This window comes from Thermothielavioides terrestris, chromosome 2 (assembly GCF_000226115.1).
Source record: "Thermothielavioides terrestris NRRL 8126 chromosome 2, complete sequence".
NCBI classification, from domain to species: domain Eukaryota; kingdom Fungi; phylum Ascomycota; class Sordariomycetes; order Sordariales; family Chaetomiaceae; genus Thermothielavioides; species Thermothielavioides terrestris.
Genome location: NC_016458.1, coordinates 4,415,822 through 4,635,216, shown reverse-complemented (window position 1 = coordinate 4,635,216; position 219,395 = coordinate 4,415,822). Strand labels below are relative to the sequence as shown.

Here is a 219,395-nt window from a genome sequence, read left to right as displayed (position 1 = left end):
AGCTAATTTAGATATTGCTATAGCCTTTCTATACTATTACTATAGATTTTATTGTCGGTTTGCCTACTATACTCTCCAAAGGGACACTATAGTCAATAAAAAAGTACCTAATTTTCAACGCTATATACATTATTATTTATAAGTTTAGTAAAAAGAAGCTTCTTATAGCTAGAAACAACAAAATGTTAATAGAAGAATAGGCTATTATAATCTTTAGAGCACTAACGTATATAGATTAGAGACTCCTAGTGTAAATCATTAGCAACTAAGATACCAAGTTCACCTTTGACCTATAGAAAGAAATCTTTTATATCCTAGGCGTTAGCCTCCTTTTCTCGATAGCCTATTATCTTTAGATAGACGGCTAGTTAGAAAGGACGAACTAGATAGTAGAAATCGCTATCTATATAGAAGCTATAGAAAAACTAGGAACGCTATAGCCTTTACTTCTCCCTATATTGTAGTATAACCTTAACAATATATTTATAGTCACTATTAGAAGATCGTTGAACAAGTTGGTATATAGCTTTAAACTACACTCTATCTTAGATATACTTCACTGTAAGAAGGGTACCATTGCCTCCGCCAAAGCTATCAGTGTCTTTAGACAATAGTATTAGGAGGAAGTAGCGGAATAGATCGATTATATAGGCGTTATCGCGAAGATATATTACAACGACAAGTATATACCCACTAAGTTCAAAGTAGAAGATACCGTTTACCTACGACTATACGACGAATACTATCTTCTAGGAAAGCTTAAACGAAAGTAGTCACTATAGTAGGTAGGACTATTCAAGATTGTCTATAAAATCGATAAGAACATCTATAAGCTTGACTTCTTAGCTAGTTAGAAAGTCTATCTAGTAGTTTCAATTTCCTAGTTATAGAAGCTAGATTAGAGGAAAGACCCCTTTAGCTATAATATAGAACCCCCTAGCCCTATAATTATTGACGGAGATAAGTACTAGGAAGTCAAGAGAATTGTACAATAGTATATTATTTAGAGGAACTAGAGACCTAAAGTCGAGTATCTAGTGTAATAGAAAGGATTTACTACTAAAGACGATTAGTAGATCTTATATATCTAGCTTATTGACGGTGCTAAGGAACTTGTTAAGGAGTATAAAAAGGCGTACCCTATTAACTAGGAGAAGGAACATTGTAATAAGGGTATCGCTATTAAGGAATAGAAGGAAGTGAAGGAGATTCCTTAGTCTTAGAACCAAGTTGTTGTCGAGCTACTATAGAGGAAGGGCAACGACCATTGATAGCTATACTGTTATTGACTTTCTCTTTCTCTTTCCTTCTTTCCTATTTCCTTCTCTTCCTTTTATTTGTTTATACTTTCCTTGTTAGAATACGTTCACTTTAGTATATCTATCACCATTATATTACTATTAGACGTATAAGCGCTGTCCTTTATCTTATAGATCTCCTAGTTTTTCTTCTCTTTACCCTTTACTTAGATATTACCAACGCTTTTAGTTATAAAACCGTAGTTATTTAGTTTGTTAAGCACTTTGCTTATTTCAGTTTTCCTATATCTAGATTCGCTATTGACCTTGACCTACAAATGGTTAGGGAAAGCTATTCTATTGCTATAAAGGTATAGGGCTTCAAGCCTCGAGGGCACAATGTTCTATTCTCTAGCCACTGCTAGATAGTAATACTGTTTATCGGCTATAGGCACTATACTATTGTTTTTGTTTACTTCTAGAATAGCCCAACGTAGGCTACTACAATTTCCTTTCTTTTTATATATCAACCTCAATGTACCTATCTTCCCTAACAATTCCTTATCGTAGTTATTTATATTCGCTATATAATTGATTGTCAAACCTTCTTATTATTGAGCTATATACATTTATACGAGCTACTGTTAGTCGGTATACGCTTATACTATATTTACGACTTAAAACAATCCGTTGTATATTCTTATAGTGCCTATATCAACGATAGAGGCGACTATATAGTCGATTCTCTTAGCTCGCTAACGTTATTAAATAGTAAAGCGCTTAAACACAATTATATCGATATTACTAAGGGAGATACCTAACTAGCCTTCGTTGTATATAGAATGCCTCCCTATATATAAAAGATTTCTGTTAAAACCTATACTACCGATACCTAAAAAAGAGAGAGTGCCTACCTCGCTATAAAGCAAGTAGGAGGTACTACGAAGGTCGCTAATATACTCGATACCCCTTTATACACTATAGAAATATATATATCCTACTAGACTATAACCAAGGACGTTGCTACTAGAGCTGCCTATAACAACGAAATAATAGCTACTAAGAAAGCTGATATAGCTAGAGCGATCTAGAACAGTTTAGAAACTATATATAAGGAATAGGAGCAAGCTACTATCTTAGGCCCTATTGTCATTCTAGACGATAAGCCTAAAGTCATTAAGGACTATAAGGAAGCGCTAGATAGCGATATAGTATAAGAGTACCTCGACGCTCTTCTCATTTATAAATATATAGAGGGAGAACAACCTCTTCAACGTATACCTAGGATCTAGTATCCCGACATCGATAACGTTGTAACCGCCTATATATAATGTAAAGAGCCTTAGTAAGCTATATATATTATATTCGATAACGAAGTAGTTGTAAGCGATAACGACTAGGATACCTTGGACAACGACGAGGCTAATTATATAAACGACAAAGAGGACGTAGCTATAGAGCTATATTGTATTCTAGAGCTATAAGAGACCTATATGTCCTATAGTTATTCCTGTCGCTCTACGAAAGCTGTAAACAAGTATATCGCTACTATAAGCGAGGTATTCGCCTATATATACGTAGACTTCGGCTATAACGAAGAATATATAGCTAAGCTTACAATGTAGTTCGCTAAATTCTATTGTATAGTCTCGAAAAAAGATCCTAGTGACAAACTAGCTAGCTTCGCTTATAACTTATATATCTGTAAGATCAAAGGCATAGTTAAAAAGGCCTTTAAGGAGTTCTAGAAGACTAGAATAGTGATTATAAGCTATATATCGACTGCTATCGAGATCCTCGTCTTATAGTATATATTGCCTAAAGGGGAGGGCAACCCGTCTATTAATACAATGTTAGTAGAGCTTGGCCTAGTATACTACAACAATACTAAAGCTATAGATATAGCAAGCGGTACTAGTTATATAGTTACTATAAACGACGTTGCTATCAAATCCCTTTAGGCTAATATAAAGACTATACAAGCGTTTACCAAAGACCTATTGTATTTCGTATAGAAGTACTGAATATATATTAAGGAAGTCGAGAACGTCGCTATAGAATCTATAAGATATATCGGCGCTATAGATGTAAATAGGAACGCCGGTTATATAGAGCTAGACACCTTTGCCTTCTAGGGCGATTTAAATAAAATGTACTATTATTAGATCAAGAAGATTAGCGATATATAGCAAGTCTACGACAAGACTATAATAGAACTCTACTATATAGACAACGAGCTTCGTAAGAACGTCGATATAGTTATATATATAACTAGCGATATATAAGATATCATCTATATAAGTTTATCGAAGTGTGTATAAGACCTTGAACGCTATATAACAATCCTTAAGGCCTATATAGTTGTACTAGGCACGACTCCTAATATAGTAGAAAATATAAAGCAGACTACTACGACTATCCAATCCGTCAAGTGCTAAGAACTAGAACCTAAAGGTAGCTAAACTATAATTGCAACAATAGCGCATTTTATTAAGACTATATAGCCGCCTATATAGAAAACGCCCATTAAAGTATACGTTGCTAAAACTATATCAGTAGTTGCTCTAACGACGTTAGCTAAGACGTTATAGATTTAGCGCAATAAAAGTACTTACTCTACTTCAGAAGCTAAATCGACCGGAGCCGCTACTACTAAGCGTTAACATAAGGTCACTAGCGACGATAAAGAGTAGGAGACGCCAACGCGCCTTACTAAAAGGACTAGAAAGGCGCTAATATCCGCTAAGCGTAAGATAGTTGTAAAAACGTCTAAGCCTAGTAAAGACGACCTATATACTAGCGATAATATAGTCGATCTCGACAAATAGAACAAATGAATAAATATATTATAATAGAGGACTTAGCTATAGGCTAGGATAACGAATATAGAAATCTTGTATAGGGTATAATGTAGACTAGTTTCCTTCCTTTCTATACTTTCCTTCACCTTGTATTGAGTTCTATAATGATAGCGAGGACACTATCTTTTCTTCTTATTCCTAGGCACTTGTTACATGTAATTGTAACAAGGGTACCTATAACTGTACCGCGGTTAGGGGTGACGAGTGTTCCTTTAAAAGAGGGACCTCGCCTATAACCCCTTCGTAGAGAACTAGACTGTATCAATATACTTTTGTGATATATACTAGTGTTTAGGAGTGCCGCTTTATTAGCTGACGAGGCTGAGAGGCATTGATCTTTCTTACCCTCACACGTTTACCGTCAGATAGTCACCGAGGACCATCGGCGTGTAATAGCTTAGCTCTTGTAGGATACCCTAATTCTAGAGCTGGTTAGTATCCCTTGCTATAGGTATATATAGTTTAGGAGCTAGTTACTCCCCTGCTTATATATCTAGCATTATTATTTGTTGACGAACTTGTTATAGCCAAAGCACTTCTAGTAGTTAGTTAGCATCTTAGAAGCGAAGGGGTTTAGGATATACTATAACGTCGTTCTATAGCCAATAGATCTTACTAGCTTAGACGAGGTCTCTATCAATTGGCAGCTATTCCTATAGGTCTAGGAGCTAATACAATTGCTATAAACTACGATATATAGGATCTAGGATAATATATAGGTAATATATAGCTTATAAGAGGATCTCAACTATATTCTAGGGAAGCTGTTAGGCAGGGTTTAGGAGGATCTGCAATAGGTTCAGGGGTTAGATATTCCTTCGTTTATATCTTAGCAATAAGTAGTAATATACAGTTCTTTAGTTGAGTGCTAGCTAGCTACTAGACTATACTACTTTACGTCCTTATTCCTACCTCCAACTTCAAAGAACTTTATAATAACTAATAGCTAGAAGTTAGATAATTAGTAGCTAGCTAGCTACTAGACTATAAGCGAGTTACTCAGTTCCTAGCCAATTAGCACGTTTAGAAAGGAGTTTCTACAATACTAAGATATAGCAAGTGTTACTAGTAGTCTAAGTCTTAGCCCTAGGACGAACTTTATAGAGTTGATCGAAGTTTCTAAAAGCAGGCTCAACACTATATAAAATCGTAGACAAATAAAAATTTCATCCCAACCCCTAAGCTTAGCTTTATAGAGAAACTAGGGAAGGAATATAAGTATAGAGGAGGTGCTAGTTAGCTGCTATTCTGCTACTAGTTTAGATACTTTATAGTTAGATAAATTTTAAAAAATAAACAATGTTTACTTAACGTAGTTGATATTAAAACCTTCGATTCTTTGAGAACTATATAGGTATATAGGCTACAGCTTTTTCTACTACTCTAGAGCCTTTTGCCTACTTCTTCTTTCTTTCCTTCTTCCAACCTTATAGCTATAGCTATTGCCACCTACCTACGCGCCTACGCTACTATTATATAAGTTGATTTAAAGCTATTTCCATCGTCGCTATCGCTAGGAAGCTAATTAGCTACATTATAGCTTTAATCTACACTTTTTATATACTCTATAAGTTGGTTAAGTCGAAAAATCAGTCAAAATCGCAATAGTATTACAATTAGCAGTAGCTAATTAAATTATATAGCAACTTTAAATATAACGATATAGAGCTATATAAGGAGAACAACCCCTCTACTACTACTAATAACGACGCTCCTACTACTAGCAAGTAGCTAACTCTCGCTACCCCCCTAGCCCCCGTCGCCAACCCTCTCGCCACTATTGACTAGTAGCAGTAGCGCCTTTGGCCCCGCTCTGTACACCCTATACGCCCTATACCTACCACCACTACTACCACTACTACCAACGAAGGCGCTACTAGCGAGTAGCTAGCTCCTACCACCTCCTCCACCCTAGCTACTACCCCTCTCGCCGCCCCTAGCTAGCAATAGTAGCACTTCTATGCCTACCCTATATATTCTACGCCTATTACTACTACTAACACTAGTACTAATAGTAAGAACACTACTAGTAAGTAGCTAGCCCCCCCCGCCCCCCTAGCCCCTACTGCCCCTAGCCAATAGCAGTAGCGCTCCTATATACGCCTTACGCCTACTACCACTACTAACACTAGTACTAGTAATAAGAATGCTACTAGCAAGTAGCTAGCCCCCCCTACTCCCCCCGCCCCCCCCGCCCCTACCGCCCCCACTATCCCTACTACCCTCGCTAACAAGGGCAAGTCTAAGCTAATTATACCTAACAACCTTTAGAAGCGCCTAGCTAGGTCCTTAGGTACAAAGTCTTTAGTAAAGAGTACTATTTAGATACTAGTTAGTAGCTAGCTAACGTTAGGTAAGCTAAAAGGAAGAAGGAGGAGCCTAACTATAGTGAGGTATAGGCGGTGCTATATATAGTCTATATTATATATATTTATAATAAAGATATATAGGCCTACTACTTCTAAGAGAGTAAGTATAATATTATATTTTTTAATATATTAGGTTTATATTCGCTAACTAGTATATAGATCTAAGCAATATATACTAGGAGTATATTAAATAAGGCTATACTAAATCCTACATTTTTATAAGTAACATTAACTAATAAACAACTATTAGTCTAGTGCTAACGAGCTACTAGTAGCTACCCTCTATAATTTAGCTAGAGATTATTAAATAGTATAAGCAAGTCCTCGAAGTCAATAAGGATAAGCCCCTATCTACCGACCTTAAGGCGTAGGATAGGCGTTTAGTTACAACCATTTATAAGCTATATAGCTCTATAGCTACCTTATATTTATACCTAACTAACTAGTACTAAAAGGTATAATATATAAGGAGACTACCGCTACCCTACCTTTAGCTAGCGCTAATATACCTACGTCTAGCGCTCTTGCCGCCTCTATAGCTCACCTCTTGCTTACTAGGGCTAAGCCTAAGTAGAGTATTAAGGAGAGAGTCGCTCTAGCGGCGGAGCGCTAGGCTATAGCTGCTAAACGGCTAGCTACCGCTACCGAGGAGTTAGCCTAGCTAGCTCGAGATACTTTAAAGGAGGCTAAGCGATATACTAAAGCCCTAGCCTAGATATATAGGCACCTTAAGAATATTAAGTAGAATATTATAAATATACTATACCTCTACTTTATAGCTAGCTAGTAGCTAATTAGTATAATATAGGAAAATTTAGGATAGGAAAGGTAGTAAGAATATAAGTAAGAATAAAGGTAAAGCGGATATAGATATTTAAGTTTAATTCTTTTATTTTAATATATTTTTACTACTACCTAGTAGCTAGCTAGACTTTACCTAGGTCAAATACAGTTAGTCTTATACTTTCCTAGCCTAGCTATAGCCTCTATATATAACCTATTCTTATATAGCAAGATAGTAGTAGCTCTAAAGTAGGTTATATCACCTACTACATAGACTTAACTAATATAGCGTAGATACGGCGATAGCCTATAGCTAGCCCGTAGCGTAAGCGCGCTGTTACCTACCTTTAAGCGCACTACACCCTAGAACATACGCGAAGACCCCCTGCCGGTACTATTGCAGTACTTCGAGTTGTGGTGGGGGGGTGGCGTTGACAGGGGCCGGAAATTAGTCTTGGCGGGACCTCTTTAACGACGACCGTAAGTAAGGTGAACTGCGATTTCCCGGTCACGGCCGCCTCAACCGGCCGGCATTCCTGGTCTGCGGGAGATGTCCCGGCCGGGTTGCAACTCTCGGTCGATCAAGAAGCCGGAACCTGGCACGGCACTTGTCAGGTCCCCCAAAACCCGGCTGCGACCCGGGCCCGGCGCTTCCAGGTCGCGGTGTTTGATCGCCGAAACAAAGTTTCCCTAACCGCCGCATATCTACGTCATTGTGTGCTGCTTTATCTTCTCCGTGTGGCACGACCTCACTCTGTGTGACGCTTCTGGAGTTTTGTTGGGCGGCTGTTCCGGAACTTGCCGCTGATGACGGGCGAACACCGCCTCTCAGATATGTTCCATCGACGGTTTCTCATCGGGGAAAGAGACCCCATTTCTTCGTGGGGTCAATTGTTTGACTTCCTCCCTCACAAGCCGCCTACACGTTTGGAACAACTTTGGTTGCTAACTGAGGCTCTGCTCTCTCGAGCAAGGAACACTTGACAGCACACGAGACTTTGTCACTCATTGTGGAAAGATGCCCGTCATTTCTTACACACCAGGAGGCAGCTAAGGACGCTGGATGCAGCCCGTGTACGGCTGGCAGGCTATGATACCACTCCCTAATCCTTCTTCTTCCCCCTTCCCCCCGCGCCCTCCCCTCCCCCAACGCGCCCCTTTTGTACTGTACAGATCACTCTGGATAGTACCCGAGTGAAAAGGCCTCCCAAATCCCACAGACCCTCGCAGCATCCCCAACCCCATCCATCTTTCCAAACCCCTCCAGCTCCTTCAGCAACCTCTTCCAGCACCTACTAACCAGTCCACCTTCCCATTCGCTCCACCGATCCAATGACGTAGCATGCTGTTATTCGTAGTACGTCCGGTGCCGTCGTTTTCCTGCTTGCTGCTCTTCCTCCATATATCGCCAGGCAAGGCTTATGCAAGTGCGGCGGAGGAGAGGGAGGCGGGGGCGGCAGCAAGGGCCGGGGAGCCAGCGCGTACGGTTCGGTTCGATTGCCGGCCAGCCATGCCTGTGTGGGGGGAACGGGGATGTGAGGAGGGGGTCTCGCCGGCGACGCGCTCGAGCGTCGTGCACTCGCGCTCCGGACCGGTGCCGGCGGCTGCCCGCTGTCACCGCGGCGGGCACTCTCTGCCGTACCAGCGGCTAGTGCCCGCGGCGCTGGGGTGATCTAGGCAGGCAGATCTCGCTCGGCGGCGCCGGCAGGGGGTTTGCGCTCAGGGGTTGGCGTTGCCTGGTGCTATCGGTGTTGGATGCCGCGAGAAGGTGTCGGAGGAAGAACGGAGGCGACCTTGGGGGGAGGCCGGCTCGCAATTTATACTCGAGAAGAGTGTGGTCAGAGCAGATTTCCACATGCTATAGATTCGCTTACCGAGCTGCGTGTGTTGAACTATCGTGCACCTGACGCCTTGACACTACGTGTACTCTGTGCCAGAAAAAAACCAAAAAACCGAAGGCTAAGTGTCGACATGGAAGGCAAAAAGACGGGAGTCGTGGCAAAGATATCGTAGCACGCGAATAGTTACTACATCTTGGGTGAGTGTATCATACCTAAGCACACATAAACATTCCGAGGCCTGCAGAGAGACGTAGAGGCTTGTGCAATGCGCCTCAACTGCCCTGCATCGCTCTGGGCCGATCAACAGGGCGCAGCGGCCTCCATCCGTTGCCGTCATCACCATCCTTGTCGACGAAGACAAGGCGCCCTCCGGGCCTAACTGCGCCCTTGAACATCTTCCACCAATTGATGCGCCGCCCCCTTTCCTCATCCACCCACGCTTTCCTTCTGGCGTCCCACGATCCTCGCTCAACCTCCTCAATGGTCAGCGGGTCTGGGTTGCCGTAATACCTATACGACCTCAACCCGGCAATGACTAACAGGCTCAGGCCCTTCTCGGAAAGCGACGACGCGAGCCTCACAATGTCCTCGTCGAAGAGGTACTTCGTGTTCGGCAGGCTGTAGCCCCTCAGGTCGAGGCAGAGCGACTCAAGCCGCTCCATTGCGCCCCACCTGAGCAGCAGGTTCGCGCGGCGCTCATAGTCCAGCCTCTCGTCGATGTAGATCATGTTGAGAACGGCGGCAGCGTCCCACGCGCTGGGCGCGGTGCCGAAGTCTGGTGCCTCCAGCTTCGCCAGCGCCGGCACGGTATTCACCACCAGATGGCGCAGCCTCTGGAACACATACTGCGGCCGGCCCGCTTGCTCAAGGGACGGCAACGCCGCCTTCTCCCGGCCATCCATGCCAAACACCCGCCCGACCGCGTCGACATAGTCATCCTCGAACGGCACGACCCGGCCAACATCGCCGTCCTCTCCCATCTCCCTCAGAAGCACCATCACTTTGAACGCCTCCCCGTATATCGGGTCTGAAAGCGGCCCGACCCGGCTCGCCTTCTGTCCCAGCACGAACACGTTCCGATCGGTCCACGCACGGACTAGCTCGCGGTGCAAAAACCGGCTCCCCAGCACCTCATCGTCGCCGCCACCACCACCGTGGCCAGCACCACCACCATCACCGCCACCACCACCAGTACCGCCAGCACCGCTACCACCGCCGGCAGCATCGGCAGCCTCCGCCCCCACACCCCGCCGCGGATCCCGCATCACAGGCAAACAACACAGCGCCTCATGGTCGGCCGGCAAGTGGTCAAAGCTGGTGGCGACGGCCGCCCCACAGCGCTGCTGCGGCTGATCATCGGAAGCGGAAGCGGAAGCCGCGGGGAGGTAGTAGGTGTCGACGCGGGTGGTGCGCAGGACAGCCTCGAAGGCGGGGTGGGGGCGGCGGCAGAGGTGCCAGTCCGGGCAGAACAGGGCGAGGACGCAGGCGGGCTGGGTGGTGAGGTGTTTCGTGAGGATGGAGGTGAGGATTTCGGGGGGTAGGGGGGCGGGCAGGTGGAAGGGGGAATGGGAATGGGAATGGGAGCGTTGGGAGGGGAATGGGGCCATGGTTGTTGTTTGGGTTGTAGATATCGACCAGCGTAAATCGGGGCTGTCTTGGAAGGAACCGGAAGTGGACCAGAACGACATATGGACCAATCGATATCTTCCCTCTGGCAATGCTGCGATGCCGGAAAGTGGGAGGGCCAAAGAGTGTGTGAAATATACTCGACGGTGAGTTCGAAACAAAGCGGTTGTCGCGGATCAGCACAAAGGGACAAGCCGACATTGCTTCAGAACAATGGACGGCCCGTGTCCACACTGCCGGCTGGTCAATCAAGTTAATCAACCTGCTTCAACAACCATGTCACGTCTCAGAAGGTCCGTGGGAACCCAAACCTAGAAAGCAAACGGATATAGTGCTTTCTCTAGCTCCTAAACGCCGCCCCCATAACACTCCGTCCTCAAGCCCCCTCCATTAAGGCGCCCGCCCTGCCCGTCGTCCTTCGTCCTGACGTCATCAACCGGAACTTCGTCTTCTCGTGCGCATTAGGGCCCCGTGTACCGAGGATCAATAGTACTCGCGGGGAGGCTAGGTACTTGCGAGTCCTGCTGTCGCCGATATAAAAGCCCGTCCAGAGCGAAATCAAGGCAAATTCGATACAAAAGAATGGAATCATTGCTCAACGCGGCAACGGCCGTGCGCGCAATGGCTGGTTGCCGTGCGCGATCGGCCGGCCGCTTTCCCACCGCCACGCTTACTAGAGCAGGGCAGCAAAAACGCCGGCGGCAACCACGGCGAGGCCGTTGCCGATGTAGGCAGCATTGGTAGGCGCAGCCCCATGCGAAGTGGAGCTGCTGGGGGCGCTCTGAGCAGCAGAAGCAGACGGAGACGAAGAACCGGAAGAGGAGGCGCCTTGAGTGGCGCCAGCACCCGAGCCAGCACTGCTACTCGAGGGACTGCTGGCCTGCACCTTATTGGGGTCCAGGGTGCCGCACTTGCTCTGGATGTTGTTCTTGCAGTCATCCTGAGCGCGCGAGCTGCCCGTGTTGGCGGCAATGCAGTCGGCGTAGGCTTGTTCGCAGATGAACTGTGGACGAGGTCAGCCAAGTGCACGGCTGGGTCGAGTCGCCATTGCACAAGCGGCACTCACAGTGGGGATGGTCTGGGTGTAGTACTGCAGACCAGGCGCAGAGCCGTTCGAGCAAGTGCAGTTGTAGTTTAGGGTGTCCTGTTGCGCTGTGTCAACTCGCCATTCCGAGCGACCAGACCTGTGCGGTTCACACGTACCACGTCGCAGAGGTTGGCCAGGAGGTTGCCGCCGCAGAGGAGGTTGCAACTGTTGTACTCGGCGCTGCACCAACTGGCTGAGGTGCTGTCAGTGGAGGGCCGTGCGGGGAGTGAGCGGATCAACTGGGCAGTGCTTACTCTTGGTTGAAGTGTCGACGCTGCCGGGATTGATGGTGAAGTTTTGGGCGCTGGCGACGCCGACCGCCGAAAGCGCGACGAGCAGAACGGCGTGGCGCATCGTGAGACTGAAATCGGGAATATTTGTTGGATCCAGAAAGCTAATGCTGTAGACAGATTCTACACAATGCAGCTGGCGCTGCGCAATGGGGAGATAAATGCACTCTCGCGTTGGAATCGACGTTTTTGTTGTTGTTGATTCCGCTGCGGCGGGCAGAGAGCTTCGAGGCAGAGATGGCCGGGAAAGCCCAAAGCGACTGCTGCCAAATTGCATCCAATCCGGCTTCCCGGCAACTGCAAACTGAGCAAACCGATAGGGAAGGCGAGACTCTCGTCACCCTCGTCACGATGCCTCAACCCCTGGACAGCCGCGTGACCCGCTGATTGGATGGATCTTTGCTTGGACCGCTGCGAACGGCTAGCTCTGTGTATTCCGTACACTAGGGTATTCCTTCCACTTCTCCGTACCACCTAAAACGTACACTGCGGATTACACAAGTGCACGGAGTGCGCGGCCGGTATTACACTACACTAATGTACGGAGTTGTACGTGGCCGGTTTCGTTGCCCCCGCATCAACACGAGACCGAACCTTGTGCCTTGCTTGGCGCACTCCGATAGCCACGCGATGCGGTATCCCACTTTCCCGCTCGACAGTGCTCTGGAATAACCGGAGGGTACAACATTTGCTGGCCCTCGCTGTCGCTGACAGCTCGCGGAACCGCGTGAACACGGCAGGGAAAGCACACGGCGAGCTCGGGACGCAGCGGTGTATGTATGTACAGTACACTATTGTGTACGGAATAATTACCGCAGCTCGAAGTGGCCCAGAAACAGAGACGGAGATAGTTTCGTGTTCGGAGATAGTTGCGTGTTTGTCGAGCAGGTGCCGGGGCTTGAATTGGTGTTTCAGCACACATGTTTTGCCATCTTGCTCATTTTCGTATTATCATGGAATGCAAGGAAGCTGGGACGGACGAGGGCGATGTTGTTCTTGACATGCGCGAGCAGCCGTGAGAATGAGGTAAGCACCGTCGGATCGCCGGTGCAGGTGAAGCCAAGAAAGCTCCACGGTGGGCTACGCTGGCCATCCAATCCGGCGGGTGGACGTTAAAGAGGTCCCGCCAAGACTAATTTCGGCCAATTGTCGGCTAAGTTTTTACAACGTTATTACATAGCTACTATCGCTAAGGCGTTTGCTCTATCGCCAAGGGTTAGTTCGCCGGGAGTGCAGGAGACGGCGCCAGCTCCCCGCTAGTTAGAGTTTAGGTTAAGGTTAGGATGCAGGTTATAGTTAGGGTACGGGTTACCCTCATTTTTTTTTTTTTTTTTTCGATTTGGTTGAGTTTTTATAAAGTTGTTACGACGAGTTTTTGCGATTGTTCGTTGTTGATGTTTGCTCGAAGTCGTCGCGGCCTGCCGATTTGTAATTACTTGTACGCGGCAGTCTCCGAAATTAGTCTTGGCGGGACCTCTTTAACGACGACCATCCGGCGGATCCAAACTGGTTCATCTCCCGGCCAAATCGAGTTGACATTAACCGATTTTGGCGGTCGGACAGCACTGGCACCCGAAAAGGTGCCTAGCAACCTGGTTTCATTACCATGTCTTGTGTTTCGGCCACCAGGTGCACGGAGAGTTTACTTAGCGGACATTTTTGCAGCATCATAAACATGGATGCTACAGCAGACTCTCAATACACTACCTTACAAGGACGTTAAAAGAAGGGTACACCTCTTCCAGCATTTGGATTCCGAGCGTGGCGGGTGAGGCCCGTGAGAACTTCCCAGAAAAGTTAACGTTGCTTGTTGGTGCCACAACAGTGCACCACAACAATGCACCCCTGCCACGTAGGATTCCAATTGCTGAAGGTGTACAGATTGGTGTTCCGTCTTCTGACGTTGATCATGCGCCGACTTTGCGTCCCTTTAAATCAGCTTGCTTCTACACGTATATGACTTCTGGCATGCTTGGATCTGCCTTTGCTCTGAGCTGACAGGGTGCCAGGTCTCCTCGACTGTGTCTGAACGCTCGTCACTTGCAGGGACATGCATTGAGTGCCTACATAAGCACGGACATATAAAGCATCATGATGTGGGCCGTCGCTCTTGCAGCGCTTGCCATCACTTTGGCGTGGCTGGCTCGCGTCAACTCGGCCATGCAGAGCGTGCCCGAGGAAATCAGCAAGCTCTCACCTCGGCGGTGGACAAGAAAAGAGCTCCGAGATACCTATGAGCGCCTGAAACAAAATCCGGTCGACTTCGCCAAGCTCCTGCCGCCACGCCTGGGGAGGCGCTATGTGGTGGTTGGCGGATCCGGTTCGGCGCTTCCCACCGTCCGAGACATCCAAGAGCCTCGATTATGAGCTAACACGGTCCAGGGCTCGTTGGGGGGGACATCGTCCTGCAGCTGCTGCAGCGAGGCGAGGCTCCCGAGAGCATCCGCATCATCGACTTTGTGCCGCTCAACCGACGAGACATGCTCGAGGCGGCCGCGGGCTGCGACTTCGTGAAAGCCGACATCAGTTCTCGCGCGTCTGTCGAGGCAGCTTTCTTCAGGCCCTGGCCCGCGTCGGTTGCCAAGCAGCCTCTGACCGTGTTCCACACGGCCGCCATTGTGAGACCTCAGGAGCGTAGCCTGCTGCTGTACCATCGCCTCAGCCCCGTGAATCGGGATGGTGCGAGAAACGTCCTCGAAGTTGCCAAGGCAGCCGGCGCCGACGTCTTTATCGCCACCTCGTCCGCCTCCGTGAGCATCCTGCCTCCCAAATTCTGGATCTGGCCGTGGCAGAGCACCCCTGAGGACTACGTCCAAGTCGCCAGCGAGAAGGACTTTGATGTTCCGCTACGCCCGCGCCACCTCTTTTTCTCCAACTGTAAGTGTGCTTGCTTGTCTTGCACCTGCCGAGAAACTGACTGGGTTGTAGATGCTTTCTCTAAAGCCGAGGCCGAGCGTGCCGTTTGTGCCGCGAACCAAGACGGCTTTCGGACAGGTGCGATCCGCCCTGGAAACCCTATCTACGGTCAAAAGACGGACTCCGTCCTTGGAATGGTGCTCCGCATGGGTTCCATCGTCAGCTGGATCCCGCACATAATCCAGTCAGTTCAGTTCTCTCCCCTATTCACCCCTTCCTCCAACATCTCTGCTCATCCTTGCCGTCGCCCCGGAAAAGAAACTTTGTCTACTCCCGCAACGTCGCGCTCGCACACCTGCAATTCGAAGCCGCCCTGGCCCAGACCGACAAGCCCATGCCCCACTGCGCCGGCAGGACCTTCAACGTGACCGACCCGGGGCCCCCGATCGCCCTCGCCGACAGCTATGTCGCAGCGCAAGAGCTGTCGGTGACCCCGGTCCGCGTGACTTACCAGCGCCCCATCGTCCTGTTCCTCATCGCCCACGTCATCGAGGCCTGGTGTCTCCTCCTGGCGCGCCTCCCTTTCCTGACGAAGCTCGGGCTGCACGAGCCCAGCGGCCCGATTCACATGCTCCAGCCGTCCGTTTTCAGCGTTTCGATCCACACCGTCGTGGACGACAGCCAAGCGCGGAAGAGCGTGACCGACGGCGGGTTTGGGTATACGCCCGGCTGCACCACGATGGAAGGGATGTGTGAACAGATTCGGGAGTGGAACCAGGAGCAACAGGAGCTTGGTTGGCGGTCTGCCGATGGTCCGGCCGGTAAGGTGGCCAAGGCAGCTTTGACTGCGAAGGGAGTGGCAGCATGAATTAGGGGCTCCCAGTGTTTGCTCATTGCCGATTCACTTGCTTGGATAAACGAAGATAACGACTTGGATATGGACGGGCGCGGACGCCGGATGGCGAGATGAACTTATGTTACACACATGTTTTGCGCCCCAACCGAGGAAAAGTCCAACCACTTGTTGAGATACAGTTAGACACTCAACTTGAGGCGTAGAGCTATGCCTACTCAGCCTCAACTACGTGTCCTAACATAGCAATACCAGGGGAACGAATGGGCCGGAATAAAACATCCTCGTATCCACGCCTGGATCTAGATTCACACCCCGTTCATGAGGTTCCAATTCTCCGCCTCTCTGCATTGCTTCACCTCGGAAGAGAACTTGAAGGGAAGGTTATGATTCATCCCGTTTCAAGATATGTCACAGTGCAAGATGACTTCTCGGCCGCGTCATCCTGGGACCTCACACAGAACGTTGCACCCGTCCAACGTTCTCAAACATATGGCTTCAGGAATGACGACTTGCGGTAGAAAATCGAGGTAACTCTCAATCGGAGCATAGCAGCTTCCACGCAGGGCTCTTAAGCTGAGCTAAAGCTGCGTTCTTCTTCCGCCGCCCTCAGTTACCCTCCAACTCAATCCGCACTGAGCAGTAAAGCGAAAGTCAGTCTCCCTTCACGAAACGCCGATCCGAGTAAGTACTTCCCCAACCAGCCGAGCCAACTGTGGTATCACGTGGAGAAAGAAGAGCAAAACCCCATCGAAACGCCGAAAGCAAAATGCTGAGAAAAGCGGTCAGGAAGCAGAGAACAGCAGTGCGCCAGCGCCAGCGCCAGCGTCAAGTTATCGGCGCTGTTTCTGCAGGGGGAAGGGCCCTCCCTGACGTATCCCTGACCGGCGCCTTGCCCTTCCCCTTGCCGCTGCCGCCCCGCCGGCGCTCGTCCTCGCTATTCCACTCCTCTGCCGCATCCTGCCCCTCCCGCCCGACCAACCGCGGCTGCTCGTCTGAGGACCTCAGCATCCTAGCCCGCTCGCCGTGATGCTGCGGCCCATCATCCTCGTCATCTAGGAGCGTGCCATCGGCCGTCTCAAAGTCCGGCACCTCGATCCACTCCCTGGGCACCACGCACGGCAGCGCGACGCCGATGCTGGCCGCGCGGTTCAGGAAGCCCGGCGCCGGCTTGCCCGTTAGGCGCTCGCACAGGTACGACGTGAAGTGGTTGCAGTTGCGCGTCAGCAGGTTGTAGCCGGGGCCGAGGAACTCGTCGGACGCGGCGCGCACGATCGCGTCGATCTCGCTCTGCGTCGCCAGCGTGAAGCCGTGCAGGTACTCGCAGCGGAACCGGCCGCCGGGCGGATCCGTCCTCGGCTTCGTCCAGTACACGCCCGTCACGCCCGGCTGGTCGTGCCCGCCGTAGGCGTACTCCTTGCCGTTGATCACGACGCCCGAGTGCAGCAGCGAGGTGCCCAGGTGCCAGAGGACGGTGCACAGCCGGCCCGGAGGCAGGAGGTCGTAGACGTTGATGAGGATCTCGGTCTTTTGGAGGGAGAGGGTCGATCGGTGCGATCGCGCTGGCTTTTGGCTCTTTCGCTTCGGCATGGTGAGCGACGTTGTACCAGGGTTGACTGCTATTGTTGAGACTGAGAAGGAGGAAGGAAGGAAGAGTTGCCAACGGCGATTGATGTCGGGAGGAGCGCAGAATACGGCGGCGACGAGAGGTGATGGAGGAGGTTCATGAGCTGAGTGGCCAGGCTGCCAAGCAACGCCAGGCAGAATACACTAGACTCCCGACCAGAACCGGATGGATGGATGATGCTGGAGCGTCGGTTCCAGAGAGCGGTCGACGTCGCGGCGAAAGTCCGTGAATCTCAATTTCTCCCCATTCACTGTGAGTCAAAGAAACCGGGGAAATTGGGACAATGATATTGAAAAGTAAACTGTACGGAATATAGTTGATTTTGTCGTCACTGTTGGTTGAAGCCATCCACTCCAATTCCAGGGTGTGTGCATCCCGCACGGAGTATCCGTCATCATGGATGAAGACCCACAGGCCGTGGCCGGCACCTCCATGGACCTGCTGGAAGTGCGAGATGCAGTGGCGGGGTGGGTCCAACCGGCCCTGGCTCGAAAACCCCCCACTTGCCAGGTCCAAACCAACCCCGCCATGGTTGGAAGCTCAAGCCCAAAATTTTCACCTGCTTTGCATCCTCCGAACCACCTAGCCACGACAACGTAGGTCCAACCTTCATCGCATCTGACCGCCGCGTTTCTCGCTGGGCGACTGGGACTCGGCCCAATCGCTAGACATTCACTTGTCTGAGCGACCAACCTCCGGATAGGTGCAGCTCGTGGCAGCCGGCCCACGAGCTCGTCGCGACGGCGCCCACACTTCGATCTCTCCTCTTCGCTTCTTCATTACCCCTCCTTCGAAACCCCGCAGCTAGCTCTGCTTTTGTCCGGAAGCCGGTGCTCGACTGCACTCTCGTCTACATCTCCACTCGCCACTACAGCAAACGCAGGACCAAGATGCCTCCCAAAAAGGCTGTGCAGGAGGAGAAGATTCTCCTGGGCCGTCCCGGCAACAACCTGAAGAGCGGCATTGTGGGTTGCCTTGGTGGTTCCTGTGCCCCCGCAGCTCCGCTGACTTGAACCGGCGCGCAGGTTGGCTTGGCCAATGTCGGCAAGTCCACACTGTTCCAGGCCATTACCAAGTGCAACCTGGGGAACCCTGCAGTATGCACTGAACGCCCCCCAATCCATGCCCATGGAGCACCGTCGCTGACCCGCGCGTCAGAACTTCCCCTATGCCACCATCGAACCCGAGGAGGCGCGCGTCATCGTTCCCGATGCGCGCTTCGACTGGCTGTGCGAGAAGTATCAGCCCAGGTCGCGGGTACCTGCCAACCTGACTGTCTATGACATTGCCGGCTTGACCCGCGGTGCCTCCACGGGTGCCGGTCTCGGCAACGCTTTCTTGTCCCACATTCGCGCCGTCGATGCCATCTTCCAGGTTGTGAGGTGTTTTGACGATGCCGAGATTATCCACGTCGAAGGTGATGTCGATCCGATCCGCGACCTCGACATCATCAGCGAGGAGTTGCGGCTCAAGGATATCGAGTTCGTCGAGAAGGCTCTCGAGACCCAGAAGAGGAAGACGCGTCAGGGTGGCCAGAGTCTCCAGATGAAGCAATGGAAAGAAGAGGAGGCCACGATTGAGAAGGTCCTGGCCTGGCTGAAGGACGGCAAGGATGTCCGCAAGGGCAACTGGGCTCCCAAGGAGGTACGACATTCTTTCTTTCTTCCATTTTGCTGTGCACAACGGCCAATCGCTCCTTTCGTGATGATAAAGGCCCAATGGTCCGATCTAACAACCCAGCTCGTCGAATGCCTCGCCATCAACGCAGAGTGCATCTTGAGATAAGAACCCCATTCTGACATGCCAACCCACCACACCGTCACTGCTTTGGCGCATCGAGCATTTAAACGCCAGGCGCTGACTAGTCTCCAGGTCGAGACGATCAATCCTCTCCTCCTCCTGACTGCCAAGCCAGTGGTCTTCTTGGTTAACCTCTCGGAGAAAGACTACATCCGGAAAAAGAATAAGCACCTCCCCAAGATCGTCGAGTGGGTCAAGGAGCATGCCGAGGGCGACCCCATCATACCCATCTCGGTCTCGTTTGAGGAGCGGTTAACCAAGTTTGAGACCGAGGAGGCGGCCAAAGAGGAGTGCAAGAGGGTCGGAGCGGAGTCGGCGCTGCCCAAGATCATCGTACAGATGCGAAAGGCGCTCAACCTGGGCAGCTTCTTTACTGTTGGCCCCGACGAGGTCCGGCAATGGACCATCCGGAACGGCACCAAGGCGCCGCAAGCGGCTGGCGTCATCCACTCTGATTTTGAGAAGACGTTCATCCAGGCCATCGTGTACAACTATTCGGTTCTCAAGGAGCTCGGCGACGAATCCGAGGTGAGGGCGAAGGGCAAGATGATGACCAAGGGTAAAGACTACGTCGTCGAGGACGGCGATATTCTGCTGATCAAGGCCGGCGCTGCCAAGGCCTAAGATTCCGCAGACAATTGATACGAAGTTCCATGACATACGAGTAAACCGCTGCGCGACCTTTCCTGCACCAGAGCGACTGACTGTTGGGACGGGATGTCCTGGCAATCCGGAGCATGTAGGCTGGTAGTTCAACCCGTAGGCTTGGCGCCGATGCAGCGCCCATATGGATAGGATAGACCTTTTGACAGTCCAGGAATGGGAGCAGATCGCGATACTTACACTAGGTAGGTAATTGATGCATCTGGTCGAGTGTAAGAAAGGTATCTGGTTTGCTGTTTCCGGGCTCCTGGCTGTTTCTGGCTGTTCCCGTATTCGGACCTGGTAATGCATTTTTTCCAGCAGTAACCTACTGTGTACTGCGCGTGGAGCACGGAGGACATGGCAACTTCAGATCTCCACGAGGGAGCGATGCTCCATTCATTCAGTTGATCGTCACAAGCAGCTACCAAATCTAGCTCTGATTGGCCGAGCTTGACAGCTCATGGGCCGCGCATGGCACACGGTCGCGCACATGCAGATAGGTACCGTTAACTAACGGTGAACGGGCCGCCACCATCGAGCTCTCTCGGCATCCCTGTCTCCCGTCTTCCTGACCTCGGTCCCCAACGGCTGTCTTGTTAATGGTCGCCTACGGCGCACAACTTTGCAGCCTTTGCCAACCTTCCACGCTTTCCTCTTACCTGGTCGATCCGAGTTTTGGCTGCCTGCGAGTTGACAGCAGCGGAGAAATTACGTGTACGACAGTCTGGGTCATTGCGTTGACTCCCTGGCGCCTCTCAGCAGCCGCGAGCCCGGACCACGTCTCGATCCTGCACCACATCCTGAGCCCGAGGTCACCCGCGACGAGAGACCCGGGTTTTCCATCTCGAGCAACTGCCCAATGGTCGCCACACTTCCGTTGAAGCCACATCAAGCGCCAGTTGCGACGCCAGTCGAATGAATGCAACCCCTAAACCCATTCCTGAGCGCCTTCTCCAAGAGCCCCATCCTCGCCCAGTGCCTGCCGCCCCAACAGCACATCCTCCTCGTCCCGACCGCCGATGTCCTGCTCAGTTTGCGCGACCCCGACACGGGCGCGCCTCTCGTGGCCTCCATAGCCTCCGATGAGTTCCTGGCGAGCCATGTGCTGCGGATCCCCATCCCAAAGGCTCAGGCGGCCGGGGCAAAGGATGCCACCCAGAATCTCCGCGAGATGCGCGGAAAGCCCAAGGTGTACAGCACTTTTAATGGCAGGAGTATCGTCATCAAGGACAATAGCATCTACACCAACAAGGGTACTGCGCCTCCTCGATGGGTTGTACTGGCAGGGGCCGGCCAGAGCGCTGACATCTCTCGTCTAGGCTTCAAGTCGCTGGCCCAAGCCAACCTGCTCCACGATGTCATCTGGTACCCGGACACGCTCGATCCGCGGCCGTTCTTGATTTATTACATATCGCGCCCGCTGGTTGGATCTTGGGAGGAGGTCAAGGTGACGCCGGCTGTGCTGCCACCTCCGCGCGAAGGGCCGAGTCGGCTGGCCAAAGCATCGGCGGACGCTCGAGAGCCCACGAGCTCGCCCAAGAAAAAGGACATCAAGACCTTCCATGAGCTGCTCAACCACTTCCCGGCAATTGCCAAGCAGATGCAGGCCGGCTTGGAGAAGCTGTTCCGCGAGTTTACCCTGGTTTTCGAACGGCCGCTGCCGCCGCCGCCGTCGGCAAAGGACATCCCCGATCCGGAACCGGACGGGCCGATAGCGACAGCCTTGAAAAGAGCGAGGTCCAACAGCGATGCCGGCCGGGGGTTTGCGGACGGGGCCAACGGGGCTCCAGCCGCCGACGTTCCCCAGGATGACGAGACCGTCTTGAGGACTGCTCTGGAGACGGCCGTGACAGCTGCTATTGACCTGTTTCAGAGCGTCGACCGACAGCAGCTCTCACTCCTGGGTGCGACCACTGATTTGACCGGCCCGGTCGTCGAGCGGCTGATCGAGCGCTACATCGCCGAGAACGTTCATCACATGCTGTTCCCGCGCCTTGCTGCGCTGAGACGCCAGGAGGACCTCGAGCTTGAGGCGAAGATTAGGCAGATGGACTTCATTGACATCTCGCAGCTAGGCGTCGTCATTGAAGGAGGCAACCGTGCCAAGCGCGATGTCGTGAACAGGCTAGGGCGTGCCGTCGAGGAATTCCGGAAGATGCCCAATGCGAGCTGCCCGCAGGAGATGATGGAAATCCTGCTCTCGACGACCAAAGCGGCTACCCATCTCACAGACGCGCCGCAGCCGGGGGAAGCGTCGGGAGCCGCGTCCGAGAAACCCGTCATGACCATTAACGCAGACACGTTGGTCTCGCTGCTGCTCTACGTCGTGATCAAGGCGCAGATCAAGCATCTCCAAGCCAGGCTGACCTACATCCACAATTTCATCTTCATCGACGACGTCGAGAGCGGCGAGATGGGGTATGCTCTCAGCACCTTCGAGGCTGTTCTGTCATACCTCGACCGCGAGTCCGGCGGCTTGCGCCGAGCGAGTCGGCGAAACAGGGCTCTCTGGGATGCCACGGCGAAAGGCGACTTGGCAGCGCTGAGGAAGATCATGGAGCCGGACGAAGATGCTATCGAGGATGACGAGGAAGTGTTTGGGTCATCGCACGCCCGAAGGCAGTCGTCCAGCGGGTGGAGTTTCACGAACGGGAGCTCGCGCAGGTCCTCGTTGAGCTTTACACCTTCGGAAAGGTTCTCACTCGGATCCGGACTCAGCCACGTGTTTCCCTTCCAGAATAATAGAACGGACGCAGACACCGAGAAGTTCTCCTTGCCACCGCCTAAGCGGGTGAAGAAAGTGGCCATGGACGTACGAAGTATGTCCAGCGGCTCTGAGGTCTCACTCCGCTCGATGCCCCTGAGCATCGGCACGTTGAGCGGGATTGAAGGAGACACGTCTATCGAGCGCCTTTCCCAGACGCAAGATGCGTTTGGCGACTCGGTCCCGATGATGGCGATACAAAACAAACAACCAGAGGCGCTCAAGTACCTGCTCTCGCTGAAGCGGTATTACTCGCCCGAGGCGATCCTAGACGACCAAAATAACGAGGGGACGACGCTATTCAGCGCTGCCGTGCAGTTGGGAGACGAGACTATCATCGAAATCGTTCTCGACTTTCTGTTGGAATCGACGGACGATAACAGAATCCGCGACTACCTCGCCATCCAGGACACCTGGGGCAGGAGCGCGGCCCACTACCTGTTTCATGCGCCGTTTCTAATACAGCGGATCGGCCGGCTACTGCCGTGGCGGCAAAAAGACAAGAACGGGCAGACGCCCCTGTTTGCCCTCTGCCGATCCTACGATCATCCGAACTACTCCGCCATGGTTGAAGAAGCGCTGGATGCGGCCACCAAGAGCCAAGGGGATGGGCAGCCGCTCCATCTGGACAATCACGTGGATATCAAGGGGAACACGTTGTTGCACATCGTCAACGACGCCCACTTGGCCATGCTGATCTTGCAAAAGTGCGACGTAGACGTCAATGCGACAAACGAGAAGAAGTTCACCGCCCTGATGCTGGCAAGCAAATATGGCCGCTTCGGCATGGTACGGGCGCTGTTCGGCGACCCCCGCGTCGACACGGCCGCCCGGGAGCTGAGGGGCTTGACGGCGGTCGAGCTGGCCAAGGACGACGAGCTGCGGAACAAGATCGACGATCTCGTGCTCTTCTCGCTCATGCCGGGCATGGACTCGCGGACCACGGGCGTCGTCCGCGCCTTCTTCGTCGAGGACGCCTCGATCCGCTTCGTGCTCAAGTCCGGCGCGCCTGTCGACAAGCAGAGCTACGCGGTCACGACCTGCCGGCGGTCGCTGAGCGACTTTGAGCACCTGGCCAAACTGCTGCAGATGGAGAACCCGGCGTCCTGGATCCCGTCGCTCGCGGACCTCCGCTCGCCCATCCAGATCCCGTCTCGGCCGAGCCGCGCAGTGCTCAAGGACCTGCAGGTGCGGATGGACTGGTTCCTGAGGGTGCTGTTGCAGCACCCGACGTTTGCCACGCACGAGATGCTGTGGGAGTTCTTCCTGGTGCCGGACCTGCAGCTGGAGACCATGGCGGAGCGGAGCAAGCTCAAGGCCGACGCGCTGATGGAGAAGGTCCACGACGAGTTCGAGCCGGTGGAGGACCTGCGGGAGGTGGAGCAGTTCATTGACCACGCTAGGGACATGGTGCGCAGCGTGCACTTCTCTACGAGGAGCGTTGCGCGGCGGGCGAACGTGGTGGCCAATGTCGTCAATGGTGATTCAATCCCCCCCTTGACTACTCGCAGATCACTGCTACAGCACCGACCGAACTTACCCCATGTACTAACATGCAGTTGCTCATAGACCTCCACGAATCCTCCGCCATCCTCTCCCGCACCCTCTCGACGCTCGCCTTCCTCCCCGCCTCCCACACCGCCGCGTTTGCCACCTACGTCCGCGCGCTCGCGCCCTCGCAAAGCTCGCCGCACGCGGCCTTCTTCAACACGTTCCTCACGCTGTACGGCAACGTCGAGTCGGTGCTCAAGGCGCTGGCGCGGCCGCCGCAGACGATCGCGCAGATCCAGGCGGTGCGGCGCGAGGCGGAGCGCGGGTACAGCTCGCTGGCGCGGGCGTCGCGCTGGCCGCTCGCGCTCGGCGGCGGCTTCGGCCTGCTCGACGAGACGCGCCAGCGGCTGAGCGAGGAGCGCGAGGAGAAGGCCCGCCGCAGCGAGGGCCGCGCCGAGACCCTCTCGCGCGAGCTGCGCTACGCCCAGCAGACCGTCGCCGCCGAGCTGGCCGGCTGGAGGGACATGCACGAGCGCATCGGCCGCAAGGCCATCAGGGACCTGGCCAGGGGCATGGTGGTTGCGGAGAGGATGCGGTTGGAGGGCATGCTGAGGGCGCTGAGGGTTGTGAGGGAGGGTGAGGTACCGCCGGCTGGCGGAGGGATGGAAAGGAGGGCAGATGTCACTGCCGGTGGTGATGGTATTGGAGCCGGTGGTGCTGGTGGCGTGCGTCATCGCTCACCGCTTGTTGAGCGGTATGGTGAAACGGGGGAGGTGGGGGAGGCAAGCGGGAGCTGGTAGAGTGCGGTGTGCGGTGGCGAAGTGTGGGTGTGGAGAACAGCCGACAAGAAGGGATGTGGTTTCGATCCAGAGGCGGTGACGCGTCGGCGGATGGTGCGGACGCGTCGAGCATCAAGAGCCCCCTTCCTTCGGCCCCCGAGCCTCGCAATGTCATACCTCCACACCATCCCACCAACACCACCACACCCCACCCCCGTTCGAGCGTGAGGGACATGCAGCATGAACTTAAATCGCGTGATTTCCACAGAAGGATCGGTTAGGATACCCCTCCTGGGGAAGGCACGGCCAAGTACAGGTACAGCGAGAGAGCGAACGGGATGCTGGGTGCAGTTGGGTGGTTTGGACTTGCCGGTTGCGGGAGTGGACGGTTACGGGGAGGTTCTTCCAGCGGGCATAGATTTGACTTGTAATCCGTACACCAGCCGGGTTTCACTGTAGACAATTCATCTTGTTGACCCGTTGCGCCACATTTATTTCGTAGTTGGTTGCTCTTGTGATACGTGACCTTCACAAGCCTGCCCTGCCCAAACTAGAAGACAGACATCTCTATCTTTGTCAATGATCGAGTTTCTGATCTGGTGTTTCTGTGAAGCAAGCGATGAAGCGAGGACTGCTCGCTCGATCAGGTCAGAAACCCCCGCCGCCGGGGAAGTAGAGGAGGGGGGGTGGGTGGTTCGACTCGCGTTCTTCTCGAGACAAGTCCAACCCCCCCTCGATCTTTGTTGTTCTCACCGCTTTCACCTGGTCGAGCCGGCTGCGCGCAGACAGACGAGCCGGTGTAATTCATCTGTACGCTCCCGATCTGCCGAGGCTGTCCGGTGTCGACGGCGGAGAAATGGATTGTCGAGAATTCAGTGGCTGACGAGTGAGTCATTCAAGACAAGAAGACGACACTACTGCGGTGGAATCGTGCAGCTGCAGCTGCGTCTTGCATCTTGCGAGGTCCAACCTGAAACGAAACGGACTTGTGCGTGTGAGTGGACTTTCCCATTCTGGAATCTGGTGGAAGTTCGGAACTTGGAAAACGGCGGGGCCAATTGTTGGAAAACCAAACTGCCGGTTATTTTCCTCTCTCGATTTCTCCGCTTTCGAAAAGCAGGGAAAAAGAGAAAAAGTTCCCTGCCTGCATCGATCCATCCGGTCACGTGCAGAAGAAGAGTCATAGCTGGTGGAGTTGCGAAGAATCGGCAGTCTCCCGGCTGCGACAAGCACAGCCAATTGCCGGGCCGGATCGCGAACTTGACGGGTGAGGTTCCCAGCTTGCGCGGGCCGGATTGGCTGCCGACCGCGCCGCGACTTGCATGGCGTCCGACAGGGGGGTTCCGGCGAATCGGGGCCCCGGGGTCCGGGTCCGATACGCGGGCGCACGTGCTTCCGTGTTGCACGCGGGCCACGCGAAAGGGATGTGGGTCGCGCTTCGAGTTGCCTGCCGAGCCTGCACCGTCCTTCACCGAGCGCGTTGACCTCGGTCTCGGGTAAGCGCTTCCTCCAGCTGGGTCATTGAGGCGGTGCAAAAACAGCTGGGGGAGGTGAAGCAAATCGGATGCGGAAGCTGCTCTTCTTCGGAGAATTCCGAGGTCTGAGGGCCCGTCTGGCTTCAGTAGCCGCCCGTTCAGCACCTCAGAAGAAGCGGAAGCTCAATGGCGCGCCTGTTTGGTCAGTCGCGGACTCCAGGGTTAATGTGTTAAGACTCTGTTATTCAGTGATAAGCGCTCCCCCTGGCTCGCACGGTCCAGCTTAACAAGCGACACTGGCACGGTAACATGGAGCGCTCTGCAAGCGCCCGCGGCTACTCGGGCGGCTAAGGAAATGACACTTCCTTACTTCGGTCCGCTTCGGATTTTTGCAGCCGGCCAACCATGGGCTCCCTCCGGCAGTTGTCAAACAAGTGGCAATCTCAGTAACCGCTTGCGCGCAGGTCATCAGGCCTGCCCGTCAGCCCTAATATTCGAACCCCAATGTCTGGGCGGGACGGAGCGGAGCCGAGACGAAATCGAGATCGGCGGATGCTGGCATCATGAGCTTACCAGCCCCCCTAAAAATAGAGATCGGGCCCGGCTCTCTCTCTTTCCAGGTCTCGCTTCGAAGATGAGATGGAAGTGTGGAGGAGAAGCACCGCAGGCGCGGCCAGCCCCGGATTTCGAAGCAGAGCTGCCCAAGCGCCGCGGCCAAGCGGATGGGTGCCCAATGGCCTGACCTGCGAGAGTCGACAAGTCGCGGGGGTCGCTCAGCACTCTTGAAGCATCTCAATGGCTGTCGTTGACGATCTAGAGCTGTCATCCCGTGAGGAGAGCCACAACCGTGGCTGATCATCCCCCCATCTCGTCCGCCTCACGATTCACGAACACGCCTGCGTCCGTTGCGCGGGGGGAAGCGGCGTTCAAGTCGCCAAAAGAGCCGCGATTGTCGTGCCCAGTCGCGGCACAAGCGCGTCCCCTTCCTCGCGCTTCCCATTGGCGCCCGCGGGCGCGCTGCTGTGGGGTCGTACAGCGACAAGACCGCTAATGCAGTGCCCGCCAGATGTCCAAATATGACTCACTAGACGCTTGCAGGCGGCTTGCATTGACGAGATGCGGGGCCAATAGGAACGCTGGATCCCGCATCTTCTCGATTTGTCCGCAACATGAGAGCCATGGATGTTCGACTTTCTGTTCGTCGTCGTTCTTTCGATTTTTTGGGGGGTGACAGTTACACTACTACACTACATGTACGATGGAGAGGAGCTTGGGCCGCAAACCTGCAAGCTTCCAAGCCGTTTCTGCAGTTTTGGGCTGCACAGAGTCGCAGTCCTTCCCAAGTTCCTGACCCCTCCCCCAAGCTTTCAGATCTCAGGGGGAAGGACGCACTACTTGGTACGCAGTAGACCATGTGAATTCACCAAACGCTGACCGGTAATGGCAGCCATGTGGGGCTCAATCGTTTGATATTCTTGTCCAGAGCCGCCGAGCACAAGGCGGCAAGGTACGTACCCGGCTTTGTGCTACGCCCCAGCATCTCAACGAACGATCTGGTCCGACAGAGTGGGCGTCTCTGGGGGGGCCGCCACATCCGCCCTCACTTCCACCCCACAAGTCAAGCTTGTCTCCGTGTTTCAGGTTTCATTCTCATCGAATGGCAATCTACCGTTTGTAGGGCGAACGTCAGCTGCAGCTCTGGTAGGCCCGGTACGTACCCCAGGGTAGCACTGTCTCTGCACTACTACACTGCTAGAAGCCCTGCTACGCCGACCCTCTCCCACTTACACGCCATGCTCCCCGGTCCCTGGCGCGGATCGCAGGTCCCACCCCGCGCTTCGTGCTCCTGGCAGCCATGCCACGGTCCTGTCTCCAAGATGCCGCGTCCGCCAGTGATGGCACCGCGAGCCGGCTGGTGCATCATGGGCCCGCACCGCGGCGGCCATCTGTAGCCTATGGTTCTGGCCGCCAGCTGCCGCCGAGGATAAGTATCACCATCTCCCTCCTCCTCTCGACGCTCTCATCTGCCCATCTTCAGACATCCTCTTCTCCGTCCCCCAAACAACTGGACTTTGCCTGTGTGTGGAGAGGCTCGGTCGATATCTCAGGCCACCTCGTTTCCTTGTCCGTCTCCTTTGTCCTCCTTCACGTACAACATCGGAGCCGGCCTCCTCCCTGTCTCCTCGCGGAGCAATCTTTCTTCTCGCAAACATCCCTAATCTGTAATCCGCTGTACTGTGTCTTGCCGACACACGCGCTTGGCCAGTCGCCACCATGTCCTCGTAAGTCGCGCCCCTGGACAAGATGGCCTGATATGGGCTGACGGCCCCCTCCAGTCTGGCAGCGGATGTCACCTTTGACTTCAACTTCCCTCCATGCGGCCCCACTACCCCTCCAAGCTACACCTTTGATCCGTCGCTCCTCGAGATCCCGTACAACCCTGGTCACGCTCGCTCCAGCTCGCATGGATCCGTCTACTCCTTGGAGTCGTCGCCCTCCGACTCGGTCACCGCCCCGAGCACCCGCCGCACGACGCCGGCGCGGTCTCCCATCCGGACTCACGGGCCTCTCCTCCTGCCCAAGATCCGCAGCCAAGACCAGGCCATCATGCCTTCGAATGCTGTTCCCCACGCATCCAAGCGGGCCAGGACCTCTCCGGGGCCCGTCGGGCCGAACAAGAGCGCCTTCAGGCCCTCGCACACCCGCAGCCACACCAGCCCGGAGACCATCTCCTTCTCGTCGGGCCTCTCCTGCACCGAGGACAGCAACCCGGCTCCTCTGCTCTGCTCCCCCGTCAGCTTCACTCGCGAGCCGTCCGTGATGCACTCCAGACGCGCGTCGTCCTGCAGCGTCGACAACGTGGCCACCGCTGACAACTACTTCCCCGCCTACCAAGTGCCCGCATACGTTCCGGCTCGGGCGAGCAGCAGCCCCACCCCACCGCCGCAGGTCCAGGCGGTTCCCCAGCCGGAGCCGTTCCTGTACCAGCAGTTTGTGCCGCGCGCTCCCTCGCCGCTGGCCGCCGCCGCCCCCATCACTCCGGACGTGGTTCCGGCCACCACCCTCTACGCCTACCTCACCTCGCCCAACCCGACACCATCGCTGGTGCGCACGCTCTCCTTCCCGCTCCGGGACCCCAACACCAGGCATTTCTGGTGGGACGTCCGGCAGATCCGGCCCTGGACGGGCTTCACCGCGGCCTCCATCCTCTCCCTGCCGGGCGCGTCGGCCTGCCTGTCGATGCCCGTGTCGTCGGCGTTGCTCCCCAACCCGGCGGCAACCCAGCGCCACCCGGAGACCGAGGCGGCGCTGCACGCCATCTACGCGGCGCACTACCTGCCCAAACTCAACAACGCGCTGGCGCTCTGCTCGCAGCGGCCGCTCAAGCTCTCGGTGCCGCCCAAGACGGGCGGCGGCGCGCACAGCCTGGGCATGGCGACGGACTGCATGTTTGTGGCCAACGCGGCGGGCGAGTCCGGGTCGGCGGCGGCGCTGTTCGGGGGCAAGCCGACGGCGCGGGTGGTCGGGCTGGTCAAGAGCTTCGACCGCTTCAACACGGGCATGCGGGCCGAGGGCAACGTCAAGCGGGTCGAGTACCTGCGCGGGCTGGCGCACCTGCACCACGCCATGCGCGAGCACGGGTGCCGGTACGGCTTCATCCTGACCGAGATCGAGCTGGTGGTGGTGCGCAACGGCGTCGACGCCACGCCGTACTTCGGCTTCCTCGAGGTGGCCAGCGTGCAGCTCGCCGCGGCCGACGACGTGGCCGCGCCCGCCGACGCCGACGACGCCGCCCTCACTGCCTGCCTCGCCCTCTGGGGCCTGTGCATGCTCGCCGGCGACGAGCCCATGCCCGGCCACGCGCACTGGCGCGCCGACATCGGCGCCCCCGCCGACGGCACCCGCCGCAAGGCCCTGCCGCGCGACGACTGGATGCCCCAGCCGCAGCTGGCCGAGAAGAGGGAGGCCAAGCGCGCCCGCGGCTGGATCCTGCCCGAGTGTCCCGTCAGCCGCAAGGAGGTCGGGAAGAGGGGCGTCAGGTACGGGGCGTGCTGAGAGAGCGTAGTTCATTCTCAGTAGTTGTCGTCGCCTTCTTGTTTGTGTGGCGGACGTGGACATGGCACCCGGTTCGGAGTCAGACTGGGCTGGGCACCAGTCGAGGAAAGGTGGCTTGTCCATAATCCCATCCCTGTTGAGTTGGAGGGTCTGCGACTCATCCACGTATTGCCACTGGGTGGCTCATTCTCCTTGTACATAGATATTTCTGCGTGCTCTGCATGGGGCTGGGCTTGTTGATGACGTTACGACTGGCTCGGATGACGATCACGGCTTTGGCTGGTATGCATCACACATGGGAAACGGGGTTTGGAGCTGGAGGCCATAGTGATATACTTAATGCAGTAGTACTCAAGCTTCGTGCATCCATATTGCAACTCGCTGGAGTGTTTCGGGCAGTGTGCCGCGTGAGAGAACCGGGAGGGCTGAGGCCATCGTATGGGCGGGCGCGCGATCCCTGCCGTATCAAAAGACGTAGGAGGTTCAAATCCAAGCCCCTCACAGGCTGTGCTCGAATGATTTGCTGTGTTTAGCCTTGCGATGGCTGGCGGGTCGCGTTGGTGATCCTCGCAGAGGAAGAGTAGGGGTTAGGGTTACTTATTGTTGGGTTGCCTCGTCAGCGCTTTACTGTGGCAGGGTGGGCAAATGATGCATCCAGGTTCTCTGTCTGACCAACTTGGCAATCGCCATTGTGGCAATAGATGACAATACAACAACTCCCAAAAAAATTTCCACAAACAATGCGATGTTGTACGGAATAATAAGTTCGGAAACCAAGTGGCAATTGTCAAAAGACATAATAATTCTTCTCATCTGCTTACAAGCGAGGCGAGTTGGGAGAAGCAGCAGTGCAAGCGAGGGCGCCTCGACGGTCACTGTACAGTACAAGCCCAAACTCGCCAAGCACAGCGGGAACCCCCCAAACCGTCAGCTTGCTCGCAACCAACCTGCAATTTTGGTAATTTGGGAATCTAGTCAATGCGAATCTCATCCGGACCGCGCTGTGCTGCCATGATCGATCTTCCAGAATGGCAATGACTGCCTCGATGACCCGTTCACGACGCGCGGAGGCTTTCCATCTGCCGAATCCGAATCCCAAGGTTGCCGCCAACACGAACCGCCGCCTGCTGGCCAGCGCGAAAGAGCAGCCGGCCTTGCACATCAATTCGTCGCTGCGCAAGCGCCCACCTCCCGAGCACGACCTCGAGACCAACGCGTCCAAGAGAGCAAGATTAACGACCGGAATTGCCGTCGAGATCCCGGCGAAGCCGCCGGTGTACACCCGGTTCTCGAACAAGCCGGCCGACGCGAAACCAGCAGCTCCTCCTCCGCCTCCGAAACACGCTGCCGCTCGTCCCAGCAACCCGCCAGCGGGCCGCCGCGCCGCCCCTCATAACAGCACCGATGACAGCCCCAAGACCGCCCCTGCCTCCGCTCGTGGCGCCCGGCAGCAGCCAGGAGTCACAAAACACCGAGAGAAGGTTGCCAATGGCCTGAAACACGAGCTTAATAAGTTGCAGCCGACTGCGGCGGACACCAGGGGGCAGGGCCGCAAGCTGCGGTCGCAGGAGGCCATCCGCTTCAAGAGCGAGCTGTCGGCCTACTTCCCCGAGTACGACGAAGTGATTGGCAACGACCCGAAAGAAACTCGTAAGTTGGTTTCACTTCTTACTTCTTTGATCGTTATCAATTGTCTTGTTTGCCGGTCCATTTCAAATTCAATTTCAGTGCTGACATTTGCAACAATCACGACACAGACATCCTCAATCTCGACACGCCCATCATTATTACCTTAGATGGCGCTCCCCCACCAAGCAGCAGCGCAAAGAACGCCAACCGTGCCGACACAGCAAGCTATCCAGTCCGTAGCTACGGCGACGCACTTTATACAGACCTCTTCGACGCGCAACGCATCGACTTTAGCTTCCTCAACACGAACTCCAATTCCAACCCCAGCCACAACCACAACAACAAGAAGTCCAACCCGAGATCCTCTTCCCCCGCACCCTCCCTCTCGTCCTCCGACCCGCTCCCCGACAGCCTCTTCATCCCAGCGCACAAGAAAGCCGAGCGGCTGGAGCGCTCGATCCGCAACTCGGAGAAGGGCCGGGCGCAGCACGAGCGCGACCAGATCATCCGGCTGCTGGACGGGCTGCAGGGGCCGGACTGGCTGCGCGTGATGGGCGTCAGCGGCATCACGGAGAGCAAGAAGCGGCAGTTCGAGCCGGCGCGCGCCCACTTCGTGCGCGGCTGCGAGGCCATCCTCGACAAGTTCCGCCGCTGGGCCGCCGAGGAGAAGAGGCGCCGGGTCGAGGCCGCCGCGGGCAGGCGGGCGGCGCAGAGGGAGGGGGCTGCCGGGGAAAGGGAGGAGGGAGGGGAGCAGCAGCAGGAGGAGGAGAAGAGTGCTGCTAGTGAGGAAGCGGAGGATGAAAGAGAGGAAGGGGAAGAGGAAGTCGCTGATAGCGAGGAGGACGGCGATGAAGAGGAGGAGGATGAGGAGGGGGGTGGCGGAGATGAAGATGACGACGAGGCAGGCCCAGATCCAGAAGGCGACCCGCCCGACGACAGCGACGTCGACAGGAAAATCGCAAAGCAGCTCCGCGAAGAGGCGCTAGCGGCGGCGGCCGCTGCACGTCAGAGGAAGAAGAGATCCACAGCAAAGCGGGGAGCGGCGCAGCGCAGGGCAGCGGCACCGCCGTCCCGCCGCCGGCTATCCGCCGCCAAGTTGCCGCCGGAGGAAGCGCCCCGGGAGTTCACGTCCTTCTTTGCGAAGCGCTACCAGCGCGAGGCGGCGCTGAGCAAAACCCGGCGGCGGGGCCGCACGGTGCTGGCGTGGGGCCACCCCGTGCCGGAGCCCCCCGAGGCCGAGTTCGAGTTGCCGGCCGAGCTGCGGGACGAAGAGACCCTGCGGTCGCACGCGCGGCGGAAGCGGAGGGATAGGCGGCTGAGACGCTGAACTGAACCAGTCGGGTTATTTTTGTGTTCAAACGAAAGGTAGCATTGGGCCTGGTGTCTGGGAGCGGAGGTGCTTTGTGTGCATGGAATCTAGGGGTCATCATCTTAGCGGGCTGTTGTGCGACAGGGGAGAGAAACCGGATAGGAAGGGAAGGGAAAGGAAGGGAGCAATTGCATTTGTTTGCGACACCGGCTTGCTGCTGGTCATAGAGGTATCCTTTGCCGGGCTTTGTCATTGACGAGGCAAAAGGTATATACGGATACAATGGACATTGTCCGAGATCAAGGGAGTGCGTCTGAAGTGATGGCAACGTGAATGAGACTCCAGGGGTGTCTGGGGGGCCAGCCGTTGGTTTATATTGGCTTACCTAGCACCCGACTTTGGCATGTTCCGCGACAGGAATAGGGGTGGGTGTGTGTGTGTGTGTCTGTGTGTGTGTGACTGCATGTCAGAGCCCAATCATTGACACACGGAGCTCGATGGAGTCTTGATGGTGTCTTGCAGTTGTGTGACTCTAGGGAGGGCATTGATTCAGCAACGGTTCACCTGTTCATTCCCTGGTTGCTTCTCATGTTCATCCGCATCCCGTCATACCTACAGTAGGCTGTAATAGATTGTTCCTGCCCCTTCAAGGCCTCGGATCTGGACTTGTGAGCTTGGGATTGGTACCTTCCCTTTTTGCCTCCCTCTCTTGCCTTCACAGTATAGCGTAAGCCCAGGGTGGCTCCTGTTGATGGAACACACCGCGGTTCAGACACGTTCCGTTCTGTTATTCCAGCCTCTCGGCCAAAAGCTCGCCTTCCAGCCAAACACGGCTTCTGAGAAGTCGTATAGAGCGCATCTCATTTTTGTCACTATTTTGGAAAAAAAGCAACACTTTGAGACTTTTATCTTTTCGCTTGCTGAACTCTCTCTCCCCTCGCCTAGTTCCGGTAGTTCTATCTATGCTCTGCAACGCTTCCCTCTAGATCTAATGTCACGGTCAAGATGGCCGGCGACAGAGCCACGGTGAGTAACTCCGCGCCGTCCCACTAACTTTCGTCTGTTCATACCACTTACACAGCCCAGTGCATCATTTGCTTTGACGACTTCGACGAAGGCGTGAGAGATGTCTGTCACAATGGCCACTCCTGGTGTAGCAGCTGCCTGCTCGCCTCGGTCCAGACCGCGATCCAGAACATCAGCGACTCGTCGTGCATGCCGCCGCGCTGCTGCGGCGATGGCGTCCTCCCGACCGACGACGACGACGTCGGGGACCACCCCGAGCAGCACCGCGTCCTTCGGCTGCTCAGCCCGGCTCTTCGTGCTTCCTAGCTCGATGCCGAACGCCGGGCGCGAGACCTGAGCGAGGCGCGCACCGCGTACGTGGACCGAAGCCTGGTGAGGATGGCACAGCGATACAAGGGCGCCAATCTCTTCCAGTTCTGCCAGCGCTGCTACCGACTGGTGACGAAACGAGGCGGGTGCAACCACATGAAGTGAGTGTGCTCGGTCGTGGTTCTCTCGGTCGACACTAAAAAACACCTGCTGACCCATTTCTTCCTGTGCAGGTGTGTCTGTGGATACGAATTCTGTATCATCTGTGGGAGCAAGTGGGGAGGAAGTTCGGACCAGCAGACCGGACTTGCCGCACTTTGCCATCCCTTTTTCGGCTCTGAGGACAAGCACGTACTCTGTATCCCCCCTGAGGTGAAGGCTCGCCTTGACGCCGAAGAGCAGAAGCCGCCGCCAGCTGTAAGAATGCCCATTGACTAAGAACGCCAAGGGATGTGAAGAGAAACGTGAGCTGACAGAAGGCACCCCCCGTGCTGTGCAAATTACAGCTCGCTGACGAGTGCGCAACTGGCACGCTCTGCATCCACAGCCCTAGCCTGCACTACCTCCTTCGGCTGCGCCGAGAGCTTAGCAGCGAGGAGCTCGAGCGAGCAAGATGCGATGTCTGCGGGCATATGTTCAAGAGCTTCCTGCTGCAGTGCAGGGGCTGTGCGACGTTGATGTGCCTGGACTGTCGGGACTCGCTGTGCAACGGGCGCATCAAGGGCGTCAAGGGCGTCAAGGACGTCAAGGACGTCCAGGACGTTAAGGACGTCACTAACTAACGAACTCTCGAGGGTCACAATCAGCGAGGCGGAATAACCAAACTCAGTCTTCTGAGACTCAGCGTCCGCGTTGTGATAGGTTCGGGGGAGCAGATATGCTGGCTACAATGGCCATGGAAAGCATTTGACCATCTGGTTTGGTTGACTGGCATTGGCGTGCCGAGGGGAGCTGCGCCTGGCTGCAGGACTGGCCTGGCAGCGAGGGGAGAGGAAACTGCTGCTTTGTGTATGATTGAGCGTGTAATCTCTAAGCTGCATCGTTACTTCTGGTGTTGTTGACTCGGGGAAAGTTGGCGCAATTCTGTTGTCATGCTACCCACATATACAGGTATGTGGAAAGGCCGTGTTTAGCAAGAGTAGCATACACAAAGTGGTTGAATTTCTGCGAGAGGGACCCGGGGAAGTGGGGCCACCCAGTGCCACGTCCTCATGGGCGCCGCAATCTGTGTGGGGCACAATTGCGGCTGGAGTGACGCTTTTTCGAGTGCACGGACCTCATCAATTGGGCGCCACCATCCATGAACCAGCTCTCTGTTCTTCGCGCGTGTCGTGTAGTTCCGGTCATTCACTTGTCCACCGTGCAAGCTGCACCATCGCCCGCCCGACCATTTATCTGTCTCAAGCAGCGAACAACGTTGTTCTGCTGCGCAGAGCTCGTCCAGCAGATCCCACTGAGGCTGTCCTTTCTGGACGGCGGTGGCCGGCAGCTTTGTCTGGAGGTGAAAAGCGCGGGTTTCCTGCTGTCTTCAACGTGCTGTACAGGTACCTACCTAGCTGCCTGCGCTTTTGCTTGCATGCGCGCCAATTTCGCCGCCTCTTACTCTTGCGAGCTCAGGCTTGCGTAGTCGACCGATCATCCTCCCTCGTCCTGGACCCTGCAGCTTGCAGGTCGAAGGTTATCTGCCTCTGCGAGAGCCGACGCAGAAACTCGACTGAGCCCCGCGCCGCTTCTTCTCTTCCGCTGCTTTTTTGCCAGCATCGCAATCTCTGCCATGACCACGTGAACCGCGCCGACTTTTCGAGCCTCGAAGAGGCCGGCTGACCGATCGATCTCCGCCGTCTTGCTCTGGAAGCCGCGCTTGCCGGTATCTCCGTCTTTCGTCTTGGCATCTTCTAACGATTCAAAATGCCGGCTGTAGTAGACCACGAGACGACGGGCGAACCGGCTCCCGCCCCCGAGTTGCCCCCGGGAGCCGAGCCCTTTGTAATTCTGAAGCAAGAAGTCGAGCTCGAGGTCGATTTTCGGAACCAGAGGATCAGCGGCGTGTCGACGATCCACCTCTTCGTCATAGAACCGGACCTCGACGAAGTCTGGCTGGATGCGCGGCAGTGCGACGTGGACGTTAAGAATGTCACGGTAGACGGGTACAAGACCACCGCCTGTTTCTCGGATCCCTATGACCTCGCGCGAACGCCGCCTCCGTGGCAAATCGGCGTAGCGCAACATCACATCTTGCGGAAGCGGATGGCGCCTCTCAGGCCGGCTCGGCGACCCGAGGTCCCGAACAAAGACCGAGTGACTCTCCCGTGCTGCGTCCCCGCCGACCGCGCGCTCTCGGTCAGTCTACGTCCCGGCGGCATGTACAAAGACGAGCCCCGGCGTACCCTTAAGATCAAGCCTTTGAAGGCCGACAAGGATGCCCCGCTCGACAGGCCCGACCCGAACGACGAGAAGAATGGCATTAAGATTTCCATTCCTTTTCGGTCAAAGAATATCCGCGACGGCCTCCACTTTGTTGGCGTCCAAGAAGGAGACTACCGGTACCCTCATGTGTATACACGCCACTCGCTTGAGCCCGGGACTGCGTCTTGTATCTTCCCATGTATCGACGACCCCGGATCGAGGCATCCCTGGAAAATCTCCATCAAGTGCCCAAGAACGCTGGGCGACGTGTTCGAGCAGCCCTTGGGCACTCCGCAAGCAGCTGCCCCGATCGCGAACGGCAACCGGAAGAGGAAGGCTGGCGAGCTCGCGGACGGCCCGCCACCGTACACTCCAACGCTGGCCGAGGAGGACAAGCTGATGGAGATGACGGTTGTCTGCTCTGGCAACCTCTCCGGCGAGCAGATCGATCCCCTGGACGATAAGAAGAAGATCATGACTTTCGAGTCGCAGCTGTCGGCCGCCCATCACATCGCCTTTGCCATCGGCCCTTTCGAGCATATTCAGCTGTGGTCCGAGTTCCGGACAGAGCAGGCGGACGAGAAGCTCGGCGCCAACGCTGCCAAAATCCACGCCTATTGCCTGCCTGGCCGCGCGGATGAGGTGCGGCACACCTGCGGTCCGGTCGTAGCAGCTGCGGATTTCTTCGCCCCCGAATTCGGCCGCTACCCCTTCGAGAGCTATAAGATCTGCTTCGTCGACGACATGGTTCAAGACACGGTCGGGGCGACCTCGATGTCGCTCTGTAGCACCAGGCTGCTCTATCCGGAAGATATCATCGACCCCGAAATCGATGTCACGAGAAAGCTGGTGCACGCTTTGGCCAGCCAGTATTTCGGCGTCCACATCGTCCCGAACAAGCGGTCAGACAGCTGGCTGATCGTCGGCATCCAGTGGTTCATGACGGACCTGTTCATGCGGAGCATCTGCGGCAATAATTGGTACAGATTCCATCTCAAGACCCTCTCCGACAAACTCGTCGACCTTGACGTCCACCGGCCATCGCTCCACGACCTCGGCGAGCACCTGCACATCGGCGACTTCGAGTTGGACTTCATGTCTCTCAAGGCGCCCCTGGTCCTCTTCATTCTCGACCAGCGTATGTCCAAGGTCCCGGGCTCGATGGGCATTGCCCGCGTCATCTCCCAGATCGTCTCCAACGCGAACATCAACGTGACCATCGACAGCACTTCGCTCTCGGATGCCGAGTTCCGCCGGGCGTGCGAGAAGAAGAGCCAGTACCGGCCCGACGAGCTATGGGACCAGTGGGTACACGGCGCCGGCTGCCCGAGGCTACGCATCAAGCAGAGATTCAACAAAAAGAACCTTAACGTTGATATCTCCATCGCGCAGGTGCAGACGAAAGACGTGGCGCCGAAGCCCATTACAAAGGAGGACTTCTTGAAGGAGCTACTGGAAGAGGTCCACGAAGTGTGGGCTGGCCCGGTGCCCAAGCTCTTCACCGGTCCGTTTACCGTCCGCGTCCATGAAGCCGATGGTACTCCCTATGAGCATTACCTCTCTATCACGGACAAGGACAAGGTGTCGACCACGCTACAGATCGCGTACAACACCAAGTACAAGCGAATGAAGCGCACCAAGAAGGCTACGGCTGCCGCCGCCACCAACGCTGCCGACAAGCACGATATCCAGGAGGACGACATTGTCTACTTTAACATGCTAGGCGACGTGCTCATGACTCCGAAGGACATCGAAGATTGGGGCCTCCAAGATTGGGACGAGAAGGTGCAGGCCAGCATGGACCAGGAGTCCTATGAGTGGATCCGGCTCGACTGCAACTTCGAGTGGCTCTGCGAGATGGTGACCGACATGCCGGGCTACATGTACCTCGCCCAGCTGCAGCAGGACAGGGACGTCGTCGCTCACCAAGATGCCATGCTCTTCTTCAGGCGAGGCAGGCGGCACGGTGTTGCCTCTACGATCGAGACGCGGACGGCGATGGACCGCCGCTACTACCACGGCATTCGCACCATGGCCATCGACGACCTTCCGAAGCAGGCTGACCCGGCTCTCAACTACATCGGCAAAGCCCAGCTCATCTTGATGTTCCGGCACTTCTTTTGCGAGCGGATGGTCGGCAAGAACGGCATCGTCACTTCCCCCCCTATGCCCAACGATTTTCACGACAGGGCACAGTACGCTGTGCAGTGTGCAATTCCGGCCGCCATTGCGCGCACCAGGGAGAACGGCCGCTGCTCGCGGCAGGCTCGCAACTTCATCCTCGAGCTGCTCCTCTTCAACGACAACACCGAGAACGAGTATTCCGACCATTTCTACATCGCGAAGCTTCTCGATGCCCTCACGACCTCCATCATCCCGGACAAGAAGGACGGCGGGCGGGATCTGTCGTCGGACCTCAGGATGGACGAGGACGACGATACTGAACCGAAGGCGTTTCTCGAAAAGGCCGTCGAAGAAATCGACAAATACCGCCGCATGGACGAGTGGACGTCGACGTACCAGAACATCTGGACGACGACTGCCCTGAACTGCAAGATGCGCCTGATGAAGGCCGGCGTCATCGCCGTCGATCCAATCGAGTTCGTCCAGTACCTGCAAGACGGCAATGCCGATTTCGTCCGCATCAAGGCGTTTGATTGCCTCGTCGAGCTTGGGCTGCTTGCTAAGGCGTCAATCATGAAGCTGCTTCTCGCGTGCTTGAGCACCGATCCTTCACCCTTCGTCCGCGATCGTCTGTTCAAGATCTTCTGCAAAGGCATGGCGGCCATCGCCCTGGGTGAAAACAAAGCGGCTCAGCCAGAGCCGGAAGCAATCGTTGACGACAGCGGCTTGGTCGTCGAGCTGGGCGAGGCCGAAATCTCGCAAAGAAAGCTCGACGCCACACGGAACCAGAGCATCCAGCAGGCGCTCGCCGCTCTCAAAGAGGAGTTGAAAGGCAACACCGAGCTGCAAGCCGCCATGTGGAAGGCTGTGGAGTCGCCTCTGATCACCGTCAAGGAGAAGTTCGAGCTGCTGGCCATGTGCTCGGCCATGTTCGAAGCGGACGACTCTCTTCTCTTGACCTTCAACTATCCAAAGGTCTGGCAGTGCACTAGGGATTATGCTGCTGAAGAGAAATCGCCCGCGCGGAAGAAGTGCATTATCAAGTTCACCACTCGATACCGCACTGCTCCTCGGCATAAGCTCGTAATGGACCAGCCGCCGCCGCCGCCGCCGCCGCCTCCCACCTGGGAGGCCAGGCCTCCGGAGACGAAGAAGATCAAACTCAGCTCCAAGCCGTCCTTCAGTGGGCCTTCCATCAGCGGCCATTCCACTAACGGCCCGCCGACCCCTTCGCCGGCTGCTCGGAAGGACTCGATCTCGGTTACGGTGCCTCGGCCGGCGCCGCCTGTGCCAGCCGTGCCCGCCGTGCCAGCCGTGCCCGCCGTGCCAGCCGCGCCAGCCGCGCCAGCCGCGCCAGCTGCGCTGCCCGCGTTACCCGCACCGCCCGCGCCGCCCGCGACATCTGCCGTGGCCCCTTCAGACTCCATCTCAGTCCAGCCTTGGGCCCGGTCGTCCATGCCCCCGACAGCGTCTCCACACCCGCCTGCCGGGCCAAACGACCAGCAGCTGAATGGCGCAGCGAAGGCGGCAGAGAAGCGCCCCAAGGCCCCTAAGAAGCGCAAGAGCGACGAAGGCGAAGGTGTCGACCGCCCCAAGAAGGTTGCCAGAGTGGAACACGGCGTCAATGGCCGTCCGCGAAAGCTGGTCACTGTCCCATTCAAAGCTTGGGATAAACTGCCGAGCCGCATTCTGGACAAAATTCGCGCCGAGAATGCCGCTCCCGCAGTCTCATCCACCATCGTCGCGACCCCGGCACTCGCCAAGCGCACCCCCCTGCCCGGGTACACCGAAACGCCTGCGCAAGTCGCCGCCGCCGTCCGCCCGGAGTGGCCGCCTGTGGCGGACGCGCGGCAGTCCTCGGGGCTCAACGGGAACGGGACGCCGTCGCCCCTCAAGAAGCGCAAGCCGCTGCCCTCGTCCGCGCCCCATTATCACCCGCCGCCCGCGCCAGCGGCGACCCAGCCACCGCTGAGCAGTCTGTCTGCGAATGTGGCCGAGGCGGCGGCACCGGCGGCGGTTGAGCGGCCTAAGAAGCTGATCAAGCTCAAGGTGAAGTCGTCGTCGTCGTCGCAGGCGTCGCCGCCGCAGATGTCGCCGCCGCGGTGAGGAGCCCGCGCGGCGTATGAGGGTGCCGTCTCTACTCGCGTCCGCCGCCGCAGGGTGCGGTTCAAGGACGGACCCAAAATTGTTCTCTTGCCGCCGGACGACAGCACCTCGGACGGCAGCTGAGGTTTTTTTCTTTTTCTTCTTTTTTGCTTCCAGGTCGGCGCGATGGATTTTCGGCTTGGGTAAGGAACAGTTGGTAAACTCTCGTGCGGCTCTCCCATGCAGCGCAGGATGTCTTTGGTGGCGATGCACACTCCACATGGCGGGGGTGGAGAACATTCACGGCACACCAGTCGTGCAGGGGAAGGACATTCAAGATTGATGATGGAGGGGGAAACGGGTCTTGGGGCTTGGGATTGGACTTGGGACTTGGGTGGGGCCTTGGCTGGCTTCCGCTTTCCGTCGGGTCCGTTTGCATGGCATGGCGTGCATGCATCTCCACAGCAAGGCGTTCGGTCTGTTTTCTTTTATCTTGCTCTCTTTTCTTTTCCCTTTGGCGAGGGGTGGTTATGAGGTTTCCACGGTGTCAGGGTAAAAAGGTAAAAACCACGGAAGGGGGTTTGGCTTCGGCATCGTGCCTTTTTTTTTTTTTTCTCTCTCTTCCTCTCTCTCTTGTTGTAATACACTTCGCATCCGGAGAAGGGCCGCTTGCAACCGGGACCGGGATCGGGGCCGGGCCGGTCCGGCTTTTGAGGCGGGTAGCAGGATGCAGTGGGATGAGGAGGATAAGGGGCGTGTACCTATGTGCGGGCCGGGGGTGGTCAGATTTGGGGTGGTGGATGGGATGGGCGGTCAGTGAGTGAGTCGGTGGTTAGGTCGGTGGTTGCTGATTGCTTGAGGTTGGCAGACCCGGGCTGCGTCTCCCCGATGAGGTCGAGGCAGTTCTTATAGTTGCGTTCTGACAGGGAATGATACCCGGTGTGGGCAGATAGTGTAGTGTACAAAGTTCAACCATCCGTCCGATGCGCGTGTGTGATGCGTGTGCTTGTGGCATTGCCTCCGTGGTTGAGTAGACATTAGGTAGTTTGTGTCTATTTAGTAGCTGGTATCTTCAGGGCCGATTTCCTGTCGTAACTACCTCTATTTACCCAGCAGCTTCTCTCGTCTCCATAATGTTCCCTGCTTGGCTCTGCAACCATAATGCGGTGCGTAGACAACCTGCCGCGATGTCCCGAAAGTCCGATACCATCCAGCCAGCCCTATATGGCAGTCCAGCGAATGCATGCATCTTGAAAGAATCAGCCCAGATCTGATCTTTTCTTTTCCTCAAACCCAACTCCAAGATCAGACTCCCAGATCATTCACACACATTGATCCCTCCCCAAGCCATACATACACAATAATGAAAGAAAAGGGAAGAAATGGCCCAAAAAACTAGAACTAGACCTGATGCCCCCGCCCCCGCCGCGGCGCAGCCACCCCAATCCGCTCGTCCCGGCTCCGCTGCACCCTCGCCTCGGGCGTGACCGCAGGAGCAGCAGCAGCAGCAGCAGCAGAAGCAGTTCGTGTCCCGCCTCCCGCAGCAGCAGAAGCCGACACCGCGCGCGAGCTCCCCCCGTGTGCGTGCTGGCCGCGCAACCGCGTCTCCCGCGCCGGCACCGATGTTGATGTTGATGTTGATGTGGTGGGTGGTGGCGGCGGCTGCGGCAGCTCGGCTGTACGCTCCCGCGTGCGGCGCTGGTGCACCGGCGGCGGGTGCTGGCTGTGCGAGCGGGCCTCGCGTGCGGGGTTGTTGGGAGGTGTCTCGGCGATCGCGGTGGTGGCTTGGCTGGCGGGCAGCGTGCTGGTGTTGCTGCTGATCGGGGGCGGGTTGCTGGTGGGGTTGGTGGTGTTGTTGGTGTACTGGTGGCGCGGAGGGGATAGTCGGTGTTGTGGTTGTTGTTGTTGTTGTTGTTGGGGCCGGTGGAACGGGTCGCTCGTGGCCGCTGTGTCGATGTCCATGTCGTCACCGGAGCCGAGCCCGGCCGCTTCTTCTTCTTCTGCTGCCTCTTGCTCCTCCGCTGCGCCGCCATAGTTGTTATGCGGTTGGTAGTAGTGCTGTTCGCCCACGGGGAGAGGCCCGCGTCCGAAGCTGGTCACCCGCGCGGCTTGGGCCTGGGCTCGCGCGTAGTACGACGTCTCTACCTCCTCGTCGCTCTCTTCTTCTTCTTCCTCCTCGTGCTGCCCCGCGTCGTCGTCATCGTCACTGAACCGGTGTTCCGGCGGGCTGCTCATGACCCTCCTCCTTCCCGCAAAGCTGCCGCCCACATGGTTGCCCCCCGCACCCGCACCCGCACCACCAGCTGCTGTGATGGGGGTTGTCGTGGCCATCGCGGCCCTGCGCGCGGCGGCGGCGGCGGAGAACTCCTCACGACGGACGCGGGCCGCGCCCTGGGCAGCTTGTTGCCTCGCCTCATGCTCGGCGGCACGGGCGCGCTCGATAGCACGGTCTTCGTAGTCGGCGATGTCCTCGGGGGTGAGGGAGAGGACGGTGGGAGGACGGCGCAGCATTGTGACCGCAAGTAGGTAGTATTATCGTTTTGTCGGCTGTATTACTGATCGATACTGTGTAATATTTGATGGTCCGTAAGTTCGGCAAAGCAGGTTTCCGTAGGTCGTAGTCGGTAGTAGGTAGGAGGAGAAAGGATCAGGTTGAAGTAAGCGGAGGCGGGGCAATTCAAGGATGGCGACGGGACAAATGAAAGGCACGGTTGTGAAAGCGTAAGAGGCGATCAAACTCTGCAGGTGCCGAGACAAGAAAGATCATATGCAGAGTGGAAATATTTCTGCCCGGTGTCTGAGCAACGACACGGCGATGGCTGAGTTGTTGGCTTGCCAGCATGCAACTTGCGTATCGCTACCTACTTTATTAAACAGACGCGTTGTTTCGATTCGGCGCGTCAGTGGGGTGAGTTATTGCAAGAGTATTCTGGTTGCTGGAGCTACAAGAGGGTTGGGGTTGAGTACGGAGTACACTAAATATGTAATTAACTTGAATTTTACATCCATTGAGGTCATTAACTGTCCAGGAAGGCAACCTGTTGATCACATTCAGGGGGAAAAAAGCGAACACAACCCAATGACGTATGCGCAGCAAGCAGGTCATCTGGTGTGGAAAAAGCCCCGACTGTTTTGAACCTACCTAATCATAGCACGCAAGTCATGTGGCTCATCTACCCTCGTCGATCATGAGCTCTCCTTCATCTTGCCGCACAGCGAGCAGGTCCACCATTGGCTCTCCATTTCGGTGCTGCAGAATGAACACCGCCAGGTCGTCGGCCGTGGCGGAGCTGGGGTTGGCAGAGCTGGTTTCCTCCACGAGGGTCCAGGTTTCGGCTTGTTCTTTTTTGGGGGGCTCTCGGTAAGGTCTATTACCTCTCTCTCTCTGCATCCGCGAAGTTAGGTTCAAGTCAAGCAAGAGAGACAACGACTTCGTCGCTACTCTTACCTTAGGTCCCTCGGGCGCCAGTTTCCGCAGGCGCCACAAGTAGCCGCGTGGATCGGATTATGCAGTGTGCAGAGGTTACAAGCCCAGTAGCTTCGCAGCTCAGGAGACACCGGCCTAGGCGGCGTCGGGCGTTCGGCATTCCTGATGAAGTCAGCATCCCGGCCACGGAAGCGGTCCTCGAGGAAGCCGCCGCCGCCGTAGCTAAGCGGGTTCGGCCTGGCGGGCGGGGAATCATAGAGGTCATCATACTTGCGCTTCTTCTCTTCGTGGACAAGCTCCCACAGCGCCTGCGCCATGGCCGCTTCGTTCGCCGCGTCCTCTTCAGCCTTTGTGCGGAAGCCGTTCCTTAGCCACGTCTGCGAGATCGCTTGGAGCTCGCGGTCCGCACGGTTGTTATTAGCGCAGCCAAGCTCGCTCCCGGCCCGCCGCCGCTCGACGGACTCGAGGATGGCGCTGCGCAGGTCCTGACCAGGCCGCGGCGCGACGCCGCCAAGCATGCGGCCCCCGAACCCCAGGTCCGCTCGGCGGCTCGCAGCCTCGGCGCGGGCCAAACGGAGGGCCTCGTGGTACGGGATATCGCGACCGCCCAGGCGCTGGCCCCTGCCGAGAAAGCCTTCGCCGGTGTAGCCCTTCGCCATCAGGCCGTCGAGCTCCTCGTGCAACTGGTCCAAAAAAGCATGGAACCATTGGTCATGCCCACTGAAGACGATGTGCGTCAGCTCGTGCAGCATGGTGTTGACTAGCCTCTCAAAGGGACGGAACTGGTAGCGGTCGGAGGATTCTCGGAGGCGCACCAGTATCTGCTCGCCTTTGTTGATATTCAGGCCGAGCAGGCCGGGGTCGTCCTCTGGATACATCTCGGCGAGTGTGCCCACCGTCCAGTTGCGGGCTCTCATCAGAGGCTTGACGAGGGACGCGAGCCTCTTCAGAAGATGCAGGGCCTCCTGCTCACGGGGGAAATGGCTGAGGTGTGTGTAGGAATGTATGAGGGGGTTGAGTTCTCGTTCCCACGACATTGTTGCGTCGTTTGCGGGTGTTTGCTCTTCGTGCTGCTAGTATGCACTTGGTCAGGTGGTCTCTGCTGCTCCGTCGCTGGCGTCGGTTTGCTGAGAGCGTGGTGAGAAAGAGCGGTATGCGGGCAGCCGAAACCCGGTTTGAAATAGGAAACACGGCTCAAAAGAACAGGAGCGCTGTTTTAGAAACAACAGGGAAAGGCATTCCTGGAAACCCTTGGAAGGCGGAGAAGACACAGGTTTAAGCCGTCAGTCGACAGTCCAAAGAGGCAAGCTGTCGCCGCGACACGGGCGCCGCCTGCTTACGCGGCAGCACCAGAACTCGAAGAACCGGCCAGCTGCCCAGCGAAAGCTCGGGGCTGAGCCGGCCAATCCCGCATTGCTGACATATTGTGTAAGTTTAAAGCGCTGCTGGGTTGGACGGAGGACAGCTGCTAACTAGGCAGCTGTGCTGCGCAATGAACAGCCTTATTCAGTCGTGCATGCCGTGTAGTAGGTCGGTAGGTAACAGTAAGTCAACAGGTGTAATCGTGTCATCCGTATGTTTGTGGAGCGCAGCCATCAGGAAGCCTATTCCGTCATCCGTGCTCGCTGGCCATCAGCGGGTTCAGCTTGGCAGGCTTCAAGCCGGTAGTCTCCGATCCCAGCCCGATGACCCCGGAGCCGAAACCGCCATCGGGCGCGGACCGACTTTCACCGCATCAGTGCATGGTTCGTGGTTCGATGGATAAGATTGGCTGGTTTGGTCAACCTGGTTCAAGGGGTCCATGTGGGTGCGCAGGAACCAGAAAAAGGTCGGTCCTGCCAAGCCAGGAAATCGACCGAACCCATTGATTGGCCCACAGCTGAGCTTGGCCAGCAGAACCTGGTTGTTTCAAGTTGACGAGCTGCTGGCGCTGTGGCTGGCTCATGAACACAACAAGCGCCCTTTGAACAAAACGCTTCAACTGTTCGCCCCACAGATCCCGTCCCTTTCTTAAACAGCAAAAGCATGCCAAAGCAAATGTTCCCGTGGTGCTTGCTGCCGTGACAAACTCCCAGTCTTACGCACAAAAGGAGTCTCTATTTACAAGTAATTCGTACTGCAACCACGTCAGGCAATTAACTACGGAATACTGTGCTTGGTTAGGTAGTTCCTCAGAGTAGTGTAAATTCGCCTTTGTTGGGTTTTGCTTCCGTACCGCACGAACCTGGAATCAGGGGTCCGCCGGAGCACAAAGGGCGGGTGAAATTGCGATGGCCTTGCACAGCCTGCCACGCTCCACAAAGGCCGTTTCGAACGCTTGATGATCGTTGCAAGCCGCCCTGTTTCATCCCAGCCAGCTTGGCGCCTCTCCCGCCTCTCCCGCGCCCCGGCTGGTCCTCCCGAGCGCACGCGGTCGTGTCAGCTCGCAGAACGGCCTGTCCCATAATGTTATTTACCTATGCCAAGCTCACGTCTGAAGAAGGCTCGGCGGCACAACCCCGCCAGACCCAGATGGAATTCAGACGGCATGCGATGGCAGAACCCACCCGATCGGCAAGATGCAGGGCCCCCTGACTAGTGGCACGGAGCAGGCAGGATCCATTGTGGCCCCTGACTCGAACGCATCAATGAAATGCGAAAGTAATGAATGGCATGAAATCGGCTGGCGGCCTGCTGGCGGCCTCGGTGGCTTGTCCTCCTCTTTCAATATCAATTCCAATGCCATCGCTCCCATCTTCCTGCTGCAACATATTTCTCGTCTTTCACTGAGGTGCTGCTCTGCTCAGGGCGGTGTCCCTGCAGTCTCTCGTTCTTTAAGCCAGCCGTTCACCGATTTCACTCTTTTTTGCTGCCAGTTTCTCTCATTACGAACCTTGATTTTCTGCGGTGCAATTCCACCATGAAGTTCGCTCTTCTTGCCTTTGCTACTTCGCTCGTGGCCTCGACCTTGGTCGCTGGCGCGCCACGGGTCGTCCGAGTCCATCCCTCCGACATCAAGCCCCGGCGGACCGGGGGCACCAGGTTCAAGGTGTCGCAGATTCACAATGCCAACTTCAGACAGCACGGCAAGGGCCCCAGGGCTCTCGCCAAGGTCTACAACAAGTTCAACATCGAGCTGCCCTCGGACCTGGCAGACGTGCTCCAGACCATCCTCACGGAGCTGGGCCTCGGTGACTTTCTGACGGAGAAGATCCCCGGCAGCGGGTCTACGGGCGGTGGATCCGGCAACGCCGGGCCGCCGTTCGCGAACCAGACAGATGACCAAGGTGCACCCATGTGTTTCTGATGCCCGCCCGGTTGTCGTCTGCAGCTTCTAACACTCCGCCTAGGCGAGGTCTCTGCCACGCCGCAGCTCTTCGACGTGGAGTATCTGGAGCCCGTCCAGATCGGCACGCCGCCCCAGACGTTGATGCTCAACTTCGACACCGGCTCGTCCGACTTGTGGGTGTTCAGCAGCCAGACGCCGAGCAACCAGCAGAACGGCCAGAAGCTCTACGACATCGAGAGCAGCACGACCGCCCAGCGGCTCGACAACCACACGTGGTCCATCACGTACGGAGACGGCAGCAGCTCGGCCGGCAATGTGTTCCTCGACACCGTCAGCGTCGGCGGTATCACCGTCTCCAAGCAAGCGATCGAGTCCGCCACGACCGTCTCCGACTCCTTCACGCGGGACACCGCGTCCTCGGGTCTGCTCGGCCTGGCCTTCGACTCGATCAACCAGGTCCGCCCGACCAAGCAGAAAACCTTTATCTCCAACGCACTGGATTCCCTGGAGCTGCCGCTGTTTACTGCGAACCTCAAGAAGGGCAAGCGTAAGCGACCCTCCGTCTTCCTTCATCTTCGTCTGCTCTCATTGCTTTTCTTTGTTTTCTTCCTTTTCCTTGAACTGACAATCCCCGACAGCCGGCAACTACAACTTCGGCTTCATCGACCCCACCGAGTTCACGGGCGACCTTTCCTTCGTCGACGTCGACAGCAGCAACGGCTTCTGGCAGTTCGAAGCCTCGGGCTTCTCGCTCCCGGCCGCCAACAGCACGGGCGGCAGCAACTCGACCGCGGCGCCCGGCGTGGCCGTCTCCCTGCCGCACACGGCCATCGCCGACACGGGCACGACGCTCATGATCCTGCCGGCCGCCATCGCCGAGGCCTACTACGCGCGCGTGGCCGGCGCGCAGAACAACACGCAGAACGGCGGGTGGGTGTTCCCGTGCAACGCCGCGCTGCCGGCCCTGACCCTGCACATCGGCACCTACCGGGCCGTCGTGCCGGGCGAGCTGATCAAGTACGCGCCGGCCGACACCGACTCGTTCGAGACGGCCACGTCGTGCTTCGGCGGCATCCAGACCATGCAGGGCGTGCCCTTCGCCATCTACGGCGACATCTTCCTCAAGGCGCAGTTTACCGTCTTCGACTTCGACGGGCCGAAGCTGGGGTTTGCGCCGAAGCCGCTCTGAAGTTAATAAGAGTTAAATAGTGAGCGGCCCTAATATGACGGGGGGAAGAAGATGGATGGGTGGTTTCTTCGAGCTGTGTGTATTTTATCCAGGTAGTGATTGATTCTTTTGAGGGTCGCAGGCGCGGCCGTCAGCGTCATAGACGGTGACGATAGACTGGGGTGGGCTGTCTGAGGTAGTCTGATACCTCGGTTCTGTTCTGTCGCTTGGTAGGTCAGGTATCTTAAACACCGAGCCCGTTGGCATTTCACCATGTCATTCACTTACGTGTTGCTGCCATTTTCTTCGGAGCTCCGAGCTGCAAGAAACTGCTCCGGTCGGACACGGAGAGATGGAGAGACATAAGGCGGACACGGAGGAAATAACTCGGACACAGCGAGGAAGAACCAGCCCGGCTCCGACATCCGCCTTTTCCTTTTACCTCGTGTACTGGACAAACAACTACGTCATCGCCACTAAGCAACTCGCTCTTACTGGCGCACTTAACTCCGTTCTGACACTCGCTCTTACTTCCGGCATCCTTCGTCGCAACCGCAGCGCAAGTGGCCTGATTTAGAACCGTCAGCCCTAACTAGTTCCTTCCCAAAACCGTACTCTTATATCCAGCTTCAACCACCACGCTCGGTGGTTTGAATTGCTCTCTCCAATTGCGTCTCTTTTTGTCTCCCAGCGCAACACACAGCTCGAGCGGGCAGTTCAGTCCAACAAGCAATTCACCCACGCCGACCGTTCGGCATCCCCCACCTCAACTCCGGTTCTTCCTCTTCTGGGCAATAACCAACAACACCAACAACAAACCCACAACAAACAACACCTCCCTCTCATCACCCGCAACAATGAGTCTAAACAACCTCCTCACAACCGTCACCACCCACCTAACCCCTCTGACCCGACACCTGCCCACTCCAATGCGCCCAACCAGCCCAACAAGCCAACTCGTCGCCCTGGCCACCCCGCTGCCGGCCATCCTGCTCCTCGCGTACCTCCCGCGCTGGTACCGCGACTACCGCGCCTTCCTGGCCCTCGGCAAGGGCGGCATGCCGCACAACCTGCTGGGCTACCTGACGCAGGCGCTGGCGCGCCTGGTGGCGCGCAGCGACGTGCGGGCGGTGCCGCCGGCCGCCGCGCTGCCCTACCAGCGCGAGGAGGTGCGCCGCCGGTACGAGCCCTGCGGTGACACCAGTTTCTTGGCTGCGGCGGCGGGCGGTGGCGGTATGAAGGATGGGGAGGGCCCGTCGTCGTTGCCGGTGCGCCGCGGCGAGCGGCCCGAGGTGCCCAGCTTCGTGGCGCCGCAGCGGCAGGTGAGCATGCAGGCGACGGGGGCCATGGTGGAGCGCATGCGCGGGTTCCTGCAGGCGGTGCTGGAGCGGAACGCGGCCGTGCTGGAGGAGCGGCCGTCGCGGCTGGAGGGCGGCGACCCGGCCGTCTTCCTGCGTGAGGACGCGGACGTGGCGCCGTTCATGGGCGCCGCCCGCGGCGAGATCACGCACGTCCACGGCGAGGGCAGCTCGCATGTCACGCTGAGCCTGGTGGATGCCGAGGAGGCGATAAGGAAGGGCTGGTAAGTTTGGACTGTCTCCTGTCTGCTCTGTCGAGTAATCTTTTGTTTGCATTGTCGTTGCGACGCTGTGGTGGATGCGGCAGGCCGGCAAGGGGCAAGAACTGATATGCGATTGTGCAGGGCCGAGAGGCATCGCCTCAGCGGGGTGGGCAATTTGATGCCGTGGAGCTATGTTATGCTGTACGCGCCGCGGGATGATGACGAGTTCGAGGTCTGGAAGGGGCTGATCATCGCCGGGTGCCGGTTCGTGAGCGGAGGCAAGGAGATTGTTCGCCCTTAGGGCCCCTGAAAACGCCCTCCGACCAGCCCACCACCGGCGGCAAAGGTCGTCGGCAGGGTAGATTACCGCCGGTCTTGGACAGTTGCGCTGCAAACTTAGGTCAGCACGCTGCTTCCCTGGTTTTCGACATCCCGAGGCACTTAACAGCTACCACGCAACACGACGGCCGGGGACAAGGACATGTCACTACTATATGTCTCGCCACTCACAATCCGATGATCATTATTCATGTGTTTACTTTACCGGCAAGGAGAGAGGAGAGAAAAAAGAAATTGGTATCGAAATGCCACACAACGCTACCCAGCCGTTCACACAACGCCATATCCTAATACTTGTACGTGATAGTCTTGGTCCTGAGCCACTCCAGCAAGCCCTGGGCGGTATTGAACCTGCCGTAGCCCGAGGCCTTGGCGCCGCCGTGCGGCAGCGCGCTCTCATCGTGCACGGACATGCTGTTGATGTGCACGGCGCCCGTCTCGATCTCCCTGGCGAAGCGCAGGCCCCGGCGCAGGTCCTCGGTGAAGACGGCCGAGCTGAGGCCGTATTCGGTGTCGTTGGCGATCCGCAGCGCCTCCTCCTCCGTCTCGATTTCGAACAGCGACACGGTCGGGCCGAAGCTCTCCGTCTGGTAGATGTCCATGTCGGCCTTGACGCCGCTGACGACGACCGGCCGCATCCGCGTGGCGCTCGCCTCCTGCGCGTTGGCGTCGCCGTACAGCAGCGAGGCGCCCTTGCCGAGCGAGTCCTCGATCAGCTTCTTGTTCTTGGCGACGCCGAGGCTGTTGATCAGGACCGGCGCGTCGTGCTGGCTGCCAAAGATGTGGTCGATCGCGCCGACCAGCTTCTTCTCGAACTCGGCGCGGACGTTCTTGTGCACGAGGATGCGCTCGGTGGACATGCAGATCTGGCCCGAGTTGAGGAATGCGCCCAGCGCGCACTGCACCGCCGCGTTGTCCAGGTCGGCGTCCTCCCACACGATGGCGGGCGCCTTGCCCCCCAGCTCGAGGAGCACGGGCTTGAGCTGCTCGCCAGCCAGCTTGCCGATGACGCGGCCGACCCTGGTGCTGCCGGTGAAGTTGATCTTCCTGACGTTGGGATCCGCGATCAGCATCTGGGTGATTGCGGGCGCGTTCGCCGGCTCGTGGAAGAGCAGGTTCAGGACGCCGTCTGGCAGGCCGGCCTCGTGGAACGCGGAGCAAAGGCCCCACATGGTCCGCGGGCACAGTTCGGATCCCTTGAGGATGGCCGTATTTCCGGCCGCGATCGGGAAGAGAACGGAGCGGGCGCCGAGAATGTAGGGGGCATTCCTGTACTGAGTCAGCCGTGGATTCCGCTCGAGTGCGGCGCGGGATGTGTTCCGTACCAAGGGGCAATGGCCAGGACCACGCCAAAGGGCTCTCTGAGCACCATGCCACCGCTGTTGGGATCCGCGAGGGTAGGGATGCTGCCTTCCACTGCAGCCACCCTGCCCGCGACGTCAACGATGAACTCCCTCGCGGTATCGACATTGAAGTCGGCCCACTGGCGCGTGCAGCCTGTCTCGTCCATCATGTATTGGCTCAGCTCCTCTTTCCTCCTCCCCATGACCTCGGCCGTCTTCAGGAGGATGTCACGGCGCACCTGCGGCGGCGACTTCTTCCACGTCTTGAAGGCGTTCGCCGCAGCGTCACTGGCAGCACGGACGTCGGCCTCGGTCGCGCTGGCCGAAGCGTGGACGACCTTGCCGGAAGCCGGCGACACAACATCGAACTTCCTCTCCGAATGGACCTCCTTGCCGTTGATCCAGAAGGGGACCGGGGAGCCCGCAGGGGCAGCGGCGACGTGATCAGCCATGATGGAGATCTGGTGGCGGCAGGGAGGAGGAGACGTGATCGACTCAGAGGCAGACGATGATGGTACCGCAAGGCAGAAACCCGCGCTCACGACGAGAAGCCGGGCCAAGATATTATAACATCGTTCAGAGGCTTGCGTACTCCTCCGAAGGTGGGGTAAGAAGCCGGGGAGGTTCGGGAGGTAGGGGAGATTAGAGCCCTGAACGGCAAGCGATCATACCTGTGTGGGCCGAGGGCAATGCCGTGTTGTGTTCACCACGCGCTGGGTTCGAGGGACGAAGCCGCACACGATGGGTTAACCATCCTGTTCCATGACAGAGAACCCGCACGAATAACAAGCGGCATGCCCCCTCCTCCGCCCAACGGCGTCGAACAACCAGACGCCCAACGGCGTCGAACAACCAGAAACGCAGAATCTTTGCAAGCAGACGCGGTTAACCAGTGGTCGAGGGGCAGATCCACGTCGATGGCTCGCTGCAACAACCCTTGACCAAGCCGGTGCGGGGTCGTGAGAGGGTGGGGATTTGGAGAAGCGGAGGGTGGACTCGGCATCTGCAGTGATGGTCGGGAGTGGCTCCCCGGGTAGGATTGTGTCGTGTAGTTCCTGCTGGTGCGAGAGCCAAAATGGGGTTATAGCTAAAGAGGTCCCGCCAAGACTAATTTCGGAGACTGCCGCTTACAAGTATTTACAATCGCCACGGGGTAAGCGGGGCCACGACAGGGCCACGACGGGCCGCGACGACTTCGAGCAACATCAACAACGAACAATCGTAAAGACTCGTTGCAACAACTTCACGAAACCTCAACCAAATCGAAAAAAAAGAAAACGAAGTTAACCCTCACCCTAACCTTGACCCTTACCCTAACTATAACCCTTACTCTAACCAGCGGGGGGCTGGCGCCGCCCCCCGCACCCCCAGCGAACTAACCTGTGGCTAACCCGTGGCGATAGTGCAAACCCCTTGGCGATAGCGAAAACGCCTTGGCGATCGGGGTTGCGTAAAAACGTTGTAAAAACATTGCCGACAATTGGCCGAAATTAGTCTTGGCGGGACCTCTTTAGCCATCAGCCCAAAATGGTGCTTGGCGATCACAATCCTATTTTTAGTGGATACATAGAAGACGTTCGACTCGTGCTGCCAAGGAATCAAGGGAATGAAGCTCCAGGGACAACACCTTGGACGATCCCGAGTTCATCCGATACCCTGGGCTGGAACGGAGGCAACTGGTTCGTTCGTGGCGAGGTTGAAAGCTCATCCCAGATATCAGAGCCAACTTGCTGAAGGCGGGGATTTGGTGGCGAAGCTTCGACCTGGGACCAGACGGGCGGTTGTGCACCGATCGAACAGCTTTTTTGTTCTGATTGTTGCGGTACCACAAAAGAACAGATTATGCTGTCCTGAAGGCGGCACTCTGGTGCGGCGACGGGTCTGTCACGACTCGCGCTTCGACAGAGGGGCGAAGGCATCGCGAGGATTGACGAAGGGCTGAGGAAGCCGTGTCAAGGAGACCTCCTTGTAATCAACTGCGCATATTCTCCCGGATGAGCCCACGCACTTCGTCGCCCTCTCTCCCTTACGCTTACCTTGCTTGTCCCCTGGTAGCCCGACGTCGGTCTCGCTCTTCATCCTGGGTGCCTGCGTGTACGAGACCGCTGCTGGTCGGTGCACAGGCGCGCGGAGAGGTCCCCTTATGAGGGTTTTGTCGGGCTGAGTTGCTGCCATTTCGCGGCTGTCTGCTCGTTCCAGGAAACGGGGAGCGGCCGGGGTGTTGTCCGGTCTTCGGTAAGGTAGGTCGGTTTGGAAGCGCACCATTTTAGGGGGCCCGCTGAAGGAGCTGCAGCTGGTTGGCCACTACGCTAGTGGCAACTGCCGGCAAACCGCCGCCTGGACGGGCTTCCCTTACCGGCACACAAACCTGCCCGGGACTTTCAAAACCCTGCTGGGACTCACCACATCGTTGACGTGTTCCGAGCTTTATCACACGCAATCTACCAAAGCGCGATGACCTCACGGCCTTTATTTTGACGTTCCGACCGTCAAGAGACGCAGCGCTGGAGGAAAAAATAAGGGGGAGGAAAAAGGAAAAAAAGAATGAGAATGTTGGCACCGGCCCCAGCAGGCCGTCTTTCTCCCGTCTGTGCTCGGTTGAAGACGAATAACTGACTGCTGGCAGACAGCTCTAGCTGCTGGGTATGGACACAAACGGCCCTCGCGTGATCCTCGCCCTGCTAGGAACGGCACTCGCCCAGCCCCATGTTACTATGCATGTATGGAATAATGTCGTGTATTCCGTACACGTGCAAGACGAGTAACGGAACCCGGCCGTCCAGTCAGGAGTGCATTCCAAGGAACCTGAAGAAGCCTGGGTTGGGTGCGGCCGGTGGGGGCCAACGCAACGGCACGCAACGCACCAGGAGGTTTGCCATGACGACATCCTACATACCCATACACAGTGCTGTGTATGTAGTGGAGGGGCAGAGACTGGTGGCCGCGATGGACCAACAGGACTCCGGATCTCCAGTCGCCAAAGCTCGAGCATCCAACCCATTCTCAGGGAGTCGCCCAGCAACGAGGCTATCCAAGCCGGTGCTGACATCGAAGGCGTGATTGGCTTTATCATGGATATTACCGAGCTCAAGGCCCGTGAACAGGGTCTCCAAGCGCAGGCCGAGGAAAAGCGGCAGCTCGACGCCAACGAAGCTGCTGGGGCAGAGCTTGGAGGGGAGCAGCGAGAGCTGGCAGAACATATCCACCGATGTGCCAACGAGCTCCTGACCGTCATCAACGACACTCTGGACTTCTCCCAGGTGGAATCGGGGCGCCCCGACATCGAAGAAGTGCGGTTTTCTCTCCCGGTTACCGTTCAGGAAGTGAGCAAGATCCTCGGTTTCGTCGCTGAGCGCAAGGGCCTCGCTTTTCATACCGCCATCGCAGCCGACATCGAGAGTGACTTTGCGGTCATGGGCGATCCGGGCCGGGTGCGGCAGGTCATGACCAATCTGCTTGCGAACAGCACCAAATTCACAAATCAGGGCTCCGTGACGCTCTCGGTCACAAAAGAGAATGAGGCTGTGGATGCCGCTGAGATCAAATTTGCCATCCAGGACACCGGGATAGGGGTCGATGAAGAGGTTCAAAAGCGTCTCTTCCAGCCGTCTCACCAGGGCGACGCGTCTACGGAGAGGAGACTTGACGGCAGAGGGCTTGGGCTCAGCGTCTCCAAGACGCTTCTAGAGCTGATGAAGGGGCGAATAGAGTTGAGGTCGAGGGCTGGCCAGGGTACTACAGTCACGTTTTGGATCTCGTTCAAGAAGGCACGGCCGCGTCCGACGACAGGCCCATCGTCGCCTGCCGGGCTATACCACCCAGAACCGATCTTGGTCTGCTACAATTCCGAAGTGGCGCCCACTTCCGACACAGCTCCGGTGAAGCCCGCCGACGCCGTGGATCACAGCAGCCGATCGGCGTGGGGGAGCTCATCAAGCAGCCTCCTGACTGTCGCCGACCCAGAGGAGCAACTTCCCCGTTCTGAGCGCGCCAACATCCACGTCCTAGTCGTCGACGACAACCCCGTCAACCGAAAGTACGCCGTCAGAGTGATCGAAAAGCTCGGCTTCCAGGTCGCCGCAGTGTGTAACGGCAAGGAGGCGCTGGACTACATCGCTGCCGCTAAGGAGGGGACGCTAAGAAAGCCTGATATTATTCTCATGGACGTCCGTATGTTAGACCTACGCTTCCATTTTTGCGCTCTACACCGTTGGCTGGCTCTCCGTAACTCCCGCGACAGCCTCTCTGCTCCCGAGCTGCTCCCGGTGCGCCAGCTAGGGAAGAACCAGCTGACTCTGCTGGACAGACATGCCCATAATCGACGGCTACGAATGCACGCAGTACCTCCGCCACAACCTTGACTATAAAACCTACGTCAGCCAGGTCCCCGTCGTCGCCCTGACGGCTTCTGCCACCCAAGATGACAGGGAGAAGTGCGAGCGCGCAGGGATGGACGATTACCTACCCAGGCCGGTCACGGTCAGGTCCCTGGAGCGTATGCTGGTCCGCTGGAGCATCCAGGGCCGGCCTCCCCCGGCGAACGACGAGCCGCCATCGTTCCCGAGCCGAGCTCAGAGTGCCTCCGTCGTCCTCAAGCCGCATCTGTAAATACTTTGCTATTCCTTCCATAATGATGAATCTTCAACAATCTTTGAAATGTTCCTTGGCGTTGAGCAGAAAACCTTTGAACTTCCGACGCTACCGTTTTCATATTCTTTACATGCAAGATAGTCTGGGATTTGTCAAGTGGACTTCTGTGCTGAATAGCCTCCACAAGCAAACATGCCCTTAACTGGCCGACGTTCGAAAATGCAATCTTGGCTTCGTTGGGAGGGGTACAAGCCCATGAGGAGTTCTTGATTAAACCTGGCTCAACCAGAGTCACCACCGGGCTAGCTCAAGCGCACCGATCTGTTTCGGGAACGGTCACTCCGCTTGTGATGCCTGCATCAGCTTGCTTGCCTTTCCAAACACATCCAAACAGCCAGCAACGCCAACTTCGTGAGATGCGCTGTATCCCAAAGCCTAGATAACCTCCTCACTTCCTCCATCCAACCTCCCCGTTTTCCAATCTCCAACGCCGTCCGCAAGTTCAATCTTTCCAACTTTTTCGTCCATCCAGTCCTCACTACCTAGGTAGCATAGTGGTATGTTAAATGATGGTCTCTCTCATTGACCTGCTTTGCTTCATGCTGTTCCCTGCTCCTGTTTCTCTGCCTTCAGCCCCTTGCTTCGTCTCTCCTGTTCATTACCAGACGGACGGGCAAACCGAGATTATCAACCAGTATCTCGATCAGCGGCTACGCCCATTCGTCAATCACTTCCAAGATAACTGGTCGGAGCTGTTACCCGCTATGGACTACGCCCAGGCCATCCTGCCCTACGCGTCCACCGGCCTCGCCCCCTTCGAGGTCGAGACGGGTACGCTACCCCGTATGCCATGCGACTGGCAAGAGCGCACTCGAGAGTTGAGCAGCGCCAAGGACAAACTCGACCGCACTGAAGCCGAAGAAATGCTCTCAAGGATCAATTCGGTCATCCAGTTCGCCCAGGAGAGCATGAAGAAGGCACAGGAGGCCTAGAAGCGACAAGCAGACAAGCACAGGCGCCCGGAAGAATTCGAGGTCGGCCAGGAAGTCATGGTTACCAAGGGCAAGTGGCAAACAAACCGCCCTAGCGGCAAACTCGACTATCCCGTCGCCGGCCCATTCCCGATCGTCGCGAAGAAAGGACATTCCTACAAGCTGAAGCTTCCCGATACCTGGAAGCTTCATCCGGTTTTCACCCCAGATCGGCTCCGCAAGGCGCCGAATAACCCGCTCCCGGGCCAGGAGCTCCAGCCAGAGCCTCCGATCGAAGTGGACGGCGAACTGGAATGGCAGGTCGAAAAGATCCTAGCCTCTCGACTGTACGAAGGAGAACTTCAATACCGCGCACAGTGGATCGGATGGGGCGAAGACCCGAATTGGTACCCCGCAGGGAACATCAAGAACGCGCCGCACCGCCTCCGACAATTCCACGAAGAATTCCCTGAAGCGGCCGGCCCGCCGCGTCGACTGCCCCAGTGGCTGAAGGCCTACGAGGAAGATTACTTCGACGACGACCACGCGGAGGACAACCTCCCGGTGCCCGAAGGCCGACACGATCCGACCCGGTCGAGGAGACAGCGCGCTGCGTTCCTATCCATTCTTCTTCCGCTGTATATAAGCGAGCAGACTCCGTCTTACTCTTGTTGTCACAAGATCCTCCCACGTTTTCAATGTCTCTGATTCTGTCTTGCTACCTGATGAAAAAAGCATGCCTGCTTATGTCCTCTTCTGGTCCACAGCCCTCTGTATGGGGCCACGGTTAGATCCAGCCTTCATACTTGCAAAGAGACCAGGCGTTGTTCGAGGCGGAGCAGCACGCCCACATCCCCCCTGCGCCAGTTCCACGAGGAGGCCGGCAAGCACTTCCATCTCGTGCCTCTCCCGCTCTGGCGTCAGCGTGGTCAAGCTGGCCAACCTGGAGGGCAGGGCGTCAACATGAACAGCGCGCCCAGTACCAGGGGTATCTTCTTGCACAGGGTTGCCATCGTGAGGCTTCGGCATAGCTGCTCTGCTCGGCCAGTCTTGGCCTCGACCGGATTGTGCACTCTGTAGCCGATGGCGGCCTGGGTTGAGTTTTTGCATGCCTGAACGACGACACCGGACACATGCCGCCGTCCGAGCGGCCGGCCACGACGTACTTCGCCATGTCCGACTCGCCTGTGCTCACCTACATCGTCCAGAAGTGCCTGGACGAAAAGGAGAAGGGGAAGGCGGGTGCTCGTGGCGGTCAACTCGCCGTGGATACAACAGTAAGTCGGGCCGGCGTTACACCTATGGGCGCAATCCGGGAGCGCACCGCGGCTGACTCTCTCTAGGATGGTTGCTGCCACGCTGAGAAAGGCCAGCTTCGCCGTGCTCTCGATCCGCCCCGGCATGGGCCCCCAAGAGAGGGAGCACAGGATGCACGCATGGAACTCAATTCGTCAGCGATAAACGGTGTAGTGTGGCGGTCAGGCGGTCATATATCGTATGTAAGATAGCTTCTGTCAACCTATGGATCTCCACTCTACGCGGTTGCGGCTCTGAGTATGTGAGCTTGGACAACTGCGACGTTGACGTGGCTGAGTCGTTACGCATCGCTGATTGCTTCCCTGGGAGTGCAGAGATGAAGAATCGAGCAAGTGAGAAAAATGCATGTGGTATCATTACGTTTCCTAGCATCTGCTCATCGAGAAGCTCGAGGGTAACGCCAGACGCATTGCCTGTCCGAGGGACCAGGAACCAGCTAAGTGAACCGAATTAAGTCCATGAGCGATGTCGACGTGAATGTGAACCTCCCGCCCTGGTAGTGGTGCCACTGAAAGAAAGACCACGAAGATGGAACGAAGATGGAAACAGCCGTCCAAGAAACCTCCGCCTGGAAATGCTCAGGGGGTATCTAGTATACAAGTATCAAATACAACGGGCAGTTGAAAGAAATGGAATAGAAATAGATACCCGAATAAAACAAAGAGATCAAAGAAGAAAGAAAGGAAAAAAAAAAAAAAAAGGCCCTTGCCGCCATGGAGAAAGCCAGGAAAAGCCGCCGTTATGAAGATGATGCAGGAAGTTTCGAAATCGTAGCACATGCCTGGACGTGAACGACGCCGGTATCCGTATTCTCTGCGTCCCACCGCCGCATGTCTCGCGAACCGGGCGAGATCCGACGATCGAATGCCGCGCTCACAGCTGGTTTTATCCGTACCATCTTGCACTTCTAAACGGAACCCCGCAGGACAGCCGTTTGTTTCTCATATCCTCACGCGCTGGCCCTTGCCGAGCGTGAGCTGACTCAAGCTCAACGTCCGCGCGGCCTTCTTCCGCTTCGGATCATCTTCGTCCCCGCGGCCGCCGCCATCGTCATCTTCATAGTCGTCATCGTCGTCGTCGGGCCGCAGCTCCTCGCCAAAGGCCCCGTACCTCACCACCGGCACCCGGTCCTCCCTGGGCGTCTGGAAGTCGTCCTCCGTGACCTCGCCAGCCTCCGGCTCCGGCTCCGTCTTCACTGGCGGGGCGTCCCCTTTCCTAGCCCGCGCACCACGAGCGCTTCCACCATCGTCCTCGTCGTCCTCCTCCGTCTCAAAGACGGAGAGTTGCTGTTCCCGACGCACTGGCCGCGGCGACGCCTTGGGCGGCTGCAACAGCGACGACGGCGGCGACGAGGCCAGCCGCTCCTGCGAGCGCGACTCGGACGGGCCGCGGACCATGGCGAACATGGTGGTCGACAGGGTGTTGACGCGCTCCGACAACTTCTTGACCTGCGCCTCGAGCGCCTGGCGCGCCGCGCGCTCGTTGTCGAGGTCGGTCCTGAGCTGGGCGATCAGGTCGGACTGCGGCGGAGCGTCGTCGGGACGGCGGTGTCCGGCTAGCGCGGGCAGGCTCGCAACCCCGCGGACCGTGGAGGTGGAGGTAGGGCGGTTCAAGGGACGAGGTGGATTTGTCGCGTCTGTGGTCGGAGACCAAGTCTTGTTGTCGGATGAAGGTGGTGGTGGGCGGAGGGATCCCTGATAGGCCGGGACATCACCCGAGGTGAGCTGGGAATGCGTGTCAGTATCCAACGAGCGACGAGAGCTGCTGGGCTGCGCCGCATCCTTCGCGTCGACGGATCCCTTGAAGCCCGGGACTGCGTGGCACAGCTGGTCGACCACGCGCTCCAGCTGCAGAGTACGGGACTCGAGGCTGCCGAGGCGCATATCCATGCTTGCCGCGTGAGTGATCTTCATACCCACCATCTCCTTTGACAGAAGGCCGAAGTTGAAGGGCTGCGGAGGAGTCTTGGGCGGCTTCTCGACCGCCGGACTCTCGGGAGCGCTGACATCCGCCATGCCAGGATCGTCCACATCATCCTGCGCGTTTGATGACAGCGGCGACATGAAACCCGGGTCGTACGACTCCCGCCAGTAGCGTATTTCGTCGCTGCGCCGGCGGCCACCCCGCTGGATGCCAGCGAAGTCTTGCAGGCCAGAGAGGCTCCGGGACCGCCGCCGCAGGCCGCCGGCGCTGTCGCTCGTAATGGCGCGGCCGATCTCATTCGGGTCCTCGGGTTCGTCGCGCCCCGCAGCCCTGCTGGCGCGGCCTTGAGCACTGGCCGGTCGCGGTGATAAGCCAGCGCCGAATTCGCGGTTATACAGATGAGGGCGCAGCAGTGTGTGGCCGCCGGTGGTAGCAGCGCGTCGCCGGCTTCCGGCCGGTGTGCCAGACCGGGGCCCGGCGACCTCGGCATGCAGCGAGTTCCGCGCGCTCTCAATGGCCATGATATCATCCGGACCGATCGAGTGCGACCGCAGGGGTCGGTCGTATTCGCTGAGGGGGAGAGAGGCCGAGCGCTTGGGCGATCTCTGGCTCGGCCGGTTGAGCGCGGTCGGATCCTAACGTTCGAGCGAGACGAGAGTCAGCGCAAAAAAATGGATTTATGCAGAGACCGGAAGCCAACCATAGAACAATCTGGACTCACGCTTCGATGCTGTGCCGAAGCCAGGGGCCCGGAATCCCGTTCTGGTCCCACACTGACAGACTGGCTCCCACTGCCATTCTTCTTCCTGCCGCGACCGAACAGCCTCCCTAGTGCAGACCGCAGCGTTGATTTTTTCCTCAGAGGCGCATCCTTGCTCTGGGCGGTCTGCTTGCTAGGGGCGTCGCTCACGACGGAATACCGGGCAGTGTTGAGCGCCGGGTTCGTTGCCCTCCTCGCGGGTAGCGTTACCCTTGATGGTGAGGCACCTGGGGGGGAGCTCTTGCGCGGAGGGGTTCGAGATGGCGGCGAACGGGATGTCGTACGTCCAACAAGAGTACCGGAGCCTGTTGGGGGCGCCGGCGGGGGAGTAGACGGCGCTTCCGGCCGGTTGTCCCGGGCAAGGTCCGTGCGGCTGCCTCCCGAGCCCCTGACGGAGCCGGCAGCCGAGGCCGGCGTGTCGGTCGGTGCAGGAACCTGGACGCTCCTTGGCTCTTGCTCACGCTCGGTGGCGCTGCCGAGGCTGCTCTCGTGATCCGCGGGTGGCTGGTCCGGCTTCTCGTCAGCGTCATGCAGAGGCGGCCCGGGCTGCTCGGGCTGTTCTTCGGGCGACGACCCAGGACGATCCGTTAGTGGCACGGGGGTCGAAATTCCGGCACCCGGCGTCCGCATGGGAAATTCGTCATCGGCCGTCACGGACGCCTTGGCCGACCCCGGGTTTCGGATCGGAAACTCATTGTCGTCCGGAGTCATCGGGATTGGGATCGGAGCCGAGATGGTGCCCCGGATCGACTTGTGCCGGGTCTTGGCGCGGGCGGCAGTGGAGCCAGACTTTCCGAAGATACTCGGCATGTCGGCGAGCACAGGGTGAAATTGCGGTGCAAATCAGATGGCGGCAACGTTACGGAGAAAAGGGGGGAAGCACGGGAGAGGATGGGCGGTGGCGGTTGATAACAAGAACTGTCGTCCACCCCGAGCCATCTGCGCACCGAAAACGGTCGAACACTGGGTGGCTGAGTCTGGGCCTCGTCTTGAGGTGCGCCTTTTGTGGATGATCCCGGCAGGTGACAATGGCCTCGTCGTCGTTCCACTGTTAAGGGCTCTTCCGCATGGCCAGCGATGCGGCGTCTTTGTTCGTGCCTGGAGTGAATCGGTTACTGGCCAGAGCAACAGGCTCTGTGTCGGAGCCGGTCCACCAGTTGGAGTAAGGATGTAGGCTGCTGTGAGAGGGAACGAGTGGATCAGGTCGGTCGATGGACGGCGGAAGGGACAGATGGGCTCAGCAGAAGCACGGCACACCCTGGCCTGCCGCATCAGGTACAATCATGCTGGGCTCCTGCTGGACTCCCTGGGATTCCTTGGGACGCCTTGGGATGCCTGCGGCGGGGTTGCTCGACGCGAACCCGCGAGACGCAGGCCAGCAGCGCCGGGAGGGTAACTAACGTAAACAGCACACACACACAACAGCACAGAGTCAAGTGGTGCGGAGCAATGAGCACCAATGGCGGATATTAATGCCCGCGGTGCTGCGCCGGCGAGGACGAGGGCGCCGAGCTTGCGATGCAGGTGCAAGGGTGGCAGGCCCCGATGCAACAGTGACGGAGGGGCATGTAGGGGTGCGCTTGGGGCCGCAGGGTGGGGAAGGGGCGCGAAGTCATTCCTGGTCTTCCTCCCCAGAAGCATTCCGGGATGCGTGTCTGAGAAGCGTCCGTGCTTGCTCCAAGGAGGGAGACCGGCCAGGGGGTTCCGGTTCCGTGTCGGGGCCTCGAAGTGAAGTCGGCGGCGCTGTGGTGGCATCGTGATGGCCTCTCGTGAATTGTGCTTCTTTTTTATCGCTCCAAGCCCGCGCGCTGCTGCTCTTTGAAGCGCCCTTCGTCCTTTATCCTTCGAAAGGGAAACATGGAGCCGTCTCTCCGGCGCGTGCCTGCAGCGGCAGCTTGGCGTGGTTGCATTGCTTCTAGCTGGTGCTGTCTCGGCCAACGATCAGCTCGCAGCAGCTCGAGTGCCAGTCATGGCTCGGGCTTGCCGACTGGTTGGCGTTGCGAACTGCGGAAGGGGCTCAGGACAGCGGATGGCGGCAGCGGATATGGCAAGGCTTGCCGAGGATTTTAGTTGCCACAAACACCGAGACGAGGCTTCTATGCTTCTGCTGGCGGGGATAGATTGAGAGATGCGCGCTCGCCTCTGGCTTGCAGAGCGCATTGGTGAACTAGACTCGGCCTGCGCCGCTCTTCATGCCCTCATCAGCCCATCAACCCATTTGCTCACAGACGCGCGGAGACCCCTATGCAGGGTGCGCCCGAGGTGCGTGGACAAAGAGACACCGAGGGCGGTGCCAAGCGCAGGGCCTGGAATTTAACTCGCGCACCGAGTTGCTCGCTAGCGCATCGAGTTGCTCGCGTGGCCTTTCTGGTGCGGTTTGTGTTCGAGAGCCCTGATGCTGGTCGCCGCTAACGTTAGTGTAACTCTTCCAGCCGGAAGCCACATGCCTCACTGTGTCGTAGATGTAATTCGTACTTCGTACTGTGTATATTCCGTGCGCTGTATCACGCTCCTGCATGCGGTTAACTTTGCTAGTGCTGGCGACGTAATTATTGTGCGTCTGTCGCTGCCACAATGTCCGAATGGAGTCGTGGAAACGACCTTGCCAAAAGAGAAACGAGGCAGCACACAGCATTCATAGATTGACTTGACTGTGGTCACTCCCACAGTAGCACCTTCCGTCGACTGTTAGAGCACCAAGCAAGCAGGGCATTGACGAAAGGCGCATCCGAGCACTCCTTCTAGAAGGCAGGGACTCCGATGTACTGTACGGAATACATTACGGAATACACTAGGTAGTGTACACAGCCATGACCTTCTGCTGTGGAATCGAAGCTTTCGGCCGCCTTTTCCGTACCCGCTCGTCGTCGAAACCAATGTGGGACAGGAACGACCGTGAGTGGATCTTCGCTTCTCCCACGCCATCCTTCCGCCATGGGCCTGAGAGGGTTTGATCCACACCGCGGGACCCGGACAATTTGAAGACACCATTCGGCCATCTTATCGTCGGGGGTCTCGACTTATGATCTGCTTTGGTCCGGTCCTTTGGCGCAACATTGGACCTGTTCTATTCCGTACACTAGTGTCCGGAGGTACTGTGTATCCGGAAAAGTGTACGGAATACACTCTCGGGTATCCGTGCCTCTCCCTCGCCATTGCGCCCCGCTCGTATGTAAGGTACTGTTATCCCCGCTGCTTCCGAATGGGCCGTTGCAGAATGAAATCGCCTCTCAGGGACGTAGATAACGTTTAGTGAAGCTACCCTCGCTAACCCAGGTTATTCGCCACCTGGATGACACCGATTGCGCGCCGACTGCTACTCCTTCCAAGTCGAGACGCCCAGAAGCCCGCCCGCAGACGCATGCTCACAACAGCCAAAAAGGCCTTGCCAACCAGCGTCGGAGAAGACACAACCAGCCGAAGCTTCATGCATGCTGCGTGGACACTGGCGCGCAAGAGCACGATCCAGCGATCCAGCCAATACAATGCTGGAGCCGAGGGTTCAAAAGAGTTTGTTTATTCCGGATTGTGTACGTGTACACTATGTACATGATGCAGCCGCGCATATTCGGCGGGCAACAGACCGCTGCCGTAAATGACCAGCAACTTGTGACGGCGGCCATCAGCGAAACTCGAGCATTGCTGTATAGTCATTTCGTGCTCGGCAGACCCGCGACAGAACATCGGCATACGCTGCGATAGTTGTGGATTTGAGATAGCTCAAACGCCCGTGCCGTTGGAAAAGGAAAACTTGAGATGCGCGGCCTGTGGGGCAGAGAAAGGGGCGCTCGTGGAATCCGTCAACTCCACACACGAGAAGAAAGTTAACTAACTAACCCCTGCTCTTGAGCAAAAGCAACAGAGCGAGGGTCTCCACAGACAGGGCACTCTGAAACAACAAGGGCCAGGGGCCGGGGAGCCGTCCGAACTCCACTCGTTGCGACGTTCAACGGTCAAGACACGACAAGTTGAGAAGCGACGAAGCAAAAACGATCGGCCACCGTGGTAAGAGCCAGTAGGATCTCGCAAAAGCATCTCGTGTTGAAGTGTAAGTAGTGTACATGGACACTACGCGCGAGATATTCATCGGCCTGTTTCCACAAGATAACCAATGTCGCTTCACACTTTCTCAGTTACCTTTGCGGGGGATGCCACGGGTGCCACCGCATCCTCTAACTGAAAAAGCAACTAGCCTGCCGAGAGGATTTCCCGGTTCGGATATCTCGCCACCAAATTTCAGAACACTGCGGAACGGTTTTGCACCAGTGGATGGTTGGCGGCAAGCGCAACAGTACATAGCGCATTTTTGGCCGTCTTCCATCGGCGTTCCAGATCGATCCCACTAATTCGGGCCGGATCCAAATGCATGAGCATGGCGGTCTGGGCTGAAGCTGCCGTGATTCCGGTGCTCCGCTCCGTTCATGCCTCCTGAGAGAGTGAACTCAGGTCCGGATACCGGAGGTCGGCATTCTCCTCGAGAAAATTCATCCAGTCCTTCAAGAACTTGCTCCCTCTGCCCAGGAGGAAAATCGACACGAGTCAGTCCAGCTCATCGCAAGGGGTCGAGACCACTCACTTTTTCACCGTCTCGGAGTCTCCGATGACCGTTAACGATCGCTTGGGTCTTGTCATGGCCACTGTATCCTTGCATTAACACGCTCCTCCCAAGCCGCCCATGGACGTTGAATGGCTCGCACTCCTAGATGTCACTTACCATTCAGCCGCCGCTTCTCGCCTAGGAAGCCGACTTCGCCGTCCGCATTGCTCCGGACCAGGCTGACAATGACCGCCTCCTTCTCCCGGCCCTGGAAGCCGTCCACACTGCCGAGCTCAATGCCCGGGAACATCTCCTTTAACGGCGCTAGGATCGCGAGCTTAATTCATCCCAACTCTGTCAGTCCCTGCATCATGCATGCAACACTCCGCTTCGAAGGCGGGTAGTAATGCCCATTGTACCGGGCAATGCCGACACGGCATGAACTTCTGCAGCGCGCGGAGGGGCGGGAGAAGGGGGAGCGTCTTCATGCCTGCGGTGATCGTCTGGAGCCAAGCGGCACGGAAGTAACAAGGACGTACCTGCGCATTGTAAGGGGTCACCACCGCGATGTCCTCCGGCTTGACGCCGGCATCGACCAGGCGCCTCACGTGCTGCCTCACCAGCGCCGCCTCCATCTCGTTGCTCTTGCTGTCGCCGTAGAGGCTGCTCTTGGTCAGCTTCTTGCCGCCGCCGGCAGCATCCTGCTGCTCGTCTTCGTTCTTCTCGGGGAAGTCGCCGCCTTGTGTGTCGATGAAGACGAGCGGCTCGGTCGTGTCGTCGGTGTCCGCCACCTCGTATGGCAGGTCCCGCAGCAGCCGGGCCTTGACGGCGTCGGCGGCGATCAGCTTGCCCTCGTACAGCTCGTCGGACGGGAAGCGCATGATCTTCTCGTGCATGCGGTACTGCGTCGTGAGCATCCTCTTGATGGACGGGCCGTGTAGCTTCAGCAGGCGGTCGAACAGCGTCGTCTCCAGCGTAGCCCCTTTTATCGTAGGTTCGTCTGCTGCAGCAGCAGCGTCCTTTCCCTTTGTACTGCTCGGCTTGGTCATCTTCGAGTTGAGCGACTTGATCGTCGGCGGCAGCTGCAGGTGGTCGCCTGCGCAGATCGCCTTCTTCGCGGCGAGCAACGCCACCCAGCATTGCGCCTCGAGCGCCTGGCTGGCCTCGTCGATGATGACCACGTCGAACTGCTCGTCGCGCAGCTGGAAGCCCCCAGACCCATGCAGCGTTGCCAGCACCACCTTGCTGCCGGCGACCAGGTCGCTCACGCACCGCCGCTCCCGCTCGCGGTACTCCTTGCGCAGCTCCTTCAGGTCGGCGTAGATGGCCCTCCGCTCCTTGGCGTTGCGCGTCTTGCGGATCGACGCCTGCTTGGCATCCATCTCGGCGCGGACGTCCTTGACGATAGCGCCGGCTTCGGAGGTGCGGGTGAGCACGTCGAGGGAGTGGTTGAGCACGGAGGGCAGCAGGCGGGCCGGGTGGCCGAGGCGGATCAGCGGCACCTTGTGCGGCGCGAGGCGCTCGACGATGTTGTCGACCGAGATGTTGGATGGGCCGCAGACGAGGATGCGCTGGTTGCGCTTGAGGAGCTGCAGGATGAGTTCGATGAGCGTGTGCGTCTTGCCTGTCTGTCCCAGTGTCAGCGACCCCAAGACTCCTCATCGACCATCAATCAGTACGGACGCACGCCTGGCGGGCCATGTATAAGCGCAATCTCCCTCGACGCCAGCGCAAACCGGATGGCATCCTTCTGGCTGTCATTCAGCGTCGGGTCCACCCACTCGATCTCCCCAACCTCAGGGTCACGGGAGAGATCCGCCGGAACCGGTGAGGGCGAGGACAGCCCAAAGAGTACCCTGATGAACGGGCTGTACTCGGCCTCCCCCATTTTCGCCAGCCTCTCCATCGTGGCGTTCATCCTGCTCCCCTCCCCCTTATCAGCTTCTCCCGCCCAGCCGAAGTGGCCGTAAACAATCCGTTCACTTACCTCCGGAAGGTAACATCATCCGCCACCTTCACGATCCAAACCCTCTTCTCCCCGCTCAGCAGCGCGCCAACCCCACCGCTTCCATCCCCTTCTCTATCCTCCGCTTTCTCATCTACCGCAACAGCCACCACCGCGTTGCCCACCCTCGTAACAACCCCCTTAACCCCCCTCCTCTCCAGCTCCCTGACCTCCCTCTTCCTGGCCTGCCCCGAAGGCTGTTCGGAGAGCAGCACGATATCGCCCGTGCGGATGCCATGCTCTGGCAACTCATTTTCCTTCCCTTGTTCCCTACCACCAGCGCCACCACCGCCCTTCCCGCCCCCGGCGACACCAAGCGCGGGATCGCGCGCCAGCTCGAGGACGGTGCGCCCGCCGAGGCCCGTGCGCTGCGCGGCCACGACGAGGTTCGTCAGGGCGACGCCGGCGCGCTGCAGCGCGGCGGGCGAGTGCAGGGCCACGAGCGCGGCCGACTCGGCCACCTCGGCGGCGAGCTCGGCGGCCAGCAGGGCGAGTTGGGTCTGGGCGAATTCGGGGACGTTGAGGGCCATGGTCTTTCTTTTCTTTTCTTTTCTTTCGTTTGTTTATTTTATTCTATATCTTCTCTTGGGTGCTTTTCTTTGACTTCCTGGCTGATGGTGATTTTGAATTTGGATTGGTTGTAGTTCTGAAGCCTGAGTGGGTGGTGATGGTGGGGCCTTGTTTGGTTTGGGAGGTGGAAGCTGTGAGGTCGAGTTTGGACTATGAAGTGGGACGAACGAACGAAACTGAGCGAGGGTTATAAGTGAGGATTTGATGACCGAAGAAGACACCAGAGTCCCCAAAATTTGGAACCGGGTGATTGATTCACAATTATCTCCCCTAAGTTGTACGGATCATTCGTGTTTCCTTCACTCTTTTTATACATGATTCATCTCAGCCCAACACGCCCGGTATGCATATGTCCTCCGTACAGGTACCTATCTATACAGCCAAGGCAAACTCGGCATATCTGGCAGTTCCAACCTCCCATAAGTTGACTTGACAACACAGCGCTCATATCGGATCACCCTTGCACAGCAAGTATGACGATCAATGACGCCAGCGTCACCGTAAACGCTATCAACGACACGATCATGATAGTCCCCCGGCTGGCGGGGAACTTGCCCCGAATGACCCAGTGCTGCCCCTGGAGGTACCTGTTGTAGCCCAGAAGCAGTATTAAGATGCTGACGGCCAGGAAGGTTGTCCCGAGGGGCTTGCCGAGGTGCCGCAGGTTATCCGCCTGTTTGGAGTCCTGCGCGAGCGACGTGTTAAGCCGGAACAGCTGCGTGACGGCAATACCAATCGAGGCAAATGCTAGTGATGTTCGGAGCCATGCGAGGAACGTTCGTTCTGCGGCGAGGCAGTCAGTTAGCCAGCTCCCGCCGTTTGCACCGCCAGCGGCCAACAAACCCACCTAGAGCTAGGTGGTCGCGCGCGACGCTGCCCTTGTTCTCCAGCTCGATGCTTTGGAAGTAACGTAACGTGCGCTTCCACCGCGGCACATCCTGCTGTCTCCGCTGCCGGCCCCTCGACTCGCTCTCCCCGCCGAGCCCCTGCGTCCGCGTGGGCGTCTGCCCCAGCTGCTGGCCCGACGATCTGCTGCTCTGGGTTGGCCGTCGGCGCGCCACAGGGCTTATCTCGGCTGTGCTCTGATAATTCAGACTCCGCTGCCGCTCCGGCTGTGTGGTCACGACGCCATGTCCGTTGATGTCGACCTCCGGCGGCGGGGAGGCTGGAGCGGCAGGGTCGCTGGCTCTCCGACGAGAATTGCCGAGCAAAGGCTGTAGTCGAGGGCTGACATTGGCTGAGGTAGCATCGAGCGACTCGGCTCGTTCGCGGGCGCCCTTGGAAGGTATATGTATGTCAGCCTCTCGTTCCATGTCATACCACGTGTTGCGTGGGGGCAGCAAGGCGCGCCGATCAAACAACAGCAGGGGTGCGAATTGTGCACGAACAGTTGCCGCAAAGAGGCTGTTCCTCGAGGGACCAAGTATCGCGTCGGCAATTCCAGCCATACCAGCTACCGTGTACAGCACACTGGGCGCGGCCAGATACTTGCTTCACCGAGCGCGGAGTGGCCTCTTCCCAAACTCGACCCGTGCCGAATCTGGAAGCCAAGCAGGAGTGGAGAAGCGAAGCTTCGACCCAGGCAACGGTCTCAACACACGGGGACTGATGTAACCCATTAGACAAGAAACTAACCTCGAGAATGTCCCGAATGCGGTCTCTGGACGACCTTCGCCCTGAGAGCCGCAGCGGTTGTTGTTCGGGGGACGCGGGCGAGGTCACACTTTTGGACATGGTTCGGTCCGCTTGAGAATTCCGGGGCGGATCACGTTAGTTAACTCAGGTAGGTAGTTATAGTCTGCTCTACTACCTCGGGGGCTTGCAGCGACGGCGATGGTTGTGACACTGTAGGTTATCGACGAGATCGGTGGCTCGTCAGCGCACCGAGGGATTGCGAGTCTGCTGAAAAAGGCTGCGAGAATGCATCTCAAGTGCTGGGTCGATCTGGGCTATGATAAAGCTACCGAGATCGGTCTGGCTTGGACAGACCCAGCGAGCTAGGTACACAAGAGGCTTGCTCTTGCCCGTTCTTGCCTGCCCTGGCGACCTGGAAAGCTGACCTTCTGCACGTCATAAAGCGACCCCGTGCTGCGAGAACGGCGGATGGGCCGCTCAATCGAGCGAATCGATAAGCGTCTTGGAAGGCGGTGGGGCCACTTTGACGAAATGCGATTGGCCAATGGCTCACCTGACACCTGATGCGCTTGTGCTGCGGGGCTGCTCTTGACAGCCGGGGCCAATTCGCAGAGGCGGGCAGAGGAGTCAACTTTCGCGATACAGAGCAAGTCCCGTGAACTTGGGGAGGCTGTCATGGAAGAGGACGGCATCTTCCGGTGATTTATGCCAGTCAATCTCTTTAACTGTTTGCAGCACAATCGGTTTTTTAACTGCTTGTAGTGCAAATACCGATGCTTTCCCCCACTCCTCTCCCATCCCGCTGTTCAGCGGGGACATACCACGGACGAGCCCCACATGCTCCGGCCCCGAACATGAGGGGCAGCCACTGCGACCGAAGTCATCGCTGAAGGAGCACAGGCCCCGAGTTGAACGCCGAGGACGTTGGGTCTCACAACGGGATGCTCTTCCCTGGTTGCTTGCGTGCCTTGCAGCTGCCTGCGGTGAACTGCCGGAGCCCGGGCCATCCGAGTGAGGGGCTTGCCAATGCTCCAACCTTGACGTTACCCGGCCCTTGGAGCTTTAACTCCGACACAACCTAATTCCGTGGATTTAGCAAGTCCGTTGTCCGTGAGAGTAGCGACATATAAATCCGGTGTCGTCTTCAGAATCTTGGGAATCCTGTCGACAGCTGTTCTCACAAAACATCGAGAACGCCATCCTGAGCACAGTACAAATCCGTCGAGGTCGCATCAAAATCTCGCTTGACAAAGAAAAGTCATCATGGTTCGCACAATTCAGGGCAAGCAGGTCGGCAACATTGGCTTCGGCCTCATGGGTAAGCCTCGGCGCCGCCGACGCCGCAATGTTGTCGTGAAGTCGTGACGTGACTGACCACACCCACAGGTCTGACCTGGCGGGCCGGCAAGCTGCCTGACGAGGAGATGTTCGCCGTGATCAAGGCCGCGCTGGAGAGCGGCTGCAACTATCTGAACGGCGGCGAGTTCTACGGCCCGGCCGACAACAACTCGCTCACCCTCCTCAACAGCTACTTCGCAAAGTACCCCGAGGACAGGGACAAGATCGTGCTCAACATCAAAGGCTGCGCCGATCCTGCTAAGCACTATGCGCCCGACGGCACTCCCGAGGGTGTCAAGGCCAGCGTCGAGAATTGCGTTCGCCTGATCGGCGGCAAGGGCCGCATTGACCAGTTCGAGCCTGCGCGCAAGGACCCCAACACCGACATCGAGGTTACTATCGCGGCGCTCCAGGAGCAGGTCAAGGCCGGCAATATCGGCGGCATCTCGCTCAGCGAGGTCAGCGCCGCGACCCTTCGCCGAGCCGCCAAGGTGGCCAAGATTGAGTCGGTCGAGGTCGAGCTCTCGCTGTGGTGCACCGAGCCTCTCGAGAACGGGCTCGCCGAGGCCTGCGCTGAACTGGACATCCCCATCCTTGCATACTGTAAGATGACGACGATGATTCCAACCCCCATTTCCAGCGCGACCAACCTGTTTCCCACATACTAACCCTTTGACAACAGCACCCCTCGGCAGGGGCATGTTGACCGGGCAGATCAAATCCTTCGACGATATCCCCGAGGGCGATTTCCGGCGCATGGTCCCGCGCTTCCAGCCGGACGTGTTCGAGCAGAACCTACGGCTCGTCAGGGAGGTCGAGAAACTGGCGGCCAAGAAGGGATGCACGCCGGGGCAGGTGGCCATCGGCTGGGTGCTGGCGCTGAACAAGCGGCCGGGCATGCCGACGATCATCCCCATCCCCGGCGCGTCCAAGCCCGAGAGGGTTCGGGAGAACGCGGTCGAGATCGACCTGACCGACGAGGACATGGCCGAGCTCGACAGGATTTCCAGGGAGTTGGCGCCGGTCGGCACGAGGTACCCCGAGTTTGCCATGAAGCTTCTCGATACGAGCACTGCATAGCGGGATCCATGTCGCTTTGAAGTCGTGTGTAGCGTAGGCATGCAAAACAGAACGAAAGCCTAATTTGCGTGCTGTCCCTCGCGGTCTTCTATTTCCCCTGAAGTAGCGTGAAGTCGTGTGCGGAGATAGTACGGATACTTGCAGGGATGTGATGAAAAGCCGGTTTCGAAAACAACCACTGCAAATCCATGCACAGTGCAACGGTCAGGTGGGGCATCGAGCAGCCTGCAGCAGATACTTGGGCCACCAGGTCCAAGCTCCAAGGCTCTAAGTAGCGTATTTACCTCCGTATTCCGTACCGTAACCTGTACGCAACATTTGTGTGGTTACGACGAAACCGAGAAACCAACCAGGGCAGTTCAAGGTCCGAGTGCTGACGCCGCAACCCCCCAGAAACGCGATTCGTGACAGCAACTCCTGCACAACGGCGCTGCAGGCGGGAAGGTTACAGGATCACCGATTGTTCCCCGCTGGACTTGCGTCCTGCTGTAGCGACCAGGCTCGGATTCCCGAGCCGAGCCTGCCGACGTCGCCGGCGCCCATGCTCCGGCGAACCTCGAAACCTACCTGACCTACCCTACCTCCCCGGAGCTGCCACAACTTCTGCCATCCCACAAACGCCGGCGCGAACCACACCAGCCAAGATGCCCACCCAGTGGGTAGACTGGTCGAAAACGACCCGATCCAAAGACTACCGCGGCTCCGGCTCCTTCGCCACGTTCCTCATCATCGGCCGTAATGCTCCCCATTCCCTCCCCCCAATCCCCTTCCCTTTACCGTCCTTCCCCTGAACCGCGCTAACCCCTTCCACCTTCCCCCAAAACCAGCGGTGTGTTTTTTCCTAGGCATCCTCTTCGCCTCATTTCCCTACGACTTCCCGCTGCTGTGGACGTCGGACCCGCTCACGCCGTCGTACCTGGACCACCTGGAGACGCACCTGCGCTTCATGCACCAGTCGCCGCCGCTGATCGCGCGCATGCTGCACATCATCATCTTCGTCGGCTTCCTCGGCTTCTTCACCAAGCTCTTCCGCCCCTCCGAGGCCAACGTGCTCTTCGACGGCGGCAGCCTCATGCTCTACGTCATCGCCGCCGGCGTCTACCTCAGCAACATCGTCAAGGGCATGCGCGCCGTCAGCCAGCCCGGCGGCCTGGCCGCTGCCGCGGCCGCGGCCGGCGCCGCCACGACGGGGAACGGGGAGGAGGGCGCCGGCAGGTCGTCGGCCGGTTTGCATCACCGGGGCCCGCTCTCGGGCGAGCTGGTGCTCGGGCGGGAGGACAGCCTGCGGGTGATGAGCGCGAGCAGGGTGATCTTGGCGCTGGTGCTGGTGGGCGTGCTGGTGCTGCAGGCGGGGCAATGGTATGCGGAGCGCAAGGAGGCGGATGACTATGCCAAGGCGGAGAAGGAGGCGGCCGAGAAGAGGGCGGCGGCCGCCGCGGCGGGGAAGAAGAAGCTCTGACGACGGTTGTGGTTGCGGTGGCGTTGCTGGTGATGGTGGTGGTGATGTTGATGCTGCGTTGGGGCTTGCTGGGAGGGCGTGTTTTGGATTGAGGCCCGGTAGCGAACGATTTGGTTACAGCGGTGTGTTTTGGTTGCGACGGGCGCAATGTAATCCGTGACAGGCCGATCAACGTCCAGATCCATCGAGGCGCCTGCTTGTCTGCCTGACTTCTTCGTCTCCCAGCCGGGAACCTCATGATGCAGGACCAGGACCAGCGTATCAGCGCGTCATACCCCTGTTCTGCGCTCCTCTATCATTCCCCTTTTCTGCTCAGGGTGAAGGATGATTCTCATGTATGTGGCTTTGAGTTACGGTTGGAGCGCGTCTACCTCACCGAAGCCGACCGGACGTGCTAGCTCTGCAATGCTGCGTGTCACAAGCCGTCAGATGGCCACCAAGTCCACGGAATGAGTTCATGTCATTGATTGACCGTGACTCATGCTGGGAAGTGTACATACAGTTAGCAAGGCGAGGAACCGAATGAACTGACTTGTTCGCGTTGATTGCGACTAAAATATATACAGCATGAAAACCTGAAAATGTGTTGGCAGTCTAACAAGCAGGTGTATCATGTCCCGTTCCTTTTATACGCCCCCTCGACAGGCGATGCTGCTGCCGAGTGAACGATGCACAATGAGTGTCCCTCCATTCGCTTATGCAACCAAACGCCGCGCCTATGAAATATGCTCCCGTGTTCATGAGAATATTAATTATGTAGGGGGTAGGAAATCAGCGACATCCGTTAGATACCCCTCTCTGGTCCACAGTGCGCCCCATCAAGGGGCGTCACCTCCTGGCCGTCGGAGAGCCCTGCCCGTAGCCCGGCTGAGGCGGCACGTAGGACTCGCCGCGTGCCACGCCATCCAGGCCGGCGCGACCCAGCATCTGCGTAAAGGTGGTCATGTTGGAGTACCGTCGATCTGTGTTGCTCTCCGGCGTTCGGTCCGGCGTCATGTTGGGGTCGTTGGGGTCGGCAAACACGTTGATGCTCACCGAGCTGGGCTCACGGTGCTCCTGCCGTGGGGTCTGTGGCATCGTTCTGCCGTCGTGATCGAAATACTGCGCCTCATCGAAGGGTGACGGCTCAAACGGTGCTGGCTCCAGTCCTCCATAGCCGTATGCCACGCTGCTCTGCCGCCGGGGCCTCTGCGCCGCCGCCGCCGGGACTGCCGGCATTGCTCCGGAATCGGGCGAGTTCGCAGAGGAGTTTAGAAAAGCTCCCGTGACAGACCCGGGGTCTGCGCCGGAATCGCGCGCCCGGGCAAAGTCGGTTCGGAGTGTGGTGTGTTCCACAATGATCGGGTTGCTGATCAGGTTTCCGAAGGAGGACGTCGAGCGTGATAGCTTTGGAGGGCTGTTCATCTCCCTCGCCTTCCTCCTCCGATACAAGATGAAGGCGATCAGGGCGGCGGCGATAAGGGCGACAACTCCAGCAGTCACCCCACCAGCAATGGCTGCGACGGGCGGTCCGCTGCTGGAGCCACTGGCTTGATCAGCAGAGGCACCTGATGCACCCGTGGCGCCTGCCGTCGGATTCGACCCGGCACCGCCAGTGCTGGTAGGTTGTGGTTTTGCCGTGGTCGTTTGTGCCGGCGGCTGACTCTGATCCTTGTTCATGACGCACTGATTGTTCGCTGAGCACGAGTACCCAAACGGACAGCACTGACCACCGCAAGGCTCCAGGGTGCCGCCAAGCGCGGTCGTCTTCACCACAGCGTCGGGGTACTTCTGGCCGTCCTGCAGCGAGATGTCGCACGGTAGCGGCTCGATTCGCTGGCAGTTGGCGCCGTTCGGGCAGCAGAGGACCGTGGTGTTACCGGCGAGGGCGTTGCATGTCTGGCCGGAGGGACAGCAGAAGTAAGGCGGGAAATCGGCGTCCTTGCACTGGTCGAAGTTCGGGAGGCAAGACGACTGCCGCAGGAACAGCTCATTCATTGACACCGCCGAGGCGGCCGTACGTACGGCAGCAAGCGAAGCCGCCGCCCAAGGCGCAAGCCGACGTTTGGGCATCCTGTCTATGTTTTTCTTTGCTCCTTTCGTAGATCTCTGTGTGTGGTGTAGTAAGGGTTGGCGGACCAGTCGGCGGGTGAAGGCGGGGAGCTGGTGAAAGGTATACGCCGAGGTAGTTATGCCCGCCAAGCAGTCTCGGTGCGGAATAGAACAATGGGCTCTGTTGAGTTGGGTCGGCCCGCTCAAGGATAAAGAGATACAGAGAAAGGTCGGGCGGAGCAGGGCGGGCAAAGAGTAGTTCTCATTCACATATAAAGGGCTGCCTTGTTGCGGACAGTGAATGAGTCGACATCAGCCACGACAGGAATACTGCAAAGGAGAAGGAAGACTCGAATGACGCGGCCTAAAAGAAGAAGAGAGGAGAAGAGTGATGCCGACGGGATAGCGAGCGCTAGCAGTAGACGTAATATTGAAATGAAACACCAGACCCTGTTGATGGGCGAGATATGACGCATCTACTTTCGTGGTTGGGCTTGCCCCGAACTCAACACAGGAGACCGCCGGGTAGGGCTGGCCATGGAACGACGTCCTGCCCAATCCATGTCCGACCGGGCCATCCTGCGGTGGAGTGGTGGGCAGCGCCGTATTCAGCAGGACTCCTGGTGGATTGACTGGCCGCCGGACGGCCGCGGGCCATGCCGAGAAGCAAGTATCCCACGGGAATGACATATCCGCCGCCAGTTTCCCGGCTGGCTGCCCGATGGCCAGATGCGACAGCAAAATCCGCAGATCCTCTCACGAGCTCTCCCCGGCGTTGCGCGCAAATCCATTCACTGCGTGGCGAGATGGACAAGAGTATCTTGTCAAAAGTGGAACAGCAGGTCAACTAAGTCCACAAGCTGTGGCAGTGCATTGTTGGCCGTCTGGAAATACTCTAATGCCGGGTCGATGAGAGGTCGATGTGAAGCGCCGATGACCTCTCCGACAGACCCAGGTGACCTTGAAGCGGCACGAGTGGTAAGGAGGACGTTCTTTGAAGTTGGACCCACGGAGCTGATGTTTGAAAAAGAGCCGCCTTGCGCCGCGGCCGCGAGCCTGATTGGCTGCACCGGGCTGCTCCTTCTATTTTCGTCCCAAGCGGTTGGATGGCAGTTGGCCAGCCAGGGCTGATGGCCCGTGCGCAACCTTGTCCTTCCGTAAAGTGTGCACGTGCCAAATCTTTTTCTTGCACAGCCCACTTCTTAAACGCCAGCAACGGTCTCTCCAGCGCTTGCCGTGGGCATATCACAGGTCTCGGCTGAGGAATTCACTTCCGAGGCCGACAAGGTCCGCGATGTCCAACATACGCGCCGTGGTAGTTGCCTGAGCATGGATGCCTCTGATGATCGGCTGACCACCAACGAATTGCAAGTGCTACGCGTCCTCACCAACGATGTTGGTCCAACTGGACTTCGCTGTGAAGGTCGTGTACTGTAGTGTACATGGACCACTCGCTGGCCACCAGCCAGTACAACGAGCTCGACCTTGCCCAACTGGGGCGACAACGAACAGCCGAGACAGCGCTGCCGAGGTTAATGGATTGAACTCTCTATCGCAACTGGGCTTGGAGGGAGCCGAATACTTAATCTAGAGGAATGACGTAGTCTGCGAGCAGAGATGGAGGCCGGCCCTCTTCGCGACCGTCGGGCCGCTGGCGCATCTTCCTTGCGGCTTACATGGATGGGGAGCAGCAAGGGTGCTCGTTTTGTTTCACCCATCAGGCACAACGACCGCCCTTCCGGCCGTGGCCAGCTCTGAGTTCCACAGTCGGAAACCATCTCCTACTACTATCGACGAATAGGAGAGGCATCATGTGAAGCGCGTGCGACCCCCCCCCCCCCCCCCCCCCCCCAAACGTCGACCGGGTAACCAGCCCCTAAGTCCCGGACATGCCCGCCAGGCCTGGACCGAACTGATGAATGGTGCTGCAAACACCCATATTATGGGTGCGTTGATATTGCATTTCCGCCGCTCTAGAGTGTGCTTTAGCTGCGCCAGCCATCATACATTGATGTACGCAGCCAAGACATATGCACCTGAACCGCCGTATTCGTCATCTCGCATGTCACACAGCGTGGTGGTCAAACAGTCGCGCAAAGGTAGGAAAGGGGATCTTGCGTATCTTGATACACGACTTGACCCAATGATGGCCCTCCGCGGAGGGTGCATAACAGACACCTGTGATTCGTATGACCAAGGCAGGAGAATATGACACCTGCTTGGCAGCCAGGTGCATCTGTCGTGGTCGTCAGGTGTTGCAACGACACTTCATGAACCCAAGTGAGACGGCTTCTACAACTTCCACGGGTACGACACGTTCATGGACAGGTACACGGAAGGTAGGCAAGGTAGCTAGCCTGGGGACTAAGAGCGGATGAGAGCAGATGCGTCATCAGATTGCAAAGATGCGCACTGCAGCGCCTACACGGCCAAGATTCCTGGGTGCCGCACATCTGACATCGTCAAACCACACAACGTAAATGCAAGGACTTTTCATTATCAACTAACTAAACTCACTGAGCAACCAGTCCTTAGCCTGTGGCACCCGCATAATCTACTCGGCTTCCGTCGTCCATCCCAGACATCCCACATCTCCCTCATCCTTCGGAAAGAGTGTAGTCCGAATGTATTGCCATAATCTTTCTCCATCTAGACACTCTCCCATCGGAGCGCCGCCAAACCACACCAAAGTAACTCGCCAAGAGCTCGAGAAATGAACTAGAACGCCGAGACACGCCACGGCATGCAGGATATCGAAAAGGAGCTTCAAGTAACCAGGATGAAAGAGAAACTGGAAATGAGAAGCACGAACATGAAAAAAAGCAGTCCAGGTATCATGCGCTAACAACGAAAGGGGGAATCCATAGGGAAAGGGGGACAAGACAAAGAAAACAGAATCCAAAGAACGGGGGTGGGAGTACAAGCGGAAAGCGGAAAGCAAAGCATGTCATGTCAGTACAACCCCATATGGGGACAGAGCGCAGCAAAACACGACCACCGCTCAAATCATATTTCCGTTCACGCTCACCTCAAATCCTTCCCCTTTCTGCTTCCTCGCCCGCGCCAGCATCAGCTCGCGCATCCAATCGATCCTCTCGTCGCGGGTCTTGACGGCAAAGTGATGCGTCTTGCCCGTGCCGTTGACGGCGCCCTCGATCGCCGGCGGCAAGCTGGTCGAGCTCGCATTGCTCCCGCCGCCGGACAGAGCGCCTGGCATGGCGCTCTCGCGCTTGCGCAGCTTCACGCCTCCCTTGGAGTCCTGCGGGATCAGCTGGAAGCTGAACGCGCCCACGTCGTCCTTGCCCTTGGCGTCGTCCGACCCGCGGCGGATGTGCATAGCTTTGAAGGCGGCGTTGAGCTTGGATCCGCTAGCCACGCCGCTGCACGCGATGGCGTAGTCGTCGATGTCGATGTACTCAAGCGTCTTGTTCATGGACGCGGCCGCCGCGGCATCCTTGTGCATGGTCAGCCGAGTGCCACGGAGCGTGAAGAAGTACTCGTGCCACTCGTGTCGCAGCATCTTGGTCTTGCGCTTGCGCATCAGGCCCTGGTACGAGATGGCATTGCCGCCCGTCATGTCGACTTGCGGCTTATCGCTGATGGGCGAGAGCCGCCCGCCGATGTTGACCGTTTTCACCCCGCCAGCGGCGCTGGTGCTGACCGCAGTAGGTGCTTCGGATGCCGGCGGCACGGCCTTCTCGAGGGTCGGGCGCTCGGTCTGGGACCAGGAATACTGGACTCGTGGTGGCGCTTGCAGGGGCCGCTGTCCGACTCGCTGCGAGAACGAGGGGTTTGGCGCTTGGTTCACTGGCGTCATGATTGAGTTCTCATCCAGAGCCGGCATGACGGGGAAAGAAGGCCTCCGGATGGCGTTGCGAGACATGGAGCGCGGAGGAGCGGGGTTGTGGCGGTAGTTCATGTCTGGCGGTACAGACTGCGAGATATCTCGCGAGACTTCGGGGACCTCCGTCACTGTGACCGGCACATCCATCTCCGAGAAGGGAGTGCCGAACCGGTACGGCGCAGTCGGGGTTGCCTCATCGGACGATGGGCTTAGTTCCCGGAATGAGGGGATGACCTTTGAGACAGGACGAGCGGACCTCGCTTGCGTCGACTGCGGCTCTCGCCGAGGAGGAGAAGCCGCCGGCTGTGAAGGGATAGTAAGCTTCGGAAGGCTCCGGAGACCAGCGTGCGGCGCTTGCTGGTTTCCCTGCGGGAAGATCTCAAACGGAGGAGTGGGAGGCACCTCGCTGGAGGCATTGAGGTGCGGCCGCTGGAAGTCGAGGAACTGCCGGACATTTTCCTGAGGGTCCCTAGCTTGGATGTTGCGCAGCGTCGCCTCTTGGAGATACTGAAGCGGTGGAAGGCTCCCTGGGCCCATGACGTCCGACGAAGCCACCACGGAGGGCACAGCGTCTGACACGGGCCGGAGTGAGTCGTCGCTCGAGATAATGGCCTCGGCTGTCTCCGGGTTTCCCGGGTCGCCGGCGATCATGATGATGCCATTGTCGTGGATGAAGGGGTGGTCCTTTTTGAAGGCCTCCATCAACCGCTGGTTCCGCTTCCACTTGGGGCAATTCTCCCCCTTGGAGCAGTGGTGAGGCTTCGGCAGGACCTGCTCGATGCCCACGATCGAAACCGACTCGAGCGGGGTAATAACGTCGTTGACCTTCATCCGCGGCTTCTGCTTCCGACTGCCAGTGCTGCTCTCCTTCCTCCGCAGCTCGCGCTTCACTGCCTTGTCCGGCTCGTCCTCGATGGGCGTCTCGGGCCTCGGCTCGGGCTTCTTGAGGTTCCTCATCTTGTGGATCTCTTCCCAGATGGCAGTTCTCACGCCGAACGAAGTAATACCGAGCTCCTTCAGATCCTCAAACTTCAACGTAACCAAAATCGCGCCGTTGATGTCGTTTTCCACGAACCTTTCTGCCGCGCTGAGCTCAATGCCAGCATTGAGCATCTGCTGAGCCACCATTTCCGGGGTCCAACTTGTCAGTGTCGCCGTGTCCAGCTCCTCGTCGGTGAACTGAAAGGGGCCCGTGTCGCGCTTCTTCTTCGGCAGGGGAGTAAGATGGACGTCCTGCAAATGGAAATCCATCAATTTCGGTTCCTCTGGCGTGATTGGCGAGAGAGTGAGCGCATGCTGTAGCTCGATCGATTGCGCCGACGACATGGAGCTGCGGAACAGATGCGGGCCCCTAGGCCCCTCCACCTGCTGCTTCGCGTCATGCTCGAACGGAAAGGGGCGGTGCCGCAGCGACCTCGGGGTCTGGACCTCGTCGTACGTCGAGAGGGTCGTTAAGCTGGGCTGGCCGGACTGCATTATTTCCATGAGCGCTCTACCCCTTGAATTGCCCGAGCTGCTGACGGAGGTTCAGAAGGCACGTACCGAGCCGATGCTCACGCGGGGAGAGTAGTCGCCGTCCTCAATTCCCTCCAGATCCCCAAATTCGCTGTACACCTCCGAGTCGTCTTCCTGGTCGTCGCCGTGCTCGATTTCGGTATCCGACTCCATGAACTCGGTGTATACCGAGTACGGTCTGTGCTTCACCTTTGCAGCCGAGAAGAAGACATCTCGGCTCCGCGCCTTCTGCTGCATCTCCTGACGCGGCTGCTCGCGCGCGGCGAACTGTACTTGTTCCTGGGCGATTGTTAGTGTCTTAGACAGGGTGGGCCCTTGGACCATTACTCGTCGGGCGTACCATGATGGTGGGTTATCGTTCCAGACGATGAAGATGCGGCTGTTCCCGGTGCCGTTGCCGGCGAGGTCTAGTCCTTATCCAGGTTGTGTTCGCTAAGGATTGATGATGCTACCACCACTTCCGAGAGCAGACAGGGCAAGACCAGCTTTGCATGCCCGCTCAACCGCTTGCCGAGAGCCAAAACCAGGAAGAGAGAGACCGGAGGTGGTGGGGCAGCAAGCGGGCGCCTACAGGAGGTTATGTATGGCAAAAGCCGCGATTTCGGGAGCCACCGCAGACAGCAGCGGTGCCCATGCGCAAGCGCCGGCGGGGACAACGGTCACAAATCTGATGTGATGGATCCGACTGGGACGGGACAAGACCGACCACGGACAAGGTGCGCTGCGCTGCGACGAGGAACGGGAAACCAGCAGCAACGGGGAGGGGACCCCTGCGATGTGGTGTGACGGCGGGGTTCAGAGCCAATATGTGTGGAAGCAGAAGCCACGAGAACGGGACACCGTTGCCAGGGAGGTGGTTCTCGGAGCTTGGGCACAGCGACGGAGGTGCAGAAGACAGTACGGACAGGTAGGATGGTGCTATCCTCAACCAGCACCTCAACAGCAGCGAAGCCCCCAGCAATGCCTGCCATTTCCTGCCACTGTGGCTTCCCTAGCACCTGCCCAGGGTATAATTATAGCAGTTTGGGTGGGTGCGTGAAACTCCAGTACGTGAGTCCCGTTGTGCGAGAAACCCCGAGCTCTGGCAGGGCCAGCGGTAAGACGACAGAAAGTCGAGGGCTGGTTGGGCAGCAGCGGGATGGCCTCGGTGCTGCATTGCAGGTGAAAGTGGTTGAAAGTGGGGGGACTAGCTGCGAGAGTCCGGTAGAAGAGGGTCGCCTGTGGTCCTCATTGGGCGGAAAGCCCTGCCGTGCCTGCCATTATCGGAAGGTGCCCTCGTCTGATTGGTCCGTTCCGCCATTGGCCGCTTCGAAAAATAGACGTCCTAAGCGCCCAGGGACTTTGCGCTAGTCCCGATCAGACAACTGGGATGTGGCATATTGAGTTGAGCGTTGGGCGGGAAGGAATCGGGGAGTTCCCTAGCCCAGCCGATTTCTCACTAGACTCCGCACGCACCGAGCTGACGTTGCATATCTGTTAACAGTCCGAATGGACGCCACGACCGTCGCTCGCCCCGACACTGATGAACGCGGATCATGAGGCCTCAATCGCGGCGTCGCCCTTATCTTCCGTGACCCCGCCGGCGGCCATTGGACTTTCATTTGCAACGTCCATACTGCGTAATCACGTTTCGCCTCGCCGCTTGAGGCCTTGGAGGCAGCTCGACGTGCCTCCTCGACTTGCAACGAGTTGGTCGGCCCGGCAAAGTCTTTCCCGTTCGCTGTCTCTGGCGACCGAAAATCACTTCCGTTGTTGCAGCAGTTCGAGGCCCGCCGCTGCCACTTCGCACTGTTACGGGTCTTGCGCAGCGTGGCTCAAACTCATCCAAAGGTCCTTTCCGCTCGCTCCGAGCCCAGCCCAGACCCAATTCGGTTGGCAATGCTTGAACCGGTGAAGGAAAGCGCAATTGGCCTTGAGAAACAGCTGGATCGGCAGCTAGCACGGCGATTTTCGGCCGCGGAAAGAGTTGCGGTCACCATGGGACGGTCCGGCTGACATTGGAGCTTTCGCCTGAAAGTGAGATAGTCCCAGCCATTCCCCAACCGAGGCAGTTTGTGGCGTGCGGAGTTGAATGAAGCTATCGGCCGGCATCCCGTGCATGCCCTGCTCATGCATGGGGTGGCCTTGGCCAGCCACCCTACCCCGCCTTCCTGGCACGTCGAGCTGAGGATGGGGGGCAAACATGACCTCGAAGAGGCACATGATGAGAGAGGACATGCCATTGTCCACGAGGCCGGAATACAATGAGTAGAGTCTCGACGACAACTGGGACCTGCGCTGGACGTGGAGTCCGGCATCATTAGCATCTTTTTCCGGTGGCGGTGAGCCATCTCAGGTTCCGGAGACGGGAGCTGAGGGCAAGTAGTGTATCTTATCAGGTGACGCAGATGCCGGGACCAGCTGTCCTCTCGCAGAAGCCGGTTGCTCCCGTTTAGATACACAGTATCTGACTCGTGAGTTCAGTCCCTGCATGTTATTGAACCCTTCCACGTCAACAGCACCTCTCAGTGACTCGAACGTCTCGAATAATCCCCTTCAGCGAAGTTGAAGAGGCCAACGAGCGGGCGACTTCTCTGTACTTCCCCTTCATTTTTTTCCTTTGCTTCAATACCAAGATCCTCTCCACTGCAGCAAGTTGTCTGATTCCGGAACAGCCCTGTGGTCAGCTTCTCGTACATACAAGGATTCTTACCCCGCCTCGGATCTTCGTGATCTTCACTGCGCGCGCCGCAATTGCATGCCAGCCTCTCACAACCTAATGAACTCCACTCAGTCCCTAACTGATGCTCGGCCGGTGGAATCGGAACCACAAGCCGTACGGCATCATCACTCGGTCTCGGCCGAAAGGTAACCCCTCATCGCATCCTTGGTCCACCGGCTGAGGACTCGCTTGATGGTGGGGGCTCCGTCGGGAACTCCTCCAAGTGGGACAGCGAGCACACCGACTTCTGTGTCTCCCGAGCTCTGTTCAACGGAAGGGCCAAGTCCTGTCTTCGACGCATATTGTCCGGCTCTGATTGTCTCAGAAGTACCTGTCTGAGTTACCTCGTGTGCTTCCGAAGGTCTCGCTCTGGTCTTCTAGAGCGTCATCAGCGGCAACGAGGTCAGAGACTCTGTCCGAGACCCCGAAGATCGTACGTCGCGTGGGGCGGTCAACGGTCGGTCCCGGCCTCCCGAACGCACTCAACGGCTCTCTGCATGCATCAGAGCAGTTACCAACCCAGGTTCACATGTCTTCTGACCGCGGCGCCCAGGTTCAACCACCTTGGTTCCAGCGGCCACCAATCGTCGCAGGCTTGCCCGAATGCGTAGTTGGTGAGGCACACGGAATGCACACCCGTGATCCCAGCGCGATGCCGGGGTCGGAGAGAGTCTGTCGCGAAACCGACGATAGCCCCGCGGCGAACCACTCTGTCATGCCTTACGTTTACCCTTAACGGCCGGCTATTCGTCAAGCTTGGAGCCGAAGCATTGTGCAAGATCCGTCTGGCGGCCTTACTGCGTAGCCTAGGTTCACATGACTTCAGGGGGCTGCGACCGGGTCGGCCAGAGAGGTGTGGTGGATGGATGATGAGTGGAGGGCTCGATATCGCAACTGACTTCAAATGTGTTGAGTTTGGAACGTGAATGGCCAGGTGCGACGGAACTATGGTCCGTAGCGTCGCACCGTCCACGGGCCGGTCCTGTTCACAACGCCGAATGAGAGCACGTTTCTGGGGTCTGAAGCTGACGTGAGTAATTTTCGCGGCGTTGCACGTGCGTTGGCTCGACTGCGCTATTAGTGTACACCAGAGAAAGGAATTGTCCAAGGGACTCGAGAGGAGACGGGATTTCTGAAATTTTCGCCGGGGCCTGGTTCGGCATGGGGTCGATATCACATTTTCGAACATGAGTCTAATCTCCTACACTTCACAAACACACACTAGTGATGCAGTGTATGTAGTATAAGGTAGTTAACGTTCATCGCCAGCGTGTTCATGCTAACAAGCTCCCAGATCCCTGCCATGCGCGCGCGGGCATCTCATCTCCACGTCGGGATCTTCAGCATGATCCATGTTCCCCGTTACGCGAGTGGGTCATTAACTTCAGCCCTGGGGGTTCTCGCTTGCGGATCCCTGAAAAAGCTCGTGAGGGGTTGAACGATCTCTTGGAGATCCACATGAAAGCTGACTTCCAGAACAGGAAGGGCCACCAGCCGGCCTGTGGTAAATGATGCCTCGGAATTCCAGACGATGAATCGCATCAAGTCTAACCTTCTAGTGTAATAACCAAGTAATCGTAGGTAGCAATCATTTAGCATGATAATGCAATCAGCTGAGCCACCCGTCCAGTTACCATGGTTATTGCCATTTTTCGGTTCCGGGCGCACACAGATGGCCTTCAGGCTCAGATGCCGGGTTTAGGCGGATCCTCGACGTTCATCCCATCCCATCCGGTTCTTTTCAGCCTGCAGGCCGTCCGTGCGCCCCTGCAATGAATGCAAATCCACTGAACCGGCGAGTGGGAGGAAGTCCGGGAGTCTTCATGAGGATCTGCACGACGGGAGCAGGGCGAACGTTATCGGCGCAGTCGCATTGAGTGGTGTATTCCGCAGTGAACACGACATAGTGCACATTATTTGCACAAACCGGTGTGTCCCCGGCAACTCTCCCGACGCATTGAGGAAGCCAGATTTTACATCCACCCCTCCTTGCGTCGGCGACACTAGCTGACAACTTTGTCTTGTCTGAGCCAAAAGTTCCGCCACTTAGCTGATCGCTCTGCAGCAAACTGTGGTAAGTTTCGATGGCCCGTTAACTAGTGTAGTTCTCAGATACATCGTACGTGTAGGAGGAATTGTGCACTGGGTCAGTCATGAAATTATTGCGAGGCCCGGTGTCCAGAACCGGGGAAGGGAGCCGTGTGCTGCGTCGTGGTCACTACCCATGTCAGGCAGTTGCCCGCTAAGCTCGGCAGACGCGGTCAACTGGAAATTCGGGGGGCCGCTTTCCCCTCACCTTGGGGAGGGCAGAAATCTCTCATGCCTCAACCCGAGGGCAGCCAGCCATTCGCCATGATCATCAAGGCATCTCGACGGCATAATCCTGTCAAATAAGTCGTAGGGTCGCGCAACAATTGCTTTCCGCCCCAGCGTGGCATGGCACCCTGAGCGATCCCGTCGGCACCGTGAGCCCGTGGTTTTTATCTTTTGCCGTGTTGCCCGCACTGAGGCTAAGGTGGTGAGGTGGTGGGAGATACGGTTCTGCTTGGCAGCGGTCGTGGCAAAAGTGTGAGGATGAGCGAAGCGGTGGGTGACCCCCGCCGAACTTGGCGGAGGTTTGTCGGGCCCGTGAAAAGCCTTGGACGTTGCTCCCGGAGACTCGGCCGGCACCCTGAGAGAAACACAATTAGCCCCAGGTCTTGGGAGCAAATTAAGCCAACTGACATTCTGGGTTAAGATCTGAGATCGTGGGCAAATAAAAATAGAACGCTCTTGCTTGCCGTCACACAGCGCGCGGCTCTGGGCATAATTAGCCCAGAGACGCAAGTGGGCTAATTCCCATCACATCCGAGGGCTAATTTGGCCACGAGCTGGTGATCCAGCTAGTGTAAATGTCCAAAAACGGACAGACAGCGGCTAATTAGCCCACTCAAACTTGTCAGGGTGACAAGCTAGCAAGTGGAACCCCCAACCCGACAACCGATTTCCATGCTGGTGCGAGGCACCAGACGCAACGCCGGACGCCGACATCAGCGTCAAGGAATGCATGCAAGTTGATCTGTACCTCTATCCACAGCCATATCCGATAGTCTGGCGCTTGAGTTCTGAAGAAAGTCTGGGATGGCTTCTGCACTACTAGTACACTTCACCAGTTGGCAGATAGATGCATTGAACAGCCCTGAAATTTGTGCTTTTTCACCGGAGACCCGAGGGCGCCCGAGGGTATCGAGGAGATTGCTGGACAAGTGCTAAGTACCGTGTGCTCATCGTTCATGTTAACGTTGCCTTTGCAATATCGACTTGGAGATGCCAGAATTGAGCCGCTCTTCCCCTCCACCCATCCACGCAAGGCTGCCCGCCGTGCCTCTCCATCCCGCCGGCTGAGAGCGGGAGCATCAAAGCAGGGATCACACGCCAGCGGTACCCCGGTCCATCTGAACACAACCCCTGCTCCTTCCCGCGCTATTGCTCAGAGCACCCTTCCACTAGCGCATAGACCCCTGCACCAAACCCTGGCTGATCTGGATGCGCGAGCCAATCTGGGTTGGCTGCCGCCCCTCGGGCCGCACGCTGATATGCACGAGCGATTTGCCGTCACACTGGCCCCGCCGCATTCCATCAAATCAACGTCGTCAGCCGCTGTTCCTCAACCACCTACACCACACCATAATGTTACACAACACGACCGCACTTCGGGTTGCATGCTTCGCACCCGGCGTTCCGCGCTGTGCGGCCATGCTACTACGGTACGTCGGCACGCCCATACTGCGGGCACGGCATCATGGCATGGTTGCGCAAATTTTTCCCATGGCTCAAGTACCAAGGGTAACACTCACACCTGGCCGCGATTGACTTCACAGTTCTTCCGTCATCCCGGAATTCTTGTCACTTTGACTACCTGAGCTACCTGGCGTCGCCCGCTCGATCCCCGCAGGATCAGAGGTACCCCGACCAGGTACACACATACCATACTGCGTCCATACAGTAGGGATCTGTCCCAATGCACAACCCGTACACTACCACCGCCCTGCACCGGCCTGCACCCCCGGCCTCTTCCCCCAGCCAGGAGCTGGCCAGCCACATTCAACCAAGACCAGACAGGCACAGCGACTGGCTTGCGAGGCGGCCAATCTCATACCGACCGCCAGCAGGACCTTGATGATTTGCGGCCTGCTCAGATTGGGCATTTCTTCCCCGGTCACGGGAGAGGAAAGTCGCTGCGTTCGATCAGGTCACGAGGGGCCGGGCAGGCCGTTGAATGGTGCTGGTGCTTGAACGTAGGGATTCCTTCAGTTGCCGGCCCGGATCACCAACCCCGATGGGAAATCACGAGCTGTCGGCTTTCGGTGAGGCTTTGCCAGCGGGCAGCAGGTGCTGTGTGCCATATCGTGGAGGCACAACCAAAGTAACGATAGCCGCGGGAGAGAGTGCGCAGTTCCTTTGACCCGTGAGGTATGCACTGTGTTGGGCGGGCAACTGGCTACGGCGTCTCGCTGAGAACGCCCTTGCCTGGCCCAGTGCCAACTGCCCAACGGATACATACCTAGGGCCGGCACTATTCCGCTGCTCATCTCACATGGCCATGGATGGCACGGAGGATGTGCATGCACTATCTCGATACAAGTTTGCAGGGGATATCGGCAAGAGAGGGGACAAAGTCGAGCCCATTGGTCCACCCTCCTCCAACGCGGCCTCAAGCGGCTGTTTCTGGGGCTTAGGGCCTTTGCTCTACTCGCGATGATCAGCCTCCGCCATTCGAATCTCGACAACGGAAGAACCTAAGTCGACACTGAACGACCCTTCATCTGCCCGGCGGCCTTCTGAGCTCCGGCCGCCTCTTCAGCTGCCTGCACGCCTGGAGATCTACGGCGTACACGACTTGGAGTACACGACTTGGACGAGCCTTCGGCCGCTGATGTTCGAGCGGACGGACCAGGTTTTCCCAAGCGAGTTTAGGCAGTCTGCCTGGTGTCACCTCAAGTCCTTTTCCAAATGGTACGCTGCAGGCGGGCCTGACCCCCGTACCAATGGGCGGCCGGCCTTCGACTTCGATATGCATGCAGCTGCCTCTTTAGTGAATTCCGTGGCCTCCCCGTCGTTGGGCGGCCGAGATGGGGAAGACAAGGGTGCCCGCCCTTCTCGGACCCCATGTCGCCGATGTCACCCTCCCACTTGCCTCCCACTCCCTGCCGAGGACGGTGGGGTCGATTGTTGGTGTTCCCTTCCGGGGACAGCGACATGCCGATTGGTTGCCCACTGGCGACTGGCTCCAATAAGCGCAGTTCCTGACCCCCTGTTTGTCCCTCCCCAGTGCGAGTGCGTGCAGAGGGACACCGACCTCGCTCACCAGCGGACGGCCACGCATGCATGCACCCAGAGCGGAAAGGGGGCAAATATCACCAAACTGGGCCAAATACAGAAAGCGGGCATTTAGCCCACAATGTTCAAAAATAGAAACAGCAGATCGCTGCGAGCCCGGCGGATCTGTTCGTTTCTCAGCTGGCCAAGATATAAGAATTTGCCCACTTCTCGGGCCTGCCCAGATGTCTCCCTTCCCTCGAGCAGGCCTGAAATGAAGTTGGAGATCCAGGTGTCGTCCAGTCCAGTCCAGTCCAGTCCCGTCCAGTCAACAGACTCTTTGGACGCTCTCTCTCTTTTGTTCTAATTAGACTTACTTGCGCCGTCCAACCAGATCGATATCGACCCGGCAGCACTTGTCTTTACCCCATCGTTCAGATCCCACGAAACGCAAGCCGGACTTGCTCGGATCCAGTCATTCATTCACGACGATAACAATAATCTAATACGTTTTCAAGGAGCGCTCGGAGGGTTGCGAGCTCGACTCCCCGGACAAGGCCCCCCTTCCCCCGAACTCGAATTGTGACCCCCTCTTCACCCTGGAACATCTGGACGTGAACCAGGAGCGAGGGGCCCCGGCTCATCAGCCTTCCCGCTTTTGCTCGGCCCAGCCCAAGCTCACACCCCCCGGGCCGCCACCCCTCCTGGTCACCCCCCACCCCCAGGAGGTACACAGGATACAAATGTCAACACTACCCCCCAGCCACCAAGGAGAGCTCTTGAAGGCATCGCAGCTCAAGATGGCCACGACGACAACAACGACAACGACAACAAAAGGCAAGTCGGCCTCCAAGGCCGGCGCCAATGCCAACCCAAAGCAGAAGACGCAGATGCATCGCCGCTCAAGGACAGGTTGGTTCTCACCCACCCCAAACCCCCCTCCCGACACGGCTGCTCGCCGGATCCGGAAGCTGACTGTGCTATTCATGAAGGATGCTACACATGCAGGCTCAGGAGGAAAAAGTGCGACGAGGGTTCGCCCATGTGCACAGCCTGTAAGCATCTGGGTCTGGCATGCGAGTACAAGCGGCCGATGTGGTGGAGCAACAACGATGCGCGGAGGAAACACAAGGACGACATCAAGATGATCATCAAGCGCAAGAAGCTGTCTGAGAAGTCGACACACACGCACACGATCCAGACATCGGTCGGCTCCCCGCCGGGTCTCTCGCACTCGCTCCCGACGTCGGCAACCTTCTCAGATCCGCTTGACCGCGCGCGGTCGGCCTCGATCGACTCGCACTTCGGCTTCAACTTCAACAGCCCGCAGAGCTCCCACGACTTCGGCCCCTTCACGCCGCAGATGCGCCCGGAGTTCATGTTCTCGCCCTATTCCCCTTACGAGATTGACGTCAAGACGGAGCGTCAGATGTTCATTAACGACGTCCCGACGCTGCGCGAATCGACGACGTCGACCTTCAGCACCTACGCCACCCCGCCGCCCCCGGGCACCATCCTGCCCCAGTTCCCTCTGGAAGGCGAATGGACGGAGCAGGTGTACTCGGAGCGGCGGGAGTCGCTGACGGAGGAGACGTTGAACGTGAACTTCTTTGACTTCTCGCAAGGGCCGGTGACGGCGTCGAGGCAAGTAGCCATCGAGCTCGACGAGGGCGACCAGCGGCTGCTCGACCACTTCGTCCAATTCGTGCTCCCGACCATCTTCCCGATCCTCGAGTTGAACCAGCACGGGCCGGTCAGCTCGGACCTCATCCTCCCGGCGCTCCAGAACAACAAGGGCTACCTGCACTGCTGCCTGAGCATCGCCGCGCAGCATTACAAGGCGGCGATGGGCCTGCAGGGCGACGAGATCGACGGCGACATCATGCGCCATCGGTACGCGACCATCTCGGCTCTCTGCGACGCGCTCAACAGGGACGAGAACCATCAGCAGATCCTCGAGGCCGCGCTCGGCCTGATCTTCTTCCAGTGCGGCGTCGGCCGCTTCGACGACACGCTGCCGGACATCCCGTGGCACCAGCACTTCCAGGCGGTGCACTCGCTGGTCCAGAAGCTCGACCTGCCGCGCATCGTGTCGGACCCGAACGAGCCGCTGACGCAGACGCCCTTCAACATGACGCTGACCGCGTGGATCGACATCCTCGGCGCCACGATGCAGGGGCGCGCGCCGGCGTTCGCGCACACGTACCGCGAGAAGCACCTCTCGGCGGTGAACCCGTCGCTGGGGCTGCGGGAGCTCATGGGCTGCGAGGACCGCGTCATGTACCTCATCTCGGAGATCGCCTGCCTCGAGGCGCTCAAGCGGGACGGCATGGACGACATCACGCTCTGCCAGCACGTGCACGTGCTGGGCGACCAGATCGGCCTGACCGAGCTGGGCGAGGGCCCGCCGGTGCTGCCGTTCAACGCCAACGGCTCGCTCAGCCCGAAGCAGCTCAGCAAGAACATGACGGCCGCCTTCCGGCTGGCCGCGCGCATCTACCTGTGCAGCCTCGTGCCGGGCTTCTCGCCCGCGCAGGCGAGCTGCATCGGCCTGGTCGACAAGCTGACCGCCGTGCTGCAGCACGTGCCCTCGGGCCCCCACGGCTTCGACCGCTCGCTCGCCTGGGTCTACCTCATCGGCGGCTCTGTCAGCCTGGCCGGCTCGCCCTTCCGCGCCTTCTTCGACGACCGCGTCGCCCAGCTCGGCGACCTCGCCAACTTTGGCAGCTTCGGCCGCGTCGCCTGCCTCCTGCGCGAGGTCTGGCTGCGGGCCGATCAGCTGGCGCAGCAGCAGCAGCAGCCGCAGCCGCAGCCGCAATCGTCGCAACAGCAGCAGCAGCTCAAGACGGAGTCTTCCCCGGCCGCGGAAGCGCCCGCTTCGCCGGAGGCTCCCCTGCAGCCGCTGTCGCAGCCACACACGCAGTACATCCACTGGCGGGATGTCATGCAGATGAAGGGGTGGGATTACCTGCTCATCTGATTCTCTGCAGCCCTTTTTTCAAACGCCGGCTTGCTTGAGGCAAGCCTTCTACTTCGATTCTTCTTCTTCTGCTTCTCTTTTAAAAACGCTATTTTATTACGTTCTTAAACTCTTGTGACTCGGGCTGCTAGAGGTTGCCGCGAGGCAAGTATTGGCTGCAAAGAGAGAGGGAGGGTTGGGACTCTGGTTGGGACAAGCTTTCTCTCTGGACGACACTGGATAGGGATGCGGTGATGGGTGGATGGATGGGTGGGTAGAGGAGTGGGCAGTGCCACTGTCACTGGCAGTGGCCGTGGCAGGGAGCGTGGGGTGTCTGGCAGTACTTTTGGACTGGCCTGTCAGACATGCCTGGCCCCCTTTTTTCTTTTTCTTTCTTCTTTTACTCCTTTTCTTTTTTATTTCTTTTTTTTTTCTTAATATCCGGTGTCTCCCCGGTATATATATGTATATATACAGGGTCGAGCAGCATGCATGATGTAGGAGTTGGGGATCGGGACTTGGGCTCGAGCGATTTGGATACCACGGGACCGGGCTGGAGTTTGTACGCGGGTGTGCGAACGGATGGAATGATGGATATATGGATTGGATGGATGGCAGAGAACGAGATCCAACGAGTGGGAGTGTACGATAGTCTCTGGGATTATACCCGCCTGGCCAAGGCCGAGCTGAAAACGAAGAACAGTTGGTCAACACTTTGGTTCCTCGCCCCTGCAATGCGTGATGGATACGCGCGCGGCATCGCTGCTGCTTGAGCGGCCGAACGTAGCGCTTGTCAGCTTTCTCCCAACACCGTCACAATTGACCTCAATACTGGAGTGGCACCGTGATGCTCCAGCGGTGAGTCCGTCTGACTCCCAAGATGCCTCCCAAGACGACTTTCGCATGACTACTCGGGGAGAGCCGGCAAAAATCACTGGTGGACGGCCTCGTTCTCCGTTCCATCGTGGTGCACTCCGCAACAGCGTCTATTTTGTACAAGTAGATCCAGGTCCCACGCCAGGGGTGGTAGATGGGCTTTTCCGCCCTCCCCGGCTCATAGTATACAAACCCGATCAGTTTTTTTCCCGGGTCACTGCAAGACATGGCGGTGTTGGCTCTCACGCTGCCCCCGCCGCCGCGAGACTCGATACCGGCGTGCTCGTGTTGGACGACATCTCCAGCCGCTGGATGTCGGCCTCCTTCTGCACGCGCTCCCAATCGATCAGGTTCCACCACCTCTCCGCATACTCCAGCTTGCCGCCGCCGGCCTGCCCCGCGCCGAAGCCGTAGTCCCACAACCACACGTGCTCCCACGTGTTGAGGCACAGCACGGGCACCAGGTCGGTGCCGCCGGGCGCGAAATTGAGGCGCTCGGTGGCCGGGTTGCCGATCTTCTTGCCGGCGCCGTAGGCCGTGTTCTCCAGATAGGTCTTGCCGGCCTCGATGCCGGCGTCGGTGGTGGCGCCGACGGCGGTGTTCATGTCGACGCTCTGGCGACGCCAGTGGGCGGCCGGGTAGGGCGAGCCGGCGGCGTAGGTGGCCAGCACCCTGAAGGCGACGGGCAGGCCGGGCTGCGACGTCTTGACCAGCCAGACGAAGCCCGGGCCGAACATGCTGGCGGCGGTGAAGATCATCTCCCGGCGGAGCGTCTCGATGGAGCCGAACGACTTCTCGAGGTGGCCGCGCAGGACTTCGGGCATCTTGACGGGTTTGGGCGAGAGGTGCTTGAAGAAGAAGTGGTTGTTGTGGATCATGCTTGCGTAGTTGAATGTCGGCGCGTGGTTCGGATCGCGGGCGGTGCCGAGGACGATGTCCTTGACGTGCCGGGATTCCCACTCGGTTTCTGCGCGGAGGGTAGGAAAACAACGTTAGTATGACTTTTCCTATTTCCTGCTTTGCTCAGGTGCAGTCGTTCATCATGGAGGCACATGCCTGCTGTCAAGGCATTGAGCTTGTCGAGGAGGTGTGTCTGGTACTGGGTCCAAGCGATGTTGAAAGCGGTGGGCGACAAAAAGTCAGCAATGCCGTGTTGTGACGCCTCGTTTTTCATGTTGTAGTCGAGGGGAGCGAGTGCGTGCAGCGAGCGTGCCCGGCAGCAGGCCATCGGCAGAAAAGACGACGCCTGCGCCGGCGCCGCAACGAGACGCGGCCGCAGCGGTATCCTTAACCTCGGGCGTATCATGGCGGGATCTGTGGCGGCTCAGGTTGACGGGTTGGCGTTGAAGTTGGAAAGTTTCCCAGCCGGGGCAGGCCGCGGTGCTTTCTCCTTGTTATGTGGATTTGCGGGCGTGCCTGCCTCTGTCGCTGCTCTTTTTTGCCCGGAACTCGAACCCTCGTCTGGTCTCTGGTCGCAGTTGCGCGCTTGGAACTTTTTTGCGAGCAGTATCGGCTGCTCTTGCCTGAGAATTGAGGCATCGATCGCGCTGTCTCGAGGAATGATTTCAACCCTAACCCAGTTTCCGACTTTGCTCTTGAACACCGAACATCCCGACGGCAATATGAACCAGCGCCTAACCACAACCGAGGTTCATTCTCAAGAACATCGGGTTATCTTAGACTATAACTTAATGACCTAACGCATGATGTCTCTCTCAACAAGCCCTATAGAGCTACTGTGCAGTTATCCGTATATCGACCATGACCACGCCACACAAAACGCCCGTCAACGCCGTCCCAAATGCGAGCCGGACCGGTGACCTAGCGAGCCGAAGCACAAGCGGACCTCTCAACCGTGGAATACTGTACCAAAAGACCATCTCACCCCAAACATGCAAATTACCGGGCAGATAAACAATACAAACCCGAAGATCCCTCGAAGAAAATTCATCCCAGAGCGGATCAACTAGATGTCGTTCTCCACCATCCCCAGGACGTCGAGCTCAGTCCGGACCAATCTCTCAAACTCCTCCCGGTCGATGCCCGAGGCTTGCGACAGCAGGAACAGGCTCCTGATGCTCCGCGAGATGTGCTGTTTCACGCCGAACTCGGCTTGCTGGCGGCTCTCGGCGACGCCTTCGAGCCGGGCGACCGTCTGGGATCCGCGGGAACTCGCGCTCGAAGCAGGACGCGGGTGAGCCAGGTCGCGCGTCCCGTCGTCGCTTCCTCCGTGCCCCGACGAGCCCCGCCTCACTGGAATGGGCTTCGCAATGGCCGGAGAGTCCTGGGTCCCGTCCTGGGCGACCTTGTACCAGTTGCCTTCCCCAGGTTGCGATTTCGTCAGACCCAGAGGCGGGAGCGGTTCCGCGTACTCGGCGGGTTCGACGCGGTGGAACTCCTCGTCGGGATCCTGGTTGTCCATGGCGGGCTGGACAGAGTCGTACTGCGCAAAGTAGGCGTCCTCGGCTTCGGCCGACCCGCCGCGAGGAATTTCGGGCTGTGGCGCTGCCGCAAGCGCGCGGGGCGCCGGGGAGCGCTTCAAGTCGGGCGATTGAGAGGGGATCGCATCGTACCGCGCAAAGTAGGCAGCCTCGGCTTCGGCCGACCCGCTGCGAGGAATTTCGGGCTGTGATGCTTGTGCAAGCGCCCGGGGGGCCGGCGAACGCTTCAAGTTGGGTGATCGAGAGGGCGTCGCATCGTACCGAGCCCAATATGCGTCATCGGAATCCGTCTCTCCGTCGGCGGCGGGAGCTGGTGCGCTGCGACCACCTTGAGCGCCGCTTGAGGCGAGGCCGCCGTTGACGCTGAGTCGCACGTTGGTTGTCGTCTTTGTCGCCTGGAACGACTCTTCGGCCTCGCGGATGCTGTCGAAACCAGCAAACAAGCCAAGAAGCGTGGGGCTGGTAACTCCAACTTCGCCCACCTTCCACCCGTCGCCGCCGTCGCCTGGGCCTCCAGTGCAGAAGACTAGACGGAAGAACAGAGAGAGGCGCTTGATGATGACCAAGGTCTGTAGCGTCTCCTGGTCTAGCCTCTTGTACTTGACGTCGACCTCGCGGTCCCAGTCCACCTCGATCTCGCCGGACACTGGGTGAGGGTCGAGGATGCCGCTCAGCGCGATTTGTTTAAGCTGAGCCACCTTGGAGGGCTCGTAGGTGAGGAGTCGGATCCATGGTTCTAGGCTGGACGCGGACAGAAGATGGATTCGCTGGCGGAGAATCGGCGAAAACGACGGGAGGACCTCGGGGGGAGGTTGTGTCGAGACAGCGGCACCAGCTAAGGCGGATAGTACTGGTGTCACGATGCCCTGGATGTTTGGCGCGGCAATAGGATACGACTGCGTCATGATTGCCGAGCCGCTGCTGAAAAGAGATACGTGTGCTTGATGCCGGATTCTCGGTTTAAGCAGATGATGTTCGTGAGTAGCGAGATGGGAGTCGAAAGTAAAGGAAGAGCGAGAAGCAGCCCAATATATACAGCGCAGCGGCGAGTCGATCACATGCGTTTGCGCGTCAGTGTCTCATTGCCCGCCTGTACACAGAACGCTCCCCAGGTGGCGATGACAGCATGTGACGAAAGGGATAAGGATAATCAGAAACAGAAAGCTTCAAGCAGACATATGACGAGCGGGAAAAAAGAAGACCTTCTGTTGGAGAACCTGGAGAAAAATAATGCAGCCGTTTCCCCATGCACTTCGCAGAAGTCCCACGGGGACCCCGCCTCAGGTTCCTGGGGAGCTTGAGGGAAGCTCACGAAGCTGCATGTGAGTGGTTGCTCAAGGCTTCCGTACTGCCGCCGACCCGCTCATGCAAGCCCCAGGAATTTCAGCCAAATCGAGTGGAGTCGGCCGCGTGCGATTCGGACAGAGGGAACCAACCAGCACGCAGCGGTGCCGCGGGACGAGGTTTCCAGCCCAGGCAGCGGCTCCGCTCGCGGCAGTCTGTCGTTTGAGTGAGGAACGGAATACCGCGGTAATGATCTGGTCATAAAACCCAGGCCGCGACCTGCTCGAAACGGTGTCCGTTTCCGTTCGTCTCGAGTCCCTCGGTGTAGAATATGCCGAACATTTGCCAGCGGTCTCGCGCCAGCCTGGTCCATACAGCGAGTGAGGACTGATATGTAGTGTATTCCGTACCTTCTATGTTCGACTGCTCGCGCTGAAAATGCAGGTCTGAGCACCTGGCAGCGGAAGATGCCGATCGGATCTCAGCGGCTCAAGGCGCTCCGAACCCCTGCAGTGCTCACCATTGGAACAATGTCGTCACTAGGTACCCGATTTTGAGTGGCCCGGCGGTACCTTCAACCGCGAAGAAAAAAGTGCGTGCCAAAGAGCACCTGAGGTTCCTGAGACTACAGCTGGGCGACACGCCATGTGCGAATAGCGGCTACAACAGCGTCATCGTTTGCATTTTCTGACGCATATGCGCCGCAGCTGACTTTCAACTCTCGCGCCTGAATAATCAATTCCGGAGCTGTGCGGCAGGCGCAAAACGGAACACTCGTCGATCGCGTCACACACACATGAAGTGGCCAGGGTAACTGGACCGTCTCGGCGCATTCTAAGCGCGAAAATCCGTTCGAGGCGGCCTCTCGCACAGAGTCGTGGATGAATGTCGGTCAAGGGCGACCACCTCAAAGATGAGGGCTCCCGTCTGCAAGTCACGGCCGCCGGGGCCACAGCCGGGCTGATCTCGCGGTATGCAGCCAGCCAGCCAGCCAAGCCTAACTTACTTCCAGACAAACCACACAGATTCAGACTGACCCCTTCCCTGTCCTGGCCTCAGTTTCGTCATCGCGCCCCTCGACGTCGTCAAGATCCGCCTCCAGCTGCAGACCCACTCGCTCTCCGACCCGCGGTCGCACCGCGACCTCCAGGGCGGGCCAATCTACAAGGGCACGCTGCGCACGATGCGCCAGATCCTCGCCTCCGAGGGCGTCACGGGCCTGTGGAAGGGCAACGTGCCCGCCGAGCTGATGTACGTGTGCTACAGCGCGGTGCAGTTCGTGACGTACCGGACGACGACGCAGCTGCTGCGCGCGGCGCTCGGCGGCGAGGGCGCGGGCGGCGGGGGCGCGGGCGGGGGCGCGCTGCCGCAGTCGGCCGAGTCCTTCATCGCCGGCGCGGCCGGGGGCGCCGCCGCCACGGCCGCCACGTACCCGCTGGACCTGCTGCGCACGCGCTTCGCCGCGCAGGGCAACGACAGGGTGTACGGCAGCCTGCGGCGGGCCGTGCTGCAGATCCGGCGCGACGAGGGCCTGCGCGGCTTCTTCCGCGGCCTGGGGCCCGGGCTGGCCCAGATCGTGCCGTACATGGGCGTGTTCTTCGCCGTGTACGAGACGCTGCGGCCGCACCTGAGCGGGCTGGACCTGCCGTTCGGCAGCGGCGGCGCGGTGGCGGGCACCGTGGCGAGCGTGCTGGCCAAGACGGGCACGTTTCCCCTGGACCTGGTCCGGAAGCGCATCCAGGTGCAGGGCCCGACGCGGCGGCGGTACGTGCACAAGAACATACCCGAGTACAAGGGGACGGTCGGGGCGGTGAGGACCATTCTGAGGCAGGAGGGGCTGAGGGGGCTGTACAGGGGGTTGACGGTCAGTCTGGTCAAGGCGGCCCCGGCGAGCGCCGTCACCATGTGGACGTACGAGCGGGCGCTGCTGTTCTACACGGGACTCGCGGAGAGGTGGGAGCAGAGCTTATAGGAGTTGCGGGATGGCCAAGGTGTACGACGAGATACCCTAGACTTAATTAGACTATACATTTTTTTTGTAAGTTGCCGGGTCGGGATGCGGGCTGGCCACAAGCGTGCAGAAGCGAGCAATCCCATTACTCACAAAGCGAATTTGTCTATCCGGCCGGAGTCTCTACCTATGATACAAAGCAGATGGACATGCCGCTCGGCTCGGTCTACCGCCCGCCCGTTTCTACGCTGAGAGGTCTTCCTGAACCGCCCAATTTCTTTTCCGGTAACTCCCCCTTCCTCCCAACTTCATTTCCCCTTCCTCACCCACTCCTCCAGCGCCTCCCTCGCCTCCCTCACGCTCTCGTGCACCTTATTCTGCGCGATGTCGGCGTGCAGGCGCGCCATGTACACGCCCCTCTCGATGCCCTCGCGCGTGCGCAGATGGGCGTCCGCCACGGCGGGGAAGCGCTTCTCGTACTCCCAGGCCAGGGCGCCCACGTTGGCCATGGTCACGGGGAGCACGGTCCAGGCGGCGCCGAGGCCGAAGGCGAGCGGGGCGGCGCCGCGCAGCAGCACGTTGCGGTTGCGCGCCACGATGCTGCCGGCCATGCCGGCCACCAGCACGTAGATCAGGCCCGGCATCAGCTTCTCGCCCGACTCGCGTGGCGGCGCCAGCGACGCCACCGTCGACGTGAAGGACTGCTCGAGCGCGAAGACCCGCGCCATGGTGCCGTTGACGGTGTCCTCGGCCACGCAGGCCTGCGCGTACAGGAAGAGGCGGGCGCGGCGGATCTGCGCGGCCAGGCGGTCGGTTGGCGTCGGCGCGCGCGTGCGGGCGGTGGTGGTGGTCGTGGTGGTGGGCTCGGGGGTGGTTGGTGCAGGTGCTAGTGAGGTTTCTGTTGGGGTGGGCTCTTCTGCGGGGGAAGGGGGAATGGGAGGCGGGTGGTCGGCTGTCGTGCTGGCCGGGGCTGTTGTCGACGGCGTGGAGGCGGGCTTTGCCACAGGGAACACGTCGAAGTCGTCATCGTAGATTGGCTTTCGGGGCTAGAGGGGCAGACGGCCGGGTTAGAATGGAGGGAGAGCTTCTCAATGGGACGGTCCGGTTATGGTCCGGTCTCCTTGGAGGTTACGTACGAATTGGCGGTCGCTGGGAGCTTCGGCGTGCGCAGTCCGCGGGTAGAAGGCAATACCTCCCACCAGCACGGCAGCTGTCAATGGCGCAGCGCGCTGGGTCGAGCCGAAGCGGTTGTTCGTCAGTGTTTCGAGGTCACGAGAGAGATAGAAGAGAAGAGACAGAGATGCGGCAGATGCTGGGGACAGCAAACTGGAGCTTGCGGAGGTTGGGGCCTTACCCGTTGCAGCAGCACTCTCGCAGCCATTGTCCACCCCAATTGAGATGTCCCTCGCGGGCGCTCGAGGATTTGGGCAGGGCGGGCAAGGAGCTCGGATGCTGAAGGTCAGAGGTCAAAGGTCAGATGTTGCTGGGAACCAGGATTGCAGGTTGCAGCGTGGGCTGCTGGCACTGCGGCTATTTCCGGGGCCGGATCTAGGTCGGTCCACGAACACAAACTGCAAAGTACAATGTACACAGCACGCAGGCAGTGTGATGCCTCGGCATCACCGATGGAAGGGGATAGTCTGCCCGTAGTAAGTGTAAGAAAAAAGCCGAAGAAGAGTCAAAGTTCTCTGGTGCCAACCAATTTCAGGCCTTTTAGGAGCACAGAGAAATGCTTCGAGTGAACTTGCAGCCCCGAAGTACTGAGTACAATACAGAAGAGTCTAATGGCAGATCTGCGTCCCTGACCGTTCCGCGATAACGCCCCGGTCCGCTTTTTTGAGCGGGCAGCAGCCATTCACCACCACCAATTGCTCGTGGTTTTCCAGCAAGCCAAAGGCCGGTGATTTGTTCGCAACAACAAGCCTCGAACCGGCGACGCACCCGGCAGCCCGCAGCCCGCAGCCCACAACCCGCAACCCGCAGCCGTCGAGTGTCTCGATCTTGGCTGCCCACTCCCTCCGCTCCCGATGCTCCGTTCACTTCCGGGATTGTGGTAGCCGCCCCGAGACCCGCGTCCGGAATCCAGATACAGTATTCACACTCTGCGCCTGTGCGCTTCCGCCTCCGCGTCCTGGGCGGCGGTGCCGGGGCTCACCATGATAAAGGCAGTTGCGCGACCCAGACAATGGCAACAATGGATTTGCACCGCTTGCCGATCTCAACGATCCCGGCGCGCCTGGCCCGCCCGCCAATACCAACACCGCCGGCTCATTACCACGTCCAGACCGGCCGCCTCTGAGCTCGAGCTCGAGACCGACCCCGACTCCGAACTCGGTAGTCCCTCCAGGGAGGCACCGCTGCTGCGCGAGGATGACTTCATTCTGCGCTCCGTTTTCGACTACCCGCACATCTGGAAGGAGTTCTCCCACGTCTCGGGCGGGGTCAACGTCGGCCTGTTTCGGAATCCCTATCTCAAGCACCCGCGCGGCTTCCTCACCTTCGCCCGCGTGAGTTTGAAGAAGGCGCGGGCCGTCGTGGACCGCGTGTTGGCCGCGTCCTCCGTCGCCGAATACCGCGCCATCGTCCGCGAACTCGACCGCCTCAGCGACATCCTCTGCCGCGTGCTCGACATGGCCGACTTTGTGCGCGTCACCCACCCGAGCCGCCTGACGCAGCGCATGGCGAGCGAGGCCTGGGACATGGTCTACCAGTACATGAACGAGCTCAACACCATGACGGGCCTCCACGACCAACTGGCCGTCGCCATGGCCAACCCGGACGTCACCGCCGCCTGGTCCGAGGAGGAGAAGGCCGTGGCCGAGGTGCTGAAGCTGGACTTCACCAAGTCGGCCGTCAATCTGCCCCAGAAGTACCGCGATCGCTTCGTCGAGCTCTCGTCCGAGATCAGCACCGTCGGGTCCGCCTTCGTGCAAGAGATGGCCCCGGACCAGCCCGCGCTCGTGCTTCCCAGCGGCGACTTCTTCGGCATGGATCCCCTCCAGGCGCGCGACCTCACCCGGGGCGGCAAGGTCCACCTCCCCACGCTGAGCGGGCAAGCCGCCTTGGCCTTGCGTACCGTGCACAGCGCGGAAACGCGGAAGCTCATCTATTACGCTTCGCGCACTGCGTCTCGCCGGTCCGTAGAGATGCTCGAGCACCTGATGAAGCTGAGGGCCGAGCTGGCCGCGCTTTCGGGCTTCGAGAGCTACAGTCACCTCGTCCTCCGCGATCGCATGATGGCGCGGACCCCCGAGGCGGTGGACCAGTTCCTGCGTGCGCTAGCGGCGAGCAACAGGCCCCAGGCAAGACGAGAGATGGCCGAGCTTCTGGCCGAGAAGCAAAAGGTCAACCCGCTGGCCGCCAGCCTCGACCCCTGGGACAAGGACTATTACTCGGAGGCCATCCGGCAACGGCTGAAGCAAAGTGGACGGCCGAGCGACCACTTATCCTCCTACTTCTCTCTGGGGGTCGTCATGCAGGGCCTCTCCAGGCTCTTCACCGAGCTGTACGGCATCCGCTTCGTCCCCAAGCAGCCTCTGGTTGGCGAGACGTGGCACCCCGACGTGCGCCGCCTGGATGTCATCTCGGACACGGACGGCCACGTCGCCGTCCTGTACTGCGACCTCTTCTACCGCCCCGACAAGTCGCCGAATCCGGCGCATTTCACGCTCCGGTGTTCCCGCGAGATCTCCGAGGCCGAGATGGCCGAGGTGTGGGAACAGAGCCAAAATGACCCGGAGATGATCCGGTTTGCGCGCCCGGAGATCGCCGCCAACGACGGGATGGCCTTCTCCGAGCAGGGAGGCTCGGTCAGGCAGCTGCCGACGATCGTCCTCATCTGCGACTTCCCGCAGTCGTCGACCTCCTCGGCCGACCAGCCCGCGCTGCTGAGCTTCTTCCAGCTGGAGACGCTCTTCCACGAGATGGGCCACGCCATCCACTCGATCCTCGCCCGGACCTCGTTCCAGACGGTGGCGGGGACGAGGTGCGCCACCGACCTGGCGGAGCTCCCGTCCACGCTGATGGAGTACTTCGCGGCCGACGCCGCCGTGCTGGGCCAGTTCGCGCGCCACTACGAGACCAACGAGCCGCTGCCGTACCGGCTGGTGGCGCACCAGGTCCGCCTGGCGCGCCGCTTCGAGGCGTCCGACGCCGAGAACCAGATCATCCTGGCCATGCTGGACCAGGCGCTGCACTCGCCCGCCGCCCGCCGGCCGGACTTCGACTCGACCGCCATCTTCCACGGCCTGCAGCGCGTTTTCGGCAGCGGGCCACCCGACCCGCCGGGCACCCGCTGGCACGGCTTCTTCGGCCACCTGTCGGGCTACGGCGGCGCCTACTACAGCTACCTGTTCGACCGCGTGCTGGCCCAGCGCGTCTGGGACGTCGTCTTCTCGTCGGGCGTCCGCCGCGGCGCCCTCAACCGCCGCAACGGCGAGCGGCTCAAGGAGAGCCTGCTCAAGTGGGGCGGCGGCCGCGACCCCTGGAAGTGCCTCGCCGAGGTGCTGCAGGACGGGCGGCTGGCCGACGGCGGCGAGAAGGCCATGGCCCTGGTGGGTAGCTGGGGCTCGACCAGGCCGTGACGACGATGACAAGAAGGATGGGGGGTAGAGGAGGGTGGGGGAGATGTTGGGCGGTTTCAGCCCGCCAGTCGGCGCATGTACTTTGCATGTACCTTGTACTGTGGCTGATGTATATATGCCCGGTGTGTGTGTGTCTCCCTAGGTAGTTGAGCCATATAGAACTGCAAGCGATGTCCAAACACATCTACTTCCCCGATCTGTTCTCGGCCACTTCGAGTTACCGAATAAAGGCCTTGTCCAGAACAGACGATCCGTCCACATCCCTCCGACAACTTAGGAATTAGGAGATTAGCACACCTTGTAATCTTCGGCCCCACTGTTTGACTCCTTGCTCTCCGGTCATGACCCCGTTACGAAAGCCATGGACGATGCTAATCACAGTGCTAGAAAGCACCCGGCCGCAGAAGGGAAGATGAGTGGTCAGACTTACACACGGCTAAGCCGTTGGTCTTGGTGTATTACCATCTTCCTGGCCCTCGGTGGCATGAAACCACTGTGGGTTATGTAGGATTGTCTACCCAACTCATTGGAAAGCTCAGGGAGCATATGCGAGGCATGAATTGCCGGCTAATCTACTGTGCAAGGTATCAAGTGGACTATAGGTCAATAAGAGAGAGATCACGCAGTAACAACACCCACCTCAGCCCCCCAATTTTCACCCACGCAGTCACAAATACGGCTTCAGTTGCTCAGCCGTCCAATCCCACAGGCGCTCCCCCAGCTTCGGGTCCCTGCTCCACTTGGTCTCCGAGGACGACAGGCGGCCGACCGGCTCGTAGAAGGCGCCGGGCTTGACGCGGTCGCGCGGCGCGGCGATGGCCCAGAGCAGGTTGTGCGTGCCCTCTTCGACCGTCTTGACGCGGCCGATGTTGGGCAGGTAGACGATCAGGCGGTCGGCGAGGCCGAGGTCGGTCACGAGGCCGGTCTCGACGACGCCCGGGTGGAGGCTGACGGCGAGCACGCCCTGGGCGCCGTAGCGGCGCGCCAGCTCGCGCGCCCACAGCATGTTGGCCAGCTTGCTCTGCCCGTAGCGCAGCCAGCGGCCGAACACGGGCATCTCCTGCGTCGAGCGCAGCCGGTCGAAGACGATGCCGCCGTCCGACGGCGCGAGGCGCCACGCGATCGAGGTCATCATGACGACGCGCACGTCGGCGCCGGGCTGGTCGGCGGCCGTGCGGCAGAGCAGCGGCTGCAGCGCGGTCGTGAGCAGCGCGTGGCCCAGGTGGTTGGTCGCGAAGTGGATCTCGTAGCCGTCCTTGGAGAGCGCGGCCGGCTTGGCCATGATGCCGGCGTTGCAGACGAGGATGTCGAGGCGCGTGATCAGGGCGAGGACCTTGGCGGCCGCGGCCTTGACCGAGGCGAGGTCGGCCAGGTCGCATTGGACAAAGGTCACTTGGACGCCAGGCGCGACGGAGCGCGCGCCGGCGATGGTGGCCTCGGCCGACTTGGCGTTGCGGCCGGTGAACAGGATGTGTGCTGGGTTGTGGCGGGCCAGCTCGATGACGGTGGCAGCGCCGACGCCGGCGGTGCCTGTGGTGATGGAGGTGTGTGAGTAACCAGGCGAGTTCGCGTCGTCTTGGACACGGGGAGGGGAATGAGGTGAGAGCAGTACCGTACCTCCTGTGATCAGGATGACCCTGCCGGCGAGGTCAGGCACGTCCTTTCGAGGGTCGAACTTGGCGACACCAGGCATCTTGGCGGCGAGTATCTGTTTGTGCGTCTGTCTGCATCGAGAAACACAACATCCGGCAGCTGTCGGCGAGACAGAAGCTTGGATACTTGTACTTCAAGCTGTAGGCAGCGCATCGGCGCCTATCCGCGAGTGCGGAGACATTTTCGGCGCAAATATCCGCCCGAGAACCAGCTTGCCGAAAGGATTCAGGAGCGCAAGTTGTAAGTTGCCTTTTGTTTAAAGCGTCAACGGCAGGGCATTTGTGCATCCATCGGGCACTTGCAAGGCCCCGTGTTGGGAGCCGGCCGCATTGCTCCGTAATCCGGACGTGGGCCGTGGACGCCGGCGTCAGACCGGAACGGGGTTCGGGTGGATCATGGACGACCGCACTTGTCGGGCCCACCCGAAGCTCGAATCGGAATTGTGGGTAACTGTTGATTAACCGGGAACAGCGTAGCGTATTCAGTGCTGACCTCATTAGGCAACGACCCCTGGGCCACTCATTTATCTTCAGCCCTAACGCCCTGGCCGCCGCTGGTCGAGGGGTCTAGACCAACCGTTGCAGCCTCATGGATTCTCATTTTCAGCTCTCATACCATCTATATACACTCCCTTATCTCTGGCCCCCAACCACGACATGCGGCGTGTGCATGCCGTGTGCGGCATCTTACCGGGACCATCCACTCCTTCACGTTTTCTCGCTTCTTTTTCGCTTTTCTTTCTCTTCAAACTCTCGTTTTAGTCTCCCCCCCGCCTACCTAATCAAGGATACCTCTTCACCTGCCGCCCTCACACCCCGAGCTACCAAACCAAACCCAACCACACCGAACGATGCATCCCCTCCATCCCCTCCCCCTCCTCCTCGCCCTCCTCCTCTCCCCCCTCCTCCCCTCCTCATCAACAACAGCAGCGGCAGCAGCAGCAGCAGCAACATCATCATCCTCCCCGCCAGCGATCTACACCCCCCCTGCCGGCTCGGGCTACGTCTACCACGGCTGCTTCAACGAGACGACGGGCCTGGCCAACACGACGGGCGCGCGCGCGCTCGCCGGCGGCACCTCGCTGGTGCGGCCCGGCAACATGACCGTCGCGCTGTGCCTCGACTTCTGCCGCACCGGCGCCGGCGACAGCCGCGGCGGCTCGTCCGGCCGGTTCGCGTTTGCGGGGCTGGAGTATGCCAGGTCAGTTTCCGCTTGGGAGATTTTTCCTCGTTGTTGTTCTTCTTGTTGGGAGGGTGCTTGAGGGTTGTAGGAAGATCCGAATGGGTGATGGCCAAGGTGGAGAGGTTGAAGAGAGATGTAGGCGCGGCAAAGAAAAGGACGCCGCCGTTCGAGGGCAAAGGAAAGGGATGTTGCAGATCAGATGACGTACCCCTGATGCTGACCCCCCGCCGCGTTAATACCACCAGAGAATGCTGGTGCGCCCAGTCGCTCTCCAGCCTGGCCGCCAAGCTCCCCGACAGCGCGTGCGACCTGCCCTGCGAGGGCAACACCACCGAGGCGTGCGGCGGGAACTTGAAGTTGACGGTGAGTAGCTGCCCGGTCCTCAACTCCCCCCAACCCTGCTGTGTACGCGGGCCGGGGCTCGCTGACACAGGTCATCCATCCTAGGTGTACATGGCTAGCGCCGCGGCTGCTGCTCGCGTCGCCTGGGCCGCTTCTCTGGTCGCCGTGGGCGCCGTGTCTTTGATACTCTTATGAGCTCGGTCTGTGGTGGGGATTGCATACGTGCTCCAGCAGCGCTACAGAGGCGCCTGTGTTGATAGACGGTGTTGGATACATGGCGCGGGTTTTCGGCGGAGATATATACCCTTCAGCGTACCTCCCTTGTCTTGCGTGTATAAAGATTTAGAGATATCCAGTTCATATTTGCCATACCATTTGCTGCCGAACCCGTCGCGGAGGTATTCTGAACAGCGAGCAATTTCCCCGACGCTGGCCTACCCAAAGTCCATGGGCCCCAGCCCCCGCTCCTTCATGGCAGCCTGAACCGCCGTCTTCACAGCCTCCATCGCCTCTCTCCACGACGCCTTCCCGGCTCCTTCAGGCCCCTCCTCAACAAGCCAGGCCAGCCACTTGACCAACACCCTCGCTTTCTCCATATCCCTCTCTTCCGCCACAACACGCCCGACAAACCGCTCGAAGACCTCCACATCCGCCTGGTGCGGCCCGTCCTCCTGCGTCGCCTCATGCCACGCCTCAAGCATGCTCTTGACATCCTTCAACGCCGTCAGTCCCGTCTGCGCGAACCCCGCCTTGGGCGGCTTCGCCGGGAACTGCAGCCGCGTCTGGCCGCGCGGGAGGCCCGCGGCGTCCGCCTCGTCGGGGTGGCGCGCCGCAGCAGCCCGGCGGGCGGGCGCCTGGTAGCCCAGCCCGGCGCGCTGCGCCAGGCGCTGCCGGCGGTGATCCTCGACGACCTCGCGGCGCACGTCCTCGGGCAGCTCGGTGAGGAACTCCGAATCGAGATCACCGATCGGCTCGGCGTCGTTTCCGCGCGCTTCGGCGGCGGCCGCCGCCCTCAGAGGCTCGAGGTTGGTCTGCATAAGCCTGGCCTCGGCGTCCTGCTGGCACTCGCGCTCGCGCGCGCGGCTGAAGAGGCTTCTGATGCCACGCTTCGTCGGCGTCGATTTCTCCTTCGGCCGGTACATCACCCTGTCTTTGCGTGGGGACTGGGGGAGGACGGTCTGGCCTCCCTGCCGCTTCCTGCGGCCGTACGAGGCGAGAACTTCGGCTTTCATCTCCTCGGGCAGCGCATTGAAAACCTCCGGGTCAACATCAGACGGGATGTCGTCAGCTCGCGCGGGGCTGTGCGAGCGTGAGTCAACGGCTGGCGATGCTTCGCGAGATGAGGCCATTGACCCGCGCTTGGCTTGGTTCACAAGCCTGCTGCGGATGTCTTGGGGCAGCTCGGCGAGGACGGCGGGATCCGGGTTGGAAGGGACGATGAATTGAGTTCCGGCGATATTCAGCGGCGAGTTGGCTTTCTTATCGGCTGCGTTCGCCTTGGCCAGGGCCAATGCCGGATGCACCTTGGGTTTTCTCGGCGTCAACGGGTCGACCGAGATAGGGTCCTGCTCAACCTCCTGTCTGGACGGACGACTGAGGTTTCCAACATCAATATCGTCATCGATATGTTCCGTCTTCTGCCTCTTTGCTGGTGGGCCAGCGCTGAAATTGGCGAAGCTGATTTTCCTCTGGCTGCCCTCGGCAGCAGCAGACGGCTTGAGCGGCTCGAGCTTGGTCATCTGCACCCCAATTCCCCTAAGGTCACCGGGGCTGAACTTGAAGGAACGCAAAATCGCGACCGCCTCCCTCCCAATCATCTCGGCGTCGTTTGTGGCAACACCGAATGAGACGCTCTTGGCGAAGGCGTCACACTTGCCGTGTCCCAGATGCTTTGCTGGATCCAGGGGCGCATCCAGCGCACGTCGCAGGATTCTCATCGTCAGATGTTTGCCTCGGACGCCTTCATTCAGGAGTCGCCGCTCCAGTTCCTGGCACAGGTTTCGAACAAACCCTTCGGCCTCCTCCTGGTTGACAAACCGGATGCCCCAATTCACGTCGGCCGATACAGACTTGCGGACGGGCTGCTGCCCGACCTCGGTGCGGTCAATGCCCCGGGCATATTCCCACAGCTTCTCGCCTGTCTTTGGACCCAAGACGGTGACCAGACGCTCTTTGGAGGTCTGCCGTAGGTCCTTGACGAGCTTGACGCCGATTTCCTCGAGTTTACCGCCGATGCTGTAAGCCACGCCGGGAAGGTCCTCGACCTCCAGATCACCGAGTATATCCAAAACCTCCTCTGGCCTGATCTGGTACTGGCCGGCAGGCTTAGCCTTCCGCAGCGCGATCTTGGCCAGCAATATGTTCCCGCCAATCCCGACCGAGACATGGCAATCGGTCTTCTTCTTGACCTCGGCCCGGAGATTTGATGCGATCTCATCCGCCTTCTGCTGCTCTCGCCATATGCTGCCTTCGCTGATTCCGATGCCGCTGGAGCCGGCGGCATCGAGCACGATGTCGGTCACGTCGATCAGCGCTTCGTCGATGCTGACGCTCTGGACGACGCCACCGACATCGAGGATAGCCTCGTAAAAGAGCCGGCTGGCTTCTTCGTACGCCGGAAAGTCGTAAGGTACCACTTTGAGGTCCGGACAGAGCTCCTGAGCGCGCTTCATCCACATACCGTTTCTGACGCCGAAGCTCCTGGCCGGGTAGTTGCACGATGCGATCTCAGAACCGCTACCGGTGCTATGAGCAACCACGACTGGCTTGTCGCGATACTCGGGGGCATGCCTCTTGATAGAAACGGCGCAGAAGAAGCTGTCAAAGTCGACATGCATGATGTATCGGCGCGACCCGCTCCTGCGCTTGGTCCCCTTTGCCGGCGGAGCCTTCTCGGCAGCCAGGCTCATCAAGCGGGACTTTAGCTGCGCTTTCCAGGTGGATAAGTGGTGCAGACGGCTCTCCGAGTAGTACTGCTTCAGGAAGTTGGGATTCGCGGCAGACGACTTGCGAATTTTGGGGTCCTGGAGAAGCATTGCGTTATGTTCTTCCGAAGTCATGGGTTTTGCGGCAGGCGCATCCCTCGGCTCCTCAGCCTGTGGGCTAGGGGCCTTAAGGATCGAAGTCTCGGCGGACTCTGCCTCCGTGTTTGGCAGTTTGCCATCCGATGACATGTCGGGGTTCCGGGTCTCCGGCTCCGCCCTGGCAGGCTCGACGAGCATATCCATGTCCACCTCGTCAAAGTCGTCAATCGTTTCCAGTTCGGCAGTGGCCGGTTTCCTGGCAGATGGAGGCTGAAACGGACTGCTGAGCCCCTGAGATTCCGCACCACGACGCTCCAATTTCTGGAACTGGCTGGTGTAGAAACTGTTCTGGATCTGTTCGCGGTATCCAAGGGGAGACTGTTGGGTCACCTGGCTAGACAACTTCCCTCCATCGAATCCGATCGTCTTCTGCTTCGGGCTGTCGTCAATGACGCGGTAGTCGGTCCACGGCAGCAGTTTCCCAGCCTTGATGGAGTCCACCACCCATGCGGGCTTGACGATGCGGTACTTGCTAAATTCCATTCTCTTCTTGGGGGGCATGGCAGAGGCGATGATGTGGGTGGCCATGGTCTTGGAGCCTAGGTACTGCAGGAAGCCGGCGCCATGTTGGACAAGTTCCCTGTGCAGGCTTCTCAGGTCAGCCGAGACATCCGGGGAGAGCGCGCCCAGCAGAGGGTTGGTGCTTACACATGCAATGGCGGCTGAGTATACCCAGAGACATGGGCGACAACGCCCTTAAAGATCTGAGGCTTTGTTCCGCGGGCGGCGCGCAGTTCGGCATCGAGGTTTTGCAGCTTTTCCTGCTTCCGGCGGAAGTAGTCGCTGAATCCGCCAAATTCGCTTGCCTCGTACTCCTCGCCGTCCTCGCCATCAAACTCGTGGCTGGCTATGCGTTTCCACACAGCTGCCGAGTTCTTCTCCAGACGACTGCCCATGTTGGGCGAGTGCTGGAGAACACCGAGCGGTTGATCAGAAGAAAGGAGACGGAGTCGGCCCAAACAATGACATCATCAGCCGGCCGTGGGATCTTGTGTTCTCGGGGCGCTCATGGCGTACGGACTGAAGTGAAAAAAGAAAAGCGCGATGTGAGGTGGGATGATGTCTGCCATGGCTTTTGGGAGGCGGGCGGGTCATGGCGCGAACATGCGACACCTTTTCGGTGGCAAAGTTGAGAGATGCGCGACGTGCTGGGGAACGGGGGAACGCGCCCTTTCTGCCGAACCAGGCCCCACTCGGATGCGCAGCGCGCAGTCACCGTCACCTGCTTGACCCACTCACTTCCGCTGCGGGTTTCCGAGGGTCTGGGCCTTTGAAGTTACCGAGTACCTACTCAGCAATCCGTACACTAGCCTCGCCTCCAAGGGCTGACCCCCAGAGCGAGCCAACTCGAGGATTTCGCGCAGCCATGAATAACGAACAATTCCGCAGGCTAATACTAGCAAACTCATCCAAGCCTGGCTCCGACAAAAATGGCGTTTCCCCTCCCCCGTCCCGGCCAGCCTCGAATGCGCCCGCCGTGCTCGGGTCCAAGCTCAAGTCGAGCATCCCCATGACGCCTCGTTCCGTCGCTGGCGCGCCCCGCGTCGACTTTGCGCGGCAGCTCGCCGAACGGAATCAAGCCTTTGAAAAGACGCAGAAAAAGGCTGTCAGATCCGCCGCCCCGAAGGGCAGCCAGCTGGCTCATGGCTACATCGACCGTGCCAGGACGCGGCAGGAGGAGGACGACGAGCGGGCCGAACGGCTGAGAGCGTTGGAGGAGTCGCTGAAAAAGGAGGAGATTGACCGTGAGACGTACGACCGGCTGCGCAGCGAGATAGCAGGCGGGGACCTCTCCACCACTCACCTCGTCAAAGGGCTCGACTTCAAGTTGCTGGAGAGGATCCGGAGGGGCGAGGATGTGTACAACGAGAAGCCAAAGTCACCAGAGGCGAGAGGAGAGGAGGAGAAGGAGGGCGAGCGGGAAGGGCCAGAAGAGGATCCTGACGACGTCCTCAAGCAGCTGGAGTCGACCGAGGTAAAGGCGATCGAGCGGGAGAAGGTGCAGAAGAAGGGCCAACTTGCCGCCGCGACGCTTAATCCGGGGCAAAAACGGTCGCGGAACCAGATCCTGGCCGAGCTGAAAGCAGCGAGAGCAGCAGCCAAGGCCAAAGCGGAGTCCAGCCTCGGCTCCAAATTCAAGAAAATCGGCGAGAAGAAGGAGCCAGGCATTAGGATAGAGAGGGACGCTAAAGGCCGCGAGGTCATGATCATTGTCGACGAAGACGGACATGAGAGGCGGAAGGTCAGGAAACTTGACCATGCGTCGTCCGCGGAGGAGCAGGAGCGGGAAAGAGAACTCCTGGCCTCGGGCAAGGTACTCGGTATGGAAGTGCCCGAGTTCTACCGGAAGCAGCAAGAAGCGCAGCAAGCCGAGGAGAACAGCAAGGATGTCAGCATATTTGACGATGCCGGCTCAGACTACGATCCGCTTGCCGGCTTAGAAGGGTCCGACGAGTCATCCGACGAAGAGCGCGAGGCTGCAGAAGAAAAAGAATCAGAAGACAGGAGGAAGCCGACAGAGATGCCGCCTCCTCCAAAACCCGACGTCCCTGTGGCGAGGAATTATTTCAGAGATTCCAAGGCCGGCCTCGCGTCGGAGGAGACGTACAAAGCGCCGTCGCTCGACGACCCAAGTTTCCTGGCAGCGCTGAAGAAGGCGAAGGCCGCCAGCGCGCTAGAGAAGTCCGAAGAAGAGCAGAAGGCCGCAGAGCGGGAAGCGCTCCTCAAGAAGAAGCTGAGCGAGCTGCACCGAGACGAGGAAGACATGGACCTCGGGTTCGGTTCCAGCCGCCTAGAGGACGAGGCGGATCTGGAAGAGAGCAAGGTGAAATTGTCTGCCTGGGATGCAGACGACGCCGACAAAGGCGGTGTTGGGGGAGGCAAGTCGAAGAGGAAGAGAGGGCCAAAGAAGAGGAAGGGCGACAAGAACAGTTTTGAAGATGTCATGAGGGTAATACAGAGACAAAAAGGGGGCGGGTGATGTCTCGCTGCAGGGGGTTTGCTCTGCTTGAGACTCAGTGTGGCAGTCACTTTCATTGAGCCATGATTGGCTCAACAAATGGACATCAAGGATAGCAAGCCAAACCTCCAAGGAAATATATACCAGGTACCCTAGGTCAGATCTGGAAGGATAAGAACCCAAAGGAACCCCTGGATTGGGGACGAAAAACCACCTACTGGGTACTTTGGTTAGACTGTTGTGTCGCCGATTGCCTGCCTTATTGGGCGCCTGTTCCGCTCATTCAGCTTCAACATCCCCGCGATCCACACAGTGGAGAACCAACCCCTTTTGAAGCGCTCACCCGCTGATTGCCGAAGGGATAACTACTCCCGCTGCGACCTCCCCTCACTTCAGCTGCACCGCCTCAGATCGATGAGATCTAGCAGCACATCTTAGCTGTTCGGCCAGTATCAGCCACCCAAGGTTACTACTATTAACGAATCAACATCGTATCCCTCATCGACGCAGCCGTATCATATCGATCAAGATGGAGGACACACGGATCCCGGTGTGGCTAGACTGCGACCCGGGACACGATGTGAGCATTTTCTTTTTGAGCTGCATTCATCTTGCAGATCTATTTCTTTAGATCCTTTCTTGGGCTGCTTCCGACCCTGCACCGGCGGTCCGGAGCCGAAGACCGGGTGACGCCGTCACACCCGGATGGCCGAACGCGGAGGCCTCGGAAGCGGCGGAGCATCGGCTCCGAGGCCCCGGACACCACCGGGCGCTCTGCCCCTGAAGTCATCTCACTGATGCACTAACTCACTAACTCGCCCAGGACCTTTTCGCAATTCTGCTCGCAGCCTACCATCCCGCAATCCGCGTCCTGGGCGTCTCAACCGTCTTCGGCAACGCCTCGCTTGAGTAAGTAACCACACCACATCACCACCCCCTTAGCCCGAACTCCAGCAATATGCACAAACTAAACACGCCAGCATCCCAGGAAAACAACCCGCAACGCCTGCTCCATCCTCACCGCCATCGGCAAAGCCTCCTCCATCCCCGTCTACGTGGGCGCCTCCAAAGCCCTCTTCCGCCCGCCGCTGCACGCGCCGACCGACATCCACGGCGAGACCGGGCTGGACGGGACGGACCTGCTGCCGGCGCCGACGGTGGCTCCCGTGACCGGCACGGCGGCGATCGACGCGGCGTACGCGGCGCTCAAGGCGTGCGCGCCGGGCACGGCCTGGGTGGTCGCGACGGGCGCCTTCACCAACGCGGCCGCGCTGTTCCTCAAGTACCCGGACCTGGCGGCGCACGTGCGCGGGCTGAGCCTGATGGGCGGCGCCCTCGGCGGCGGCTTCACGCCCGCCGTGCTGGGCCAGGTGGACGGCGTGCCCCGCGTCGGCAACTGGACCCAGTTCGCCGAGTTCAACGTGATCGCCGACCCGGAGGCCGCCGCCGCCCTGTTTGGCAACAGGGTGCTGGCCGCCAAGACCACCCTCATCCCGCTCGACGTGAGCCACCTCGTGCTGACGACGGCCGAGGTGCGGGATCTGCTGCTGTACGGCCCGGAAGGGGTGGAGGCCAAGAGCCGGGCGGCGGCGGTGGTGGAGGCTGCGGACGGGACTGGGAAGAGGGCGGGCAAGTCGCGGTTGAGGGTCATGTTGGTGGAACTGTTGATGTTCTTTGCGAAGACGTACAGGTGAGCGAGACAACCCCATCTTCTTCTTCCACTGTCTCGTAGTCAGGGAACTTCCTGGGCTAAACCGGTGATATATACATATATAGCGACGTCTTCGGCATCACGGAGGGACCGCCGCTGCACGACCCCCTGGCGGTGGCGGCCGTCTTGACCGGCGTCGGCGACCAGCATGAAATCCCCTTCTGCGACCGCGATCCCGCGGGCGAGCCGGGCCTAGCCCAGCCGGAACGCTACGAGGTGACAGTCGTCACCGAGGGGACCTACGAAGAGGCTCGCGCAGGCGCCAGGACGGGCCAGATCACCGCGCGCTTGCTTCCTCCCGGCGAACCTGGCGTGAGGATACCGCGAAGTTTAGATGTCCAGCTCTTCTGGAAGGTCTTGGAGGAGTGCGTGTCGCGGGCGGACGAGGCGATCGCTGCTGCCGAGGCCGCTGCTGCTGCGACTTCTGCGCCGCCGCCAAGTTGATGTCGACCCAAACGGCAAATGGGTCGGGTAATGATGTGGTCCATAGACTGCGGCCCAGCAGGATAGAATGCATTATACCCCTCTTGCCAACATACAACCAACCGCCCAGCCGGCCTGGAACCTGTAAGAGAACATCATTGTCCGAGTAATTTCGCCGTATTTCGGGATTGAGTTCACCGGGCAGCCCCCATAAACCGGACCAAGCATGAAGGTATATTCAGAGCCGATCGTCCGGCCGCCGCCGCCGCCTCGAATCATGATACAAGAACAGAAATCCGCTGAAATGGCCCACCTCTTGTTGACCTGCTGCCCAACGCCCACCAAGATCAAAGCCTTCCAAAACCCAGACATAGGGAAACACACATCCAGAAGAGACCAAAAGAATTCAATCCACCCTTCAAGTCGACCCATCTTCAGGCAACTCGTCAACCACGCGCTCCACCAACTCAATCAGCTCGTCTATATCCGGCCGCTCGCTCGGCTCGACCTTCAGACACCTCCGGACCACCTCGCGAATCGGCTCGCTGATGACCGGCCCGTCATCCGCCCCCGGCCTGACGGCGGCACTACTCGACGAACCACCGGCGGCGGCGGCGGGCGCCTTGGCCTTGGCCTTGGCCTTTGCCTTGTCCTTGGCGCCGCCGGGCCCCTCGTCCGGGAAGCGCCAGTCGCCCGAGAGCACGCAGATGCTGAGGGAGCCGCCCGTCTCGTCGCTGCGCATCTCGAACGGCGACTTGCCGACGAGGCAGGCGTACAGGGTGCAGCCGAGCGACCAGATGTCGACCTTGGTGTCGATGACGGTGCCCGTCTTGACGTCGAACAGCTCGGGCGCGCGGTACGGCATCGTGCTGTGCTCGGCCGCCGTGTCCTGCGTGGCGATGGCCAGCGAGCGGCTGGTGATGGGCAGCGGCGACACCGCGATCGAGCCGAGGTCCATGATGATCGGCTCCGCGCCCGAGTCGGAGATCATGATGTTTGCTGGGTTGGGGCGGTGACGCAGTCAGTAAACCCTGGGCGTTTGAGAGTGCAAATTTGAGAGAGACGACGGCGAGGAAGAAGAAAAAGAAACCCACCTGGCTTGATATCCCGATGCGCATAACTCCGCACGGTCCCCGGAGCAGCAGGCGGTAGCCTCTCGTCCTCGGTCATCAGCGGCCGCTGCTGCTCCGTCTCGTCGTCCTCGTCCGCGCCGGGTCGCCCCTTGGCGTGCCGCACATTCTCGTCCACGCCGTCAACCCGCATCTCCATCCTCTCCGGGCCGGCGCCCGCGCCCGCACCGGCGCCCGGGCCCCTGTAGTGATGCATATCCCGCAGCGCCCTGCACACGCCCAGGAACAGCTGCATCAGCCTCTTCTCGGGGAAGGCGGTGTGGTTGACCAGGTTCGCGTTGATCATGTCCTGCAGGTTGCCGCGGCGGTAGTAGGGCAGCAGCACGTAGACCGTCTTGCTCTCCTCGCCGCCGCCGCGCTCGGTGGCGATGGCGTAGTCGACGCTGTGGATGATCCCCGGGCTGTGCGCGAACAGCTTGTACGCCTCGACCTCCTTCATCGCCTGCGCGACCGACTCGGCCCCGAACGGGCAGCGGATCTTCTTGAGCGCGAACAGCTCTGACGTCGCCGTGTCCTGCACGAGGTAGACGTACGAGAAGCCGCCCTGTCTCCGGCGCAAGCCCGATTGTCAGCACGGAAAACGGGGAGAAGGGTTGACTCAAGACGGCTGGGCGGGGAGGGAGGCGGACACACCTCGCCCAGCAGGCGCAGGATCTTGAAGCTCCGGCTGTTGATCTTGAGAGTCGGCGAACTGGGGAAGCAGTTCAGACAGCTCCCGATGGAGGATACGAGGTCAAATAAGACTTGCGCCATGGCCAGCTGATGACCCGGGAAGAAGAGCGATCTCGATGCTCAGTGGGAACGGGCGTCGCGCTTGATTCGCATCGGGCTGTTGATTTTGACTGCGTTTAAACCCGGGGACGCCGGCGCGGTTCCGCAACGACTCCCTCCAGTTCTGTAATTGACTAATTCAGCTGCCAGGTGCCAATTGCAGCCTTCCTAAGTAGTGAAAATCGGCGGGCACAATGTGACAGAAGAGGAGGCCGGCTCAGCGCCTTTTGGAAGTGAGGTGGTTGAACTGGCCAGGATCGCAATCATCTTCAGCCTCTGGCCCGTTGCACAGCAGCCAGTGGAGCACCCCGGTGCTGCGGCCGCTGCGGCCGGCAGGATCGGAGTGCTGTGCAGTGGGTCCCTTACTGACTTCACAAGGATACCCCCTGACTGCCCAGCCGCGTCGTCAGCCAAGTTCCCTTCCAAATTGGGAGCTCTCGACTCAGCATTTACATCCAACACTTGGTACCTTCGTGCCAGTTTGGATCATCAAGGCCGAGAATTAATTAGTCCACGCATCTCCTTAGGCATAAAGCTAGCTAGTCTTACTCTGCAGATGGGATACAGGATAACTTGGACACTGAGTACAATCAACAATCTACTCTTCCTTTCCTTGCTACGATCGGCCACTATCCAGCCGACCACTCCACCCCTAGCATGCCAGGAAAGTATGTCGACGTCGCCCATCATCGCCACCAGGCCGCCTCGCGCGCCTCACGAAAATACTCCAAGCATGTACCATAAGGCTAGTGAATACATTGCACCGCATTGTATCGCATTACAAACAAGAGTACACAGAAAACCAAACCAAAACAGAGGAAACCCCCTCCTAGACAGGCCAACATTCAACACTGGCAAGGCAAGGATCCGAATGCCCCCGACAGCTGAAAAATCGCCGCCACCACCACCGCCAGCATCATCATGTATCCAGCCCCGCCTTCTCCACCTAGAACCTAGGACACCGAGGCCGAGTGCATCCGCTAGAAGGCGTCCTCGAACGGGCAGTCCACGCTGTCGTGGCCGTCGCGCTCGCACAGGGCACACCACTTGCTAGCGTCCACCGTGCCGCTTTCCTTGCCCGCCACGGGGCCCGAGTCCATCGGGTTGGGGATGATCCTGACCGGGGTGTTGTTGCTGTTACTGCCGACGCCGCCGCTGCTGCTGTTATTATTATTGTTGTACCTATTCGCGGTCGGCGGCGCGGCGTGGGAGACATTAGCGGTGCCGGCCGGCTTGAGGGGCGACAGGGGAGCGGGCTTGATGCCTGGGTCATGGAAGCCCCTGTCGCTCTCATCCGCGTGGCCGTGGCTCTTCCCCGCGGCTGCATCCCGCTGCTGCTGGTCGGACGATCCGAACACGTTGGTGCACGTCAGGATGTCGTGCCCGGACGTCTCGCAGATCTCGCACCAGAGCGTGCTGTTCTCCGTGGCCGTGCTGTACGAGTCGCTCTCGGGCGTCGTCTCCAGCGCGCGGCCACGGTTGGGGAGGCGGGGCTTCAGCGGCGCGAGGCCCTTGTACTGCTGCTGCTGAGACTCCGGGCTGCCGGCGCCGGCCGGGGCGATGACGGTGCCGCGCGAGTCGCGGATCGAGCCCCGGTCGTTGCCGGTGCTGCCGGTGGTCATGGCGCTTGCGCGGCGTCCCGGCCCGACCGCCGTCATGACGCTGGCCCTGCGCAGCGTCTCCAGCTCGCGCTCGAGCTCCTCTTCACGGCTCGTCTTGCTCTCGAGCAGGGCACGGAGTTCAGCGACCTCGCGGTCGAGTTTCTCGCGCGTGAGGCGATCCTCGATGGACTCGCCCAGCTGCGGGCGGGAGGATGAAGCCCGCTGGGACGGGGTCCTGTCCGAGTTGTCGTTTGGCACCGAGTCCCTGCTGAGCGAGTGAATGATGGCTTTCAAGCCTCTGATCTCGTCTTCTTTCTGCTCCAACTCCTTGGACATGGAACCGCCGTTGGCAAGACCGTTTGCGCTGCTCACGGCGGACTGGGCTTTCTCCCGTTCTCGGCGAAGCTCGGCGCGTGTCCTCTCGACCTCTCCACGCAGGAACTCCACCTCGCCACGCGCCTCGGCCTCTCCTCTCCTAGCGTCTTCGAGGCCTTCCTCGAGTTCCTGCACCAGCTCCTCCAGTTGCTTCAGCTGGGCCGCGATGCTATCGACGTCGGCCGTCCGGTCTTGAAGCTCTTGGATCTCCTGCATCAGCTCCTCGATCCTCTTCTCGTAGACCCGCTCCGTCTCTGCGCTCGCCATCTCTAGGGTATCAATAGTGCTCCGGAAGTCTGCCCGGTGGGCGTCAAACTCGGCCGTGAGCATGGCGATCTTGTCGTTCTTCTCCCTTAGGAGCGCCCGAAGCTGTGCCGCGTCCTTGTCGTCGATGCTGCCCCGCCGCTTGCCCGGTGGCCCTTCCGAGTTCTCGATGAGGCCTTGAAGCTCCGTCAAGCTGTTCTCCATCTCCGCGAGCGTCGTAGCCTGCTCCTTGAGCTGGCGATCCCGTTCCTCCAGCTCCGCCCTCAGCCTCTCCACCTCTTCGTCGGTGGCGTGGTTGCCGATCCGCGACGTCGCCCTCGAGGCCGGCCGTACCTTCAGCGCGAAGGACGAGACAGAGCCGACACTGCCGTTTGTTTGCGTTCTCTGCACGCCAACGGGCGTCGTGTCGTCGTCGGTCAGGTTTGGGTTCGACGTAACCCCAAGGGCCGAGACACTGCGCGGGCCGACGCTTCCTTTCCGAGCATGCCCTGGTGTTCGCTTGCTGGGATCACCGGCGGTGCCTCGAACGCTCTGGGCGAACTTGTTGGCTGAGGTCGGGCTGCCGAACCGGGCGGGCGCTTTTGGCGCTGGGGTCGCGATGGTGGGGCGCGGACCAGGCGTCATGAGCCTCCGGACGGGTGACTCCGGGCGCGGTAGCGAGGGGCGCATCTTTTTGCCAAGCGGACTCGGAGCGCGACCTGCGCCAACCGACTGGCTCAATTTGGGCAAGCCAGGAGTCGGCGGGGTGTAGTTGGTCGCGTTCTGGCTCGCCACTTTCAATCCGCCGCTCCCTGGTGTGAGCGGGATCGAGCTTGCCGGAATCTCGGGTGGTTCGCGCTTGATAGCTTTGGAGAGCGGGAGGAAGATGCCGGCGCCTGGTTGCGCCGTCGTGAAGTAGTGGACACTGCACGAAGGAAGGTTACACAGTCAGCCTCGTAATCAACAAGCCGTCGAGTGTGTGCCCAGCTAGACAGTGCGAACAGAATAACCAAGCAGGCATGCGGAGCCACTTACCCGTCGACATCGCCGCTGTTCTTCCCCCTGGGCGCGTAGTCGGGGTGCAACTCGACGCCAGCAAAGGTGCCTTTGCGCCCGGCGACAGGCCCAATGAAACGGACGGTTCCCGTCATGCTGCCAGGGACCTCGACCGTGTCGCCGATGGCGATCTCGTCGCTGCCGCCGGGGCGGGCGGGCGTGAGCGGGGTCGGCATGGTGTCGCTGGTCAGGACGGAGTTGTACGCGTAGCTGTCCGAGTCATCGGGGATTGCCGCCAACGAGTTTTGGGTGAGCGCAGCGACGGACCCCTTGCGTGCGAGCGCGGGTGCCGCCAGGCGCGAGGACTGCGCTGACTGCGCTGACTGCGCTGTGTACAGCTGGTTCAGATTCGGGGTCGATGCTGTGACGATGCCGCCGCGTCCGGGCCGTCTCGACAGCGTGTGTCTTGTCGTGGTGTTGTACGTCGACGTAGTGGTGATGGTGGACGACATCTTGGCGAGAACGGTCTGGTGGCAACCACACCCTGGTGACGGCGCCTTTCGTTAATTGTTTACACCCCCCGCTCCTTCCCAAGCAGGCTCGGGCACGGGCAAACACCCCACTCCAGGGCGGTCCCTGTTGGGGACGGGACCCGCTAAAAGCGACCGCCAGTTAACTAACGTTAGCAGGCTCGGGACGGGCCACAGGGCACCATCCAGACCGCTGGACCGAATCCACTGGCCCGCCGAGACCAGTCAGCCCGCCCAAAACTGAGAATAAAGGAATACCGCGTAAAAGCGAGCCTGCTGGTCGCTCTCTGCTTTCTGTTTCAAAATGTGACAGTGAAGCCTCTTTGCATTTGGTCCGTCGGTCGTTGGCGCAACCCAACAAGGCGAATAAAGACCGGAAGATCGTGCGCTCTCCGGATGTCTCAGGTTGGCGATTTGTTCGGTCAGTTAGTTGCCCTGAGGTCGGGTGGAGCGGTCGGTTCCTTGGGTGGCTTATTTAGTCGCGTTTGCGGAGGCGAAAGTTGTGTACGTCGGTGGCGAGCCCGGCGGATCGGGAACAGAAAGAAGAAAGTCGAAAACGATGCGATAAATGAGATCGGCCGGCAATTGAATGCTCTTAGCCCAAAGAAAGCTCGCGACCGCCGTTGCAAAAGGGGCGTGGGAAATGAGCTGGTAAGCTCTGGAAGATGAAGCAACGAGTGGACCACCAGTGGGACAGGCCGGCCGCAGCATGCGCGGGCAAGATCGACGGGGGAGCAGTGACGGGAGGCAGCCGTTGGATATGGAGCTTTGAGCAGCATCGGTGAGCGACACATCGGAACATCGGATGGGAAACGCATCGATGCTCTTTGTGATTTTCTTCCCCAGAGCAGTCCTCCCTGCATCCCCGAACGTTAACTGCGTAAGGTATACTAGCTCCACAGGTACACTACTGTGTACACAGCCGCCAAGCAGCCTTGTCCAGTTGTCGGCTGACATTGGACCAGGGTTCCTGTCCTGCAAAAGAGTGGGTATTCTCTTGATCTTACTACGAGTAGGCGCCGTATCCCCGATCTCATGCCCCCGCCGCTCATTGGTGTTGCCGTGCCTGTTGCTTACGCCCAGACAAGATCAGGGAAGGAAACAGAATCAAAAACAAACAATGAAGGGCCGAAATGATAGGTTGAGTGGTTAGCTGGCGCCATCGCCTAGACGTGGGAACTTTGACCATACGGGAGATGCGTTCGCACAGCCATTGACTGACTGGCCACGCACCACAGGAAGCTGCATCAGCCCCTCCCTGACTTTCACAGGAGATTGGGCGAGCATTGAGACTTTGGGGCAGAGATCTCCATCCGGCTCGTGGACCTGATGAGACACGCAACCCGCCAGGCCTACCAGCGTGTTCCACACAAGGCGGCAAGTTGTCTGGGATTGACAGCCTTTGCCGGGCATTCAGTGGATCAACCATGTCTGACCTCCGGGTGATCACCTTTGTTACCTTGCAGGTCGTAGAACTTTCTCTCTGTGGGTGCATCTCAACAAATCCACCGGAACTGTCCCCGGCGGAACACTCGTCCCTGGCCCTGTTGATGCAACGCTGACAAGATGTCACAGCGCAACTCTGGATTTCAGATGGCGCAAAGAGCGTTCGTCGTGTGGCCGAAGAGACCAACCTGACAGGATGTTTGTACACGACACGACTGTATACCACAGTAGTCGTGTGAAATCTGCAAAGCAGCCCACACCCCGGACACAAAACTGGTGCGGCGCAACGCCACGCTGGGAAACGGTCCTGCTCCGTATGGAATACTGCGGAATACTGCGTACTCCGTGATCCTCCACACGCATGGAACCTTGCACCGTGTTTCCGTTTGCTACTCCATAACTATTTGCTCAAGACCCCAAGAGACGGCACGGTTTTGATATTGGCATTCATCCTTCCGCTCCGGGTTGAAGCAGGTGCGAACCTGGCCTGCACCAGCTTCAGAAAACGTTTCCGCTTCCAACATGCGCTCGGAGCTTTTCCGCGTCGCCATGCCGTGTTGGCGTAGCGAAACCGGTCTGCTCGGCACTGCTACCGGCGTGGCGCTGTAATCCGCAGTTAGCGTGTAATCCCGTGCGGAATATCCCGTGCGGAAAGGCGAGATCCCCGCTGCAGTGAAGCAGCCATTCGTTGAACCCGGATCATCCCCGCTTCCACGATGGAGCCGGTTACCTTCCGCCAAGGCTCAACAAGCAAGATTAGATGCTTGATAGGCTCGGGCTTGGCGCTGGCAGAAAGCAGAGGCGGGTGAGCTGCTTCGTTCAGCTCGCCATTCTCTCAGTTTGTTCCTGTCGACGTGCGCAAGTGGATCGCGCGCAAGTGGATCGGGCTGCTGAGAGCCACGATATGCTCGAGGGATGCTTTCGAGGTTTGCCGTGGATCGCCCTGTCACAAGGGGGATTCCGCCCTCTGAATAATGTCGTCGCTATTCACAGGATGGCTTCCGTCATTCAGTACCATGGCCTCACGGTGCCGATGCCTCATACGCTGTTCCTCGACTGACTGCACCGCCTGGAGAGAGCGGATCAGAACCCTCGCCGGATCGTCCTCTCGTAGGTTGTTCACGTCGATGTTGGCAGGGAGCAAGACATTGAATCGTTCAATCAAGGGGATGTTGTCCTCGGGATCACTGTCCGTGGGCGTCGACGGCGGGAGGAGGCCAGCCGCTTCTAGTGCCTCTCGGCCAGAGCGCGTTCCCCGGATGCAAACGATGATGTCAGTGATGCGGTTGGCTCTGCAGCGCAAGTACTGCAAGAAGTTCCGCAACCGTTCCTCCCTAGTTTTCCCCCAATTCTGTTTGGCCAGCCACTTCTCGACGAACTTGGCCTTGACCAGTTTCTCGGCGTCGTAGCAATTGAGCAGCTGGCTGATGAACATCAGGCATAGCTTCTCCGTCATGTCGCGCAGCGGATACTCGTCCCAGTCTTCATTGTCGAGCACTTCCTGTTCCGGGTCGAGGGACAGCTCCAAGCACCTGACGAGGGCAGCATAGGCCTTCCACCTATGGAGTCGCTCGAGGCTATCTTTGCGTGCAGTCAGCCGCAGGTCAGCTCCAGCACACCCAGGACCTAAACGGAGTGCGCGATTTGCTGGCGACTCACGAGGATCGGTGATGATAGCAAGGGCCCTGAGGTTTTTCAGGCGCTCCTCGTAGTCGGGCCGCGTGATGCCCCACAGCAGCATGTCGACAGTTTCCCTGTCGTTAACAGCCCGGTCGCAGACAATCTTGGCCGCCGTCTCTCGGATCGAATAGTTGTAGTGACCGAGCAGCGTGTCGAGCGTTCCCAGCTTCAGCGCGTCCTCGGTCTCCTGAGTAATGTACTGCGTCTTGGGCTGCGCTGGTTTGATCTCGGCCTCGTCGCGCCACTTCCTCAGCAGCACGTGGATCCCCCAGAGACATGCCACCGTGTTGATGGCCAGGTAGCCAAGCAACACCCGGTCATCGTGGATGAGTTTGCTGAACCATGCCATGGTGCGAATGTGGGCTGGTGATGATCTTCGGCGGCCGCTGGTGTTGGTTGCGCGGAGCAGCCGAGGACCTGCCGGGCGTTGACACCCACGTCAACCTGGAATCTCTTTCCAGTTGTTACTGCGTGCATTCGGTTCACTGTTCCTGCCGCGGCTCACCGCCAAAATTTCCCTGCAGGTGGGGCAGCTCGCTGATAAGATAACGAGGTAGTGCTCCAAGCACCCCAAAAATCTCTGAGCGGCATTGGGAAAGAAGCTCCTGCGCAAGAAGCCGCCGCCTTGGGATTGGAGACAAGCACGAGAGTCCCATTCTCCGAAATGGCCGGGTCACAACTCAAGAGGCTCAAGGCCTCGCTGCGTGAGCAGGGAATTATCGGTCCGCAGCAGTCCAAGAAACAGAAGCGCAAGAATGCGTTGGATCAGAAAGCCAAAGACGACAAGCGCCTCCGGCGGTCCGAGGCCCTGGCCAGCATCCGCGAGCAGTTCAACCCCTTCCAGTTCAAGACAAATGCCCGCGGTCCCAAGTTCGACGTCACCACCAACAGGCCCACCAGCGACAAGGCCGCCATGGCCATCAAGGGGCGGCCGGGTCTTGCGAAGGCCGTGGGAGAGGAGCGGGTATGTCCTCGGCTCCCCGGCGAGCGAGCGGGAGCTAGCGCCGAGCGGAACGTTGCTAATGACTCATTTCTAGCGGCGACAAACACTTCTCGTTGAGCTGCAGCGGCGGAACAAGGTCGGGGGGCTCATTGACCGGCGCTTTGGCGAGGGCGATCCGAACATGTCGCTCGAGGACAAGATGATCGAGAGATACACTCGAGAGCAGCAGCGGAACCACAAGAAGAACTCTGTGTTCGATCTGGAGGACGATGACGAGCCTACGGCAGGACTGACGCATTTGGGCAAACCGCTGTTCGACGACGACGAAGAGGGGCCCGTGAAGGACGACTTCGAAGATGAGGACCTGCCCTCCGGGGATGAGTCTGACAGCTCGCGCGCCGAGAGAAGGAGGCTCAAGCGCCAACGCCTTGTGGAGGCTGCTGCAGAGCAGGAAGACGAGGAGGAGCAGCCGGAAAGGAAAAAAACGAAGAAGGAGATCTACGAGGAGGTCATTGCCAAGTCCAAGCTCTACAGATATGTACGTCTTGCGGTTTTCTATGAACATATAGCGTATATGAAGGACGCGCTAACGACTCTTTAGGAACGGCAAGCCGCCAAAGAGGAGGACAACCAGCTCAGGGCCGAAATCGACAAGACAATGCCTGAACTTCAGGCGCTGCTTTTCCAGAGGCAGAAACCTCCATCAACGGACCCGAAGGACACGCAGGGCACTATTGTCATTGCCGGAAAGGACAAAGCTGCACTTGACAAGGACTACGACATCCGGGTGAAGCAGCTCGCGGCAGACAAGCGCGCACAGCCTGCCGAGAGGACGAAAACGGAGGAAGAGAAGGCAGAAGAGGAGGCAAACAGGCTGAAGGAACTCGAGGAGAAGCGGTTGCGACGGATGCGGGGCGAAGTCGATGAGGAGCATGAGGAGGACGAGGAGGAGGGGATGGGAAAGAAAGGAAAGGGGAGTGCGGAGGGGCAAGCCTACGACCCCTTCAATGTCCAGGAAGACGATGAGTTTGGTCTCGGGAAGGGGATCAAGTACCGGCCGACCGCCACCGAGCTGGGGTTTGATGACGAGGACGACTTCCTAATCGACGACGACCTTGTCGCCAGCGGCTCCGAGCTGGAACTCGACAGCGACGACATGGAGGCGGTCGAAAGCGACGACGAGGATGCCGAATCGGAAGTCGGCTCCGACGATGACGACGATGACGAGTTTGTCAAGGGGATCCTGACTGAGGCCGAGTCGAAGGACCCTGTTTTCCAAGCAGTCCGAACGGCGGAGGGAGATGACGAGAACGGAATACCCTACACCTTCCCATGTCCGCAAACCCACGAAGAGTTACTGAAGGCGTTCGAAGGCATTCAGGTGGCCAAACTACCGGTAGCTGTTCAGCGCATCAGAGCCCTGTACCATCCCAAACTGGACAGCAAGAACAAGGAGAGGCTGGGCAACTTCTCCCAAGTCCTGGTGCGGCATGTCGCATACCTGGGCGATCGGTTCAAGCCTGATTGGTTTCCCACTCTGGAGAGTCTGAGCCGGCACATCCACTCACTAGCCAAGTCGTTCCCGATCGAGGTGGCCAAGGCGTACCGTGCACACATCCAGGTGATGGAGCAGGATCGGCCCCTTGCCCTCACCGTGGGAGATCTGGTCATTCTGACCGCGATCGGGACAACCTTCCCGACGTCTGACCACTTCCATCAGGTCGTCACCCCGGCGATGCTTGCCATTGCTCGCTACCTCGGGCAGAAGATCCCCCAGAACCTGCACGACCACGCCACCGGGACATACCTCTCCATCCTTGCTTTGCAGTACCAACAGTTCTCGAAGCGCTATGTCCCGGAGTTGATGAACTTCTGCCTCAACACACTGTGCGCCCTGGCTCCCAAGAAGCCCCCAGAGAAGCTGGGCTTCTTTCCGGTCCACGAGCCGGCGGCGGGCATTCGGATCAGCGGCGCGAGCGAGACGCCAATCCGACAGCTTAACTGCACCGACTGCCAAAAAGCGCAGCCCCTGTCCCCAGCAGAAGAGGCTTCGCTCAAAGTAGCCATCATCAGCACCACCACGGCCATTCTCAGAGCGGCCGCCGAAACATGGCACAAGCTGCCGGCCTTCCACGAGACCTTCCAGCCGGCCCTTGCCGTCCTCCAACACCTCGCGTCCACCCCCAACGCCACCCACCTCCCGCCCCCCCTCACAACCAGACTAACCGACACGGCCTCCGCCATCGCCCGCCTGCTGCAGCTCGCCCGCCTCTCCCGCCGGCCGCTCGAGCTGCACCACCACCGGCCGCTGGCCATCCGGACGTACGTGCCCAAGTTCGAGGACTCGTTCGACCCGGACAAGCACTACGACCCGGACCGCGAGCGCGCCGAGCTGGCCCGGCTGCGGGCGGAGCACAAGCGCGAGCGCAAGGGCGCGCTGCGCGAGCTGCGCAAGGACGCCGCCTTCCTGCAGCGCGAGAACCTGCGGGTCAAGAAGGAGCGCGACGCCGCCTACGAGAAGAAGTTCAAGCGCCTCATCGCCGAGATCCAGGGCGAGGAGGGCCACGCGGCCAACGAGTACGCCCGCGAGAAGGCGCTGCGCAAGAGGAAGGCTGCGCGGGGGAGGTAGGAATGACAGCAGCTTTTTGGATTGGGTTTGTGTGTGGATACATATGTTGGCGGGACCACTTGTGTTGGCTGGTTGGTTGGGGCTTACTCTGTCTGTATCGCTGCATGTATCGAAGGAATGGCGGAACTCAGCAGCATTCAAACAAGATATTTCTGGTTGCTTGCCCTCATCTGAATCCCTCGGTGACCTGTGAGACGTATTCGTTTACTTGCTCATATGTGTTCATGATGGTACCGCTGCAAACCGCTTCCCGTCGTCCCTGCCGCTACTGCGCCGCCAGCAACATGGAGAAAAATCACTTCCCCTCCACTGTTTACCTCAACATAACTCCGTATTGAGGCCAAAAAGAAAAAAAAAAAAAATTCACTGCCGCCCTCCCAGACTGACTTACGCCAGCTCCAACTTGAACGAAGCGACCTCGAACGGCCGCAGGTCGACCGCAAACCGCCCGTCACGGAACACCACCTCCTCGAGCTCGTCCTCGAGCAGATTGACCTTCCACACCCGCTTGACGGGCCAGGTCGTGGCGACGGTGCCCCTGGCGCGGCCGCCGAGGCTGTCGTAGATGCGCAGGACGACGCTGCGCCCCGGCTTGGCGGGCAGCTCGCCGGTCGAGATGTCCTCGTCGTCCTCGCCGCGCTTGACCGTGTCGAGCACCAGCGCCGGGCTCGAGTCCTCGGTCAAGTGCACGGGCGGTTGGGTAAACTGCTGCAGGGCGGCCGCGGGCGCGGAGAGCAGCTTGATTGGGTTGTTGAACTCGAACGCCTTGCGGACGGTGACGTGCGACAGGGCGCCGCGGTGGGGCAGGATGGCCCAGCGGATGTGGTGGGTGCCCATGTCGGCGTGGGCGTCGGGCGCCTTGGGGCTGCGCAGCAGGGAGAGGCGCATGACGTTGCCCGCGGTGGCGAAGCCGTACTTGGAGTCGTTGAGGATGGAGACGCCGTAGCCGTGCTCGGAGAGATCGGCGAAGCGGTGCGAGCAGACTTCGAACTTGGCCATGTCCCAGGTCGTGTTGTAGTGGGTGGGCCGCTTGACGATACCGAACTGGGTTTCGTAACTGGCTTCGGTGTTGCGGATGTCGACGGGGAACTCGACCTTCAGGAACTTCATCGTCTCGTGCCATTCGACCTCGCTCGAGATCTCGACGTAGGACTGCTGGCCGGGCAGCGCGGCCGAGAGGCTGATGATGGTTTTGATGGAGGACGCGTCGCTGATCTTGGTGTGGGTGACAACGCTGACGCGGTGACTCTTGATCTCGTGCACTTGGGTTTCGCTGGAGGGCAGGGGCTTGCGTGTGTCGAGGTGGTAGACCTCGACGTCCCAGGCCTGCCAGTACAACGGCTTGTCGTCAAAGATAACGTACTGGTTGGCCTTGTGCCCTTTCGGGATGAGTTCGCGTTCGGCCAGCTTATCATAGAGCGATGTGATCGTGCCGGCTTCCACCTTGACCTTGAGTTGCTCGTTTGCCAGGACAAAAACGCCCTTGGACACTTGATCAAGTGATACCAGGGGTTCGTCACCACTTGTTTTGAGGGTGCGAAGCTTCAGCAAAGGGCCATTTCCGCAGGCCACAGCCGCGTCATGCTCAGAGATGGCCACCACCTCCTTACGGTGCCACGGCAACGTGTTCAGCGCAATTCCGTCGGCCACGGTGGTGCTCTGAACTTCAGCGACGCCCAAAACCTTCATAATATCCTTGAATAGTCTGTGGGCAGTCTTGAAGACCTCGGCATACATCTAAAGACGCAGTCAGTGTTTTAGAGTTGCTCAGCTCGGCAAAGAACGGTTTCAAACTCACCTCATCGGAGTCACGATAAACCATCTCGATTGAGCTGCCAGGGAGACAATCGTGGAACTGGCAAAGAAGCACCGTCTCCCACATGGCGTCCAAGTCCTTCTTCGGGTACGTGTATGATTTGTCTTTGATGGACGCAATGGTGGCCAAGAGCTCTAGATCTCGAAGCGTCACCTCGGCCCTGCGGTTGTTGCGCTTATTGTTTGACTGAGTGGTGTAGGTCCCCCGGTGCAACTCGAAGTAGAGCTCGCCATACCAGGTCACGAACGATGCCGCCTTGCGCTCGAGTCTGTCGAAAAAGTCGTCGACCGAGTTGCCCATGTGGACACGGGGCAAAAGGCCGACGGTGTCGCTGATACCTCGGCACCGGCGCAGCTTCTCAAGGTGCTGCCAGGTAGGACCGCCGCCTCCGTCACCTTTGCCAAAAACAAGCAGTGATGTGGCATCTTGATCCAAGGACTTGTGCTGCGACATGCTGCGCTTGACGTCGCCGAAATGGGCCTCGGCAGTGTACGTCTCGGACGGAGGCATGTGGCAGATCACCTGGGAGCCGTCAAGGGCAACCCAGTTGAACGTGGTATGGGGGAAGCGGTTGATGTTGTTCCAGCTCAGTTTCTGCGTGAGGAACCGGGTCATGCCGGACAAACGGCAGAGCTGGGGCAGCTGGCTCGAATAGCCGAAGGTATCGGGCAGCCAAAACGTCTGACAGCGCTTCCCGAAGTTGCTTTCGAAGAAGCGCTGACCGTACAGAAACTGACGGACCAGCGACTCTCCGCTGGGCATGTTGGTATCGTGCTCGACCCAGCTGCCTCCAATGGGATGGAAGCGGCCCTCGGCGACCTTCTTCTTGACCCGGTCAAAGGCAGAAGGGTACAGCTCCTTGAGCCACTTGTACTGCTGGGCCTGGGAGCAGGCAAAGTTGTACTCCGGGTAGCGGTCCATCAGATCGCACTGGCTGGACCACGAGCGGGCAACCTTGCGTTTGGTCTCGGCGAACGGCCACAGCCAGCAGCTGTCGATGTGGCAGTGGCCAATGCCGAAAACGAGCGGTTCTTTGCCGCTGTCGTATACCTTGGCCGAGTTGACATGGTGGCCGATGTAGTCCTCGGCGAGCTTGCGGCATGCTTTCAGCGACTCCCGGTTGCCAAGCTCGAACGTGTCGATGATCTCGTTACAGACTTTGAGCGCCTTGTGCTGCTCCCAGGAATCCTGCGGGAACTCTCTCGCGGCATCCCCGATGATCCATATATCGATGTAGAGCTGACGAGCATCCGGGTCTACGGCAACAATCTCGGCCTTGTCGAGTCGGAACCACCTGTTCGGGTCGGGAGGCTGGATGGAGTCCCCTGATCCGTTGCCGAACATGCCGTTGCAGGCCATCTCGATGTAGATGGTGTGCTCCTTGCCGTCGCGGAACGAGTCTGGCAGGATCCACTCGACGCGCTCACCGCCACCAGTCAGGCCCTGAAGCGGATGGCCGTGCTCGTTCCACACCAAGCCCTCGCTGTTGGAGTCCCAGTGAAACTCAAGCAGTCTCTTGTCCCGCAGCTCTGCGGGGACTTTCAGGACAACCTTGAACCAGTGCGTGGTCCATGAGGGACCAAACCACTCGCCCACGGTAACCCGGTTGAACACCTGGGACACAGCGTCTTTGAAGGTGGGCCTCGTCTGACCCGGGGCGTGCCACACGGAGAGCTGGACGTGGGGCTCGCCCGAGACGACAGCCTCGTTCATCATGGAGCGGAGGGTTTGATGCTCGTATTGGCCGCCAGAATAGAATTGGTTGATACGGTCCCGGTAGATGTTGGATATCATCTGGCCCACAGGTTTGGGCGCCCGCAGGGGGTAATCGCTCCTGGGGCGCTCCTGGGCGGGAGTCTGGCCACCCATGGTGTCGATGGTGTCGAGAGGGCGGCGCTGGTAGGCGGAGTGGAAGCAACAATAATGCTGAAGGAAAACCGACACCAGCGGGCTTCGAAATACGGGGGGAGTTTGCCGGTCGGCGGTGGTCGAGAGAGAGAGAGAGAGAGAGAGAGAGAGAAAAGCAGTGGAAGGAATAGGTGGGGAACAGTCCTACAATCCTATCCGACCTCCAAGCGATGGTATATCAGGACCTAAGCACCGCGTAAACAAGTCCGCTTTCAGCGGGCTAGGGAAGCTCTTCCGTAGATGCTGAAGGTGTGCGTGCCGGTCATAAGGTGAGGAAGGGACGGTAACACGGAGAATGCAGGTGGTTGGCTGACGGATGCAGGTGACCTCGGGACCTGCGACGTCGGGGCTTCGGGGCTCCCGGCCAGGGCAGCTGAACAGGGGTCTGTAACCCGGAAACGGCAGCTGCTGCGGGGACAATCCCGGCTTCCCCGCAAGGTCCGAATCCCACAGCTCAGCAGGAAGCCCCGAGTGGATGCCTGACCACAGTACGCAATACATCCCTGCACAGTCACCAGCGCTGAGGTTAAAGTTTCTGTGACGCAGCTGAAAGGGACGGGCAGAGGGCTACCTAGGACGTCGTAGTTCGGCCCATGGACCTCGACCTGGACGAGAGCGAGCTAACGTCCATCATCATCGGACGAGTATGTAATCCGTATTCTTGAGGCTTGGGTCGCTGTCCCTGAACTTGGGCAGCCTTCCCGGTGCGTCCGCTGCGTCACCACCACTGGGATGCATTCGTCGCAGCAGACTCGCAGGCTTTCACTCCCAAGGCGCAGAATGGCAGCCGCATCGCAGACCTCAGATCATTCCCCGTTGTCCTACCCTGTTTCGCTTGTGACGCTGTCATCCGGGCGGATTTAATATCTGCTCTTGCCGGCATCAATATCTATCAAGATCGTTGACGAAACAAGGCGTGGACGCACGCAACCACACGGCACTGCGCGTGCCACGGCCACACGCAAAGCAGCAGATGACAGGCGAAAAACTGCGTAACGATATGGCTGACCTCCTGCTGCCGTCAGGAACTGGCACGGCAGTCGGACTCAATTCCACGGCTGGCATCAACTCGACCGTCACTGCCACTGTCACTGCACCTACCAGCGACGGCAATCAGGTCTCCCGAGGCGAGGTCTTCGGCCTCTTCCTGACGCTGTCGTTCTGCCTTCTCAGCCAGCCCCCGGGGAGCCTCATCTAGCGACCTTGGCCCATCCTCGTCAAGCGTCTGAGCCCATTCGGCTGCCTCGAGGAGGCAATCATGGTATTGGTCTTCTTCGGCAAAACTTCGTTCTTCGCCTTGCTCGATCCCCTAGAGGAGGACCGTGCTATGATAACAGCATGGGCAGATGGGAACGGTGGCTGCTCAGGGCCGAGAGCCTCCGCGATGGGCTCGCGAGAGAAGCGCACGTGCTGTATGTCGATGAGTGCAGAAAATCCTTGCCTTCGCAGTCAGGTTAGAGGCTCCTATAGAAGCAGGAATGCTCCGTGGAATTACGTAGATGCAAGGGTAACGAGAAGAGAAAGAGGGAAATAAGACAAGAAGATAGAAAGCGGAGAATTGATGCGGCCTAGGTACGGCGTGGACAGTTTATGTACCTACCTTTCCAATAGTCATCTAGTGCCAGGCCATGGAGTCCATTATTGACATGATCGGGGACACGCTTCGTTGTTGGATCCTGCAACACAGTCTCAACACAGATATGCTCGAGTCGGCTGGCAACTATTGATGGTGAGCTCGAACTGGCGTCTCTAGTGTGTTCCGGACATGTGTCTAGTCCTCGAGCGGAAACAGTCACTGCTGGCTAAATACACGCTTGACTCGAAGCAAAATAGTGTGCATCATGACGGCCACACGCAGAGATTTTCTGGCGACCCAAATGCACCCTACCACACAACTTATCATGAATCCAAGCTCCTCGAACGCTTACGGCTTCCCCTGACCGTCGTCGCCAGCTGCGCTTCCTTAGAAGCAAGGGCTGCCTCCTCCTTCCCTCGGCCATATTCTTCATCGTCGTAACCATCATCATCCACCCCCATCCCCTCCTCATCGTCATAGCTCTCCTCTTCGTCATCATCCTCTTCTCCTTTTTCGTCGCGCATTCCATCCTTGTCACTCGCCTCGCTCTCGCTCTCACTCTCACTTTCGTCAAACGAAAGCCCCCTGAGCAGTGGTATCCCACTACCCCCCAGATGGCTTTTGATGAGGTTGTCGGCCAGCTCAAACAGCTCCGCGTCCTTGTCCGCCGGCACGTCCCGATCCACATCGAAGTTGGCCTCTTCCTCATCCAGAGGCATCTCCCTGCTCGCTTCAGCAGCCGCAGCTGCATCGTCATTCCCATCACCACCACCACCACTGCCACCGCCATCCCCCCCTACTCCTGCCTCCTTCCCAACCGGCACGCTCAACACCCACCTGCGCACCGCCTCTCCCTTCGCATCCCTCCCTCCAGCCTTACCCGCACTGTCCCAACCACCTCCCTTAACAACACCTCGACGCCCATCACGACCCCGACCACCAACACCACCACCGCCGCCGCAACCGCCGCCGCTCCTAGCAGCCAACCCGCGCCGAAAAGCCCTGCGCCTGCGCCTGCGCCGCCGCGCGATGCGGTCACGGACATACCACGCCACGACGGCGGTGGCGGCGCTGACCAGCTCGCGGCAGCGGGCGCGCTGGGCGGCGGCCCAGGCCTGGCAGCGCTGGTGCTGGTAGCGGGCGACGGCCTGGCAGCGCTGGTTGTAGTAGGCGGCGAGGCGGGCGGCCAGGGCGGCGTAGCGGGGGTCCGGGAACTGGAACGGGGTCGTCGGGCCGCCCCCGCCGGGTGCTGCTGCTGCTGCTGCGGCGGCGGCGGCGGCTGGGTTGTTATGCGGCGGCGGATCTGGCGGCATCGGGCCCCGGCTCCACGGGTCTGGCGCGGTGGAGGGTTCGGCGGGTTGGGCCGGCTGCGGTGGGTTGGTGGTGGTTTTTGTTTGGGTGGACGAAGTTGTTGTCGTTGCTGTTGTTGAGTGGAAATTCCGGGGATAGTAAGGTGTGGAAATCGGTGGGAGAGGGCATTTCGCGAACACGTCCAGATCTGGGGGAGGAGTGATCGGAATATGGGCGCTGAAGGGGCCCGGGATGGACGTCGCCATGCTTCGGGTTCAAGTTTCAAAGCCTCACGACCAAGGGACAGTCCTGTCCGTCGGGATTTCGGTGGGCGAGCCGGGTGATGGTTACTGAAGACGCCTTGTGGCAGGATATGTCATATTTCATCATACTCGTGAAGGTTTGCGGGCGGTAGCGAAGTGTGAGCTGTCAACCACTCGCGAGAGAAGTCGTAAACAACACAGGCGAAAAGAGGAGGTAGATAGAACAGGGGCGGCAGGGGCCGGTGTGGCCGAGCAAAGGTGCTGCTTTATACAGCACCAACCTTCCCTCCCTATCTTGCCTTACCTGTCCGGGGGGCCCTCCCCGGCGGATATATGGTACGGGCCAGAGCGAACAGTGGGTTCACCAACATCAGGCAACCAGGCTCGGAGCCTTATGAGCGTGGCAATGGGGCAGCAGTTGATTGACGACAACAGGCCTCCTGTGGCGGGGAACTGGTATCTTTCCATTGCCACGCAGTACGTTCCTAGGAGCATCTGGCGACCCGACAGCTGGATCCCGTACATGCATACTGTGGTAGTAAAGAGCCTGGAACCAGGAAGCGGGGAACTTGTGATGAGCCAGTGGGAGCGGGGAGATAGGCTCCTTTGGGCAGGAGATTGCAGGCGAAGTCGGTGAAAATGGCCTGAGCGGAGCTCGGAAAGCGCGGGAATCGTGGCAGAACCGGGCCCAAATCGGTCGATGCCGCCTGGGTCTGGCAAATGGGCGCCGGCGGCGAATCCAGGCCGGCGGGCGGATCGGGCCACCATTTAATCATGGGCAGGAATGCAGCGTCGCCCCATTGGTTCCGCTCAATCTTGAGAGGAGCGCATCTGTGAGCTTCACGGGACGAGTGGGAATCTGGCGTCCGTTACGTATGTCGATCCTGCGTACTCCGTGTGGATATGCGAGGCCGCAAAGGACGCCGTCAACAGGATCCGTCCAGGGCTGGAGTTATACCACAGTAGGCCGCATCTGCTGTGTTGGTTTCTCGAGCACTCTGTTTCCCTTGTTCCGGCCGCGGATCAGCTCCGACGCTGGCATCCGTTCGGAACACGATGATCCCTTCTCTGGCCTTGCTCGTGCTCCTCGGTTTGTCAGCCTGGAGACTCGGCATCACGCATGATTTGGGGAAATGTTCCCCAGCCCCAGCTGGGCATATCACACCCACACCTGCTGATTCAGATCGCAAGTGGTCCCATTATTCTGGACCCAGCTAGCCAGAAGGGGAAACGCGCCTTGCCGGCCGGGAACCTGGAAGCTTTGAGCGATCGTTAACATTAATAATGTACCTACCATGGAGTACTCGCGCACATACACAGTAGTAGAAGATGGTCCAACAGCACTTCTCGGGCTAAAAGATGTGTTGATCCCTCACAGAACTCGCCGGCTCTTCTGTGTTGCAAATAGAAACAGGAAGGGCACGTCCAGGAGGCGGCCACAAGATTCCAGCATGCACATTCACTACCGTACTACCTGATCTACCTGGAGTTATCCCTAACCCTCGCGCGGTAGTGACCCGGGCCTTTTGAGAAACGCGGTGCACCAATCAAGCCCTGTTCCCTGCACCAAGCCTCGAATGCGATCAATGCCGTTTGTTTTCTCTCAGTCACAGCGAATGTTGTCTGGCGAGTGCACATCGCCGAAGCATTCGATGTTGAGACATCAGCAAATTTCTCAACACCCCGAAGGAGCAGGGCATCAGCGTCACCAGATCGCCAATCCCGACCTCATAGGAGCCGCTGACGAGCCATAATTAATGCTCTTGACGCGCACGCCACCAGCCCCGCGCCTTCGGATAGCGTGTCTCGGCCGACCTGCGCGCACTCTCGCCACGCTCAGGCGGGTCGGGCGGGTCGGCCGATGGGGTGTAACCACTGCTTGGGCCCCGACACGTTCTGGTGGCCACGGGCCGCTCGGAATCCGGTCGCCACTCCAGGTCCGCGGCAAGAAGACGAGGACGGTGGTGAAGCTTGATGAGCTGCCCCAGGGAGTCGTTGCCCCGCCACCCGAGCTGCTGCGGCCGCCGGAGGAAGATGAGCCCGCCTATCCGACCGTGGTGCTTCAGGCACGCCGCAACATGCAAAAGTTTGACAACTGTGTGCTGCTCACGCGGGTTGGTGGCTTCTACGAGATGTACTTTGACCAGGCCGACGAGTACGGCCCGCTCCTGAACCTCAAGGTAGCACAAAAGAAAACGAGTGTCGGCCCGGTCCCCATGGTATTGCCCCGTGCCCGCACCACCGTGCTCTGCCGTCCTGTTCGCTGGTAGTCTGATGGCTCGTTGCCAGGCCGGCTTTCCCTTCTTCCAGCTGGATCGCTTCCTCAAGATCCTCGTCCAGGACCTCAACCGCCACGTAGCCATCGCCGAGGAGTTCCCCAACGACCCGGCCGAGAAGGTCAAGTCAGGTGGGTTGATGCACAACCGACGGGTGACCCGTATTGTCACCCCGGGCACCCTTATCGACGAAAACTTCATGGATCCCTACGCAAGCAACTACGTCATGGCGATTCACCAACCCGAGCCGGCGGCTGCATCGGATGATGCGAGTTGCCAGGGGGACAGAGATCAGCGGCCGTTGGGCACTCCAGAGTCTGCCAATATTGCCGAGGCCCCTGTAGGACTCGCATGGCTGGATCTGTCGACCGGCTCCTTCTTCACCCAGCCGACCACTCTAGCCTCGCTCGGCTCCGTGCTGACTCGGGTGTCACCTCGCGAGATCGTCCTCGACAAGGCACTCGAGTCGGGTCGGGACAACGTGCTCCTGTCTGTTCTCCAGGAAGAAAGGTACCTCGTCTCCTATTCGCCCCATGGCGAGCTGCGGCAGCTCTCCGACTGGGCTCCCCTGCTGGAATCGGAGATACCCGCCCATACGGTCGACAAGTTCACCGACAGTGAAGTGCAGGCTGGGAATCTCCTACTCCACTACGTCAGGGACCGACTACAAGGGCTGAGCATGAAGCTGCAGCCGCCGCTCCGTCACGAGAGCATGCACATCATGCACATCGACAAGAACAGCATGCGCTCCCTGGAGATCAAGCAGACCATCAGGGACGGCGCCTTTCGGGGCAGCCTGCTGCATGCGATCCGACGAACCGTGACCAAGAGCGGTGCCAGGCTTCTCAACGAGTGGCTCAGTAGGGTTCCTTTAAATAGGCAGTAGGCAAGCTGGTCGAACTTGTGCTAACTATGGAGCAAGGCGCCCCGTCGACGTCCCTAGAAGTTATCAATTTCAGGCAGGACCTAGTCGCCCGCTTCATCGAAGATGAGGAGCTCCGAGACGCCATTATCGTCCTCCTGCGCAGGAGCCACGACTCCCAGCGGCTCGTCCAGAAGTTCGCGCTCAACCGCGGCGACCCAGACGACCTGCTTCGGCTGGCCAACACTATCAAAGCGACCGAGGACATCGTCAACCTCCTGACCGCATCTACCTCGGCCGCCCGGTCTGGCAGCAGCCCGGCGAAGGACGACGACTGTCTCTCGACCATGGTCGGCCGCATCAGTCTCGACCAGCCGCTGGAGCTTGCGCAGCACATCCGCGACGCCATCGACGAGGAAGGTCTCGTGCAGCAGCACCAGATCGAGGACAGCGAAGCCGGCGAGATGATGGCGCTCGCGCAGGAGATCGTCAAGACCGAAGGCACCGAAGAGGACAGCAGCCTGCTCCCCAAGGGCGCAGCCTCCAAGGCGGCCACCAGCACCAAGAAGAAGAACCCCGCCTCCATCCGCGACCACTACGGCGAGGACAGCGAAGTGTGGATCATGAAGCCCGGCGCGTCGGCCCTGCTCACCCGCCTGCACGAGCAGCTCGCCGCCCTCCGCCGGGAGAAAGAGCAGCTCACCGAGACGCTCCGGGCCCGGCTCAACGCCGCATCACTCACCCTGCGCTGGACCCCGACGCTGGGCCACATCTGCCACGTCAAAGGCAAAGACGCGCGCCAGCCGCCGACGGCGCACAATAACAACAACAGCAGCGGCAGAGGCGGCAACGGCGGCGGCGCGGACCAGCCGCAGCAGCAGCAGCCGGCAGCAACAGCAGCGATCCGCACGCTCTCGTCCAGCCGCACGACACGGTCATTCCACCAGCCGGAGTGGACGGCGCTGGGCGAGAGCCTGGACAAGCTGCGGTTCCAGATCCGGGCGGAGGAGCAGCGGGTGTTCGCGGGGCTGCGGGCGCGGGTGGTGCGGGGGCTGGTCAAGCTGCGGCGCAACGCGCGGGTGCTGGACGAGCTGGACATCGCGACGTCGTTCGCGCGGCTCGCGGCGGAGCAGGGGCTCGTGCGGCCGACGCTGACCGCCGCGCCGCAGACCGTCATCGTCGGCGGGCGGCACCCCACGGTGGAGGGCGGGCTGGCCGAGCAGGGCCGCACGTTCCAGCGCAACGACTGCTTCCTCGGCTCGGCGGTGCCGGCTGTGGCGGGAGAAGGAGGAGGAGGGCCACGGGGGGGGACAGGGACGTTCGGAGGAGAAGGACAAGCACAGGCACAGGCACAGGCACAAACACACGGCCGCGTCTGGCTGATCACGGGCCCCAACATGGCCGGCAAGTCGACGTTCCTGCGGCAGAACGCGCTCATCACGATCCTGGCGCAGATCGGGTGCTACGTGCCGGCCGACTACGCGTCGCTGGGCATCGTGGACGCCATCTTCAGCCGGGTCGGGTCGGCCGACAACCTGTACCAGGACCAGAGCACCTTCATGGTGGAGATGCTCGAGACGGCGGCGATCCTGCGGCAGGCGACGCCGCGGTCCTTCGTCATCATGGACGAGGTCGGCCGCGGCACGACGCCCGAGGACGGGACGGCCGTGGCGTTCGCGGCGCTGCACCACCTGGTGCGCGTCAACAGGTGCCGGGCGCTGTTCGCGACGCACTTCCACGACATCGCGGACCTGGTGGCGCAGCACGGCTTGCGGGTGCAGGACGGAGGTCCGGACGGGGCCGTCGACATGTACTGCACCGACGTGGAGGAGGACGAGAACGGCGGGTTTATCTACGTTCACAAGCTGCGCAAGGGGGTCAACCGGCAGAGCCATGCGCTCAAGGTGGCGCGCCTTGCAGGGCTGCCAGAACAGGCCATCCGGGTGGCTCAGCAGGTGCTGCAGCATTCAGGGGTCGACATCTCGTCCCACAGGGGAGTGGAGCAGGCAAAGGCACCGGCGTCAGCAGCAGTTGTAGCATAAGGTCGAGATGGATGTTGGGAGCCTCACGGTCTGTACTATTGGTCAGCCTCGATACCCCCCCATGTGTTGTAATAATATATGTGTGCCGAGAATGAAGAACTGCGGTGTCTCATAGGTTGGTGATGGGTTTGTCATCAAAGATGTTCAGGGTTAAAAAGCTCTTTGATTCATTTGCATAATCATTGACAACGCGGAGGCAGTTGGGAGACGGCGATGCTGGCAAGGTACAGAAAACGGGAAAAGGGTACTAACCTGTGTGCGCCAAAAGATCGAGTCGAGGCACTTGCAGTCAACAAGAACAACGAACTCAGAATTAAGGGGACCATCAGACACAGAGTGCTTGAATTGAGCGGCCATCATCAACCTATCGAGCCGTGCGTCGAGTTCTACCAAACCCATGCTCCAGCCAAATTGACGTTGCCAGCTCAACAACACCGCCGTCAAGTCGCCACATTTAGTCGCTATCGGCCACGTCAGCAGAGTACTCCAAGGATACAAGCACGGGGACACTAACAAAAGACCGCCGAAGCCCTCGTCTTCGGAATCCTCCTTCTCCGACTCCTCCTTCTTCTCCTCGGCCTTGGTCTCGGCAGGAGCGGCAGCCGCAGCAGCCGCAGGGGCGGCAGCGGCGTAGGCCTCCGGGTTGGCAATGCGGTCCTTGAGCTGCTCGATCTCGGGCCAGCTGTAGTCGGTCTCGACGGCGACAGCCAGGACCTTCTTGTACGAGTTGACGAGCGAGTGGATGACCGAGGGCAGCGTGGGGAAGTTGATGGCCAGCGAGACGGCGGCGATGGTGGTGATGGCAGAGGAGAAGGCCTTCAGGAGCTGCTCCTCGCCAATGTCGAGGATGTCGGCGCGGAAGGTGTTGCCCTGGTCGTAGACCTGGGTGATGCCCATACCGTAGGTGAAGGGGGAGATGTTGAGCATGTTGAGGAGGGTCGCCTCGGAGGGGCCGACCTTGCCGCCGGCCTCGACGAGCTTGAGGTCGGTCGTGATTTCAATGGTACCACGGGCGATCTTGGTGGGGACACCGAGAGCCTGGAAGAAAGAGGTCTTGCCGGGTTCCATGCCGGTGTTGCCGGCAGGCACCCACACGTCGACCGGGGCGATGGCACCGGCACGGGCGGGGGCGGCAACCTTGTTGGCCAGGATCTTGTCGCGGACCTCCTTGAGGTCGGCGTTGGTGAAGACGAAGCCGACGTTGCCCTTGACGAAGGGCAGCAGGCGCTCGTACTCCGGGGTGTCGGCGATGAAGGTCTTGAGCGCGCGGCGGACCTGTCGAGTTGCATGGCGGTTAGAGGGAGAAACATGGAAACATGGAGATAAAAACCGGCTCCTGCTCACCATGGTGTTCTTGCCCATTAGGACGACGCCCTGGCCGCGGAGCGACTGGCGAATCTCGTGCATCTGCTGCGACGAGACATTGTCGACCGAGACGACGAAGATGGACCGGTACTCCTCCAACAAGCCCTTCAGCTTGTCGAAGTAGCCGGCCTTGTTTCCTGACTTGCCCCCCATATCTTCTTAGTTATGAAGGCAGGATTTTTAAGGGCGTTGGTTCTGTAGCAAGGAAACGAGGATTTGACGATTTTGCGATGTTGCTTGGGTCAAAAAAGTTCCGGCCGCAGCTCTCCGAATTTCTAAATTGACTGCAGGCCTGGTGTGGGGGAGAGTGCTTTCGCATAGGGTTAGGCGGGTCTACCAATGAGGGGCTGCCAAGAGTTCCACCGGACAGCGTACCTAGAGGTACCTCTAGGTAATTTACCTCTCTCCATCACTTCCAGACGAGCTCCATCATGCCAGAGGTCCAACTCCACTGCAGCAGGGCAGTCAGTGGCTTACGGATAAGGTAGGTAGTCGACAACGGACCACGCTGCACTTGTCCATACTCACTCCGTAGTCATTGTTCTGTGTGACACTTACTGTGTGGAGGATAGCGGAGAAGGGGATTCAATACATTCAGTAGATGATCTGATCTTGATCCCGATTTTGTTGAGACCATCAATTCTGCAGCTCTTGGAGTCGCAGAGGTGGGCGTCATTCGCTACCTACCTGACGCATTTCTGTTTCGCGCAGGCTCAGCCACATGTGGCTGGCGAGGACAAATTTCTTGCACAGAACAAGTTGCGACTGCCCCATTCTTTCAGTCCTCTCACTGTAGATACCTAGATTATGTGCTTAGTACAGCGAAGCTCAAGATCCCGGTAGGTTTCTGCCTCTCGATCTTCACGTGAGATAACGTTTCTCTTGTTTCTCTTACTGACGTGCCGTAGATACGAGGCCACTTCCAATTGCCGCCGGATCTTATGCTAGGCGGCAACTGCAAGCTCAGGCTCCTGAGTCACTTATCAACTTGCAAGTTGCAACTCGCCTTGTGGCCCTTGTCACTTGCTCCACGATGGCTGTCCCGTGCCATCTTCTGAAAGTGTGTGGCAACATTGTCTTTGCCGCGCAGGGCAGTGACATACACTCCTTCAGCTCCGAACTTGAGCACATTTCAACATGGAGGTACCCTGTGAAGCAGGGGGCCGAGTCTACGACCCCGGCCGCTGAGGTCCAAGAGTCGCCCGCGCCTGAAGAACCCCCCGCGAAGCGCAGGAAAGTGGGAGGTGGCCAGGAGCCGACCTCCAACGGTGGTGCGGCTGCTCCCACGGATGGTCAGGTAAAGAGCAGAAAAGCCGCCCAGTACGACAACCCGGCCAATGAGAGGCCCTTTGTCCAAGGGCTCTATGCTACCGCGGATGGCCGTCATGTTGTTGCAATCACCGGCTCCGACAAGACAATCTGGGTCTTCGAGCACGACGGCGCAGGCAAGCTCAAGGAGCTGAGCCAGAGGCAGGTCTACCTCGGATGCCGAGTTCTGCCTGTCGTAGCTGACACTCCTGGACAGAGCCATGCCCAAACGCCCTTGCTCCCTTGCTTTCACTGCCGACAACCGCACCATCCTCTCGGCCAACAAATTCGGCGATGTCCACGCCCTTCCCTTGCTTCCCTCCCCCACCACCACCACCACATCGGCCACCACTTCCTCCAGTCCTAACCCAACTACTGGCCTTCCCCTCTCGCGCAGTGCGACCCCCTCCACGCCAACAGCCACGGCTTTCAAGCCACAGGCGAACGAGCTCACAGTACACACCAAGCGCAACCTCAAAGCGCTCGAGAACCAAAAACGCAGCCTCAGCCGCAAAGCCTTCGAGGACCAGCAGCAGCAGCAACAACAGCAAGCCCCGCCGCCATTCGAGCACGCCCTCCTGCTGGGCCACGTGTCCATGCTGACGGCGATCTGCGTCGGCACCGCTACCGTGGCCGTTCCCGCGGTGGCGGCGCAAGCTTCTGAGCCTGGCACCAGCATCGGTAACGGCACCGGCAACGGCGCGGAAGCGGCCTCCGCACCGGCGAGGACGACGGTCAGGAGGGAGTACATCATCACGGCCGACCGCGACGAGCACATCCGCGTGTCGCGCGGCATGCCGCAGGCGCATGTGATTGAGGGCTTCTGCCTGGGCCACGAGGAGTTTGTGAGCCAGTTGTGCATGGCGCCTGGCGGGCGGGAGGAGCTGCTCATCTCGGGCGGCGGGGATGACGATTTGTTCATTTGGGACTGGGTCAACGGGCGGCTGCTTGGTCGTTCTGGGGTGCTGGAGCATGTGAAGAGAGTTGCGGGCGAGGACGTGGACAAGGTTGCGGTGACGCGGGTGTTCGGGTGCGGGTGGCAGGGGACGACGGCTGTCTTCGTTGTTGTTGAGCGGTACGTTTCCTTTTCAATTTGCTGGGAGGTTGGCCGTAAGTACTAACGGACCTGTCTAGTGTGCCTGCGCTCTTCCACTACGAACTTCTTGACGACAGCAGGCTTCAGCACCGCGAGACCATTCCCCTGCGAGGGAATCCCTTGGATGTGGACATCATTGAATCGCCTTCGGGAGGGCAACGGCTTCTGGTTGCTATGGACCCTAGTGCCTCTGTCTCCATTGAGGAGGGCAGTTCTTCGCTGGTCGTGCTCGACAAGCAAGAGACGGGTTGGAAACAGACCAACGTCGAGAACCTGCCGGCTTGTGAGGATGCCAACATCAGCGCGGACGAGCTGCAGAAGATTCTGTATAGCACGGAGAGCTTGCGGAAGCTCACGGATTTCGACTGAGTGGGAGGGAGGGAAGGGGGACAGCAACCCAATATACTCCGGAAAGCAGCACCATGTCTGGCCTTCGGCTTTGTGTTGGAGTTAGAGCAGAGCAGTAGATGGTTGGAGACCGGCAGGTTCGCCTGCTGGTGAGGCTTTTCGGAACATGCTTTCCTTCTACTCATATCCCTCTTCTCGTACGCGGGATCCAACTGCCCATTAGAATAAACAACTTCCATTTCATCAAACTGCATCTGGTGTTGAACTGGCCACAGCTACAGTCACAGGGACCACTACCAAGAACAAGCAAAGCAACTTGTGAAAAGCAACGTTAATGCCGGTACCATTGCTGAGAGAGATAAAAAAAGTAATCCAGGCAGCAGAACAAAGCCTGAATCATGGGAAAGCCAGATGCCTCTCTATCCTCTCAAGAACGCCGCCTTCCCAAGAGTACGCGACGTGCCAATAAACGCGAACGAAAATAAGCCTCAAGGAAAACCCTTCATGCATGCCAGGAGAATTTGAGCCTCTATGCTTCCCATCTGCTCCCCAGGGGTATTTTCAGTTCGCCCCACAGTCTCCCGAGCTCGTATCTCATGAACGAAAGACTCGCCGCTTGTACCCGGTGTCACAGATGGCAGCGTCCATTATCTACCGTCTTGAGCGCGATTCCACGGCGTGCCTATTATCAGCCCCTCAACTTCAGAAGCTGAGGGGCGCGAGAAGTTGAATTCAACCTTCAGGCTACCCCCTTACTGGGTAGCACATTGGACGCGCTCGGCATGAGGCTCATTGTCCTCGTCTTCGTCCATCGCACTACCACCACCATTCGGGAATGCTCTGGCTGAGCTGTCGATGTCGTCGAGGTCTACAGGCTCGGTCATAGCCTCGCTTGGTGGGGTGTTGACGACCTCGGGTGCGGGGAGGACCCTCCGCAGGGCCTCAAAAGCAGCATAATCCTGGGTCCAGTTCTTCTCGGGGAACTTGACGGAGAATTGGATATACATGTTGCCGAAAGTGTGATGGCGGTATGACGGCATGCCTTGGCCTCGGATCATCTTCACGGAGCCTAGAGAGTGGGAAGAGGGCAATCAGTAACGGAACGGAGACTTCAAGAATGGTGCAACCTCCATGCACTTACCAGGAGCAATGGCCTCGCCGGGCAGGATTTCAACGCTCAGCCACCTGTCGTCCAGGTGCTCAATGTAGAGATTCCCACCAGCCAGAGCGGTGACCAGGTCGATCTCAGCATGGTACAGGAGATCATCGTCCCGACGGGTGAAGCGGGGATGGGGCTTCTGCTCGATCTGGAAGACAACATCGCCAGCAAGGATACCAGGGGCCTGGTCACCCTCGCCGCGGAACTCAACCTTGGTGCCGCTCTTGACGCCACGATCGACATGGACGTGAAGGACCTTGCGATCGACAACGGTCTTCTTGCCGAAGCACTGCTTGCAGCGATCCTTGTCCTTAACAATCTCACCCTCGCCATTGCAGTCAGGGCAGACTGTCTGGAAGCGCTGGATCATAGGACCCATCTGACGCATCATGGTCTTCATGCCATGGCCGTCGCAGCCCGGGCATTTCCGAACAGCGCCTTCCTTGCCGCCGCGACCCTCGCATTTGGGACAGATGATGGACCGCTGCAGAGCCAGCTTGGACACCTTTCCGCGGTAGATGTCCTCGAGGGAAACCTGGTGAACGTGGTGGATGGTCTTGGCCTTCGAGGGTCCGCGGGGCTGGTGCATGCCGCTAAACATGCCACCGAAACCGCCGCCGAGGCCGGCGCCGCCGAAGAACTGGGCGAAGAGATCCTCAGCCGCCATACCGCCGCCGCCGCCAGCCCCACCTTCCAAGCCGGCTTCGCCATACTGATCGTATATTTGGCGCTTCTGGGGGTCGGAAAGAATCTCGTAGGCATGGGAGATCTCTTTGAACTTCTGCTCCGCCGCCGGGTTGTTGTGGTTTTTGTCTGTGCGTAAAGATTAGTGTAATGCACAAGGTGGAAGGGAGCCTCGGCTGGCTGGTGCAGGACATACCAGGATGGAACTTCAACGCGCCTGTCTTGTATGCCTTCTTCAACTCCTGCTCTGTGGCATTTGGCGAGACCTGTCGCTTGGTTAGCACAACAATATTATCGAAGAAAAAAAGCCTTGGGTGAACAGGGTACATACGCCAAGAACGTCGTAGAGTTTCGTCTCCCTCACCATCTTGACGGTTTACCGTAACAAAGAGAGCTTGGTTATTTGCAGCGGCAGCTGCGTTATTCTAGAGCCAGCCGGAATTGGCGGGAGCCAGACAATTTATCGCGGAGTGCCAAGGCGCAGAGAGGACGGTGGTTCTAAATTGAATGAACTAAATCGTGAGATGTTAGTTTGCACGGGTTCGAAGGGAAAACGAAGGAGAAGACAAGCAGTGCGTTCCAGAACGGCCAGGGAGGTTTTCAAGTTTGGGCAGGAAGTGAAGGGAAATGTCTAGACGATTCTGCCGAAGTCCGGGAGAATGCTGGGCACAGAGAGGGGACCACGCGGAACTTACCAGGCAATTCTTGCTGGAGCGCCCTCGTTACCCTGAATCGGCACTGGAGTGCAGAGGACGGCGCTCTTTGCTCGGTGATTGATTTCTCACAGAGAAATCGTCCTGCAGAGGGCCACAATAGTCGGGTCGAATATTAGAACGGCAGCAGGCAGCGCTTCGCGAGAGGGAGGCTGAAATTCTCGGATGCCAACCAACTCGCTGCCTTCCCTGGCACAAGCAGCGTTCAGCCCCTCCTGATGGAAATCGATCGAAGACTCTGGAGTGTGGCTGAAGATATTAGGCGGGTACAGCTTGATCCACGCACAGTGTACCTGGCTATGCGGTACCTCACTAGCTTACCTTTTCCTAGTCAAGTTCGGCGACCCACATACACGACATCCCGGCACAGGTCGCCCCGCCCACAGTGGCTGCAAATTGGGCAAGTGGGGCCGTTTCAGCGCAAAGAACCCGGGGTCCAAGACCAGCACTAAATTTAGTTTAGTGAGCCGTTATCACGGATGTTGTCAGTTGTAATGCGCCGTCTCCATTGTACCCGTCCTTTGAAGCAATAATCAGAGTACACAGTATGTTCATTGCAGTGTTTAGCGACCAGTCTGTATTCAATTATCCCCGGTGTCTCCTAGTCTGTCACAGTCGATGTAATCCGACAGGCAGTCAGCAGGAACATAATTATGTGTGGCTTGGCACACTGACAGTTCTGCAGGGGTTTGTCCATCTCAACGGTTACCGGGCGTGAGCCCGGCGAGTCATCGTTGGCGCATCTCTCGCGTCTCTCAAATGACCCAGCTCCTGTCCGTACGAAAACCCGATGTTCACAACACAATGAGAGCGAGCAGCCTCGAGGGCTTCGAACACAAAGAACGGCGGTCCAGAAGCCTCATCAGACACAAATATCATCTCACAAAGACACTAGAGTCTCTTGAACCGCAGCTGCACTGTTTAACTAGTTACGTCGCGGGTCAGAGCTAGCAACCTCAAATACATCATCAACCACTTTGGGCGTCCGTCAGCGACATGACACATACCTTACTGTAGCCCTTAGACAGCAAGTGAGCACTCACGCAGTCGGCAATCGCATCACCGACACAGTATGCACCACTTGACCTTTGACCTCGAATTCATCATCTATTCACTCTCACCGCCACAGCGCACGTAGCCAATCAAGGCTGGCCACCTTACATTGTAGTGTAGTCAACAGAGCCAGCAGCCCATTCCCCGTCCCTATCTTACCTCTAACAACATGGCAGACAGCGCAACAAACAGCAAAGCTGGCTCTCCCAGCCCGGGAATAGCAAATCAAATCATCAGAAGAAAAAAAAAGCCACACATGCCATCCGCAAACAATGCCCCCATGCTTCCTTGCCGCAGATATGCAACGATATGTGCCACTGTCTCCCCTTTGCAGGGCTCGCTTTGCCCCGAACCTGTTCCGATTCCTCGTCTGCCAGAAACATCCCCCCCCCCCCCCCCCCCCCCAGCCTCGCCTAGGGTCCACCGCCAGTGCTCTCTTGGTTTGTAGGCAAGCTTCCCGGCACCCGTGAACTCCTCATTCACACGTGGGGGGGGGGGGGGGGGAAGCAATGTCTCCATGTTTTTCGCCTTCCTCTTTTCAACCTGCCAAACAGACAGAAAAGGAAAGCGGAAGGGAAGCAAGTACAAACATTATACAACACGGCCCCGCCGAAAAACACACCAGGCGCTTCGAGTGCCGCCAACACTAAGAAAGCAGGTTCCTCAACGACGGGCTCGCGCTGGCCCCGCTGGCCGGTCTATTCTCCCTCTGCGGCTGCGGTTGTGCGGGAGGTGCCGGCGGCGGTTGTTGAATGGCCGGTTCGCGATGGCCCAACGAGGGCGGAGGAGGACCGGGGGGACCATTGTCTCTCAGGGGCGGCGGCGGCGGCGGACTGCCACGGTGGTGCGGGCCGCCGTGGTGATGGTGGCTCTGGTGGCCGCCCCACTGTCGGAGGAAGTTGAGCGGCTGAGACGATGGCTCCGGGGGTGGAGGCCCTGAGACCATTGAATTCATGATCATGTGGTGTGGTCGCAAATCCGCCGGCGGGTGGTTGTGATGGGGGTGGTACGGGCCACCGTTGAGCGTTGGAGGGGGAGGACCGCTGACGTGCCGAGGTGACGGCGGCATGCTGTTCACAAACGGGGGTTGAGTCATGTGGCCGGTCGGCGGGGATTGAGCCGACGGGTGGGGGATGCTAATTGGGGGAGGCCGGAGGTGATTTGGCGGCGCAAGCGGGGGGATGGAGGTAGGGGGCGGGGAAGGGCGCCCGTTGATATCGCGGGATGGGTGCAGCGGAGGCGGGCCGTGGCCCGCTGAGGGTCGGTGCCAGTCGAACGGGCGAGAGGACGGCGCATATGCCGCAGGAGGCTGGACAACCGGCGGTGCCCGTGGGGCGATAGCCGGAGGCAAGGGAGGTGGTGCTACCGGCTGGGCTTGCACCGCCGGAGGGGCAATTGGGACGCCAAGCGGGCCTGCTGCTGGGGCCTGAAGCAACGGCGCCTGCACAGCGGGCGAAGGGCTGGGGGCTGCCGGCCAGCCGTATGGTGCCCTCGCATGTCTCGGCTCGTCGGGGCGCACCGGGGGTAGCAAGGCCGCTGCGACTTGCGATGCCTGCCGCGCCGGCTCGGGGGAAGGCGTTGGCTCCCTGGGGGCCGGCGGGTGCGGAGCCGGCCGGCGGCCGGCCTTCTTGCACTTGTGGCACTGGAAGCTGCGCTGCTCGACGAATTTCTGCGCCTCTGAGCCCAGATTGCCAAAATAGCCATTCGTAAGCTCCCGCTCCTGCACCTGGTCGATGGCGTGCCACTTGGGGCTGACATCAACACCGCAGGTCAGGCAGATCTTGCCACCAGGCTGGAGAGCGCTCGGCGTCGCTCCTTCATGGTCGCCGTTGGCCGTGGCGGCAAGTGACGCCCGCCGGTTCTGATGAGCAGTGGCTGATGAAGGTTGGGTCGACATCTTGGAGGCGACAGTGATCTGGTTCGCCTTCCTCGCGCAGCCCGTGAGGGTCAAATCGGCTTGTTTGAAATTCTGCACGTAGAGCTGCAGCGCGGTTGTTCCGGTCTCGGCCACCAGCTCGTCCATCCGATGGATGGTCGTCTTGGTCGGCAGGTGGTCCTTGCACCAGACTCCCGCCGTCATGGTGCCGCTCTCCCCATTGATGGTGACGATACGGAACTGATCCCGGCGCGAACTCTTGACCGGCGTGATGTCAAAGCCGAGGACATAGCCGGCCTGACGAGCGCATTCGACGTGGACTGGCGCGTGGCATTGATGGCAGTGCACGCATGCCCCGCCGTCGGTCTTGCAGACCTTGCAGACTTCCGCGTACCTCGCTCGCGGGATCAGGGGGATCCCCTCGCTGGGACTGAGGGCCTTGGCATTACCAAACTTCACCTCGGGCGTCCAGACAGCGCAGGTGACGTGCACCCAGTTATTGCCGGCGGTCCGTTTCAGAGGCTCGCGGGGGTTCAAAGGGCGGTTCATCTCTTCTTGCTTCTTGCGGTAGTAGTCGGCCGCTCTCTGGGCGTTCTCGCGCTCCATCCGCTCCCGCTCGCGCTCCTTCTCGGTCTTCTTTTTGTGGGACGTAGAGATCTTAGGCGGCTCCACAAAGTCGTGCGCAGTGTACTCGACCGGGCACAGGACACATTTGTAGTGCTGTGGAGATGATCAGTTACACCGCGTCTCACTCTGTACTGCGCGAGAGGGACACTGGCAACTTACAATCGAAAGCTGTGGGTTCTTGTCGTTGGTACACATGTCGCAGGCCCATTTTCCGGGGGCGCGGTTGTCAACGACACCGTAGCAGCTCCGGTGCACAGCGAGACGACACTCCTTGCAAGATAGATGCTGATCGCCCAGTGGCTCCAACTTCCCACAGATGGCGCAGGGAAGAGTCCGCGGCTTTGGAATCTCGGGCGCGGGAGGCGGCGCGGGGGGTTGGCGCTGCTGCTGCTGCTGTTGTTGTTGCTGCTGCTTCTCGGTCGCCTTCTCCTTTTTCTTCGCAGCGGGTGCGCCAGACAAGCTACCTGACTCTGACGGCGTCTTCTCCACAGCATCCCTCTCAGCGAAGCTCTTGAGCTTCTTGCGGGGCGGCTCCGCAGCAGCTGGCTGTCCGCTGAGAGTGCTGGCCGGGCTTGCCGTCGCAGCAGGGTCAGGGGTCGGGAGTCGCGAGTCGCTCGCCATCTCGTCTGCAGCGACTAGTTCCCTGTAGAGGTCCTCATCGACCCGGCGCCTCCAGCCGCGACCGCCGGTTTGAGCGACCTTCTTGGCCAGCTCCTCACTGTCCTCCCACTGGATGGCATATCGCCGCCACAATTCCGCGCATCTCCTGCACAAGGCCTGAATGTACTGGTCCTTCTTTTCCTTGTTGCCGTTCTTTCCGCCGTTTTCGGTCACGGGCGTCACCGCGGCGGCTGGAGCGCGCCGCCACCGGCGCGACGACTTGGTGCCGCAGAACTTGCACATGAAGGACTTCTTCTTCTCCCTGGCCTTGTCGTTGTCGAAGGCCGAGTCGTCGTGGTCGTCGGCGATATCATCTGCCAGCTTGCTCGCCGCGGCCTCGGCCTTCTTCGCGTCTTTCTTCCCCTTGCGCCCCGAGAAATTGCCCCAGATCTGCTTCCCCCGTTCTGTCTTCTTCCAGGTGTAGTAATACCGGGTTATCGTCGCGGCGCTCAGGGTCTTGACGTGCTTCTTGACGCTGTGCAGCTCGGACCCATACTTTGCGACGCCTTCTTCGAACTTCTTCTGCTCCGCCGGGGTCAGCTCGGGCTCCTTGAACTCGGCCTTGGGGGTCTTGGCCAGCTCCTCGAGAGCCCTTGCTGGGTCAAAGCCGCAGCGGAAAAGCAGGTCTCTCGCGACATCCTGGAGGTTCGTGGAGTGAGGCGGCAGGCCGAGGGAGACGGCCATCGACCTGGCCGTGCTCATGTAGTCATCCAGCGCCTCGCTTGACATGCTCACGCCGCATTCCTCCGGGGGCTTGAAGAGCAGCGTCGCCGTGTCATCGCCGCCTCGCTCGACATATCCGGGCGGCTCGTCCTGGATCCACTTGGGGCGCTTCTCCTTTTGGAGGCGCTCGGCCTCCAAGGCGGCCTGCTGTTCTTTGGTGAGCTTGCTGTTGTTCTTGCCGGACTTCTTGAACTCAAGCGGCTTCACGTAGCGCACGGGCCGCCCGTACCAGGGAGGCACGACGGCCTGGTGGCGGAGGCCCAGCCGGGTGCTCGCGCGGGGGAAGATGCGGTCATCCAGGTCGAGGGCGTCCTCGACCTTGCAATGCATGCCAAGATACCGGTACGGCCACAGGCTGGCGTGGTAGATCTGCTCGGCCGTCGGCGGCGGATGCGCGTTCTCGTCGACGGGGCTGGTACGACTGGTGCGGCCCGTGTCGATGCCGTCAACGGCGTCGGCGCCGACCAGCTCCTCGTCGTCATCGTCGAGCGGCTCATCCTCCTCGGCGTCGGCTTGCGCATGCAGATCCGAGATGTTGGGCGTGTTGCGGGCCTCGAGCTTGCGCTCCTGGGCGCGGCTGCATGTGGCGCAGGACCAGGCAAAGCCACGGCTTGGCTTTTTGAGCAGGGGTGGCTTGACGCAGTTCATGTGGTATGTGTTCTGGCACACGGCACAGTCCACCGAATCGTTGCTGTTTGTCTGTGTCAGCATCCGGCCCCCCGGTTTCCACTTTTCCCTTTCCTCGTTTCGCTGCATCCCTCCAATTTCCTCATTGGGGCCCGCGCCACCCCGCCAAATCACAGGGCTGCTGCCCACACAGGCTTTGTTGGCCGGACAGAGGCTCAGGGTTGGTCCAGAACTTACTTTGCGCAGTACATGGTGCATCGCTTGCACGTCTTGACCGCACTGGTCAGCTCCTTGCCGCGGCCCTGCTCCGTCAGGACGTATTTCCACCGCTCGTCCAGGACCTTCTTGACGTGCTCGGGCACGTTGATGACTTGCTTCGTCGGGATCACCTCGTAATTCTTCTGGATGTACCTGTCATAGAGCTTCTCATACCAGAAGCAGTCGGGCGTTCGCTTGTAGTCCGCCAGGTTCTCGATGTCGGCCTTGTGCCGGATCTGACACTTGCCGCGCAGCGACGTCAGAGGGCTAATGTCCGAGTGCATCGTGGCGAAAACCAGGCGCGTGTCTTGCACCTTGCGCCCGATGTCCTTGGGCCGGTAGTACCAATTGATGCGCAGCGCATCGATTGGCAGTGTCGGGTCGTTCTTAACGTGCAAGAACTCCATGATGCGGCCAAGATAGTACGGCTCGCCGGGCGGCTCGCAAACCAGGTAGACGTGATCTGCACCATCCGTGTCAGAACTCACCTGAAAGGAAAAAAAAAGCACACCAAAGCAGGTGCAAAGGAAACAGAAAAAAAAAAGGTCCCAAAGACAGAACATACCGTTTACCTCCAAGACTGTGCCATCGTCGGCCACCATTTTCCCGTCCTTGGTGGGTCGCGCCTTGCATTTCTCAAAGGTAAGCATGTTGGTCTCGGCGTAACCAGCACCGCTGGGGGTGGCATTCCCGCTCCCCTGCCCGCTGACGCCGAGGCGCTTCTGCAATGCCAGCGACATTGAAGCGCCATTTGTGGCCGACGGCGTTTGGTTGCCGCTGGCTGTTGAGGAGGCGTCGGCAGCCTTGCGCTTTTTGGACTTGGATGTGCCGTTTGTGGCCGTGGTGCCGTTAGTGGTGGTGGAAGCCGATGCTGTCGACGGCTGGTTTGCGTTGGGGTGGTGATCCTTGGTGCCGTTGTGCTGCCTGCTCTCGTCAGGAAGTGGCTTCCTGGAGGACCCATTTCCAGCGCGCGGAGCGCCCTGCGTCGCATTGGCCGCTGCTGCCGACGTTGATGTTGATGATGCAGCTTGTTGCTTGGCAGTGTTGGCAGTCGCGGCAGTGCTGCTGGACTTTTTGGCGTCGTCGTCTTTGCGCCGAGGATACACGTCGAAAAGATCCAGGTCAAAGTCCTTGTCCTCGGCATAATTTGGGCGTGCCGCGCCGGTGCGGTTCCGTGACCGCGTGCCATAAGGCGATGGCTGCGAGCCGACGGCCGACGGCTTCTCCATAGCCTGGGCCTGCGGCTCCGGCGGCGGCTGTGGCTGCGGCTGCGAAGAATCAGGAACGGGCGCTGTTGAGACTGGTGGTGTCGGGTCCGACATGCGTGGTAGGATGGAGGAGGAGGACGACGACGACGACGAAGACGGGTTGGGGCCTGCGCTGGTGGAGCTGGCCGACTGCCTGGCCGAGCTTGGTGTTCCCGCGCCCTCCTTGGCGGACGAGGTGCGACTGCCCGAATTTGCCTGGGCCTCAGACTGGGTCGCTGTTTGGGATTTCTGAGCCATGGTGGGCAGGGAAAGAAAATGCCAGATGCCGGAAACGTGACCGGACCCCGCTGCCGGTCAACGAGAGATGGCAGTGAGGGCGCAGTCTTGGGCCCCGTGGGTGAAAAGGAAAAGTAGAAGCGCGGGCACGGCGAAGGCGCCAGATCCCATGGAGTGACAGAAACCGCCGAAGGGGAAGTGACACGAGTGGGCCAGTCAGTAGTCGACGGTCCATAAGACGAAACGGCAGCGGATCCGGCGCCCCGTGCAAAAGAAAGCTACCAGAGCCGTCTCTGTCGCGCTGTTGTCGGGAGGGAGGGAACTGGTGGCAGGGGTGCGAACTGGGAAACCGAGTGATATGGGGGAAGTTTAGATTCGCGGGATGCGGCCCAACGCGAGAGAGGGTGAAGGGGAGAGGGGACAGGGGGTGAGAGTGAGCGTGGGAGTTCGTGAAGGTAGGCTCCCAGAAAGCTGCTTATAAAAAGCGGCCGGCCAAGGTGTGACTGTCGCGCCCGGGCAAGGAAAACGGCGCGAGAATGCGAGCGGGCCCGTCTAAAGGGCACGAAGTTGGGATGAGCGTGGGCAAACAACACCAGCCGAGCCGGGTGGCGCGTGGGAAGACGAACCTTTCGTGGAGAGGAAGAAATGGGAAGGATGGAAGGGAGAGAGAGAGATATGCGGGCGGAAAAGGTTTAAGGTAGGTAGCTAAGTCAGGTCGGTAATAATGGAGACCCGCGAAGAAACGCAGAAACGAAGAAACGTCGAATCGACCAGGAAGGGATCGGGACGGCGAGGCAAGGCAAGGCCGGCAAGGCAAAAAAAGCGATCTCTACACTAGGTCGGTAAGGTACGGTCACGGTACGGAATACCTTGGTTGCATATCCTCCTCTTTCTGCGCCCTGTCATCTTTGCAGTTGCTGCACCGGGCAAGGCGGCGCCATTGGGACGTTCGCTGGGAACCCTCATACTGCGCAGCATGGCTGGCATCAAGCTTCGAAGCAACTGGGGCGCCGGGTACATAGCGCGCCAGGAGAGTGGGCCCGACGCCTGCGCTGTGGGACTATGAGGCGCCAGGTAGAGATTACGTACTGCAGGGATTAGCATTCTTGCATCGCCCAGGTCTCAACGTCGGCTGTGCCGCCCCATGTGGTCACGGGGATACTTCCGCGCTACTTCGGGCCCGGGGACCCTCTCGTCAACCTCATCCGCTTCCTCCTGCGCGCAGCGATGGCCACCCACCCACTTGCAACCCCCGGCCACGGCAGCATGGGTGGCATGTAATTGACGTCTTCACCGACGGCACCGACTCCCGGATTTCCCTCGCTGAATTGGAACAATTCCATCGTCCTTGATACCTAGCATCACTGAGCTACAGAGTACGGTACCCAGTGGTAGTAACGAACCAATATCCCGTCCAGGCATGACAACAGACCGGAAATGTGGGGACACCTAGGTGGTTTCGCACGGCCAATGGCCTGTGCTGCGAATTGTGAAGAGCAGCAAGGTGGATAACACCGTGCGAGACGGCGGCCTGCCGAAAACCGCTCGTGGCTGGCTCCCCCTCGAGCCGGCGTTTAGCACGCTGTGGGCGATGTCCGAGTGCGATTTGGGATGGGCAACTGGAACATGGAGGTTGCCGGCAGGCAGAGCTGTTAGCTAGGCGGGCCGTGTGAGGTTCACTTCCCAAAGGGAGTGTTAATTAACAAGGGAAACGGCAAGAGCCCCCCCCCCCTCCACTTCCCCTTTCACTCCCGCATGCACATGCGGGTTGGGTTTCAACCTGGAAGAACGGGAGACAGCCGGCTCTCTCATTCGACGACCGTCAAAATACCTATCAAGCACAAGCCGAAAGCCAGCACACCTACCTGACACACCAGCGATGATGTGTAGAGCATCCATATATGCTTGGAGTTCCCCACGTAAACTAATGCGCTCCTTGCCGGGGAAAGACAACAGAGCTTGTATCATGATGCGTTTGTCGTGTCGGGCGATTACGTCTGCATGCGTGCAAAGCTCGGCACTAGTCTGGAACACCCCGCGTCCTTTTCTGGAAGCCATGGCGTCTCTTTGTCCGACGTCGATTGCTTCTCGGGCTGATACAGATCAAAGATGGCCTCCATGTCCCCCTCCATTCACTCATTCCCTTGCCGCACCGTCTGTGGATGATACTACCAGGTATGGGTCCCCACACCCCCAAGATGCCATCTCTTAAATTCCTGTCTCGCGGCATTCGGCGTCTGTGCCCCGCATCACAGCGCCTCGGTCTTCAGAGCGTCCCAGCCTTCATGTTCCGCTCAGATGCATGCCATTGTCCTTACTGAGAAGTTGAATGTTTCTGAATAGGACAGGCAGACTCGCACTACTTCGCCCACAGACTGACGTCGAGGCGTTTTTGCCCGGCGCGGTAATCTTGGTGGGACAGCGATCGGCAACCATGTCGAGGGCTGCGTTGGGACGCACTTCCGGGAGACAGTCTTGGCATCGTTCTCCGGCGTCAGGTCAGTGGCGCTCCCTCGTTGGGGGAAAAAGAGCGGCGCCGCAGAAGGCAGCGCTGATGAGAAATAACGGGCTCTGCCAATGGGATGGATGGTCCCTCGCATGGATAGGCCACCAGGGACCGCGTAATTGGAAATGATGTCGCCGTCTCTGCTGCTGCAGATGCCTGTTACAGATCTGGCCGGTTACAGCAGACATTGAGTTTAACTACCATGCAGCAAGGGGGGTTCTCCCTCTACACAACCCAACCACAGCGCACAGGGCCTAACTACCGGGTACACAATAAAATAAGGTAGGTTCCTTCAAAAAGTTGGTGTCGGTGAAATGCAAGCAAGGGACTCCAGGGAGGCGAGGTGGAAACTCGGCGCCCAGCTCCACATTCACCGTTGTATGTATTCCGCACACAACACTACTCTGCACTGCACAGAAACCCCTGCGCCACGGCGGTTGAGTTTGTGTTCTCACGCATGAAATTGCGGGCTCGTGACCGCCTAGCTCCTGCTGCAACCTCCCTCTGGCGGATGACTGCGGTGTAAATGGTCATCTTGCAATGGAAGCCAGCCATGGGGCGAAGCGTCCCAAATGATCAGCAAGCCGGAAGCTGGTGTTGTGTTGAATAAGTATGAATGTGGGCTTGGCACAGCTGGGGTCTTCCTGATGAAGTGAGAGGGCTGCCTGTTTCTCACTCGCCAGTTCCGGGCCAGCCGTCCATCTGACCCTGACCTGTTTGGTGCATCATGTCGAGAGTTAGGGTACACAGCAGGGCTGGGGCTTGAACGCACCTGGCAATCTGAAGAGCGGATGGCCATCCGCCTCCACGACACGGGTCTGAGCGCGTGTCTTTGCCGAATCGAATGCTCTGAGAAGCATGTCACTCCCGCATTCGACAGCAAGCCAGGGAAAAGTGAACCCTGTTTGGGCCTGAGTGACACTGCGGACTCCCACTGTAACTATCTTTCCCCAAGTCCTGGTACGTTTGGCATTTGGCGGATGAGGCGGGGGTTGGCGTGGGCTATCTGGGTGTGTGAACGTGTGAGGCGAGATGAGTCGACAGGATTAGATTGAGCCGAGCCAGTGCGGAATCTGCTCTCTCCGCACTGGGGTTTGGATCCAGCTGTGGCGGTGGGCCGGTGACAAGGAGCCATACTCAGCAGCCGGGGACTGCCGTCTTTTGGTTACCTCCCATCGTTACCTGAGACCTTTGCCGTACTCGCTTGTCGGGCAATCGACTGCGGCGATTTCGGAGCCCTGACAAGTAGTTACTGAAAGGATGAAGATGACGGAGCATTGGTGGTTCTGTCTCCCTTGGAGTGTACCCGTGGCTGGGGCTTGACCTCCGTCGATAATCCACCAACATCCTATTACCACTGCTATATGTAGGGATTTAACCTAAGGCCGGGCCCGCCCGCATTCGTTTCGGCTCACAGGTCCCATCAACGGCGGAAAGACTGGTCTACCATGTCCTCTCAGAGACAGCTTGTGAGATCACAGTGGAAGATTGGTTTGTGAGCAAAGCTTGGCAGGTCGTCGCCATCTTCACAACCTGGAAGCCTTGTTGCCCGATGGTTGCTGTCTGGCGTGTTCCATGTCGCCACTTGCCCTCGCGTTGGATGTTAATGGCGTCAACTGGTTCAGCCGATTGTGGTGCTGTTGGTCGAAACGAAATCAGTCGAGGCCCACTGCCATAACAAAGTCCGATTGTTCCACGAGTGACGAATGTATGCCGTCCTGGTGCCTGGGAATTAATAGATTTCGCACAGCAATTGCCAACCCAGCCACACTTGTTTGGGCGTGCAATCTCCCGGCGCACCTACCTGGTAGCTCAGTAAAAAGGACGAAGGCATCAACAAGTTCGTCCCCGTGCAATCTCCCGGCGCACCTACCTGGTAGCTCAGTAAAAAGGACGAAGGCATCAACAAGTTCGTCCCCGGACGAAAGACGAGTGTGAAACGCGACGACAGACATCGGATCAGCATTGTGTCTAAAGCTGGCGTTTTGACACAAGTCTCTGCTGTCCTTGCGAAGCGCTGTCCGACAGGATGTCCTGAAACCTGACAAATACGCAGACAACGATTTGACCAAGTTACAGCGACACTGTGTAGGCATCAAGGTGGTCACGGATTCACTGCTCCGTGGCATTGGTGTTCGTTTCCAGTCGGTGACAGGGGCTGGAACGATCCGTTGTCTCTGCCCCACAATCTGGAACAAAAGTGGAGTCCCACCCCTGCTTTTGCCAGACCATCGGGAACGGGGCGCGTCAGACGCGACCTCCCGAGCATGGCAGGCAACCACCAACCACCTTCCAACCTCGGATCACGACTTGAGCGATCGGATCTTATTGTGCAACTACCCCTTCAGCAACATGAATCATGGCCAGGGGTGATGTCCGCTCCTAACATTGCGTATATGTGAGCCGATTCCAATTTCGAGATGAATTCGACGTTTGCCTCTGCGCCGTCCCCAACCCGTTGAGCTCGCCGGAAGTACTGGCCGGGGTACATCGGTACCCTACCACAATGCGCCATGGCAGACAAACCCAAGCTCGGCATCTGGCACACAACAACATTGCAGGCTGCAAGGGATCGTCAGCAGTCATATCCCACCACAATCATTGCCGGCCAAAAGAGGCCATATGATGCTTCGCTTTCGCATTCTTCTGACCGGTCCGAGCCATCGCGGGGGCAGGCGCGGCCACAACCGCGGCTTCCTCAACGTGCCCCGAGCGGCTTTCTCGTCTCAGGAGGGGCTCCAAGACTCACAGCAAGCCGAGTAGAGTATGCCGAGGGTGCCCCGGTCGGGGCTCTGCCGTCCGAGTACTCGCAGAGACAGGCCTTCGCTGCCACGCCAACATCCACCATCGACCCTTTGCTTTCCCTGTCCCACCCAGCCTACGGTCTCCCCAGCCAGCTCGTAGCGAACTTTGCTGCCCTGGGCATAAGGTCCATCTATCCTTGGCAGAAACAATGCCTCCTCGGCCCCGGTCTCCTGACAGGGGAAAAGAATCTCGTTTATAGCGCTCCCACCGGCGGCGGCAAGTCCCTTGTTGCTGACATTCTCATGCTGAAACGGGTCCTCGAGAGCCGCGACGCTAAGGCAATCCTGGTGCTGCCATATGTTGCTCTCGTTCAAGAAAAGGTCCGCTGGCTGCGTAACGTAGTGAGCAACATCCTGCGCGGAGACCTTGGGCAGAAAGAACAAGATGATAGACGGAAGCTTTGGGCTCGCAGGGCTGACAAAGACACCATCCGGGTGGTTGGTTTCTTTGGTGGGAGCAAGATCAAGGCCACTTGGGCGGACTTTGATATTGCTGTCTGCACCATCGAGAAGGTGAGTGCCCCCCACCAAATCCAGGAATCCTGGTCTGACCGCAGCAGGCAAATTCGTTGGTGAACGCAGCGATTGAGGATTGCTCCATCTCCAGCTTGCGAGCGGTTATCCTGGATGAGTGTCATATGATCGATGACGGCTATCGGGGTTACCTGCTGGAGCTCATGGCTACCAAAGTTCTGTGCCTTGGCCAGCCAGTTCAGATCATTGGCATGAGCGCCACACTCACAGTACGAGGAGCTCCATCCTGCCCCTCCTCTCAGAAAGCCTGTGAACACTTACACGGATACAGAATATCGAACTCCTCAAAAACTGGCTACAAGGCCATTCTTACGAGACTCACTACCGCCCGGTCCCCATTGACGAACACCTCGTCTACGAAGGGAAGATATATGCTGCGGGTACCACTGCCAGCCTCCTCAAAACGGTCAACCAACTGGACTCCAGGAGTCAGTTCAGCGAGCCCAGAGTGCAGCCCTTGCGAATTATTAGACCTTCGGACCACAAGGAGCTGAAAGACGCGGTCCGGAATGCTGTGGTCGCGCTCGCAAATGAAGCGGCCAGGGCGGGCTACGGGGTGTTGGTGTTCTCAAGCAGTCGCGCTGGCTGCGAGTCGGATGCCATCCTCATAAGCCGCGTGATGCCAATGTTTGCGGAGGTAGACCCTGCCACTCAGGAGAAGAGACTGGACCTTCTTGGGGACTTGCGGAGCCTGAGCACGGGGCTCGACCCAAAGCTGGAGCAGACCATTCCTTTTGGAGTCGCCTTTCATCGTAAGGTACTCTCCTGTCTCTCTGCGACCGCACCGCTAACCAAGGCTGTAGATGTAGGCCCCTCTCTCGACGCCCTCGCCGGCCGTTTTTGCTGACACTCCAGGCCGGTCTCACAACTGAAGAGCGAGAGTTAATAACCAGTGCGTATGATCGGGGAGTGCTCAAAGTATGCGTCGCCACTTGCTCTCTCGCAGCCGGCATCAACCGTGAGTTTCTGACCTGCTATCATTTGAAAGCCTCGCTTGGCTTACGACTTCAGTGCCCGCCAGGCGTGTTATTCTTCATGATGCCCGAATGGGGCGCGACTTCGTCGGCCCTGCTATGCTGTAAGCCGATGGCTCAAGTCAACAGAGATAGGCACCAACTAACACCCCCTCCAGGCGTCAGATGCGCGGCAGGGCTGGGAGGAAGGGCAAGGATGAAGTGGGCGAGACCTACCTCTGCTGTCGACAAAACGACCTGGAGGACGTCGTTGATCTCATGCACGCCGATCTCCCGCAGATCTCGAGCTGTCTCATCTCAGACCAGCGCCGTATTCGAAGGTCAGCGTCCGGATACGCTTTGCTCAGTGACGAGGTTGACTCGCATTAACCGTGGTGTAGGGCCTTGCTTGAAGTCATTGCGATTCGGCTAGCGACAAGCCGCGAATCTCTTGACGACTATGTCAGCAAAACCATGCTGGCGCTCTCGGCAGAGCCAGACTCGATACGCCAGAGCATCGAGACCGGCATCGACGAGCTCCGAAAGATGGAGTTCATCACTCGCGGCGACGACGGCAGCTTTCACGCAACCCGACTAGGCAAAGCCGTCGTTGCGTCGTCCCTCGATCCCGAGGACGGCCTCTTCGTCCACAATGAGCTGAAGAAAGCATTGCAGGCCTTTGTGATGGACGGCGAGATGCATGTCCTTTACAACTTTACACCGGTGCATGACATGGGAGGAGGCACGGTCAATTGGCGGGTCTTTTGGAACGAGATGCAGCAACTGGATGACAGCGGTCTCAGGGTGATGCACTTTCTTGGACTTAAGCCCGTCACTGTCAACAAGATGTAGGTCAAAAGCCTCGACAATTCTGGCACTAGGCTGACATGGGTTTGCAGGCTCCACGGAGGTACCCTGAGTGAGTCCACGAGCGAAGAGAAGGAAGTCGCACGGCGCTACCATCGATTTTACCTTGCTTTGCAGCTGCGAGATCTCTGTAACGAGATGCCCATACACCGGGTTGCGCAGAAATACGACGTGCCGCGGGGGTCTGTTCAGACTTTGGCTCAGACCTGTCAGGGCTTTGCTGCTGGCATGATCAAGTTCTGCGAAACAATGGGTTGGGGGTAAGGCGCCCTCCCATCACAAGGCCTGCCGAGAGAGCTGCTAACACAGCCCAGGGCAATGGCTGCTGCACTCGATCACTTCTCAGACCGGCTGAGGGCTGGGGCCAGGTCGGATCTGCTAGCTCTAGCCAAGATTACCTTCGTCAAGAGCAGGACTGCGTAAGAGAGCGCCTCAACCATTTGCCATACGGGGAAGCAGTCAGTTAACCTTGGACAGACGGATCTTCTGGGACAACGGCTTCAAGACAATCGCTGCTGTGGCGAACGCGGACCCGAAGGAGCTGCTCCCTCTTCTCATGCAAGCACAGCCGAACAAGGTGAGGTTGGGGGCCAAGGACGAGGAAAAGTACAGGGAGAAACTGCTGGCAAAAGCGAAGATCATCGCCGACTCGGCAAACAGACTATGGCGTAAGATCCTTCCCGAATTACTCGGTTGTTTTTTATCCACCGTGACTGAATCAGCAGCTCCGCAGAGATCGAGATGCAGCAGGAGCTCGACGACGAATGAGCAGTCACAGGCCTGTTGGTTGCCAACAAGACTAAGCGGGTGTACATACACTACAGCGAGTTCGCACTGGCTCACGCCGTCACTTTGCTCAAGGATCAAAGCGTCCTGATGCCACGGAGCCCGAGAAACAACGCCAGCCGGTGGTGCACGATCTCCGTCACATCCCCCAAGTTCGGTATGTACCTAGGTACCTTGGTGGTTGACAGAATACCTGCTAGGACAATTTCCATGCACCCAATTGATGAGAAGCATTTTGAGATTGAGCAGCGTAAACGCCGGCGCTGATTATCTTGCCAGTCTGGGCTGACCAGATGAACGGGATCTACATGCACCGATCGAGACGTGTGATGCGAAGATTGAAGCCAGGACTCAGGAGTTGGTGTTGCTACACTAACACGGCGAAGGAGGGGCGCATCCTCCCATTGACCAGGGTCGATCTGCAGTGCATGCAGGGCCGTGCACGAGATTCACGCTGCAGGAAGCAACTTCTGGACGCCCCGATGCATTCCCGTCCCTGTCCCTTGCGCAGATCCGCAGCATGTCTCGTCCTGTCAGTTTTGGCGCCTTTGCCCGCTTCCATTCGCTGCGCTCACAGCAAGCCCCGCTCGAGGCACCCGTCCAAACCGTTCCGACGCGGTTGCCTTGCCGCCTCCACTGCCTCGCTGTCATACCCACCTGACCGTCCTCCGAAGTCCAAACCATCTTCCACGTCCTGTCTGCATCACCGCTCCAGCTGCCGGGCTGGACAATCTGGAACATCACAGCTGTAGCAGCCCCATAAAAATTACCGTAGGTTACCATCCACCCAGGCCATGGAGGGGAGCGCAGTCAACGGTGTTTCCTGCGCACAGAAAAAGAGGGAGGGCTGCCGGCCACAGTCCCTCCTCCATCGCATCCGTCGTGTTGAAGCTTGAACTCGCGCAAACGTCTCACAACCGCACCGCCGCACCCCATTCGGCGCGGAATAAAAGTGGCTGCCTGGGAGCCACCATCCGGTGCACCACTCCCTGCTGCCCGCCGTGGCAACCTCAGTGCACCGGTGCACCGGTGCACCGGTGGTGGGCCTGGGTGTTGGCGAGTCGGCGACCGGCTGTCTCTTGTGCTTGGAGTCAATCACGAGGGCCAAGATGGGTTTCGCAGCCTTGCCACAGTCAAAGAGGGAACCTGCCTCGACTCGTATTTGTCCGCAGCGTCGGCGGATTTCCAGCGGCTGAAGTTCTCGTTGTTCTTTTCGCTCTACACGACCTGACCTCCCTTCCATCACGTCTGCGCCGCGCTCGCCATCTGGCTTCGAGTTGCGCTCCGCCTCGTCTCTCATAGGTAGACACCGAAGAGCAAACAATGTCTGGGGCGCCTCACGCGGCCAGCGCGGGTGCTGCCGGCGCTCCATCTGCCGCCGAGTCCAGCGGCAGCGGCCGCGGGAGGGGTGAGCGCACGCTCGGCGATATCATGAGGGAGCCATCCACAACCGTCCCCGACGTCGTCGTGCTAGACTCCGTGCCCGAACCCTCAGTGCGCAATGAATCGCTCGATCCAAAGGAGGATCTCTGGTTGTCGACCGTCGACGGGTGAGCTGCATCTCCCTGTACCGGCTTCACTCTCGGCCGAAGCAACCCCCGGCGGCAGTCGGACTGGCGCGGATCGCCGCATTCCCATGTCGTCAGTCGCTGCTCTCAGGCTGTCGACGCATCTGTCTCTCAAGCTCGCTGCCACTGTACTGTGTCGGTCAAGTCATCATCGTTGCTGATACCCAGCATAGACGCTACAGCTCCCCGATCATACCGCTGCGCGTCGGTGCCGTGCCTGATCAGGAGATCTTTTACGTATGTAGCGAACAGCGTGCAGACCTCTACGATGTCGCATCTGTGCTAACCGCAACTGCAGGTGCATAAACAAGTACTCTTGAAATCCGAATACTTTGAACGAGCTCTCTGCGGTGACTTCAGGGAATCGGGCACCCAGTCTATCGATCTTCCAGAAGAGAACCCCGCCATCTTTCATTTTCTCGTCGCCTATCTCTACGAGGGGAGATATGAGCCCATCAAGCCAGCCGCTTCGGTGTTGGGTAAGTAGCTTTCGCTCGAAGGGATCGCCCAAAACCGGCCGTTTTCTGAACCGATCCCAGCAGTGCCCGACCAAGACAAGGGGAAGGAGAACGCGATCGCTGAAACTGGCGCCGACTCGGATTCGGACTCGGTGTCCTCCATCGAGTCCGACTTCAGCGCCCGCTCCCGCCGCCGACATGAGCGCCGCCGTCAGCGCGAGAACCGCCATTGGGAGCGCATTCGCCAGAAACACCCAGGCATGCACCGGCCCAACTGCACCTGCCCGCAATGCGCCGCGGCTTCTGGTCCTCCCTGCTGGTCATGTCGCGCTCCGCGCATCCCTCCGCCGACAACTCACGTAGGCCACTTCGTGGACGTGGACCCGGAACGGCAGCTCCGGCGCCCACTGCGGCACCGCCACCGGCACGGCCTGGCCCCTCCCGCTCCTCGCATGAGCCCTCCGCCCCCGCCGCCAGGGTTGCCCTCGGACCCCAACGGCGGCCGCATCGCGGGCGAGGACCTGCGCACCTGGCTCCTCGCCTACGAGCTCACCATCGACATGTACATACTCGCCAACAAGTTCCTGCTCGAGGGCTTCAAGAAGGAGGTCGCGCGCGCGGCCATCGACATGCTGGAGTCGGCCGGCTCGGACGCCGCCGTCGCCGAGGTGCTCTACCTCTGCCGGAAGCTGTACGACGGCCTGCCCGAGAACGACGCGCTGCTCAAGATGATCTTCGCGCGCGTCGGCTTCCTGCAGCCCTGGCGCCGCGCGCCCCACGAGACCAACGGCTTCCTGCTGGCCAACCCGGAGATTGCCTCGCTGCTGCTCAGGGAGATGGCTGCGCGGCGCGAGGACGACGTGAACGGGCGCACGCTGCCGAGCATGGTTCGCCCGGGGCACGGCGGCGGCGGGCCCGGGCCGTTTGGCGGTGGCCCGTATCCTCATCATCATCCGGGCGTGTATGGTCCCGCCCAAGGCCTTGGGTACCCGCGGATTGGTGGAAGACGGTGTTGCGGTTCGAGGGATAGAAGAAGGGTCGCGGAAATGCGGGTGTGGAGAGAGCGTTTTCGGGGGCTGGAGAGGATGCTGTTCAGCGTTAGGCTGTAAGTCTCTGTTTCGCTTGGTGATTTTCATGGATCCTTGGTTTTTTGGGGTCGGAATATGAGGATAATTCCCTGGCGCGCGGCCTCTTGAATTACGGAGGTGATGGAGCGCCGTCGAATATTCCGTTTGATCTCAGTGACTGGGGGGAGGGTCTGGCTAGACTGTGATAGCATCTAAGCATTCATGTGTACCCCACGCATGCTTTTATAATAGGATGCGATAACCCAACTCTTGTCCCCTGTGTAGGACGTGTGGTTATAATCAACAGTCCTTCCATTGACCCGTGCTTGGCACACCTACGATGGCTGCAGTAATAGCCAGGAGGTCTGTACTGGGAACGAGTGGACGGCTGGTCGAAAATACGCAGAAAGGACCGTACATCGCATTCCACCGAGCCCCCACGATCCCTCAATCAATATCGTCATCTCTCAGCTTGAAGATCGCGGCGAGCACCTCCGCCGACTTGGACCGCACCGCATCATGATACCACCCGTTCGTCTCGTGCACCTTGATGCCGCGCACCAACGAGGCCGTCTCCCGCGCGAACTCGAAATCGACGTACATGTCATCCACATAGCTCAGCGCGTACACGGGCACCTCGTTGCGGGCCAGCTGCGCCTCGTCGTACAGGTCCTCGTCCCACTCGTCCTCCGCGGCGAGGACCTCGGCGGCGTCCCTTAGCGGCCGCAGCTCGGCGCTGCCCGGGTCGAGGTGGAACGGGTAGACCATCTCGCCGGCGAAGTACAGCGGCTCGGACGCGGCGGTGGCGCGGAGGAAGTCCGTCACGCCGCCGGCGGCCAGCCAGCCGAACTGGCGGAGGGTCTGGCCGACGCGCAGGGCGGCCCAGTTGGTGGCGGGCGCGCCGCGCGCGAGCCGGTTGTAGATGGCCTCGTGGAGCAGCGCATAGATCGGGTGAGCGTCGAAGGGGATGCGGGCCTCGAGCGCGCCGAGCGAGCCGCGCGTGAAGCGCCCGAACTGGTCCAGGTCCGCGGCCAGGCGCAGCACCAGGGAGTGCACCTCGTCCAGGCCGCCGTGGCCGCCGAAGGCGAGGCCCAGGGTCAGGAACAGCTGCGCGGTGAGCTGGCCGCCGGAGGGCAGCGGGATCCGCCCGTCCGGGTGCGACTCGATGTGCGCGGCTAGGTGGCGGACGGTGGCGACGTCCTCGGGGTATTTCTTGTAGTAGGCTACGTTGCGCTGGGTGACCTTCTTGTAGGTGGCCGCGTAGACCTTGTCGGCGGTGCGCCGGATGGGAGCAAGGCCGCCAGTGAGGAACACTTCTCGGAGGCCTTGCGGGTACTTGGAGAGGTAGGTGAGGCCGACGAAACCGCCGAAAGAATGGCCGAAGATGGACCAGGGCTTCTTGTCGTCGTCGAAGTCTTCAGTCAGGCACAGCCGAACGGCTTCCAGGTCGCGCACAATGCTGTTGGCGCGGAAGAGCTTGAGGTAGTCGGCCTGCTCTTGGGGGCCGCCCTGAGCCAGCACGGTGTCGGCATTGATGGGGGTGGAGAGGCCGGTACCGCGGGAGTCTAGGTACAAGACCTGGTAGCCACGGTTGAGGGCGACTTCGGTCAGGGGATGGCTCTGAGGGTCCTGGTTACCGAACCCTGGCCCGCCCTCGAGGTAGACTAGATACGGCAGCTTCTCCTTGCTCGCGAGCTCCGACCCGGAAAGGGGGACGACGGGCCGCTCATGCTTCCGGACGCTGCGACCGAAGAGCTTCAGAGTGCCAGCCTCGGGCCGAGCGTGGTTCTTGGGCACCTCGAAAAACAGCTCGGTAACGTGCAGCTGTCCTGGACATGTTTTTAGCTGAAGGGGTCTCGGCCGGATGGTGCGCGCTGCAGGACGTGTCCTGGCTCTTACCAGGAAGGACATGTGCCTTTCGGCTGACCAGCCGCGCAGCCTGAACAGCAGACGCCATGCTTACAAGACGGGGGAATGGATAACAGGGAAGAGGTTGCGGTTGCTTGCGTGTGCAGAGTGAAGTTCCAAGGCAGAAACAGGTGTGCTGTGGTAGATTGGCTGGTGGATTGGGTGATGGTTTTCCGGCTCCTCAAGCCAAGTGCGACTGCCCTCAAATACTTATCCACGGTCCACTGCACCTCAGGTTTCTACCTCTATATACACAAGCCCGCATCTGCGAGCTTTGCCCACCTTTCTTAGCTTTCTTGGCGTTGCCCGCATCTTTCCGCAACCACCCACTCTCTCTCCCATCACGTAGCACGCCAGGTGTTGAAAACGATGGCGGAAATGGCGTTGATATTCTCAGGATTCTCGAAGTATGGGATGGTTGAAGCCGACCTGCCGAAATGGGCTGTTAGTGCTGACTAAGATCCATCCTTTTGACTTGACGGCCTGTGCTGCTTCCTTCAGTGGGAGGGAAAGGGGGCCGAATTGGTCGTCGGGGGCCGAAATGGTCTCCGGGGACCGAAATGGTCTCCGGAAGAGAAATGGCCTCCGGGGGCCGAAATGGTCTTCACTCCCGTTTCCGGATGAGAGAGGATTTCTCGGCGCTGAAGGATGCAGCACACGGCCATCAGGAAGATTGACGGGTATTTTAGTCAGCACCAGAGTCGCGTTTATCACAGGAGGCATCTCTGGCATCGCTACCACACTTGTTAGAAGATATCAACCCGCCTTTCCATCGTTTTTTATGGCGCCAAGCCTGTGTTCCGTGGGTAAAACAGTAACAGTGTCCATCACTCGTTTTCGATCATTAGATCCTGCCATATTATCTTCCGGAGAACGACTTGACTATGAAATTGTCCCTGTGCGTATCTTTGGCTGTATGTACATGTCTTAGTGCTAAGGCACCGTCTCCGCTTACAGCCCCTTTCCTCCGCTGCAGCCTCTCTTCCATTCCAAGTCCATTTTCTTGCAATATACACCCTACACATCATAGAGAGTGCAAGGTGCCGCTGGCAAGAGTGCAGGATGCAGCTGACACACACGGTGTGCAAGATGCAGCCGGCACACAGAGCGCAGGATTTGGCCAGCACACGATATACACAGTGATGTAGTTGAATTCAAAGCTCAGAAGCAATCGACGTGTTGTCGTTATACTTTGATAGAAGAGGTAAGTGGGGCGCTCTTTGTCCCGGTGGGGCCGACCTCCTCTCGGAACCGGCCAAACATGACGCCAGCCGCGCCAAGTGGGCCGTTGGGTGTCTGGCCAAAACTCGGGAAAAAGGCCTGCGGGATGCTCGGGTTCCATGCAACCCTTCAACACAACGAATGCTGATTACCGACCAGAGACGACCCTCGCTGCTACGCCCATGTGGTATGGGTGACATCCGCCTAATCCAGACTCTCACAGAGTCCTTCATCGCGCTCTCGGACGAAGTGCAGTCGCTCATTGACCGCAAGACCATCTTGGAGCATAAGCTGCGGTATGCGCATGAGCAGGTACGTCGGATGCTGTGATCCCAAATAGGGGATTCTGCAAATCCTTTCCCTCACTCCTCTCGTGATGATCTCCTTTTTTAGCTCTAGATCTGGAGCTGTCTTCCTTAGGGTTGCACAGTAGATGTAGAAAACTTTTGTTGCCTGACTTGCGCCATCATCCCGCCCATTTGCCGAGCCGTTTCAAAGCTACCACGCAGCTAACGCTCAGCTTGGCCAGTACCAATATCTCGCCGACAAGTACGCGCCTGCCGTGCCCGAAGTTTCGGAGACGTTAGCGAAACTACAGCTGTCACCGGGTGTACAGGATCCCCTGGCGACCGGCGCCTCGGTTGTCCCCTTGCCGAAGCGCGGCGAGACCGGTAGTAGCCAGCACCAGATTGCGCTGCTGATCCGGGAGGGCCGCAAAGCTGCAAAGCAGCTCGCGGCTATTGTAAATTGTGAAGACCTGGACGTTGGCGGCCGGGAGGCCAAAGAATCGTCGGCCAGAGAATCGTCGTCCGTCTCTCCAGGCATGGAGACTCTGACTTCGACGTCGACGGTCCTCGAAAAGGACTTCACCGTCGAAGGCAAGAAAGGCGCCTTAGCCTGCCCGTTCTCGGCCAAGCCAACTCGAGACGGCGGCCTTGCGGACGGCGCTGAGCGGGTCGACGGTTCTCAGGACCCGGCTGGCGCGACCGATCCCGGGCGGCATCAACCTGCTGATCCTATTTGCGCTGCTATGTTCGACGACTCCGCGTCGCCGTCTGCCGCTGTCCCTTCCAAGTGCCCGATCCGCTTTCTTGACAAGCACTCGCCCGAAGAGATTGCTCGCTATCTTGAGACCCACAAGCACGCCATTCCGCGCAGCCACGAGGTATGCGTCAGGAGGTATCAGCGGAACGAGGAGCAGATACGGAAGCTCGATGCCAAGTACGGTAATCTCGTGAACATGGTCAAAGACCTGAGTCGTATCCACCAGCCGATGCTGCCACCGTCGAAGGAAGAGCAGAATGAAGTCGATGAGGCTTCGAACAAGAGAGTAGAAGACTGGGCACAGACGGTTGCGGCCGCTGACCCGGGGCCGGAGAATCAAGCGCCCGTAGACGAAGAGCGGGAAAGTCGATTCGACCGCCCGATGAGGGACGTTAGAGTCGGCGAGTCCCCCAGCCGACCCTGGGGGATCTCCGTGCCCGTGGAGGCGGGCATCGCGCAGCGACGCGAAGCCTCTCCACCTGCGCCTGCCCAGGAACAAGCCTTGCCGAAGCCAGCGGCAGCGACAGCAAGCAGATGCCCCTTCGACCATTCTAAGGTGTTCGGGGGAGCCGTAAAGCAGGAGGATGCCGCAAACGCTCCAGTGGAGCAGAAGGCCATGCCATCCAAAGAAACACCCGCATCGAGCAGACCGCAGCCTACATTTATCAACGTCCCTGGAACGGCCGGACCGGCGGCGGACAGGGGCGACCGCCCGCCGGTTGTCTTTAACATACGTGGCCCAGTCTTCATAGGGTACCCTATGGAGCAGGCGATTGAGTTCATGAAGCAATTCCAGGGGCATTGATTGGTCTCTTAAACCATGGGTTGGCATATTTGGTTTCATGTTTCTACAGGCATCGCAAAGCAAGGAGTTAGGGAGTGCATAGCGAGAGATACCTGTCGGCCATCACGAGCGTCTGGTAGAGAACTACCATAAGCCGTGCTTCGAAGCAATATTATACCGTTTCCCTCCAGACTGAGTGTATGGAGAAGGGTCTATAGCCGCCGTCTATCCCAGATCCTAGGCGCCAACCGTGTGAAATAACACATCTCCAAACTCCAACGCCGCTTCATGCGAAAACCCTCAGCAAACTGACTGACCGAGGCCTGACAAGACCGGCCGGCATATATACATCTCACAGCCCATTCTTTCTACTACGTGTGGACGCCGTTGATACCTCCTTCGGCCTCAGTGCCCATTCGCCCCGACGCCCTTGGCACCGGCGCCCTGACCGACAGCGGCGCCGTCATCCCAGCTGTCCCTGTACCCGCCGTCGCCGGCCGTATCCCACAGCGAGATGTCGTCGTCTTCCATGAGCGCGGCAGCATCCAGCTCGTCCGGGTGCACCATCCGGCCGTTCTCCAGGTCGTCATCGCCGAGCATCACGCCCTGCTCCAGGTCTTCGTCGTCGCCCTCTGCCGGGTTGCTGCTGCCGTCCAGGAGCGCGTCGCCGGCCTCCAACTCGGCCTCGCGCGCCAGCTCCGCCGCCCGCGCCATGGTCCGGCGGTATATGAGCAGGCCGACGCAGAAGCCGAGCACGCCGAAGAGGCCCATGCTGACGAAGTTGATGGCGCGGTCGAAGCCCGTCATCTTGTCGCCCGACTCGGCCAGCAGCGCGAGCCGCGAGCCGACGAAGACGTGTATCAGCAGTTTCGGCCTGTGCTCTCGTCAGCTCCTTTGTTTTTGCTGTTTCTCTTTTGCCCTCCCCCGCCCTCTTCCGACCCAATTCCAGTAGTATCGTCCTGTATTCAAGTTTCAGGGAAGAGAGAAGAGGAGCGAGGATACGTACGTGGCCGCGGCCGTAGCCAGCGCGAAGCTTCTCGCCCTCACGCTCCCCACCGTGGCCAGGAACCCATTACTCAGGCTATACGGCAGCGGACACAGCCGGATCATGACGAGCACGCCGAGGCCGTCGCGCCTTAGCACCTGGCCGAGCGCGACGAAGCGCCGGTCCTTGCCGACCAGCCGCTGCACGTAGCCGGCGAACACGCCGCGGCTGGTGAGGAAGGCGGCGGCGGACCCGGCGACGGTCGCGCTGGCGGCCAGCGGCCAGCCCCAGGGGAAGCCGTAGACGAAGCCGGCGACGGTGACGCAGGTCGAGTAGCCGATGACGGGCGGGAAGGCGGTGGCGAAGGTGGCCAGCCAGACGAGCGGCCAGCCGGCCGGGTGGGCGCGCCAGCCGGCGGCGAGCGGGCCGAGCCAGGCGAAGATGCGGTGCGACAGGACGAGGAAGACGACGGAGAGGGCGAGCGCGGCCGCGCCCGCGATCACCACCAGCGCGCGCTGCGGCGGCGTCAGGGTCAGGTACAGCCGGACCAGCTGCTGCAGGAGCGCGGTGGCTACGGAGACGAGGTCGGCGAAGAGGGATCTTATGGAGAAGGAGAAGGAGGGGGGAGAGGATGATGGTGGTTCGCGCGGGGCGGCAGCAGCGGAGGAGAGGCGGCGGGCGCCGGGAGGCGTTGGGCGCGGAGCCCGGGACGCGGCCGAAGGGTGCCGGTGGTGATCGGAGGAGGACAGGGACAGACGGGCTGCCGGAGAGGCGGTTCGGGCCGGCGAGGGGGAGTCATCATCCAGAGCGAGAGGCATCGCGTCGGGGTCGGTCAGTGTTGGCTTGTCCCAGTTGGGCCGGCCGGCAGTACACTTGCGTAGCAAGAGGGCGGATGCGAGCGACGGGATGCAACGGAATAGTAGCAGAAGCGGGTCCCCGCAGAGGGAACGCCGACGGAAGCGGGTGGGTGCAGACAGAGTGCTACCTGCGCATAGCGTTGGATTGTGTTGCAATAAACCTCGCGGCGAGCCGGGTCAACGGTGCGAATTGCTGACAGCGAGAGCGTCTCGATGCGAGGGAATCGGAGGCTCGGGGCTGAAAGTGTTCCATGTTGCGCAGTCGACACGGGGCGCCGGGGTCTGTGGGTCGGATTCTGGCCAGACTCTGGAGCTGACCAGATCGGGGCTGACGTTGGGCAGGCTCCAACCAACCAACCACTTTGGTGCGGCGCAGCGGGAGTGTTACAGCGAGTTACGAATACGGATTGACTTACGACCAACTTGTACCGTACCTAACGGCAAACATGACGTGGTACGGAGGTACAGATGCTGAGTATTGCGCAAGTTAACAACAACATGACCCAGGACTCTGAATCTGTAAACTACATCCTTCACGACGGAGTTGATGATGTGATAACGGACTTGTCATGGCTCGTACATAGACAACACAGGAACGTTACCGCAGCCTAACAGTTCACTCCAGGCTCTAGCCAACATCAGAGGGAGCTCTTGGCATCGAACCCGGAGTTACAATACAAGCAAGAACTTTCTTCTACCGAGAGGTTGAAACTCGTGTGTGTGATAGTCTTTAACTTGTTCTGCCTGAGTGGTGAGCTAGCTAGCTACGGTCCCTTTAAAGGCGGCCAGCATCCAACCATCCCCCATGGCCTGCCCCGCCGCCGTCACCTGGCCCTGGCCCCGGACGGACCCTTGGGCGGCTCCTTCGAGACCGACGTGTCCCTAACAAGCAGCTTGACCTTGCCGTCGCCGATCTCGACGCCCTGCGACAGGATGTCCACCTCCTCCTTGTCCTCCTCCTTCCGCGTCAGCGACTTGCCGTCCTGCGAGAGCGACCGGTCCCAGCTGCGCGCGTCGATGCCCAGGATGCCGCCCGTGCTGTTCCGGTCGCCGGGGACCGAGAACTCGCGGTAGGCGTAGCGCCACTCGTTCAGGAAGCTCCGGACCGCCTTGCCGACCTTGTCCTTACCATTCTTGCTGTGGTGGCCCGTGCCCGTGATGGCGTAGATCGGCCTGCTCTCCGCCGCGTTCTCCATGAGGATGCCCTCGAGGTACTCGACCGCCTCCTCCGGGTGCAGCCCGTGCAGGTCGACGTAGATCTCAGGGCAGCTCGCCCGGTCCTTGTTGCGTTGCTCATACAACAGCTGCGCCGCCTCCCGGTGGGCCTTCTTCATGAGCTCGTTCTCGCTCTGGCCCCGCAGGCTGAGCGCCTTGGCAGCCCGCGCATCGTTGCGGTTCCATGCTTGAGCCGCGCTGCCGACACAACGTCAGTATCACCCTCGCGCTCGATCGCTGCATTCGAAAACATACCTCTGGAGGAACTTGTTCCGCAGACCGCCGTGCTTGATGGCCTCCTGCCGCGCCTTGAGATACGCTTTGTTGGCTCTCTCGCCAGTCTCAAGCCACGGGATATGCTTTGGACTCGGGATCGCCTGCGCAGCCGCGCTGTTCTCTCCGTTCCGAACGCTCGTCGAGCTGCCATTGCGGGGCATCCTACGGTTTTGCTGCAGGGACGGCGTCGGAGAAGGAGACATCTTGACAATATCTGCCAGAGTGCTCGGTGCGGCGTTCTCCTTGTGGGCTCCGTGACCGTGGCCGCCCCTCTTGCCGTGATGCTTCTTTGCCTGCTTGACCGCAGCCGAGCCCAGAGACGGGAAGGCGTCGGCGTCGTCTGGTGAAGGCGCCGTCTGAGCGTTGTCCTTTTGCTGGTGACGACTGCCTGGCCGAGACCGGGGACGGTCGGGGTAGCCGCCGTGGTGCGCTTTGAAACCCGGCGGGGGCGTCACTCCCACAGCGGGGTAGTTGGCAGCGGCGAGGAAGAAGGGCGTCTGCTCCGGAGTACTGGGCTGGAGCGCCGGGAAACTGCTGTAGTCCTGAACATTCACCGCGGCATGTTGCGTCGGCGGCGTTCCGGAGCCGTCGACGTTCAGCCGGTTGACGAGATGCGCCGGATCGTGAGAGAAGACGCAGGTGTTGCCGGCAAGGCAGTTACCGGCAACCCAGTATCTGGATCCAAGTCAGCCACGAATGCCCTTCGAGCTCCTTTGTTGCCGAATTCACGCTAGTACTACGGTACTCACTTGCAGATGTGGCTGCTCAAGTCATGGCTGAAGCGGCAATCTGCCCGCAGACACTGGCCCGTGGAGAGGTAGAACTTGCAGATGACGCCTGTCTTTTGCTGATCCGCCGGGGTAGCTGGGCGGCCGTCGGTAGCCATCGCCTTGCCGATGACCACGCGGCCCTCCTCCGCCTGGGCAGCCGACGCCCTGTTGTCTTGCGCCTGAGTCTCCATGATGGCCGCAACCGTGGCACCGAGATCGTAGCCATGCAGGGCGAGCGCAGCGCTGATTTCCTCGTCCGACTTGCTCTGTCCCAGAATGGACCGTAGCATGTCGTAGGGGGTCATGTCGGCCTGATGCTGCATGGAAACGAATTCGGGAGCGCTGACATTCAGTCCGTTGGAGGCACCGACCGAAGATGCCACGCTGGCTGCGTCGTCGCTCACGAGCCAGTCTACATTGTCCGACTGGTAGTCACCAAAGACCTCCTGCGAAGGCGCCTCGTCGTTGGCGAACTGGTACGCGTTCAAGCTCGGACTGTGCGGCACGGGAGTGGCAAACGCGAGCCTCGGGGACGGTCTCGGGGATCCGAAGGGCGAAGCGGTCGACGACTTTGTGCGACCAAAGGGCGTCGGCAAGAAGCCTGGCGGGGCAAGCGGACTGACGCCCAAGCGAGGCGAGCTCGAGAGCGGGGTCCCAGAACCACGCCAGGAAGCCGGCGATGGCCGTCGCAAAATAGTTTGTCTGATCGGCGGCGGCGAAGTCGCACTCCCTCCCCCCTCTCGATATCGCCACAACGCATCCAACACGGCGTTCTCCAGGGCTTGGCCAGTCAGGCTTGTCTTTTCTTTAAGCAGCTCCTCGAGCTTGTCCGTCTTGTCCTCATCCTCGATGTTCGGGTCCTGGAGAATAGGGAGGCAGATCTCGTACGTCTCGTCGGAGACCATTGTGTCGGCCGACAGCGGGATATGCGGACGCGACGGGGCTATGGAAGCGGCGGGTTACCAGGTGACTAAGAGACCAAAAGAGCGGGGTGAACCCGACGTCGGTCAAAGAAGAATAGAATGATTATTGTGCTCGGAGCGACTGGTAAGTCAAACGAAACGAAACAACACACGGCGCGCGGGAAGTAGCGAGCGAGATGGAGAGTAATTTGGAGCGTGGGAAAGGGAGCGTTTCACGGGGTATGGAGGTCGTGATGCGATGCGCCAGCTCGACAGCTCTCGCGATCTCGGCCGGCGGAGTCGGTCTGGCCGTCTGCACAGCGAGCGTTTGCGTCCGAAATCACAGGGCAACTGATGGTTTGCCACCGGAGCACGAGTTTGTACGATGCATGTGCGGAAGGACGTAGAATGCGCGATCACAGGCGTCGTCTAGCAGCATGTTGTCATCGCGGAGGGTCGGCTTCAGATGGTCTCCGGGGGGCAGCCGCGCGGCGGGCCGAGTCTCGAGCAACAGGGACGGCGGGGACCGCGCGATGATGCGTTGTACAGAGAAAGCGCCAGTGTCAAAGGGGGTTCGAACGCAGGAATGGCGGAGAGATCAAATTCCTGGGTAGGTAGCCAAGATGAAGGAGGAAAGTCTGTGTTGACCACGAAGCTGGGCGCGAGGTTTGCTGGAAAGACCAGCTGCAGGCAGCCTGCGTGTTCAGCTGCAGTTCCGAGTTACACGAGTGAATGTTGGCCAGGCACGTTGTTGTAGGACCCGCCTGCCCAGGAGTTGGTGCTGCTGCCAGACGCAATCCATGTTTAGAATGGTGGGGTTGCCAAGTACAGTATGCAAAGCGACTTGAGACACTGTGTTCACAACATGCAGTAATACCAGTGCATGCCTGTAGGGTCCAGAGTTCTCTAGCAGAGCAACCGGGCAAAGGAGGCTACCTGGGTCAACAGTTGGGTTACAGTGGTAAAAGCATGGGATATTTCCACTGCTGGATACCTAACGTTATGTCTGTTGCACGTGAAAGCGTGAGTGTGCATGTGCACTTCGGAACCCCCAGGGGTCCGTTCGCGTCTCATGCCGGCCACAGCAGCATCAGCTCCCGCAACAGCGAGCCCCTCACATGGTCGGGCTTGCTTACAACGAATCTCGTATAGGTAACGATGTACATATGCACGTAAACATCTCAGGTTCTAAATATAGTGCGGATTTTATCTTGTGGGTGCATGTACACTACCCCTGAACAGACCGGTAAGACGTCAGGGTATCTCTTCCTCGTCTTCGTCACCAAACCCAAACCCAAAGCTAAAGCCAGCGCTCTTCCTTTGCGGCCGAGCCTCGGAGCTGTCTTCCTCGCCCACCACAGCGTCCCACCGCCTCTTTTTCTCTGCCAGCTGCCTCAAACCCTGCTCAAGCACACCAGGGCACGCTTCTCTCAGGCGGTTGACGAAGAGACCGTACGGATCCCGAACGGACTTGTCAAACCCAGACACCTGGTCAGCCTTGTCCCTCAGGAACGACAGAACGCCGCCAAGGTGGGACTCGGGCACAAAGTTTTGTGTTAGCGCAATCCCGTCCTCCAGGTTGACCACGAGATGCCACCAGCCGCTGGGGACGTGGAGGATTTCGCCCGCCCTGCAGACACCTTCTCTGCACTCTGGCAACTTGCGGGCCTCTGCGTGGAACGCCAGAAGCCACTCAGCAATGCTGAGCGGGCTTGTGACCTCGCTGCTGTCCCGAGACACGAACACCCCCGGTACCGACGCCGACGGCGGGAACATGATCCAGTACTTAGCGCCTTGGATCACGGCGTTCCAGGCGCTCGTCGCGTTGGGGTCCTTGTGGAAGGTAGATCCGCTGCGCTCGGGGCCGATGATGAGCCACCGGTGTGCCGGACGCTCCGCCCCAAGGAGCTCAAACAAGTCCGGCCCGAAGCAGTCAGGATTCCAATATGCAGCTCCCTCTCCTTTGCCGACTTTCAGCGACATTTTCTCGACAAACTTCCGGTCGAACAGGTAGAGGGGGCTCTCGTCCCGGTTGTTGCGCAGGTACTGATAGTAGGTTGCAAATGACCAGTCCACTGCCTCTGCTCGGAAGACCACCTCTGCATACTGCGAAAGAAGACTCTCCAGGTTCCAGGACTTGGTGACTGGCCAAGACTGGATGCACTCGGTGAGGATGAACGGCTTCTTGCTCCAATGGTCCGCAAACTCCTCATACGAGAGATTGGGGAAGCGAGCAATCTTGTTGGCCGCTGGGATGTTCTGGGCATACTGGCGGGGCGAGATGTGACTGCAGACGAACGGCCGATGCAGCACATCCGAGAAGACATTGCTACAGTCCACCCGAATCTTGCGTTCAGGAGAGAGCCCGAGAACCGTTGCTCTCCAGGAACCCCGCCACTCGAAGGAGGACGCACGGCCACATTCTGTCCTGGAACATGGTCAACTCTTGCGATTATCACGAGGGCCACAGAGGACCATGAAAACGGAGCCGCTTGGCTGAACTCATCACTCATCTGTCCTTCTTCACATTCGCTGTGGCAGCGACCTGGGGAGGGGAGCGGGGGTCCTCGTGTGCGTCTCGTACACTTTCTGAAATGTACAAGCACCACACCGCAACTAGGTACCCAGGGATGCCGGGTGCGTACGAAGAATCGCGCGCGAGCGGAACATCCATTCGACGGTCTTAGAGGGTGACTCACGTGAAAAAGATGGACTTCCAGATGTCGTCAGCCGTGCAGCAGGCGAAAAGAAACTTGCATGTGGCACTCAACAATCCGAGGCTTGTGGCATCCAGGCACTCAAGGAGCTGCATGAGAACTTCGTCCGGCAGCAACTGGAGCACGCCGAGAGACTTGCGTGCATCGTTGCCGCCGGCGAAATACTTGTTTCCCAAGGGTTTGATGCCGAGTGGGTGTGGTGGGATAGATGAGCCGACGCTGGAATCCATGTCCTTCACAGTTCCATCCTCACCCTCCTCGCCGGCACGGTTCCTGACGTGGTGCAGAGGTAGCAGCATGGCGGGCCTAGCTGGAGCCTACGCAGTACTTTGCAAGTCTGAGTGGCCGACGACGACAGGTCTGTTGCCGGCAGGAAGTTGGGTGTTCCACCCCTCGAGACCCGCACAACTTTGTGACCGTGATGACTGTCGGGTACTCGAGAGTGGCGGCGAAAAGGACGGGAGTTCGGCTCATCTGCAGTGCACTGTTAGCATGTGGAATGCAGCAGCAGAATTTGCCCCCCCGCGCGCCACGCTTGAAGGCCCGCTGCGCCTGCCCCACCACGTCATAGTGGGAAGTAACTTGCTCAAAGACGGTAGGCGGGGTTGCGGCCTGAGGCGGCTACAAATTTGAGTGCTCCGCCCAAAACAATTTTTAACTGTCGGTTCTGCCCAAGGTCCTTTCCCCTCCACCATCTCACCACCAAAAAGGAACAACGATCTTGAACAACTCGACCTTTCCTAGATTCAGTTGTTCTCAGTTTGAATACTGGGAACCTTGAATCTACATATTCTTCTCAGTAATCCATTTTCGCCCGAGATTCTCCGCCGCGCTCGCGCCGCGTCGTCTGCGGATTTTTTTGCGCTCGCAACCCCACCACTTCCGACGGTTTCTAGATCTAAGCAGGGCTTGGATCTAGAAATTCTTGCGAAACTCAACCGCAATCATGGCTACCGATAAGGGACTCGAGGATGTCCCCGAGGGTATGTATACATTTGTACCGTATATGCTCTTTGGGCGGGAATCGCATTGCGCCGACCGCCCCTGCGGTCTTCGCAGTGCGCGGACCGGACTGCTGGCGACCCTTCCTGGTTTCTTTCGACAGTTGCGCACAGCACACACCACGGCGCTGACGCTAACATTGCTCTCTAACAGGACAGATCGAGTCTAACTACGATGAGACGGTCGACTCTTTCGATGAGATGAACCTGAAGCCCGAGCTGCTTCGCGGTAAGAGCGCTCCGACGAACAAGGCATGATAGCGATCTGGAGGCATGTGCTAATGACATTTCAGGCATTTACGCCTACGGCTTTGAGCGCCCCTCTGCGATCCAGCAGCGCGCGATTATGCCCGTCATCAAGGGTAAGCCGACATTGATCATTCTTCTCTGCTCACTGGACAATCGGGGACTCACGCTCCAGAACAGGCCATGATGTTATCGCCCAGGCGCAGTCCGGCACTGGCAAGACCGCCACGTTCTCCATCTCGGTCCTGCAGAAGATCGACCCGAACCTGAAGCAGTGCCAGGCTCTCATCCTCGCTCCCACCCGTGAGCTGGCCCAGCAGATCCAGAAGGTCGTTGTCGCCATTGGCGACTACATGAACGTCGAGTGCCATGCCTGCATTGGTGGCACCAGCGTCCGTGAAGACGTGAAGGCCCTGCAGGAAGGCCCTCAGGTTGTTGTCGGCACTCCTGGCCGTGTTCAGGACATGATCCAGCGTCGTTTCCTCAGGACGGACGCCATGAAAATGTTCGTCTTGGACGAGGCTGATGAGATGTTGTCGGTGAGTGTGATCCTAGTGGTAGATTGGGGGGTTCCTTCAGGCGCTGACAGCAGAAATAGCGCGGTTTCACTGAGCAGATTTACGACATCTTCCAGCTTCTGCCGCAATCCACCCAGGTCGTTCTGCTCTCTGCCACCATGCCCCAGGACGTGCTCGAGGTTACGACCAAGTTTATGCGCGACCCCGTCCGTATCCTGGTCAAGAAGGACGAGCTTACCCTCGAGGGTATCAAGCAGTTCTACATTGCTGTCGAGAAGGAGGAGTGGAAGCTTGACACCCTGTCGGATCTTTACGAGACCGTCACCATCACGCAGGCCGTCATCTTCTGCAACACCCGGCGCAAGGTCGACTGGCTCACCGACAAGCTCACTGCCCGCGACTTCACCGTCTCGGCCATGCACGGCGATATGGACCAGGCTCAGCGTGACCTGATCATGAAGGAGTTCCGATCCGGCTCCTCCCGTGTTCTGATTGCCACGGACCTTCTGGCTCGTGGTATCGATGTCCAGCAGGTCTCCCTGGTTATCAACTACGACCTGCCCGCGAACCGCGAGAACTACATCCACCGCATCGGCCGCGGCGGTCGGTTCGGTCGGAAGGGTGTTGCGATCAACTTCGTTACTGCCGAGGATGTTCGCATGATGCGTGAGATTGAGCAGTTCTACAGCACCCAGATTGAGGAGATGCCCATGAATGTGGCCGACCTGATTTAAAGCGCCTTTTCATCGCAGACGTCATACACTCTTTCTCTCGGCATACCTCGCACGCTACCGCACATCGGCATCTGCATCTCTCTTGCAGTATACTGAGGAGGGGCATTGTGTCGCGGTTTTCTGGTAGAAAGAGACGGAGCTGCTCAGCTGCTCAGCTGCAGCGGGTGTCCTTTTTTTTCTTCCCTCCCTTTTTCTTTGTAGGGGGTCTAGGTGACGCTGTCCACCAAAAAAAAAGTCCTTCTCGGGGTTTGGGCGCTTGCACATTAATCAAGTGGGATGGTGCGAGCGCTTTGGGGGCAAGCAAGGAAGGCTGGTTTTCTCATTTCCGCTCGTGGCTTTTCCGGCTTTTCTCATTGTCATATGTACCCAGAGTTAGGGAGGTTAACAAAATGCGACGTAGACCGAAACCCTGCACAGCCATGTGAACCATTGTGCTAAAGTTGCGTTGCTTGTTATAGTTCTCTTTCCAAAGCTTAAGGACATCCTGAAAGAGCATTCCATACAGAATACAGATACAACATGTGATAACTGAGTTTGTTACATCACGTTGCGATGTGGGGCATATTACAGCGCTCTAAACGCATCACTGTCCATTAACGTGACACTCGTTTACAACTGACTGCCACCTAAATAAACAAGCTAGCCCCGCTATAACCCGTTTTTGAAAATTGCTCCTTGGTCTATATAATAAAGAATTTTTAGCTATAGCTCGCTCCTATTCCCTATTCTATTTCCTAAACTATATCCCGATATTCAATTGCATTTAATTGAATTAAGTTATTGGTTATACTACTAATTCTAATTAGCTTTATTCCTTAAATCCTACTTTAGTAGGTTTCTTTTATAGTTACTTAAGTTTCTTAAAAGATTAAGCTGACCCTAGGGAGTAGACACTATAGCGCCTTTGCCGCTTTTCAACTTTACTTAGAAAGACTAACCGTTGCCTAAGCTATCTAAGGCGCTTAAGGACTACTAGGACAACGTTATATAGACTGCTTAGGTCATTAATAAGCTCTAGGTCTATATATTTAACTAGGTATATTCGATTATTAAGAACAATTAGGTAAGATATCTAAGTTTTAGTTTTAAAAGTTTTTACTTTATTAACTAAGGTTATAGAAGCTTTATTAGCTTTAGATCTTTAAGTAAATCTAGAAGAATAGAGTAAAGATAAACGCCCTTTAGAAACTTACTAACTAAATGCAATATATAGCTATTATATACTATTTGTTTCTTAAGTATACTAAGGAGCTTAATATCTATAAGAATTGTACTTTACCTAATAATATAGGGCTAGGAATTATATATATCTAGCTAAGCATTGGTTACCTAGAAGGGTTATATATTAACTGTTACTACTCTAGAAATACAACTGCTTATATATACTGTCAAGGTATATTGCTCCAAAAAAACTTTGATTCTAAAAGTTTCTAATAGGTTTAGCCTATTGTAATAAAGAGAAAGAAAAGTTAGCTTAGGCCAAGTACAATAAGTTCCTAGGGATTAGTAAAGAGTCCTATTAATATATATCTACGAAGGAGCTTAAGGACTAGATTAGTATAATTAAGAAGGAGCTAGAGTCGTAGGAGGAGAAGGAGGATAAGTAGGGTAAGCTAAAGAAAAAGGGTCGACGCTAGGTCTTAGTGTCTTAAGGGATAGGGTTATATAGACAATTAGTTTTTTATAACATTCTATACTAAAGGGAATAAAAAAGTCAACGTTATATTCTAAGGTAATAGTGAAATTCTAACCTACTTTTATCTTAGCGATTCTCTACTATATAGCTAATGTAATTACTAGTGTTAATACTAAGTAGATACTACTAGTGAAATACTACCTTTAGACGAGAATCCTTATTTTATCTTTAAATAAAAGTCTAAATCTAATTATTAAATAGATCTATATATAATCTTAAGACGAAATAGATAGGCTAAGTAAATTTTTAGTTATTAGACAAAATGCTATAAATCTTAGCTTTTTCTCTTATATTTGCCTTAGGCTTTGTGTAGCTTCTTCTATTTTTATATAAAGACATTCAATTATATATAATTACACTTACCCTCCTAAGCTTTAATAGCTTTCTTTTATAAACGTATTAGCAAAGTGCATCTAACTTTGTCTTATAATAATAATATTCAGTTCTATATAGACTATAAGAAAGCGTTTGCTTATACCCTAGATTCTAATAACGAGTTTCTATTTGCTTTGTCCTAACCTACTTACTACCAACGATTCCCGCTTCTAAAGTAGGAGTTCCCTAATATTAGAGTAGTACCAGAACCTATAAAGAAAGCAAAGTAACTATAGAATAGAGGTAGTACTAGCCTAGTTAGATTTATTAGCGTATAAATAGAGATAGTAAAACAACGCTCCTTTGCTACCGCTAAGAATCGCTCTAAGCTAGCATTTTAAGCTACCCTCTTTGTCACTATAGAGCTTTAGGCTTATATAACATATATACTAATAAGGGGGAAATATACAACTTATATATACCTCGAGCCTAGTATTATTAAGTCGATTAACCTATTCTCAACTAGCCTTTACCAACGCTTTGCCAACTATACTACGCTTATCTAATATATCTTTAACCTCTTTAATTAAGAGGGTCAATTCGATATAGCCAACTTTAAAATTGTAGTATCCTTTAAGTAGACTAGTAAAGCAAAGCTCTAGGTTATAGACCTTGCGACATTGCCCCCTTCTTAGCCACTTACCTTTGATATCCTATATTGAGCTATCTATAATAAGAAGGTCTTTAAACTAAGGGAGCTATTCTACTTTCTCTTACTTCGAGAAGAAACCTATATTAAAAAGTATAAAGTCCTTATAATCGCCCTAAATTCAAGCTTAGAAAAGAAGGAAAACGCTAGTGATCAAGATACTAAAAGATATATAAACGTACTCTCTTAAGATTATAGCTAAAGCTATAAACGTTAGGCTTCTTCTTAAATAATATTTAAGCTAGGGTTAAAGAAGATCAAGTCTAAGCCTATTGACTTCCTAGTAATTAAGTAAAAGGTCGTTCTAGCGTAGGAAGCTTTATAATAGGAGAGGAAACTACTAATTAGTAAGCTCTTTAGCGATAAGTCCGATCTAGACACTATAGCGGCAACGCCAGAGCTAGAGGAGTATATAGAAACCGAAGAGGAAGGTATAAATAAAACCTCTAAGTAGGCGATTAAAGGTAGAGCTAAGGAGCAAAGGCGAAGCTCGTGTTAGGCATATCTTAGTTCACCGTTTACAATACATTCAAAGGTAGTAGTAAAGAAATAAGTTGGGATTAAGCTATATTCTTGTTCTATATTTTAGTTAGCTCTACTAGGCTTTACTCTTATTAGTAGAATCTTTATTTCTATTATCTTGACCTAGAATTACTCTATTGAAGAACGCTTCCTATATATTTACTTTGTCCCCTAAGTCTTAGCTCTAATCTAAATGCTTAGTCTAAGTCTCTTCGAAAGAGGCTAATTTAGCCTCGATGTCAATACCCTCTATATATATCTTCTTAAAAAAGGTAGTCTAACCTCCTATTAGCTAAAAAAGAAGGATAAAAGTAGGTTAGCGTCTATACTCATTATAAAGTATAAGCTTATCCTAAAGAAAAATATATTTGCTAAAAAGGGGTATCTTAGGGTTGAAATTATCTAAACCCTAGTAGCGTAGTATAATTTCCTTATATAGGTTAAAGACCTTAGGAGGGAGGAAATTATTAAATGCAACCCTATCTAGCTCTATAAGCTTTTAGAGTATCTAGAGGCGGTCTTAGGGAATAGCAATGCTATATTTCATTGTAGTAGGCTCTATAGAAGAAAAGTATATCTTCGACAGAATTCCTATATATCGTTGACGCTAGATTATATAATTGTTCTACTCCTTTATAAAGGACCCAATTTCCTATTGAATCTATAGCATATATATAAAGAAGAGGGCAATTCGATATAAAACTTAGTCTAGCTACTAGGCAAATTTACACTACAACTTTATAAAAAACTTCTACTATATATTAGCATTCAATCATATATAATTAGACCCTTTGACTTACGACTTACTATCTAAAAGCCTATATAGCCCCTACAAAGCTAAGCCTATTAAGACTTAATACGTTGGTTCTTAGTACTCTTACTAAAGTTCTAATAGTCCTTAAACTTAAGGGGGCGCTCTAGGCCAAATAGAGGTAAGTTGGGATCGATTGTTGTAAAATCAACTATACTAGATTGTTATAATCCCTATCCTAGTATATACCATTTAATCTATCTATCCTAATTCCTATATAGTTATAGATGCTACGCCTACTCTATACTAGTGGAAAGCCAATAATACGCTCTAGCCATTATAAGTGTCTCCTTGCTATAATCTAAGTATATAAGTATTAGTATTACCCCGCTTTCCAAGATAATAGCAAGGTACTATGTAAAGATCGACCTTTAGGTCAGAGCTAAGATGCCTATATAGGCCTATATAATAAAGCGTAAATATATATCAATCCTAGCGTAGACTTTAAAACTGAACTATTAGAGCTTGTAGTAAACGTCGATCGACCAAGTGTAGTTCGGCCTAGGAAGGGTAAAGCCTCCTCTATAGTTAGTTAGAAGGTTCTGCTTTGCCTAGACAGATACGTTAAACTTACGTTTAAGAAGCTTATAGACACTGTGCTACGAAAGGTGGATATTGGCGATTTGTATAATATACTTCTAGGCGGCCTAGTATCTAAGCTAAGGGAAGAGAATTGTAGAAGAGGGTAATAATTCGAGGAAAGTAAGAAGTTCCTATTGGCGCTTAGCTAGCTTGTACTCCTTTAGATTTTTCGTAATGCCAAGTACCTACCGTAATAACTTAACACTTTACTAAGAGACTTAGAAGCTATATTCTATAAAGTAGGAATATAATTCTTTGTTGCTTAGGGTATAAGCCTAAAACTTCTTAGATAGTGCGATATATAGCTTATTGGAATCCTTGGTCTAGGGCTACTTTGAGGGTACCTACCATTTCTTAAGCTACTAGTAAAGGAGACTACGAGCAACCTTTACCCTATATTCCTTATACAATTCTTTGTAGATAGATTTAACTAGGACTTTAGCCTAATAGAGCTTTGTAATAAAGTCCTTAAATAGCTCAAAATCAATAGTTGCTTAGGGCATCTTGAAGGTTCATATATAAAAAGAATTTATATAAAATTAGAAGTATTTGTACAAGATTGGACTTATATTTGGAAAAATTGCTAAGGTAACTTTGAGATGCTCTATATATCGTAGGTTAGCTAGGGTAGCCTTGGTGCTAGCTTTCTTCGACGTAGACTTGGTTATATAGGCTAAAACGATGCCCCTATAGTCTAGGGAGGGCCTAGCTAGGTCGATTGGGCCTAAGCCTATTCAAAGGTCAAGGTTCGTAGCTACGGTAGATAATACTAGCTTTCTTTAGCGTCGACTTAGTTATATAGCCTAGGACGACGCCGTTGTAGCCTAGGGAGGCGCTAGTTAGGTCGATCAGGTCTAAGCTTATTTGATCGCCTAGGCTCACATCGTCTAAATTTTTAAGGTATTTATATAATATCTTTATTAACTCTTATCTGCCTTAGGTTAGTTTTAAAGGATAGGAAAATTATTTAAGTAAAATAGAATAGATTTAAGTATAATTGAATCCTTATTCTATAGACGGGATAAGATTCGATATATATAGACTTTGTATTATAGGTTAGGATAAGAGTTTTAAAATTTGGAGTATAATTAGAGAGTTTAGGTAAGAGCTTATATACTTAGACTTTGAATAAGATATTAGGATAACACTATTGAGACTTAGAGTATAATTAGGGAGTTTGGATAAGAGTTTATATACTTAGACTTTGAATAAGATGTTAGGATAATACTATTAAAACTTAGAATATAATCGGGGAGTTCGAATAAGATTTTATATACTTGGACTTTGAATAAGATATTAGAATAACACTATTAAGACTTAAAGTGTAATTAGGGAATTCGAATAAGATTTTATATACTTAGACTTTAGATAAGATATTAGGATAATGTCACAACGGGCAAAAGGACATCCTTGCCCTGCAAAGGCTAGGGGCACCCTATATACTGTGCGCGACACACCCCCTAGACCTTGGGGGTCAACCACAAGGGCTGCCAAACGCACAACCAACTATAAGGGCTACCAAACGCACAAGTCTCTGTTTTCCCAGACTCTCCGCTTTCCGTAACCCGACTAGGGTCCCCATCAGCGTTGCACGCTAGGGCGTCGACGGTCTAAACCGAGCCGGTCAGACTGTGGTTCGAACCATAGACCTTTGCGTGTTGTGGCTGCTATGCGCAGGGAACGGCTGGCGAGATGCAAGACCACTACGCGAACCGGGCTTATAACTGTCACAACGGGCAAAAGGACATCCTTGCCCTGCAAAGGCTAGGGGCACCCTATATACTGTGCGCGACAGATAATACTATTGAGACTTTGAGTTTAATTAGGGAATTCAGATAAAATTTTATATATTTAGACTTTGGATAAGATATTAGAATAATATTGTTAAGACTTCGAGTTTAATTAGGGAGTTCGGATAAGATTTTATATACTTAGACTTTAAATAAGATATTAAGATAAGAATATCTTCGCTATAATTTATATATAGTACAATACACTATATAGTATAAAAATCTAATGATATTACTATAAACGAACTTCATTGATAGTATTATATACTAATCCGACCTATTTCCTAACCTATAGTATAAAATATCTAGCTAAACCTATAGTCCCTATAACCTATACCCAAATGAATACTATAACCTAAACCTTACTCCTATAATAGGCAGACCCCCTCTACTACCTAAGACTTAAGCTCGTTCTATAGCATCTCCAACTAAACTTCGAGGTCTCTTATAGATATAAGCCGACAAATATACTCTATTAGTAGAGTAGGCTTATTATTGTAAATATATACCTTTCTTTTCTCCTTAGCCTCGAGCTCTAAGAAACATTAGTAAATTAGAATAAACTAAAATTTTTTTATATAATATACCTTGATATAAAGAACAAAAATTTCTATATAAAGAGTAAATACAGTTAGTATATACTCTTTTCCTAAGCTTAATATTAGGCTAGATATATAAATTATATAGCCCTATACTCTTTAGTAATATATATTATTAGCAAAGTATCTTAGAAATAGTATAATTTACAAATAGCAAAAGCGCTAAGGCCTTAGTATATAGCTAGGTATTAATTTTAACGTCAATATACTAGATTTTCCTATCCTTCTAGATTTCTTTAAAGATAAAGTAGCAAAGAATATCCTATAACCCTAGTTAATAATTATAAAAGTTTATAAGTGAAAATTGATCTATCTAACTTTCTTTCTATCTATTAGTTTATAGACCTCGTTAAATATAGTTTTATAAAGCTTTTTCAGGACCTAAGCCGTTATCTAGATATTATTTTTATAAGCCTAGAGTATCGCTAGTAATATAACTATAAATGGCGTTTACAAGTGCTTAAGAGGCTTTTCTAAGCTTATACCCTAGGGGGTAGGATTCTCCCTAGTATAGGCAAAGGGCGCTATTCTAAAAGCTAAGCGACAAGCGAATAAATAAAGTAAACTTAAATTGACAGAATAAAGCCAATTAGAATATATAGCGCAATAGATAGCTTAGTTCAATCAAGTACGATTGAATATTGGGATATAGTTTAGGAAATAGAATAGAGAATAGTAGCGCAGTGTAGCTGAAAATTCTTAATTGTATAGAGCAAGGAGCGATTTTCAAAATCGGGTTGTAGCGGGGTAAGTTGGTTGCTATAGCAATTGCTTGGCTGGCAGTCAGTTGCAAACGGGTTTGGGTTAATGGACAGTGATGCGTTTGGAGCGCTGTAGCATATGCTTCGCCCTACTCACATGTGCGTGGTGACAGGGCTTGTTCGCTGGAGTTTTGGCTCCGATCTGGACCTTATCATTCAATTGAATGGCCCAAGACTCAGCCTTATCCGCTGCATTCCCAACCTCCAACCCACACCACCTGAGGCACGCCACTCTCCAATAACAACCACAGCTCTGTGTGGTGAACGACCCGAGACAAAATGGATCGTGTACTCGACCGCAGCCTCGACGAGATACTGGCCGAACGGAAGCAGGTATGTATGCCAACACTGCTTCTTCTCCATGTCCTCGGTTCCTGTCCTCTAGTCTCGCCGAGAGAGAAACACGACAAAGCATATTCTCAATCGGCTGACCCTCGAGTCTGTAGAACAATAGAAGTTCTCGCGGCGGCCGTCGTCGCGACAGATCCGACTACCCCAGAGATGGCGTCAGAAAGGTATGTATGCGCCTGTTCCCAGCGATTCTTCGCATCACCCACTCCACCGGCTTTGCCAAAGGGTGCAATTTGCTCAACACTCGCATCGGTCCACACGTCGATTAGGTTGAATGCACCCTCTCTCCTCCTCCTCTTTTCCCTTCCTCGATCGCCACCATGGCAGATGTTTGTTCGACGCAGTCGCATCTGCACGGGCCTTCGTGTGCGCTCTCGTTTCGCCCTCGGCGGTTCGGCTGCGCCCTCGGATCAGACTCGCGACTGGCAGTGGAGGGTAACCACTCCAACTTGAATTTTACCGGCTAACCAGCTTCCGATCCTTCTTCGGCGGCAACAGCCCTTCAGAGACGATGCTCCGCGGGACCTCGATTCGTACGTATACCGCTCGACCAGTGCGCCGCGAATTCCTGGATTGACACCGTTGGCGCAGCGAGTGGGTTCATGACAAGTTCGAGGATTATGGTACGTTAAGGAGAATACTGCTGCAAATGGGGGAAGCTGTTTACTAATGTTGCTTTTTTTTTCAGCAGGCCGACGCTCCGCTCCAAGACGTCGTCGACATTCGCCCGAGCCCTCCAGGTACGACCTCACCGCCGCCGAATCGCCGAGAGGATATCTCTGACACTCCAGCAGCGACTCTAGGGGTGCCAAGCTCAGAGTGGATAACATCCACTATGAACTGACGCAGGAAGATCTGGAGGTGAGCCATCCTGCGCTCCTTGTCTCAACGACTCTAAAAGAAAGCGCGCGAATACTCATCACCCAGCGCAGGGCCTCTTCTCCCGCATCGGCCCGCTCATCAAGCTCGAAATGAAGTACGACCGCGCGGGCCGCTCCGAGGGCACCGCCTTCGTCACGTACGAGTCGCACCGCGACGCGGCCGAGGCCATCAAGGAGTTCGACGGCGCCAACGCGGCCGGCCAGCCCATCCGCCTCACGCTGCTGCCCACGGGCCCGCGCCGCAACCCCTTCGACACGGCCGTCCTCCCCGGCCGGCCGCTCGCCGAGCGCATCACCCTGCCCGCGGACCGGGCGCGGTCGCTCTCGCCGCGCCGCGAGTCGGACGAGGAGGCCGCGCGGAGGGGCGTCGATCGGTATCGGCCGCACGACGGCGGGAACGGCCGCCGGTCGCGGAGTCCGGTCGCAGGCGGGGGTGGCAGTAGACGGCGGGATGGCGGGGGCAGGCGGCCCGGCGCGCGGAGGGAGGGCGGTGGTGCGGGTAGACGGGGCGAGAGGGGTGGCGCTGGTGAGAAGGTGGGGAGAGATGGGCGGCCCAAGAAGACGCAGGAGGAGCTGGACGCGGAGATGGAGGACTACTTTGCTGGCAGCGGCGGCGGGGATGCGACCGGCGAGGCTACCCCTGCTGTGGGGAATACCAACGGTGTTCCTGCCGGCGGGCCGCAGCAGGATGTGAGCGGGGATGTGGATATGATTGAGTGAGCGGTGGGAAGGGGGAAATCTGATGCGTTCTCTTATGGCCCCAGAGCTGGAAGACGTGGAGGCATGCTATCTGAAGACCATAGCTGGCAGGATACAAGGAGGCTTGCTGTGTGGGAAGATTTGGTTGTTGCGCATTAGCTCATTACCGGCCTCCACTCTAGGATTTCGATCGAAGCACAGTTCCGTCCGTCTCATCGGCGGCTAGCACGCCGCTTGCTGGTTGTCTTCAAAGCATCTTCCTATCCAAGCAAGATGGGTTGGGCCCCTAAGCCGTCCTTGAATGCTGGGGTGGGGTTTGTTCAGTTCACTCAGGGGGAGGGTTTGGCACGTTTTCGACACATCCGGCTTCGCAACTCGTTACTCGGGCACAAACCAGTCTTAAGCTCCCGGGTATTTATTTATCTTGGAACACAGCCGAAACTGTTTTGCTCTAGTTTACTTGCTCCATCTATCAGACCGCGTGTTGGGCTGGAATTGAAGCGGCTCAGTGGCAGGGCCGCAACTGCTGAAACCAAGGCGAGAGGCCCAGGGCCTGAATGTCGTCAGTGGATTGGATGTGACCCCTCCCCTCTCCCCCCCTACCCAACTTGAATGTAAATACTTCATTGAGGTGGCTTAGACTGCTGAAACTTGAGGCCACGCGCCACGCCAAGAACAGCAGTTGTCTGTGTGGGAATTTTATACAGATACTGGCAAAAGGAAGGGTCGGGCTACATTCGGGGTACTGGAATGGGGGCATAACGTTACAGAGGAAGCAGCCGGTTCTAGGAGATTTTGCGTCTTGTCTACACATACACGTACATTTTTGCGCTATTTTACATACTCTTATCTCCTCTCGCCACATCTCGAGCCAACGGTGAGTGCAGGCGCCGATACGCTGCAAACGCGAGGGTCCCGCCCCAGTGGGCTACTCCCCCTCTTTCTGCAACTGGCCCATCCTTTCCCGCCGGTTACCGGCCGCGAAGCTGCTACCAGCTCTAGGCCTGCTGCCGCCCGGCGTTTCCCCCAGGTCGCCGAGGCTTCGGAGGGTCATCCGGCAGTCAGGCAGCGGTTCGGCGCGGGTACTTTCACTCCGAGGAGACTAGGTAAGAGTACGGAGCGTCGAGCTTGGAGCCAACGGTGGGCTCATCATCATCGGAAACTTGCCCGGCCGGGGAGCGTGACAGGTACACGGCCTGGGAGGAGGCGGCCCCAAACAGGTTTGGCCAAACGTTCAGGGAGTCGGCTAGGGACGCGCGGAACGGAGCGGCGGTCGTCCCGAAGACGGTGACGGGTCTTGCTGGGAGGGTTCGGGATTCACAGGGGTCCCATCGCCGGCTGTCGGGGGTTATCCACCCCGCACGCGAAGGGCGAACGGGCGAGACGAGGAACTGAACGTAGGAACCACGCGTGACGAGGCCGCCAGCGGCGCCCTCGCTCTCGAAAGAAGCCTTGAAGTTCTCAAAGTCCTGGTGCTCATCCTTGGTAAGCTGAGTCTGGGGATCCAGCGACAGCATGCCCCTCTTTGCGCCCCAGCCGCCGCCGCCGCTCACTATTCGCAAGTCAGACCCAAGACTCATTGTAAATTCAAGGAACAAAAAGAGGGCAAAGGCTATCCTTCACTCACAGACTTTGCGCAGCTGGCAGCCGCCGCCGAGGAACCGGTCCATGTTTTCTGCCAGGATCCTGGCCGTCTTGATTTCATCATCGGCGTGATAGTTGGACCAGTCCCAGTCGGGCTCGATGAGCCGCCATTTATCAGCGTACGAGCTGGGGATCAAAAGGGCCCAGACGTCTATTGGACCACTTGGGTGGTCCTGCCCGTCAGCGTCTCCTAGCGCTTTGCGGCGCGCCTCGAGCAGGCGCGGAATGACGGCCTCCAGCTCGGTCGACGCCGGCTGCGCCTCGGAGCCGTCCTTCTGCACCTCGCGCAGAATGTTCCCCAAGCCGCGGGTGATCCTGCGCGGGGCGGTCACGGGGACGAGGTGGGAGAGCACGGCACTGGAGGAACTCTCCTGGAAGCCCGCGCCTGCGGCAGACAGCAGTATCCGCTGGTTGGACTTGGGCAGCTTCTCGAGCAGACGCGGCGGCTCTTCCGGGCTGCTGCTGCTGCTGCGCCACCGGCTGACGAAGAGCGCATGGGGCCTGCCGTTGCTGAAGAGCGTGTTGGCCAGCGGGACGGTCGCGGCGAGCCGGCCGGCATGCCGGCACGGAGGCGGCGCGAATTCGAGCGAGGGGGTGGGGGTGGTTGCAGCCGCGTCGCTGGCCTGGTCCGGGGGCGGCAGGAGTTTCGCGGCGTCTCCGCGCAGAACGGACACGCCCTCGGACGAGCAGAAGAGGTCGAGGCGGCGGTCGTAGCGGGGGACTTCGTCGACGGCGGCGGCCACGACGGTCAGTCCCTTCGCTTCCGTCCCCGAGGGGATTCCGGTCGACGCAAGCAGGCGGGAGAGAAACACGTCGTCGTCCAGCCAGGACGCTAGGGCGCGCGAGACAAGAACGACGGCGGCGTCATGGGAGGAGGAAGATGTGCGCTTGGCGAGTCCCAGCCACTCTTCGACACCGTCTATGGCCGCTTGCTAGAGCTCGCGGCGGGGGGAGGATTCAGTGGCCCGTTTGAGCATCAGGAGAGAGCGGTCCTTCGCACCTGGAGCTCGGCGGTCGACGCCCGCGACGGATCGAGACACACGGTCACACAACTAATTCGTCGATGTTGTTGTTGTTGTTGGTGTTGAAAATGTTGTTGATGATGCTGTTGACCGCGAAGCGCGCGCGGCCTCCGTAAATGAGACGCAATCCGCCCGGCCGGGCCTGCCGTCCGGAACCACGTTCGGACGAGCATTGGATGGCTCCTATGGATGGACGTGCTACGGTTGTTTGATGTGTTCTCAGACTAAGCTCGGGTTCATCGGCAGCGGGTCAAGGCAACCGAGTGCCTTCACCACTTGACACTGTGCAGGTGAGAGGCGAGCTGAGGTGTGACCGAGTGAGAGAAGCGATGGTGATGAGTGGCCCGTGCCCGAATTGACAATTAAGATGTTCAAGTTGACCGGTATTATGAAAAACAAATAGAAAAATAACGAGAGAAAATTACCTATCCTGGAAAAAGAAAACGAAAGCAATTCCTACGCGGGAAGAACCGGTAGTTAGTGGAGGGCGGATACTAGATGCTGAATGGTGAAGAGTTACATGCTGTGGGCCCCCTGGTATCATATTGCTATCCAACCATCTTGTCAACCTTGCTGAGGAAATAACTAAACGAAGGTCGGAGAGATGAGAAAACCCCCGCGACAGGGAGACATGTATGCCGCTGCTCGCTAAAAGATCATCATCATCAGGTAGCCGCCCATTTCAAAGAACATAGACGCGGAGAAAAAGCAAAAAGGAAAGGAAAAAAAGAAAGAAGGGACAAGATGGACGGCCGGTCCTCCCACATTTGCCAAAGACGCTCAGGCAAACTCCACCAATTATCATCCCCCACACACATATCCTTACCCTGCGTCCTCCTCTACATGACAACACATCGCCTATCCCTCCCCTTCAGTCCCAGCCCAAACGCGCCGCCGCCGCCCCCATGCGCATCCATGACATGCCCAGCACCTCCAGGACCGACCCCGGCACCACCAATACCACCACCACCACCCAGCCCCGCAAAGCCCGACCGGACGCTGTACGCCGTGACCGTGACATCGGTCCAGGCGGCGCTGCTGGCCGCGTCGAAGTCGCGCTCCTTCTTCTTCTTCCCGTTGCCGCGCTTGCTCTTGCCGCGCGTCGACCGGCCGGTCCAGCCCCTGCGCTTCGCGTCCGCCACGTTCTTCGCCGCCGACCGCTCCGCCCGGCTCTGCTTCCGGCTCAGGCCCGGCACGCGGCGCGAGAAGCCCGTCGACGCCGATCCCGGCGCCGAGGGCACCATGAGGACACCGCCCTGAGACGGATGGGGCGGGGGTAGGGGTTGGGGCAGGGGTAGGGGTGGGGGTAGGGATGCGGCGCCGGCATTGCTGCCGTAGACGGGGTCGGGGCGCTCTTGCGCCGGGCGCAGGATCGATGCCTGCGCTTGCGGCCGCGGGTGGCGGGGGACCGGAGCCAGGATGGGTGTTTCGGCGCGCCGTTCGGAGGGGTGCCGGCCTGGGGGATCGAACGCTCCAGACACGCCTTTGGGCGTGCTGATGATCAGCGGCATGTCCTCTCCCGGGAGCGCGGGGCTCATGTCGTGCGGTCGTCGGGGCTGTGGCTCGTGCATGGTGGCGCGCGCGGGGAACGGTGCGCCGGGCGACTGCGGTCGTGGCCGCGGGAACGAGTAGTGCTGCTGTTGAGACACTGGGCGCTGGTACGACGTTCGGTGCCAGTTTTTCTCGTCGTTTGTGGAGTTATCAGTGAAGGCGCGCGGGAGCTGGAAGTTGCCGGACAAGGGTCGAGCTGCTGAGGCCTGATGGGCAGAGATTGGCATCTGCTCCGCAGTGGGGAGGGGAGGGAAGGTCTGAGACAGCGCTTCGTTGCCGTTGATGGGGGGCGCCGAATATGGATATCCAGCTGGGGCATTGTTGGTCTTGATGGGCATCGGCTGTATTGGCCAAGTCCTTGAGACGGAAAGCCGCCTGACTGAGGGCTCACTGGCAGCCGGGTTTTCGTTGGCAGGGGGCATGAGGCTGCCGTTGGCCTGGGCCACGAAATTAGGTTCGAGGGACGCCGGCGGACCAGCCTCTGGGGATACAGGAGTGGTCTGCGTTCTTACCGAGGTTGCTACCTCACTTGCGTTGGCACCAGGAGCCGCCACGGGGAGTACCGCGCCCGGCTCAGGACCGCTTACCACCCGGCTGTCACCATGGTCGCGGGAGACATGCTGCGCCACCGGCGGCAAGGCTGGGGAGTCTGGGGGCGAGACGTCGTAAATGTTGTCGCCCTCGAGATATCGCGAGTCCCTCGAAGCTGGCCGCACGGCCTCTTCACGAGTAGATTGCGCCCCTGAACTTCCGCCGCGCCCATGGGTGCGGGCATGCGGAACGGGTGCAACCGGCGGTGCCAGCGAGCCAGCGATTGCTGGCGGAATAGCCGGCATTGGCGGCACCGGCGGAATGTCTGAGAGGGATGGTAGCGGAGGGACCGGAGGAACCGGAGAGGAGTACCGGTTCGCCGAGGCCGATGTCTCGGCGCGGCGAGGCTGCTGATGCATCGATGCCGAGGAATTCCGTATCGCCTGCCTATCCCGTGGTTGGTTCGCTTGGCCTTCCGCAGGCTCTATGGCGGGACCGGATGGAAGGGAGATGGCGGCATGCCGAAGGAACGAAGGCAAATCGCCAGGGTCTTCTTTTTGGTACGGCGGCGGGGGAGGGACCCAGTTGTCGGCGTCACTCTCGTGCGGGTGCTCAGCACGGCCGTCCGCCCTGCGATAGACAATGTGTCCGCCTGCAGCCGCCGACGGATGGAGACGGCGCGTGTGGGCAGCGGCCGTGGCGGCCCGGCGTAGTGTCGGCCCTGAGCGAGGACTAGCATGCGTATATGGTGCGTCCAAGGCTTCCTGCTCCTCAATGGATTGTGTCTCCGTGTCGTCAGCTGCCGCCGTCTGTTGAACGCTCCTGACCGGCGGCACTCCTATGCGGCGCGGTACAAGAGGGTCGTCTTCGTCGTCTTCGGGACGCGTGGGGGGTTGCGGGGGCAGCGGCGGTGTGCGGCTTGCGCTTGTCACGCTGCGCATCAGCGCAGCGCTGCGGCTCCCCCTTTTCTGGGCGACGGTCCGCCGCCGAACGATGGCAACCTCCGTATCGATGTCCCGATGCTCTTCTTCGAGCACTTCAGGTTCCTTTGTCCCCACCTCGATGGCATACTCATCGACCGTGCCGTCGCGGACGCCGTAATCGAAGTCGAGAATGGTGATGCGCCCCCCGTCAACAAAGTCGATCCCCTCATCGTCGGTGACGCTCATGTTCGCCACAGCCCCGCGAGCAGCCACGATTAACCGTTCCTTCATCGAGGAGTCCGCAAAATCGGCCACAAACTTGACCGTAGTAACGCCCTCGAGCTCGCCAATCTTATACCCACTAACAAACGTGTTGCGAAGCTTGTCACAGAGGATCTGCCACTGCGGTACCCTCGCCGGTTCGCTGTTGTTGTCTTGTATTCTGGGGCTCGCGCGGAGGGATGGGCCGCTGTTTCTGCGAAACAGCCCGTTTGCGTTCGAGCCGCTCTCGGCGCCGGCACCTGCGGCATCGGGCACTGGCACTGCGTCGAGGTCCTCGGGGATGCCGTACAGCCAGATCTCCTTGCCCTGGAAGCCAGCCGAGACGAGTTCGCCATAATAGGAGGCGGCGGGCAACGTGCAGGGTAGCAGCTTCGCCTGCGAGTCCGGGCTGGGCAATGGTCCCGTAAAGTACGTGGTGCCGTTGCGCAAGTCATCGATCCGTACTGCCCGGAAGGTCTCGAAGCTTCTATCGTAGGTAAAGGTCCAGGCTGCCTCCTCGTGCTTGCCGTTTTGCACCAGAACCGCATGGCTGCAGTCACGGCTGCTGTTAGGAAACAAGATCGACGTGGTCCACAGCGCGCTGATATCGTGGTCTGCCATGTGACTCCCGGGGTCGTAGTAAGGAGCAGTAAGGATCACCGTGTTGGGTTGTGACGACTGCACCGTCGTCCCGAGGATCTGAGTGCCGTCGAACGAGAAGGCCAGCGCATCGACGCCGTCGCACTTGACCGCCCTCCTCTCGGCGGTTACTGCGCCCGGATTCAACGAGGTGACCTCGATGCCGCCCTCGTAAGCGGCGGCCAGGACGGAGCCGCAGGGAGAGAGGGCGATAGCTCGGGGACTATGATCCAGGATCATGGACTGCGTCCGTTTCGGCGGCGACTGGGTGAGATCGTAGATGTCCACTTCCATCTCGGTCAGCAAGACGGCGAGCAGGGTCCCCTCGTCATTGATGCACGTGGCAGCAGGGCGCCGCAGTATCTTGAACTCCCGCTTCACCTCGATCTCGGGTCTCCGAAGGTCGATGACGTGTATCCTAGACGAGTTGTAGGCGAGCAGGTGGTGGCCCTTGGGCGAAGGGCTGAACTGGATGCCTTCGCCGCCGGGACATGACGAGGAGCTGATCGAGTTTGAGATGACCTTGATGACGGTCCGCTTCGGGCGCAGATATGCCTCGAACAGGTTGCGCTTGACCTCTCTCGCGAAGAGGCGGCGAAGCCTGGGTAGATCATCGTCGCTGGTGGCCTGCGGCGGCGCATGATGACTCGTGGCATAGGAGGGGCAGCTCGCGAGGTGGTGGGCGTAGAGATGGGCTTGTTGCGCGACGCTCCGCCACTTCGTGTTGAGCAGCGCCAGCGACGCGAAGCCATTGGCGTCCGATGCCTGGAGTATCCTGCCATGTCTGTAAGCACACGGCCATCCAAGCAAGGCCCACATTCATCATCATGACCCAACATCAACCTTGGCCAACGACCGAAGGGAGAGGCAGGCAGGCAGAAAGCTGCGAACTAAGAGACAGGCGCATACTGTTGGATAATTTCATCGGGGAGCCGCTCGAAGGCGCGCGGGCTCTTGCGGTCGTCCGGGCCCGCGTTGGCATCGGCGACGGGCACGACGATGGGTTGTTTCTCGGTGGCAGATGGCCTGGCCGTCCCAGCGTCAGCGACGGTGTCGGCGGCTGCCATACTCGACGACAAGTCCGAGGCTGGATGCGGTCACGGCAGCCGGTTGTCGAGCAAAAATATCATGGTCCGCCGTTGTGGCTCGCCATCGGGGAGTTGCTGGTGTGACGAGGATTGACGAGATCGTCGCACAGGGACAGGCACAGGCACGCAGGGAGCGATCGGGCCTGGGGGGCGGAACGGTGATGGTTTGGCGCTGGCGTGGGCGCTGGAGCCGCTGCAGTTGGCGCTGGGCAGAGGGGGTAGGTGGGTGCAACCACAGCACGGCACAACGGCAAGCGGCAAGCGGCAAGCGGCAAGCGGAGAACGGCAGCAACCTATGGCAGATGGGATGCAGAACCACGGCGGCGATGTGTGGTTGGGCAGCTTACTCGGCGTACAGAGAGTGCAGCACGCTATGCAGAACAACTGATGTTTGGTGTAACTGAGGGCTCCCTTCGTTTGCCGTGTACGGAGTAATTTTGGCGAGGCGCAGTCGCCCCCGGCATGGGTCGCTCAGGCTTTGTCAGCCCCCAAATTCCCCCCAACCACAGCATGGAATTGCCCACGGGATCTCCCATACTACCTTAACTACCTACACTAGCATGTCTGCCGGAATTGATCGTCAATGCATCCATATGTAGCAAAATGTCAACACATTGGAACATGACAACTTCTCGGTCCTCGATACACGAGAAGAGGCTGATGCCCCCTTGTCCTTCCTTTATTGAAGCGGTGATGGAGAAATCGGCCGGCCGAGACTCTTCTGGAGTTTGGGCTGCGCCGGTCTGCCGCCCGTTTACTGCGTAATTAGATAACCTAGGGGAAGGGACCGATTGTCGAGCCGCAACCCATTTGATGTCGAGGTAAGGATTGTATGTATTCCGTCGACTCGCTGTCATGCCTCACGGGATGTTGTGCACGGATTACTGTGTCCTGACCCACCGGCCTGCCCTTGTTCGCCCACCTGCGATTTCGAATGGGGTTTTGGTGAGGTGACATTCCACTTGGCTGGTAGGGAGGTTGACGCACACAGTATCAAAGCACAGTAATTGCCTGAAGACAATTACTGTAGTAGCTTGAACTCACAAAAATAGCACGTCAGCCCCCAACCCTGAGCGTCCCTGAGAACCCTGAGAAATCCCCCGATGTTCTTGGTGGGCGGCACCAAGCGCAGGATGGGGGCGAAGGACGATCACCTGCACAGTGGACGCTCAAGAGGATATGGAGGCCCCAAAAGGTCGTCTGTCGCCAGAAATAACCGCGACGGGCCAGGACGATGCAGGAAACGGCGAGACAATGCCAAGTACAGAATAAAGCCGAATGTGACATGATAAAACCTGAAAAAAGCGGAAACGTTCCGCACTTCGGAGAGTAGAACGGCAACACGGCCGACTTGGGAGAGAGCTCCGACCATGCTGCCTGGTTGATGGCCATTCAACAAAGAGTTGACGCAAACAACGGAAGTACACTAATGCGTCAGCTGAGGCAGCTCGGGACGCTAACTACTGTATCGGCAGCTCATCCGAAGGACTGCCCGTACTGTACGTCACCAAATATAAGTCAGCCATGTTCCTCTTGCCTCGGCAACGGTGGTGGAATTCATGGTGCAGCTGGTGGCGCGCTAAGAAGTATGGCAGTTGTATTCAGGAGGACGCTGGAAATGCCTTCACATGTGCTCCGTAGGCAAATGCGTATTGGGTGTTCACCTAGGTAGGTAACTGTGGTGCACAACACTGCTCTTTGTAAACTGATCTTCTCAGCCCACTCTGTTTAGAGCTGCAGACCATCCAGATCAATCAGGGCCGCCCGTGCCAACCATCCGAGTTACGGATGGACTGCCCTTTGGTGATCGATCTTGCATTTGAACAGGAGGCTTGAATTCCACCTCCATGTTTTCCAAACAGGTAGGCAGGTACGCGATGGATTGCTTTAGTGTAGTGTAATCCAGAGGTGCCTTCCATTAATGGATGGCCCCGTAGGCACGTGAGGTCGCGGCTCGACTCGATGAAGACAGCGCGTTCTTGACCCTGGCGCAGGGACCACCAAGGCCCGCACCGTGTACTCGAGGCGCCACAGGGCAACTCGAGCTCCTGTGGTGAGAAGGCGAACCGACACAACGGCCTCATCCGCGACAATCTCCGCCAATTGATTCGGACGGGCACTTTCCACCGCCACAATGGTGCGGCAGTCATCCCGCAAGGCAGCACAGGCGAAGACGAAGGCGACGGCGGCCGTGGCCCAGGGCGAATCCGAGTCCAAGGTCGAAGTCGACACAAAAACTCCCAAGCGAAAAGCCGCCCGCATCGAGCCTGAAGCCGACGGCGAAGACGCCGAAAACATCGATCCCGTCGAAGAGAACGACGGGGGGACGAAGCCAGCAGTCAAGAAACGCAAAGCCGCCTCCAAAAAGGACGTCGACGACACCATGCCGCTGGCAGCCCGGACCGCCGTCACCTCGCTCAAACACGCCATGCACATTGGCGCTCACGTCTCTGGTGCCGGCGGTGTGCAGAACGCGATCCAGAACGCCGCGCACATCGGCGCCAACGCCTTCGCCCTCTTCCTCAAATCGCAGCGGAAATGGACGAGCCCGCCTCTTGCCGACGAGGCCAAGACGCAATTCCACGCCATGCTTGAGCAGCACGGCTACGACGCGCGCAAGCACATCCTCCCGCACGGCTCGTACCTCGTCAACCTCGCCCAGGCCGACGCGGCCAAAGCCACCCAGGCCTACGACAACTTCGTCGACGACCTCCAGCGGTGCGAAGCCCTGGGCATTGGCCTTTACAACTTCCACCCGGGCTCAACCGGCGGCACCACCATGGACTCGGCCTGCGCGCGCATCGCCGAGCAGCTCAACAAGGCTCACAAGGCCACCTCCACCGTGGTCACCCTGATCGAGAACATGTGCGGCAGCGGCAACGTGGTCGGCTCGCGCTTCGAAGACCTGCGCGACATCATCGCGCTCGTCGAGGACAAGTCGCGCGTGGGCGTGTGCATCGACACGTGCCACGCCTTCGCGGCCGGGTACGACCTGCGCACTCCCGAGGCCTTCGCCAAGACCATGGCCGAGTTCGATTCGGTCGTGGGGCTTAAGTACCTGCGCGCGTTCCACCTCAACGACAGCAAGGCGCCCTTCAACTCCCATCGCGACCTGCACGCCAACATCGGCACCGGCTTCCTGGGCCTGCGGGCGTTCCACAACATCATGAACCACGCGCCGCTGCAGGGCATGCCGATGGTGCTGGAGACGCCCATCGACGAGAAGGGCCCGGACGGCAAGACGGTGGAGAACAAGCAGATCTGGGCGGACGAGATCAAGCTGCTCGAGAGTCTGATCGGGATGGACGTCGAGAGCGCCGAGTTCAGGGAGAAGGAGGCGGAGCTGCAGGCGAAGGGGGCTGCGGAAAGGCAAAAGATCCAGCTTCAGGTCGACAAGAAGGCGGAAAAGGACGCCAAGAAGGGCACCAAAGGCAAGAAGGGCAAAAAGAAGACGGATGAGGACTCGTACGACGAGAGCGACTAGATGGAGGAGGTGAAACCCTCTTTTGTTCACCATCGCCATGCATCTCGGCGTCCATATCTAATTTGCTTTTGACTGGGTGGTAAGGGGATACGTCAGGCGGAGAATCACGCCGTGTGTACATGCATAACTGGAGGAGCTCTACAGGATAGGGCAGAAAGGGAGCCGGGTTCGGACAGACTGATCACCCAGCGTCCCCCAAAGAAAGACAGGAATGATAATGATACCCAAATTCAGCCATGCTTCAACGCCTCATGTCCATTCCTCTGCCGACGCCAAAAGATATCATCAACATATCAAGCCAATAAAAATATGAAACGGAAAGGAAACCCGACCATAAACAAACATAAATTCACTTCCGCCCCTTGGCCCACGCCTCGACCTTCGCCATCAACCCCCTCAGCCCAACCCCCCTCTCGCAGTTCGCCTCCAGCCAGCGTTCCATCTTCTCCCTGACCGCTCTCATCCCGCGCAAGACAGGCATCTTGCCGCCCTGCTCGCCCTCCACGTGCGCGCCCGGATTCAGCAGCAGGTCGAAGCACTCGGCCCAGATCTCCGTCTGCCAGTACCTCTTGAGGCTCTCACGGATCCTGTACCGCCGGCCGCCGGCGCCCGAGGTGCCCAGCCCGCCGGCGTCGCACCGCACCGTCTCGATGTACTTGCCGAAGAGCAGCACGTGCAGGGTGCCGGCCAGGCCGTGGTAGTCGATCTGCCAGGTCCAGGGGCGGCCCTCGCGCATCTCGGCGCAGTCCTGCGCCGAGGTCTTCCAGTCGGCCACGAAGCGCACGTCGGGCGCGAACGCGCGCATGTCGATGCCGCGGCCGAAGTCGATAAGCGTGACGCCGCGCGCGGCCCAGCCGCCCCCGCCGTCGGCGCGCCACTGGCTGGACAGCTGCTGCTGCTGCTCCTGGCTGTTGGCGCCGCTGGTGGTGCCGTTCAACCCGCCCAGGCGCAGCAGGCAGTTGTCGGCCTTGATGTCGCCGTGCAGGATCTGCTTCGCGTGCAGCGCCTCGACGGTGCGGAGGAGCTCGATTGAGAAGAACATGGCCAGCTGCTCGTCCATGACGCCGGACGCTTCGCCGCGGAAGAGGTTGACCACGTCGAGGAGGGTGCCGTGCGGGTGGAAGGGCAGGAAGAGGAAGCCCTCGTCCTGGTAGAGGTGCATCTCGAGCGCCGGGGAGATGGACGCGGTCGCGCGGTGCTGCGGGCCGAGTCGGGAGTGTGCGAGGCGCATCATGTAGAATTCCCAGGGCGTTGGCGGGTCTTCCATCTTGAGCGCCTCGCGCTCGTGGCGGCGGCTGTGTGTGCTGGCGAAGGCGCCGCGGCCCATCAGAGCCACGGGGCCGTTCTCGTCTCCGTGGTTTCCATCGTCGGATGAGCTGCTGTCGGGACACGAGTTGTCAACCAGGTACACCGGTGCAAAGGCGCCGGCGCCCAGCTCCTTTCTGATCGTGTATCGCGATTTTACGCCTGGGAACTCGAGCACGACGGGGCTGCCGAGATTCCCCGTCTTGTCGGTGCTGTTCCTGATCCCTTTGCCTGCGGCCTTGGCGAACTTTCGGATCTCAGCCCCCCTCTCGCTCCTCTCGCTGCGGTGGTCGAAAAATCCGTCGTAGGAGCTCAGGGGCGGCTGGATGTTGGCCAAAATCTCAGCTCTCACGCTCTCATCGACTGGATTGCACTGGAGATCCTTGATTATTGGACCCTTGGGCCCCATCACTTTGGGGGCGAGAGGTTTGCCTGTTGGTCCCGGTCTCGGTTTTGGGAACAGCGGCGGGGCGGCCTTTGCTTCGGGCTCTTCCTCTTCAATCATCTCGCGCAGTGGACTGCTCAGCGGCTCCAAATCAACGTTCTCTTCGTCATCCACATCGTCGTCCTCGCGCAGCACCTCGCCGTTGGGTCTCCTAGACGGCGTCTTCCCGTACCGGCTCCGGTCTGCAGTCAGGTCCAGCGATGTCTCTGTTCTCTCGGTTATCGGCGTCATAAACGGGAGGCGGTTATTAGCTGCCTCGATCGGGTCCCTGTACGGCCGTCGCGTTGGAACGTAGTCTTCCGGAGGTATTGGCACAAACCTGGTTCTCGTCCTAGGGGGTTCCAGGTCGCTGCCATCCTCCTCTTGCTGATCGTCCTTGACTGAGGTCAGCTCGCCAGATTGCTCGCCGATGTCAATGAGATCGGACACCTCAGTCTCGTCACGCTCTTCGACATCCGCCTCAAGGCCCGGGATGCCCCGCTGCATCGAGAATTCTGACCATTCACTGGTTACGCTCTTCACGTCCGACGTCTCATCGCCGGCAGCTACTCCGCCGTCGTCGTCCTCGTCGTCACCGGCCTCGCTCGTGGGAATGTTCGTCGTGGTGACGGTGCTATCCGCACCGCTAGTGTAGTCATCGGACTCATAAATGCGTTCGTCATCGCTGTCAAGCTGCTTCCGGCCGGATGGCTTGAGTGGCGCATTGAAGATGTCGTAAATGTCGTCGGTTGCTGCCCTGGTATGCAGGGTCATTGTTGGTTCGGCAGTGGACCGCCGCTTCTTCTTTATCTTGGGCCCGGAAGGCGAGTCCAGCTTTGCTTTGACTGCGCGCATGTCAGCCACAACTTCTCAAAGGTCGACAAAGGGTTGACTGACTGATTTGTGTTTCATTGATTTCAATGACTTTCTTCTTTTTCGATTTGCCCTCCTTCGGGAAAATAGGGGCGCCATTTTCGTCGAGTCTAACGACATCATGGTGGACAACCAGTTTCTGGGACATGCTGTCTGCCAGAGCGTTCACGTCTCGCACGGAGTTCTCGTCGGCAAAGGAAGGCAGTTCCTCATCCTCCCATTCGCGGTCGAGCCAGCCACGTCGTGCAGCCCATACCTCCTCAAAGCTCAGCTCCGTACCCGGCTCGTCCGGGGTGGGATAGACAGCCCTTAGGTCGACAAATACGCGCTCTCTTTTGCCGTTGCTGGGATTCACTGTCACCTGGACCTCGGCATGGTGAATAGGAATGTGCGATTGCGACAGCTGTTTGGAAATAGACTGAATACATAATCCACCAGATCGCCACATATTAGTCCTGTATTGATCAACATCTTGCTGTGCCTGGGGGGACAAAAGATTGCCACTTACCGGATCTCTGAACACAGCCAACTTCGGTCCGCTGCTCTTCTTGCCACCCGCCTTTAGCGTCTCTCCAGCCCAAGGCTTGGGTTCCATCGTGTTTTCCTTTTTGCGGTCTGCGAGCGAACCGATGCTATCCCATCCTTTCGATCCCGCCCCTCGCGACGACAACGCCGGCGCCGTCGGTGCGGCGTCTGCGTCCGAGAAGATGGTCATTTTAGACCGAGGAGGTTTTGATGATTGGCCCCCAAGACCAGAGCCTGGCCTCGGGGCTTGGGGGTCGCGAGCCGCTGAGGCGGCGGCAAACGGATCGATCTTGGCCGCAAGAGCAGGGCGGGTGGCCGGTAGGGCAGGCGAGGATGGCCCGTCCGCCTCGGCCTTTTGCGCCCGCCGCTGCTCAAACTCGCCGAACTTGCGCAACAACCGTGCGGTGGGCCGAGCCTCCCGCTCAATGCCCAGCTTGTAAACTTCCTCGGCCTGAGCCCAGCGGCCAGCGCCCTCGAGCCACGCGGCGTACTCTTCATAGAAGAGGGCGAGCGTTTCGCCGATTGAATGTCTCGACAGAAAGACAAACGCTTCGCGAGGCGCATCCGAAAAGAAGTTAATATAGTGTAGCCATATCTTGAGATAGCGCGGGTCGTTCTTGTATTGGGGCGAGTTCACAAACGCCTTCGTGGCACGCTCGAGCAGCGTATGCAGTTGGGACTGGGGCGTGGCCTGCGCAGATGGGTATGCATCCAGCGTCCAGCGCACATAGCGATCGTAGACATCGAGAGGGTCATCAGACTCGGAAATGGCAGCTATCTCAGCCTCGAACTTGGCGCGGATGCTGTCGTTGACGTCCTTGGTGTCCAGCGGCGATGGTGTTGACTGGGGCTGGAGCGGCGACTGGGAGAAAAGTTCGGCCAGCTTCTTGGCAGATCGGCCGCTTGGGAGGGCTTGAATGTTCTCCTTGTGATCTTCGATGATGTCAAAGTTGACGGGGTCGTCGTTAGGGGCCATGGCGCAAGATGTGGCCGACCGCTGCGGCAGGCTCTGCGCGGGGCGCGCGGCGTGAAAATAGAGGAAGATGTATTGAGAGAACGGCAAACGCGAGTACGGAGTATCAGAAACGTCGTCAGATCGTAGCGTCGTCGGCCTACCTGACTGGAATTTAACTGAGAAGAGTCTCGACAAAGAGAGGCGGTTGATCTTTGGAAAAGGGTGAACAACCGCGACTGAGCGGGTCGCGAACGAATGAATTTGGCGCGCTTGCCTGTTTCTGTCCCAGGACAGTTCACCAAATAAAACTGCGTCATCACTGTAGCAACCAACCTTATATACTAGCTATTGACAACTGGCGATCTTAAAGAGGTCCCGCCAAGACAAATTTCGGCCAATTGTCTGGCAATGTTTTTTTCGCGTCAGTACCCCGCCAAGACCGCCAAGGGGTTTGCACTATGTATCGCCAAGGGTTAGTTCGCTAAGGGTACGGGGGGCGGCGCTAGCCACCCGCTGGTTAGGGTTCGGGTTATAGTTAGGATGCGAGTTAAGGTTAGGGTACGGGTTAACTTCGTCTTCTTTTCTTTTCTTTTCTTTTCTTTTTTTTTTTTTTTTTTTTTTTCGATTTAGTTGAGGTTTCGCGAAGTTGCTACTACGAGTCTATGCAATTCTTCGTTGTTGATGTTGTTCGAAGTTGTAGCGACCCTGCTTACCCTGTGGCGATTTGTAAGCGGTAGGTTCCGAAATTAGTCTTGGCGGGACCTCTTTAAGGATAACCCAACTGGCGGCGTTCGCTACCTGGTTTACGAACAGTGTTCTGCCCCTCGAAATCTCTCTCGGCGAACTTTGACAAGACGCTCTGGGCGAATTTCATTCTTGAAAATTGCCTACAGTCATACGTTCTTCTCTTACCGAGATGTACCTACGAGAGGTAACAAGGTCACTGCGCTCTTCTTTCACGATATCGGTAATTAGGGGCATAACGAGAGGTCACCGAGTCACATGGCGCATCTTGGCTGCGTTGGCCTCCTATTTGGTCGTTTCTAGCCTCATTATCGCCATTTTCAAGTGCCATTCCGATATCAACCTCGTCAGGGGCAAACGCCTTGACCGACCAGCCGCCAAAAACAGCTGTTTGGATTCAGGTCCCTCAGGCGGTAGTCTACAATCTTGACCCGCGTCTGTTTATTTTAGAGCTGGACCGACTTGCGGAAGTTCTCGCCGGCGTAGATGGCGTTATCACCGAGCTCCTCCTCGATGCGGAGGATCTGGTTGAGCTTGGCGAGACGCTCGGATCGGCAGGGGGCCCCCGTCTTGATCTGGCCGGCGCGGATACCCACGACCACGTCCGAGATCGTGACATCCTCGGTCTCACCAGAGCGGTGGGACACCATGACGCCCCAGCCGTCGGCGTACGAGTCCTTGGCAGCCTGGATGGACTCGGTGAGAGTGCCGATCTGGTTGACCTTGAGGAGCAGCGCGTTGGCGGCCTTGAGCTCGATGGCCCGCTTGATGCGGAGCGGGTTGGTGACGGTTAGGTCATCGCCGACAATCTGGATGTCCTGCGTCTTGTAGAAGTAGCTCCAGGCCTCCCAGTCGTCCTCGGCAAAGGGGTCCTCGATGCTGACGATCGGGTACTTCTTGCAGAGCTCGGCGTACAGGTTGGCCAGCTCCTCATACGTGAGCCACTTGCTGGGGTCGCTATCGGGGTTCTTGAAGTCAAGATCGTACTTCTTGACATCCGTCTTGTAGAACTCGCTGGAAGCCACGTCCATGGCGATCTTGACCTGGCCCTTGTAGCCAGCCAGCTCGATGGCCTCCATGATCAGGTCGAGCGCCTCCTGAGCAGTCTGGATATCGGGCGCAACACCGCCCTCATCGCCGACGTTGCCAGCCGACTGGCCGTACTTCTTCTTGGCAAGGCCCTTCAGCTTCTGGTACACCTCAGCACCCTGGCGCATGGCCTCCGAGAACGAAGGAGCAGCCGAGGGGACGATCATGAACTCCTGGAAGGCCAGGCGGCCACCGGCGTGGGAGCTACGGAAACCGCGGTTAGCAAGTGCCCCACGAGTCCCCCGCGTGGGCCGCCGCGTGGGCCGTTCTTGACTCACCCTCCGTTCAGAACGTTCATGAAGGGAACAGGGAGGACATAGGGCTTCTTGGTGCCAGCAAGGTCCGAAATGTGGGCATAGAGAGGGACACCCTTCTCGGCAGCGCCAGCCTTGGCAATAGCCAAGCTCACGCCAAGGATGGCGTTGGCGCCGAGCTTAGTCTTGTTGGGGGTGCCATCGAGGCTGATCAGGAAGTTGTCGACCTTGGTCTGGTTCTTGACGTCGATGTTTTCCTTGATGATCGCGGGGGCGATGATCTCGTTGACGTTCTTGACGGCCTGGAGGACGCCCTTGCCGCCCCACTTGGTCTTATCGCCGTCGCGGAGCTCGCAAGCCTCGTGCTGGCCTGTGTTACCGATGCTGTCAGATCGCATTCCTTGTTAGCACGAGGCGGCGGGTCGGGTCGGACGAACCGGTGGAAGCACCAGAGGGAACGATGGCGCGGTGGAGGCCAAGCTCCGTCACAACGTCGACTTCAACGGTGGGATTGCCGCGAGAGTCGTAGACGTAGCGGGCGTGGATCTTGGAGATGGTCATTTTTAACGGCTCTGGCCATGGGAGTGTCAGTGAGTCACCGGAGGAAATCGGTCTCGACGTCCGCTGGTAAACTGTGGAAGGAGCCACAGAAGGGGTTTGAGTGCTGGCTAGCAAACACAGTTGGCAATGAGAGGCAGCTCGTCTTTGGAGACAAAAATTCGCTCAATTGCAAGAGCGGGTTAAGCAGGAGCCCGGTTGGGATATCTCGCAAGCTTGAGCAGGTAGTCTCGTCGTGCAAAAAGAAATGGCCAGCCGGAGCTCGGGCTGGGCAACAGCGTTCTTCTAAGGCAGGATACGAAGTGATGAAAGGGCGAGGGAAACAACATGAAGAACATGAACAGCACGAACCTGGGGTCGAGCTTGGCTGGCGTTTCTCTTGATGGTGTTGGAGGGATTGCCGGAGGGGAGATGAGGGAAGGGAAGAAATCGAGAGGTCGGTGATGCTGGGAAAGTTTCCAACCAAGCTGAGGTGAAGGAGGGGCAGGATTTGTTTTGGTGGGGTGACCGGACAGTGCAGGCGCCCGTGTTGGTACCCGTTAACAGATTCGCCCGCCATCCCGCAAAGCATCTCAACAAATCGGAGGGAGGAAGCTCTGGGATGACAGAGACCACATCCCTGCCCTGACATCTTATGTTAAAAATCGGATTACCTGCAGCCCGACCTGGATGAAACAGCTAGGAGAATTCGCCAAAAGAGTAGAGATCCTAGCGAGCGCGTGGGGCTCAGAGCAACGCGAGGCCGGTTGTCGGAGCTCCCCCCGGCGCTTCGGAGGCGGCCGATGGGGAACCCGGGACTGCGTCAAAATTCCCAGCTAGTGTACACTAGCCATATCAACATCCTGCCCTGCTGCATCGACTTTAAACACATAGCACTAGTATGCCTTCTGCAGGCGCTCTTCTTCCAGAGTCAAGCAGATGGCTGCCCCTCCTCGCGAGCCCCTCTACTGTGAAGAACGTGAAGAACCCCTCCATCAGCAAGCTGAATGCTCGACCTACCCCGCAGCGGACGCCAAGCAGAGCAGGGTGGGTCTGAATGGTTGACAATTGAGAAGGACCCACTTCAAGGAACCAGATCGATTCTTTGACGGTTCTCTTTTACAGATTACCCGAGGGCGTGTTACGAACCGAGCTATGCCCAGGCTAGGTGTATGGGGCTACGCCTAGGATCCACAGCGGTCCTATGACGGGCCCGCCTCGCGCCCGGAATAACATCAGTCCGAGCCTTCTATACTCGAGCCTCTAAAAACTCTATACACAATGACTATAACCTATATTTTTCTTTATCTCTCCTTAAGATTGTTAAATAAAATATCATATACTTATCTATAGATACTATAAGGCTAGTATATTATGTCATATACTATACTGGCCCTCCTATCTATGGCTTTGTGGCTCTAGCATCTGTGGAGCTCTGGCTCTGGCCTATAGAGCCGAGCTCCCACTTGTGTATATAGATCTTAGCTCTCCTCCCACCTACTGGGAGGAGCTCCCTCGATCTACATTCTCTTCTCTTCAGCTCCCGCTCAGCCACCTAATGTGCCCTCGCCTCCTCTCCTTAGTTATAAGCCCGGTTCGCGCTTTAAAATCACCCTTGGAGGCTCTTTGTAGGGCTATCTTTTTCTTCTTTTCTTCTATCTTCTAGCCTTTTATAACCATTGTAGTATCTCTCTCTCGTACTTACCTCTTACGATTAAGAACGTCTTTATCGACCTTTGACCTTCGACCTCTTTTTTAAGCCCCCTTTTTCTTAAAGCGTTTAAATCTCTTGACCTTTTATAATCTTAGCTATAGCTCGCTAAGCTACTAGCGTATCCGCTATAGCTACTTTCAAAAGCGATCGATAGGCGGCCCTGCTCTAGTATATATGCTAAAGCCATTTTTGGAAGCGATTAGTAGGCGGCCCTATATCGCGATTCTAGAAGATCTTTTTTCATTGCCTACCTCTATAAAGAAAGACACTTCCTATAGCCTTTTTCGGCTTTATTATAAAGACCTAAGTTTCTAATAGCTTTCCTAATTAGCTAGCGCTATAGAATTAGGTACTAGGTATATGATAGTGACTATAGGTTTTAAGCACCTATAGTTCTATACTTAGTTTCTTAGCTCCTAGGTATAGTATATGCTCTATACCCTATTAGAGTTGTAGCTCTAAGGGCCTAGTAACGGTTCCTAGCTCCCTAAACAACTAGGGGGTATCGAAGGAACTAGAAAGATAGGCTCCTCCCTACTCTCCTATTAAATTAGGGAGTATAGAAATACTTGAGTACTAAAGGCTAGGGCTTAAGCGAAGATCCTACTAATAGTCCTTATACTTTAAAACCAATTTCTAAAGCTATATGCTAAGAACGCCTAGATATATTTAAAGAGAGCAGTCTCCCTACTAATTACTAGGCTAACAATGATAATAGAACAAAGGGAACTATATCAATAGAGGCCTCTAATATAGTGTTTCGACAATGCTAATAGCAATATTACTAATGGTACGCCTAGAAGTACTAGCTAGGGTAATACAATAGTAAGTACTACTACTACTACTATAGTCGATACTCTTGATAATAGAGGTCAGTTTGACTACTTTTTTTATTAACGAACTTGTCAATAGCTCTAGCTAACGTAGCTAATAGAGATAATCGTAAGCTAAGACAGCCTTGTTAAGCACTTGTTTTTCTTTTGTTTAAGGGATAGATCTATAGTTAGGATCTCTAGATCTATAGCTTAGTATACCTTACGTTTTTTATAGACTCGCTCTTCGGAGTGTGTCTAGGGGGTATGTCGTGTACTACACTGGCCCTCCTGTCTATAGCTCTGTGGCTCTGGCGTCTGTGGGGCTCTGGCTCTAGCCTATAGGGCCGAGCTCCCACTTGTATATATAGATCTCAGCTCTCCTCCTACCTATTGGGAGGAGCTCCTTCGATTTATATTCTCTTCTCTCCAGCTCCCACTTAGCTACCTAATGTGCCCTCGCCTCCTCTCCTTATATTATAATTTAACTACTTTTATATATAAATAAAGTAACTATTACTTTTAGATATAGATAAAAGTAGTATATTAAATATTTCAATATTAGTACTATATAAACTAAATGCTACTATAAATAACCTAAGTATTTTATAGATTCTAGACTTAGATTAAGTTTATAAACACTTTTAACTTTTATAGAAAATAATTATTTATTAAAATATAACTATTAAAAAACTCTATATAGTCTAAATTACTATATTTTAGATAATAAATGCTTCTATAACAGCTAATACTCTTGCTTTAGCAACTGATGCTATAGCTTTAGTAGCTCTCTAGATATTGTTAAACCTACTATAGTAAGTAGGCTATGTAAATCGTATTAGAGAATTGCTATAGTAGTGGTTATAGTAAGGTGGTTACCCTAAGCCACCTATCTTACACCTCTGGTGTAGTGGTGGTTATCTCCTAAGGGACCTACCTTGCACTATCTCCTAACCGACCTACCCTGCACCTCCTACCTACTCTATCTTTACTATATTTGAATAGCTGCATCTTAGCTAAACTTTTACTAAAATAGGATTAACTTATATATATATTGATACCTTAGTCAAAAGACTATATATTTATATATATACTATTTATAGTTAGGGTTGGTAAGGCTTTCAAATATAGGGTTAAAGTAGGTGGGGCTGTAGAGGCAGTGGGACTAGTAATTGGTTAAAGCTAGTTCGTAAGCTTGCAAGCCGATTTTTTTTTGGAAAACCTAGCCAAATGAGTTTTACAGATGTAGGAAATCCGCCCTACAGCCCGCTAGCTTGTGTAGAACACTGCACCTAAGCTAGTGAGTATTAGATTAGGGTGATAGACTACCTAGATATAGGGGACCCAGTTTTTCTATTTTTCTATTTATCTCAGAGCGTTGCATTCGTTGCCAAGGGAGGTCTGACCCTCTAGTCACATATATTTAAGTGGGCTAAGCCCTTCTTCTTCATCATTAAGCAAGATATTAGGCAGTTGTCAATATACGTTCGTTGACACTACGTTGGTGGTTCTCCTCCTTCTAAGAAGGCTATTGAGCCTCTCCTTTTGTTGTCCTACCTCTGTCTAGACGATAGGTATTCGAGCTATTGAGCTCTGACTGTATTCTCGTTGTTTTTTATCTTTTCTACTATATCCCACTAGACGTACCTGAGCTATGTGTCTTCCTCTTAGAAGACAGCCTTCCCACTACTCGATATGCACTATCTTTATCCGTCTAGAGGGACACTGTATTCCTTTGGAAGCTATCGCGTATGCCTGGTTCTGGGTGTGGTAGGGTAGGTTGGTGTAGAGGTTTTGCACTACTTTAGTATATAAGCGAGAAAGGAAATGCCCGCTCAATAGTGGAATATAAACAACTATTCAACGTAATATAAGCCTATATTTGTTAGAGAGACAAATTGTTATTGTGCTAAGGAGAGGGCTAGCACAGGAGGGCAAGTTCAGAGGTATGCATTGGAAGTGCAGAGTAGGTCGATCGAGAGGTATTAGAAGGATCGGAGGTTCTACAAGGTGCCCTGCGGGTGTAGGGTAAATGGCTCGGTAAGAGGGTTTAGAGGATAGTTCAGAAGGTTGGAGCAGGATGGCTAATCGCAAGCATATAAGGTCTTCGGACCCTAATGATGTTGTGCTTCGTCACAGAGATGGCGTAGCGTAGGTGGTAGTTGCGGCATATGCAAAAATAGATCAAAGAAGCAGAAGCTGCGAGTTTAACTCGCAAAAGATCTATTCAGTTCAAGGTTTTATCTTCTAGAGCTGGGAGGCACTGCGGTATTTATAGTTCTGGAGCTACGGTACGTACCTTGGCTAATTTGGCTAAGGTTCAGCTGATCTAGCTAATCCAGATGTTCTAACGGAGCTGAACTAGCTATATCTGGCTAAGTTATTAAAGTATAACGTACAAAACTAATTAGAGCCGCACTAAACGTTTTGACAGAGCTGCACTAGCTATATTCAGCTAAGTTATCAAGGTATAACGTTCAGTATCTATATACTCGGATCTGAACGGCTCCGATCCAACAGCTCGAATCAGATGCATCAATTCCAACAGCTCGGATCCAATAACTTAGATCCACTTATCCAGATTCCATCTCAGCCGCTGTCAACTGTCAAGGTCAACAGCTGTTGGCAGTTGCTATCGAAGGCTAACAGCTGTTACTAACTGTTAATAACTGCCGAGGTATAAGTTATAGTACTGTAGTAGTTATAACGTTATAGAACCCTTAGAGAGAGCTTTGCTATAGGGAATGCTTAGTATTAGTTATTTATATTGTTATATATTAACAATTATTATATCCTCCAATAGCACTACCTTTATTGCGTTTACTAAAGAGTATATAGCTATATTCGCTAGAGGTAGCTAGAGCAGCATCGAGCTTAGGACCTAGATTCTTAAGTACATTTTAATCCTTCATTATATAAGGGTGGCTAATATCGCTATAGTTACTAATATAATAGCCGTTACTACGTTCTTTAAAACTATATAGAAGCGCTTAGATCCTAAGTAGGCGACCTATATATTGAAGGACATTAGCGTAGTTAAGAAGCTTAGTAGGAAAGGACTAACTCTCTTCGACTTAGCTTTCTTGTTTAAAGCGATCCTCTAGGCTAAAACGGTAGTCTATCCAAAGCCTAGAACCTACCCTATACTTCTAGGAGTGTAGAACGGTTAGAAGAGCAGTTAGAAGCGTAAGAAAAACCGTGACTACCTATATATATCGAAGACTCGTTGCTACTAGTAGCTTCTTTTAGAGTGTTAGCAACTTCGGTATACTCTAATAGGGGAATTCCTAAATGGTATAACGCTTCTAAATGACATAGTGAACGGAGTATACTAACGAATTGCTAAAGAGCGTTGGAACGACCTTTGGATAGAGCTTAAAAAGCTTAGCTAGAAGATCTAAAATATATTATTAAATGCTAAGGCTGCTAGTTCTAATAGTGGTATAAGTCCCTTATTTTTAAAAGCGCTCTAAGTATATACTATTATCGATCTAACAATTATAAGCAAGCTTAAAGAAGCGTATAGTGTATTTATATCTCTTAAGTTTAGCCTATATCTACTTAGTAAATATATTCTGTTTAACAACTATAAAGTGGTTAATCTTATTAATAATAGAGCTCTCCTTATCTCTAGTATATTCGTTAAGACAAGCGGTAAAACTATTAAGGCTAGTACTATATCCTTCTCTATCTCTAGCTATAATAAATAGATCGTTAAAAACGTTTTAAATAGCGTATATAGCCTAAATACTAAGGACCTTATTATAGACAACATTATTATCATAGAAGGCTTTTACGTTAATATCGTCTCTAAAAAACGCCTCTGAGTATAGGGCGCTTAGTACTATAGTCTAGATTATATACTACGTTAAAGAACGTTAAAAAAGAGTATTATACTTAGGTAACTAGTTAAGAAGTTCAACTCAACCTTCTTACAATATAACGCTCTTTCCTCCTACTCAAATACTCTTAGAGCGTTCCCTAGAAGCTTTGCTAGACTTATAACTATAAACGCTATAGTTGTAAAGAACTTTAGGGGGGGTAGGCCCTTAAAGGACCCGCTTATAGAAATAGAAGACCTAGCTACTATCTGATATATTAGAGCTAGTTATCTAAGTTTAAAGGCGTTAAAACATCTTGTTTTAAACGCTAAAGGTATATAGATTCGTAGGCCTTATAGACTAGAATGTAAAGTATATATACAAGTATATATAGAATAGGTTATTTTATACTGCCTACTATCAAAGCCGTTACTACGCCTATTTTAGAGGGTCTCTTAGAACCTATTCGATTTTCTAAGAGCATTTAACGGCTTGAACTAGCTACTAATCATCAAAGACAAGTATAATAAAAAGCTTTTTATAACTCCTCTTATATATAAGATATATAATAGTATATACAATAAGCTTATTCACTTTAAATGCTAGGTAAAACGCTAATTTTGGTTATCTATTTGCAAGATTAGGTAGGACGACAATACTAGTGTCATTGGTATTAAAGGATATACTATATACAAGCTCTAGGCATAGAAGTAGGATATCGATTTAAAGGTTATACCTTTAGATACTAAGGAGCCTAATAGCAGTTTAGAATATATAAGTAAGAAACTTATTACTAAGAGCATCGCAATGCTTATAAGCGCTAGACTTCTTTAGAACCTATAGTTAAAATCGACGGTTGTAGCTATATACTTAGAGAGTATTAGCCTAAGTCGTATTTGCAACTATCGTTCGCTAAATGAAGTACTCAACTCTTAGTTTAAATATTGGTTCTACTAATATAGCCTAGTCTAGTATATATGCTAACTACTGACCTACGCCTAAACTAGGATGGTATTTATATATATAGCTATCGAGTATACCTATTAACGAAGGAGTATAAAAAGAGGATTGAGAGGTATACTAGGAAGGTTAAACCTAAAGCGTATATCGGGTATCTTATTAGATATAGGGTGTCTAACATTTACTACGTCTAGGTACTAAAACTTAAGAAGGTTATTATAATATATAACATAACCTTTAATAAACGTATATTTTACTAGGAGGGCGAAAAGTAGCTTAATGCTCAATCAGTAGTAGTTATTAGAAAGGTTGTTGAGCTTATCGAGCTCTCTATAGAGCCTTAGAACGCTAAAGCAATGCTATTTAGAGTTATAGATGCCTATAAAAACCCTATAATAGTTCCTAGCTCTCTAAGACATCTAAGGAGTATAGCTAAACGGGAACTAGAAGGGTAGGCTCCTCCCTACTCTCTATCCTATCTAAGGGGTATAGAAGTATTCGAGTATTGTAGCTAGAGTTCAGATAGGGAGCCTACTAATAGTTTTTATACTTTAGAACCGACTCTAGAGCTATATTAGGAATACCTAGAAGTATTTAAAGAGAGTGACTCCCCTACTGATTATAGTACTAGCAATAACAATAGAACGATAGGAACTATATTATTAGAGGCCTCTAATATAGTCATCGGAGACGCTAATAGTAGTGTCGTTAATAGTATAACTAGGAGTGTTAGCCAAGGTAGTATAATAGTAAGTACTACTATAGTCGATACTTCTAGCTTTAGAAAGGAGGTTGACCGCCTTAGCGATTAGCTAGAGGCTCTAGACGACTAGAAAGACGCTTTAAACTATAGTTCTTAGCCTAATTCTAGAACATCTATAGCCTAGCTAGCGAGGGAGAAGCGTAAGTATATATATACGACTTATAGACTACCTACTTATTAATTAAAATAGATCTATAAACAGTCTCCTAGCAGTAGTATAAGTAAAAATAGCGGTCTAATGTACTTTGTAGCCTCTATATACTATAAGGAGGGCATCGACGTGCTAAATTAGTATATATAGCATTCGTTTAGCTATACATTTTAGATAACCCTATAAACGCTCTATAGAAGGGCGATAGTATCTAGCACTATACATTGTATACGGTTTTCATAGTAATAATCCACCAATATCGTAATATACGTCCTAAGGCAACGCTAAGTAGTAGGCTTGAAGTATAATTCGACGACCTTACTAAGCTTCCTAAGCGCTAGAAGGACCTCGCCAACTACCTTTAAAAGCACAAGTTTATAAAAGCGGTTAAGGAAAAGATCTATAATCTCGTCAATAGGAGGATATAGTATAAGATTTAGCGTAAGACCTTTAAAAGAAGACCACTACCTTTAAAATAGGTTTTTATCTATAAGTTCAATTAGAATAGTAATCTTAAGAAGTGTAAGTTATATATCTTTATATATAGGGATCTTTAGAAGCTTACTATACTATAAAGCATTTATATAGCTACACTTACCATTGAAATAGTGCAAAACCTCTACACTAACCTACCCTACTACACCTAGGACTAGGCATACGAGATAGCTTCCAAAGGAATGCAGTGTCTCTCTAGATAGATGAAGATAGTGCGTATCGAGTGGTAGGAAGGCTGTCTTCCGAGAGGAAGACACGTAGCTTAGGTGCGTCTAGTAGGATATAGTAGAAATATAAGAAAGGTCAACAAGAATATAGTTAAAGCTTAACAGCTTAGATGTCTATCGTCTAGATAGAGGTAGGACAACAAAAGGAGAGACTTAATAGCCTTCCTAGAAGAAGGAGAACTACCAACGTAGTGTCAACGAACGTATATTGACAACTATTTAATGTCTTCCCTTATAATGAAGAAGATAGGCTTAGCCTACTTAAATATATATAACTAGAGGGTTAGACCTCCCTTAGCAACGAATATAATACTCTAAGACAAATAGAAAAATAGAAAAAACTAGGTCCTCTATATCTAAGTAGTCTATTACCCTAATCTACACTTCTCTTTTAAGCTTGCTATATACTCCTATAGGTAAGCTTATACCTTAAAAGCTTTCTAATATACGCCTCTCATTGTCGCTACTCTTTAAATTGCTCTCTATATATAGCTCTCTCGGCTTATAAACGTCTAGCTAGCTATAGTAGTTGATTACACTGTCTCTTATACTCTACTACCTCCTTAATATATATATCCTAGCCTTGCTACTATACTAGATACTTATACTTGTAGGCAAAGGCATAGTCGTATAGGTTGTATAGTAGTAGGCGAAGCAGATGTCTAAGCTTCGTAGGTTTCTTACAAAGACGTTTACTACGATACTACACTGAAAGTAATGTTTAGCTAGATAATATAGACAATCTTCGCGCTTAAAGATACTTCTATACTAGAGTATAAAGCATTTTAAGGTAGTCTAGCCTCTTTATAAGTATATAAACGAGCGTCTCCTCTTCCTAGAGGTAGGGATCAAGTACTATCTTTTTAAGAGCTACTTATACTAGTGCCCTAAGGTTCTTAACTAGCTTACTCCTAAGGAGGCGCTCTTAGTCTATCTTGTCTATAGGGGTAACGACAAGCCTCTATATTGTAGTCGCTTATAGTATAGTAATCTCTATAATCTTAGCTTTAATATCTTGCTAGGTTAATATATTGTTAAAATTCTCTATAAAGTACTGTTGATGGACCTAAAGCAACTAGCTAGTCCTCTAGTTGGAGGGGCGGAACGGTGCTAGGTACTAGAAATGTACCCTATAGTTGTTGTCTAAGGTTGTCTATAGGGTTTTATAGAGGTAGTACACTGCTAAACTATTTGTCTAATAGAAGTCCTATAACCCTATAGTAGTATACCTAATACGTTATATCCTTCTTTGACTAGGGCGTAAAGATAATTTAGATAGTGGCAATTACTCCTTTTTTACTTTAGTTAGGGAGCTAGGCTTCCCTAAACGCTACTAAGTATATAACTAGGATCCTAAGTTCTATATTACTAAAGTAGACACAGAGATATATAGATAGGTTATTGAATTTAAGGATATTAGGTATAAATATATCGTCGGCTTAAAGGACTTCGATTACCTTGTCTTCGTTATACTCTAAGAATATAAGCTATATAGTTTCTTAGGTTAAAGATAATAGGTCTAGAGGGAGCTTATACATCTTCCCTTCGTTCTACTATAACAAAGGGATTCCCTTAGTATAGAGCAGGCAATCTTTGAAGGTACTAAGAGCATTCCTATAAGCTCCTAACTACAAGTGCAATATACACCGCTATACAACTATCTCGCTATCTCCCTAGTATAGCTAAAGCTAGGGTAGCCTAAACTACGTCTATCTATCTAAAAGGTAGGGCTAGAGCTTTTAAAGAAAAGCCTATATAAACTCAAAGGCGAACTATCTATACTCCTATTCTAAACTTTACTAAGGGTAGTAGACGATAACCTCCTTATATAACTATAACTAAGAGAACCTATAGACAGACTAGAAAGTAATCTAGACCTTTAACAAGATGTTAGTATATATCTCTATACTTTTAAGTATAGAGTCGAAGTAGTAAAGCTAGTCTACGATATAATCGAAGATTACAATAGCTTAATGCCTTCTATTAACGAAGCAAAGGAAGACCTAAAAACGACAATGGTTAGTAATAATCTTTTAGTTAGACTAGTGGAACTCCTTTAGTATAGGACTAGTATCTAAGATAGGCTATAGGTAGAACTAGAGACAGTCCTTATAAGGATGAAAGAAAAACTATATAACGTCTAGGATTATCTAGCCTTCTAGCTATTCCTTAGTAAGTAGTATACCTTCTATATCGAAGAGCGAAATACCTATATCTATAAAACTAACCTTAAAAAACCGATCTATCGTATACCTCTCCTCTAGCTAGCCTAGGAACAGGTAGCTTACGATCTTAGGGTTTACGCTAATTCGAGGGCTCTAAATCCAATTAGGGCACTAGTTAATTATATTT

At 57.1% G+C, this 219,395-nt stretch overlaps 61 protein-coding genes across 61 annotated transcripts; 28 read left to right on the top strand and 33 right to left on the bottom strand.

The window, feature by feature from the left end:
- Positions 1-9,314: 9,314 nt before the first annotated feature.
- Positions 9,315-10,472, bottom strand: THITE_2113919 (uncharacterized protein). The gene has a single exon (XM_003652378.1). It carries the CDS (start codon positions 10,355-10,357, stop codon positions 9,365-9,367), a length of 993 nt encoding a protein of 330 aa, XP_003652426.1. The 5' UTR covers positions 10,358-10,472; the 3' UTR covers positions 9,315-9,364.
- Positions 10,473-10,847: 375 nt separating this feature from the next.
- Positions 10,848-12,294, bottom strand: THITE_2077609 (uncharacterized protein). The gene is made up of 4 exons (XM_003652377.1): positions 12,060-12,294; positions 11,922-11,998; positions 11,785-11,862; positions 10,848-11,721 (listed from the first exon to the last, which is right to left on the bottom strand). Exons 1-4 carry the CDS (start codon positions 12,157-12,159, stop codon positions 11,392-11,394), a joined length of 585 nt encoding a protein of 194 aa, XP_003652425.1. The 5' UTR covers positions 12,160-12,294; the 3' UTR covers positions 10,848-11,391.
- Positions 12,295-13,974: 1,680 nt separating this feature from the next.
- On the top strand, positions 13,975-15,943 carry THITE_2113913 (uncharacterized protein). Its single transcript, XM_003652376.1, has 5 exons — positions 13,975-14,047; positions 14,105-14,415; positions 14,478-14,972; positions 15,024-15,195; positions 15,270-15,943. The coding sequence occupies exons 2-5, from the start codon at positions 14,187-14,189 to the stop codon at positions 15,817-15,819; spliced, it is 1,446 nt and encodes a 481-aa protein (XP_003652424.1). The 5' UTR covers positions 13,975-14,047; positions 14,105-14,186; the 3' UTR covers positions 15,820-15,943.
- Positions 15,944-16,479: 536 nt separating this feature from the next.
- Positions 16,480-17,541, bottom strand: THITE_2113911 (uncharacterized protein). Its single transcript, XM_003652375.1, has one exon. The coding sequence runs from the start codon at positions 17,392-17,394 to the stop codon at positions 16,633-16,635; it is 762 nt and encodes a 253-aa protein (XP_003652423.1). The 5' UTR covers positions 17,395-17,541; the 3' UTR covers positions 16,480-16,632.
- A 411-nt stretch (positions 17,542-17,952) lies between these two features.
- On the top strand, positions 17,953-20,164 carry THITE_2113910 (uncharacterized protein). Its single transcript, XM_003652374.1, has 4 exons — positions 17,953-18,396; positions 18,457-18,528; positions 18,590-19,075; positions 19,304-20,164. Exons 1-4 carry the CDS (start codon positions 18,322-18,324, stop codon positions 19,853-19,855), a joined length of 1,185 nt encoding a protein of 394 aa, XP_003652422.1. The 5' UTR covers positions 17,953-18,321; the 3' UTR covers positions 19,856-20,164.
- An 8-nt stretch (positions 20,165-20,172) lies between these two features.
- THITE_2113908 (uncharacterized protein) lies at positions 20,173-25,210 on the top strand. Its single transcript, XM_003652373.1, has 3 exons — positions 20,173-21,129; positions 21,196-24,120; positions 24,210-25,210. The coding sequence occupies exons 1-3, from the start codon at positions 20,796-20,798 to the stop codon at positions 24,929-24,931; spliced, it is 3,981 nt and encodes a 1,326-aa protein (XP_003652421.1). The 5' UTR covers positions 20,173-20,795; the 3' UTR covers positions 24,932-25,210.
- Positions 25,211-28,430: 3,220 nt separating this feature from the next.
- THITE_2113906 (uncharacterized protein) lies at positions 28,431-31,012 on the top strand. The gene has a single exon (XM_003652372.1). It carries the CDS (start codon positions 28,993-28,995, stop codon positions 30,439-30,441), a length of 1,449 nt encoding a protein of 482 aa, XP_003652420.1. The 5' UTR covers positions 28,431-28,992; the 3' UTR covers positions 30,442-31,012.
- Positions 31,013-31,362: 350 nt separating this feature from the next.
- THITE_2113905 (uncharacterized protein) lies at positions 31,363-33,574 on the top strand. Its single transcript, XM_003652371.1, has 2 exons — positions 31,363-32,091; positions 32,199-33,574. Exons 1-2 carry the CDS (start codon positions 31,476-31,478, stop codon positions 33,395-33,397), a joined length of 1,815 nt encoding a protein of 604 aa, XP_003652419.1. The 5' UTR covers positions 31,363-31,475; the 3' UTR covers positions 33,398-33,574.
- An 810-nt stretch (positions 33,575-34,384) lies between these two features.
- On the top strand, positions 34,385-35,496 carry THITE_2128193 (uncharacterized protein; the record flags this gene model as incomplete). Its single annotated transcript, XM_003652370.1, has 5 exons — positions 34,385-34,405; positions 34,466-34,672; positions 34,712-34,875; positions 34,948-35,131; positions 35,221-35,496. 5 exons carry the CDS (start codon positions 34,385-34,387, stop codon positions 35,494-35,496), a joined length of 852 nt encoding a protein of 283 aa, XP_003652418.1.
- A 1,126-nt stretch (positions 35,497-36,622) lies between these two features.
- THITE_161557 (uncharacterized protein) lies at positions 36,623-41,473 on the top strand (the record flags this gene model as incomplete). The annotated part of the gene is made up of 3 exons (XM_003652369.1): positions 36,623-41,160; positions 41,221-41,346; positions 41,404-41,473. The coding sequence occupies 3 exons, from the start codon at positions 36,623-36,625 to the stop codon at positions 41,471-41,473; spliced, it is 4,734 nt and encodes a 1,577-aa protein (XP_003652417.1).
- Positions 41,474-42,537: 1,064 nt separating this feature from the next.
- Positions 42,538-43,923, bottom strand: THITE_2113902 (uncharacterized protein). Its single transcript, XM_003652368.1, has one exon. The coding sequence runs from the start codon at positions 43,838-43,840 to the stop codon at positions 42,731-42,733; it is 1,110 nt and encodes a 369-aa protein (XP_003652416.1). The 5' UTR covers positions 43,841-43,923; the 3' UTR covers positions 42,538-42,730.
- A 567-nt stretch (positions 43,924-44,490) lies between these two features.
- On the bottom strand, positions 44,491-46,020 carry THITE_2113901 (uncharacterized protein). Its single transcript, XM_003652367.1, has 3 exons — positions 45,027-46,020; positions 44,778-44,918; positions 44,491-44,714 (listed from the first exon to the last, which is right to left on the bottom strand). The coding sequence occupies exons 1-3, from the start codon at positions 45,791-45,793 to the stop codon at positions 44,516-44,518; spliced, it is 1,107 nt and encodes a 368-aa protein (XP_003652415.1). The 5' UTR covers positions 45,794-46,020; the 3' UTR covers positions 44,491-44,515.
- Positions 46,021-47,348: 1,328 nt separating this feature from the next.
- On the top strand, positions 47,349-49,379 carry THITE_2113898 (uncharacterized protein). The gene is made up of 3 exons (XM_003652366.1): positions 47,349-48,022; positions 48,086-48,571; positions 48,663-49,379. The coding sequence occupies exons 1-3, from the start codon at positions 47,656-47,658 to the stop codon at positions 49,211-49,213; spliced, it is 1,404 nt and encodes a 467-aa protein (XP_003652414.1). The 5' UTR covers positions 47,349-47,655; the 3' UTR covers positions 49,214-49,379.
- Positions 49,380-49,750: 371 nt separating this feature from the next.
- Positions 49,751-52,937, bottom strand: THITE_2065964 (uncharacterized protein). The gene is made up of 3 exons (XM_003652365.1): positions 52,418-52,937; positions 50,895-52,361; positions 49,751-50,774 (listed from the first exon to the last, which is right to left on the bottom strand). Exons 1-2 carry the CDS (start codon positions 52,885-52,887, stop codon positions 51,380-51,382), a joined length of 1,452 nt encoding a protein of 483 aa, XP_003652413.1. The 5' UTR covers positions 52,888-52,937; the 3' UTR covers positions 49,751-50,774; positions 50,895-51,379.
- A 93-nt stretch (positions 52,938-53,030) lies between these two features.
- THITE_2113889 (uncharacterized protein) lies at positions 53,031-53,538 on the top strand. Its single transcript, XM_003652364.1, has one exon. It carries the CDS (start codon positions 53,125-53,127, stop codon positions 53,374-53,376), a length of 252 nt encoding a protein of 83 aa, XP_003652412.1. The 5' UTR covers positions 53,031-53,124; the 3' UTR covers positions 53,377-53,538.
- Positions 53,539-53,975: 437 nt separating this feature from the next.
- THITE_2170205 (uncharacterized protein) lies at positions 53,976-54,636 on the bottom strand. Its single transcript, XM_003652363.1, has 2 exons — positions 54,472-54,636; positions 53,976-54,411 (listed from the first exon to the last, which is right to left on the bottom strand). The coding sequence occupies exons 1-2, from the start codon at positions 54,608-54,610 to the stop codon at positions 54,320-54,322; spliced, it is 231 nt and encodes a 76-aa protein (XP_003652411.1). The 5' UTR covers positions 54,611-54,636; the 3' UTR covers positions 53,976-54,319.
- Positions 54,637-54,853: 217 nt separating this feature from the next.
- On the top strand, positions 54,854-57,375 carry THITE_2113885 (uncharacterized protein). The gene is made up of 4 exons (XM_003652362.1): positions 54,854-54,987; positions 55,062-55,155; positions 55,219-56,605; positions 56,742-57,375. Exons 3-4 carry the CDS (start codon positions 55,507-55,509, stop codon positions 57,041-57,043), a joined length of 1,401 nt encoding a protein of 466 aa, XP_003652410.1. The 5' UTR covers positions 54,854-54,987; positions 55,062-55,155; positions 55,219-55,506; the 3' UTR covers positions 57,044-57,375.
- Positions 57,376-60,254: 2,879 nt separating this feature from the next.
- THITE_2049112 (uncharacterized protein) lies at positions 60,255-62,806 on the bottom strand (the record flags this gene model as incomplete). The annotated part of the gene is made up of 3 exons (XM_003652361.1): positions 60,255-61,871; positions 61,958-62,236; positions 62,432-62,806. 3 exons carry the CDS (start codon positions 62,804-62,806, stop codon positions 60,255-60,257), a joined length of 2,271 nt encoding a protein of 756 aa, XP_003652409.1.
- Positions 62,807-66,415: 3,609 nt separating this feature from the next.
- On the bottom strand, positions 66,416-69,068 carry THITE_2047968 (uncharacterized protein; the record flags this gene model as incomplete). The annotated part of the gene is made up of 6 exons (XM_003652360.1): positions 66,416-66,509; positions 66,573-66,633; positions 66,711-66,870; positions 67,073-68,161; positions 68,221-68,455; positions 68,521-69,068. The coding sequence occupies 6 exons, from the start codon at positions 69,066-69,068 to the stop codon at positions 66,416-66,418; spliced, it is 2,187 nt and encodes a 728-aa protein (XP_003652408.1).
- A 304-nt stretch (positions 69,069-69,372) lies between these two features.
- Positions 69,373-70,493, bottom strand: THITE_2113878 (uncharacterized protein). The gene is made up of 2 exons (XM_003652359.1): positions 69,956-70,493; positions 69,373-69,891 (listed from the first exon to the last, which is right to left on the bottom strand). Exons 1-2 carry the CDS (start codon positions 70,419-70,421, stop codon positions 69,563-69,565), a joined length of 795 nt encoding a protein of 264 aa, XP_003652407.1. The 5' UTR covers positions 70,422-70,493; the 3' UTR covers positions 69,373-69,562.
- Positions 70,494-71,882: 1,389 nt separating this feature from the next.
- Positions 71,883-73,448, top strand: THITE_2113874 (uncharacterized protein). The gene is made up of 3 exons (XM_003652358.1): positions 71,883-72,061; positions 72,130-72,684; positions 72,764-73,448. The coding sequence occupies exons 1-3, from the start codon at positions 72,007-72,009 to the stop codon at positions 73,159-73,161; spliced, it is 1,008 nt and encodes a 335-aa protein (XP_003652406.1). The 5' UTR covers positions 71,883-72,006; the 3' UTR covers positions 73,162-73,448.
- Positions 73,449-73,492: 44 nt separating this feature from the next.
- Positions 73,493-74,738, top strand: THITE_2113873 (uncharacterized protein). Its single transcript, XM_003652357.1, has 2 exons — positions 73,493-73,896; positions 73,989-74,738. Exons 1-2 carry the CDS (start codon positions 73,806-73,808, stop codon positions 74,618-74,620), a joined length of 723 nt encoding a protein of 240 aa, XP_003652405.1. The 5' UTR covers positions 73,493-73,805; the 3' UTR covers positions 74,621-74,738.
- A 415-nt stretch (positions 74,739-75,153) lies between these two features.
- THITE_2113871 (uncharacterized protein) lies at positions 75,154-76,817 on the bottom strand. Its single transcript, XM_003652356.1, has one exon. It carries the CDS (start codon positions 76,670-76,672, stop codon positions 75,449-75,451), a length of 1,224 nt encoding a protein of 407 aa, XP_003652404.1. The 5' UTR covers positions 76,673-76,817; the 3' UTR covers positions 75,154-75,448.
- Positions 76,818-79,378: 2,561 nt separating this feature from the next.
- On the bottom strand, positions 79,379-82,511 carry THITE_2113869 (uncharacterized protein). Its single transcript, XM_003652355.1, has 3 exons — positions 82,351-82,511; positions 82,038-82,289; positions 79,379-81,965 (listed from the first exon to the last, which is right to left on the bottom strand). The coding sequence occupies exons 1-3, from the start codon at positions 82,351-82,353 to the stop codon at positions 79,653-79,655; spliced, it is 2,568 nt and encodes an 855-aa protein (XP_003652403.1). The 5' UTR covers positions 82,354-82,511; the 3' UTR covers positions 79,379-79,652.
- Positions 82,512-90,564: 8,053 nt separating this feature from the next.
- Positions 90,565-93,161, top strand: THITE_2113863 (uncharacterized protein). Its single transcript, XM_003652354.1, has 2 exons — positions 90,565-90,921; positions 91,002-93,161. The coding sequence occupies exons 1-2, from the start codon at positions 90,810-90,812 to the stop codon at positions 92,987-92,989; spliced, it is 2,100 nt and encodes a 699-aa protein (XP_003652402.1). The 5' UTR covers positions 90,565-90,809; the 3' UTR covers positions 92,990-93,161.
- Positions 93,162-94,086: 925 nt separating this feature from the next.
- Positions 94,087-95,150, bottom strand: THITE_2143700 (uncharacterized protein; the record flags this gene model as incomplete). The annotated part of the gene is made up of 2 exons (XM_003652353.1): positions 94,087-94,811; positions 94,901-95,150. The coding sequence occupies 2 exons, from the start codon at positions 95,148-95,150 to the stop codon at positions 94,087-94,089; spliced, it is 975 nt and encodes a 324-aa protein (XP_003652401.1).
- A 527-nt stretch (positions 95,151-95,677) lies between these two features.
- THITE_2113860 (uncharacterized protein) lies at positions 95,678-97,312 on the bottom strand. Its single transcript, XM_003652352.1, has one exon. The coding sequence runs from the start codon at positions 97,188-97,190 to the stop codon at positions 95,811-95,813; it is 1,380 nt and encodes a 459-aa protein (XP_003652400.1). The 5' UTR covers positions 97,191-97,312; the 3' UTR covers positions 95,678-95,810.
- Positions 97,313-98,454: 1,142 nt separating this feature from the next.
- THITE_2087527 (uncharacterized protein) lies at positions 98,455-99,541 on the top strand (the record flags this gene model as incomplete). The annotated part of the gene is made up of 2 exons (XM_003652351.1): positions 98,455-98,540; positions 98,629-99,541. The coding sequence occupies 2 exons, from the start codon at positions 98,455-98,457 to the stop codon at positions 99,539-99,541; spliced, it is 999 nt and encodes a 332-aa protein (XP_003652399.1).
- A 143-nt stretch (positions 99,542-99,684) lies between these two features.
- On the bottom strand, positions 99,685-101,061 carry THITE_2113858 (uncharacterized protein). The gene is made up of 3 exons (XM_003652350.1): positions 100,875-101,061; positions 100,657-100,749; positions 99,685-100,566 (listed from the first exon to the last, which is right to left on the bottom strand). Exons 1-3 carry the CDS (start codon positions 100,899-100,901, stop codon positions 99,829-99,831), a joined length of 858 nt encoding a protein of 285 aa, XP_003652398.1. The 5' UTR covers positions 100,902-101,061; the 3' UTR covers positions 99,685-99,828.
- A 307-nt stretch (positions 101,062-101,368) lies between these two features.
- Positions 101,369-104,440, top strand: THITE_2113856 (uncharacterized protein). The gene has a single exon (XM_003652349.1). It carries the CDS (start codon positions 101,677-101,679, stop codon positions 104,101-104,103), a length of 2,427 nt encoding a protein of 808 aa, XP_003652397.1. The 5' UTR covers positions 101,369-101,676; the 3' UTR covers positions 104,104-104,440.
- Positions 104,441-104,770: 330 nt separating this feature from the next.
- Positions 104,771-105,796, bottom strand: THITE_2143714 (uncharacterized protein; the record flags this gene model as incomplete). The annotated part of the gene is made up of 2 exons (XM_003652348.1): positions 104,771-105,633; positions 105,721-105,796. The coding sequence occupies 2 exons, from the start codon at positions 105,794-105,796 to the stop codon at positions 104,771-104,773; spliced, it is 939 nt and encodes a 312-aa protein (XP_003652396.1).
- Positions 105,797-106,237: 441 nt separating this feature from the next.
- On the top strand, positions 106,238-107,557 carry THITE_2113854 (uncharacterized protein). Its single transcript, XM_003652347.1, has 3 exons — positions 106,238-106,956; positions 107,184-107,301; positions 107,386-107,557. Exons 1-3 carry the CDS (start codon positions 106,607-106,609, stop codon positions 107,473-107,475), a joined length of 558 nt encoding a protein of 185 aa, XP_003652395.1. The 5' UTR covers positions 106,238-106,606; the 3' UTR covers positions 107,476-107,557.
- A 32-nt stretch (positions 107,558-107,589) lies between these two features.
- Positions 107,590-111,357, bottom strand: THITE_2113850 (uncharacterized protein). Its single transcript, XM_003652346.1, has 2 exons — positions 111,012-111,357; positions 107,590-110,943 (listed from the first exon to the last, which is right to left on the bottom strand). Exons 1-2 carry the CDS (start codon positions 111,257-111,259, stop codon positions 107,715-107,717), a joined length of 3,477 nt encoding a protein of 1,158 aa, XP_003652394.1. The 5' UTR covers positions 111,260-111,357; the 3' UTR covers positions 107,590-107,714.
- Positions 111,358-111,590: 233 nt separating this feature from the next.
- THITE_2113848 (uncharacterized protein) lies at positions 111,591-113,582 on the top strand. Its single transcript, XM_003652345.1, has one exon. It carries the CDS (start codon positions 111,730-111,732, stop codon positions 113,341-113,343), a length of 1,614 nt encoding a protein of 537 aa, XP_003652393.1. The 5' UTR covers positions 111,591-111,729; the 3' UTR covers positions 113,344-113,582.
- Positions 113,583-113,585: 3 nt separating this feature from the next.
- On the top strand, positions 113,586-115,580 carry THITE_2113847 (uncharacterized protein). The gene is made up of 4 exons (XM_003652344.1): positions 113,586-113,902; positions 114,146-114,231; positions 114,311-115,012; positions 115,099-115,580. The coding sequence occupies exons 1-4, from the start codon at positions 113,852-113,854 to the stop codon at positions 115,475-115,477; spliced, it is 1,218 nt and encodes a 405-aa protein (XP_003652392.1). The 5' UTR covers positions 113,586-113,851; the 3' UTR covers positions 115,478-115,580.
- Positions 115,581-115,697: 117 nt separating this feature from the next.
- THITE_2113845 (uncharacterized protein) lies at positions 115,698-117,631 on the bottom strand. Its single transcript, XM_003652343.1, has 3 exons — positions 117,220-117,631; positions 116,555-117,130; positions 115,698-116,459 (listed from the first exon to the last, which is right to left on the bottom strand). The coding sequence occupies exons 1-3, from the start codon at positions 117,337-117,339 to the stop codon at positions 115,875-115,877; spliced, it is 1,281 nt and encodes a 426-aa protein (XP_003652391.1). The 5' UTR covers positions 117,340-117,631; the 3' UTR covers positions 115,698-115,874.
- Positions 117,632-118,192: 561 nt separating this feature from the next.
- On the bottom strand, positions 118,193-121,304 carry THITE_2113844 (uncharacterized protein). Its single transcript, XM_003652342.1, has 2 exons — positions 120,612-121,304; positions 118,193-120,501 (listed from the first exon to the last, which is right to left on the bottom strand). The coding sequence occupies exons 1-2, from the start codon at positions 121,082-121,084 to the stop codon at positions 118,338-118,340; spliced, it is 2,637 nt and encodes an 878-aa protein (XP_003652390.1). The 5' UTR covers positions 121,085-121,304; the 3' UTR covers positions 118,193-118,337.
- Positions 121,305-122,137: 833 nt separating this feature from the next.
- THITE_2113843 (uncharacterized protein) lies at positions 122,138-122,638 on the bottom strand. Its single transcript, XM_003652341.1, has 2 exons — positions 122,341-122,638; positions 122,138-122,274 (listed from the first exon to the last, which is right to left on the bottom strand). The coding sequence occupies exons 1-2, from the start codon at positions 122,513-122,515 to the stop codon at positions 122,252-122,254; spliced, it is 198 nt and encodes a 65-aa protein (XP_003652389.1). The 5' UTR covers positions 122,516-122,638; the 3' UTR covers positions 122,138-122,251.
- Positions 122,639-123,296: 658 nt separating this feature from the next.
- THITE_2113842 (uncharacterized protein) lies at positions 123,297-124,696 on the bottom strand. The gene has a single exon (XM_003652340.1). The coding sequence runs from the start codon at positions 124,575-124,577 to the stop codon at positions 123,495-123,497; it is 1,083 nt and encodes a 360-aa protein (XP_003652388.1). The 5' UTR covers positions 124,578-124,696; the 3' UTR covers positions 123,297-123,494.
- Positions 124,697-124,820: 124 nt separating this feature from the next.
- THITE_2113840 (uncharacterized protein) lies at positions 124,821-128,026 on the top strand. The gene is made up of 3 exons (XM_003652339.1): positions 124,821-125,192; positions 125,266-125,709; positions 125,773-128,026. Exons 1-3 carry the CDS (start codon positions 124,893-124,895, stop codon positions 127,798-127,800), a joined length of 2,772 nt encoding a protein of 923 aa, XP_003652387.1. The 5' UTR covers positions 124,821-124,892; the 3' UTR covers positions 127,801-128,026.
- THITE_2113839 (glycoside hydrolase family 38 protein) lies at positions 127,994-131,610 on the bottom strand. Its single transcript, XM_003652338.1, has 2 exons — positions 129,599-131,610; positions 127,994-129,537 (listed from the first exon to the last, which is right to left on the bottom strand). Exons 1-2 carry the CDS (start codon positions 131,483-131,485, stop codon positions 128,188-128,190), a joined length of 3,237 nt encoding a protein of 1,078 aa, XP_003652386.1. The 5' UTR covers positions 131,486-131,610; the 3' UTR covers positions 127,994-128,187.
- A 507-nt stretch (positions 131,611-132,117) lies between these two features.
- On the top strand, positions 132,118-132,722 carry THITE_152457 (uncharacterized protein; the record flags this gene model as incomplete). The annotated part of the gene is made up of 2 exons (XM_003652337.1): positions 132,118-132,168; positions 132,495-132,722. 2 exons carry the CDS (start codon positions 132,118-132,120, stop codon positions 132,720-132,722), a joined length of 279 nt encoding a protein of 92 aa, XP_003652385.1.
- Positions 132,723-133,240: 518 nt separating this feature from the next.
- THITE_2113837 (uncharacterized protein) lies at positions 133,241-134,804 on the bottom strand. Its single transcript, XM_003652336.1, has one exon. It carries the CDS (start codon positions 134,654-134,656, stop codon positions 133,424-133,426), a length of 1,233 nt encoding a protein of 410 aa, XP_003652384.1. The 5' UTR covers positions 134,657-134,804; the 3' UTR covers positions 133,241-133,423.
- A 1,606-nt stretch (positions 134,805-136,410) lies between these two features.
- Positions 136,411-139,833, top strand: THITE_2047406 (uncharacterized protein; the record flags this gene model as incomplete). Its single annotated transcript, XM_003652335.1, has 4 exons — positions 136,411-136,872; positions 136,943-137,749; positions 137,848-139,065; positions 139,147-139,833. 4 exons carry the CDS (start codon positions 136,411-136,413, stop codon positions 139,831-139,833), a joined length of 3,174 nt encoding a protein of 1,057 aa, XP_003652383.1.
- On the bottom strand, positions 139,825-141,452 carry THITE_2077551 (60S acidic ribosomal protein P0). The gene is made up of 4 exons (XM_003652334.1): positions 141,178-141,452; positions 140,348-141,108; positions 140,086-140,294; positions 139,825-139,863 (listed from the first exon to the last, which is right to left on the bottom strand). Exons 1-3 carry the CDS (start codon positions 141,349-141,351, stop codon positions 140,288-140,290), a joined length of 942 nt encoding a protein of 313 aa, XP_003652382.1. The 5' UTR covers positions 141,352-141,452; the 3' UTR covers positions 139,825-139,863; positions 140,086-140,287.
- A 699-nt stretch (positions 141,453-142,151) lies between these two features.
- Positions 142,152-144,215, top strand: THITE_2113829 (uncharacterized protein). The gene is made up of 3 exons (XM_003652333.1): positions 142,152-142,668; positions 142,724-143,581; positions 143,641-144,215. Exons 1-3 carry the CDS (start codon positions 142,232-142,234, stop codon positions 143,969-143,971), a joined length of 1,626 nt encoding a protein of 541 aa, XP_003652381.1. The 5' UTR covers positions 142,152-142,231; the 3' UTR covers positions 143,972-144,215.
- Positions 144,216-144,691: 476 nt separating this feature from the next.
- THITE_2113825 (uncharacterized protein) lies at positions 144,692-146,246 on the bottom strand. Its single transcript, XM_003652332.1, has 4 exons — positions 146,125-146,246; positions 145,990-146,059; positions 145,092-145,922; positions 144,692-145,019 (listed from the first exon to the last, which is right to left on the bottom strand). The coding sequence occupies exons 1-4, from the start codon at positions 146,158-146,160 to the stop codon at positions 144,703-144,705; spliced, it is 1,254 nt and encodes a 417-aa protein (XP_003652380.1). The 5' UTR covers positions 146,161-146,246; the 3' UTR covers positions 144,692-144,702.
- A 1,806-nt stretch (positions 146,247-148,052) lies between these two features.
- THITE_2113820 (uncharacterized protein) lies at positions 148,053-154,092 on the bottom strand. Its single transcript, XM_003652331.1, has 4 exons — positions 152,896-154,092; positions 152,310-152,793; positions 150,222-152,136; positions 148,053-150,155 (listed from the first exon to the last, which is right to left on the bottom strand). The coding sequence occupies exons 1-4, from the start codon at positions 153,833-153,835 to the stop codon at positions 148,206-148,208; spliced, it is 5,289 nt and encodes a 1,762-aa protein (XP_003652379.1). The 5' UTR covers positions 153,836-154,092; the 3' UTR covers positions 148,053-148,205.
- Positions 154,093-158,613: 4,521 nt separating this feature from the next.
- Positions 158,614-162,746, top strand: THITE_2065919 (uncharacterized protein). Its single transcript, XM_003652330.1, has 12 exons — positions 158,614-159,637; positions 159,685-159,867; positions 159,930-160,415; positions 160,514-160,616; positions 160,670-160,736; positions 160,791-160,952; positions 161,013-161,459; positions 161,511-161,738; positions 161,793-161,897; positions 161,956-162,146; positions 162,212-162,421; positions 162,544-162,746. The coding sequence occupies exons 1-11, from the start codon at positions 158,834-158,836 to the stop codon at positions 162,244-162,246; spliced, it is 2,811 nt and encodes a 936-aa protein (XP_003652378.1). The 5' UTR covers positions 158,614-158,833; the 3' UTR covers positions 162,247-162,421; positions 162,544-162,746.
- Positions 162,747-163,638: 892 nt separating this feature from the next.
- THITE_2010165 (uncharacterized protein) lies at positions 163,639-165,186 on the top strand (the record flags this gene model as incomplete). Its single annotated transcript, XM_003652329.1, has 4 exons — positions 163,639-163,814; positions 164,006-164,069; positions 164,131-164,311; positions 164,372-165,186. Coding segments are annotated over 4 exons (1,236 nt in total), but the record flags the coding sequence as incomplete, so codon positions are not given.
- A 618-nt stretch (positions 165,187-165,804) lies between these two features.
- On the bottom strand, positions 165,805-167,314 carry THITE_2045851 (uncharacterized protein; the record flags this gene model as incomplete). Its single annotated transcript, XM_003652328.1, has 2 exons — positions 165,805-167,186; positions 167,257-167,314. The coding sequence occupies 2 exons, from the start codon at positions 167,312-167,314 to the stop codon at positions 165,805-165,807; spliced, it is 1,440 nt and encodes a 479-aa protein (XP_003652376.1).
- Positions 167,315-168,574: 1,260 nt separating this feature from the next.
- On the top strand, positions 168,575-170,582 carry THITE_2113812 (uncharacterized protein). The gene is made up of 2 exons (XM_003652327.1): positions 168,575-168,798; positions 169,016-170,582. Exons 1-2 carry the CDS (start codon positions 168,676-168,678, stop codon positions 170,333-170,335), a joined length of 1,443 nt encoding a protein of 480 aa, XP_003652375.1. The 5' UTR covers positions 168,575-168,675; the 3' UTR covers positions 170,336-170,582.
- Positions 170,528-172,198, bottom strand: THITE_2113810 (uncharacterized protein). Its single transcript, XM_003652326.1, has 2 exons — positions 171,321-172,198; positions 170,528-171,188 (listed from the first exon to the last, which is right to left on the bottom strand). The coding sequence occupies exons 1-2, from the start codon at positions 172,115-172,117 to the stop codon at positions 170,720-170,722; spliced, it is 1,266 nt and encodes a 421-aa protein (XP_003652374.1). The 5' UTR covers positions 172,118-172,198; the 3' UTR covers positions 170,528-170,719.
- A 519-nt stretch (positions 172,199-172,717) lies between these two features.
- Positions 172,718-175,553, bottom strand: THITE_2113808 (uncharacterized protein). The gene is made up of 3 exons (XM_003652325.1): positions 174,397-175,553; positions 173,627-174,322; positions 172,718-173,569 (listed from the first exon to the last, which is right to left on the bottom strand). Exons 1-3 carry the CDS (start codon positions 175,320-175,322, stop codon positions 172,981-172,983), a joined length of 2,211 nt encoding a protein of 736 aa, XP_003652373.1. The 5' UTR covers positions 175,323-175,553; the 3' UTR covers positions 172,718-172,980.
- A 962-nt stretch (positions 175,554-176,515) lies between these two features.
- On the bottom strand, positions 176,516-178,269 carry THITE_55484 (uncharacterized protein; the record flags this gene model as incomplete). Its single annotated transcript, XM_003652324.1, has 2 exons — positions 176,516-177,747; positions 178,019-178,269. 2 exons carry the CDS (start codon positions 178,264-178,266, stop codon positions 176,574-176,576), a joined length of 1,422 nt encoding a protein of 473 aa, XP_003652372.1. The 3' UTR covers positions 176,516-176,573.
- Positions 178,270-178,725: 456 nt separating this feature from the next.
- On the top strand, positions 178,726-181,079 carry THITE_2154358 (uncharacterized protein). Its single transcript, XM_003652323.1, has 5 exons — positions 178,726-179,019; positions 179,192-179,266; positions 179,331-179,399; positions 179,464-179,822; positions 179,882-181,079. Exons 1-5 carry the CDS (start codon positions 178,983-178,985, stop codon positions 180,533-180,535), a joined length of 1,194 nt encoding a protein of 397 aa, XP_003652371.1. The 5' UTR covers positions 178,726-178,982; the 3' UTR covers positions 180,536-181,079.
- Positions 181,080-188,380: 7,301 nt separating this feature from the next.
- Positions 188,381-190,510, top strand: THITE_2113792 (uncharacterized protein). The gene is made up of 8 exons (XM_003652322.1): positions 188,381-188,653; positions 188,767-188,835; positions 189,170-189,204; positions 189,263-189,294; positions 189,363-189,411; positions 189,466-189,532; positions 189,604-190,162; positions 190,248-190,510. Exons 1-8 carry the CDS (start codon positions 188,600-188,602, stop codon positions 190,262-190,264), a joined length of 882 nt encoding a protein of 293 aa, XP_003652370.1. The 5' UTR covers positions 188,381-188,599; the 3' UTR covers positions 190,265-190,510.
- Positions 190,511-191,339: 829 nt separating this feature from the next.
- Positions 191,340-197,975, bottom strand: THITE_67447 (uncharacterized protein; the record flags this gene model as incomplete). The annotated part of the gene is made up of 8 exons (XM_003652321.1): positions 191,340-191,803; positions 191,879-192,827; positions 192,896-193,059; positions 193,771-194,411; positions 194,580-196,705; positions 196,919-197,597; positions 197,732-197,882; positions 197,969-197,975. 8 exons carry the CDS (start codon positions 197,973-197,975, stop codon positions 191,340-191,342), a joined length of 5,181 nt encoding a protein of 1,726 aa, XP_003652369.1.
- A 1,940-nt stretch (positions 197,976-199,915) lies between these two features.
- On the top strand, positions 199,916-201,569 carry THITE_2113782 (uncharacterized protein). Its single transcript, XM_003652320.1, has one exon. It carries the CDS (start codon positions 200,045-200,047, stop codon positions 201,392-201,394), a length of 1,350 nt encoding a protein of 449 aa, XP_003652368.1. The 5' UTR covers positions 199,916-200,044; the 3' UTR covers positions 201,395-201,569.
- Positions 201,569-205,790, bottom strand: THITE_2113779 (uncharacterized protein). Its single transcript, XM_003652319.1, has 3 exons — positions 204,505-205,790; positions 204,021-204,414; positions 201,569-203,968 (listed from the first exon to the last, which is right to left on the bottom strand). Exons 1-3 carry the CDS (start codon positions 205,495-205,497, stop codon positions 201,744-201,746), a joined length of 3,612 nt encoding a protein of 1,203 aa, XP_003652367.1. The 5' UTR covers positions 205,498-205,790; the 3' UTR covers positions 201,569-201,743.
- An 868-nt stretch (positions 205,791-206,658) lies between these two features.
- THITE_2113774 (uncharacterized protein) lies at positions 206,659-208,779 on the bottom strand. Its single transcript, XM_003652318.1, has 4 exons — positions 208,473-208,779; positions 208,001-208,135; positions 207,588-207,933; positions 206,659-207,513 (listed from the first exon to the last, which is right to left on the bottom strand). Exons 2-4 carry the CDS (start codon positions 208,122-208,124, stop codon positions 206,667-206,669), a joined length of 1,317 nt encoding a protein of 438 aa, XP_003652366.1. The 5' UTR covers positions 208,125-208,135; positions 208,473-208,779; the 3' UTR covers positions 206,659-206,666.
- Between the last annotated feature and the right edge of the window lie 10,616 nt (positions 208,780-219,395).

Coding starts and splice junctions, on each gene's coding strand:
- THITE_2113919 (XM_003652378.1), bottom strand. CDS start 10,357: ATGCGGGATCCGCGGCGGGGTGTGGGGGCGGAGGCTGCCGATGCTGCC.
- THITE_2077609 (XM_003652377.1), bottom strand. CDS start 12,159: ATGCGCCACGCCGTTCTGCTCGTCGCGCTTTCGGCGGTCGGCGTCGCC. Junction 11,999..12,059: donor CGTCGACACTTCAACCAAGA/GTAAGCACTGCC, acceptor ACAGCACCTCAG/CCAGTTGGTGCAGCGCCGAG. Junction 11,863..11,921: donor TGGCCAACCTCTGCGACGTG/GTACGTGTGAAC, acceptor ACAGCGCAACAG/GACACCCTAAACTACAACTG.
- THITE_2113913 (XM_003652376.1), top strand. CDS start 14,187: ATGATGTGGGCCGTCGCTCTTGCAGCGCTTGCCATCACTTTGGCGTGG. Junction 14,416..14,477: donor TGTGGTGGTTGGCGGATCCG/GTTCGGCGCTTC, acceptor AACACGGTCCAG/GGCTCGTTGGGGGGGACATC. Junction 15,196..15,269: donor TGGATCCCGCACATAATCCA/GTCAGTTCAGTT, acceptor GCCCCGGAAAAG/AAACTTTGTCTACTCCCGCA.
- THITE_2113911 (XM_003652375.1), bottom strand. CDS start 17,394: ATGCCGAAGCGAAAGAGCCAAAAGCCAGCGCGATCGCACCGATCGACC.
- THITE_2113910 (XM_003652374.1), top strand. CDS start 18,322: ATGCCTCCCAAAAAGGCTGTGCAGGAGGAGAAGATTCTCCTGGGCCGT. Junction 18,529..18,589: donor GCAACCTGGGGAACCCTGCA/GTATGCACTGAA, acceptor CCCGCGCGTCAG/AACTTCCCCTATGCCACCAT. Junction 19,076..19,303: donor GCAACTGGGCTCCCAAGGAG/GTACGACATTCT, acceptor ACTAGTCTCCAG/GTCGAGACGATCAATCCTCT.
- THITE_2113908 (XM_003652373.1), top strand. CDS start 20,796: ATGCAACCCCTAAACCCATTCCTGAGCGCCTTCTCCAAGAGCCCCATC. Junction 21,130..21,195: donor TAGCATCTACACCAACAAGG/GTACTGCGCCTC, acceptor TCTCTCGTCTAG/GCTTCAAGTCGCTGGCCCAA. Junction 24,121..24,209: donor GGTGGCCAATGTCGTCAATG/GTGATTCAATCC, acceptor AGTTGCTCATAG/ACCTCCACGAATCCTCCGCC.
- THITE_2113906 (XM_003652372.1), top strand. CDS start 28,993: ATGCCTTCGAATGCTGTTCCCCACGCATCCAAGCGGGCCAGGACCTCT.
- THITE_2113905 (XM_003652371.1), top strand. CDS start 31,476: ATGACTGCCTCGATGACCCGTTCACGACGCGCGGAGGCTTTCCATCTG. Junction 32,092..32,198: donor CAACGACCCGAAAGAAACTC/GTAAGTTGGTTT, acceptor ATCACGACACAG/ACATCCTCAATCTCGACACG.
- THITE_2113902 (XM_003652368.1), bottom strand. CDS start 43,840: ATGCTGCGCCGTCCTCCCACCGTCCTCTCCCTCACCCCCGAGGACATC.
- THITE_2113901 (XM_003652367.1), bottom strand. CDS start 45,793: ATGTCGTGGGAACGAGAACTCAACCCCCTCATACATTCCTACACACAC. Junction 44,919..45,026: donor CACGAAGAGAAGAAGCGCAA/GTATGATGACCT, acceptor TGACTTCATCAG/GAATGCCGAACGCCCGACGC. Junction 44,715..44,777: donor TGGCGCCCGAGGGACCTAAG/GTAAGAGTAGCG, acceptor TCGCGGATGCAG/AGAGAGAGAGGTAATAGACC.
- THITE_2113898 (XM_003652366.1), top strand. CDS start 47,656: ATGAAGTTCGCTCTTCTTGCCTTTGCTACTTCGCTCGTGGCCTCGACC. Junction 48,023..48,085: donor GAACCAGACAGATGACCAAG/GTGCACCCATGT, acceptor CACTCCGCCTAG/GCGAGGTCTCTGCCACGCCG. Junction 48,572..48,662: donor GAACCTCAAGAAGGGCAAGC/GTAAGCGACCCT, acceptor AATCCCCGACAG/CCGGCAACTACAACTTCGGC.
- THITE_2065964 (XM_003652365.1), bottom strand. CDS start 52,887: ATGGCTGATCACGTCGCCGCTGCCCCTGCGGGCTCCCCGGTCCCCTTC. Junction 52,362..52,417: donor GTCCTGGCCATTGCCCCTTG/GTACGGAACACA, acceptor GACTCAGTACAG/GAATGCCCCCTACATTCTCG.
- THITE_2113889 (XM_003652364.1), top strand. CDS start 53,125: ATGCCGTGTTGTGTTCACCACGCGCTGGGTTCGAGGGACGAAGCCGCA.
- THITE_2170205 (XM_003652363.1), bottom strand. CDS start 54,610: ATGGCAGCAACTCAGCCCGACAAAACCCTCATAAGGGGACCTCTCCGC. Junction 54,412..54,471: donor GCTACCAGGGGACAAGCAAG/GTAAGCGTAAGG, acceptor GAATATGCGCAG/TTGATTACAAGGAGGTCTCC.
- THITE_2113885 (XM_003652362.1), top strand. CDS start 55,507: ATGGATATTACCGAGCTCAAGGCCCGTGAACAGGGTCTCCAAGCGCAG. Junction 56,606..56,741: donor TATTATTCTCATGGACGTCC/GTATGTTAGACC, acceptor TCTGCTGGACAG/ACATGCCCATAATCGACGGC.
- THITE_2113878 (XM_003652359.1), bottom strand. CDS start 70,421: ATGGAACGAGAGGCTGACATACATATACCTTCCAAGGGCGCCCGCGAA. Junction 69,892..69,955: donor GCGCGACCACCTAGCTCTAG/GTGGGTTTGTTG, acceptor GCCTCGCCGCAG/AACGAACGTTCCTCGCATGG.
- THITE_2113874 (XM_003652358.1), top strand. CDS start 72,007: ATGGTTCGCACAATTCAGGGCAAGCAGGTCGGCAACATTGGCTTCGGC. Junction 72,062..72,129: donor CATTGGCTTCGGCCTCATGG/GTAAGCCTCGGC, acceptor CCACACCCACAG/GTCTGACCTGGCGGGCCGGC. Junction 72,685..72,763: donor CATCCCCATCCTTGCATACT/GTAAGATGACGA, acceptor CTTTGACAACAG/CACCCCTCGGCAGGGGCATG.
- THITE_2113873 (XM_003652357.1), top strand. CDS start 73,806: ATGCCCACCCAGTGGGTAGACTGGTCGAAAACGACCCGATCCAAAGAC. Junction 73,897..73,988: donor CACGTTCCTCATCATCGGCC/GTAATGCTCCCC, acceptor CCCCAAAACCAG/CGGTGTGTTTTTTCCTAGGC.
- THITE_2113871 (XM_003652356.1), bottom strand. CDS start 76,672: ATGCCCAAACGTCGGCTTGCGCCTTGGGCGGCGGCTTCGCTTGCTGCC.
- THITE_2113869 (XM_003652355.1), bottom strand. Junction 81,966..82,037: donor CCCGCGTGAGCATCGGCTCG/GTACGTGCCTTC, acceptor GAAATAATGCAG/TCCGGCCAGCCCAGCTTAAC.
- THITE_2113863 (XM_003652354.1), top strand. CDS start 90,810: ATGGCCACGACGACAACAACGACAACGACAACAAAAGGCAAGTCGGCC. Junction 90,922..91,001: donor GCATCGCCGCTCAAGGACAG/GTTGGTTCTCAC, acceptor CTATTCATGAAG/GATGCTACACATGCAGGCTC.
- THITE_2113860 (XM_003652352.1), bottom strand. CDS start 97,190: ATGACGCAGTCGTATCCTATTGCCGCGCCAAACATCCAGGGCATCGTG.
- THITE_2113858 (XM_003652350.1), bottom strand. CDS start 100,901: ATGGCTGCGAGAGTGCTGCTGCAACGG. Junction 100,750..100,874: donor CGAGAGTGCTGCTGCAACGG/GTAAGGCCCCAA, acceptor GGCTCGACCCAG/CGCGCTGCGCCATTGACAGC. Junction 100,567..100,656: donor CTCCCAGCGACCGCCAATTC/GTACGTAACCTC, acceptor CTGCCCCTCTAG/CCCCGAAAGCCAATCTACGA.
- THITE_2113856 (XM_003652349.1), top strand. CDS start 101,677: ATGATAAAGGCAGTTGCGCGACCCAGACAATGGCAACAATGGATTTGC.
- THITE_2113854 (XM_003652347.1), top strand. CDS start 106,607: ATGCATCCCCTCCATCCCCTCCCCCTCCTCCTCGCCCTCCTCCTCTCC. Junction 106,957..107,183: donor GCGGGGCTGGAGTATGCCAG/GTCAGTTTCCGC, acceptor TAATACCACCAG/AGAATGCTGGTGCGCCCAGT. Junction 107,302..107,385: donor GCGGGAACTTGAAGTTGACG/GTGAGTAGCTGC, acceptor CATCCATCCTAG/GTGTACATGGCTAGCGCCGC.
- THITE_2113850 (XM_003652346.1), bottom strand. CDS start 111,259: ATGGGCAGTCGTCTGGAGAAGAACTCGGCAGCTGTGTGGAAACGCATA. Junction 110,944..111,011: donor ACTCAGCCGCCATTGCATGT/GTAAGCACCAAC, acceptor AAGCCTGCACAG/GGAACTTGTCCAACATGGCG.
- THITE_2113848 (XM_003652345.1), top strand. CDS start 111,730: ATGAATAACGAACAATTCCGCAGGCTAATACTAGCAAACTCATCCAAG.
- THITE_2113847 (XM_003652344.1), top strand. CDS start 113,852: ATGGAGGACACACGGATCCCGGTGTGGCTAGACTGCGACCCGGGACAC. Junction 114,232..114,310: donor TTCGGCAACGCCTCGCTTGA/GTAAGTAACCAC, acceptor CCAGCATCCCAG/GAAAACAACCCGCAACGCCT. Junction 115,013..115,098: donor TTCTTTGCGAAGACGTACAG/GTGAGCGAGACA, acceptor ATACATATATAG/CGACGTCTTCGGCATCACGG.
- THITE_2113845 (XM_003652343.1), bottom strand. CDS start 117,339: ATGGCGCAAGTCTTATTTGACCTCGTATCCTCCATCGGGAGCTGTCTG. Junction 117,131..117,219: donor TCCTGCGCCTGCTGGGCGAG/GTGTGTCCGCCT, acceptor CGCCGGAGACAG/GGCGGCTTCTCGTACGTCTA. Junction 116,460..116,554: donor ATGCGCATCGGGATATCAAG/CCAGGTGGGTTT, acceptor CACCGCCCCAAC/CCAGCAAACATCATGATCTC.
- THITE_2113844 (XM_003652342.1), bottom strand. CDS start 121,084: ATGTCGTCCACCATCACCACTACGTCGACGTACAACACCACGACAAGA. Junction 120,502..120,611: donor AACAGCGGCGATGTCGACGG/GTAAGTGGCTCC, acceptor TCCTTCGTGCAG/TGTCCACTACTTCACGACGG.
- THITE_2113843 (XM_003652341.1), bottom strand. CDS start 122,515: ATGCCCGGCAAAGGCTGTCAATCCCAGACAACTTGCCGCCTTGTGTGG. Junction 122,275..122,340: donor GGAGGGGCTGATGCAGCTTC/CTGTGGTGCGTG, acceptor CAAAGTTCCCAC/GTCTAGGCGATGGCGCCAGC.
- THITE_2113842 (XM_003652340.1), bottom strand. CDS start 124,577: ATGGCATGGTTCAGCAAACTCATCCACGATGACCGGGTGTTGCTTGGC.
- THITE_2113840 (XM_003652339.1), top strand. CDS start 124,893: ATGGCCGGGTCACAACTCAAGAGGCTCAAGGCCTCGCTGCGTGAGCAG. Junction 125,193..125,265: donor AGGCCGTGGGAGAGGAGCGG/GTATGTCCTCGG, acceptor ACTCATTTCTAG/CGGCGACAAACACTTCTCGT. Junction 125,710..125,772: donor AGTCCAAGCTCTACAGATAT/GTACGTCTTGCG, acceptor ACGACTCTTTAG/GAACGGCAAGCCGCCAAAGA.
- THITE_2113839 (XM_003652338.1), bottom strand. CDS start 131,485: ATGGGTGGCCAGACTCCCGCCCAGGAGCGCCCCAGGAGCGATTACCCC. Junction 129,538..129,598: donor TTTATCGTGACTCCGATGAG/GTGAGTTTGAAA, acceptor CTGCGTCTTTAG/ATGTATGCCGAGGTCTTCAA.
- THITE_2113837 (XM_003652336.1), bottom strand. CDS start 134,656: ATGGCGACGTCCATCCCGGGCCCCTTCAGCGCCCATATTCCGATCACT.
- THITE_2077551 (XM_003652334.1), bottom strand. CDS start 141,351: ATGGGGGGCAAGTCAGGAAACAAGGCCGGCTACTTCGACAAGCTGAAG. Junction 141,109..141,177: donor TAATGGGCAAGAACACCATG/GTGAGCAGGAGC, acceptor GCAACTCGACAG/GTCCGCCGCGCGCTCAAGAC.
- THITE_2113829 (XM_003652333.1), top strand. CDS start 142,232: ATGGCTGTCCCGTGCCATCTTCTGAAAGTGTGTGGCAACATTGTCTTT. Junction 142,669..142,723: donor CTCAAGGAGCTGAGCCAGAG/GCAGGTCTACCT, acceptor ACTCCTGGACAG/AGCCATGCCCAAACGCCCTT. Junction 143,582..143,640: donor GTCTTCGTTGTTGTTGAGCG/GTACGTTTCCTT, acceptor GGACCTGTCTAG/TGTGCCTGCGCTCTTCCACT.
- THITE_2113825 (XM_003652332.1), bottom strand. CDS start 146,160: ATGGTGAGGGAGACGAAACTCTACGACGTTCTTGGC. Junction 146,060..146,124: donor AACTCTACGACGTTCTTGGC/GTATGTACCCTG, acceptor ACCAAGCGACAG/GTCTCGCCAAATGCCACAGA. Junction 145,923..145,989: donor CGCGTTGAAGTTCCATCCTG/GTATGTCCTGCA, acceptor CTTTACGCACAG/ACAAAAACCACAACAACCCG.
- THITE_2113820 (XM_003652331.1), bottom strand. CDS start 153,835: ATGGCTCAGAAATCCCAAACAGCGACCCAGTCTGAGGCCCAGGCAAAT. Junction 152,794..152,895: donor CACAGTCTTGGAGGTAAACG/GTATGTTCTGTC, acceptor CGGATGGTGCAG/ATCACGTCTACCTGGTTTGC. Junction 150,156..150,221: donor AGAACCCACAGCTTTCGATT/GTAAGTTGCCAG, acceptor TCATCTCCACAG/CACTACAAATGTGTCCTGTG.
- THITE_2065919 (XM_003652330.1), top strand. CDS start 158,834: ATGGCAGACAAACCCAAGCTCGGCATCTGGCACACAACAACATTGCAG. Junction 160,617..160,669: donor TCTCGCAGCCGGCATCAACC/GTGAGTTTCTGA, acceptor TTACGACTTCAG/TGCCCGCCAGGCGTGTTATT. Junction 161,460..161,510: donor CCCGTCACTGTCAACAAGAT/GTAGGTCAAAAG, acceptor ATGGGTTTGCAG/GCTCCACGGAGGTACCCTGA.
- THITE_2113812 (XM_003652327.1), top strand. CDS start 168,676: ATGGGTGACATCCGCCTAATCCAGACTCTCACAGAGTCCTTCATCGCG. Junction 168,799..169,015: donor TGCGGTATGCGCATGAGCAG/GTACGTCGGATG, acceptor CAGCTTGGCCAG/TACCAATATCTCGCCGACAA.
- THITE_2113810 (XM_003652326.1), bottom strand. CDS start 172,117: ATGCCTCTCGCTCTGGATGATGACTCCCCCTCGCCGGCCCGAACCGCC. Junction 171,189..171,320: donor CTGGCTACGGCCGCGGCCAC/GTACGTATCCTC, acceptor ACGAGAGCACAG/GCCGAAACTGCTGATACACG.
- THITE_2113808 (XM_003652325.1), bottom strand. CDS start 175,322: ATGGTCTCCGACGAGACGTACGAGATCTGCCTCCCTATTCTCCAGGAC. Junction 174,323..174,396: donor TTGAGCAGCCACATCTGCAA/GTGAGTACCGTA, acceptor ACTTGGATCCAG/ATACTGGGTTGCCGGTAACT. Junction 173,570..173,626: donor CGGAACAAGTTCCTCCAGAG/GTATGTTTTCGA, acceptor TTGTGTCGGCAG/CGCGGCTCAAGCATGGAACC.
- THITE_2154358 (XM_003652323.1), top strand. CDS start 178,983: ATGGCTACCGATAAGGGACTCGAGGATGTCCCCGAGG. Junction 179,400..179,463: donor GATTATGCCCGTCATCAAGG/GTAAGCCGACAT, acceptor GCTCCAGAACAG/GCCATGATGTTATCGCCCAG. Junction 179,823..179,881: donor AGGCTGATGAGATGTTGTCG/GTGAGTGTGATC, acceptor CAGCAGAAATAG/CGCGGTTTCACTGAGCAGAT.
- THITE_2113792 (XM_003652322.1), top strand. CDS start 188,600: ATGGATCGTGTACTCGACCGCAGCCTCGACGAGATACTGGCCGAACGG. Junction 188,654..188,766: donor TACTGGCCGAACGGAAGCAG/GTATGTATGCCA, acceptor TCGAGTCTGTAG/AACAATAGAAGTTCTCGCGG. Junction 188,836..189,169: donor CCAGAGATGGCGTCAGAAAG/GTATGTATGCGC, acceptor CGGCGGCAACAG/CCCTTCAGAGACGATGCTCC.
- THITE_2113782 (XM_003652320.1), top strand. CDS start 200,045: ATGGTGCGGCAGTCATCCCGCAAGGCAGCACAGGCGAAGACGAAGGCG.
- THITE_2113779 (XM_003652319.1), bottom strand. CDS start 205,497: ATGGCCCCTAACGACGACCCCGTCAACTTTGACATCATCGAAGATCAC. Junction 204,415..204,504: donor TGGCTGTGTTCAGAGATCCG/GTAAGTGGCAAT, acceptor TTATGTATTCAG/TCTATTTCCAAACAGCTGTC. Junction 203,969..204,020: donor AATCAATGAAACACAAATCA/GTCAGTCAACCC, acceptor ACATGCGCGCAG/TCAAAGCAAAGCTGGACTCG.
- THITE_2113774 (XM_003652318.1), bottom strand. CDS start 208,124: ATGACCATCTCCAAGATCCACGCCCGCTACGTCTACGACTCTCGCGGC. Junction 207,934..208,000: donor TCCCTCTGGTGCTTCCACCG/GTTCGTCCGACC, acceptor TCGGTAACACAG/GCCAGCACGAGGCTTGCGAG. Junction 207,514..207,587: donor ATGAACGTTCTGAACGGAGG/GTGAGTCAAGAA, acceptor CGGTTTCCGTAG/CTCCCACGCCGGTGGCCGCC.